Source organism: Chelonia mydas, chromosome 10 (assembly GCF_015237465.2).
Source record: "Chelonia mydas isolate rCheMyd1 chromosome 10, rCheMyd1.pri.v2, whole genome shotgun sequence".
In the NCBI taxonomy this organism is placed as follows: Eukaryota; Metazoa; Chordata; order Testudines; family Cheloniidae; genus Chelonia; species Chelonia mydas.
The window spans coordinates 9723817-10009269 of record NC_051250.2 but is presented as its reverse complement, the minus strand read 5'-3'; the positions used below and the strand labels follow the sequence as shown (position 1 = coordinate 10009269).

Genomic DNA, 285453 nt, shown 5'->3' with positions numbered 1-285453 from the left:
TGACCCACCGGTCTGGGCTCCCTTTCACACTGTACTGCTGTGACAAGCTGCAAAGCCCTCCAGCCTGCACTTTCACAAGCATTCACACAGGTAGGGACACACCCAGATGCAGTTACGCACAGGCTCTCTAACCACCAGCTTCCCAGCCTAGGACCCCAGAGCAGTACCGTCCTGCCCTGGTCAAATCTGGCCAGTATATGGGTTTAATACCCGGTCCGCCTCTCCCTCAATGTGAAGAGAACAATGCACACTTGTGGTAACTAAGCAGAGATTTTCCCCAAACACTCCAATCAAAGCTCACTGGTTTAGATTAAAACAAAAACAAGTTTATTAACTACAAAAGATAGATTTTAAGTGATTATAAGTGATAGCAAACAGATCAAAGCAGATTACCTAGCAAATAAACAAAAAATGCAAACTCAGCTTAATATACTAAATAGATTGGATATGAATTACCAGATTCTCACCCTGAGAAATGAGACAAGCAGGCTGCAGATTCTTAAGGGGCAAGCTGCACTTGCTTTACAGCTTGGAATCCCCAGGTGTTTCATTCACCAGCTAAAAATCCCTTTAGCACTTCCCCCGGTTCAGTCTTTGTTCCTCAGGTGTTTCCAGGAGTCTTCTTGTGTGGGGAGTGAAGAACCTCAGATGATGTCACTCCCTGCCTTATTTAGCTTTAGCATATGGCAGGAACCCTTTGTTTCAAAACTTGGTTCCCAGACCGATTTATGGAAAAATACTGACATCCCAAGATGGAGTTCAGAATCATGTGACCTGGTCATATGTTCTTGTAGAGTCATAGCAGCCGTTACTTACAGGCTGTATGTAGCATTCTCAAGAGGGCTCACCAGGTTGGGGATAAGCTTCTCCTAAGGCCTATTGTTTTTCCTAATGACCCATTACCCTGAATAGGCCCTTCCCCACCCACTGTCTAGACTGAAAGCATCTTGCCTAGTGGGCATCACCCAGGTGTAACTATATTTGAAATACAGATACATAGTCAATATTCATAACTTCAGATACAAAAGTGATATGTACATACAAAGAGGATAATCATATTCAGAAAATTATAACTTTTCCAGTGACACCTCACATGACTTATCTTGTATAAAATGCATCATGATTATGCTATAATCATATCATCATAATATCACTGTGAAGAATATGGGGTGCAGTGTCACAGAGTGATCCCAAGTGAAGGCATGAGAGTTGTATTGAGCAGGAGTAAGAATGGATATTGTGCAGTATATGGTAGCATCCCTTCTCTAGTGGCCCAATCAGCTTCTGTAGAATTTAAGATTTTGTTTTTAAACAATTATGTTTCTAGTCCTAACAGCTCTGAAGAAAATGTATCTACCACAACCCAATACAATACTGTCTGCTTTCATCTGTAGATCATCTCAGACAGAAGCTCTAAGAGAAATCTGAATTGCCCCATTTATCTCAGTAGGGGGCTAACAATTTTAAAGCCTACATTTTAGAATAGTCTACACTCTTTGGTCACTGATCATTTTAGCAGAAACATCCTGTTATTCTGGGACCTGTGAGCAGAGATTGTGTAAGGGTACCATAACTTCCAAAAAGTCTCACCTGTACCCAGGAACCAGCCAACAGCCCTCTCCTCATAACAACCCAACACAAAAACCATGAAACCAAAACTAAAAACAGATATGTTGTAAGTATTTCCCTGAAGGATGGCACAAATATATTCGGGTGCTTATGGAATGGGAATAGCTTTCCAGAGACACAGGCACATGGTGTAAGAAGATTATTAAGGTGGGCAGTTCTAATGCAGTTAGTTGTCAGAACAATAGGTAGGGCAGCAGGATGTGTCCTTCAGGTAGGTGGGTCCTATGTTATTATTTAGGGCTGTACTAAGAATAAGACTTTAAAGTGAACACACTTCCTTAATATTGACATGTTGCCTTTAAAAGGTCCCTTACTGAATTCCACTGCAGTCTAACTTGTAAGTATTAGGAGCATTAAATGCCTGGGTGTCTCCAAGGACATTGCTGTGGTTGCTGATGTGTAGATTGATGTCTGGATAACATCAGAGAGCAGCATGAGTGGCAGGGTCTGACCTTATCTCAAGAGAATCTGTATTTCTCCTCACCTTCTCCCAGCCTCTGCTCTAACCTCCAGATACCAATCAATCACAGATTAGTGTCTAATAACAGCAATCTCCTTAAAAGTGTGACATGGGTAGACAAGTTTTTGACAAGGTTAGATAAGCTTGTGGCAAGTTGATGTTGGTTCCTTGATGCAGGTTACACTGCTTGATCTCTAAGAGGCCTTTTCCAAGCCTATCAGCTAGGATTCTATAACAATAATTATTTTCCTCTGTTTCTCCCCTTGCAAAATTTGTCATTTCCTTGCAGTGAATTTAGTGCTGACTAAAGGTGCCAGAGTTGCCATATCAGAAAGCAAGAGATGTTGTTTATCCACAGAACAAAAGTGCTGTTAGCTTTACCACTCCCTCAGTCCCCACTCCCCACTCAGATCTGACCATCTTGTAGGGGTAAGAGCAGTTCAGACTCCATGCTCGTTGGGGTCTTGGCCTCACTACTGGGACCACCAACAAGACTGACAGTGCCAACCCCGAGTATTGGTTATGCACTGGGGGCACAAGACCAACTGGACTGTGTCTATTGACTTGTTTCAAACTGGCCTTGAAACAGCTGATAGATAGTAACTTCTGGTCATATTGATCTGGGCCAAATGAAAGTCAGTGACCTAGAGATGAATGATTCAGTCACCCACCTCCAGTTCCCTGATTCATCCACTTAGGGACATAACTTTACACACACACAAAATTGTGAGGGGTGCTTTTCTCTTTGTGTGCCTGTCAACAGCCTCCTGCATTTGACTCAATGTGGATCAGCCTGGATGTTCTCCTGATTCCAGAGAGCGAGCAAGGCCTGGTCTCCCTAGGCATATTATCTCAGCTTCTGAATGGTAGAGAAGTAGATTCCTTTGTTCTGCGGTTTGCAAAGTTCAGCTATTCAGGCAGTGGTGTGAGAGCTCTTTCCAGCAAAGCAAGTCACAGGCATTTTAAACCCCGGGCACTTACTGGGCAATGTAGCCAGGGAAGTTGACTGTCTCTGATTTTACATGGGAGATAGGGATGCCACAGGTCAGGCACGCAGAGTGGCATTCTCATCACAGGGGAAAGTGCACTGTGGAATGTCTAACAGGACAGAGTTATGGGTGGAGGGAGACGAGATTGATCTGTTACAGCTGGATGGTTAGAGGGTGCCAGTCAACAAAACAAAACTACCAAGTACCTAATCCATTACAGAAACTGAACCAGGTATCAGACTATGCAGCTAGTATGGGGGGATAGGATACACTGATTATTAAGTGTGCTGTGTGGACACAATCTGTGATTTTAGCCAACTCACTGCCCACCTATAAGCATGGTAAACCACTGCTGTATGGACAGAACTTAAAAAGGGGATAATCATTTTTATCTACACAAGAGTGTTGTGAAGTTTTATTAATGCTTAGAAAGAATTTGAAGGATGTTATAGAAATGCTAATGAATAAACAACCCAAAGATACAATTTGAGTTTTTTTCACTGCATTTAGGGAAAACAGTAGTATTAGAGATGTTCAAAAAATGGGAAAAATCCATTGTGTGGGAAAATCTGAAGTGTTCCATTTGTTTCCATTTTGCAGGGTTTGGGGCAGAACAATTTTTTGTTTTGTTTTCTAAATTTTCATCAACTATTTTTCAAAACATTTTGAATTTTGAAATCTCAAAATTTCAGAAATTTTGGAATTTCAAATTTTCTGAAGTTTGCAAATTTTCATTTTCCCTCTCTTACAGTCCTGTTCTTTTTTTTCTGCTTTGCCACTGAGTGCAATGAAATGAATAATGTTTAAACTTTTTCCTCCACACTCCCACACTTTTTCCTTTTTCTACTCTGTAACGCCTCAAAACTTCCTCAACTTCTGAAATGTTAGAGTGGCAAAATTACCATGTTTTGTTTTTTCTTTGTCCGCTCTTTCATTTCCAGAGTTGTAGAAATTTTGAAACTTGCAGCATGGGACAAGTTAAAAAGAGAACTCATAAAGCCCTGGACATCATTCTTTCTGTTGCATTCAGTAAGAAAGGGAAAAGGAAGGAGAAGGGAAAAAACATTTTGAAAATTTATAATTTTCAGTTTTCCAAAACTGAAATAAAGCAAAACTTTTGATTTACTATGAAACAGAAAATGTTTTGTTTCAAAATTTCCTCACTGAAAAAAAAGGCAAGTGATATTTTCTGGGAAGAAAAAATTTATTTTCAATAAAACACCATTTTTCAGTGGGAAAATTTTTTGATTGAAAAAATTTGACCAGCCTTAATTACTACAGAATTATAGCCTTTCCATGGGGGCTTACATTGTTTTTAAGATATGATAAAGTGAGTCCAAAGGAAAGGTCAGAGTCCCTTTAACTTTTACAGATATATCCTTTAGTCACGATAACTTAAGAAAAAAGCTGAGTAGCTAAACACACAGTCCTATCTTATGCAAACAGTAAAAGGAGATGGGGCATATAAGAGAACGGCAAAAGATAAAAACTTTTCTCACATCCAGACTTAGGGCAGATCACCCCTACTGTAGAAATGCACTGGGGAGGACATCTGTGTAGCAGAGAACTCCATGAGTAGGGGCTCCCTGGGATTCACTTGACTCCAGGGCCCATCATTCACAGGCTTTGTGTCCCAACTCCTGGTTCAGTTCCCTGGCATTGAGCTTCCTTTGGAGCCTCACTGTCAGGGCTTACCTCCCCCATTGCTGCTGCCTCTTGGAAACACCCTTAAAGGGGGCCCCTCAATGTAGAAGGGGATATGGGAGAGTTATTGTAATGTCAGGCCATGTTAGCTCCCTCCTGGTTTTTCTGCAGCACATGTGTGCACGCCGATGAAACAACTGTCCTGGCCTTCCTGCCCAGCCAAAGTTCCCCAATCACACAGATGGGGCACCACAAAGGCAGAGACTGGGAGAGTAAGTGTTGTGAAAATATGACTGCTTACCATGGAAAGTGTGTGTGTGTCAGGGTGGGAGGAGAACTACAAGGAAAGTACACTCTGCCCCTTCCCCCAGCCTAATAACTGGCCAGACAATCTGGTCCCTTTTGCCTTATTTCATTGGCAGAGAGACAGTGATCCTGGGCTTCTTTGTGCATTCATGATAAGACACTTGCCTCAGGTTAGTGGAGGACTGAGAGTCACCATTTTGGTCCCTGAGGTGTAGAGTTCTCCCATGAGAGGGACGCTCTGGGATTTCTTGTTTTCAGACACTGGACTCCAGTGTTTACAGTGCAGAAACTCAGTGATTTATGTTCCAAAAATGAGAGACCAAACTGAAATTCTCACTGCTTCTGAGTTTCCCATTTCTCCCCTCATTCCCACAGACTGCCCTTTCATTCTGTTCAGCCACTGCAGGTCGGTCGGTCGGTCGTTATCCTGGAACTTTCCACACCATTGATCATTTTGACACACCCCTCTCTTAACAAGAAAAGGAGTACTTGTGGCACCTTAGAGACTAACAAATTTATTTGAGCATAAGCTTTCGTGAGCTACAGCTCACTGTAGCTCATGAAAGCTTATTCTCAAATAAATTTGTTAGTCTCTAAGGTGCCACAAGTGCTCCTTTTCTTTTTGTGGATACAGACTAACACGGCTGCTACTCTGAAACCTTCTCTTAACAGACATTTCCAAGCAGGTTTGTATCCTGTCCAAGCCCAAGTCTGAAGTGCTTTTAAAAGCCATACTTTACAACAAATTCTGGAGAGAATTGAGCTGCCTTCCCACCACTAATATCTTTAAGCTGCTCAGGCTAATGTGATAGCGTCTTTCAGAAAAGAAAAATAACACATTAAACTGTCCTGAAAGCACCCCAATTCCCAATTAACTTTTTATATGCTAATTTGTATATGTGTTAAATTGCTTCCATATGCTCCACTATCTTCCCCAACTTAATTGGTTCTCTCCAGCCAAGCCATAATATGGGGTTCAGATGCTTCATAGGCAAATGCTGATGGTTGGGAGGAGGAACAATTGATTTTCCCCTGGCCTCCGCAAAGTTTTGGTGAGCCATGGTAAAATATTTCAAAATGAAGACTAAATTTTGGTTTACGTGATAAAAATATACTGTTTCTGGACACAAAGGGAAGTCAAGTTGCTGTATATCTGAGGGTCTTTAATGATAATATATGACCTCCTAGCTGTAGATAACGCCAGTACTCCCATTCAGGCATACTTCCTTGGGTTTTAAATCCTCCCTGAATATGCAGCAAAATGTAATGAATTCCCCTGGACGCTAAGGGTCACATCCTGAGCTTTGGAGCTATGTAGAAAGTAGGACATTTGTCAGATGTTTTGCCAGTTAAAGTCATAACTCTGAAGCTTACCAACCTTTTTTCATCTCCTTAAAATATGTAATTATATTCTTTCTCATTCTTTAAACCATACCATTCTCTGGATAATTCAGTAATTGTCAGGAGCACATTTTGCTGCCCAATCCAGTACAAATGAGTGTTTCAGAGTCTCCCAATTTAGCCTAATAGAATTAACTGAGAGTAAGTAAAAGAAAGAATTTGTCTTCTGCTATCTCTGCATCTGAACACTTAATGTATGATGCAATAAAATACAAGGCACTCTCTCAGAAATGAGCAACAGGAAATATCCTGCACAAATGAAAAATAGATGAGATCACCAACAGGGATGTTAGGTTGATTAAGCAACTGTGGTCATATGTTAGGTTTGTCAAGTAAAAAATGCTCACAAGGCAGGTTTTCTTGGCAGCCACAGAACCAGATTATGTGAACAAGGCATGGAAGAGTGTGAACTGTGAGGTTCCCAGGATATTCGTGGAGACTGGTGGTTCTGTGGTACAGCATAGGGTCATCCATTATAACCATCCTGAGTTTTTCAGGGAAGATGGAATACCTCTGTCAAAAGCAGCAGCCAACATCTGGACTGTGAGGGACTGGATCAGGCAGGCGGGACTTTTGATACTATGCAGTGTGGGTGGAGGTGCAACAAAACTAATCACTGGCACCCCAGTGGCCAGTTTCCAGTGTGGTTAAAAGAATAAAAGGAAAAGTTCCCGGAAGTAAAAGACCTGGGATTTTGCTGATGGGCCTTGTGTCCATGAGATAGGGGGAGACCTTGTGGCCTTCGTGGACCGAGGTAGTGGTGGTAGGACTCAGATAAGCAAGCTGTGTCCCAGTAATAGGCTACCCTGAGTTATGGGTAGGGCCGTACCAAATTCAGAGTACATTTTGGTCAATTTCACAGTCATAGGATTTTAAAAATAGTAAATTTCATGATTTCAGCTATTTCAATCTGAAATTTCATGGAGTTGTAATTGTAGGGATCCTGACCCAAAAAGGAATTGTGTGTGCGTTGAGGGGGCGGGGTTGCAAAGTTATAGTGGCCGGGGGGAGGGTTGTGGTACTGCTGCCCTTACTTCTGCACTGCTGCTGATGGCGGCCCTGCCTTTAGAGCTGAGCCGCTGGAGAGCGGCGGCTGTTGCCCGGGTGCCCAGTTCTGCAGGCAGAGCTGCCACCAGCAGCAGCGCAGAAGTAAGGATGGACTGGTGTGGTGTTGCCACGCTTATTTCTGTGCTGCTTCCTGCAGAGCTGGGCCCTCAGTCAGCAGCCGCCGCTCTCTGGCTGCTCAGCTCTGCAGGCAGCAGCGCAGATGTAAGAGTGGCATGGCATGGTATTGCCACCCTTAATTCTGCGCTGCTGCTGGCGGGGTGCTGCCTTTAGAGCTGGGCACCTGGCCAGCAGCTGCTGCTCTCCAGCGGCCCAGCTCTGAAGGCAGCACAGAAGTAAGGGGACAATACCGTGACCCCCCTAAAATAACCTTGTGACCCCACCCCCACAACTCTCTTTTGGGTCAACACCCCCAATTTGAGAAATGCTGGTCTCCCCTGTGAAATCTGTATAGTATATTGTGAAAGCGCACAAAAGACCAGATTTCACGGGAGAAGACCAGATTTGATGGTCAGTGACGCGTTTTTCATGGCTGTGAATTTGGTAGGGCCCTAGTAATATATTATGTGATCGGAGCCCTGAAACCTCTGTGCTGGAACCACTTAAAATGCATTATATGTGAGAATAGGTGTGACAGGACAGGTAGTGTCCCTCCCTTCTGGGGACTATAAGTTTAATATAGTTGTGGCCTGCTGCTTAAAATCCATCCCTGCATTTGTCCTCATTCACCACCACGTCCAGATCAAGTCTCAGCAGTATTTCCCAATTCCAAGATCTTCATTTTACAATCATTGTTTCCAGGCAGTGTCATCATCCTTCCCAGATGGAGGGAGGGTGCCAGCCCGGAGGGCTAGACTATTATTCGGATGGCTATTGCTTTTGGGTGTACAGGGCCATAATTTCCGCTGTGGAAGCGGTTATGAAAATGCTTTGTTGTCATTACACAAAGCAAACCTCTTCTTGTGTATGTTAAAATCTGGTACAGTGGGTGCACTTGAATCATTCAAAATGGTGGTTGGTGCCAACTGTAGTTGTTCAAATCAGATAGTTAGGCATGGGATTGCCCAATTTCATATGCAAAGGGATGTATATTTTGCTCAGAGTATGAATAAACCAATATCTTCTAGGATCTGGGCACAAATGACTATGCATTATTATTATTCATTTTCTCTACCATAATTCCAGTTTCCCACAGTATGGCTCACCATACTATAACCATAGGGGAAAGGTTAAATTTCCATTCAATCACGGTCACAGTTCTACTAGGTAGTAAGAGTTGTGTGATTTTAAGTCTTTATAATAATAACAAATAAGTAAAAAGTCTGGTAATACCTGTAATAGGTGGGATTTTAGGTCACAGATCACTTTTATATCTAGTTTTGCCAATATTTTTAGTTCCTTTGTGCCTTTTGTAATGTAATGGCTGTGGGTAACCACTGCCCTCTGCTGGATGAAATCAGACCTGCATAAGGGATTGTAATCATGTCAGTCTCTAGCGGATTGCTTGGGGAAATAAATAAACACACGCACACACATGCACCAAAACTAACAGCAGGTAATGGAATGTTTCTTTACCACTCAGTGGAAAAGGCATGTATGGTTTGTTTTTAAAGTGAATGTTCAGAGGTGTATTCTATGCCATTTTGTTCAATTTAGCTGATAGCAATGGTTTAGTTATGCAGAATTTTGCAATCAGTGGCCATTTTTTAACAAATTCATGTGTTAGAGAACAAAAATAATTACTTATAACATATGCACGCACATGAAGAAAGCCAAGCTGAGAACCCTGGTGGTCCTGCCACTTCAGAAGCACTACTCTCTACAACCTGGCTAGTTGCAGGGATAGGTCTCATAGCTTCTGTGTGGTCCTGCCACTAATGGATAACATCACTCACTCGTATGCACAAGGCCAGTACATTACAATATCCTCCACATATATAAGGAAGATCCATGTATGCTGTACCCTCTCCAGCAATGTGTGATTCTATATGGCTTAATACACCACTGGAGTTGTATATCATCCTTATATACTTTTGGGGCCCAACCTTGCAAACCACCTACAGCCAAGCATCATCTCACTGAAGTCAGTGGGACTGAGTATGGTAGTAAGTGCTATGCTCAGTAGTACAGGTTTTATATTGTGTGTCACCATCACAACAGACTAGGTAGGTGCATGTGTTTATTCCCTGCCTCCAACTCCTTCCTGGTCAGCTACCTAGGACTGCCCCCATGTATAGGTAATGTGTACAGGGTTATTTCAAGGCATTTTCCATCACACATTAATACATCCTGGCTGATCTTTTCTTTAAATAGCGCTGCTTCAGTGTCTACAGTTCTGTGTAGCTTTAAATTGGATCCTCTCTTTGTATTCAATTTCATTTGGGACTCTAGCCTTGCATAAGTTTAGTTTATGGGAGTTCAGGTGATTCAGTCTATGTGGATTGTTATTCAAATAGCCTATAATAGTCCCTTCTATAGCATATATTTATAGTAAGATGGCTATATTGTAGGAAGAAGGCTGTGTCTTGGTGATTGCAGTTTATGGATGAGTCTGAAAGTTCAAGGGAGTTTGTGAGTACCTGGACAAGTGACTGCAACTCATTTAACCTCATGGATTCAGTTCATGAGGTCTCTGGAGTTTATTTATTTGAACCTCCAAAGTTTATGTAGTTACGGTGTCCTGTTGGACATCAAAAGGACTGATCTGATCTCATTTCTATCAGTAAGCACATTCCTTGCAGCCTGATTTGCCTAAGAAGCCTATTTCTTTTTTTAATATTTAATTGGTAACCAGAATGGTCAACAGTATTACAAAATCATATGGGGCAAGGGGGAAAAGATAAAATAGCTATTGGCTGAACATGCCAAAGGATTCCGAAAATAGAGATGTCAGAAAAGATGGAAATGTCTACTCGACACATTATAAGAAACGAAAAATCATACAGCTCCAAAACAGTAGCATTGTTTATGGGATCCCTGGATTTGGGCATTTCAGGACTGTTTCTAGATCTGTGTCCCTCCAATACTCCCCCCACTATGCCCACCTTTTGGCTTGGTTCCCTGGTAGAACAAGCAGCCCTGTCCAGGCTACAGCGCTCTCAGCAACAGAGAACATTTGACTGTGGCTCTGAGGAAGTTCCCAGTTACTTCTTCCTCCCAAAGGAATAAAGTCCACAGATCTTTTGGGCTGTCTGAAGAGTTTATCTCTGTGGTAAGAACTCCTGTGCTGCTCCCAGGTTGAAAGACTTTTATTGCTGTTCTTTTAATTTAATGAGACATGTACTTTAGAAAATCGCTCCCTGTGTTCTCACCAGAGAGCTGTGGAGTCTTTGCTGCCTGAGGCTGGAACTACACATTAGTTGGTATTGATGCCTCTGAGGTGAGTTCAGGTGCAAATCTGACAAGACAGGTATAAATGGCAAGAACAGAAATAGAAGCTTTAAAGCAGAATTAGTCCCCCAGGTTGACACTTGTGCCTGTGGGCCCAGCAGCGGGTCAGGCTTTTGGGGCCGGTGGAGGAAGCAAAGCAGGTAATAGGGGCTTCAGAACCGTTCTTTACCGTTTAAGGGCCTGATCCTGTAATCCTCACTCCCATGATGAGTCCCACTGACATCAATGCAGCCAGATACTTGAATGAGGATTTTGAATCAGGCTCTAATTGTGGAGTTCTGAGCTCATTCATTACAAATGGTTTCAGATTTTGCACGGCTATCATCAGTTGCCTCAGGCAACTCCAAATTCACCTTTAAATTGATTTACCCATTTTGAGAAGCCTTTAAAAAACATTTTGAGCTTAGTAGTTCTCATATCCTGAGTCAAAGGTCCATTTTATCCTTTCCCTATGCAGTCAAACTCCAGAGTGGGCTGTTTCCTGTTATCTACTGTTTCCCAACTGATCAATGAATTTATTAACGCTGAGTTCCATTTCAAATTTGGACACTGTTAGGAGAATGGATGCTTACACCTTCCTGTCTCTCGCTGGACTGTATCTACTGCCCCAGCAGCAATCCTCTGCCCTGTCTGCTACCTCTCAGCTTCCTGGGGCTAAAATGTATGACAAAGACCTTTATAATCTAGGACAAAGACCTGAACTGAAGAGCAACAGTGATAAATAATGACAGAAGAAGCTTGACATGATGGGGCATTTCATTTCTTCAATATCAATTATTTTCTGTGCTTTTCTTTTTGGAATTCATCATTTTATTCTTTCTCAGTGATAAACAGTGAAATATAACATTATCTGGTAAACTCTTATGATGGGACATAAAACTAATGATGCTCTGGACAGCTTACAGTCAGAAGCATAAATACAGCGAAGACAAGACACACTGGAAGACCCAGAGGAGGGACTTAACTTTCAGGCATTCTTGCTGTCTCTGTGGTTCATACTTCTCAACGGTCCCACATTTTGAGCAACGGAGTCCTAGAGTTATTTACGTTCCACACAAATTTGGGGTCCCCTCTCTTTTAGGGTGCGAAGTTGTTTCCATCAGAAATGCAGAATCACGTAACTGAGGTTGTAGAAAGAGTTATTTGCACTGAAGGAATTAATCCTACATCATTTTTAGTTTCCTGAATGAAATTTTTTGGTGACCCTTATTTTGAACACATTGCAACACACATTTGGGACTTGGCAGCATGAAAGGTATGCTTTAGTTATCTAACTAAACTTCACTTCTGAAGATGCAATAGAAAGGGAATTTGATGTGGGTTAGGGCTTCTGGGCTAATTGGAAGCAGCAATCTAACTCCAGAATGATGTGGGTCCCAAAGGAGCCATGTGCTGTTGAATCCACTAGAGTGGAATAATATGAAACTCTTGGTTGTCCAGAGGAATTGCTGCCTCTGGAAATCCCAGCACTGCATATCAGGAGCAGCAGCCCGAAGTTGATACAGAAATGAATCGGTGGCCCCGTTGTGCCTCTCTGAAAAAAAAAAATCTGAATTCCACCTGAGAGATTCCATAGAGAACAGGAAATGGGAAGCTGCCCACAGAGCCTCAATGTATGACTCTAGAGAGACATACAAGGCTAAATTCTGCCCTGACTTACACCCCATCATAGCCAAGGAACCTGCATCCTGTCTCATTTACACCACTTTTACTCCATGTACTTCAGTGAAGTGAGAGAAGAACCAGGCTTAGTCTACACTACAGAGTTAGGTGGACGTAAGGCAGCTTACGTCAACCTAATTATGTCAGTGTTTATACCACAGTGCTGCTTCCACTGAAGTAAGTGGCCCGCTACACCGACATCATAACTCCACCTCCATGAGAGGCGTAGTGCTTATGTTGATGTAATTAGGGTGACACAGCGTCCATGTAGACACAGCATTTCTTACATTGCCTGCTGACTGTCAGTCCCCAGCAGGGCTGACAGTTGGCGCCGTACCCCCTACGCCGGCACTGACAGTCTAGCTGTCAGCCAGGCATGGGGCTCAAATCTAGACAACCCGCTGCCCCGCCCCAGTGCTGACAGCCTGAGTGCTGCTTTCCCACTGTCCCAGCGTCAGTCCTAACATCCATGCAGGGATGAATTCCCCTCATAGTACATAGGTAGACTTGGAAGGGTTTGTTTTTTATCAGTAAATTTCAATAAACATTGATTTCACCATACACACAAACCAACAAAAATATTTCCATTGATGATCATCTAAATTTACAGAGAGCCAAAATAAGAAAAATGCTGCTTGAGAACGTATTGGAGTTTGCTTTGAGATATTTACTTGGTATATTTTGACATGTGATATTGACAATTTACATTTTAACCATTATCAAGCTTTAAGTTTTTGAATCTCAACATCTACGGTCATTAAATAATTATCTGACCTGCCCATTATCTGACACTCCCCACATAATTTCGTGCAACTGTGAAAATGTAAATTGATAATAAAAACCTTCCAATAAAAATCAATATTAATATCTGTATATATATATATATATATGTATAATTTTGACAGATATATATATAAGATATATAAGAAGACGAAGCTGTTCTGTAAGCAATAACAAATAATCAGCAAGGCGTAGATATGCTGTCTTGTAGCACCACACATTGCAGTCTGAAATGCAGATTCATCCCTGCGCTGCTGTGCAGTGACAGTGTGGAAATTGTTTGCCCCTTCTCTGGTCTGGGGAAGCAGGGAAGCCCTGAGACTCTCCTAAGTTATGCCTCTTTTTGAAAGGCCCTATAACTCTTTCTGGAGAAGCAGAGTCATTGAGGCATCAAGCTGCTCCAGTCATGTCCCCATTTCCTTGCACCTAACACCCCACTGCTACCTCCATCTCGCATCCACTCTGGGGCTCCCGTGAAGGTAGCACAGAGCTGGGCAGCGGAGCTGGGTCAGCAGGTGGGTCTAGAGGACCCCAGTCCTGGGGTAGTGATGGAGGCCTTACTCTTGCCTACCTTGAGCAAATGGCCACAGGCCAATCAAGAATCAGCCCTGAGAGTTTTCCCAGTTATTTATATGGGAGCGGATTCTGTCCATTAGAGTATATTGCAAAGGCGCAATGACGTGTTTCAATCACCCTCGCTCTGTCAGAGATATATAATATCATTGCACAGTGAAGTGCACTTTTAGTATGAGAGATTTTTTCATTAATCAGGTCTCTGGAAAAGCTGAACCCACTAACCCTGTAATTTTCCACGCTGGGAAGTCTCAGGTTGGGGAGCTAACTATTCTTAGATTTGCTTAAAGAAAAGGAGGACTTGTGGCACCTTAGAGACTAACCAATTTATTTGAGCATGAGCTTTCGTGAGCTACAGCTCACTTCATCGGATGCATACTGTGGAAATTGCAGAAGACATTATATACACAGACACCATGAAACAATACCTCCTCCCACCCCACTCTCCTGCTGGTAATAGCTTATCTAAAGTGATCATCAAGTTGGGCCATTTCCAGCACAAATCCAGGTTTTCTCACCCTCCGCCCCCCCACAGACAAACTCACTCTCTTGCTGGTAATAGCCCATCCAAAGTGACCACTGTCTTCACAATGTGTATGATAATCAAGGTGGGCCATTTCCTGCAGAAATCCAGGAGGAACCTGGATTTCTGCAGGAAATGGCCCACCTTGATTATCATACACATTGTGAAGACAGTGGTCACTTTGGATGGGCTATTACCAGCAAGAGAGTGAGTTTGTCTGTGGGGGGGCGGAGGGTGAGAAAACCTAGATTTGTGCTGGAAATGGCCCAACTTGATGATCACTTTAGATAAGCTATTACCAGCAGGAGAGTGGGGTGGGAGGAGGTATTGTTTCATGGTGTCTGTGTATATAATGTCTTCTGCAATTTCCACAGTATGCATCCAATGAAGTGAGCTGTAGCTCACGAAAGCTCATGCTCAAATAAATTGGTTAGTCTCTAAGGTGCCACAAGTCCTCCTTTTCTTTTTGCGAATACAGACTAACACGGCTGTTACTCTGAAACCTTAGATTTGCTTGTAACTGTTCAGCTCCATTTTAAGGTAACAGCGAGCAGAGGAGAGAGAGAGTTCTCTATTTTAATCAAATAAAACTTTTTGGATCCAATACTTAGAGCTTCATAGTTCACTCCATACCACTGCACAGGGCTGCGGTCCTGTAAGCCAAGCAAGAAGCTTGGAGCAGGAGCAAATCAATTCATATTATAAAACAGCTGTGTTAGAACCAAACAATGCTGCAAAGTGCTGAGGTACCTCCACGCCTCATTGACCTCAATGGGAAATGAGGATGCTCACACCATCTAGGAGGAACGCAACCCCTTTCAGGATCTGGGACGATTGTTGGTGTGTGTTGCCTGGATGAATTAAAGGGCTACAGAGGTAGAGAATATGATTCTCTTCTTATCTCGTTTCAAAGTCCAAGTAATAGCTATATTGTTTCAAAACCAAATGATTTTTTTTAAATTAACAGTAGTAGAGTTCTCATTATCACAGCCCTGCAAATAAAGCTGTGTGAGTCAGATGGGGAAGGGTAAAGATTGGTGAGAAAACTGACTTCACTTTCAAATTTGCAAGAGATGATCTTAGGCAGTAAGAAAAAAGAGAGTCTGAAAAATTACCAACAAACCCCACTTTTCCAGCCTCCTTTTAAAGGTCTGGTTCCCTGCTTCCCTCCAAAAAAAAAAAAAAAAAGTTAAACTTCTGTGAATTTTTTTAAAAGGCAGTCACCTGAATGTGGATCAGTGCCTTTCAAAACAGGAAGCCAGCCAGACCAAACACTTTGGCCTAGATCATCCCACCCACTCCTGTCCACAAGGGCAGTCCAGCTGCTTCGGCAATGCCGTTCCTCTACCAACATAATGGTACTCCTTGGGTCCACACAGAGGGAGGAGCAGAGGCAGAGTGGACCCCAGGGGAGAAGTAGATGGGCCATGAACGATGCACATAATTCCCCTCTTGGCCTTGAGAACTAAGATGGTAATGATTATAGTATCATCTTTTCCATGCAGCTTCCCACCTCCCCTAGGGATCCATGGGAGTCCCTGGTAGTGAGGCCCCCAAATAATTAGCAATGTTGACATTTGAATTGACATCATTAGACTTCAGATTAAACATGTATTTGAGATGAGTGGAGTAATTTACACCTCTTTTAGGGGCAGATGATGCTGTCCTTTACCCATCGCATGCAAAGTCTAAGTGGACTTTGCACAGAAACTCAAATTCTTCACTCCGCTGCTACCCTGGACCTCCTGGGCGTTTGGACAGGGTAAGGCAGCTTTTGTTGTACAGTCAGGGCTCTGCCGAAGCCCTCCTCGCAACAGCTCTCAGGGTGATGTGGTGAATTGGTGCATCTCTTACCAGACCAGGACTGGCCAGTCTGTGGGCTGCCCAACTGGCTCCAGGGCCATGGGCATCGTTTGGAGGGATACAGGGTGGGGCGGTGCCCTCCCAAATGACAAGCCTCAGGCAGGCACGGAATTTGCCCCTCACATGGAGCCCCGTTGGCCTAGCTGGAGCTGCCCCTCTGCCCCTCCCCAGATATAGAAGTCAAACTATATGTCCAGGGCCCCATGTTGCAGTGGGTTTCATGCACAGCTTCTGCTGCTGCTCCTTCCTTCTGGCAGCTTTAGGGCCACTACATTCCCACAGTCCTGGTTGCACCAGCTCAATCCCAGTCCAGATTGTGAATCAGACCCATGATTTTAACATGTCAGTGTCCTGAAGCAGTGAGGTCAGTGGAGTTGACAGCGATAAACGCACCGTCACAAAGGATAACATAGTTCAGAACAGACTCTGCTCTTTCTTATCGCAATGAATCCAGCACAGCTCTGAGTCACAGCTGGTTTTGACTGGAATTCCTGACTTCCTGAACAAAGACTGATGATCCGCCATAGTGGCCTCTCTTAACCTATCCCCCCAGAATCTTGAAAGGCTTGTGTGAAAGACATCTCTGTGTTTGAGCTTGCTCGCTTTAAGGAAGGTGACAGTGAGAAAGGAGTGACAGTCACTGTGGAAAGGGCCTTACTCTCTGTTACATTCCAGAGGTGTTTAAGAGTGAGTTCTATGAAACCCCAATATATTTCTCTAGAAGCCTATTGGTTTAATCCTTATTTCATGTGATGGGACTTTTCCATCAGAGTGGTTCTGAGTCTGTGCTTGGACAAGATTTGTGGTTTGGGCAGCGCTTCCAGGTGATCAGGAAAGGTGCTGCTATATCTACATTTGTACAGAGCCTAGCACAATAGGCTCTTGGTCCAGGGCTGGGCCTCCTAGATGCTACTGAAGTACAAATTTTAAATAATAATAATAATTAATAGCAAAGCCTCTTGCATTCTTCAAATAATTCAGCTTTTTGCTTTTTGCTGCCAGTCCTGGATTCTCTAATATTTCTATAGACTTTCTGGCCAATTAGCATTTTGGGGTAAAATCAGCCTCAATCACATTTGGGGAATGACATAAAAATCTGGACTCCCAGCCCCCTGCTCTCGTCACTAGCCCAGGCTCTGTTCCCTGAGGGGCAAGATGTGGTGATACCTGAGTTCGCAATAATAGGAAGCTGTGGAAATTAGTTTTCTACAGAACCTTTCGTTCTCCACATATCGAAGCCCTCTGTGAAGTCAGGACCTGTGGGGAGTGTGTAGGGAAGCAGTGCTGCTATGATATGATCGATAAAAAGTTTTACACATAGACCAGGATGTTAGCAAAAGATGGCTAAGGAATGTAGCCAAAACAGCTCTTCACATGAAAACAAGATGCTTAGTGGTAGTAGAATACGCTGCTGAGCTGCAGTCAGCGGCCAGGTCGTGTAAATTGAAGCTAACGCTGTTTTAGCTTGGAGTAGGACGCAGCAGGTTATGGCTGAGCATAGGATTTGCTGAAATTTCCCTGTCACAGTGTGAGATCACAGAACGATAAACATGCGGCATCACAAGACCCAAGATTGTTGATACTGGATCTAAGAGTTAGAGCCAATAACATGTTATATTATACTGTAATACAGATTCTTCGCACTATGAACTAGTTTCCCTGGATTTTTATTGAGGCAATAGACAATAAAAGGAAACTAATGGATAAGAAACCACAGAAGCAAGATAGCTAAGCTCCTCTCCCCCTATTGCATTACAGTCCTCACTGCCTTAGTGCAAAATAGCACCACCACGTGAGGCATGACAACAGCAAAGGATGTTCGCGGAGAGTAAAGCTCACTAGATTGCAGCTGCCGGCATCCAGACTTTTCAACACCCATCAGTATGTTTCTCTCTCTGTGCACTAAGGCTCACCATTAGGCTATCCCCATGTAATGCAACACCGTTGGGTGAGCCATCAGCAGTGGGGATTAGATCTGGGACCTCTTGAAGCATGAGACTCTACTGTCAGAGCTAAAAGACCCAGCTCCATTAGTCCGGTCTGTAGCAGGATCATCATTCTCTATATATGGCCCAACCACCACTAGAGGGTGACAGAGAGCCACATGGAGTAGATGTGACTTATGTGGTATTGGGGGCTGTGCCTTTGAGGACTGAACTTGCCAGACAGAAGGGCTGGATGGAGCACTGGCTATACACAGCATTTGGAATTGGACGTGGAATAGCGCCGAGCTCATACAAGCACCTTAAACACAAAGAGATCACTGAACACCCCAGGTTAGGCTCAGAGGAGGCTTAGATGAGAAGGTGGTTGGAACACAAGTGGCTGGTCTATCTAGTGGTCTCACCATTGCTAGCACCACTGGAATTGCACTGGGGCTGGAACAATGGTAGGAGAATTCACGTAAGTCCTCAGTGTAGCCAAGACCAGAGAGCACTGAGTGATCAGCTGTTAAGTGTTTGACTAAGGTTTGACTTACCCCAAGCTGAGATGCCTCTTACAGAGAAGCCAGTTTCTTACCTGGTGGGGACAGAAGCAGGTTGAGTGTAATGAGTCTGCAGCAGTACTTTTGTAATATACCATATAATAATTCTGTAGTATTGTGCTATTGTCCTCCCTGTGTCTCAGCAGTATCATGAATAGTAATACAGATTAATAGGCTGATCCTGCAACCCGGACACATGAATGAATAATCTGAGTAATTACCCAGTAATTGAATTTGTCCTTGTAAATTAATAACATTCTAACCAATGTATCAAAGAAATGATATAGCTGTCTGAGGGTCATGCTGGCCAGAGGTGAAACCTCAGAACTGTAAATCTAGGGAGAATTACCTTCCAAGTTAATCATGTAGATAGAACAAGTTCAGGCAGATGCTCTAACTATACAGGTAATGACTAGTAAAGCAGCCATTTTGCAAACAAAGATTTTGCAGGTTTAACAAGTTACTTTCAGGCCCTGCCCCGTTGGGTCCTTCCCCAGGCCCATGGGTTCTGTGGGAAACTCAAGTTCTCTTCAAAAGGGTGTTAGATGGGAAAGGTCTGTCCCTCATGTCCCTGGCTGAGGCAGTTTTCCCCCTCATCCCTACTTCTAGTTCTTAGTAGGGGGTGGACTTATCTCAAGCTTTCCTTTCATCCCTCCTGGGCCTTTGTGAAGACAACTTTTAACACGCAGTGCATAGTGCTGGTTATAGGGCTTTAATACTCAGCTTTGGGCATGAGATTCCCCTCTTTAAATCCCTTCACTGGCTTCTCATCCCCTTCTTCATCAAAGCCAAGCTCTTCACTATCAAAGTTCTTCATAGCTCTGCTCCAGCCTACACCTTTGCTTAGCTTTTCCTCCTGCTTCCCTTCTCATTGCCTGTAGCACACTTCCTCTATGCTTGTCTTTTCCCACCTCCTATGATGCCACCCCCTATGCTTGGGATTTATTTCCCTTGCTTGCTAGGATCCCTCTCGCTCCACATTCAAATCCCTTCTTAAAACATGCTTCTGGCTATGTCTTTCCCCATGAAATGAGGTGAGACTATTTCTCCAGCTTGCCTTCTGACTGTGCCCTTATTATGTCAGGTAGGGCACTTTCAGACCTCAACTTCATTCCTGCTGGTGATGTCTCCCCTTCCTTACTACAGCTTACTGGCCTCAGAAATGTTGAATTAGCAAACCCAGACCTCATGCACACAGAAGACATTATTTCCACCTCATTTGAAGTTTGCTGCTCCACAGATTTTTGCTATGCTCCTTCCAGACCCTGGTAATTTTGCTCCATAATAATAGGAGCAGTGCCTTGTAATTAGTTTGAGCGAGGGTGCCATTTCCTAGAAAATGAGTTGCTTTGGGAAGGTACTGACTGTTCTCTATTCCTGGGAGACATTAACCCCTGAATTTTCAAACTGGTGCATAGGGCTTTCGTTGTGCTAATCACAGTGAAAGTCAGTGCTTTGAAAACGCATCCCTAAGTCTTATACTCAGGGCGCCCCAGCATTCTTCTCACAGGCCAATTTATGCTTGATGCTGCAAGTCCTTGTGAGGTGCCCAACCACACACACAAAGCAGTGGTGCTCCAGCGAAAGTATGAGTGAAGTCCAAACATGGGTACAAGTTAACGTAGATGCTAGGCATGATACTGTACTGTGAGCAACAGCTAGTCACAAGTCCCTTGTGCACTTAATGCCTGATCCAAAGCCCATTGAAATCTTTCTGTTTGCTTCAAGAGGTTTTGGGTCAGCTCCTCGTACCCTTACTCAAAAATGTGCAGGGTGAAAAAGGCACAGAGCAGGGACAGGCTGTGTCTGGCAGATATAGGCTTAAATGTGACCCTCACCATGCTCATAAGGTGTGTAGCTACATGTTCTCTCTTCTGCCTCACTCCTGCTACTAGGCAGGAGTAGCTTGGCAGCTGTGCAGCATTGTTCCCACTAATGAAGGCTCAGGCTCCTCTGGACGCCTTGTCCCGCTCACCACTTTTACCTTGTGCTTATCTCCTGCTCTTTACACTGCAAGCCCATAGTGTTGCTCATGATTTCATGCTTTCCTCAGCCACAAATCTCCCCACTGCCATAAAAGCTCTTTGGGAGCTTTGGAAAAAGGGCACCATGAGAATATAATGTATTATTGACATTTACGTTAAGAGTAAGAGCATGTTACTTAAAGTCAGAGGATGCAAAATTAAGGCTGCCTGTGTGACTGAGTGCTACCCCCTTCTGCAAATGTACCTCACTATCATTCTATACGTGATCCCATTCTATTTCTCAAACCATACAATATTTTCCTACAGCCTTAGGGTACATCTATATTGTATTCAAAGGTACAATTGCCGCTCGGATAGACATACCCACTCTAGCTTTGATCTACCTAGCGAAGATAGCAGCAAAGCCTCACCAGCACAAGCTTCAGTGTAGGCTATACAAACCTTCCAAGAACCTCTGGTACATAGTCATGTTCCTAGCCAATGCCAAAGTCCATATTGCCACAGTTTAGCTGCTATTTCTAGCCGGGCTAGCTAGATTACAGCTAGCATGGGTATGTCTCCCCAAGATACAGTCACACCCCTGATTGCAGTGTAAACATACTTTTGGTACACATGTGTAGCTTCTTGTAACGGTTCATTCTTGTCAGCTCAGGCCATTTTCATGATGATGATTCCATAATGCCATGGTAGGAAGGTGCACAGGGACTGACACAAGGGCTATACACCTTACAAGGCGGGAGCCTTGCTTCAGTCCCGTACAAAGTTACTGTGCACTGAGCTTAATCTGTATGTGCATGCAGGATGGAATTCACCCCGACGCAGATGATGTAAGGGCCGTTTTGTGTTCTGTCCTGTTTGTCATGTATTTAGAGCTGTACCATACGTTCTGCATATTTGGTTGTGCTTTATTTCAAAGTTACATCTATCTAGCAGTAGGGCTTGAGAACAGATGCTAGGGTGTTTTTTTTAAAACACTGTAGAAGAAAAACACACTCATCTTCCAGAATTGGGAGTTCTTTTGACAGCAGACTAGAGTGATAGATATGCCAGGGCATCAATTCATCAGAACATCAAGGCAGGAGGCTGACTAATGCCATTCATTCTTGTCGTTCGAATCCTCTTGATGTGTAAGATCATATTAAAACCCTGTAAAAGAGAGGCGCTGCATGTCTTCTTGTCAAAGATGACTACCCTGGTTCATCCATCCAACTCTGGTGCACGGGAGGTGGAGAGGGAGCTGTTAATTGGACAGATTGTTCAAGGTGAAGCAAAAAGAAAAGTCTGCTGGCACTGGGTTCCAGACTAGTCCCATTCTACAAGCTGTGTTTATAAGATGTGTGGCAGCGAGGACACCTTTCAGGTACCATTGGATTAGTAGTGCATTTTAATGGCATTTATTGTATGCAGTTTCCCCCACCCAGGTCGCTATAGGATTTTGCAGCATCTTTTTTCATCTTGATGATGACAAAATAAATTTTCCTTTCCCTGCCTTTGTGCTGTTTTCTGTCCCTGGTTTTTTTTAAATGTATTGAATAGTGAACCCAGGGCTAGATTTAAGGTATTTAGCGGCCTACATTGCAAATAGGCACCTAATGGGATTTTCACAAGTGCCTCATTTCAGTTGGTTACGGTATTTTTCATGTTCGGCCCCAAGCTCCTGGGCAGTGTTGCTATTACTGTGACGTAGATTAAATGTTTTACTCCAGAAGCAACTGGTTTCCAGTGTTTGGTTAAATTATTCCATTATTATTATTACTAGGACTACTGTAGCGCCTAGGAGCTGGACAACCACCGAACAAAAAGACAGTTCCGGGTTGTTGTTAATGTTCAAGTCTGTAAAGGCTTTGGGATCGTTGTGGGTAGCCGTGGTGTTGGTAGGGATGGTGCGGGGAAATCCATGCCCTCGTTTACATCTGTAGAACCCCCAGTACAAGTTAAAATGTATTAATATACATACTCGTGTTACAAGAAATATATAGATAAATCAGCTACTTGGTCCCTTTATAAACCCCCAAACTTACCAGTGGATTTACGTCTTCCATATATTTTCTTAATATGAACAGTTAATTGTGGTGAGAGATTTCTCAGAGGTTTTGGCAGAGTTGAGATTATATGGTTGCTATAAGCGCCAGTGGTTCCACTTTTGTTATTGTTAAAAGTCAAGGTAAAAAATGTGAGAGAAAGTTTCAGATCGATCTGACTAAAATAACTGTTATTACAAGGCGAATGGTTCTGCAATTTTCATCCTGTGCTGCCATCTATGGTACACTGCTGAGCACAGTAGAATGATCAAGGACTAAAGAACTACATTGGTGAAAGAGTGCAAAAGACAGAGTGAAATCAACAAACTAACTGCAGCCAGCAAATTCATTTGTGGTTCCTAAAGATTCCTGAATGTTATGGATGGAAGTTTCAGAGTAACAGCCGTGTTAGTCTGTATTCGCAAAAAGAAAAGGAGTACTTGTGGCACCTTAGAGACTAACCAATTTATTTGAGCATAAGCTTTTGTGAGCTACAGCTGTAGCTCACGAAAGCTTATGCTCAAATAAATTGGTTAGTCTCTAAGGTGCCACAAGTACTCCTTTTCTTTTTATGGATGGAAGTGTGGATTCACCAACTGCTGCTTTACCACCATGATTCAGTTTTTGTTGGACTCAAAAATGCTTGGAACTCACTTGTGGCATTAAGTCATAGACCTGGATAGGGGGTGGTGATGTGGAGATGCACTGTCTCTGTGGGTACTCCAGGATGTGCCCAGAACTCCCAAGCATGCTGTGGGGAGCATGGCAGCTGCACCAGCTCTTTAGGGAGTGCCTTCTCTGTGACAAGTCAGCTCTTCCGTCTCCTCTCCAACATCCTCACCCTCCCAACCTCATTGGGATGCTTGGTGCTGCTAGCCAGGAACAGTCTTTGATTGCAGTTGAGGGGAAGTGCTCTTGGTGCTTTCCCCCCTGTTCACACCCATGACCATATTCAGCCTTTGCTGGTTGGTGAGTGCTTCCAGCAGGAAGGAATGTGCTGCAAATACTATCTATGCTCTTGTGCATGAGTTTAGGCATCCCTAATTTTACTTTGTAACCTTAGTTCTTCCTCAGTAAATCAGTAAAGCCATTGCCTGCATTCTCCAGGCAGGGCTGTGTATATGCCACATTAGATGCTATAAACCAAAAGCCATTTTTTGACTCTGATGAGCAAAGAGGGGGAAAAAATGTGAATATTTTTTTTTAAAACCAGATGTTACTTTCATGCTCTGATAACTCAGAAACAGCTGAATGGGTTTTCTTCAAACTTCTCTCACACACAAAATTCACTTTTAGCCTGAGAACAAGCATGAGAAATTGCAGCATATTGGGGATTTTTATTTATTTATTTATTTGGGTTTTTTCTTTTTAAGTTGTAAGGATCCCAAAATAGTCAATTCAATTCTCACTGCTGCCTTAGTGTTAACACCAGCGTCACTGCTCTGACTCTGTAATGATTATTTCTTAAGAGCTTTGGGGCCTGTATCTCTCACAGTTCTACCTTCAACTTTTGTTGGTATAATAACTGTATGTGGCTACACTGTGGTCCAGTTCATTTAGTACATGATCTCGTGATAGGGTTGCCAGGTGCCCAGTTTTTGACCAGAAAGTACAGTCGAAAAGAGAACCTGGCAGTGTCTGGTCAGATGTACTGACTGGACACCAAAAGGCCAGTTACCATGGAGTGGGGGAGAGGTGCCAGGTCATTATCCTGCAGTAGCCCCTGCTCAGCCGGGGCCGCCTCCTACGTTCAGGCAGGCTTCTTGTCAGGCTGCAGCAGCTCTTGTCCCAACCCTATAGCAGAGGGAGTCCAGCTGGGGAGAGGGAGGGAGGTGGAGACAATCCGACCAGCGACAGGGGAGAGGAGCGAGCTATGGGGGGTGGGGACTTGGGGGAAAAGGCGGAGAAGGGGCGGGGTCTTGGGGAAAGAGGCATGGCCTCAGGGCCCAGTTACCAGCAACTAGAAAGGTGGCAAGCCTATCTCAGGATGGGGCTTTGCTAATGCATCTGAGAGAGTGTCATCCTTTGGTGAGCCCAGTTTAAGGGTTGACAACTTTTTAATCATACAAAACTGAACTCCCTTGCCCTGCCCCTCCTCCGAGGCTCTGCACTACTCATTCCATCCCCCCTCCCTCCATCGCTTGCTCTCCCCCACCCTCAGTCACTAGCTCATTTTCACCAGGCTGGGGAGGGTCACTTTTCGACCGGGTGTTCTGGTTGAAAACCGGACACCTGGCAACCCACTATATAACCTAGATAGCAGGGTGGGGGAAGAGGACTGATTTAGGAGATAATCAACTGCTCCTTCTCAAGGAGCTGATATAGCAGCCAGCAATTACCTTGAGGGAATCCCAGGTAGCAGAAGGGGCAGTGTCTTAGGAACACCAAGCCAGTTCTAATCCACGGGATGATCCTCCTGTGGCCAGTAATGTTGACTTTAGGGCCACTTTGTACCAGTGGTTTGGTGCAAAGGGGCAGCACATAATCTGGGCCATAATTCTTAGTTTTTGCAATTAAATGAGCACATCACTCCAATGCATTAGCATTCTGGTGAGGAAGGAGAAAGTCCCAGTGCTACTGAACACATATTTGAAGAAGATCCAATGAGATAGAGCCCCAAAAATGTATTACTTGTATGGCACCAACATTGTACCAGACGCTTTAGCATTACTGTTTGAGACTGACATGCTTAGCATGCTCCTAAGGATACCGAGGGACACAATAAACAGAACATCCACTTTACAGACATTAGTGGACAAATAAATCTCAGACTGTTTGATTTCAGGAACTCAAGTAGGCTAGAAGAGATATGAGAGATAAAAGGGGCACCATGTTGCTATGTAGCTAGCATACCTGTCCTCAATTACTTCTTTATGGGAACAAAGGACAAGAACGCCAACACCATGGAAATCTCAGGCTTGATCCTTATCCATTATTCTGAAGCTCCTTCCTCTATTTTCCATGTTAACAGTTCCAGTGAAGAGCAGCTGGCAGGGCTGAAGACCTTTCAGTGAGCCAGATCCTAGCACTGATCCTAAAACAGCATAAGTTAAATAAATGCCTCTCCACTCTCCCTGGTGACACTACACCTGTCTGACTACATTTGTTGTTTATAGAGTGGCTAAATCTGCTGGGCATTTTGTTCTAGTAAAATACCCTCATCTCCAAAGTAAGGGCCCAAATCTGCAAGCCCTTGCTCCTACAAGTAATTCTCACTCATGTCAGTAGCCCCATTGGTCTCAGTGGAACTACTTGTATGATTAAGGGCTACTAATGTGAAGAAAGGTGTGACAGCTTGAGCCCTACATTGGGATGGGAAGAGAGTGGGTTAATTACTCATATAGGCCATGCGAATGCCAACTGATTTCTGGAGGCCAGGAGCACCAGAGGTTGAAAAAGAGCCGTTCATAACCTCTACAAATGTTCTGGCGAGAGCAGCCCTTCAGTCCATATAGCGCCGTTGAAGCAGGTCAAACTCTGAACAATGTGATTCTTGGTCAGGCTGGCTATTAGCTGTTTGAATAGAAACTGATGTGCTAAATGAAACACTGGGAAACAAATTGTATAACCTTAGTGACTAGAGTGCCAGGCAGTCATGCTGTAGCAGTATCTGGCCCAGCCAAATGCGTCGTGTGATGCATGCAAAAATGGTATCACATACCCAGAGGAAAGCACAACAGACACAGGTTTTTTTACCAATAATTAGCACGAGCCATTTCCTGGGGACTAAGGTCCAGATGCTCAAAGATATAGACTCTTAACTTCCAGTGACATCAGTGGAAGTTAGGAGCCTGAATACATTTGTGGATTTAGGCCTAACTGATTAGTGAAGATGAATAGTCTAAGTACCTTTTTGGGAGGCCCCAGTACTCAACGGTTTCACTATGTACGTGTTTGTCTTAATGCACTCGAGAAGTTAATGGGAACATGCCAGAGACCGTCATGTGGGTCAGACACTAGTCACCAAAAGGTGAAGGTCCTAGGGGTTTTCCTGAGGGTGTAAAAGGAAGTCATGTAAGCAATTTGGGTGGAAGCTTTGCCTGGAGTGAAATCAAAGTCCCAGCCTTGTCTGGGGAATGGGCTAAGGGTCTGAGTGCTTCCTCTTGAAGGCTTAGTTGTGCCAACGAGGGTGTAAATAGTGGGTTAGTCTGCAGGCTGGCTTGACTACTAAAGCTACAAAGGAATAGCATCTCCAAATCTTGAGCTGGAGACAGGGGTAAAAGCAAAACCTAGTTTATGATTTTAGCTAATGATGTTAGCTATAAACATTTCCTGTTTACATCTACAGTAATTCCTCTGCTGTTGTTCTCTCAAGCCTCCTTCAATTTTCCTTTTATATTTGTATATATATTTGCAAACAGCGAATTACTCGTGTTAGACTCTGCAAATAAATAGTGTAGTTTTTATCTGTTTTGCCTTCTTTACTGAATCTGCTTTATCTAAAGTAACAGTTGTAACATACAAAAAAGGTTGGGGTGAGGAAATGGAGGCTAAGGTGACGCATGCTACTTTCAAGCATACCACTTATTCTTACAAGAGGGACCCAGGGAGATGGCCCTTACCCCTGAAAAATGTAAACAGTTAAAATAAGGATAATTTGGTGGCAGTGAAAACCTCATTTCACTTTGCCTTCCATTGAGAAGATCCAGCCAATTGCATTTGATCAGCAGCTGATCAGTCCGGGATTAGAGGCAGTCACATCAACTACCACATATGTATGTATTTTTCCATAATAATTATTTCTTCCAAAAGAAAATGAAAATCTAAGTGTGCCTAGAACTAAGAAACAAGAATCCCCCCCACCCTGCTTGTCCATCTGACACTCTGACCCAGGCTTGATATGCTCACTTAGGCTCCTTTCAGTTTCTGGCATTCTTCCTGGTTGCCTAGCAATCCTTTTTATAACATATTTTGTGAGACTTTATTTCAGTGGTTCATTTTCCTAATACTGAATTTCTGTCACAAGCTGCAGGGGAAGCACGGAGGGGGCCTGAGATCATATCATAGCAATTCATTACAATCAGTCGTATGACAAGAAATATAATAAAATAATCATGATGGACACTTAACAACAAGGACTTAAATTGGATTCCAGGGAGCCAGCACAATGCTAGAGAAAGTCCCTATTCCTAAGTCCCAAACCAGCAAAAGCAGCACCAGCAAATATTTGCTAATAATCTGAAGCTCAAAAGCAAACAATTAAAAAAAAAACCCTACCCCAACTCTCTTGACCATAGTTGCTACAGGCCCTGTGTTTGTAAGTTAAATATTTTAAAATAAACACCCAAGAAAAAAAGCAATCAGGAGCAAAACTGTTCCTTTGGTAAATGGGACACAGTAACAAGGGACAGACACTAAGTCACCACTTCAAATTCAGTTTAGGTTGGTAGTAGCCAAAAGTTATCATCTCATGCTTGTTTAGTGGCCTATGCAAATAAGCGTAGAGGTTTCAGTCAAGTCCCAGTGAACACGTGTCCACATCACAAAATACAGCACCAGATGGCTCCTTTTGTGTCAGTCTCCGTGGAAAGGCGAAAAGTTGAATAGGGTACAAAGGCTGAACAGCCTTGTCCCTTCATAGGGCTGGGTGAGCTGCACGGGGGAAGCTGCACCTGCAGAGCCCAGCTCTGGCAAGCCAGCAGCGTTCTTCACTTCTGAGGGCTTGGTCCTGCAAGGTGCTGAGCGCTCCTGACCGGGTCCAGCACTTAAACCCCTGGTAATTCCTTTGATGTCAGTGGCCTAACACGAAACACGTGCTTCAGCGCTTTGCTACATCAGGGCAGAGTGCAGGACTGAACTCTACATTCACACGAAAAAGTAGTTAACCTCTGAAAGCCTGACACGATAATTGGCCTGGCGGGGAGAAGCCCACTTTGCGGGTCTCATCTCTGCGTCCGCAACCCAGCGGCGTTCAAACACAGGCAGGGCGGGCTACAGGCCATCGGCTGCATGGGCAGTTATCGGGGCTGGCGTCACTGGGATTTCCAGGGGCCCTCCAGCCCCTTCCACGGGAAGGCTGTGGCCCAGGGTGAAGCCACGCGACGTGTGGAGCTGCAGAGGGCGGTATAATCGTGCCTCCTGACCCAGCCATGGGGCAGCGGTGGTACCAGCCCCAGAGACGCCTGCCAGGAGAAGGGGACTGCACCTGCCGGAGCTCCCAGAGGGCAGCAGTGGTTACCTAAGGACCGAAAGGGGGCAGATGCTCTGCGTCCCTGCCTTGACCGGGCCCTTTCCTCTGGGGCCAGGTGCAAGGAGGCGGAACTGGCGCGCCAGCTGGGCAGCTGGTGGGTGACCAGCCAGCCGGGCTGACCCCAGACAGCCAAGGGTCATGGCCCGCCTCGGCCTTGGGCAGCCCCGTCTGCATTCAGCCGGGCTGCAGGGAACGGGGTTGCAATGGCAGCCTTTGGCCACCAGAGGCCGCCGCGGCGCCTGGCTTGCGGGGAAGCGAAGCGGCCGTGAGGCCTTTGCGCGGCGCTCCCTCCGCTGGGCTGCCCCCTCCCCCAGCCAGCGAGTCCTGCTCCTTAGTCCCCCTCCCCAGACAGCCCCCCCAACCCCCACACTCCCCCCCCCAACAGCCCTCCCCGCCCCAGCTCTTCTAGCCCATAAAGGGCTCCCCAGAACCAGGGTGGCCAACACTGTATTTCAAAAATAGGGGGCTGTTTTCTTAGCCCCCCTATGGGGGAGGAGTGCCCCCTGCCCACAGGGCCAGGGGTGGGTGCCCAGTACCACAGGGGGTCGGGGGGGGGACACTAACCAGGTGGCAGTGGAGGAAACCTTGTGCTCCCTGCAGCAGTCAGGCAGGAAAGGACTGGGACAGGGTGGGGGGCCGGAGGGGAGCGGAAAGATGGCCCCGGGAGTACTGGCCCCCTGCTGACTCCAGCCCCAGACACGGCCCGTCTGCTTTCCCCACGCAGACTCCGGCTGGCTGGGCAAGTGGACGGGGCTGTGTGGGCCCTGGGGCTGGGTGTGCCCTGGGGCTGGGTGCCCTGGGGCTGTGTGGGTCAGGAAAGGGCTCTGTCTAGTACTCCCGGGGCGTAGCCTCACTGCTGGCAGAGCAGGGGGACTGGTACAATTTGTAGCACGGGGATGCTGAGAGCCATTGAACCAAACTGTAAACCCTGTGTATATAATGGAAACCACTTCAAGCCAGGAGGTACCTCCAGGCCACCCGCACCCTTCGTTCCAGCACCTATGTGGGCAGAGACTCTCTGCCAACATTCCCAGCAGAGGAGCATAACAGATGGTTGGTGGCTGTGCAGCAGTGGGAGAGCGAGGCGGGCAGGGAGCCTGGTCCTGGCAGCGGAGACCACGTGCGCAGAGTCCCATCCGCTTCTCCTGTTGGCTAGAGCCCCCACCTGACTCCAGCCTTTCAGCCTGGCCCCCTCAGGTCTTCATGCCCCCTGAATAACCTTGTCACATAGCCCTGAGGGAGCCACACCCCATAGTTTGGGAACCTCTGTACCATAGGTAAATGCGTTCAGTAAATCATGGGACCGATTTTGTATTACTACATTGTCTAATTTTACAAACTTTATAGCACTGGAAGGTAAGGTCATGATAAAACTGGCTTTGCATGATGATGATATTTTAATATGTTGAAATACGGGATAAAAGGTGTCCTGTACTGATTTTGTATGGGATAGGCAATTTTCTAATTAAATAAGGGACGCCCCTATTAATACGGGACTATTGACAACCCACCTGGCCCCCCACCCCAAACAGCCCTCCCCAGCCCCCAACATACCCCAGCCAGCCCTCCCCAGCCAGCATACCTGAGACACCCAGCCCTCAGTCCCACCCACAAATTGCCCTCTAGCTGCCAGTTTCCCCAGACAGCTCTTCAGCCATGAGATTCACACCCCCATCCCCAACAGCCTCATTTTCCTCAGGACACCTCCACCTCCTCACCCATCCCTCCATCCCCAGACACCCAGCACCCTGTAACCCAAGACCCTCAAACACCCATCAGCAATTCCACTCCCCTCTCATCACCTTCCCCCGCAGTCACTCAAGCACTGTCCAGCACCCACCGATCTACACTCTCCAGATACCCTCCAGTACCTACCCACTCGTTTAACCCTACTTGCTCCCAGACTCCCTCCCACCTTTCCCAGCCACAGCTGGCCAGCTCTGAACAGCTCCATGGCTTGCCCAGGCCACTATTTTGGGAAAGATTTGCTCACTTCAGGCTGGTGTTCGTGGTCATATGCAAATCTGTTTCAAATATGCAAAATAGCTCAGTATATACTTTGCATAAAATGGAAAACTTGGCAGAGATGTCTGACCTGTAGTCAAACTTAGCAGTGCTTCTAAACCTGCCCAGCATCTTCCCTGTTGCGTTCTTTATGGGAGCAGCTTGTTTGATGTGTGGCCAATAGGTCAGCTTTAAGGGTTTGATCCGGGGAGGTGCTGAGTACTCAGTCCCCAGCTGAGCAAAGCAGTTAAGCAGCTGCTTACTTAGTCCAACTGTCGTGAGTAGGAGTGCTCGCATTCTTAAAGTTAAGGACATGCATAAGTGCATTAGCGTTGGTTGGGGACAGTGTGTTCAGCACCTCTCAGGATCAAGCCGATAGGTAGCTAGAGAGAAAGTAAAACCTGTACAAGGGATCAGGCTGATTTGGTGCCTTCTGTCTTAAAAGGCCCCCCCTTGAATGATGAGTCCAGTGCTGCTAAACCTTTATTATAATTCACTCACTTCACTGCCGTTAAGTGGCTGATTTGTGTCTCTCCTTGGAGAGGTAATTTAAGACAAGTTCTGCATGTCGATCTAGCTGGAACAGGTTTTTTTCTCTGTATCTTATTTTTTGGTGTGCATGACACGTATTTTGGAAGCTACTGTAAACTAGAGGGTCACATGCTTTGTAGCTCCTCTAGGCCCAGCTCACTGCACACCCCAGGGACTCCTTGCCTCCCTCCATTCCCCCCCACAAGCTTCCTGGGTGCCACCTTCCCTTCCCCCTCTATTTCAAGGCCTTTCTGCAACTCCTTCCCCCCAACATGCCAGGGGCTGTGTAATTTCCTTGTGTCCGCTTCCCCCCATACCTGGGTCCCCCATTCTTCCCCTGCCATGCTAGGGGCTCTTTGTGCCCCTTCATTCCCCTCTTCTTTCCCGCCATGGCTCCCATTCCCCACTTCCCCACCTTGGCAGGAGGTCTGTGTCCCTCCCATTCCATGCTCCACCACATAGCAGGGGATGAGGTGTCCCCAATGTCCTGCTCCTTCCATACCATACCGAGAGTTCTATGTGCCCCCCATACCCTGCTATGTCAGTGTCTCCCATTCACACCCCACCCCATGCCATGGCATCTGTATGCACCCACCATTCTTCTTTCTTTGCTTTCTCTCTGGCAGATAACTTGTTCAGCGTGCCAGCATTTTAAACTGTATGAGTATAAACAGAACTAAGATTGCGCGGGAGGTGGGGTGGGCGGAGGGCTGTTGTTGTGCTGAAAGGTGTTAATGGCTGCCAACCACCAGTTTTTTGGTCTCTAGACAATTACAAAAAGAATGAGGAGTACTAGTGGCACCTTAGAGACTAACACATTTATTTGAGCATAAGCTTTCGTGGGCTAAAACCCACTTCATCAGATGCATGCAGTGGAAAATACAGTAGGAAGATTTTCCACTGCATGCATCCGATGAAGTGGGTTTTAGCCCACGAAAGCTTATGCTCAAATACATTTTTTAGTGTCTAAGGTGCCACTAGTACTCCTCATTCTTTTTGCTGATACAGACTAACACGGCTACCACTCTGAAACCTGTAGACAATTACAGAGGTGCTTAAAGCTGCAGGGTCTGCAAACCAGATGCAAAGGGTTCCATGTGTCCCCCGTTTCCCCTTTCCAGTTTTCTGGTTTTCACCAAAATAAATAGGAATCTGGCCATTGATGCCTAAAGTATACCCTGAAGTTTTGCAATTGATCATATGCAGCATTCAAAAGTTATGGTATTACAGACCAGCAGAAAAATGCCATCAAGTTGAGTTTACGACCTCCCTTTGCTCAGCCAGTAAATGCATCTGAAACTGCTGGGATTTTTTGGGATTCTTGAAAACCATTAACCTACAAAATCATGTTATGGTCCACTATCCTATTACTTTTCAGCCTGATATATACAAAGAATAAAGGCATTAAAATACTCATATCCCTCTCCATCCCTATGTGAATGCGGAACCTGTTCATGGGATTGGATTGACAGAGTGGGAAGGATGTGGAGTTCCTGGTCTTTGTTTAGTTTTGTTAATACAAACTTTTCTAAGAACAAATCTTTGTTTTAAATGTGAAAAAGATCTTTACCCTAGTTTATTTTATTGAAAACCTAATTTTGCCCAGGATTCTTAAGTAAGAAAGCCTACTGTTAATATATCTTGTATTAGATTCAGCCTATTTGTTAAACTCTTATTATACAATGTCTGTCTCAGTGAGGACAGCTGCTGAGCAAACATTTAAGTTTTATAAATACAAGTATTGATTAGAACAACCAATAGAAATGTTTCCCTCGCTTTTTAAAAATTCCAATGTCATCAGTTGTTTGGGAGCAAATAAGCATTCACCTGGCCTGTCTGAGAACCAGCCACTGTAGTGCAAAGGATTCTGAAAGTGAAAATGACTATAAACAAAAGTGAAACAGAGGTCATTGATTTTTTGTTGTTCAAGGTGAGGGACAAGTAAATTGGGTTTTTTAAATCCTTTCACTTTTAATACTGTAAGGGCTTATTAGTAATGTAGATAAATAAATGTGTTTCCTATATGTGACTTTTAAGTGGACAGTGTGCCTTTAAAGTGATTATAAATCATTACAAGTCCAATACTGTTTCCCAGCAGTTATAGCAAACGTTCTTACTGCATTAACTTCTCTAATGAACCAAAATAGTTGGGCAGGAATGGAAAGAGAAAGCAGAATGGAAAGAGAAAATGGATCAACCATTAAACTAGGACTGAAGTGAGAGGACTTGGTAGTACTGTAAGTAAAAGCAATGTTTTGGCTTGCCCCTCCCATGGAAATGCCCTCAGGAGGAGAACCAGTAGGAAACAGGAGTCTCTCCCTTATGGAACAAAGTCCACATCTTGCTAGAATACTCAGAGGTTCTTCCCCCCAGAATCTAGAGATTCCAAGGGATTCTCAGGATGCCTGGGCCCCTTTGGAACAAAATTTTTAATGCTGCCTTTGCTGCTCCCCAATTCAAGAACAAACTGGGGGCATGAGTGGCATGTGAACCGCTGGCTCTTGGAGGCTAGCCCCCGCCTTGCCCCTTCTGCCTGAGGCCCCTCCCTCACCGGAGCTCAGAGGCCCGCCCCCACATGGCCACCGAGCCTTCCCATCCCAGCCCCAGGCCACCAGAGTGCCCCCAACCCCAGAGCGCTGGCCAGGCCGCATGGCCCCCAGTCCCAGAGTGCCAGGCAGGGAGCGTAGCCCCCAGCCCCCATAGCGCTGGGCAGGCAGTGTGGCCCCCAGCCCCAGAGTGCCGGGCAGGCAGCGTGGCCCCCAAAGGCAACCCAAAGTCCTGGGCCACAGGCCCGTTCTCCCTAGTCTCAGCCCGGCCACAGGGGAAGAACGCCAGCGGGAAGCTGGAGGAAGCCTTGGGGCGGAGCGTGGCCGGGGCCACACAGGGCTGTTTTGGGGAGGCTCAGCCCCGCTGGCCTAAAATACCCGCCGCCCGTGACGGGGGGCCAGTTGAGCCTATGGCACAGGTTACAGCAGCCTCAGACCTCCTCTGACTTAATGACACCCAGCAGCTGAGGTCTAGAGATGCTCCAGCCATACCCCCTTTCCAGCCTGGATCTGTGCCCTTTCTGAGGGCTCTTCACGAGGTTCAGGCCAGGGGGATGCTGCTGCTGCTGCCACCGCCTCCCCAACCATGTGGGGCAGGGGAGATGGATAACATGGATAACACCCACCAGATCCTTCCTCTGGGTCATAACCAGGCCCTCAATGTACAGTATACAAAATACAGACTTGTGGGATCCCTGAGCTGGAGAGGATGGGCTGTGTATAAAATCAAATAGTAGATAGGAGTACAGCCATTCTTTTCTTGACCTATGTATTCTATAATTTTAACATTCGCTTTAATAAACTTTTAATAAAGTTTTTAAATTTGTTTCATCTGAAGAGACCGTTGTAAGCCAGCACTAAGGCATGCTGACCCAGTGCTCAACAGAGGCTTCTCTCAACATGACAGCTGAGTGGAAGCAGCAGAGGAGGGGAGATAAGAAATAGCACGTGTTCATGATCTTCCTTCACGGCCAGTTAGTGGCGGATTCTTCTGCTTTCAGTGTGAGTCCCCCAACATCCACCCTCTGCAGCCCTGCAAGCCTACCCGGTTGTACGGCCTGCACAACTAACTTACCCTATGGTCATGGGCAAAACATTTTCCTATGGCTCCAGCAGTGCACATTCATTAGGCTAAGTACACACATAGTGTAGCTGCTGAGAATGGGCCAGATCTTGCACCACTGAAGTCAATGGGAGTAGGGCCTGGCCCAGTGTTGACTTTTTATCTTTGTAAAGCATCTTGCTTATCATAGACATGTTGACAGTGGGACGTGGAGCATTTCCTACCAGACTTACAGTCATTGGCTCTGATTTTGAAGCAAGCGCTTATAGAAGATGAGCAAGGAATATGAGCATGCTCTAGAGCAGTGACTCTCAACCAGGGGTATATGTACCCCTGGGGGCATAGGCGCTGGCTTCCTCCGGGCCTGGGTATTCAACACCCTGCTCTGCCCCAGGCCCTGCCCCACCCCAGCCCTTCTCCCAAGTCCCCACCCCGCCCTGCCTCTTCCCGCCCAGTTCCGACCCCTCTCCTGAGCGCCCCCCGTCCCCACTCCTCCCCCTTCCTCCCAGAGCCTCCTGCATGCGGCGAAACTGCTGATTGCGGCAGGTGGTAGGCGCTGGAAAGGAGGGGGAGGAGTTGATCGGTGGGGCCACTGGCAGGCGGGAGGCGCTAGTGGGGAGGAGGGGAGCTGGCTGCCACTGGGTGCTAAGCACCCGATAATTTTTTTCTGTGGGCGCTCCAGCCCAGGGGCACCCACCGAGTTGGCACCTATGCCTGGGGCTACGCAGAGGTCTTCCAGGGGGTACATTAGCTCATCTAGATATTGGCCTAGTTTTACAAAGGCTACATAAAAAGCACTAGCGAAGTCAGTACTAACTAAAATTTCATACAGACAATGACTTGTTTATACGGCTCTATATACTATACACTGAAATGTAAGTACAACATTCATATTCCAATTGATTTTTTTGTAATTCTATTGTAAAATAAAAGAGAAAGTCAGCAATTTGTAAGTAATAATGTGTTGTGACACTTCTTTTGTGTCTGATTTTGAAAGCAAGTAGTTTTTAAGTGAGGGGTAACTTGGGGGTACACAAGACAAATCAGACTCCTGAAAGGAGTATAGTAGTCTGGAAAGGTTGAGAGCCACTGCTCTAGAGAAATACTTTGCACTGACATAGCATAGAGGTTGCTATGGAAGTAAGACCCGTAAGGAGGGGAAAGTGAAAAGAATGGGCAGGCAGCTTTCCTTTCTGCTCCCAAACACTTGTACTTTTGACCATAAGAAGAATGGGAAGTTCCTGTTCGTCTGCAGTCATGGACGCTGACTCGGTGGGTGTTCCAGGTCCATGGAAAAAAATTAGCAGCTGCTTAGCACCCACCGGCAGCCAGCTCCACCCCCCCCCCCAGTGCCTTCCCCTCACCGGCAGCCCCACTGATCAACTTCTCCCCTTCCCTCCCAGCACCTCCCGCCTGCTGCGGATCAGCTGTTCCATGGCGTGCAGGAGGGGCTAGGAGGGAGGAGGAGGAGTGGGGACGGGGAATGCTTGTGGGGGAAGGAAGAGGTGAGGTGGGGCAGGGATGCAGCCTTGGGGGAAGGGGTGGAGTGGGGTCGGGGCCTGAGGCAGAGGGGGGTGTCGAGCACCCCCGGGTAGAGGGGAAGTCGGCGCTATGTCCGCAGTGATGAACAGTTGAGATCCTTACGAGTAAGATGTCACCTGTGGGGGTGCGTTTGTTTGTTAAAAGCAATTTTTCTGGAGTGGGAGTTTGCTAAAATAGCACTTGCATACATACCACATGTAGGCTGTCCATTAAGGACCTCCAGATTCTGAGAAAACAGAGGCTTGAGGTTGCTAGTCAGAAGCTAATGGCCAAAAGATGATACACTAATGAAATATTATTTCTGCTTACATTATCCTGGCTTGGATTATGGGTCTGATTAGAAACTTTGTGTTTCATTTACACCCGAAAAAATGAGAGTACCATCGGCAGAAAACACTACCATTCTGATTTGGGTAGTGTTTTACATTCCCTTTACACAGGTATAAATTACAACTCAAGGTGCAAGGCAGTGAACAATCAGGCTGTGTTTTCACTTCAAGTGTTCTGTAAATATCACATAACAAAGTGTGTAGTTTTACTGGATTCTCTAACTCCTTGGGGGGTGTTGTAAGACAAGAGGCTTAAGATCAGCTGCCCCCAACCATCCAAACAATGCACAGAGCAAGTTTACAGTAGCAGATGGGCAGTGTATTCCATAGTTGGGTTGAGTTTTAATTTCAAGTCTAACTGCCTTTTCCAGTTGTTCCTAATAGCCTTGAAATATATTCCTTTTTGGCTGAGATTTTCCAAGTGTGATCTCAGCCCAAGGGATAATGTTATTTCAATTATTTGTGTTAGATTGATTCATCTATTTTCCAGCTCTGTGTTGTAAATAACATGTTGTTTCTCTGTATGCTCTGCTCAGAAATATGCTCTTATAATTTAAGAATGACTGAAACCAAAAACTTCAAACTGGGCTTGTTGTATATATCTCACTGAGATCTAAGTTTCAAGCCAAGTTTGAAGAAAGTTGATTCAGTAGTTTTCAGATGAAAGTGGCTCTATAAATGCTATGAATTATTATAAACACACTTCTTGAAGTGCTGTTGCTTTTATAAAATTATTTTTATAATAAATAGGCTTGTCCAAGACTATCCATCATGGGGTGTGCAATTCATCAGTCTGGCACAGGTTCTAGTAAGTGGCCAGGGTATCTGCAATGAAAATGCAAACAACAGATCACATAATATCTTAAGGAGTGGCAAGGTTTGAGCATTGGATTCTTCCAAGTCTTTTTTTCGGTTTCAGAGAACCTACTGTGATAATATATTCTTGGTAAGTGTGATTACCACACACACAGAGGCCATGAAACCTATACACACGCAGGCCATGAAACCTAAACAAACTGATAGGAACATTTTCAGCATGCCAGATTTTATAGTAAACAAGCTCACAGCAGAACATTTGTAAAATAAATTGCTATGGAAAGAGTAGGCTTTCTGGAGGGGTGAAGTTCTCAGAGAGGAGTTGGAAGAGGAAACACTGCTGTTAGCTTTACAAGTGTTGCAGATGCTTGGCACCTTGTAGGAAAGGAACAGCCCCTTGCAGGAAGACACTGCTACATTTTAAATGATCTTCTTCTTAAAGATTCTGAGCAAGTCCGTGAAGAATTAACCCCATCTCAGGGAATGGTGACACTGCATCTTTCTGGCATCTTACACCAGAAATTGTCTACATTCCTTTCTTTAACTCTGCTACTGACTATTCATTTTAGCATGGCAGGAGAAGGATTACATAGCTACTAGAACAAATTTTTGGCATTTCTTGCAGACTTTGGGAACCCTGGTGCTCCCACCTACAGTTCTTGAATCAGTATCGGCTGTTTGAGCAACATCAAACATTTGTTAACCTCTACCATTTAAAAGTGGTGGTAAAAGTCAGTGTATTAACATTTCACTCCTTTCATAATATAGCCTCGTCACATCTACTATTGGGTTCACACCTATTTTAGGTCACAAGTGAAATAGTTTTGGTGTTGTTATGATTTATTATTTTTATTCTTGTAGTGCCTAGAGACCCGAAATTAGGGTACAGGGCCCCATTGTGCTAGGCCTTGTGTTCTCAATCTACTTTGTAGAGGGCATTTGTCCACATCATACAGTGAGCACACAGTTTCGCACAGTCACATTCTTCGCTCAGGAAAGAGCCCACAACTGGAATAGTATGGGCTGCTGCAAATCAGGACTGAGGTGCATTTGCAAAGAATATCAAGGAATTCAGTAGGACTGAGTGCATTGGCAGAAATTCTTGGGGATGCTTGGATACTGCATTGTGTATTTAATATACTAATAGAGTTGTAGGTGATTCAAAACATAAATTGCAACAATAAATTGGTTGGTTGCCTTTAGTGCTTGCATGTTGTTGTTTTTTTACCAAGCAATCCATACACAATAAAGTACCAACAGATGATTATATCATCAAAATCTTTGCCTTTATTTTAGGGTTGTGTAACTTCACAGATGCGTGAGAAAACCCGGAATTAAAGATCATCCTTCTGGAACAAGTAATGAGGCTACTTTGGAGAGCAGGTCAATTAGGAAAGTAGCTTCAGCAACACACGGCAGGGTGTTCATTTCTTATGTCTGGTTCAAGTGCATCTGGGCAAAAAGCACAAGTGTGTGTTTGAAAACAACCTGGGGATGGAAGAGAAAACGAGAAAGATAGTCTGCTGTATGTTTAAAGGGGCAGCACTGAACCAGTCAAAGGATTTTCTTTTATATTGTATCTCTGTGTTTGAGTGGCAGGCAGTGTTGTTGTAGCCGTGTTAGTGTGAGTCTTGCAGTCTCAACTGAGTCCCTAATGATCTACAGTTGAGCTGTATCACCTAAACACATCTGAATGGCCCTGTGTGCTCAGGAGAGCAGTGGGACTGATCTAGCATGGAGACAGCAGAATCTCTTACACTTAGTAATTGCTTTCTTTCACTCTTCTACTCAAGCGCGTCACTAGGTCAAGGCTGTGCTCATTAGGATAGTTGTCATCGTTAGCATCAGTGTGTTGTCTAGCTAGTGGGTAAATACATCAAGCAACCCACACCTAGCATGCAGTTCACATCTTTCTTCTCTGTTAAGGCTGCTTTTCAATTCTGCTTTGGTTTGCGGATTGAGCAGGTTTCCTGCGGTGTTGAAGCCAGTCATAATTTTTTGCTGAACTGGGACTTGATAAATATGTGTTCAGTCCCATACACCAGAATGGTAAGAAACAACTTGGCAAAGAGCTGTAGAAATGCAGATTTAACCAGGTCTGTGCTACTTATCTGGCAGAAATGGAAGTTAGTTTGTTTTTTAAGCAAACACCATACACAAGATAAATGCAGAAATGTTCTCTTTATCACTGTTCAAAACAGATTTTTATTTGTCCAGTGTGGTGGTATCTGGGTGCATGATGCTAAGTAAACATATCAACACGTTACATTCAATTGTCCGCAATAGATAGCACAAAACAGCCACCCCCTGCAATATTCCACCCCACCCAACTATATCAGTGATGATATGTTGTCAAACACCTGAGCAAAAAGATGCGCCTTGCACCACGCTCTAAACTCAGCAAAGTATGGTTCTATTCCAGCCTCCCGTCCAGGTTGTTTTAACCTTTGCTCCTTCCCCACTCAGTCATCCTGTCATGTTGACAGTCCCTGCGGAGCCCATCAAGTATCCCTTTCAAAGTGGCCAGAGATGTCACTACAAAGCAGCACTAAGGCCTGGTGTGTATTAGAAAAGTTGCACTGAGGTAACTACATCACTTTAAGAAAAGGAGTACTTGTGGCACCTTAGAGACTAACCAATTTATTTGAGCATGAGCTTTCGTGAGCTACAGCTCACTTCATGCTCAAATAAATTGGTTAGTCTCTAAGGTGCCACAAGTACTCCTTTTCTTTTTGCGAATACAGACTAACACGGCTGTTACTCTGAAATACATCACTTTAAAGTCAATCCAGCTCCACTGAATTAAACTAAACCTATGTAAGTGAGGCTTAACCCGGTTTAAGTGCATCTGCATTTGGGGTTTGCGCTGGTGTAACTAGATTGATTTTAAATAGGTTTAGTCACACCAGGACAACTTTTCTAATATGGACAAGCCCTAAGCACTCCTTCCTCCCAAAGGCTTATGGTTGGATCCAGTGGCGGTGAAGATGTGGGTTCTGAGAGAGCGGTGGCGGTGCTGAGGCGAGAAGGGCGGCTGAGCACAATGCTCTATTTACTCACTACCCAGTAAGGTGAGTGGGTGCTACAGGCAGATGGGCTGGTAAGAACACTGTGCCCAGCATCACCATCAGGCGTTGAGCAGCTGGCTAGAAGGAATACTAGAAGGAATGTTTTCATTTACCTCCTTGAACACATTTTGTGTGAGTGCTCCTCCTACTCTTGCCATTCTCACTGAATAAATATATAATTGCACCCCGGAATACGTGAACATCCTAAAATTAGCCACTACGCATGTCCTTTGTACTCACTGGATAGATATATACTATGCCCATACCCTGTCTCTTCCCCATGTGCGCACCTCCCACTCCATTCACCATTTCTCATGTTAGACTGGATGTAGAAGTTTGCTCATAGCTGATGCTAAGCAAAAGCTGAGTGATCAGCACTAGTGCTTTGTCTCTCTGGAGTTCTTACATCAATACTTAGCAGCTTGCAGGATCAACCCCTTCGTGCTAGGCCCATCCAGCACTCCCATCCCTGGTGCTTCAGGATGGAAAAAGTAAGCTAGAACCCTAGACTAGGATCTCAGATGTGGCAGCATAGTGTGCTGTGTCTAAACTACTGGCCGGACACATTCATGACATTTTGGTAATAATTGTTTCTAACCTGTTATGAATAATGAAAAATCCAGAAATATCTATTCAAAAGTCTGTCATCAGGGTAGCCCAACTTGGTGCTTGTTCTTGAGAGGCTTTGGGGCCTGACTCTGATCTCATGTACATAGATGTAAATCAGAAATCACTCAATTGAAGTTAATGGAGTTACACTGGGCTAAAACCAGTGTGAGAACAGAATTAGGCCTCTGCAGTCAAATTCTCAGACTCCACTCCAGCTCATTTGTGCCACTACAGTGCAAGATGCCAGAAGGCTGCCCTGCCCTAACACAGCAGCTGGGGATTCTCCAGCCCGGGGGAACAGAGTGGTTGCAGTTGGTTCTACACCATCCCTTTATTTCTCTTCCCAGGGTTGAGGTTGTGGCAAGAGTCCTTGCACTTCAGCAATCCCCAGGCTGCCAATGGCTACAGGGGACAGTTGGTGTAGGTTAGAACAACCTTAGGGCTACTCTAAGATGTGCCTTTAGAACTGGAGGAGCACAACAGTGGTTTAAAGCCACCTTTGCCCACTCCCTTAATTCCTGCACTGAGTTTAGGTCATCTGAAAAGAAGAATCTGGCCCCTGGTGTTTTGCTACTCAGGTGGGCAAGGCTGGCAGCACTAATGTTTGTGCATTAATTTATTTCCTGTGATAGGATGGCAGTGTCACAAAAGATTAGCAGAACCCTACTTCAATGACAAGGTGACTCTGGGGTTATAAGTGGGCTGTACTTAATTGGGTCTTTAAAATGGGTAGCCTCCCTGTGATGGAGAAAAGAGAGGTATACATCCTGCATAGTAGAAAGAACGTGACATTTTCTGATTACATATGGCCTGTAGCTATATTACATTGAGCTGTGGTTCTATCGCATCACATAAACAGGGTTAGGTTTGGTTAGGAGACTACCAAGAAACAGCTCTGTAGTGTAGGAAGTGGTGATGATGATTCAACAGGTGGTATTTTTTTTTTCTTTCTTTTATTCTTTCAGTTGGTACTGAACCAACTACATAGTGATAGGAAGCACTGTGCTGCTGAAGGTGGTGTCTCAGATGAGATGTACAAAGGAGGTCTTGACTGTTCTGTAGTCATTATAAGATCCCATGGAACATTTTACAAGAATAGGAGTTTGCTTGCTATCCTGGCAAAATTCCAACTCAGATAATTACATTCTTTGTATCTGAAATTTACTCTCAACTGGTTATGGGATTTCTTCTTCACCTCCTATTCCCTGTTGTGTACTGGTGCTATTAAACAGCTGCTACATTCTCCACACAAATGGGTGACATTATTTCTACCATATTTACTTTGTAGATCATCTTACCAGATTTGTTAAACCCTTAGGAATTAGGGCTCTCAAGGTTTCCAAGACCATTCTGATTTTTATTTTTTTAATACCACAAGCAGTTCTTAGGTCTAGAAATTGCTATCAGGGTCTATGGGTCATCGTCATGACATGGTGTTTGACAGCTTGTATACATGGGAAAGTTTTACCAGTTATACCAGTATGATTAAACAGATATAGTTATATTAGTATAACTCCCTGTGTGGCTCTTATTCTGGAATGAGTATCTTTTTTCAGATTAGTATAAACCACTTTCAAAGTGACAAAACTGAAGTGAAAAAAGGACCTCTTATACTAGAAGACTGTCCGCATGTGGATTTATGCGAGTATAATTGTAGCTGTTTAAATTTACACCTTAGTTTATCTATATAACAAGATTACAGGATTGTCACTCTGAAGCCTAGAATGTCAGTTGAGTCAGTTTGAAGTGGTGAAGACAGCTACAAGCTTGGCTGGGAGCTCTTTTTGTTCAGAATATCGTCAGGTTGAATCATCACTGGGTTTCGCCTTTAGATGCAACGTGATGATATTTCAATCAACAGTTTCTTGATGTGATGGTATTATGATTTAATGGGATGATGATGCTGCAAAACATCATGTTTCATTGGGATGTAAATGAACCTAAAAAGCTGACTGCCCTATGTGGGAATTATTATTTTATTATATATATTATGATTGTGCCTAGAGCCCCCAAACGAGATTGGGACTCATTGTGGCAGGCCCTGTCCAAACATAGTGTGATAGACAGTCTCTGCCCAATAGCATTCATAATCTAAACAGACAAGGCAGACAAAGCGTGGGGGAAAAGAAGTATTATTATCCCCATTTTACAGATAGGGAACTGAGCTAAAGAAAGGTTAAGGGTACAAATTTCAAAAGCACATAGATGGTGCTTGAGACTTAGGTTCTTATGTCACTTTTGAAAATGGCACTTAGATTCCTCAGTGACAGATATATTGGAAAAAATTCCCCCAATTTACTTGAATAAAGTTATAGTCATAGAATTGTAGGACTGGAAGGGACCTCCAGAGGACTAATGGCAGGACTAAGCAGGACAATGTGAGATGATGAGATGTTATTACACATTTTTTGGATGACATGTTGAAGCATGAGTTTATTCAGTACAAAAAGACATCATCTGCACAGTATACACACAAACAGTCAGATTTTCAGAAAAGAAAATACAGATCTAATCTGCATACACAATACATAAATTAGGTAATTGCACATGCAAATTACGCCTAATTACTGTTTGCAATGCATATGCACTGCAACTGTTATAATTACGTGTACAAAGTATTTACACCTTTTGCCTTCATTTGTATGCTAACTTTTTTGAAAATCTGGCCTAAAAAGTACTTTTTCCATATGTAAAGTTCCACAATCAGACATACAGGCACAGACTTTCACACATGGACCACACAAGGTTACATGTGCAACGTTTTGCACAGGGGCACATGCCATTAAAGTTATACATATGTATGTACAATTACTCATTCACAATTGCTGTTTAACAATTGCACACGCATACACACACGTCTGCACAGATACAAGAATACACGCAGACAATCCAAGCCATACACAAGCCTGCAAACAACTGCACATTTGCATACCGAGTCACAACTGCACACACATACTCGCGTGCACAGTTACACACACGTGTGGCGGCGTGCACACATTCAGACGACAGCTGCCTAGACAATTACACACAGATGTGACCATGGAAGCAGAAGCACACATGTGCACAACGCTGCGCTGCTGCCCGCAAACACAAAGGACGGGGGCACATAGGCACAGTTACGCACACACAACAAAGGCACCCCGTGCATCCATGCGCACGATTGCTGCCATACACTTGTACACACACAGGCATGCAGTGGCCCGATCGCCTGTGAATGCGCGCGCGCACACACGCACCTTGTGTACACACAGGCTTGTGCGGAGCAGCTGCACGTGGCCCGCAGCACCCACACGCCCAGTCGCTCCCACGCACACGCCCCTGACAGCTCGGGGACACCGGCCTGGGCGCCGTCGTTGCGCGCACACGCAGCCGCCCCCCGCCCCCGCGGTGGGCCGCGCGGGGCCGGTCCCTCGGCGGGGAAGAGAGACGCGGCGGATCCGGGCTGCTCCCCCGGCTCCGCCCCGCTTCCCTCCCCCGCCGGCTCCGCCCCGGAGGCCGGCACGCTGGCTCGCTCCCTGCCTGGGAACATGGCTGAAGTCGGGGAGGACAGTAGCGGGGCCCGGGCCCTGCTGGCGCTGCGCTCGGCGCCCTGCAGCCCGGCCGCGGCGCCCCCTCCCGGGCCGGGGCTGCCGGGACCCGCCGCCGCCGCCCCGCCGGGCCCGGCCCTGGCCCGCCTGCAGGGCCGCGAGTTCGAGTTCCTCATGCGGCAGGCGGCCGTCACCATAGGCCGCAACTCCTCGCAGGGCTCGGTGGACGTGAACATGGGGCACTCGAGCTTCATCTCCCGGCGCCACCTGCAGCTCAGCTTCCAGGAGCCGCACTTCTACCTGCGCTGCCTCGGCAAGAACGGCGTCTTCGTGGACGGGGCCTTCCAGCGGCGGGGCGGCCCGGCCCTGCAGCTCCCCCCGCAGTGAGCGCGGGCAGGCGTGGGCCAAGGGGGGGGGGGAGCGGCCCCCGACCCTGAGGGGGCGTGGGCCAAGGGGGGGGGAGCGGCCCTGAGGGGGGCGTGGGCCAAGGGGAGGGGGGGGCGTGGGCCAAGGGGAGGGGGGGGGCGGCCCCCGGCCCTGAGGGGGGCGTGGGCCAAGGGGACACCCCCTTCCCACAGGGCAGGGAGGAGGCACCCTCCTCTGAGGAGAGGGGGCCTCCTCCCCCCCCCCCCGCAGGGAGACGTGGGCAAAGGGGACACCCCCCACTCCCCTGGGATCAGGCAGAGGCATCCCACTCTGGGAAGGCCCGGGAAAGGTGGCACCTTCACACCCATGGGAGCGCCCTCCTCTCAGGAGAAGGGGCATCCCCACCCCCATGGGAAGGAGGGGGGTGTGGGGTATCCCTGTGGGGGGCAAGAAGTAGGGGAAGGAAAGGTAATGGGGTGCCCTGACCCCCTGGGGAAGAGTGGAGGGGTGTTGGTCACTTCCACCCAGATGGAGGGGGAACGCAGGGCATTGTCCACCCCCCTGTCGCAAGAGAGAAGAGTCATGTCTCAGGGTGGGGGAAAAGGAAAGGGGGGTTGTTTTTTTTCTGAGAGAGAAAGAGAGAGCGCGCTGTTCTGGGAGGGGGTATTCTCCCTTAGGGGTGTCTTGCTGGAGGTTGCCACCCCCGGCGTGAGGCTGGACGGGAGGCTGCGTGACCCAAACACTCTAAGGGAAGTGAGGCAGATAGTTTTCTTAGGAGCAGCTGCGTTTCATTTCCCGGGAGAACTCTGGGGAGGTGAAAGGAAATGGGGAGTGTTTTACCCATTCGGAGGGGACAGGCTAGTTGGGGAATTATTTTCTCAGACTCCAGGGGAACAGCAGCATGTCGCTTTATCACCTCTGGGAAATGGAGGAGGCAACAGGCAGTGGCAGAGGGAAGCTACAGGGCTTACTCAGGTGGAATGGATGGGGTTCTTCCTCCTGTGGAGGAGACAATGATTTTTCACCCCACTTTCTGCTCTGAAAATGTTGTGTTTTGTGGCTGAGCACTATTAAACAGCTGCCACGTTCTACCCCAAGGTGACAGCATACTAGTGGTGGGTGACGTAATCTCTCTGTGTATATCTCTATAAAGCTGTACTGTACACACAATACATGTAATCTGAGACTAAAAAGCACTGTATAAATGCAAGAGATTATTAATATTTTATTTATTATTCTCCACTTAATTTCATCATGTTTGTATGGGCATCTGATTTATTTGGCAGTTTTTGGCCTTAGTAGCATTCACCTCTAGCAGTAGGGTCCCTAAGGGTTATCCCTCTTTCACCAGCCTTCTGCTCGGAAGAGAGTTTTTTAATTACTCACTTCCTCTGTTGGCTGTTTCTTTTTGTATTTAGTAATTTAGTTATAACTTCCCAGCCGCTTGCTCTCTGAGGCGTTTTGGTTTTGAAATATGTTTCATTTTCTAAGGAGATGTCCTTTGACTGACTGTTTAATTAATCTTTCTTTGTAAAACAAGCCCCCAAAAGCCTGGGGCATTTCTGTTGCATTGTTCCCTCTTGGTTCTGGATTTATTTGTGTGAGCTTCATCTCCTCCCTGTCATTGTGTTTCTTCATGTAGTTAATCATAAGTATTGTGCCCAACAATACTCTCAAGCAGAGAATTCACTGTTTCTTTTCCCTCTACTTGCTCGTGACTTGCAGAGTGGAAAAGGTGATTTCCCCCCACTCTCCCTTCATCACTTGTAGGGGAGGAGTTTGTTTACTTTTTTCTGTACAATTAGGAGCCCTGCACAGTAAGACACCCTCTCTTCTGGGCCACTGTTTATGATCCATGTAAATGAACTTCATGCCCCTCCTTTCCAAGCTGTAAAGTAGATTGATGGCAAAACACTTTTCTAAGGGAATTTGCCCTCTTGTTCATTCCAGGTAAACAACTTCCATCTTCCCCATGTCCTCTAGGCAATCAGGGGTTTATAACTCAGATGTAAAACAAAAAATAAACAAACGACTTGTCTGAAGCTTGGTATGCACTGATCTTCTGTCCACTCTTCTCTCTGTGCTCTTGACAGAAAGAGAATTTTAGGTCCTGGGCCCAGTGTCTGTAAAGAACCATGCACATCTATTGCTGTCTAAATAATATAGTCAGCAATAAAAAATGGAGATAATTTTAAATATTTTAGATTGAGAACTTGCTGTACATTTTATCCTGAAATATTATCTGATGTGAATGTCATTATCAGGTCTGGCAGTACTATGCTGTGTAAATGTGGCAGAAGAATCTAAACATTGTATTAAGCGTTATGATCTAATGGAAGTTCCGTCAAATGATTTAAATTAGAGTTCACCTATGGTGGTTCAAGGGGTACTTGTGGAGGTCTTCAGAGTGCTGGCTAGTCACATGGTGCTGACTTCATTACCTTATTTCCACCTGACTGAAACACAGTAGAAGACTGATAAAAATACATTGCATATGTTTAAAGAGTATTTAATTGCTGTTGTTACAGGGATATTAGGGGAGGGAGATTGTCTATACAATCATAAACGGGAGGGGGGTGTCCAGGAGACAATCGCTGTGTTCAAAAGTCATCCACACTGTGGAAACATTTTTAAGAACTCCCTGATTTAAATTCACCTTTTGTCGTCATTGTACTTCAGAAGTTTCCTGGAAAAATGAGATTATACCAAATACCTTGTCTTGTTAGAAACTCTCTCCTGAGCTTACAGTGGGCTCGCTTAAAGTGTTGTGGAAAAACTCTACAGTTTCCGTCAGAATCGTCCATTATGAAGACGGGGAATATCTCTGGAAACGGTATCTTTCAAATTTGTGGAATTTAAAGGCACTTGCTGGATTGTCATCCTACATCATGTGCATATTCTAGGCTGCAGTACTGTATTTCACAGCTGTGTCGTTATGGAAGGTTATATTTTACAGATGTGATGACACAGCTATGAAATATTATTAAGCAATAATGGCCAACAAGGAGGGCATTTCCTAGAGGTTAGTGATCAGCTGGAACCAAGCTAGGTGGAAGAGCTGAGGGCCTGAGGTAAAACTGAAGGTCCTTAACCAGCTGATTAACAGGAGAGAACCAATCCAGAGATCGTTATTAGTATTCTAAACTGTGGCAATTGGCTTTCAATAAAGTAGGATGAAAACACTTTTTTTTTTAAAAAAAAAAAAGTTTAAATCAGGTTGACACTGTGCAAAACTAATTTGTAAAGTTGTGTGTGTTGCATCTGTAGGTTAAAATTTATAATGAACTAGAATATAAAGGCTGTTGTTTAACATAGCCACTATTTAAAGGGTATTAAAAACTGCTATAAGCAGAAAACAAAATATTGAAAATTAAGGCAAACAAGCAGGTACATATTTTGACTTTAGTGGGACTACTCGTGCTTAAAATCAAGCATATGCATAAGCGTTAGCAGTGTCAAGGGCTAATTCTATTTTTATGCCAACCCTTTTTCTTTGTGGCATAAAATCTTTGTAGCTTCATAACAAAATTGTTTCAATTTTAAGAATGAAAATTTATTTAGACTTCTAGTTCCCTGAGAATATATTGTGACCGTTTTTTATGCACATAGGCTAACATTTTCAAAACCAGATGCCTAAAGTTAAGTTCCTACGAGTGGGATTTTTAAAGTCACTGAAGTCACTTAGGTTCGCAAGACCCGTTGACCAAAACTGCAAATGCTGATGGAGGAGTGTAGTCTGGTCAAAGCACTTGAGCTTTCTTAACTTGTGGGAATTGAGTCTATTGGAAGTTGGTGATGGTTGCAAATATTGTATAGGCTATTTGTTTATCATTTTTGTGTTTTGAGTTTGTGGTGTTCTTGGGGTAAGGACATTAATGAAGCCTTGGACTTGTGTTTTTCATCACAGATGAGCATTTTCAGGGAGGGGCTTCTCAGAAAAACATCTGTTAGCTGAAATTTTCTTAACAATTAGGTAGCTAAAGAAACTAGTACAAAACCATCCACTTTAGTGACTCAAGACTATAAAATGGAAAGACAGTAAAGAAATAAAACATATAAATAAAAACCCAATTAAACGATAAGATGAATTTAAGTAAAACTGGCTTTTAATTTTTAATCATTTTTATCAACCCTGCTATAAATTGAAAATCTAAACATTGGACTGCATGTTGCCAAGAATCTGCTGTTCTGTTTATAATATTGGGGTTTTCCTGTTCAATATATTTTTGTCCAGTTTATTAAATGCCTATCTAAAGCTTTAGGCTTCATTAAGACCCTAATCTTGCAAAGACTTATGCACGTTGCTTAACATTATGCACTGTGAGTAGTCCTGTTCACTTCAGTGGGACAACTCCTAGTGCCTAAAGCTAAACATATGCATAAGTAATTGTAGGATTGGGGTTTAAAGCATTAAAGGCTAGTTTAGTAATCCATAAAAGAACAAGATTTTATTCCCAGCATTCTCTGTTTATAAATGTTGTTGTATAAAGGGTGCGGGGGGAACACAAGGCAATTTATAAGTGCTAGCCAGTAGGATTCAAGTATGTGACTAATGTAAAAATCGGCACAACGTAGGAAAACTGATATGCACGTATTTCAGGGTTTTAATGACCTCATAAACCTCTCAAGCTCCATTCTTGTGGTTAGAATGATGCCATCATGTTGTAGGAGTGTGTATAGTGTTATAGCTCAGAGGGAATTGTGAGGTATATGTACGCATACCAAGGAAATGCTTTGACCACATAACCACGATGGCAAAGCTAGAGTTGTTTCTGAAATGCTGTAGGTATATCTTCGATTCTGATCACTCTTTTCCTATGAAGTTCTATTTCTTAACTATTGCATAATTAGCGCTTCTGTAAATACTGTAATGAGTGATTTCTTTGTAATTTTCCCTACTACACTTTAATGTAGTACTGTTTCAAAGAGCACTACATTAAAGCATACTAGGGAACCTTTAGTGCACACTAGCAGGGTCCACATGGACTGATTAATGTGGAACATGTTAGTGTGCTTGAGCAATCACATCCTGTAATCTGCATTACTCCTCCTTGTAAACAAGCCCTTCGAGACAAGTAACCATTGCTGGTATTTACAGTAGAACCTTAGAGTTACAAACACCTCAGGAATGGAGGTTGTTTGTAACTTTGAACAAAACATTATGGTGGTTCTTTCCAAAGCTTACAACTGAACATTGACTTAATACAGCTTTGAAACTTTACTATGCAGAAGAAAAATGCTGCTTTCCCTTTATTTTTTTAGTAGTTTAACACAGTAACCTACTGTATTTGCGTGTGTGTCTCTCTCTGCTGCTGCCTGATTGCATATTTCCGGTTCCAAATGAGGTGTGTGGTTGACTGGTCAGTTCATAACTCTGGTGTTCGTAACACTGACGTTCTGCTGTATTTGGTAAACACAGATTTTTTTCTTTCTTTTTCTTTTTCTTTTTCTTTTTTTTTTTCTTTTTTTGCGCACCAGGAGGGTTTTATTTCTGTTTATCGGTTAAAACAGAACACCTGAAGCCAATATATAATGCAAATTTTTAGGAAGAAAGATTTTGATCTGTAGTTATGCATCCCCCTCGTTTCATTGTTAAATGTCCATTTAAGATTTGTTAGAAAAAACGCTGTCATCTGAGTGTCATCGGACTACTTGATGGTGTACAGTGTTTTTCACACTTCTATGTTTGATTCCAAAGTCTGTTTTGGAACAGTTTCTTGGAGAGTCTGTAATATCAGATAACTTGACCTTTCAATATACAGTTCATTTGTACCCAGTAAGCTTTTTGGCTAAGATACTGTACAAATTATTTTGGGATTTTTCTAACATTAAAAAAGTTGATACTTTGTGACTCTGATATGGAGGGGCTGTCTACAGAAGAGAGTCACACTGGTGTAATTTAAGGGCTGAATTTAAGCTGATAAACCTGCACAAAAGGCTGTGTGGGACACTCACTTCTGTTTAAATCAGGCTTATTTCAGTTTAGCTGGAGAGAGTTAATTAAATTGAAATAACCCACCCTTATTCTTAGGTTTGGTCCACACCAGGAGTGGGGGACCTGCTGCCCACTGCTTCATTTAATCCGACCTGCAGCAAGTTTCTGCGCTGCAGGCCGGAAACCCCAAGCCTCGGTGCCCCCGTGTGGGGCTGGAGCTGCAAGCACCGGCTCAACAGAAGTCCAGTTGGTTCCACGCAGCTCCTGGAAACATCCGGCATGTCCCTATGGCCCCTAGGAGCAGGGGCGATCAGGGAAGCTCCGCGCGCTGGCTGTGCAGCTCCCATTGGCCGGAAACTGTGGCCAGTGGGAGTTGCAGGCATGATACCTGCGAGTGCAGGCAGCATGCACTGCGCAGAGGCCCCTGATCCCTCCACCTAGGGGCCGGACATGGTGCCCGCTTCTGGGAGCAGTGCGGAGCCCCAGCTGGCAGGGAGCCTGCCTTAGCCCCTCTTTACCACCGACCAGGAGCCACCTGAGATAAGCGCTGCCCTGCTGGAGCCCGAACCCCCTGCCACAGGTCTGAACTCCCTCCCGCACCCGAACTCCCTCCCGAAGGTTGCACCCCAACCCCCTGCCCCAGCCCTGAGCCCTAGGGGAAACCCCGAGGCTCCATTACCCGCCTCCTGTTCTCCCCCCCCCCCCACCCCACGGGGCTGGAGCTACGAGCGCCAGCTCACCCCACTGCGGGGAAAGCCCCGAGCCTCTGTGCCCCCCCTCAGGGCTGTGTGTGGCCTGCAACTGATTTTTTTTTTTTTCCTGTGGGTCAGTGGCCCCTGCTAGTAAAAATGTTCCCCACACCATGTCTACGCTAGTAACTTATGTCGGTATAACTATATTACTCAGTACTGTGGATTTTTCACACCGCTACGCAATGCAGTTATACCAGCCTAACTCCCAGTATAGACAGCGCAGTGTCGACGGGAGGGCTTCTCCCGTTGACATAGCTACCGCCTCTTGGGGAGGTGGAGTATTTAAGCTGATGAGAGAAACCCTCCTGTTGGCGTAGGTACGGTCTTCACTGAAGCGCTTCAGCGGCGCAGGCAAGCCCTGAGTAACTACTCTCAAATAAAAAGAACGAGGAGGACTTGTGGCACCGCAGAGACTAACACATTTATTTGAGCACAAGCTTTCGTGGGCTAAAAGCCACCTCATCGGATGCATGCAGTGGAAAATACCCTCAAATAACTGTTTAGTAAGCTGTCCAGAGAAATGCCAAATTCCCTTTTGTGGCGGTTGGCACAGTAATTTTATGGGGAACTCTGCTGGCAAAGAACAGGAAACTGCTTAATGTTACTGCTTTCACCATGCAACTGCATGATATGACTGACCTATATGTAGCAACTAGTGTCTAGCATAAAGGACAGGTTGCCACAGCTGTTGAAGACTGTGGAACTTGAAAAGTGTGCTGAGCAGTGTGTGTTCAGGGGAGTTTGTATTCTTACATTTTAGGGTAAAGTAAGCAACATAAAGACCCTAGCATGGCTGTTAAGCCATTGCTTGAAATTTGACAGTTACCTCCAGCTGACTTTGTTCTGGGGTGGATCTCTTCAAGTGCTTGGCTCCACATCAAGCCTTCTGATGTGTGTGTGCTAATTTATTTTCTGAGCACCTTCTACCTCCAATAAACATCTGAGGCAATGTCTGGGTGTTCTGTGTTCAGAGCCAAGGGGCACTGTAACAAGAAAGGCATAACAGACCCAGCTTTAGGTTTACAGTTGCATAAACGTGGTGCAGATGAGCCAGTTTTCCCTTTCCAGACCAAGTGGAAATGTGGCAGATGTGGTTGAAAACACACGCTTTAGAACATCACAAGTGAATTTATTTCCCTCTTAATTACTTTGTATACCTAAATAAAGCTTTCTGTCTGTCATCCTTTGGGACAGAACTTGCCAAACGTTTTCTATAGTACTCCCTATTAAAACAACATTTGACACGCAACAATACTTTTAACCAATTGTATGTGACTTCTTTTTTTTTTTTGGTGGTACCATGCCCAATCTCCTAGCTGTGTCCTATGGATCTCATTAGGACTGCAGACCCATGGCTAGGATATTCCCTTGTCTAGCACAGGAACTAACCATGCTGTGGATTTATAACCCAGGACGACTTCAGTTCTGGGATGAATGTGGTCTGTGGAACCTCTGGTGGTCTGCAACATAGAATAAACATACTGAGAGCCAAGTACTTGGGGATTGGAGGAATGGGAAAGCAGACTGGATTAGAAGATTTTTGTCTTGTGAACAGACCTGCAGAGTGAAAAAGCTGCAGGAAAAAACTGGTTTATCTAATCCATGTTGGCCACAAAAAGGCAACTTTTAGTAGTCCATTGGATTATTGTTTCATCTTCTGTTTGACAACACAATAACATGTATTATCTTCATTCATGTGTTCATTTCAATATTTATATTTCTTAAACCAACTGAAATAGCAAGAAGCAATTTCAAATGTGGCAAACTAACATTGCTTATATAAAAGCAAGTCCATCTAATATTTTTCTCTTTTAGATATGTTTATGTAAATTGCTTGTTTCATAGTGCAGATATGACTTTAATTAATGTCCATTCACTGTTGTCCATGAATGCCGTTGCAAGTCATTCTCTTAAATTGACTTTAGAACAGTTCAGTTAGGTGTATTAGTGCATTCCTTTTGAATGGGAATTAATTTGTATGAAATACTTACTTTTATTTGACAACAGCATTTAAAAACCTTAACAGCCTAATACCCTGTAGCTGCTTCATTGCCTTGTGTGCCTTGCCCTTTGTAATACTACTGTTTCTTTCCTCATGTCTTGGTGCATTTTATCATCAGTACAATTTCAAACATGCTGATGGCATTATAGTAGAAGCCTAGACTTAAGTATGTAACTACTATAATTTAAGATTTTGTGACTGAAAAATGTCAAACAACATCTTGTCTTAGTTATTTTAAAAGAACTTTTAAAAAGAGTGTTGTTTTTGGATAATCCTTTTAATTGTTGTAGTGTAATGGATTTTTTCTTCCGTGGAAAGTGTCCTCTGTGTACCTGCACGGGATTTTTAAACAATGGAGTGTTTACTCTCCTTCCTTTTTTGGGGCTCATTTATGATGTATAAAGAGAGTGTGAAGTTTTACGTTAGGAAAAATCATGTATGTAGGTCTGTTCTGTTCTTCTCTGGTTTTGTTAGAAGACTTTCTTGGCTTTCTTGGAGAGGTGCATTGTGAGCTCTCCTACCTTAACTTGAGAGAGTTGGGATGTTGAATCTTTACCAAACTTCTTTGCTCCCAAGTGTCCATTGCATTTAGGAATTCCATAGGTCAGTGGTTCCCAAACTGGTTCCGCAGCTCGTGCAGGGAAAGCCCCTGGCGGTCCAGGCCGGTTTGTTTACCTGCCGCGTCCGCAGGTTTGGCCGATCGCGGCTTCCAGTGGCCGCAGTTTGCCACTCTAGGCCAATGGGAGCTGCTGGGAGCCTTGCAGAGTAGATAAGACCTGAATTTTTAATGTAAACAAACAAGCAGAGACCTCCTACCCCAATCTGCTTTTTAGTTTGGAAGGAGACAAAAACCTTTCAGGCTGCCTTATAATTAAGAAGCACATCACCTCCCTGCCCAAAAACAAAACAAAACAAAAAGACACACAGAAAAACAAGCCCAGTTTTTCCCTTCTGCACATCACCTTTAACAGAACTAGGAATTCTTCACACACAAGCCATTTTAATCTTCTGTCTCCCTCAAGGCTACATGCTGCAGTCACCAAACTTCTGGCTAAGCAGGACTGGAGTCCTTGCAGAGTCAGTTTGTGCACTTGTTACAAGGATTGCTGTTGAGCAACCTAAGGAACTTTCCTCTCTCCAGGGCATAAGAAATATGGATTCTTCAGTGCGCAAAGCCCCTGGCTGTTTGGGAGGAGGAACAGACCAGGAATAGAAACTGATCCCAGGTGTCAACCTGGCAGATAGGCATTGCTGATTTTAAAACAAAACCAAACCAAAAAATGAACAGCCACATAGATTCTTCTGTAGTCTTGTGAATTTGTGTGTTCCTCATATCCACTCATTTCAAGACCTAGTCCAAACCTCTGAGAACAGGCCATCAGTGTGGAAGTGTTGTGCAAACTACCACTTGCATATTGATTAAAATTTCCTTGTGACAGAGATCCACTGCCTCCAAGAGTGCCTTGGACTGGCCTCCAGCCCACTTCAGGTAGGTGGACGTTTTGATGCCACTATCAAGTTCGATAATTGGGCAGTCCTTTGCTTCTGTCTTGTCTATTCGGCTATGCATCCATAGCATTCTTGCTTGTACCATTTCCCCTTCCTCCTCCTCCTCCTCCCCCTGATCCCTATATAATGAGGCAAGCCATGATCGGTGTGGAAATAATTAAAGATAATCAAGCGAGGTTAGAGCCTGGAACATATTAGGTTTTGTCTACACTACATGGCTTTTAGCGACACAGCGTGTCGCTAAAAGTCGAGCGGTGTAAACTCTGTTTGGCACTTTTGCCGAAAAATACTTCCACCCCCCCCCAACGAGCAGGGTTTGCGTTCTCGACAGGAGAGCACTCCTGCCGACAACGCACTGTTTACAATTAGCACTTGCTGCGGCAAAACTTTTTGTCTTTTGAGGACGGCAGTGCAGCACCTGTGAAAGATAAGTTTTGTCACTCAATTGCTAGTGTAGACATAGCCTTAGTTATTGTGTAGTAATGGAATATCGATGCCCTTTTCTGCCTGTTCAGGTATGACAGTGTTACTTAGGCTGTGTCTACACTGGCAAATGAATGACAAAACTTTTGTCTTTCAGAGTTGTTTGAAAAAGCCCTCCCTGAAAGACAAAAAGTTTTGGTGACAATAAGCGCCAGTGTGAACAGTGCGTTGTTGGCAGGAGTGCTGTCCTGCTGATAACGCAAATGTCGCTCGTTGGGATGAAAGTTTTTCGTTGGCAGGAGATCCGACAAACAGCGGCTACACTGTGTGACTTTTAGCGGCACGGCTGTAGGAAAACAGCTATGTCACTAAAAGCTGTGTAGTGTAGACATAGCCTAAGATGGGAAAAGGATATTCCCATCCAGTGTTTAGGGCATGTCTACATTTGCCATTTAAAGTGGGGAAGAGTCCCTTTTTTGCACAAAAACCGTGGGAGCGTCTACACTTGCCAGTGACTTTTTGCGGTGAAACTCAGAAGTTTCACCACAAAAAGAAAACCACCTCCACGAGAGGCATACAGCTCTTACCGGTGATGCTTTTGTGGTGATGTGCAAGCGAAGACACATTCTTCCTATTTACAGAGCTTTTAGCCTCCGGAAGATATCCCACAGTGCCTAGGTGACCACTCTGGCCAGCAGCTCTGCTGCTCTGACACCAGGTAAACAGGCATCCACTCCTCCCTGTGTAAAGTCCCGGGAACTTTGAAACTCCCCTTATTGTTTTCTTGGCAAGTGCTCACTTATCTGGCCAGGTAACAGATCAAACGATCCCCTGCTTGGAGCAGTGCTGAGCGACAGGAGCTGATCAGTGTTTGGGAAGAGGAGGCTGTGCAGGGACCCAGGATGCCCTGCGTTTACTCCCCCCCCGCTTCCCACAAGACCAGTTGTCAAAATGGAGAGAGCTGCACTGTGGGGTAGCTGCCCTCGGAATGCTGCTCTCATGGGAGGAAGTGCTGCAAATGTAAACGCTCTCTGACGCCTGTGGAAGTTAGTGAGTACACAAATCAGTGCTTGTCTTTCACCGGTTCACAATCACTGTTGAAACTGACAGTGCAAAAACTCTGCAAGTGTAGACATAACCTTAAGATAGAAACCTATTTCCAACTATCTCTGTACTCCATGAGGTGTAAACGAGGCACTCATAAACTGCCTATTATAAATGGCTACCCTCAAGTAGTTTAGGTCTAGACTTGATCTGTTTAAAATTATCTGAATGTACTCTAGATTGTTCTGTTTTGTGGCTAAATGAACCAGATACCGTCTTGTTGTGTGATAAGCCAAAATCTCTGTGAAGGGCTCTTCTCTGCAAGAGGATAAATGCTCTTTCTTCAAGCGGTACCTTGTTCCTTTTGATGTGCTTTGTGCTTCTGGAGCACAAAGCAGGAAGTGTTGCAAGCAAGGTCTGGTCTACACTTAATATTCTGACCAGCATAGTTATGCCAAACTAAGCGTTGGTGTAAATGCAGCTAGTTTGATGGAAGAATTCTTCTGTAAACCTAGCTACCCGCTTGGGGAGGTGGATTGCCTACGTTGACGGGAAAAACCTCTTCCATCCCTGTAGGAAGTATCTATGATGCAACGGTAGCATAGCTATTCTGCTGTAGCACCCCTGGTGCAGACATGGACTAAGAATTAATTAATTAAAAAAAAAAAAAAGCTAGAGAGGAAGAACTTAGTGTCTTTTTCCTTAGGGAGTTGAGATATTAACTGTGAAGTTCTTCTAACACTTCCAAATTAAATACAAGTATTAAAACTCAGAGGAAAGTTTCCTCTGTTTCCATGTACTGTAGTAGATTTGAGGGGCAAGGGCAGGAGGAAGAGAATACATCAATAGTTGGGTAAATTATCTCAGTTTCATGGTTTAAAGGTAGTGAGTGCATGCTGCCATTTTGGAAAAGGCAGTGTTGTTCTGCCTTGGTAAACTATTTTCAGTGAAAAAAGCCCTCAGCACAATAATAAAAACTGGATGAGTTTAAATGTATTAAACCTCTTTCTCGCTTACTGGCTATAATCTGGGGATAGTTTTATTTTGTTCTTTGACATCTGAACCCTATCCTGCTATGCAGCTTTTCAGAAGTTGATCCAGTGAGCTCTTCCCTTGCAGAATACCGTGAGCGTGGAATTAGCCTCTTTAATGGGTATGTGAGTTGAGACTAACCAGCTCAGAATTTCTGGGCCCTCTTCCCAAGCTTTGTTTTGAAGTTCATCTTCACTCTGGATGCTACGGGCATGCATGTGTATTATACACCATGTATTGCCCTAAGCATTTATGTGGCTTGGAGTCTGGAAAATGCCAGCAATCAGAGGGTTTAAATTATATTTTTAAGATAGCCTCAGATCACCTCTTTAAACAGTAATCCTGGCTTCATCTGCTGGGTATTGAATGGATTATGAAATGTCTTCACAGGGAGCAGAATGGACTTGAATGAGCATTTCATGAAGTCTAAATCCATCTGGATAGGTTTTTTATAATGTACATAAATAGTACATAAGTTCGCTCCAAGTCACTTTCCCATTGAACTGAACCAGGCTCAGAGGAAAACGTATAACAGTGGTGCATTGTGTTAGAATCCTCTTAGCAAGCGTGATTTAATTTAAAGTTTAGCAACATCCCCTGCTTAAGTTTCTCGTGGTAGATGTATGTGGGAAGTAGAAATGTTGTGGAAAGCAAAGCAATCTGTGAAATTCACACAGCCTATGCTAATGTAAGAGGTAGTTCCTCAGTTTTGAAAATTTAAGACATTTTGAGATGGATTGAGGGACCTTAAAGATCAGCTGGCTTCAAAGAAAACTAGTGATGAATGGCCCATTAGGAGACAGTTGATGGCATAGCAAATATAATTTGCATGACAATTAAACTAATTTAGTGTATTCAACAAAGATGCTAAAACAGTGCCTCTCCCATGGAAATTGTGTTAAGGTATTTTATGAATTGGTCTCTTCACTGTATGCATTTGATGAAGTGAGTTGTAGCTCACGAAAGCTTATGCTCAAATAAATTTGTTAGTCTCTAAGATGCCACAAGTCATCCTTTTCTCTCTTCAGATGCGTAATTCTCCTCCTCCTCCAAGGTATAAAAATACCTGAGGAGTGGGATATTTGTAGTAATGGGATGACATTGTCAAGAGAAGTTCATCGAAGAATTCATTGAAGGCCCCATGTGTCCATGGCGAGTTTGACCAGTTTTCTTCAGTGAAAGGAAGGGGCTAGGTTTTATGGCAGACTGGAAATTCTGTAACAGTTTCAGATAAGTTTAAGAATGTTGTATTGTGTTAAATATGGACATGGATAATTAGTACTCTTTGGAGTTTAAGTTTTACAATCAATTTAATTTTCTGCTGTCTCTAAATTTTTAATTTTCAGTGTAATGTATAATTTCTTATTAAATATAACTGCATTTGTAGAAATTGTCACGAGGAGGTTCTTTGTGGGTGTGTGCAGCTGGGGCTTTTCTTGCCCTCAAGTAGGTGTGGATGGTGGTTTATGATTGAAGGAGAAGCACGTTAGCTGGCTGTTCCTACTAAAACGATCTGTAGTAAACTAACCAATAATATTAACACTTTAAATTATGACCCTGAGCAGCAATTACTTCTGGATACTTAAATCTAATTTTAAAGCTGGTCATAACAGTTTTTGAAACGAACCTCACGACTGCTGGGGGAACTTGAGAGAGATGTAAGTGATGTTCATCCCCTTCAGAGTCCTCTTTAGCAATTACCTGCTGTGGTAGATTTGCAACCTGATTTAGCCTTGTGTTGTCAGCAGGATCTTGTAGAAGAAATCAGGGGTACATGTCTCCAGGAATATTAAGTAGTTAAATATTCTAGATTGCAGAACTGGTATTTGCTATTTAACTGACCTGCGTCACTTTGCATGTTGTGAAATGCTTTTTAAAGGGGAGAGGCAGACTCTCCATCATAGGCCGATGGAAACCTAACAGTTTTGTGAGCTTGAGCTGGGCACTTGAAAGAGCACTCAGACAATGAGCCCAATCCTGTACCCATTGAAGTCAATGGTAACATTGCTATTGACCTCTGAGAGTGAAGGTTCAAGCCTTTTGAATGTGATCTTTCCTTATGAGAATTTGTATGTTAAATGAGCATCATAGTGAAATTGTGCAGAAAAGCAAGATCACAGGACTGTTGTGTTTCCAGAAGATTTCATAGCGACTTTGCCATTTGATTGTTTATGGAGTACAGATTTAGATAAGAACATGAAGTAGTTGAATGCATTTCAAGATGGTTGATGAAAATCAGGAAATAGATAAGAGGAGAAATTACTGAGCTTTGCCCTGTGAACTGTTGAATTGCCTTTTCTCCACCAGAGGGTCTTGATTCAAATGTAACTAAGTCCTGTTTGGTGATCTTGAAGCTGGCATTAGTTTGTATTGCAGGGTGGCCAAATCTGGACAGTTGTCTCTCTGATGTCTCTTTTGCAGCTCTCTGACAGTGACAGGCTTCCTTCTTGGTAACGTAGCTTATGTGACCCATTAGACAGTTTGCCATCATCTGATGGAGTAGAGGTGCAGGGGAAGGAAAAAGATCTGTATGGTATGTTTGTTAAAAAAAATTATTCCATTTCGCCCTCCTTTGTTTCAAATAGGTAGTGCTTCATTGTACAGTGGAGTCGCATCTTACTCAGGGGTTAGGTTCTAAGGTCAGCTCGTAAGGCAAAAATCGCGTATAGTCAAAACAACACAGTCACACGGTCTTTAGCTGCTTTGAAGCAAGAGGCTTGTCTTTCTGATTTTGAAATATAAGTGCAGTTGGGCATTTTTTTCCAGAAGAGCCCAGTCTCGTCAGATTAAAAACTTGTTCGGGAAGATAGCCCTTTTCTTCTATGATTTTCTTTAATTGTTCAGGGTAAGCTTTTGCTGCCTCTTCATTGGCAGATGCAGCTTCACCGGTAGTCTGCACATTTTTGAGGTTGAAGCGGTTCCTAAAACTGTTAAGCCAACCTTGGCTGGCTTTGAATTCCTTCTCATCAGAAGGCTCTCTCTCTTCGGCGGGAGGTTTGAACAGCGCGTAGAGGCTAAGAGCCTTTTCTTGCAACGTGTTGCCATCGATAGGCACACGTTCATGGTTCATGTCTTCCAGCCATAAGTTTAATGCCTTTTCAGTCTTCACTAAAGTCTTATCACGCACCTGGCTCGTCACCTTAGCAGTTATTGGAGCCATGGCTTGATGAATTTCTCTCTCTCGAATCTTGATGACATGGATACTGGATTCGTTGCGTCCATATTTATGCGCCACGTTGGAGACCGACATACCGTCTCTCAAAAAGTCCAACAAAGCCCGTTTTTCCTCCAGCGTTGGAACAGATCGCTGTTTCTTCGGGTGAGCATCAGATGAAGTAGTTGGCTTGCGTTTAGGGGCCATGTTGTACAAAAAATATGTATCTTTAAACACTAGAATCACACTCAGCCTGGCGAGATGCTCACACGATGAGAGGCACGCGGGAACTGAGACCGACTGAGGGAACAGCAGATTCACGTCTCCCAGCTCATGCTCACTCCGGGGCATACGCTTTTATTGAGTGGAATGGTGGGCGGAATCCCCGCACTATTTACAGGTATCTTGTTGTTTTTCTTTTTTGCGCCGAGCACGTATAGTTGAATTCACGTAAGTTAAATGCGTGTATGATGCGACTCACCTGTATATTGGCAGTCACTTTGTCAGGCCAGCAAAGGAGGGAGTTGAGAAAGAAGGAAACCTTGTTTGCTGCTGTGGTAACCCTCTTCAGTAATATACCTAATCCATTATTAATCGTGTTGGTGCTTATTGTAAGGGGGCATATAGATAATAGGAATTTTTTCTCTCTTTGATGTTGCCTTTGTTGAACTTCTGTTTTGCTTGTTCTGTACTGTTAGCTTCATTTAAAGGGATGTTACCAGGTAACTTTACATGCACGTTTGAGGTTTCTGAAATACAGTAATCAGTTTTAAAACTAAACAGTAAAAGTCTGTCTGTCTATTTTTTTTTTTTTTTTTTTTTGGTCAAAGGTGCCACATTCACAGCCCTACAAAGTGAAGTTCTGTGTCTCCAGAACAGGTTCAATATTTGGCTCCATGGTCCTGTCAGTGTGCCTCCACTTAGCCTGAGGGAAGACACCCACTCGGACCATGACCTCTCTGCTGCTACCCTCACTCCCAGCAAGAGTGCCAGTTCTTACGGTGTTTCCTGTGCTGTGTATATCAGTCGGTCTAATAGGAGGAGCATGGAGACCGCCAACTTATTTCCCATAAAACACTGAATAGCTGTTATCACTGAACCTCTTCCAATCAAAATTAACCTGAGCTGTATTTCAATGTGTGTCCTAGAGGCTCCCTTGCTCAGTCCAAATAGGCATCCAGTCCAGCCCACAAGTTTACATATTTAAATTCTTGCAAAATGTCCTCTGAATGTACATTCACCATTTATGTAAGCTGAGCTCCCCTTGTAATGGGTAACAAACAGCCATTCTTACTATTGCTGTGCTTGCTCCATTGATTCTAATGCAGAAAGTAAGCAAAAAAAGACAGGTTTCAGAGTAGCAGCCATGTTAGTCTGTATCCGCAAAAAGAAAAGGAGTACTCGTGGCACCTTAGAGACGAGCAAATTTATTTGAGCATAAGCTTTCGTGAGCTACAGCTCGCTTCATCGGACACATTCAGTGAGCTGTAGCTCACGAAAGCTTATGCTCAAATAAATTTGTTCATCTCTAAGGTGCCACGAGTACTCCTTTTTTTAAAAAAAAACAAACAAAAAAAAACAGGTTAATTGTAGCGTGATTAGCAACAGAGGAAGGAATAAACACCACTGTATCCCTACTGGCAGTGGGACCAAATCAGGAGAATAGTTTATTTCCATACATCTGAGTGGGTGTTCTAAACAATTTCGAATTCTTATAAAAAATGAATATATTAAATAACGTACATAGTTGTTTTGTTTCTGGCTCCTGAATGCCATGTTTCTGATTAGAGACACGAGGTGGGTAAGGTAGTGGTCCAGCTTCTGTTGGTGAGAGAGACAAGCTTTCAAGCTTACAAAGACCTTGAAAGTGGCTCTCTCACCAATAGAAGTTGCTCCAGTAAAAGATATTACCTCACTCACCTTGTCTCTTTAATATCCTGGGACAGATGTGGCTACAACATCACTGCATGTTTCTGATTGTAATTTTGAACTCTTCTAGTCTGTGTATGACTTTTAAATGAACATCAGATGCTCACACATTATCCCTAATGGGTTTTCCACTTCTTTACTCTGTTCGTTGCTTAGGACCTAGTTCTGCCGCAGGTCCTGAGCACCTCTCAGTATCAGGCTCTTTGGGTACATCTACACAGTAATTGAACACCCGTGGGTGGCCCAGGTCAGCTGACTCAGGCTTCTGGGGCTGTAAAATCGCTGTGTAGATGTTTGGGCTCAAGCTAGAGCCTGAGCTCTGGGGCCTGTGATGTGGGAGGGTCCTGAGCCCACATGTCTACACAGGCATTTTTAGCTCCACGGTCAGAGCCCCCATGAGTCCAAGTTAGCTGACCTCTTATTTCAGTGTAGACGTACACGTACATGTTCCAGTGTAGACTCTCTCCCCCACTTGCAGTGAGTGGTATTCACCCCTGTTTATATTCCTGAGCTTGTTTAAATCCATTTATGATTAAACGCTGCTCAAACAGCCAGGTTAAGATTTATTGACACAGAGCAGGGTTGGGAGGGACTAGGAGGGTCACCTCTCTACTCCGTTTGTTTCCAGCTGACCAGAGACTTAATGTTTATTTAAATTGTGCTCATATCTACATGACAACTGTGGAGCCTCAAACAGAATTCTACTGGAAAAATATGGTGGGAAGGGGCTAATCACTGCTAACTTCCTGGAGCTACTTGGCCTCCTCTCTCCCTTATATCCCACAGCTGAGATCAGCAGGCGTGCTGAGCTGGGGCTGCACTCGTATAGAAGGACCAGTTGCTATGGCATTCTCAGCTTTGGAGCTCACACTGACTGGGTCCGAAATAGTCCTAGTTTATTGACCTTCAGAGCATGCTGCAAGGCCCACTTGCTTTTCTTAACTGTGAGGGATTGGGAGGACTCCAATAAGGGTATGTCTACACTACGGAATAAGGTCGAATTTGTAGAAGTTGGTTTTTTAGAAATCGGTTTTATATGTTCGAGTGTGTGTGTCCCCACAGAAAATGCTCTAAGTGCATTAAGTGCATTAACTCGGCGGAGTGCTTCCACAGTACCGAGGCTAGAGTCGACTTCCGGAGCGTTGCACTGTGGGTAGCTATCCCACAGTTCCCGCAGTCTCCGCTGCCCATTGGAATTCTGGGTTGAGATCCCAATGCCTGATGGGGCTAAAACATTGTTGCGGGTGGTTCTGGGTACATATCGTCAGGCCCCCCTTCCCTCCCTCCCTCCGTGAAAGCAAGGGCAGACAATCGTTTCGCTCCTTTTTTCCTGAGTTACCTGTGCAGACGCCATACCACCGCAAGCATAGAGCCCGCTCAGGTAACCATCACCGTATGTCTCCTGGGTGCTGGCAGATGCGGTACGGCATTGCTACACAGTAGCAGCAACCCATTGCCTTCTGGCAGCAGACGGTACAGTACGACTGGTAGCCGTCCTCGTCATGTCCGAGGTCCTCCTGGCCACGTCGGCTGGGAGCGCCTGGGCAGACATGGGCGCAGGGACTAAATTTGGAGTGACTTGACCAGGTCATTCTCTTTAGTCCTGCAGTCAGTCCTATTGAACCGTCTTATGGTGAGCAGGCAGGCAATACGGATTGCTAGCAGTCGTATTGTACCATCTTCTGCCGGGCAGGCAAGAGATGACGACGGCTAGCAATCGTACTGTACCATCTTCTGCCGGGCAGGCAAGAGATGTGGATGGCATGCAGTCCTTCTGCACCGTCTGCTGCCAGCCAAAGATGTAAAAGATAGATGGAGTGGATCAAAACAAGAAATAGACCAGATTTGTTTTGTACTCATTTGCCTCCTCCCCCATCTAGGGGACTCATTTCTCTAGGTCACACTGCAGTCACTCACAGAGAAGGTGCAGCGAGGTAAATCTAGCCATGTATCAATCAGAGGCCAGGCTAACCTCCTTGTTCCAATAAGAACAATAACTTAGGTGCACCATTTCTTATTGGAACCCTCCGTGAAGTTCTGCCTGAAATACTCCTTGATGTAAAGCCACCCCCTTTGTTGATTTTAGCTCCCTGAAGCCAACCCTGTAAGCCGTGTCGTCAGTCGCCCCTCCCTCCGTCAGAGCAACGGCAGACAATCGTTCCGCGCCTTTTTTCTGTGCGGACGCCATACCAAGGCAAGCATGGAGGCCGCTCAGCTCACTTTGGCAATTAGGAGCACATTAAACACCACACGCATTATCCAGCAGTATATGCAGCACCAGAACCTGGCAAAGCGATACCGGGCGAGGAGGCGACGTCAGCGCGGTCACGTGAGTGATCAGGACATGGACACAGATTTCTCTGAAAGCATGGGCCCTGCTAATGCATGCATCATGGTGCTAATGGGGCAGGTTCATGCTGTGGAACGCCGATTCTGGGCTCGGGAAACAAGCACAGACTGGTGGGACCGCGTAGTGTTGCAGGTCTGCGACGATTCCCAGTGGCTGCGAAACTTTCGCATGCGTAAGGGCACTTTTGTGGAACTTTGTGACTTGCTTTCCCCTGCCCTGAAGCGCATGAATACCAAGATGAGAGCAACCCTCACAGTTGAGAAGCAAGTGGCGATAGCCCTGTGGAAGCTTGCAACGCCAGACAGCTACCGGTCAGTTGGGAATCAATTTGGAGTGGGCAAATCTACTGTTGGGGCTGCTGTGATGCAAGTAGCCCACGCAATCAAAGATCTGCTGATATCAAGGGTAGTGACCCTGGGAAATGTGCAGGTCATAGTGGATGGCTTTGCTGCAATGGGATTCCCTAACTGTGGTGGGGCCATAGACGGAACCCATATCCCTATCTTGGCACTGGAGCACCAAGCCGCCGAGTACATAAACCGCAAGGGGTACTTTTCAATAGTGCTGCAAGCTCTGGTGGATCACAAGGGATGTTTCACCAACATCAACGTGGGATGGCCGGGAAAGGTACATGACGCTCGCATCTTCAGGAACTCTGGTCTGTTTCAAAAGCTGCAAGAAGGGACTTTATTCCCAGACCAGAAAATAACTGTTGGGGATGTTGAAATGCCTATATGTATCCTTGGGGACCCAGCCTACCCCTTAATGCCATGGCTCATGAAGCCGTACACAGGCAGCCTGGACAGTAGTCAGGAGCTGTTCAACTACAGGCTGAGCAAGTGCAGAATGGTGGTAGAATGTGCATTTGGACGTTTAAAGGCGCGCTGGCGCAGTTTACTGACTCGCTTAGACCTCAGCGAAACCAATATTCCCACTGTTATTACTGCTTGCTGTGTGCTCCACAGTATCTGTGAGAGTAAGGGGGAGATGTTTATGGCGGGGTGGGAGATTGAGGCAAATCGCCTGGCTGCTGGTTACGCGCAGCCAGACACCAGGGCGGTTAGAAGAGCACAGGAGGGCGCGGTACGCATCAGAGAAGCTTTGAAAACCAGTTTCATGACTGGCCAGGCTATGGTGTGAAAGTTCTGTTTGTTTCTCCTTGATGAAACCCCCCGCCCCTTGGTTCACTCTACTTCCCTGTAAGCTAACCACCCTCTCCTCCTCCCTTCGATCACCGCTTGCAGAGGCAATAAAGTCATTGTTGCTTCACATTCATCCATTCTTTCTTTATTCATTCATCACACAAATAGGGGGATGATTACCAAGGTAGCCCAGGAGGGGTGGTGGAGGAGGGAAGGAAAATGCCACACAGCACTTTAAAAGTTTACAACTTTAAAATTTATTGAATGACAGCCTTCTTTTTTTTGGGCAATCCTCTGTGGCGGAGTGGCTGGTTGGCTGGTGGCCCCCCCACCGCGTTCTTGGGCGTCTGGGTGTGGAGGCTATAGAACTTGGGGAGGAGGGCGGTTGGTTACACAGGGGCTGTAGTGGCAGTCTGTGCTCCAGCTGCCTTTGCTGCAGCTCAACCATACACTGGAGCATACTGGTTTGGTCCTCCAGCAGCCTCAGCATTGAATCCTGCCTCCTCTCATCACGCTGCCGCCACACTCGAGCTTCAGCCCTCTCTTCAGCCCGCCACCTCTCCTCCTGGTCATTTTGTGCTTTCCTGCAGTCTGACATTATTTGCCTCCACACATTCGTCTGTGCTCTGTCAGTGTGGGAGGACAGCATGAGCTCGGAGAACATTTCATCTCGAGTGCATTTTTTTTTCTTTCTAATCTTCACTAGCCTCTGGGAAGGAGAAGATCCTGTGATCATTGAAACACATGCAGCTGGTGGAGAAAAAAAAAGGGACAGCGGTATTTAAAAAGACACATTTTATAAAACACTGGCTACACTCTTTCAGGGTAAACCTTGCTGTTAACATTACATACATAGCACATGTGCTTTCGTTACAAGGTCGCATTTTGCCTCCCCCCACCGCGTGGCTACCCCCTCAACCCTCCTCCCTCCCTGTGGCTAACAGCGGGGAACATTTCTGTTCAGCCGCAGGCAAACAGCCCAGCAGGAATGGGCTCCTCTGAGTGTCCCCTGAAGAAAAGCACCCTATTTCAACCAGGTGACCATGGTTTATATCTCACTCTCCTGAGGATAACACAGAGAGATAAAGAACGGATGTTGTTTGAACACCAGCAAACATACACTGCAATGCTTTGTTGTACAATGATTCCCGAGTACGTGTTACTGGCCTGGAGTGGTAAAGTGTCCTACCATGAAGGACGCAATAAGTCTGCCCTCCCCAGAAACCTTTTGCAAAGGCTTTGGGAGTATATCCAGGAGAGCCGCGAATGCCAGGGCAAAGTAATCCTTTCACATGCTTGTTTTTAAACCATGTATAGTATTTTAAAAGGTACAGTCACCGGAGGTCCCTTCTCCGCCTGCTGGGTCGAGGAGGCAGCCTTGGGTGGGTTCGGGGGGTACTGGCTCCAGGTCCAGGGTGAGAAACAGTTCCTGGCTGTCGGGAAAACCGGTTTCTCCGCTTGCTTGCTGTGAGCTATCTACAACCTCATCATCTTCTTCTTCTTCGTCCCCAAAACCTGCTTCCGTATTGCCTCCATCTCCATTGAAGGAGTCAAACAACATGGCTGGGGTAGTGGTGGCTGAACCCCCTAAAATGGCATGCAGCTCATCATAGAAGCGGCATGTTTGGGGCTCTGACCCAGAGCAGCCGTTCGCCTCTCTGGTTTTCTGGTAGGCTTGCCTCAGCTCCTTCAGTTTCACGCGGCACTGCTTCGGGTCCCTGTTATGGCCTCTGTCCTTCATTCCCTGGGAGATTTTGACAAAGGTTTTGGCATTTCGAAAACTGGAACGGAGTTCTGATAGCACGGATTCCTCTCCCCATACAGCGATCAGATCCCGTACCTCCCGTTCGGTCCATGCTGGAGCTCTTTTGCGATTCTGAGACTCCATCATGGTCACCTCTGCTGATGAGCTCTGCATGGTCACCTGCAGCTTGCCACGCTGGCCAAACAGGAAATGAGATTCAAAAGTTCGCGGTTCTTTTCCTGTCTACCTGGCCAGTGCATCTGAGTTGAGAGTGCTGTCCAGAGCGTTCAAAATGGAGCACTCTGGGATAGCTCCCGGAGGCCAATACCGTCAAATTGTGTCCACAGTACCCCAAATTCGACCCGGCAAGGCCAATTTAAGCGCTAATCCACTTGTCAGGGGTGGAGTAAGGAAATCGATTTTAAGAGCCCTTTAAGTCGAAATAAAGGGCTTCATCGTGTGGATGGGTGCAGGTTTACATCGATTTAATGCTGCTAAATTCGACCTAAAGTCCTAGTGTAGACCAGGGCCAAGAGGCAAAGACCTGTTAGGTTTGTCTATCTAGGGCCTTGTATTATGTGTCTAATTACATTCGATTTTCTAGTGTTTGACTCTGTACCCACACAATATTCTCCTCTTCATCCCGCTGGACCGCGGTGGTTGAATCCCTTTAAAGCAGGGGTCTCAAACAAGCGGCCCGCGGGGTTATTTTCTGCGGCCCGCCAGCTCCCCGTGGCCTCTCCAGCGTTTACCTAGAGCGGCCCGGCCCGGCGCACACCAGGCGCACACCCCACCTGCCTGCCCTGCCCCCACGCTGCTCCGGGAAGTGGCCGGGAGCAGGGGCACAGGAGTCTGTGTGTTGCCCTGGCCGTGCCTCCAGGTACCTTCCCCCGAAGCTCCCATTGGCCGCGGTTCCCTGTTCCCAGCCAATGGGAGCTGCGGGGGGTGGTGCCTGGAGGCGTGGCCAGGGCAACACACAGACCCCTGTGCCGCTGCCGCCCCCCCCAGGTTCCGGCTGCTTCCCGGAGCAGAGTGGCGCGGGGGCAGGACAGGCAGGTGGGGAGCCTGCCTTGCCCCCAGTGGGTGTTGGGCCAGAGCCCGCCCCCTGCACCCCTCCTGCAGCCGAACCCTTTGTTGCAGCCCACACCCCTCCTGCACCCGGACCCCCTGCCCTGAGCCCCCTGCCGTGCTCCTCCTGCACCCTGACCCCCTGCTGCACCCTATACCCCTCCTGCACCCCGACCCCCTGCCCAGAGCCCCCTGCCACACCCTGCACCCTTCCTGCTCCCCCTGGGGGTAGGGAGGCAGCGGAGTTGGGGTGGGGATTTCGGGGAAGGGGTGGGGCAGGGTTGGGGAAGGGGTGGAATGGGGGCGGGGCCGGGGCAGTGGTTGGGGCTAATGTACTAGTGATGTGGTGCTCGGGCCAATGTGCTCGTTCTCATGTGGCCCTCATGGTCATTTGAGTTTGAGACCCCTGCTTTAAAGGAACAGCAGCACTGAATATTCACCACGGGAAAAAAGCCTATCCTCTGATAGCAATGAGCCCTGTGTTCAGCACTTCTGATTTGGAATGAATGGAATATTTTGAAACTGACTACAGTGTTTTGAAATGTAAGACTTAGTGAGGCACAATTACAGCACTCCCTTTTTGTTTCCTGCTGCTGATGAATGGGCACTGAGTAACCGGCAAGTTTTATTGGCATGCATGTTTTATAGGGTGGTATAATGGACTTTAATTGAGTCATTGGCCAAAGTACAAGGGTTGTGTCTCAGTGGTTTTAACCACTAGTCTCCTGATAGAGTTCTTTGAGAGCTGTGAATACACTGTGCATTGGTCTTGGGGATCATCTTCCATGGTTTCATTCCATCTGGAAACATCCATCAAACCACATGGCTGTGTTACATTCAGCAAATGTTTTACACTTTTCCTTACTTGTAGGATGCAGTTGTTTAATCTATAAGTAAGTTTGTCTTAATTGGATCTAGAACAGGGGTAGTCAATTATTTTTTGTCAAGGTCCATAGGTATATAGCCTTGGCCAAGGTATATAGCCAAGGTCCAGACTTCAGAGAAAATAGTAACAGTAATGATAATAAGATTTTTGGGGTCCATTCAAAAGCATCTGGTGATCCAGATTAGACCTGTGGTCTACCTGTTTACTACCCTGGTCTAGAATTTTAGGCGTTTCTGAAGGCGCATAAATGATTGAGATTTTGAGGTGTGGTATGCTCCCTTCAACTGCTTGTAGACAATGATGCAAATTAAGATAAAATACTGGCCAGCTGGCTCACAGGTGTCAAAACTAATGTGGGTGGATTCCCAGAACTGCAAACACTCTCTCATTCTTGGATCTGGGAACACAGTTGGAAAACAGTGTTTCTCTAGGGGAGCTTTTTCAGTAGGTTTTCAAGTATTGCGTTGAGCTGAGTTGCTTGTATCTCATTAATTTACAAAGTAAAACCTTGGTGCCTTGGAAACTGATTGAGCTGAGCCATCTAAAAAGTTACACTGCGCACCTGAGTCTGGACCACAGGGGAATCTCCAGTCTGCCAGTTTCATTGTTGGTGTTAAACCAATTGCTAGGTTCAATCTGTGGAAGTTCTCTCTCTCCCTTCTATGAAATGCACTTGAGATACTTTGGAGAAATTAGATATTTTCATGAACTGTGGCTTTTATTTAGGAAAGGATGACTGCACTAGGTTTTTGCTCTTCTCAGTTTTGAGCAATATTGCATAGTAAATAAGACTGGTAAAGTGAAGATTCAAATGGCAGAATAGAAATGAATCTGACATCCCTAGGCATTTGGGAATGACAAAACCCAAAACAGCACTGAAGAAACCATCAAAAGGTATTGAAAGGCAGAATTAGTTACAACACTTGATTCCATCTAGGAGAATTTAGTAGAGAGAAATAAATAGTCTAGCATCCTCTTATTTGAGACATTAACCAGTATTTTTTTTTCTTGATAGGAGCAATGTTGCTGTCATATATTTTATTTTTGTGTGGATTTATCAATTGGTGTGTGTGTTGTTGATTGTAATTAAAATTTGTCTTATAGGCAGCCAACAAGATAACCTAGTCAAGATATATGTATAGAGAATGGAATAGCTGATTTAAATTGCAACAGCATCATTTAAGTATAAACTTTTCTTCGAAGCTATGATTTCTCCTTTTCAATGTTGAAGTGTTCAAAGAGCCCTCACCAGGCTCTCTCAAACTTTTAAAGAATATATATTGCCAAAGTAGCATTTTGCTGTTCTGTGATGTTAGGGATTTTTTTTAGTGTTTCTTTTCTCAGACTTGCTGATTATACCAAGATAGTATGTACATAGACTGTTTGCTGTGTTCTAATCTGTCTTGCTGACTCCTTTTGTGATGTCTACTGAATTAATGAAGAGTGATATCCCAAACGCTAATGTGTGGTGTCACACATGTATTGGGACATCGCTGAGTAAATATGTCAGGAGAAGAAAGAGGCATTTGTGTGTATGTATACACGTGGTGTCAGGATGGGCACTAGAACCCCGAAGTTTAGACCACCTGTCTCCTGCTCTAAACCCTAGACCAGGGGTTCTCAAACTTCATAGCACCATGACGCCCTTCTGATAACAAAAATTGCTATACGATTCTAGGAGCGGGGACTGAAGCGTGAGCCCACCCGATCCCTGGCACCCTTGGGGATGTGGGGGAGGGGGCAAAGCCGAACCCCAAGGGCTTCAGCCCCAGGCAGGGGGCCTGTAATCTCAGCCCCACTGCCCCAGGCTTAAGCCCTCAGGCTTCGGCCCCAGACAGTGGGGCTTTGGACCCAGGAAGTCTAAGCCAGCCCTGGCGACCCCATTAAAATGGGGGTTGCGACCCACTTTGGGGTCCCAGCCCACAGTTTGAGAACCACTGCCCTAGACCACATTTCCCACTAAACAGGAGTTTGATCAAAATACCTGTTTAAAAATGTGCCTGTGTGTAGAAAGGTGTGTTAGTTTATACATTTGTGAGCTTGGATGAAATGGCAAGTGTGCCACAGGGCTGAATAGAAAAGGTTCATTAGAACTAACTTACTTACTGGTGCTTTTAAGAGACACCTTTGTGTATAATTAGTGTTTTGCCTGATAATGCAGGTAATGTTTGTTTTAAATAGACACAGTTGCACTAGCGCACATTCTCCGCCTGTGTAAAATCCTGTTTTGCTGTGTTGCAAACACCACTAATACACAGTAACATGCAGTGCTAGGCAGATCCCCAGGCAACCTGTATGCGTTCTCTTTGAATTGTACATAGATGAATTACATGTGGTAAATAACTTTTAATCTATGTAACTGCAATGAAAAATGTTAGTAAAAAGTTGCGTGTGAAAATGAGAAATGGCACTTGTTTTAATTTGCTTTTCTGAAACTGGAGATGTCTTGTATCTGTTGAGCCCACTTAATTTGCATCTTTTCCTCGCGGACTATCACTGAATAAACTTTTTGGGAACTTGAAGCACATTAAAAAACACTTGTGTTGCAGCATATAGGGGTTGCACATCCCCGTTGAGACTACAGAAAACCTACTTATGCTCCTTCTAAACACAAACTGCTGGTTGCTATGGCAGGATTACCATAGGTACAGGACAATTGGGAAACACTTGTTGGAATGAAGAAACCATTTTCATTCTTCTCCTTTGTTCCTTTTTTGTGTGTAAATTCAGGTTTGGCATAATTGGCGTTAATTAAAAACATTTAGTAATCTTACATTTTCTCTATATTTCTAGAGGCTTTGATATTTCATGCCCTCGGATGTCTACGTAGGTGAAATGATAACCAGGTTAGAAAAGGCCCCTTTTCCACAATGAATGGCTTGCATTTCATGTTACACATATGCAGAAAGGGGAGCGGGTGTTTGGATGATGGGACAGAGTTTTAGTTTAGATCTGAAATGGAGTAGTGCTGTTTGGAAAATAATTAGTAGGTTTTAAGGCTAGAAGGGACCATTAGATCTAGTCTGACCTCCTGTATAACAAAGGCCATAAAGTTTTACCCAGTTACCCCTCCAGGATGAGGATGGGTGGAAATTCTTAAGCTAATCGTGAAATTGCAGCTTGTTCAATCAATAGTATGGAAAGCTGGCTGTGAAAGAAGTGCCCAGCAATTTCCGGGAGTGTTCAGCTAGTCCAGACCTTGCCACTCAATAGGAGGCATTGTAGACAATAGTGCAAGGGCACTGGTTATGGGGTAGATTTATGCAGCTAGTGTAGTCACGGCACATTTAGTATTACGAAGATTAGTTACTTGAGTTCCTGGCTTGGGAAGGCAAGAGAAATAACATCTATCAGAGCCATTTCTAGTAAGAAGCACTGTAAAAAAAACCAAAAAAAACCCCACATATAGTTGTAATTTTAAGTCCGCCCTAGGGGAGGTAAATGTCTCTTGGAAACTGAAGTGTTAAGTGTGACAGCTCACTTCATGTAAACTGGTCTTCAAGGGAAGCACACAAGGCAAGTGATTGATAAAATCCTCTTAATTGTAATGCTAGTTAGCAGGACTTGTGTTCCATAGAAGTTCAGTCATAATTTCTGTAGCAAAAATCTCTCAATTAAGTTTTTATTAGCATAGCGATGGTTATATTTAATATAGTCTTTTTTTATTTTTATTCATTGGTAGTCTCTGCAGGTTCTGATACTAAATCTTCATTGGTTATATTGGCGATTGGCGAATGGTTCCAAGTGGCGCATTCCCTACTTCTTCTGAATGACAAAAATGGTTGCTGGTTTCATCAAGCTTTTTGCAGGCAGCTGGAGTTTGTCCTTATATAGCAGTGGTGACCGCTTTCACATAGCAAGCCTCTGAGTGCGATATCCCCCTCCCATAAATTAAAAACACTTTTTTATATATTTAATACCATTATAAATGCTGGAGGCTGACAGCTCGGAATCCCCCATGTAATAACCTCGCGACCCCCTCAGAAGTCCTGACCCCCAGTTTGAGAACCCCTGCTATATAGTCTGGCATTAAGACTATGGACACACCAGTGCTTGCTGGCACCAGCAGGGTGGGATGGTACAGTTTTCAGATATGTTCCTTTGTCTTGCATGTTTTCTGAGGTGCAGGCTCTCTAGTTCTCCAACAGCATGGGCTGATGTATCACACTGATGGCCATTTGGCGATGGGAAATCTGTTTGCTTCCAGTGGGTGGGAAAACTGCCCATGTTGTTGTTAGATTTCCCTGCCTTTACCTCCTGGACTCAACTGTCTTAGTCCATGCTTTAGCTGAGAGCAGTGACGATTTTCCAGAAAGGCCAGTACTCGGCAGTGCTGACTCTTCCTCTATTATCATGACTCCCTAATATGGAGATACTCCACTCCTCCATACTCAGCACCAGAGAAACAGCCACAAGATGCTGGTCAAAAAATAAATTTGTTTTTAAGATCAAAATCTTTTTATCAAACAAGTGTATAACGTGAGGGGCAATAGATTTCTGTGGTTCTACATTTGTTTGATAAAAATATTTTAGTCTGCAAAACAAACTTATTTTCTGACCAGCATCTTGTGGCTGTTTCTCTGGTGCTGAGTATGGAGGACTGGTAGTAACTCCTTAAACTGGGAGCATGTGTAATTCCCAGGGTAAGTTAATGATAGAAAGGTAAGGGAGAGGTCATTAGATTTCTAAAAATCTATAGGATCATAATTTCAATGTTGTCACCCTCTGTGGCATGGCAGGAGTCACTTGCTGCCACACCACCATCCTCCTGACTCCCTTACCCGCAATCTCCAGGTCCCCTGGTTGGTAGAATTGTTGATAATACAGTTTTGTTAGAAGTGGGTTGAGTTGGGTATCATTCAAAAGCCCTTTCTCCCATGAGTGGTACCAACCATGACAACCTAGAACAATTACGTAGATATATATTTGAGAAAATGCTTAAAAATGAACTTTTTATAATTATACTTAAGACAGGCATGTCAAACATGCAGTTGTCGCAAAAATTAAATTGTGGTTCTAGACTGACAGTATTGTTTATCAGTTAATGCTCAGAATATGATTCCTGATTAACTTTTTTAATATTACAGATTAATATAAATGGAAGGGGTGATTCAAATTGTTTTGTCATCATTGGCAAAAGAGTGGTTCACTGGTATTGATTATTAGTTTAGTTTATTATGCCAAAAAAGTTGTAATGAGGCACTGGTTAAGATGTCAGCATCCAGCCAGGAATTACTGGAATCCCTTTGCAAACAGTATGCACATAATTACATAACATAATTAATTACAATCTCAAAATAATTTATTTTGAAATTCTTGTTTTTACTTTGGTCTTGATGATTTTTAGGCATCAGGAGGGAGATGAAGTACAGACCAGGAGCTGAATCTTTGGCGAATACCATGGCAGAGGACCTAGTTAAATGCAATGCTTGGTGGCACCTTACATGCTATAAGAAGTGCACCCATAAACTGAATTTGGCAAGGTTGAAGAAGTGCATCGGGCATCAGGAAAAAGGTGAAGATGCTGGGACATATGCCAGCTGTAGGCAAGACATGCCTTACATTAGGTCCCATGGCATGCATTTTGAGAACACCTTTTACTGGGATAATCCAGAAGCCCCAAAGTGTCCGTTAAGCACAGTTTTAACATGAGACACGTGAGAAACTGTTTGAAGCAGTCACTGTTAGTGAGAACTGTTGCATGGAAATAAAGTACATGCATTGATCCAAAAGATGCATACGCAAATGACATTGCGTATCACATCACATTGAGTGCTATACCAAGAACGTATACAAGTGTTGTGTCAAAAGGTAAAGGCAACAGAAACAAATACTAATTTTACTACTGCAAACTGAGTGACTTGGCGGAAATTCATAAATTGTCTTGCATAAGCTCTAGTGGATGGGAAAGTGATGGCTGATGCAGAGTCTAAGTACAGAGAAATATGTGGTTTGAATGGGATTGAAGAGGAACAAATGCTTAGCAGAAAGGCTCTTAAAGCACTTATTGAAGATGAACTGTGGGATATGGATGTGTAGTTTTTAGCAATCCTATCCGCAGAAATTAATCACAGTGCATATCCCTAAAAGCTGCAAAAGACATGGCAATGTCAAAAGTGGAAGAAAGTACTAATGTCAACAGTAATATGAAGACTGTTTGCAGCTGCTACATTTTTACAGGAAGCATTTTTTTTCTGAGAGTTTCAGGGATCCATAGCTGATGCCAAACCTGAAAAAATAATACTGTGTGATCTGTACTACTGCTTAAAGTGGTGCATCTGATGGTCACAGTGACTTCAGCACCAGCAAGTCTGCCAATAAGCAAGTGGAGCACAAAGCTGCCATTTCATTGCAAAGCCTCATGTATGAGTGCTTGAGTGAAAGAAAGGTTGCCAACACATGCTGCACAGTTGTGGTGTATGAGTAATCTACCGCTGCAAGTGGCTGTTGCTTTAATGGTTCATTATAAACCCTGTAACAAATTTCTTGTGCATCTTCTGCACAGCATTGGCTTCTCCACTGACTACAACAGAGTACTCTGTCTGAAGACTTCCATGCAGTGAAGAACTTTGTTTGCAGCTGAAGTGAATGAAGGGATGTACATTTCCCTAGACCTAGTCACAGCTGGATTTCTTTTTTGTGCTGCCAGTAACTTAGACTTCCTTGAAAATACAGCAGATGCTAACAGGTACCCTTCATGCTACTGTTATGGTCTGCTATCAAAAGCATATTAATGGGGACTAATTCCAGCCTCAAGTGCTGTCTGAAACAGCAAAGAGCCATTCTTCGAAGAAGCTTCTTGACTTCATGACTAACTTACATTCCTATCAAGGTACAAAAATTTGTGAAGCCAAGAAGTCTAGTTTTCACAAGCGCCGCAGTTAAATCAACAATTGTAGAGCTTTCTACACTGACTAACCTTGACCTCTCTTGTTTACTGTGCAAAAGTGGGATGCACTCCAGAGGCAAAAAATCAAGTACAGCTTCAGCAGAAGGGGGAGAAGACATATCCTCAAATAATCCGGCCATCCAGGATATACCATACCACACCATTTCAGGAGAAAGATACAACTTAACATGGCACTACATGAGATGCCAGACTGAATGACATGGGTATGTATCCTGCCAATCATACCTGTTAGCCCCACTGATCGCTCAGTTCCATTAACATTCCTTATGTAACTGGAACGCATGAACAAATACACCTGTGGAACGGATTCAAAATATATCCTGACACTAGACATGGGCTTTATAGGCCTCTTCAGCAGCTAATAATGTTCGCTGATGATCTTTGTGGATCGTGGAATCTACATCCTGGTGAACTGCACACATTTTTCACATCGATACATGCAATTGACTTCTTTGTTGATGGTACTGATATTTCTGAGATCTGGGGGATTTTGTAGCGCAACAATACTGTGAACCAGATTCTTTCATGGAAAAAATTGCAGTGCACTAGAGACACACACACCTGAACTCTCATTGCTCTTCAAAAATATTACTTGGGTGTCTCCTTTGAAAAACATATGGATGTGTTTGAAGCCATTTCCCAAAGGGTACAGGACTTGAGAGACGAGTTCCATGCATCCAATCCACATTCTGCTCTCAGCGACTTATCGTGCATGATGGAGAGCTGCAATAGCTCAGAACGGATCAAGCAGTTCAGTGAAGTTAAATGATAAAACCCAACTTTCAGGGTGGTGTGGTGATACGTGAAGAAGATTGAGTCTTTGCTGCTCTTTATTCGATCTGTCAGGACTGCTAATTGGAATTTGCACCTCACAGCCCTGGAAGACAGGTCATAAATGCCCTGGAGTGGTTCATATGCTGAGTTTACCATTTGAAGATCAACATTACAACACTTGGAGGGCTATACTGGTGGAAGTAGACAACAGGAATTGCCACAGACAAAGGGTGCATTTATGCCTGCTATCAAGAGGGCAAATAATCAAGTGCTTCCAGAACTACCCTCCCCTGTTGGACATGGATAGCTCTTGGAGGATGGACTGATCACACCAGTTATATGTGAAATACCATACACTCCCAAATCAATTCTTCAGCTAATCAAATGCTCATGTGCAAAGACCAGATGCTTGCCAACTTGCAAATGTTTGGTCAGTAGCCTGCCTTGTACAGAGAAATGGTAGTGTGATGCAGACAAGGATCAATGTTTCTAGCAGTGGTGCCCTAGACCGAGACGGTGACTTTGTTGAATATAATGTTTTCAGTCCTACATGTCAAAGCTAACTTCCCTGGGATTACCAAAGGTCAATGTCTTTTTATTTTTATTTTTTTAATCTAAGCAATGCATTCCTGTGTTAAAGTATAATTAAAAAGGTTGATTTTTTTTAAACAGTCTTAGAAATATATCTACATAATTATTCTAGGTTTGTCATGTTTGATAGCATTGTGTCCACAGGAGAAAGGGCTTTCAAATTATACCAATCTCAACATTTCCAGTAACTGGAGGGCCTGGAGCTGGGAGCCAGGGGATGGTGGAGAAGCAATTTATTTTGCCCCCCCTTCCGCATCACAGAGGGTGACACCACTGAAGTTATGATTCCATTTCCTATCTGTCACTGACTTACCCATGGAACGAGTGTTTACTTCATTATACTTTCAGACGAATAGTTAGGGTTTCTGTTTAAATCTGGACATGAAGAGTTAGGGAAGGTGAGTGAGAGTGGAAGTAGTGGTAAAAAAGTCTTGGACCTTTGCCTCTGGGTGTTATTGCATTTTGGCTGCTTCCACAATTTTGTTAAGTACTTTCCAAATCCAGAGGATGACACTGTCCCTGCCCTGAAGAAACATCCAATATAAAAAAACACATGGGAAACAGATACAGCATACAGATAAACTGATCATGGTGATAGGCACATGCCTTATTTATTACCTTGGGTTTATCTGTAGTTAAATACACACAATGGTCCCTTGTCTTTGTTTCTCCTTCCCAGCATTTGACCCCATATATATACAAATGAGCTTTTCACTCAAGAGAGAAATAAATTGAGTTAAGTAGATGACTTAGTTTCTCACAGGTATTGTAGATGAAATAAGTCTTGGGAATGAAAAGGGTTTGAATAAAAATTTCTGTTTGGAGAAAAAAAACAAAAGGACTGGGAAGGTATCTATGTAAAACCAGGTGTTTGAACACTACTCTCCCATATATTACATACAGCAAGCCTCTGAAGAGCTATCCTGCTATGTGTTTGCACTATAGTTATCTACTAACATTCATTATAGTGTCCAGCTAAAGAAGCTTTATTTAAAGTTGAAGAAGTGGCTTCACTGCACCCCTCCTGGTTTAAGACAGTTATAACTTTGGCAGAAATAATCCTTTCTGGGATAATGCTGTCCATGCTTAGACTGAGGCTGAGAGCAAGTTTATTTTTGCCAAGTTAGACAAAATTTGGTTTGGCTGTGAGAATTACTGAAATGCAAAAAGTTTGACCCTTTTTGGATTCAAATAGCACAAACTACATTGGGTTTTAAAAGCTGAAGCTTGGATGTACTCTAGTCATAAAAAGGACAAATTATTTTACATATACAGAATAAGATAATTGTAAATCAACAGTTGTCAATTATCAAATGACGTACTGAGCATGCACGGTTTACCTCTTTTCTAATGATCAAAAGCATTGTTACAATCTAGTTTCAGCAAATAATGTTAATCTGAAATATTAGTTCTCAAAAATGGAGGCAGCACTTCAAGGGATAGCTTCGTACTTGGGCCAAAGTGAGGCAGATCATTGAAGTTTCATTAGGTTGGCACTGGGCATGCTGATGCCTAAATTTTACCAGTAGTTCTTCCTTTGCATTGATTGAGGCATCTCCTTTTAGATTGTTCCTTTACACTATAGGAACAGGAAATAGATTGCGATCTCCTAATTTGTGGGAAAATTAATTTTCATAGATAGGCCTGACTAAATTTTCCTGCTATTCACTAGATTATTATCTCAAATTAATAGAATTCCAGTTATCTTATAGTGTTTAACTCCTTTGTAAAGGCTTCTGGGGACACTCCCCACATGGTTGTTCCAGGCTACAAATGTTGGTTTTTATTCTGGGGATGAATAAAGGAAAATCGTTGGTACCTTGGAATAAATGTGCAGGGACTGTCCACACCAGCCTGTAGAAGTGTCAGGTATTTCAACGTAACTTGGAATAATTAACTTGACAAATATAAAGTCTAGTGAAGACAAGATCTTTATTTTTTTTATAGTGCCATAAATGTACTTGGTACCTTAGGGAATTGTCTTCACTACTGGGGTAAGTTGACCTAAGTTACGCTACTTCAGCTACATGAATAACATAGCTGGAGTCGACGTAGCTAAGGTTGACTTACCCTGGTGTCTTCACTGCGCTGCGTCGATGGGAGACGCTCTCCAGTCAACTTACCTTACTCTTCTTGGGGAGGTGGAGTACTGGGGTCAACTGGAGAGTGCTCTGCTGTCGATTTAGCGGGTCTTCACTAGACCTGCTAAATCGACCCCTGCTGCATCGATTCCAGCAGTGTTGATTTTCCAGTAGTAAAGACAAGTCCTTAGATATAGAAATAAAACAACGTCCCTATGCCCGGAGTTTACGTTCTAACTATAGCTGAAAGCCTGTGTTGTTCCATGGGTGCAACTTGTAAAGTCGAAGTCCCAGAATTTAAAAACTGGATGGTAAGAGACTGCAAAACCCAGTGATGATTCAGCCTGGTGATATTCTGAACAAAGAGCTCTTCAACAAAGAGTTGCTTCCATCACTTCACAATGACTCAACAGATATTTTAGGCGATAGATTAACATACAGACGCATTCTTGGAATCTGATGAAAAAGATTGGTAGGGGTAAAAAGATTGTGGTCCTTGGACTGAGGTTAGGCACAGTTATGGAGGCAGAGTTAAGGGTTGTTGTTTTTTTTTTAATGACTCTAAGAAGGCTTGTAATAAAACTCTTGCAACTAGTTATGACAGTGGCTCTGTTATCACAGTTGTTGCTGTGATTGGCACTCTGGCCTTGCTAATATAAACTGAGGAATTGATCACTTCTAGAGACTGTTCACCTCTTCATCCTAAGAGGTGGTCCTTCAACTCAGAGCTAAATCTCATTGGTGGGGTGGTTAGAGGAAGATTGAATGGCTGCTGCCTGAATTGCTCATTTTACTTGAATAAAGGGAAGATTTCAGTCTTCAGGGCTATCAGCACAGCACTATTTGCAAGCACTAAAATTCTCACCATTTAAAAAAGCAGGCATGATCTTCATTCCTTTACCTGCCATTCTAAGTGAACCCTAGAAATGCCATTATTACTATTTTTTTTGCAATCCCGTTCCCCAAAGTATATTTATAATGAAGCATTGCATAAAATACAGTTCATCCCCAGCCCCATTATAGTGCCACTCTGAAATGCAGATGCTGTTAGTGTGCAAACGGGTGGATGTAGGCAATTGCAGTGCAGCTCCTGCAGAAGCCATGCTGCTGGAGAGAGGGACACCAGAGAAGGCAGGAGCCATCCCTGCAGTTTCTGGACCTTCTGAGTACAATGGGATCACATGCTATGACAAGATAAGGAGGATAAGCACAGGTGGTACTGACTTGCTGGTGACGAGTAATGTATACTAGACCTACCTACGGTTTACCTTAAATTTTTGTTCCTGTTTTGTATTTTTCCTTCAGTGCCTACTATCTGACAAACTGTAACACTGTTTTTTTAAATCTAGAGTCCTTCACAGTCAGTGTCTCTTCATTTTGTCATCTGGCTTTTTGTGGTGGTTTAACTTGAATTATTAATAGTTCTATTAATCTTTACTTTCAAATGTTATTTCCTGGCCCTTTTAATCTCTAATGTATCTTCCCTTTTCCATTACGCATCAGAGCTTAACAGGAGCTGTTGGGTCTTGAATGCCACACAGTGTGCTTTAAGAAAGAAACCAAGGCTGTAATATCCTCTTTCTAGCCTATGTAAGTGTGTTGTCTAATGTGTCTCAGTTCAATATAGAATCATGTAGTGGTAAAGACCTTTCATTGTGGTTTCTTTACTTTCAAACAATTTCCCCTACAGTCTGCTTTTGGGTGGGGGGGTGAGTGTTTTATGTAAAGTCTAGTATTTCCTAGCATTTTATTTGCAGATCTTACGTAGATGAAATGCTTGTGGTCGCTATCGTTGGTTCACCACATGAACATTGCCTTGATGTATTCTGTGTTGTCCAGGGTGAGGAGAAATGGCTAGGAAGTTATTGAAAAGCCTTGTCTTTTCTATGTGGTGTGACAAAGTTCCTCCTCTGCCTTGGTGGATCCTGCGCTTATTGGCAGATTTGTTTTCCTCAGAGATTCACGGCAGCTCTCAGTTTGGCCACTTTTGCTAGTGGCTCAAACCTGCCGTTCACTCAGCTAACGTCATCACTGGCTGGCATGGGGAAAGGGAGGAGAACAATCCCCGCAGTCTCTGCTGACCCACCTAGAGGGTCAGGGGTTAGGCCAGGGACCTTCCCCTCTGGTGGGACTCACTAGGTCCAGGTCACCTCCTCTTGTTCTCAAATAGGGAGTTGAGAGGGATGGGGGGAATCCGGGCCTGCCCTCTACTCCGGGTTCCAGCCTAGGGCCCTGTGGATTGCAACTGTCTACAGTGTCTCTTGTAACAGCTGCGTGACAGCTGCAACTCCCTGGGCTACTTCCCCATGGCCTCGTCCCAACTCCTTCTTTATCCTCACCCCAGGATCTTCCTCCTGAAGCCTGATCACGCTTGTACTCCTCATTCCTCCAGCAGCACACCCTCCCCTAACTGATGGGAAGTCCTTTTTAAACCAGGTGTCCTGATTAGTCTGCCTGCCATAATTGATTCTAGTGTGTTCTTAATTGGCTCCAGGTGTCTTAATTAGCTTGCCTGTCTTAATTGGTTCTAGCAGGTTCTTTATGGTTCTAGTGCAGCCCCTGCTCTGGTCACTCAGGGAACAGAAAACTGTTCATCCAGTGGCCAGTGTATTTGCCTTCTGTCAGACTCCTGTACCCCACTGGTCTGGGTCTGTCACAGTGGTGGTAGCAGCAGCACCCACACCTCTGCAATCAGGGGCAGCAGCCATCTCCAGGATGCAATCATTGTAGCCTATCTGTTGCCTTGTGCAGCAGGGGCATAGAAACCACTCCGGAATTTATGCAGGCAGTGAAGTCGGTTTTCTTCAACTTGCTTTTATGCACTTTTTGGAGGTGCAATGGGATGGAGAGAACCAGCTGTTTAGTTTTTTTTTTTTTTTTTTTTTTTAAAACACACAAGAACCAACTGTTGGTCATTGCAAGGCATACGAACCCCTCTCCTGCAGGAAATTAAGGTGTAAATTATGGTGTGTGTTGCAACAGTCTGCCACTAACTGGCAGATAGTTATATGGCCAGTTATTACTGGACATAACTACCTCCAGTGGCAAGTGTTGAGTAAAATTTAGTGCTTTACAGAGCACAAATGTGGTCTGCAACTATATCAACTGGGAATTCCCAAAGGCATCTAAAGGAGGCCACTGTTATATTATGTCTAAATCTGTGCTTTCACAAAGTGGTCTCTTTTGATGGAAACGTTAGAGAATATTGGCTGTTAGGAGTCCTTGAAGAGATGTGCGGTATGAATCAAATACTGTAACTTATTTGAAGCTTTTTAACAGATTTGTTTTTGGTATTTTTTTTTTTTAAAGAAATAAACATAGAGTCCTGATTTAGTGCTGAGTGTTCTTCCCTCCTATCTCTTCCTTTGCGAAAGCTTAAATCCAAGCACCACCTCTCATTCTCTGCCTTCTTCTCAAATAAATCCATGTCATATCCTAAACTTCAGTGTAGATTTAGGGTGAACTTTTTTGGTGTCAGGGATAGGGAAGAAAAGTAGCTAAGAGAACGTTCAAAAAGTTTAGTTGGGGCAGAGGAAAGCTGCACTCAGTTGCAACATCATTGGAAACTCAGAGCTTTTGCTGGTGAAAACTTAAGAAGACCCCATACATTTGACAGGCTTGCTGTCCAGCTGGTTTCTCACCAGCACAGGTCCATAATAATTAGTGAATGTTTGAGCTAGTGCTTCACAACAGTATGCAAACAGTGTGAATAATCAGTAATACAGGTAGACTAGCCAATATTAGCAGTCTCAAACAGAACCAAACCTTAACAGCAATTCTAGGCACAATGTTCTCCTTCAGGGCCTGATCCTACTGTAGGATACTCACCTCAAACTCAGTGGAGGTTGATGGGAATCTGGGGTGCATGCTTCCTGGTGGCATTGATTCCTTAGGCCCTGGCTACATTAGAAAAAAATTGTAACCATGTTTAGGTGTGTAGCAAGATGCAGCTGTAATGGTATTCTGTAGCATAAAGTAGCTACCAGCTTTTTAATCTGATTTAGAGGATAGGACTTGACACAATTTTTCTGCGGAAAAGGACCTAGGGGTGACAGTGGACGAGAAGCTGGATATGAGTCAGCAGTGTGCCCTTGTTGCCAAGAAGGCCAATGGCATTTTGGGATGTATAAGTAGGGGCATAGCGAGCAGATTGAGGGACGTGATCGTTCCCCTCTATTCGACATTGGTGAGGCCTCATCTGGAGTACTGTGTCCAGTTTTGGGCCCCACACTACAAGAAGGATGTGGATAAATTGGAGAGAGTCCAGCGAAGGGCAACAAAAATGATTAGGGGTCTGGAACACATGACTTATGAGGAGAGGCTGAGGGAACTGGGATTGTTTAGTCTGCGGAAGAGAAGAATGAGGGGGGATTTGATAGCTGCTTTCAACTACCTGAGAGGTGGTTCCAGAGAGGATGGTTCTAGACTATTCTCAGTGGTAGAAGAGGACAGGACAAGGAGTAATGGTCTCAAGTTGCAGTGGGGGAGGTTTAGGTTGGATATTAGGAAAAACTTTTTCACTAGGAGGGTGGTGAAACACTGGAATGCGTTACCTAGGGAGGTGGTAGAATCTCCTTCCTTGGAAGTTTTTAAGGTCAGGCTTGACAAAGCCTTGGCTGGGATGATTTGATTGGGGACTGGTCCTGCTTTGAGCAGGGAGTTGGACTAGATGACCTCCTGAGGTCCCTTCCAACCCTGATATTCTATGATTCTATGACAATTTAATTACCATATCTTGGCTAGCAAGTTCCTGCCATGTCTACTACTGGTGGAGAGATAGGGTGACCAAACAGCAAGTGTGAAAAATTGGGACGGGTGGGAGGTAATAGAGCTTGTATAAGAGAGACCCAAAAATTGGGACTGTCTCTATAAAATTGGGACATCTGGTCACCCTAGGTGGAGGTGCAGCTGTGGAAAGATATAAAAAAGTCAAAGTGCATTAAGCAAACCTACCTTATCAGATTTTTTGGTAACAGTTTTCTGACAAAATATCCATCTCTGTGCTAGCTAGGGAGACGATGCTGAAACTGGTTGTAGTTCTCAGGGTCCTGCTCCAGTGGAGAGGGAAGCCTGCAGTTCTTAACATGAAATCATCACAGCAGCAAATGGATTGATCTTTAACTCATGCTGTAGGCCCAGCCCTCCTGTTTCCACCCCTCCCTTCCAGTTTGAGGGTGTGGCTAAGACATGTGACTGAATCAGATTGTTGCAGGTAGGGCTTCAGAGCCAAAGCAATGTTAAATGGTCTTCATCTAAACATACCTTTATAGTGGGATAGTTCATACACTAACTTATATTTATTTGTGATGGGGAGCTGCAGCATTAATATACAACAGCAATCGAAGCAGAGTTATCTAGAAAGCCTAAAAAATATAAGGCAAATCAAAGAAGTATGGTAAAAAGGAAACAAGAAGGGCATGGGGTCCCTCTCAAGGAGCTAAGAGTGGCTAAAATACACACACTACTGATAGAGTAGCAGTGTTGAATAGTGGAGAAGCTGAGCGGGGTGAGTGAAGTTCCTTATTCTAAGGACCATTCCTGTAGAAATGAGGTGAGACGATGGAGTGGATTAAGTCATACTGGCACACAGATGCTCATTGGGATGAGGCTGAAGCAGAAGGTCTAGCATATACCCCTGCTGTTCATATATACCTGTCCTGCACAATAATGTCATCGGGCCGTGTACAATTAAACCTATTAAGATCAGCAACAGCTTGGAACCACTAAAAGCTTTAGTAACCATATATTTCTTCAGTCCAGTCCTGACACAAATGAGGGGACAGACTGGGCATCTGGTATTATCATAGAGAATTCCATAACACTGAAATAAAGATCGTTGAAATAAGTCTGTTGTGTCAAATTGGTCTCTCTCTCAGCAAAACTGCAGGGGAGCATGTCTTGAAAGGTTAAATAAACATGGCTGAGTTGTATTGCAGGTGCTAATTTTCTATTTAATGTATTGAGTGCAGGTGGCAGGGCCTCTGAAGTGAATTCGATACAACACAAGCTCCTGCCACGTTCAGCAGAGCCATTGTGCTTCCAAGCTCCTGAATACTGAGCAAACTCACTTGGGAGATGAAATGGGGAGGAGCAGGAGCTTCACATCTCTGAAAGCTAACTCTGCACTACTCATGGCTGATTCCTTAAAAGCACCCTGAAGAGAAGTGAGCTGTGTCTTCATTAAGAAACTGAGATAAATCTTCCATATTGTGTCTAGTAGCAAATTGTTCTCCTGCCATCAGCACTAGCAATAATAGAAACACTAGTGTAAATCGCTCACAAGTGTTCTTACCACCATATCCTCTAATTCTGCAGGGTTTAATAACACCAACGTTACAATGCTGGTGCCCAATCTACTCTCGTGTTCCTGGCATTGCTAGCACATGTGAAGCTGCACCAAACCGCTGGTAGAGAAATTGTGGGAGATTCTCTCATTTTCTCACTGTAGACAAGACCTCCGCATAATTATATTCTGCTGACTTTTTCCACTCTGAAGCCTGCTAACCTGTCTTTCTCTCCTGCCTCCCTGATGCTGGTACAAGCAAAAATGGTCATGCAGTGCTCCATGGACTGCTCGTATTGATTATACGTTATTGCCTAATTAGAAGTGCAGTAAAGTGAAATGTGCATCACACTAACTTTTACAGCCTGAAAACACTAAATTAAAAAGTTCCATTTAAACATGGAAGATGCCAGAAAGTTTACTTCCCACAGAATTCCCAATGCTTCTCTAGGGCTGTACTGAGGTTTGTGACAAAAATGTGTGCTAGATAAAATGAAAGAATGCTACCAAGGTCTTGGTGGCTTTCTGAGTGCTGTTCTGGCTGCATTAGTCACTTCCCTTTGGACTGTATGGGTTAGTATCTGTCACTAAATAAGCTCTTCTGTTATTGATCAGAAACCAGTTTGATCAGTGATAACCCATTAACACTGCCTCATGCGGTTTATTGGGTAAATTTTGCCTAACATGCTGTGGTATGAACAGAGAGATGTTACTGACTTTCTGTAATTTTCACGCTGCATATAACAGTTGTCCAGATTACACTGTAAAGGCGTTAAATGCTTATTGCTCAGTCTTTGGTCCTTATGGCTCTTCTACTTTGTATTGATTGTGATTAGGTATTTTTGGTAACTAGGGATGTAAATACCATTTAAAAGTTAACAGTTTAAATGATTAAAAAATATTTTTTTTAAACAGTTAACTGATTAAGCGGCTGGGCCAATCCCGCCGGCACGGCTGGGGCCAATCCAGGCGAGGCTGGGCGGCGCAGGGCTGGCCGAGGCTGGGGGTTAATGGTTAAGGCAGGTTAACCAGTAAGACTCATGCTTACTGGTTAACTGGTTACATCCCTATTGGTAATCCGATGAAAACTGTTATTCTAAGAAACTACACCCAACAAAGTAAATAAGGAGGTGTTATTTACTACTTCCTGTAACACACGAACTAGGGGCCACCAAATGAAATTAGTAGGCAGCAGGTTTAAAAAAAAAGAAGCATTTCTTCACATAATGCACATTCAACCTGTGGAACCTTTGCCAGAGGATGTTGTGAAGGGCAAGACTATAACAGGGTTCAAAAAAGAACTAGATAACAACATGGAGGATCGGTCCATCAATGGCTATTAGCCAGGGTGGGCAGGGATGGTGTCCCTAGCCTTTGTTTGCCAGAAACTGGGAATGGGTGACAGGGGATGGATCACTTGATGATTACCTGTTCTGTTCATTCTCTCTGGGGCACCTGGCATTGGCCACTGTCGGAAGACAGGATGCTGGGCTAGGTGGACCTTTGGTCTGTCCCAGGATGGCCGTTTGTATTGATTCACTGCTTGGCCTAAGGCAAAATCACTTAACTTTTCAAAACCTCAGTTAATGTATGTATAAAATGGGCATAATAATACTTATCCTCACAGGGTGCTGTAGGCTTCATGAATGTTAAAAGTGTGGTTTAGGATTCTGGGAGGAAAAGTGCTGTAGAGAGGTCTAAACTCTTACCGTATTAATTCATTAGTGCTACACAGATTAATGAGTACCTCTCTGCATGGACTTGCATGTTCCATCCAGTTGGTTTATGCTCAGTACATTGATCCTCTCTCTCTCTCTCTCTCCACCCCTCCCCCTCCCTTTTGCAGGTGTACTTTCCGATTCCCTAGCACAGTCATAAAGATCCAATTCACATCTTTATACCATAAAGAGGAAGTGAAGGAGGAAGCTTCATCACCTCCCCTTCGGCCGCTTTATCCTCAGATATCACCTCTGAAGATACACATTCCGGAGCCGGATCTCCGGAGCTTGGTCAGCCCCCTGCCCTCCCCCACTGGCACTATCAGGTAAGGTGCCTGTGATATGGAATGCAGAGAAGGTGCTGGTCTTCCCTCCCTGTCATTGCCAGAGATTCCATCCACATTCTCCAAGCACCAACCTAGCATTGGTTACCCAATACAATGAAATGCCCCATTAAAAATAACTTGACTGTGTGATATTCCAGATCATGGAAGCCATTTAAAGATTAATTGAAAAGTCCTGGGGGTGAGGGATAGAGATTTAAGATCTCAAATCATTAGTATAATAAATGCGTAGAACTAAAATTAAAGAATGAGAAAAGGACATAGAGTGAAACCTCTTTGATGGTCTAGGGATGATCTGTTCCATTAAGTGCTCCCTAGATGTGCATAAATGTGTTTGCCTGCTATGTTGCATTATTTGTTATACATTTTCTTTCCATTTCCATAAGTTATATTTTTAGATTTTTTTTAAACTGGAGCCAATGGGTTCCCTCAAGCTAGGGTAAAGGTAGCCAGTCAGTAAGGATAGGGAACGATATTGGTCAGACACTTGGCCCACTGATAGACTTCAGAGATCTGAGAGTTAATAAATGTGTATTTTCTATTACGTAGATTATTAATAAAGGTTCAGAAGCTTTGCTAATCAGAAAATCAAATAATTATTTTCTTGCTTCTCAGCCAAGAGTTGATAGTGAAGAGCCAAAGTGAGATCTCGTAATGCTAAGCTTCTTTACTTGCCCAAAGTATAGTACAATACATTGACGGGTACAATAGAAGATACTATAGTTGTCAAAACAACCAAAGTATGTTTGATGTAATAGCCTTGGCTTCTTTCTTCTTATTCACTGATTTGTAAAATGTGGTAGTGCACAATGGATCTCCTACTTGTTAGTGCTAACGCAGTTAGTATATTAAAACTTGAATGACTTGGATGTCATGAAGGCAGTGTTTGGCTTTGCCTGGGATTGGAAGCATATTGCTTGTTTGGGTAAGCTTTTTCCTCTTTGCTAAGTTGCATTGCTATTTAGTATAAATACTCAAGAAGGAGGGTGCTGGTGGTGGGTGTGATTTGAATCCTCTGTTCAGGCAGCATTTTTAGTTTATATTCAGCCTCTTAAATGAAGCTAGTTGCAGCGGGGAGTTGGAGGAGGGTAGTTTCGTTGCCAACATATGGTACTTAGTTTTCCATTGTCATTTTGTGTGTTAGGCAGCGCAGTGTGGCTTACATTCCTAACAGAGGGTGCACCTTTGACTCTGGTATATGTCTGCAACTGATAAATGACTCCACTAGATTTTTTTATTATTATTATTATTATTTTGGCGTAGGGAGAGAGTGAAAATAGTAGTGCTGAATTTTGCTCGGCCCCTAGCAGAGATGATTCACCAAAGATGATTGATGTTTGCATCCGTTTGCCTTAGCAGAAGCAAATGCAGTAGTGTCTTCAAAAACCTCAAAAGACTTCTGAGGTTTTGCTTGCCCAACTGCCTTTCGTTTTGTGTTCCTCTTATTGGGGAGGAGCTGACATGTTTGTAAACATCCCTGTTCTACTCCTCACCCCCTCCTTCTCTCCACCCTCATATCCTGTCTTTTGTGTTTCAGGAAGTGAGTGAGATCTGCGTTTTTTTCCTTGAGAGAGTGAATGTTCTTCGCTGAGCAGATAAACTGGATCTCCAGAATGCGAATCTCAGTGTGGCCTTCTCCCAGGCCTCTGTCTCCCTGTGTTGGGTTGTTAGCTGCAGCAACGCCTCTGGCCCCTTTTGAAGAATATATTTTTGAGGCCTGGAGAGAACTCAGAGCTTGAGCCCACTCCCCATCCCGCGCTGTTTATTCGCTCCGTGTGTTGGGAGGAGGTTTTCATTAGCTCAGCTCCCCTCCCTCCCTCCTCCCTTTCCAGTATTAACTTTCCAAATTTGGTGTGAGTTTGGCTTGCCCTTTTCTGATTGGTCGATGGAAAATCGTTGTAGTTGGTAGATCCTAGGTTGGGTTTGTTTCCTTTTTGGAAAGTAGCCCCTGCCCCTCCCCCTCCATTCTTCCCACACTTTGTGTGTGGGTTTGTGGTACGGTACCTGTAGGAATAAACACACAGGCACTGCTCAAAACAAACAAGCCCCGCCCTGCCCTCCTGACCTCATCGCTGTCTCTTGCTGCCTTTGTTTACATTTTAGCTTGCTTCTCTGCAGGTTCTCCGTTGCAGGCCTCTGATTTTTTTTCCAGCCTATTTATTTTCTCTCCGAGAAGTGTACCACCTAGAGAGGGAATGAGCGTTATTTAAACAAAATCAAATCTGCCAATCTCAGCAGCTCTGCAGTGTGAGACCTCCTTTTCGCTTCTAGGAGGAAATGATTCCACTCTTTGCTGAGTCAGGGGTACTTTGTCTCCAGGAGTTACCCTCTCTAATGTGGTTGAATCCTGTTTTGAAGTTGTATGGCTGCAAGGGAAGATGTATTGCCAGGCAGCAGACTCCGTGAGAGTCTGAGAGACCGACCCTGGTGCTATTTCCTCCTGTTTGAGTTCCGAATCCCTTTTAAAAATCACTGCTGTGCTCTGCCTTGCTGGTGCCAAGATAGAAAAGAAACCCAGATAGGTCTCTGTCAATAGGAAGCTGATAAAACAGCCTGTCCATAAGAGCATGGCACTCAGAGTCAGGCAGAAAAAATCCTTTTTTGTTGATTCAGGGCACTGAATAACTTCTCTGTGGATGAGAACATGTGCTTTTAGGCTAAATTCAGTCTGTGAAATACACCTAACTGTCACAATAAACTCAGGAGTTATGAGACTACCTTTGATGCAGGGCTTTCAAGCTCTGGTGCTCCATTACAGACCTCATCTTGTAATACCACACACCTTATTGTAACCCTTGAATTCTTTGAGTATACTGCAAAATCCGACTGAATTAGAAGACCTGGTTATGTCATAGATTACTCTCATCCACCATGAACGCATTTTCAGGGTCATGTAACCAGATCTTCAGACTGGATTGTCTTAGTAGTGTAGACAAGCCTTAGAGCTGAGGTCTGGTGTGGAGTTATTTCCCAAGCATCTACTTAGCATCACTTCGAGACACAATTAAAAATGGTTTAAATCGTTTATTTTAATCTGGCTTTGTTACTAATAACCCAGTAGTAACTTAACTCTGTTTTTTGAAACTTGGAATTTTGTCAGCATTTCGGAAAACGGGGACAGTTCTGTTAGTGCTTCAGGGTCAACAGTGAATCAGTGTAGGAGTAAAAGTAGCCTCTGGCGTCCTGTCTTGTACTCATTTACTTCAGTTGCTGAAAGGGACACTGTTTTAAAAAAAAGAAAAAGTGTATACAAAATCTAATTGGTGAAAATGGTCATGAAATTTAGGGAAAATACTTTACTGGTTTTTTTATTTAGTTCTAAGTATTGTCTTGCAATTTTTCAAACTCTCTTACTGTGTAGTCTGCTTTCTTAAAAACAGACTTTATTATGGACACCTGACCTTCCAATTGCAAGTCTTCCCCCTTGTAGCTGCTGTTCTTGTTTCAACTGTGACAAAGTTTGTAACCTTTACACCCCAAATCACCTGAAATGAAGAATTCGAAGCACTACTGCTGGATGCAGAGTGGCATGAATTTTTCAGTTCACTTGGTTGAAAAGACTGGAGACCCTAGGCGATTGGGCTATAGTGAGCAGGAAATATCCTAGCCTGTGCGTTTAGAAGTGTCTCACCACAGTTAGGCTGCTCTGCAGAGCTGAAAGTTCTCTGTGGACCACAGTTTGAGAATTAGGTCTTGTCTACATGAGAATAACCTAAGCTGTAAATTTAAACCAGTATTTGTTAAACTAGTGAAAAACCCTGTATGCACACTTATTTTGATAGAAGAGCGGCTTATTTAAGTTTAACTTAAACCTGGTCCCAATCATCTTAAGCTAAACCAAAAAAAAGCCACGCTTTATACCAGAATATGATTGTCTATACGGTGTGGCAAGTTTGTGTGTAGACAAGGATATGCTGTGTTATTGCCTGAGGACCCAAAAATGTAACTGTAAGATGACTGTCAGCAGGAAGGAAAACCGAATAGTCTATTCTCATTGTCCAAATTGAGTGAGTTAATGGCATAAGTCAGTGGTGGCCAAACAGCGGCCCATGAGCTGCATGTGGCTTTTCTACCGTGGGGAGAGGTGCCGCTGCCCCAGCCCAGGCCCGAACCTGCTGCAGACGGGCAAGAGGAGCCCCTCCCTTGGCCCCAGCCAAGGCCTGGATCTGCCATGGATGGGGAAGAGACACTTATCCCGCGGCCCCAGCCCCAGAGCTTCCCCGTGACGGGGAGAAGCACCTCGTCCCCCCAGCCCAGGTGCTGCTGGGGGGAGTCCTCTCTCCCTGTCATAGCCCCGGGACAGCCTGCACCCCTAGCCCTCAGCCCCTCATCCCCAGCCCCACCCCAGAGCCCACACTCTGAACCCCTAGGCCCAACCCCCGCCACATGAATTTTGTATGTGCACCAATATGGAGTGATGTCACATTACCTACATATTGGTTCACATAACAAAATTCATTCTGCACATGCGTTGGAAAAATTAGAGGGAACACTGCCCCCCACACCTCCCCATTTTTTGCCTACTGGTGAAGGGAGCTCGGGGCTTCTGCCCCACGGCAGGGTGGTGGGGGGAACTCGGGGCTTCTGCCCTGTGGAAGGCACCTGCCAGGGCTCAGGGCTTCAGCAGGAGCAGGGCTGAAGTCTCGAACCCTGGCAGGCACCTCCTGTGGGGCTGAAGCTCTGAGACCCTCCACCCTGCAAGGCTGAAGCTCCGAGCCTCGGCAAGCACCTCCTGCGGGGCTGAAGCCCCAAGCCCTGACAGGCTTGCCCCAGCTCTCAAACTTCTGAAGATTGTCGAATGTGGCTCAGAGGATCAGTAAGTTTGGCCACACCGGGCATAAATAATGAAAGATAGGATTTTAAAAATGTATTCATTTTTAATAATATTGGATGTGGCTAGTAAAGTGGGGAACATGAATGAATTGAATTGCTAGATCTTCAGAGACTTGCATATTATGAAGTGTACTGTGCAAATACTAAAGTATTATGGGCAGTACAGATGCTTTTATTCTAGTCTCGTTTTTATATTTTCACAATGCAATGTTAATGATCGGTGCTGTTGGGAGACAGTGTGCTCTAGTAATGGAATGAAGATGAGGGTAGAACTCAGGAACTAAGTTCTAATCTTGGCCCAGACACTGACTTGCTTTGTGGCCTTGGGGAAATCACTTAAACACTCCGCCTCAATTTTTTTTCCCCATGTGTGAAATGTGGGTAATGGCTACCTCCTAAAAGTGTTTTGTAGATTAAATTGTGTATGGTGGTTCAAACGTGAAGTGCTGTAGGAATGCAAGTAGTATTATGTGCAATGTTGTAATACATGTATGAAAAGTGCTTGATGTACCTTTCTTCCAACTCAAGCTTAGTAAGAGCCTGGTTGCCTTGGACAGAATATAGATCAGCCCTACAATTGATCTATTTCAGGTCACTTGGGATTTAATCCAAATTAAAGTTTTATTCCTGTAAGTGCATGGTGGGGAAAGCTAAGGTAACATCCAGTTCAATTGTCCAGTTATTCATCCTGTTCTAGTCATTATACCTATTCATATACCACATGTTCCAGAATCTCCTGTGAGTTTTCCATTGCTCCAGCACTATTAACAGTTTGCAGTCAGTGAAGTACTCTGAGATGGATATTTTGTGGACTTCTTGTGTTGTCTTGGTTATTCAGTATTCTGTGGGAACAGAATATTCAGCATGGTGACTTGGTGATTCCCCAGAATTGTAGGAGGGATGATTAATAATAACAGGTGTTCAAGCTGCAAGCCAAATAACCAGACACGCACAAATCATATTGGCAAGGTTCACCAGGCTTGGGAATTCCTGTGCGTGGTTTGTTTCAGATGGAGGCCATGTGTGAGAGAAGAAGCTGCAGAGGTATCACTAGCAACACAGGCACTTCCTCTTCCTTCTGTCTCTCCTGATCAGCACTGGAATAAAGACTTCATTAATTCCAAGGGCAGAGTGATCTCACTTCCTTTTAGAAGGGGAGCCACTGGAGCAGGGGATGTACTAAGAGATTGAGTCTTTGTGGGTAGTTTAACTTTCCCTGGTTGTGGCTTGTTTTGATTTGTTTTTCTTCGATATTTAACCAGGCAGACCTGTTCCGAGACACGTCCCTCGCTTCAAAATCCAGTTTGGTTTGGCAGCCTCACCATTTATGATTACATTTCTGAAGCTTGTCTAAAATATGCAGCATGCAAGGACCTGCCTTTCTTTGAGTTATAGTTTCAGGGTTAGGCTGTGTGAGGCTTGGGAGGGAGAAGTTGACGGAGGATTCCTTGCCCCTTATATCTGACTGGTGTAGCATGGAAACTGTTGGTTCTCAGTTATTTTGCAAGCCAAAGCACTGTACTTTGACCCAGTGCTTGCTTATCTCTTGTGAAAAGGTTCCTACATTGTTTGGTGCCTCTCATGGAGGCTCACAGAATGGAACATTATAGTGTCTGTGACTTTTAATTGCAGAAAATGAAGTTGCATATCCAAAGAAAACAAGTTGCCATATCTGTTTTGGGGAGAAGGAGAAAGGGAAAGCTTGGCAGTTGGCCATAAATGAGAATTCTCCATTTGTACTGAATGGACATGAACTGCCTGCCTCTCTTAGGCTATGTGTACTCTGCAACTGGGCTGTGATTCGCAGCTTGTGTAGACATACCCACTCTAACTTTAGTCTAGCTAGCTTGTGAAAAATGGTTGAGGATGTGGCGGTGCAGGCTTCGGCAGCCCACCTCCCCCTCCTCCCTATACATACTCACTTGTGCTGCCAACTCCATTTTGTCCTCACTGCTGTTTTTCGCAAGCTAGCTAAATTAAAGCTAGTGTGGATATGTCTACACAAGTTGCAAGTCACAGCCCAGCTGCAGTGTAGACATAGACTTAGGGCAGGTCTACACTAGGAACTTACATCAGTATAGCTACGTCTCTCAGGGTATGAGAAGTCCACACGCCTGAGAGACGTTGCTATACCGATCTAACCTCTGGTGTAGACAGTGCTAGGTTGCCGGAAGAATTTTTCCATCGACCTAGCTACCGCCTCTCTGGGAGGTGGAGTACCCATACAGATGGGAGAGCCCCTCCTATCGACATAGGTAGTCTACACTGAAGTGCTGCAGTGGCGCAGCTGTGCTGCTATAGTGTTTTAAGTGTAGACATACTTTTAGAGAGAGACAGGAGCAAGGCAGATTGCCAGCATAGCATAGGAGAAGATTGCTCCATTGCTGTCTTTGCTGTATCTGCTCTGTGGATTTCATTCTCTGAAATGTCTGTCAGGTTCCTTTCACAAACACTGCACACATGTATATGTTCATGTTTGGTTCACCTTATTTCAACCAGTTTTTCCCTCTCCCTTAGCAGTGCAGGTGCCAAGTCTAGCAAACAGTCATTTAGGAGCCCAAGATGATATTTTGCTTTGCTCCCAAGGAAGACAAACAAGTGCTTTATCCATTGAGTACCTGACTCAAATATTTGGAGGGCTCAAGCTTCAGAAGCTTTCTCCATAGAAAGGAATGGCATTAAGCACCAGCATGCCTTTGTTACGTTCTCTTACTGCACATAACTTGGGTCACAGGCATTGCTGAACTGTTCCTCTGCAATAGGCAGTTCAGAGTCCATATGGGGGAGAAGACAAGTGCTTGGAGATGACAAAGCAATGGGTTACCCCAGGGCTCTGTGCTGTCTCCAACCCTGTTCAACCTTTACATCAATGACCTGCCAACAACGGAGTCATGAAAGTTCATTTACGCAGACATCTGTTGCAGTACCCAGGCCCAGATGTTTCACAAGTTTGATACCACCTTAAACCGGGACATGATAAAGTTAGCTGACTACTGTAAGACTTAGCGCTTCCAGCCAAGCGTCATAAAAACAGTCTCCAGTTTGTTCCATCTTCTTCACGCCAGTGCAACCTGAGAACTGAATGTTTATCCGAATGGTCAGCGCATGAAGTAGAACCGGTCTATCTAGGTGTGACCTTAGACCGCATGCTGTTACCATGTCCACCTGAAGAAGACAGCAGCTAAAGTTAGATGTGCAACAATCATCTTAGCAAACTGGCAGGTTCGTCATGGGGTGCTCATGCTCCAACTTTGTGGACATGAGCTCTTGCCACCTCTTATTCGGTGGCGGAGTACTGCGCACCAGTTTGGAGTCAATCGTCACACACCAAACTGATGGATACGCAGTTACATGCCACCATGCGCGTCATCTCCGGTACCCTGCATCCAACTCCACTCCCATGGCTTCCAGTTCTGAGCAATATTGCTCCCCCTCATATCAGACGAGAGGTTGCCACTGGCAAGTTACTGGAGAAAGTATGCGCCAACTCAAGCCTGCCGCTGCACAATGACCTTTTTAAACCACCAGCTGCACATTTGCGGTCACGTTGCCATTATGGTCTCATCCGCCATGCCAGGACATTAGGGCGGAAACACTCTGGCGAGAGGACTGGATATCTGTTATAATCCCCAACTAGTCCCTCGTCACCGACCCCACAATTTGCCCACCTGGTTTTGACTTGCCCCGTCGTCACTGGTCCCTGTTGAACAGGTTCCGGACTGGGCAAGGTCTCTGTGCAGCCAACCAGTATCGCTGGGGCCTTCGTGACAGCCCTTTGTGCAGCTTTGGCGCAACACAGATGATGATGCACGTTGTCGATGAATGCCTGCTGACTAGGTTCAGCAGTGGCTTAGAAGAACTGCATCTCGCCTCTGAAGATACCATCGCTTGGCTAGACGACAATGGCTAAATAAACTGCCCATACTTTTGGGAAATATACGGCATTGGGAGTCAGGAATGTGTTCTATTCCCAGCTTTCCAATAAACGTATCTTTTCCGTGCTTCAGTTTCCCTAACTGTAAAATGGGGCTAATATTTAAGGAGGGGTTGTGATGCTTAATTTAGATATAGACTTTCCATCCATAGATATTAAAGTGCCAAGCACATTTATGTATTATTTATATATGACAGATATAAAATTTGCTCAGCACTTTAGTATCCATGGATGAAAAGTATATAGAAATGCATATTCCTGTATAAGTTTATTTTATTGGATGCTAGAAAGCTTAAATGTGTAGGCTTCTATAGACATGATTTAAATAATGCTACTAGTGAATCCCAGGGAAGTAAAAATGTTGACTTTGAGATTTTACGCTCACTGCAGCCTGAAATGAGTCCTACACTTAAAAGGTATTCTGGCCATTACAGGGATTAGTGTGACCTACGCTCACACCACATCAGGATGTCATCTCATCTGATCTTACAAGTAAAGTAAGATTGGGCCTAGTAGAACTTGAGTAGAAGATCTGGTGCAAGGAAGTGGGGTCGTGATTCAGTAGGTGGTGATCTGACAATTCTACAATGTCTCAACTGGTATAAAGGAAACTAAGTTACTGGAGGTATGGTCTGTGATAATGATGTAAAACTGAGATCCTGAGAACTTACGGTTATTAAAGGGTCACTTGTGGTCTGTGTAAGAGTGGGGGCATTAACACCTGGTATCCTGGCCAAATTTCAGCTTGGGTCTACGTAACTGGTATACTTAAATCTTTCATGCAGTTTCAATTGGAAATACCATTTATTTCCTTTCCTAAATTGTTAGAAATTCTGCATTTCACTGGTATTTTTGAATGATGCATGTCTGTAGCTCGCATATCAATTTTTGAAGTGGTTTGAAATGAAAGCTGCAAAATTTATTCTGCTACCCAAGAGGTGTATTCCAAATTATCTTCAGTAGCAATGGCCTAATGTAGAACTGAGACAGAGTAAAGTGTGCCAAGTTCTATTATCTATAGTTTTATCAGTAAAAATTACAGTAGTACTAAAATAGATCCAGTGTCTTTTGTAGTATTTGCTTAACAAAATATTTATATCCTGCACAATATTATCTTAGACCACATGGCTTTGGGGGGTTTTTTGGTGGTGTTTTTTTTTTTGGTGGTGGTTTTTTTTTTTTTTTCTTTTTTTGCATCAGTCTTATAATACGAACAGCTATATGTTTGGGAAAATAACCTTTATTTATCTCTGGAACTTTTTTTTTTTAAAGGGTGTGAGCAACTGCACACTTCCCCTAGCCAGTTGCTATTGGGGGATATCGAGGAGAATTCCAGGAACTCTGGGAAATTGACAAGTCACTGCATTGTGTTTGCTTTAAACTATACTGAATTCTACATTTTGACTTAACCCTTAGGACATGTGCCCATGCTGGGTAGGTCTACGTGGGGGAGGGGGCAGTGGCAGAGAGTCTCAGAGCCTGGTCAGCTGGTGCTGTTTTGCTGCATAGACATACCCAAAACCTTCTCTCTCCCCCTCCCCCTCTTTCCTTCCCACCTTCTTTGCAACGCGAGTTCCGCCTCCTTCGTCGGTTGTAAATTTCTTGTTTTCTCAAAGTGGTTCTCAGCCCCTTCATCGCCATCATCACTACATGAACTCCCCAAAAGTAAGCTGAGAGCTTGCTTTACCTGATAGTGCCTCTGGCCTTGCCTTGCCTTCCTGCAAAGAGCAGCTCTGAGCTTCAGTTGCATTCTCCTGATTCTCCCACCCACAGCTCTGAATGTGACTGTCCTTCCCTGGCCTAAAGGAGCTGTTGAGAAGTGGCAAGTTTATGTCTGGAGGAAAGGGTTCCCATCGTGGTAGAGGCAGGTTGCGGGAAGTCACTATTCCCAAGTTTCCAAGCACCATGACCCCCCCAGGTTACCCCCATTTCATTTGGAGTACTGGATAATTTCCTATGACATCCACAGTAGGGCTGGCTAGTTTCCTTAGAGTTAATAACATTTTATTCTGAAGTGGGTTTGAAAGCACAGCCCAGTTTAGTATAATGTTGAGGTGACAAGATATTCTCTCTGAATTCAGGGGCCAGGTATTGCTAGTCTTTTAAAAAAAATTATTTCTGTAAGAATCAAAATGCCGTGGAAGCTGCAAATTTGTTTCTTGATGGCTTTTATAAAGATGGTCATGAGTTTAAATGTATCCGGTAGAAGCCCAAACCTGAACAGCTGGAGCCACGTTTTCTCTGCTTACCTTCAAGAATCAATTCGTTACCTGTCTGAATGGCATGAGCATTCGCTGTACAAGCCTTGAAATTACACCACGTCTTATTAAAAGCACAGAAAAGATGCACCCTTTTTAAAGTGCACAGATTTATTGGAGGAGCTCTGGCCTCTCCACTTCTTCTCCGACTTGGTTTTTAATAGTTTTGTTTGTGGCATACTGATATGGTGTGATCACAAATGGTTAGCAACATCAGCACAGCTCTTAATCCTTAATCTCTTTCTAGTCTGCATATTGCCACAATCTAGTCACCAAATGCAACAGTGAAAAGCAGCACTACTGCTGCCTGGGAATGAGTGGTGTTCTTGTCTCCCTTAATGAAGTCGTCTTTTAGTGGGTCATTCCAGGAAGAAGCTATTCAAGGGCCATTTGGTAGCCTCCTTTATTGGGGGAAGGCATAAGCAAAGAGCTGCATCTTAAATTGCACTCAGAGATGAGACAAGAACTCATCCTGGTCTCCAGAGTCAGGAGTTTCATAACCATGGGTCCTCCACCAAAAACACCTTGCTCCTAAAAGCTTCAGCCTGAGCTTCTGAATGGTAACGTTCCTGCTGAGCGTAGGATTTACAGTGGATGCGACAGGAGAGATCACCCTTGAGTTATCTCATACTGTCGAAAACTTTGAGATGCTGTGAGCCTGTTCTCTCTGTCTCTGTGTCTTCCTATCCCAAGGAAACTTTCTGTAATCCATTGTTAAAATAAACCATCCCGATGCTGAGCTTAGCAACACGGCCATTTTTAGGAAGCAGCAGTTCTCAGTTTACATTGAGAGCTGCATTTGAAAATTGTTTTTTATAATTGGCACTTAAACTTACTGCTGCTGGTGGCCATTTTGCTGAGAGAATCATTTGTGACAGCATTACCTAAGCCCACTGCAGGGGACTAGAAGTCTTTTCCCATCCTCCTCTAATGCAGTTACAATAAAAAAAATTTCTTCTATCTCCATATGTAAATATTTAAATACCATTCCTCTTTCTTATTGTTCATCGTGACTGTACTTTAATGGGAAAGAAGTAGGTAATCCTGTGATTGGACTGTGGTCCATTTCACTGTGCTGCTCAGCCCTGGAGAGAAGGGACAACACATGAATGATTCTTCAGACTCCCCATTTCACCTGTCAAGCAGTCTTGTCCCACAAATCAAGGATGTGTGACTCCCCCCCCCATCCCCCCCGACTAGTCTTGCTAATTAATTCTCATCCTGCCGTATGTACTTGTGTGTCTGTCTGAGTGGTGCTGCAGATTAAACCCACCTTCGTTGTTTATTTGTAACTTTATACCAGTCTTGGTGTGGCTTTTCCTATTTCATAATTGTTCCTAAAGTGCCATCTTGTGGCAGTCCTAGAACTCTTAATTATTTTTCTTTCCCCTAACCAATCTGCAAAAACATTGATATGAAGGGCGCTCTACCTGTATCTGCAACTCCCATTGGTTGTCAGTAGGGTTTGAATGCTGGTAGGTTAAGGAGATAGGTGGCTCTTAAAGATAGCTGTGGTTTTAGCTACTTAACATTAACCTTTGTGTTGTTGAACAGCCCTCTGAAGCCCAGTGATGCTGCACCCAGTGCATGCATCTGTCACAATGGTTTTAAGTGTGATATTGTAAAAAGTATAAGTAGCCTTTTTAAGTAGAGAAGTTGAGCGATCAACATCTATATCTTAGACAGAGAATGGTATTGGCCAGATTTATGACTGAAGAGTAAGGCTTTTAATTACTTGTATAACTTATTTACTCCAGAAAGCCAAACTCTGATACAATATTTGGTTTTCAGTGGAGTCCCATGCTGGCTTCACAGAGGAGTGATCCTGCTTCATGCGTTGATATTGTGTGTTGTCTAGTGACTACAGCAGGTGACAGGAAGTCAGAACTTCTAGGAGTCAAGTCAGGACTTACTTATTTCATCACCAGTCATTCAACCTCTCTAGGTTTTGGGTTAACCCATGTGGAGAAATAAGTTCAGTACCTACCTACCTACTTCTCAGAGAGGCAGATTCTTAATTGTTTGCCAATTGCCTAGAGATCCTTGGATGGTAGGAGTTGTGTGTACGCTTGTTGCTGTTAATAAATAATTGGAGATGGATGTGTCTCTCTCATCTCTACCCCCTCCAGTGTTCCCAACTCCTGCCCGGCCAGTCCACGTGGTGCTGGATCCTCAGGATATCGCTTTGTTCAGAACATTACCTCGGACCTGCAGCTGGCAGCAGAGTATGCAGCGAAAGCGGCATCAGAGCAGCAGGCAGACGCATCTGGCGGGGACAGCCCAAAGGTTCAGAGAAACGTTATCTGCCCAGCAATGCTTTGGAGGCTTTCAGGCCTGGCAGTATACTGTAGTTAAACAAGCCTAAAGATAATTTATCCATTGTACATGTGTGTTGTGAGTTACATATTTCCATTGGGATACTTAACGCCCCGAGGGTCACTGGGTCATCCCCCTCTGTGTCAGTCACTGGCTCATGGGTATCTCCACTAGGTTAGCTGCCCAAATTTATTTTCTGCATTCACTTAAAAGGTCAAGTTACAGGAATCTTTCTTTTCTGATGGACCATGAAGCCTGACATGCAGGTGTGCCCCGAAGAAGCTATATATTTGAAAAGTATTAAAACCAAGGAGTCTTATTTTTCTTCTTCAATTAACAGCTCCACAGATGTACGTAACACTTTGTAAAATACACTGAGGGGGAAAAAAGACAGGGTCCCTGCCTTGAAGAGCTTGCTGTTTAACTCAGGCAGAATACACAAGCCTGCAGTTCAGGGACAAGAGGGGAGGAGAGCAGTGTAGAGAGGATTAGCTTTAAAAACATAACAAACAAAAAGTAAGTCATAAGGAAGGAATTCAGTCTTGATGAAGTGACCTTATACCCAAGCTGAAGATGTAGGTTCTCTCTTGGTAATGCCAGAGTTGGGATCTAGCAAGGGAGCACAATACTGGATAGCTATGAAGACTGAATTCTCCCCTAAGCCAGGGTGGCTGTTCTTGGTGCAGATGCACTGATGGAGCAATGTGAGGAACTGGAAATAAAATAAACCTTGCTAGTGCATTTCTTCAATTTCTAGAAGGGAGGGGTCCCTCCTGGAGACGGTGGAGCAGGACTAAGTCATGCTTGGTGCTAGTGCCTAGAAGCAGGAATGGATGGAAAATTTTAAAAACGTAACAAACCTTTGGAACTTTTTTTCCCAACAGAAAATATTGTTTGGTAGAAAGTTTTGCTATATCTAGAAGGCATCTAGTATCTGGCTTCTGCGTAAACTCCAGCATAAGAATCCTTATTCTGAAATTAAGCTTCCTCTGTTGTGTCCTCTCTTTTAGGATGAGTCCAAACCACCATATTCATATGCTCAGTTAATTGTGCAGGCCATATCTTCAGCCCAAGACAGGCAATTAACACTAAGTGGGATCTACGCCCATATCACCAAGCATTATCCATATTACAGGACTGCTGACAAAGGCTGGCAGGTGAGTTCTTGACACCTACAAATTTTGAGATTCCTATTAAAGTGCTTATCCTAAAAGGAAACACATTTGGTGAGGGATCAGGGCACTGGGGTAGTGGGAAGCTGTTCCAGTCAATTTAGGGAATAATCAGTTTAATAACATCACTTAAACTTTTTGTTTGTGGGCTGTGTTTGTAAAGGCTATTCTACAGAAACAATCCACATGGCTCAGGGGCCTCTGGTTTTCTAATGCCCATCCTTGCCACTCTTGTCACTCACCATGCCTGCATCTCTAGAGACATCTTTGACATGATTGTCATTCCCATTTTCATTTCCTTCCATGCCCTTGCTACCAGCAGCCACTTCATCAGTCTTATCTCCCCTGTTCTCTCTCCAAATTTTCCTTGACCCCTTAAAAATCTTGACGATGTCCAGTTATTTAGAAGAGGATGCTCAACAGACCTCTCCATTTGCGATTGTTCCACTTCAGCATGGCTGTCTACAACTCTGTTCTCTCCCTGCTTTTAATCACAGTAACCCTCATGCCCTCCACGACTATTGCTTTCCTTTCCCAGAGTATGGTCACTCTCTAGTATAAATACCATCATGGACCGCTAAGGGTCTGAAAACCACAAGCTGGCCCCTTGTGTTGCACGTCTCTGCACTTAGCATGCTATTGAGAAATCTCACCAGCTTCTCTGTACAATTTGTCCATAGCTGACAATGCTATGTCAGACTTGGGTATTCAGCTGCTTGAGTGTTGCTTTTAATGTGCAAGTAGCCAAGGCTTCAGCCACACTCACCCTTTCCCAGTGCCACGTCTCTGAACTGGGTGTTGTCGCTTCCAGGCACACAACACTGGTGCACTGGAGAATCACGGGCAGCTGTTGATTCCACTGTGTACAGCTGGCTGGAGCAGCATGGCTGGTCGCAGAATATATAATATATAGTATAATCAGAATAAGTACATTCTGCCTGCCCAGTTTTCCTCTGCACTACCAATTGGTTATGGAATTCTTCACTTCCGACCTTACCCTTCTCCACAGTGTTGCTGTGCATTGTTAACCAGCTGCTGCATTATACTGCAGAGACGGCTGCATTTCAGTGATGGGTGAAGTGGTCTCTATATGTCCCTTCCTTCCCTACCAGCAGTGTTGTAAGGCTCTGTTTGTAAAGCACATCTGTTGCTCTTTGAAAGCTGCTAGAGAAGCACAAAAATGGGGGCCGGGAGGAAGAGGAATTAGAAATGATTTTATGCAGTTGTGGGCTCACTGTGCCTGTCCCGCAACATAGCGGTGCTAAACCTAGTCAGTGATAGGACTGTTCCCTGGGAAATCAGTTGTTGTTTATATAGATGGGTAATTTCTACAGCACCCTACAGTGCTAGGTCCGTGCCAGACAGTTAATGTGTCCCTCCCAATATCTAGTCAGTCTAAAAAAAAAATCACTGGCCTGCTTTATGATTATTGTGGTGTGTGGTGGCCTCTAGTGGTTCATGTTTGCACATGTGATCGATTTGCTGGTAGGCAGTGCGGCCCAACCTGGCAGTTTTCCACTTGAAGACAAAAAAGCCATCTTTGAAGTGTGTTCTAAATGTTTTACAATACATATCTCTTTTTTGTTTATGCTTTTCCAAAGCCCCTGCTTCCATATCTTGCAGTGGAAGAGCTACTGCCCTCACTGGTTCTAGGAGTTGTTTCTAAGGGGCAGGTAACAGTACAGTGCCAGGCAAACCTATCTTTCTCCATAGTTAATGGAAACTATCTGTATTTGTAACTTATTTAGCCATATTTTTTTCTTATCACTTCCATTCCCCTTGTGAGTCTTGGTAGCTGGGTAGCTTGTTACTGTTTCTGGCAGAGATTCTGAAGGGGATGGATGTTACTTTTCTGGTCTGTGAAGCCTAGTTTGTCTGTCTTTGGTGTTTCCACATTGCATAGTAAACAACTCATTCCTCTGCTTCCTTCAGAACTCCATTCGGCACAACCTTTCCTTGAACCGTTACTTTATCAAAGTTCCACGCTCCCAGGAGGAGCCTGGAAAGGGCTCCTTCTGGCGAATCGACCCTGCCTCAGAAGCCAAGCTAGTCGAACAGGCATTCCGAAAACGGAGACAGAGAGGGGTGTCTTGTTTTCGAACCCCTTTTGGACCCCTCTCCTCCAGGTAAGTTCAGGTCCCTTTTTATTTTGTTCCAAATCTCTAACTGTTTTGGTGTCATTTCATAGTAATGCAGAACTTATTCTCACAGGAGTAAGTGGCTTACTGTGCAAAGCCCTGCCGTTCATTTCTGAAGAGTTGGGTCCACATGTGGATTAGGTCGTAGGAGAAATCATGTGGTATTTAAACTAGTCTCTTTCAGATAACATCACATCATTTGACATGATTGTCAGCAATGGAGTAGAAGGGATGTAGTATGGGACTAAATGAAACTGCCTCAGCCAATGGTATGGGTGTGGAGGAGAAGCTTAGCTGTTTGGACTAATTGATCCTAGCTAGTACAGTGTTACCCTTTGCTCTCACAGGGACCAAATTTTGTCTAAATGTGTGTGAAGCTAAGGGAAAATTAATAATAAAAAGGTGACATCCACAATAGGGCGTGTATGAGAGAAGGATATTGTTTGTTTGAATGTTAATGAAAATGTGAGTCCCATAGAGAATACAGTTCTGTTTTATAGATGATGTTTTTTTGTTAAAATGAATGCAAATAAAGTCAGGATCCCTCACAGTTCAATGTATCTAGTTAATTTATTCAGTGAGATTCTATAACTAAACATCACACCCAGTGAGTATAGTATTAGAAATAACTTAAAAGACCCAGGAATTAGAAATCCATAATCCTCTCTGCTAAAATATTTATGCTAGGCTGCTGGTCCAATGTACTGACAAGGGAGATTCTAGGAGTGACTTCAGAACTCTTTGTCACTTTTGGCTAGCTGGGTTTTGGGTATGTTGCGGAGGTAACTGCTTGAAGATTCAGTGTTCTTTGTACTTTTAGACTTTTCTAATGACTCAATCCAGAGTGTCAAAGTGTTCTCATTTAAGGCTGGTTACTTTCCCTGGTCAGAGGGGAAATGGAGTGCTTGCAGCTGTTCCCTTGGGTTTATGAACAGTGACTCTCTTAAATGGTGCTTGTACTCTTGGGAATTCCCGACCTTTGTAATACTGACAACTTGAAGATCACATTTGCATGAAAACTTTGTATCTGCTATAATTGCAAATAAAGCCTGCAATTCCTGTTACTTAAAATTAGCAAAAAATACAGTTCTTCAGTGTACTTTGTGCATTGGCAGCACTTAGTGGAGTTTCACTGTTTTTGCCTCTCTCAGGACAGGAATAGTGGGAGAGGAGCCTTGGCGTCATCCCCCATCTAACAGAGGAACAGAAAAACTCTCTCATTAAATGTTTCATGTTTTGTTTAAATTGTAGCACGTACTAATCAAAGGGACTGTCAAAAACAGGATTGGAAAAACAAAGCCAACCAACTAAAACCTATTTAAAAAAAAAAATCCATTTGAGTAGCCCATTTAGATTCAGATTTCTCCCTACTAAGAGTGGCATTGCTGCAAAGATGCCATGTTATTGGCTTCATTGGAGAGAGTAGGACGGTAGAAACAGCACAAGAATGGTTTCTTAGTGCTGTGGAAGAATAGAAGCTCTTCTGCTGAGGCCTTTGTTGGCCAGCATGTATTCTTTTGACTCTGTTTGCACTGGTTTGTGTTTCAGGAGTGCCCCTGCCTCTCCTACTCATCCCGGCCTGCTGTCCCCTCACTCTAGTGGCCTACAGACTCCAGAGTGCCTGTCCAGGGAGGGCTCACCCATTCCACATGAACATGATTTTGCGTCAAAGTTAGCCTCTGTTCCAGAGTATCGATATTCACAAAGTGCGCCTGGTATGTAGCCCCTATTTTGCAGGAGATGGTGTTTATTGTGGTGGGAGGGTGTTATATATTTCAAATAAAGGCCTCATCTCTCCATACTTAACCACTGAAGGCTGGGAAAGGTATATAGCTTTAGACTGTCTTTCTTATTCGCTTCAGTTTCATGGTGATGGGATGGGGAGTGGAGGGAGTCAATCTGAATGGGGATTTGGATCTGTCCTCTCTCCTCTTCAGCCATTTAGGTCGGTTGCTCTTTGGGGCTGCTGTCTCCACCCAGAGTTCCATGTGACCTGATAATTTAAAAAGCACTGAGCAGGGGTGGAGTTTTTCACTCATATGCTGGGAAAGTGAAACTGCTGGGTGGTGATAGGTCTGTATGAACCCCATGATTGTGCAACCCATTTAAAATCCTGCACTGTGTGTACACACACTGCATACAAAAACTACACTCAAAATGTTGTTGAGATTGCAAAGCCAGCCACTCAAAAATTAGGAAATACAAGATTGAATGTTGTCTGAATAACTTGAATTCTTTTCCAAATACTGCACCGCTCAGCATTATGCATTATTAGAAACGTGTCAGTAAATGAGTCTGAGTAAATGAGTGTTCTAACATGCGTATCTCTTCCATTTCAGGATCACCTGTCAGTGCCCAGCCGGTGATCATGGCTGTTCCTCCCCGGCCATCCACTTTAGTGGCAAAGCCGGTAGCTTACATGCCAATAGTGACTTCTCAGCAGCCTTCTGGTCATGCAATCCATGTAGTGCAGCAAGCACCCACTGTTACAATGGTCAGGGTTGTAACCTCCTCCTCAAGTTCTGCTAACGGATACATACTGACAAATCCAGGCCCAGGTGGCGGTGCTCACGAAGCAGCAGGAACAGTGCTGGATCTGGCTGGTGATCATCGAGGTAGTCTGTTTCATTTCCCTCCCTACTTGACAAAGGAAGATTTGTCTGGACTTGTAGGGTTTTTCTGCACACCTATTTCACGCCCTGGGTGTTTAGCCGTTGACAAAAGAGGTCAGTCATAAGATACAATTTAAATTGGGTAAGAGCTTTCACACTAGGTCTGCCTAGCAGTAAGCAGGAGAATTGAGCTCTGTGTGGCCTTCAGTTAGTAAAAATCTAGCTAGAATTTTACTGGTGACCAAAGCTGAATATATGGCTGTGAATATTTATTCTAGTTCTGGTGCCCACCTACAATATGCTTGTGGACTGTGGCCCATTCTGATCAATTGGGAAAATTACCAAAAGGCATTGCTATCCCAAAACAAAACTCCCACCATCCCAAGGTATTCTTTTCTGTTTTGAAAGCCAGCACAGAGAAGGCTGAAGCTGTTTGTTTCAAGGTGACATTGATGGTAATTGAGACTGTGTCCTTTTTCTGTGGATATGTAAAATATATTCCAAGGGAGGAAAGGTGTAAGCCTCTGGAAATGAGTTTTGTAGAAGTGCATATAGTGTTTGTGATTAGAAGACTCTGCAAAAGCCAATTATTATAAGGATCACTTTATATCTTTCTAAACTGGCCAACTCTGGCCTCAGTGGACTTAGTGAGCTAAACCCTGAAAATACCTAATGTTCTATAAAAGGATCATTCTCTGTCTGCTTTCACTTGGGCAGTATGTCCTTTTCTGCAGCTCTTCTCATAATTGCATGATATTATTGTACAAATGTACAATTAATGTACAAGCACAATAAGAACAGTGAGTTTCGTTGGGTGTTTGTGCAGAAGAGTGATTTTTTTTTGCTTACAAGCTGGGATGAGGAGGGGAGGGCAGGGCAAGACAAAAGACCCTCCCCAATAGTAATATGGGACACTCAGCATTTGCTTTGGTGTTGGCTTGCTTTTGACCACCTTCAAACTTCCCTGAAGTTTTTGAATAGATCCCCACTGTGGTTCTCCAGGCTTCCCAGCAGCAATCTCTGGGCTTGCCTACACTTGTGGTGGTACAGTAGCACAGCCTCAGCACTTCAGTGTAGATGCTGCCTGCGCCGACAGGAGAGGTTCTCAGGTTGGCATAGGCAGTCCACCTCTCCGAGAGGTGGTCACTAGATCAGAAGAATTCTTCTGTCAACCTACCACACTCTACACCGAGGGTTAGGTCAGCTTAACTGTGTCACTGTGGGTATGGATTTTTCACACTCCTGAGAGATGTAGCTACTAAAAAGATGTAACTTTTTAGTGTAGAGCAGGCTTCTGTCTCTCTGACCCTCTGCCATTGCTAGATCCTCTCCTCCCCCCTCCGCTCAGCCTCTGCCTTCCCCAGCTCGACTCTTCATCCTCTCTCCCACCCCCCAACTCTGCCATCTCCTTTTCCCTCCCCTTTGCCTTTCCTACTGTCTGCCTTCTCCCTGCTGGCTCTCTTGTCTCTCCTAATCTGTCTCTTCCCTACTTCCCCCACCACTCCTCTTTACACCCTTCTACCAGCCTGACACCCTGCCTGAGCTCTCCTCTCCTATTCTTCCATGTCTCCCTTGTTTCTCTGATGTTAAGATGGGGAAGAGAAAGGGGATGTTGGGGTCCTCCTGCTGGATCAGCTTCCTCACTTCCTGCCTGCCTGGGCAGACATCACTCCTTTTCTCCTCATCTCAGAGTTGGCTGGAGAGGTCAGGCAATGAGCTGAGTCAGTTGCAGAGAGAAATCTCAGTTGCAGCCTTTGGCTGGCCAACAAAGGGACAGGGTTGCTCCTTGAGGCAAGAGGCTTCCTGGCAGCTGCTCGCTGCCTGTTGAGCAGATCAGTTAACCTGGAGGAATGAGGAGGAAGGTTTTAAACACTGCCGCACTAAAACAGCAGCATCAGTCCAGGCACTGCCCCCTTTCTGCTGGTTCCTTCCCCTATCCTTCACAGCTAGTTGAAAGTTGTTGTGCACAAAGGCAGGTGAAAATTGAAGGGGTCTGTTTCCTCTCCACTCCCCTGTGATCTCACCCAAGTGTAGGCATGAGAGTGAGCTGTCCCTAACTCCACAAACACTGGGGCTGTTTGATACTGTTATGGTTCCTTCCCTGTTGTGTAGCTGAGGCTCAGGGTGGTTAGTGTACAGGCAGGGAAATCTCGTAGTCTAGTTTTCACTGACTGTTATTCATGCCAAAGTAGTAACATGCAGATAAGGAAAAGAACAATGGGGAGAACCTTTTTATGCCTCAGGATGACATTTTTATAACCTTGTTTCTTAGTTGGCCTGCTTGTGCCTTAGAGGAAGTCTATTCCTGACATTGGTAAATAGTTGCATAGATATTTTTGTGTTAGGTACAGTAAGAAAACTTGTGGAGTTACTGAAAAATCATGGCTGGATGTTTTGAAATGCTTCAGAATAACCATTTGTTCCTCATAGGTAGTAATCCTTCCCCATTCCTATATCACTGGTTGCAATGTTCTTCCTCTAATGAGCTTCCCAGCCTTCTCGGTGCGGATCCCATTGTGTCAATCGGCCCACAGAAAGTGTTCCCTGGAGAACCTGATCCTTCATAAAGATTTCTGGGTACTTCACATCTCCCGGGATCAGGCCGACACCAGTCAGCCATGTCCTCAACCCCTTCTTGTTTTGGAGCCCAAGTGTGTTACTCTGAGACTAAGCTGCATTGACCTGAGAAGTGATGCTTCCCATCCCCAAGAGATACTGATTTGTGGGATTCATCAAAGGCAAATTATTTGGTGGTATCTGGATACTTTGGCTATATGTGCTTGGGTATTTTCATTTTGTCTAATCTTGGGGTATGCATTATTGTTAGCATATTAATGATAATGAAGACCGCTCAAGGTGAATGATTCTCCTTTCTGTTTAATGTCCAAACAGGCATGGATGAGAAACCAACAATTGCGTTTGCCACAATACCCACTGCCAGTCGAGTCATCCAAACAGTTGCCAGTCAGATGGCTCAAGGTGTCCCAGGGCAAACTGTTACCATCCTTCAGCAGGCAACTCCAGTGACCATTGGACAACACCAACTACCTGTTCGTGCGGTGACACAAAATGGGAAGCATGCCATCCCCACCAACAGCATCACCGGCAGTGCTTATGGTATGGCTTTCCTTTATGGCTGTGTGCTCAATCACCTGATGTAGTTTCACATGCACTGCAAACTCTAGAGTTCTACACATAGGTCCTGACATATGAGTTTTCCCATACATCCAATTTGAAATGTGTGTGCAAGATGTGTATTGTGCAACATTTTGCACCACTGAATAACAGTTTTTCTCCCCCAACCTTCATGCTCTAAGTCCTTGCGGGGAAAAAGCTCTGCCATCTCAAACAACATAGAGGCCTTCTAGACCAGCCCCAGACACTCAAGACAGGTCTAAGTATTAGCTAGACCATCCCTGACAGGTGTTTATCTAACCTGCTCTTAAGAATCTTCAATGATAGAGATTCTACAACCTCCCTAGCCAATTTATTCCAGTGCTTAACTACCCTGATAGGAAGTTTTTCCTAATGTCCAACCTAAACTGCCCTTGCTGCAATTTAAGCCCATTGTTTCTTGTCTTATCCTCAGAGGTTAAGGAGAACAGTTTTTCTCCCTCCTCCTTGTAATGACCTTTTATATACTTGAAAACTGTTATCATGTCTGCCACTCAGTCTTCTCTTCTCCAGACTAAACAAACCCAGTTATTTCAATCTTCCCTCATAGGTCGTGTTTTCTTGACCTTGAATAATTTTTGTTGCTCTTCTCTGGACTTTCTCCAGTTTGTCCACATATTTCTTGAAATGTGGTGCCCAGAACTGGACACCGTACTCCAGTTGAGGCCATATCAGTGTGGAACAGAGCAGAAGAATTACTTCTCGTGTCTTGCTTACAACACTCCTGCTAATACATCCCAGAATGATGTTTGCTTTTTTTGCAACAGTGTTACACTGTTGACTCATTTAGCATGTGATCCACTATGACCCACACATCCCTTTCTGCAGTATTCCTTTCTAGGCAGTCATTTTCTATGTGTGCAACTGATTGTTCCTTCCTAAGTGGAGTACTTTGCATTTGTCCTTATTGAATTTCATCCCATTTGCTTCAGACCACTTCTCCAACATCGCCTCTGCAGAGTCCAGTCCCTTTTTTTTGGTCCTTGACAATGCATCTGTCTATCCCTTCCCCACCTCCCTCCAGTCTCTGTTCCATCTAGGGTTAGCATCTTTTCAACAAATAAATGTGGCCTTCCTTGAGCCCATTTTCTCTTACTTTGACTTTTCTTGCTGTGAAAAAGTAGAAATTTTATGTAATGGTTTTTATGAATTCTGCACTTGGCATTGCTACCCAGTGGAGGCTAAAGGGTTAGGTCTGCTCTTGGGGCAGAACAGGAGACAGGAGTGGTGTGAGAGACATCTGGGTTCTCGGTGGAGTGAATGGGCTGTTTAAAAAACTGATTGAGACCGTCCCAGCTCAAGGAGGATCCAGAGAGACAATGAGAAACCCCAGCAACTGAACAATCAACATTTGACAGCCGGCAGCTCCAGCAGGTGGTGTATGTGAACTCCGCATGGCTCTGCCTGAGAAGTGATAGGAGGGGGATAAGAGTTGTTTTTTGGAAGAGGCCAGACAGCTCTCACCTGGGACTGACAAAGGGACGGAGACCCTGAAATGGAATCCAGAGCAGCGTGGCTGGTGGATAGCACTGGCTTGGCCAGATGGACTATGTCTTAACCTTTTTCTCTAGGCTAACCTAGGGACTTGCAATGCTTTTTTCCAGTTGACTAATAAGCCCTATTTTGTTTTGGAGAAACTGCCTGGTGTCACTGTAAATACATGCTGAGGTGCATTAGCCTACAAAGAGTGTAAAAGTCTCTGATTGGGGGCTGTGTTAGTTGTACTCACTGGGCAGAGCTCATGGTGTGAAGCAGAAGTGCTGGAGCCCAGAGGCTGTCTTGGAGGCAGTGAGGCTGTGTGGCCTACTGTGAAGAAAGAGTAGGATCAGTTGGAGGTCTGGCACACTGAAGGGTTCCTCTTGTGGATCCGTGACACTTGCCAGTCGACTCTTGCCCTCAATATTACATAATAAATCTTCCCTAGTGCTCTTCCGACACCACTAAACCCTCAATTCTGTTCTCAGAAAATCCTTTTCTCCATACCTCACTGTCTCACCCCCAGTCTCTTCTCACTCATCAAAGTCTTGGGGAAAGAACCAGTACTATGGTGCATGGTTTCGTCTTGTAGAAATGGAGAGGGCCTACTGGATCTTCTACATCAATGCAGGATTGTTCCATATAGGATATTTTCTAGTAATTAGTCCAGTCTGGTTTCCCTTGGGAGGTTATTCTAGTGCTTCCTCAGGACATTAGGTATTGTCGCTTTAAGGGTAATGACTGGTGGTGGCAGAACCCTAGCACTTTGAGTTTTGCCTTCCCTTCTTATGAAATCAGAGTCCCAGCACCCCCACCCTGACTCTTACGGGCAGTCAGAGTGGAAGACTTTGTCGGGATTTATGCTGGCTTTCTTACAGCATCTTTTGGATTGTCCTACGAGTAATTTCTTTGGTTTAGTCCGCTGCTGGATGAAGGGTTACCACCATTTTTTTTTAACCTTTCCCACCAGAGTTCTACCTAGTTTTACCTTGTCCAGTCATGGAAACCAGTAGTGAGTAGCTGTAGTGTCCTCAATATATAAACCTGTTAAATAAGAATAGAGATTAAAAATAAATGGAGCTGGTATTATCCTGCAGTAGCATGAGACTGATGTAGAGTAGGACATTTGATTGTTAATTATTCTTCATCTATGTTTAAGGTGCTCTGAAATCACTGAAATTTGTCTTACTCTTTTTTGTAATCAGATGTGATTAGAATCTTTCCGGTGACACCACAGCTTTCCTGTTGAAGTGGTGCTAGAGTCTCTCTGCAGAGGATGCAGAGCTTGTATCTTTCCGACACAGTTCACTATGCACAGCTGAAAAACATAGTTTCTTCCCTTAGGCTGACTGGGTTTTTAACATGTTTCCCAGCCTGGGGTTTTCTCCTCCTAGAATTCCACGATGGCTTTTCTGAATAGTGGTCAGTGGTTTTCTCTCATCCAACCCTGACGGTCTTCTCTTTTTCTCATCCTCTTGACCTTACTGGTGCATGGCATCCTTCGCAATTGCCTGGTGTAGTTTGCTGGACTCTGAAGGACTTTGTTCTGCTTCCATTACTACTTATCCCCGTGCTCCTTTTTTGTGCCTCTAGTAGTGGACACTCCTGTATTGCTAGCTCTTACCATGTTGATGTCCTTCACAGTTTGGCCATCTTTATCAATGTGAAGCTATTTTACGCTTTTGCTAAGGTATAAGCGTATTCTGTCTTGCTGTGACTTTAAACTGTAGAAATTTCAGTAACAGAACTCTTGAAACTCTGTAAGCTGAAAGTAGGGTTACCTTATTTCCCAGTTCTTTACTATTGTGAGAGTTCAGCCTAGTTCTTGGAGAACAGGGCTGGAACCCAGGAACTCCTGGGTTCTAATCTCAGCTCTGACAGGGACTCCCTCTGTGGCCTGAGGTAAGTCATTTAACCTTTTTGCCTTAGTTTCTCACCTGTAAAATGGAGACTAAACTACCCTCATGCCCCTAGCAGTGGTCCATCCAGGTCAGGCTTAAGGCATGCTGGTATGGCAGCTTGGGAGAAGCTTTTGATTGTGGTGCTCCATGCAGTAAGTTGAGCTTCAGTCTCATAGTCCAGGGATGCAGAATTTTTCAGTCATGGACTAGGGGTTAAAACACAAGAGTAGGAGCTTTCCCAGCTGGGACAATTCCTTAGCTCACTGGTGTTCGGGTTTATTTATGAATTGACGTGTGAAGCATTTTGAGAACTTTCAATGGAAGGTGCTAGGGAAGAGCAAGGATTAATGTTCTTAAATTCACGTAGGAGTTTAACTAACTTTTTCTGAGTTTGTTTGTAAAGCACATCTGAAGGTGACAGTTGCATATCTCCAGTATGATTGCTCTCCAGTGTGATTTACTTCTGTCTTTTTTAGACCTGCAAATGTTGTTTAAATTTTTGGCTGAATTAACACTTTTTTCTCTCCCACTCCGCAGCTCTCACAAATCCGCTACAGCTCCTTGCAGCCCAGGCTAGCTCATCCACTCCCGTTGTGGTCAGCCGGATATGTGAGGCAGCGACTGAAGACCCTGCAGCACCCTCGGGTGAGCCAGATGTCAAAAAACCCCGGATGGAAGAATCCAGCGGAGCAGTCCAGGCTCAAACTGGAGTCATCACATCAACAGCGCCTCAAGGACAGGCAACCAGTGAATGACGAATGACGATAGTAGGAATGTAGGTGGGGCAGTGGCATGAGCCTCGAAAGCAGTTTTCAAAGAAAAGAAAAACCACAACTGTAACAACAGTTCGAAATTTAGAGAATTACAAGCTCTTTTTAAAATTTACATTTTAAAGGGCAGGTCAACAACAGTTCTTAGAATCTCGAGGTGCCAAAAAGAATGAAAAAAATCCTCCCAACTACCTGTACCTGGAACTCAGTTCTGCCTTTACTTATGGAATATTTTCCCTCTTTTTAGATTTAAAAAAAAAATACAGACAACTGATTGTATGACTGCTGGGATTTTTTTTTTTTTTTTTTAATCTCCTTCCCTTTCGGATGGGAGTTACAGTTCAGCATCTAAAGGAATGTATCACAGACGCATCTGCTCTCTGGGAGGAAGGCTGATCATCTCTGATGCCTTGCTATTCTGCCTCTCAGAGCTTCAAAACATATGACCATTGAAAAGGGCCACCCACGAAGATTTAGAAGGATGGGTGCAGCTTCTCGTAGGAACAGCATTAAAGTAACATGATACCAAACTGGGGGGAAAAGGCAGATTTTTTTTTTTTTTTTTAAACAAACCCACCCCGTGAAATATCATTATACCCATGTTTGTTTATATTGGGATTTGGGAGGGTGAGCTACAGGGCTCAACCAGATGGATCTTCAAAATGTGGTTTCTGTCCATTCTCTTTGAGGGAAAGTGAGAAGATGGAGGAGCAGCATTAATCTATTTCTTTTAAAGAAAAGAGAAAAAAACAAAAAGGGGTGGGTTGTCCTCACACTGATTTCTCACAGTTATTCATCATCTGCTTCTGAATTCACGGCAAAATATCATAGTGACTGAACATGTGAGAAATGGCACCTTTGAAAGGTTCTGTGTATATTTGGTTTCTAGTTGTTCATATGTCCCCCTGCTTCTGGGGCAATATGGTTTATTCATAACATCCTAGAGTGAAACTACCGTCATTTTTCCTGTGAACCCAAGGGGCAAATGGTTAGCCTTCTGCATCAAAGTGGTTATCTCAGTCCTTTCTGGCAGTACGACCCTCTGGCCTGAAGACCAGATGGCCTAAGGTCAACAGCCCAGCACCAGTTTCAAACTTGGAGCTGGCATTGCTGGAAGTGGATTTCAGCAGGTGTCCCATGGTGTGAAGCTGAGACAGTGAGGTTAAATTCCAGGGGTGAGGGGCAATGGGGATTATAGACAGTATTGAGAATGAATCTCATAAACTAATGCAAACCAAGAAAACGGAGGCCTCACATTTTCTACATGAAAACTGTTAACTGCTGTTTTTAAAACAGGATTTTGAGGTTTTCCTTTGCTCCCCAACCCAGGCCTCCCAATGATATAGTTAGACAAAGGACCAGGAGTCAGTTGCATTTGTTAGGACTGGCCAGGAGTCAAGATAATTTCCTTTTAAATATATATTTGTTTTAATTTAGCAGTTGGATAAATCATGTTCTTTTCAGAATGTAGTAAAAAGATCAGTGCAGACCCAGTATCCCTACAGATTTCTGAGACACTTGAAGCAGTTGGGGAACTGGATGCTCTGCATGGCATGAATTGTGGTTGAGGAAACAGGATCACCCTCTTTTCAGCCTCCAGTTAATCAGTTGTTAGTTTTTAAGTACAACCCCTTCTGCTATCTTCTGTGTAAACACCAAAGACATTTCTTAACTTAAAAATCCTGATAGCTTTGGAAATGGGAAAAGTAAGCTAGCAATGCTGGAGCATGTCTTCTTTCTAGGGATCTGTCTGTCCTTTGTGCTTCCACTGATGTAGTGCAGTGTTGTCATCTTGCTGTTAAATCCAAACTGACAGCACTGTTATGGAGCAGAGTGCAGTGAGCAGCAAGCTCAGTGTGGAACTTTTAATGGGACGGATCTCCCCAAAATACAGCAAATGAGACCATTCGTATCCTATACACCTGGCAGATCACAGGTGTTAAGGAGTAAAGCAGAGCTGATTAATTTCTTCTAGCATCTTAAGGAGGTGGCAAATGTAGTAGTAATGGCTAACTGCAAACAGGTGACACTACTTCTCTTCTAGGTTTCCTTTCTCTTTGCCAAGTCCCATTCCCTCTGACTGAGATCCACTTTCTAAATGAAAGCTGAGCAAGTTTGGTTTTGCCTCACAAAAACGAATTTCTTGCAGTTTCCAAAAGAGGAGAAAATTCCTGGGGGACATGGTTTAGGGTTACACTTTTAGAGGAACAGACAGCATTGAAGACAGTGATGCATCTATAGCTTGACCATTCGAATGTATCTGTACATTGGTAACAGTGAGCGTACAGATTCTCTGGATTTTAGTTCATTTAATTGATTTCTGAAATCTGGTGGCAGCTATTGTAATTTGCCTAACAGTTGCAGTCAGCCATTCAGCAACTTTGCACCTATTCTGCGTTCTGTAGGTGGCTAAGTGTGGGGTTTTGACAGTAGTCAGCTGATGTAACGGTTTGCTCAAAGCCAGGATTCTAAGAGAAGACTATTAGCACAGACTCAGAAATAGGGCACAATGATGAGAGTGCAGCACAGTTTGCGCCCCTACAGCCAGTCAGTAACTTCAGGTGAATGGTACTTTGAATTTCGGCAAACCCCCAGAAAGAATTATAAGGCTGGGAATCCTTTGTTTAAGGAAGGCTTTTTAAGTCTTGTAACAGGTCAGGTGAGCAAATACTGGATGAGTGACAAATGAAAAACATTGTTTGGGCTGAGATGGTTGCTTCTTCCTGAAAATGTCCATAAATAGGACCATACCATAAGTTGCTGTAAATCACGTAGATCCATTAAATCAATGGAGACTTGTAGACTTACAACAGGTGAGTGTTTCCACAGATCAGTTGCTGGGTTATAGACATGCCTTTTAAAATGTACAGATTTTAAAGTGTACATATTTGCCAGCATTCAGGGCAGTGTAACATTTTCTAGACTCTCCTTTGTGGCTCAGAACACCTACTGGCCAAGTTGCTAGTTGAAGATAATTGAATGTACTTATCACCAGTTACATGTTCACTGGTTCCACTTGCAAAACCCCAGAATCTTTATCCAAGTAGTGTTTTCTGCCTCATCCCACACCAGTCTGGGGTATTCACCATCCATTCTAAGAAGCAGCCGTGCCACTTATGAATTAACCCTTCTTGGCCAGCCTTTTAGTTGGCACTTGGCTAGTGTTGGATCCACACTAGGAAAAATAGCACTTCTTACCCCAAATCCTGTAGAGCCTATGGAAAAGTGTTCTCCTTCCTTATTTGTAGCAGCTGATAAGAGTATTTATACCTACTTTCAGGCCTCCTGAGTGGTTCTCTAGCATGCTGCCAGTTCTAGAAAGCTGCTCAGCTAAAACACTGCAGTTACTAATGAAAATTCCTCTGCAGAATTTCCTCTTAAAAAGGGCAAATTATAGATATTGGAGATTGAAACAATCTAATATGTTATCTAAACCATCCCTGCCAAGGCAGATTGTTGCAAAGCCAGAAGCAAGTTTTCTTCCCCATTACATGCTTTTTCAACCCTTAAAAGTAAGTAAATAAAAGGGAAACTTAAATGCATGAGTAAGATAAATTTGTCCTGTTTACACACACTAAAAATCTAAGCTTAGGAAAATATCCAGCTTTATTAAAATAAAACGTATTGGATTGGAATAGCCATCTATTAAAATCCAGTTTGTAAACAAACTTAAGAAATCAATAACAAAAATAGGGATGCGATGGAAATAATGACTCTCTCTGCTGTTCAGTTAGTGGGGATAAAAGTTATGCACCATTCCATGCTTGCAACTTCACAGCTATAATTTCTAAATGAAATATGCATTGATAACCTAAATTCTTGTAGTGGTGATCCTCTCTTGCTGTCTTTTTCCCTTCCTGTTGCTAATCATAGTCCACACTCAGCTGATTGGGTATAACCAATATGGAGGAAATGGGTTGTGGTGTTTCTTGGTTATTGGAATGCAGAACTTGGGCTGGAAATGTTTGGTGATCAGACAGACTGAATCCATATCTGAGTTTGGCTTGTTGACCCTTCTTTTCTAGTTGAAAGTGATTTCATTGGAGAATATTTCCCTTGTGCACTCCAACTGATGCCGTATTGAAACCAGCAGATGCTCTCTCTTTTCTTTCAACAACCTCCCCTTTTTAGGCGGTTTATTGCTGGTGACTGTCAGACCCGGGCCTAGTTCCATGAATTCTCCTACATTTTCGCACCAAATCTCTGTTGCTTTTCAGACTGTGATTACTGTGCTGTCCCTTGGCTTGGGCAGGCATCCTTGGAGATGGAATTCAGTGCAACTCCAAGGTCATTTGAATTACAAGTGGCCATTTCGCTGTCCCCACCAGTCTGTCTATGTGAAGGTGCTCCTACATTCTGGCGTACTTGAATGAGACCTCCCATACTTGGGTTACCTTTGCAGAATAATATTGAATATGTTTTAGTGATTGACTTGAAACCAAGAAAATGTTATCCCCAAAGAATTCCCAGGAATCATACAAAAACCTGTATCTGCCTTTTAAACTCCCCTTTCTATTTGAAAATGGGAGCTACTAATTTTTGTGTAAGGTTGCAACATTAAAAAAAATTAAATGAATTTTTCTGAAATTTTAAGAAGTCTGTTTACATTTCAGCCCGTTTTTTCTTGTTTCTTCCAGTTGCTAGTTAAGCCACACCACATGTTGTACACGGGGCATTAGTATTAAGTCCACAGGCTTTCTCTCTTGGGTATTATAAATGACTATGGAAACAGCTGGGATAAGGATACAGAGTAAGGTCTTCAACTAAAGGGACATTTAAGTTTGATTATCTGAAACTCCCATTTGTCCAGAACAGGGTCATATCCCCCTTCGTCTGTTAATTGTATTGAAAAACCCCTTATTTTCCCCAAAACTTCAGTTATCTGAAATTATTGAGCATCTCTCACAATATTTGGCTAATGGAGGTTGTACCATATGGTATTCTTTAAAGTTTCTTTACCTGCTATAATCCATACCTTGGGATAATCTAAAACTGAAAAAAAAAAAATTTAAATCTATTGACTTTTCACTGTTTCCTTTTTGCATTTTTCGGCGCTTGGACAATGATGAGAGATGAATCAGTTTTACTTTGATTTATAGGCAGTTTATAGCTCCTTTCACTCATGCACTACTAGTGTGATGCCTGGGTTGCAAACACTGCAGGGGATTGTTCTTGGTTTTATTCCACTGGAATTATTTTAAATTCAGGTCTCTGGATCTTGGCTTTGTAAAAGTATATTTTTGCAATATGTCAATTTTGGGGTGGGAACAAAGTTCATAGCTCTAGCTCAGTCCCATTTTTCTGGGCCAGGAGAGACTGGGTGAGCTGTAGGGGGCAGCATGTTTAGCCTTTGGTGAAGACAGAGCACTTACATTGAATGCTGCCCAACACAAGGCTGGGAGAAGACTAAAGGATGACACATTTGGGATCTGCAGGCTCTGAGGGGGACTTGGAGGGGTCATGTTGACCAGCTCATTATAAAATCCTGCCATGTTTCAATCTTTTGTCTTTTAGAAATTTGCTGCCAGTTGCAGCTTTTCTGTAAAGCAAGAAACACAGAATGGAGTTAAATTTTACAAAGGTGAAGAAATAGGCAGGAAATGCAGGATCCTTTTCTTTGCTTCTATAGCCCATGCTGTAAACAGCTTCCATTTTTATTTGAAAATGTACTGGCTGTTGGTCCTCATGATAATTCTTGATACTTGTTATCAACAACGATGTAAATGGCTGAGTTTATTAACATTAGCTAATAAACTACTGAATATGAGTAGCAACTGTTAATTTGATTTTGCATGAACCCCAATTAGATGCCTGACTCCTCAGTGTATGTATGGAATGACCTAGAGACACAACTGCTATTCAGAGTCCGCTTCCACAACCCATTTAATTATTTAAAAAATCATTTAAGGTTGGGGACTTAAATCTACCGAAGTGAGAGCTGCTGACCTTAACTCGCATGTAGTGTGATGTGGAACATTGTTCACTAGGTCAATTGGAGGTGTTCAGGCTGGAGCTACAGCGTTACCTCTGAGTTCACTGGAGGTTTTTTCCCCGAGGAGACCCTTAGCACCTTTGATGTACTGTAGCATGTCCCTGAATATTTGAATGCGAGGAAAAGGGAAGAAAAGAACTTTCTGCCATAGGTATGTGCATGAAAGTTGGATGGCAGATGCAGTGAAAGGAATTAAATTACAAATAGATCGGTTTTTAACTTCTGCATATTTTTCTTTGTGACCAGAAGCTCCTCCTTTAAACCCAGCCCTGTGTTTGAATGATTAAATCCTCAGGTGGGGATTATCCGCATCTTTGTCTGATATGCAGTGTCCCAAGCAACAAACTACGCTGGATAGTTGTGAGTTGCAGCATAGGGAATTGTAAAGGTTCTGACAATGCCGGTTGTGCAGATGGACTCTACCTTGTCCCTCTCTGTTGAGGTGTTCTGGCTTGATGAGCAGGAAGCAGCGCTGGGGACCGTGGCCAGCTTTAGAAATGTTTAAGCCATGCCTTGGCTTGTTTAATCAAACAGTGGCTTCAGTTCTATGTGTAGCTTTACATTAGATTTTTTTTTTATATACTACGAGCCTTTTTTATTTAATTGAATTATCTTGGGTTTCTTAATCCTGCTGCTAATAAACTGGAGTTGGGCATTAAGAACCAGTCTGTAAAACAGATGTGACCAGCTTTGTAGATTTGCCATTATAATGCAGCATATTGATCTTTTGCTTTGTGAATGTTAGTGAACATGCAGCAACAATCTTTATTGGCATCCAGGCCGTGAGCCATCTCCCATCCCCTCCCCCCCACCCCCCCGTTTTTTCTTCTACAGTTGTTGTTTCCTTCAATTTCAGTGACCCTCTGACCTAAATGCTCATTTATATGCCATGGTTTAAAGGTCTGCCTGTGGTAAGACTGTTTGGGCCCAATACCAGTTATGTGACTTTTTTTGTTTGAGTTTAAAAAAAGAAATTGTTTTAAAGCTGCTATATCTCTAGCATACACTACTGCTGTACTGTGTAAAATGCAGGGGAACCAGCTGAAGAGGGTTGTGCTGTAGGAAATCTGTTTACAAGATTGTCTAGTGTGAGATTTCCTGAGCTACTAGGGATGAGAAGCACACTTCCTTGTACATACAAGATCTTAAACTATTCGCATAGCCTCATGCTGACCAAAATGTAGCTGTGACTTTACAGGGAAGAGTTCCCCCTTTATACATAGCTGTCTAGTGACTGTATCTGGTTAGGTCAAAAGTCATTCTCTTCAGTAGGTGGGTTATATTCAGGATAATACATACCTGTGTGTGTGTGTTACATCATATGCATCTGGCACCACTAGTAGTGGCAAACATCTAGCCATGATGGTGTTTTTCCATTAAATTCTGTTTTTTCGGGGTGTTGTAATGTGGCTGTAAACATCTGCTGTGGGGTGAATAGACTTGGGCAGGAGCACCGTTTTTAATTTAAATTTTTTAAAAAGATTTGAATATTTAAGTTAAAAAGATGACAAATACAAATCCTCTTTATGGGTGCTATTTCATTTTAACTGCACTGTATGAGACCTTTCAGAATGAATGGCTGGATGTTTCCTTACAGCTATGGAACTATAGACTTTACGCACCATTATAGCTCATGAGCTAGAGCCTAAGAGGCCAATTGTGCTGAATCGACTCCCCAGCTTCCAAAGTGGCACATCACAAGGAGAATGACATCTAAGAAACAACCCTTTTAAAATCTGTTTTCAGAGTATTAATTTAGATCTATGTAAGTATAAATTTTCTGTGTGTAAATGGTCCATGACTGTTCCCTTCTGTTAAGAGTGTAAATGGTACTTTACATAGATATATTAGTAAATTCCAACTGAAGACACTAATTCTAGGAGAATATCCCTATTTTAGTACAGAGTGGGGAGCGGCCTGCAGAGGTGTAGCTTGAGCCCACTGATTCATTCCTCTTGTGGGGCACGAGGGCCAGTTTAGGACTCTGCTCTCCCTCTGGAATGAGTCTCACTTCAGGCACAATACTGAGAAACTCTGTAGCAGCAGCACAAGCTGTTCTATTGGCAGGGAAGTCCTGAAATGGCACTAATAAGAATTAGAGAATGAAAGTGATTCAAGCCGTCTCCCAGCCATGGTTTGAGAAAACCAGGCCCCAAGATCCTTACAGATTCTCATCCTGCCCTGTACATAATGGAAACACCTCCCCATAAATTGGAAATTAATTAGGCTGACAGAAGGGTGAGGTTTATCTGCATCATGTTCAGTTTTCCCAACTGCTTTGAATTACCAAAAGATTTAGAATTGGGATCCCCCAAGAATTCTGGGGGGGAATGGAAGTTCCCCCCCATCTGGTCACTTTAGTATCTTGTGTAGTATAGGATATTACCTCCCAAAAGACAATGACTTAGGATACTAGGCTAATCAGTCAGTGGGATGTGTGTGGCATATTTTTTTCTACCATCTCTTCTTTCTCTTTTATTCCCACTCCCCAAACATCTGCATTTGATTCTCTGTACAAAACCTGCAGTCAAGAAGGAAACATGCTCTTGACAAGCTTGAGTGCTGCTTTGTGGCTGTCTGCTATGGTATTTGGAGGTTGTGCAACCTGTCTCATTCTTGATGATGCTCCTACCTCCCACTGGCCTGAGGGTTAGGGTCTCCTCGATAAAATGTATCTAATAAACATATGCATGCAACTAGAATTCCTCTTTTCTCTCTCCTGAGTGTCAAATTCATTCCTAGCATAATTCTGCTGAGGTTATTGAACTTGCCTTAGGATGAATTTTGACTTATTTTGGCCTTTTCAAGGTTACTCATTGCATTAGGGAGCCAGAAAGAAGCTGCTTCTGTGCGGTCTCTCTCTAAAGTAATATATTTCATTGCATTTCTGTGAGGACCCAGAATACAAGCTTCTCTTAGGTTTCTACTGGTATCGGGATCTGGTCGTTGATTTTCTTGGGAGGGTCATTTGGGCTGAAGGTTGTTCAAAAGGGAGTAGCCATGGTGCTGTGAACACTGAAAGAAACCACAGCTTTTCTTTTTCCCCAAGGGAGAAAAGCCGCTGTGAAATCCAAATTTGACCCTCTGTATATTATGGCTCTTGTTTCATATCCTCTCCAGACATGGCCTAAAGGCTACAGCAAAGGCCCCTGGGAGTCAGCATCCTGGGTTTAGTGTGGGCTTCAACTGCTTACTCTTATGACCTAGGATAAGTCATGTGACTTCTTGCATTCCATTTGGCTTCACTGAAAACTGTCAAAAGCAGAACCATCACTAAAAACCAGATGCAGTGTCAGGATAATTTCTAGCGGATTGGCTGGAAGAAAAGGATTTAGATCAAGTAGAACAGTGGTTTACAACCTTTTTTCATTTGCGGACCCCTAAAAAATTTTGAACAGCGGTGTGAACCCCTTTGGAAATCTTAGACATAGTTTGCAGACCCCAGGTTAAAAAACACTGAAGTAGAAAAATGCAAATCCCCTTCCCCATCTCTGCCTCACTGCTAAAAATCTGGTGTAAAACATCCTGTGTTACACTGACTTAAGTGCTACACTTTTGAAGCGGACAGGCTGCTGCCATACACAACTGGGTCCAACAGTGAAGGCGTTAGCGTAAACTTGAGCACCCTTTTTCTGTTGATTTCCCCCAAATGTTCCTGCAGTCACGGAACCAGGGTAGTATTAGTTTTGAAGAGACTTTTTCTTACGAAAAATAAGAGCAGGAAAAAATGTGAAAGTGTACTTGAAAACACTACAGAATGGCAAAACTGTACTACTTTTTGATTCCTGATGTAGAGTGCTCTTTATCCTGATGAGACTGGAGTTCTCCAGACTGCCAGGAAATGCAAACTTAAGAGAGTATGTGTAACTAATATCTGCAGTTTCCAGAGTGGTGTTAAGAGCTGTTTCAGAAGGATCAGGAAATTGCATTACACATGCAGAAAGAAAACCAGATCTTTAATTAATCTCAACAGTAACTATAAGAAACACCAAATAACCAGTAAGAAGGAAGTATAATCTGTTCAAATTTTGAAGATCTAACAGAAAACTGTTAAATCTCTAACCAAGACTGTGAGAGTTTATTCCTGCTTGTTTTTTTAGGGGGGTGGGTGATGTGTAACAGAGAGTAGGCCCCAGAATATCTCAATGGGTTGATATGGACAGAACCTTGATCCTGTCCCTTTATACACAGGTATGTAGAGGAGAGCCTTGCACCCTCTGCATTGCAGTCTGGCACTTAGCTACATCCCACCCATACTATTCTCTCAACTATGTTTGCATTTTGGCTTCTAGTCCTGCCAGACAAGACATCTCCTGCCATAACTCTTTATAGAGTACTTTTTGATATAGAAAGTATTTTTCATGAGCTGTTTATTAATCAGTGTTTTAAAAAGCAGGTTGTATCTCTAAAGTGGAAAAGCTAGGTCTAGGGCATTGGATGTGAATTTCAGCTTCTCTCCTGGTTATGTTGAAAGTGAAACACTTAGTCTGTAACTACAGAGTATGGGGAAACTCAGAAAAGTGGTGGGGGAATGCAACATCCAAGGATGGGACCTGCGTTTTTGTGTCAAATGGGATCCGGTATTTTTTATAAGGAGCCATACTTTTTTAAAAGTAATTTGAGATCTGAATGTGATTTCTAATGTATCAAAACATTAATATTTTAAAGCTATAACAAAGTTTTAAATTTCTACTATTTTTTCATTTATTTTACCTGTTCTGTTATCTATTATCTTAAATTGATGTATGTGGTTGAGGAGTATTGCTTCTCCTCTTAGCATTTGTTTCTATAACCAGAAATAAAATTATATATTAAAGAGAAGGTGCCCTGAAATTGCTTACTCCTTTTGAGTGGCTAAAGGATACGCTCTTACTGCCTGCATAGCACTGTGATGAGTTAGAAGATTTCCTCAGCAGCCTGTGGTGTGGATTTCACCATTTTCTTGGTATAAACTTGCTTTTAGGCCCAGTTTGTAATCAGTTGTGGTGTGGCTGACTCTAAACAGGATCTGTCTCTACGTGATTAATGTACAGTTAGTAACTGTGGCAGATAAGTGTTTCACTGCTAGCAGAGGCCTAGGCTTGCACGTTTGTCTTCTTTGTAACAGTTATTTTTCAGTGTGGTCAGAATCACCTAACCATGTCTATGGAACCAGAGAGGTTGACTGCGCCTGCCTTCCTTCCAGCTCTCCCTGCTGTAGGATATCCCAGAGGGCTTTGTTGCTCTGTGCTGCTCGTGCTATTTTGTGCACCTGTCTTCTAGGCACTCTGTCTCATGCTATAAACAGGCAGTGTGCATTTGGGGATGACAGAACCTAAATATTTCTCTCTCTCCATCCGCACCCTTGAATTGTGTGCAGAACATTAGGTATATGTTTGTACATCATCAGGGTTCAGAAAAATCCTAGCTATCAATTCAGCTCTGGTATTTGGAAGGTACTTTTGGGAAACAGTAGCTCACTATCATATTGTTGGTAATAAATAACCTGTCTCTCTTCTGCATCAGGATGGATAATCAGGATTAGCCCATCATCCCTCAAACTGGCTGTAGACTCAGGATCAAGTTTTCACTTATCCATCGGGATCTTCATCAGTTCTGTGCTAAACCATTTCAACTGCTGCTGTAAATGAGACAGCATATTGTGAAGCTTAGAAGTTATACGTGGGCTGAAAACATTTCCAGGTCCTCCCATTTTTAAGGCTAGATAGTTCTTATGCCCTGTTCTTCCCTTTGACACCTTATGTCCACTGCACCATCCCTATTCTAATTGCTCATTTTGGTTAACCAGGTCACTAGCTTTCACTTTCAGAATTTAATGTGAATGCCCATGAAGACCTCGGTGGACCTAAAGATGGATTCTCCCTGCCTAGTAGCCATAGTCTGGCTGGGTTTTTCATGTGTTAGAAATCCTGCCCAGATCAGCAAAAAATACTTAGCAGACAAAGTCTGTAGAGAGTTAGATCTGGGCACCTCCTTTAGCATCATCTTTTTTAAATACAGCATTGGACTCCTATTTTTAAAATATATTGGACAAGCTCCCCACTATATTACATTTGGAAAAAGCTGAACCTTTTGTCTCTAGGCCCTCTGTTTTCTGTGTGTCTGATTTATGCTCTACGATGACTGCGATAGCTACAGCAATGGAAATTTCTTGTTCCAAGAGCAGCATGAGCTGGCACATAGATGGCTAATGGAAACTGTTATTGATTAAGCTCTTTATGGAACTTTATACCAATGAATGGCTCAAGGCATTCAACTCCCAAAGGTAAAAGAACCAGCAAACTTTGCACGGTAATATCCCTTCCTGCTGAAAGACTCATGGTAATAAGTGCTGCTATAAAAGCTACAGGCTTTTTAGCAGTCAGAAAGGACGTTACTAGGAAGGAAACGTTAATGTCTCTTAACTTTTTGGAACCTATGAAGACAGCCTGCTGGGTAGCTATTTGTATCTTGGCCTTTTCAAAATATGTTATTTTCAAATGGGTCCCAGGGAAGGCGAAGAGCTTCTGCCAGTGTCACGTTTTCCAAAAATGAAACTGTAAAATCTCTGCTCCACAGCCACACTTCTACAGCTTGCTCAGGCACAGGACTGTGACGGTCTTTGTGAGAACCTGCCTTGGTCCTCTACGGGGTGGAGAGTGCCTCGCTGCCGTGCTTTGGCTTTGACTGTGAACGCAGTGGCGGCCTGAACTGCTAAAAGTTGAGAGTTGTGAGGAGGTCAATTCTCTTCAGCTGTACCTCCTTCCCCCCGCAGTGTGGCTGCTCACCTGCTACCCCTCTACCACCTCCATGGGCAGCTGCCCTTTTAAGATCCTGCAGCTACTGGTTCTTCCCAACTTTGCTTTGGGCGAAGGGTCTCGGTAAGTGCTTCGGTGGCTGCTGTGGCAGGCCCCCTGGTGCGTAAGTGATGCCTCTGCCTGTGGGCCCCACGCCGGTCCACCAAGGGCGGGGGCGCTATGGGGGCTGGGCGTTAATGATTATTCTTTTAATTAAAGCTCGTCATGGAACGAAACCTCCAGGAAAAGCTGGGTAACCCCTTCCCCGTAGCAGTGTTAACCCCTACAGCCCCCCCCCCCCTCCGGCCCTGGCAGGGGTTAAGTGGGGGCTGGGCCCCAAGGGAGGGCCCCTGTTCATCCTGGAGCGCCTAGCAACCTGAGGAGGCGCTACTGCGCGGGGGACTACTTCTCTTACCTCGCCTGCCCTCCGCGCGGCGGAAGGATACTGTGATGTTGCGCAGCTTGTGCGGAATGATCCATCAGAGCGCGACGATCACCGCGGGGGGGGAGGGGATGGCCGAGCGGCGGCTGCTGCCGGAACTGTTCGTGCGGCGGCAGCCGCGTTCCCCACGAGCCCCCCTCTGGCACGGACGCGCCTGCCGGAAGCGGCCGGGGAGGGAGCGGAGCCAGTGTGGCTCCTTCCTCCGCTGCCCTGGAGCCCGGTGGTGCCCATTGCCTAGCTTCGGCGCGGCGGCGGCGGCGGGATGTTCACGCCGGGGACGGAAAACTTCCTGCGGCAGGCCAGGTGGGGCGGGGGAGCCGGCTTAACCAGACCCTCGCTCCGCCAGAGACGCGGCCCCGTGTGGGGCTGGGGAAGAGGCTCAAGTCAGCCGGACGCCTGGGTTCCCGGGGTTGCGGGCCCCGCGTGGGGAGAGGGGCAGCCGGACGCCTGGGTTCCCGGGGTTGCGTGTCCCGTGTGGGGGGAGAGGCACCAGGACGCCTGGGTTCTTCGGGTTGCGTGCAGCAGGACACCTGGGTTCCGTGGAGAGCGGGGCAGTAGGACGCCTGGGTTCCTTGGCTTGCGTGCCCCGCTTGGGGAGAGAGGCACCAGGACACCTGGGTTCCTTGGGTTGCGTGCCCCGCGTGGAGAGAGGGGCAGCCGGACGCCTGGGTTGCGTGCCTGTCCCTGGATAGGTGCCTGGCTCTGCGCAGGGCAGTGATCGCTGTGGGCGGGCAGGCGGGGTTGTGTCTCGGTTGCTGAATTAAGCAACGCAGTTCCCGAGGCTGTGAGTGTTCCCTGCGCTTTGTGCTCCCACAGCGAGGGCTCCTCAGACACTGACCTCTGCAAACCCAGTGGGCAGGGGAGTGGTATTCTCCCCATGTCCTAGGCAGGAAGGCTGAGGCAGGGGTGTGAAGTGACTTGTCCAACTCTATCGCCGCTAGAAGGAGACATTTCAGACAGGTAGCTTTCTCTTGGAACTGGTCTCCACTTCCCCATTGCTGACCATAGGCAGTGGGAGCCCGGGTGCAGCTGAACGGTAACTAGAAACAATTCCAGGTTCAGCCTTCTCAGAAGCCCTCCTGAAACCTTGCTCCCAAGGATGCAACTAAAATACTGCGCTTTCAGAGGACTGCTGGGATACCAGCAGGATGATGTGTTCAGAGGAGAGTTGCAGACATCCTTGGGTCTCCCAAGCTTTGGCTTTGTTTTCATGCTGGCAAACGAAGGGATGACTGGCTTGTTTTGAGGAGATATTAAAGCTTTTTCCCACTTAAATTGCCAGTTTAGCAGCCATAGCTTTGAAGTGGTAGTAACTGTTTATTTCCTTTCTTTAAAGACACTTGCCATTTGAGAAAAGGCTTAGAAATTGGCTTCTTGAACTTGGAAAGCAAATAGAAACTGCATAGCACAAAAATAAAGGGGAAATGGTTTTAAAGGAACAAACATTTCAGACAGTTCAAATAACAGAAATAGGTTTGATACCAGTATTTTGTCTTTGAGGTTAACAGCAGTGGAATGTGGACTTCTCTGTAGGGGAAGGTATTGCCTCAGCACTCCCTTTCTCCTGTTTTCGTTTCTGTATGTTTCAGACCATGAAATTTTACTGGTTTAGCGTTTCCTAATTCCTGTGTTGCCCTTCTTCACTAGGGAGATCCAGGATGAAGAACTGCGGAGATTTAGTTCCCGAATCACAAGCCTTCTCCAGAATCATGACTTGGGAAATGATACCATTGACTGTTTACAGAGACTTTTCCTGATTGTTTCAGCCACAAAATATGGCCGGAAGTGAGTGAGAGGACATGTTAAGCCTTGTTATGTAGTCGCTGTAACAGGGTGTTGTCAAGAATCTGTTTCAGCATTCTGTAGATCAGTACTACTACAGATCTGCCCTACTTCCTTTTTGGATTGCATTTGCAGTGACCAAAAATAGTTAATAGATTTTTTGTATTTTAATGTATCTATCAATATGTTACTGTTCCCAGGGGTGAGTGCTATGCTCTTTTAAATCGATTACTCTCTATTATTATATAACATCTATATTTCTGCATCTTAATCATGAACAGTAAATCTTGTGAATGTGGAATCTGTGTGTGTGTGTATGTTTTAATTTTTGTCTTCTGTTTCTATAACAGAAAATATTTTCTTAGCTTGCTATTCAGTGTACTAATCCCAGCAGCTATGATTCTCTTAGAATATAAAATGTTGAAATTGAAGCTTGTGTTTCTCCAGTACACAGGAGATGCAACGCATTTTGTTCTTGACAGAACAGAAATAAAGGCTGGGTGACTGCAAAAAATTCCCTTTGCTGAAAACGCTGTGCTAGTTTCAGATGTTGAAATCCAGTCTGCTCTCTGTCCCCTTGCAAACTAGGGACCCTGTCCAGCTCCTCTTAAAGTAAGTGGGGAAAAAATCCCTCTGACTTCGTTAAGATTTGGATCAGGCCTTATTAAAGGAGTGAAATTCAGAGATGTTCAGACTGAAGAGGTTGAGTAATATGAGATTACTTAGGACCAGCCTCAAAGAAGACATCATATCAAGACTTTCAGATAGGAATATAAGTAAACATTCTTATCCTCTTGTTTTCTTTCAGTGATGCCTGAACGACTGGTTTTTGTTGGTTGATTTTTTTTTTTTTTTAATTTTTTTTTTTTGTAGGTTGGATGGCAAATTTGTAGAGCTGTTGCAGACAGTGCTGTGTTTGCCCAAGTGTCCTGAGCAGGTTCAGGCTCTGTGTGCTGCCATTTTGAGAGAGATGTCACCCAGCAATTATCTGATCCTATCCTGCGATGAAATCCAGGATGCAAAGCTCTTGAGTCTAGTGTCCTCCATCCTCTTGGCTCAGGTAGATGGACTGTGCTGTCAGGAATCTTGTCTAGACTTCATCACCCCTTCACTTAACTCAAGGGGAGTAAAATTTACTTACATGTGTTTAAATAAGAACAGAAGGAACTTCATGTAAATTAAGAACAGTTTATGCTTTGTTTGAAATCAAATGGCAAAGTTTTCTGTGTATTCAAGATTTGATAATGAGCTATTTAAAATCAAGGTGTGTGTAGCATGAGGGGATGAGAGCAGTGGGCTCTGTGACCTGGGGAGCGGGAAGGAACCTTTCAGTGCAAGCTCCTGTAATAGAGTTCAATCTATTGCTGCTCATGCCTACAAAGGAAAGGATTGAAAAGTGAATTTATTGTGGCTTCTCACCTCTTTGTGGTGCTGGTTTTTCATAACATGTAGAGATCTGCCTGGCCTAATTTTAAAGCCTGATCCAAGCACGGCTGATCCCAGCGCAACCTTAGAGTGTTGAGTTGTTGTCAGAATTGAACTAACCTGAACCTACACTTCCCCTGCAACCTGTGTAAGTGCTGCCACTGCGTCATCCTTGGGACTTGGCTTGTTGGTGGCTCCCCAAGCCATCCATCTCTTCTGCCCATGGTGGTGAGGGGTGGTCAGTAGCAGTTGCATGACATGCTCCTGCTGGCCATCCCCACCTTGCTGCGCTCTGTGCGCTGCAGAGTGAGAGGTGCTGCAACTCCTTGGCCCGCTCGTTCTGCAGTGTGCACAGAGCGCAGCAAGGTTTTGGTGGCTTGCAGTAACAGGCTAACCCCACGGGCAGGTGGCGGTGGTCAGAGATGACCCAAGCCCAGGGGGGAGGGGAGGGCTGTTTTCACTTGTAATCCGGTTCGGGTCGTCTTGTAAGGCTCTAACGTACCTTTACTAGGGAAAGTAACTTATTTATAAAGCACCCCTTCTTCCCCAGAAAGCAGTTGCATAGTTAAAATGTAATAATTCCAAAATCTAAAACCTTTCGCCTTGGCTTTTCGTCTGTGTATTTACCCTTGAATTAGAAACAGAACCATGATACGGTTTTTGCTCTGTTTTGATGTTGCTGAGGCGTTAATTTGGCAGATTTAATGCTGCTACTGCAACTCATTACAGCAGGTGGCACTAATGAGCAATGTCCCACTTGATGTAACGAAAGCGGGAACTATTCAGCAGAGCCCCTACAAAAGGGCCCTCCTGTCGTTGGTTCTTGGCTGTCAGCGTCTTGTCTTCCTCTAACTGCAAGGAAATGAGGTGGAAGTGAGTCACTCATTCCATTTGCCTACCTGTCATTGCAGCTGTCAGTCCCGCATACTTTGCCTGAGACTTACAGCTTTCCAGAGCTTGTAGCCTTACTGTTGCCTCCGAAAGAGGCAGCTGCAGCAACTTTCTTCCTTGGCTTCTCTGCCTCTTGCTCTTCTGTTTGTTGGGAGAGTAGACTGGCAGATGTGATTTTAGACATTGGACATTTCTAACAGGTGAAGGGCAGATCCTCTAAGTGGCATGTAAACTTGTTAAAAGCTGGAGATCTGCCATTGATTCATTTATGCTTCTCACTAGAAAGCAGGCAGGGCTCCTGGAGCTGCATGTCAGCAGCATGATGACATGGTTCCTTCAGTTCCCTTTGTGTCACAGCTTTGTAACCCAGGAGGAATGGCGTGTCCTCTTACCCTTTTCCTTTACTGTAGGTATCCCTAAATCATAAGCCTTCTCTTTAATGTGTTTCTTTGGTCCATCTGTGTGGGGAGGGGGGGAGGGTTCCCCAGTGCAGCTCCCTCACCTCCAGAAGGTTGAGTAGCTCACCACCGAATCGTTTACTTTTTCCTGAGTAGGACACACATCTGGTAACTAGTGGATGCCACAGGTTGATGTTGATTTACATCCTTCAGATCAAGAGGATGAGGCAGACAGCTGGGGAGACTGTCAGAGACTCTGAATACTTGAATGGGTTTTACTTTCTGCTGGCATGATGGCTTTGGAGGAGGAAGAGAACCATTTGATACCACTAGGGCAGCCTCTCAAAAGGTTTGGTATCTGCCTGTCATCCCAAAGGAGGGGTAATCTTTGTGGGAGACCCATCTCCCCTGACAATTCAGTCTAATTATGTATCTTAAACCACAGCAACCACTTCCAAACAGAGAGTGTTTTATTCTCCTTATAGGTACCGGCTAACTAGACATGTTGGAACACGTTTCATCAGTCTGACTCAAAGCCACAAGCCTTGCGTTTAACAATCGTATTGGCAAATTCACCACTAGGGATTATATGGAGTTGTTCGCTCTCTTGTTTGCCTCTCCATCCACGCTGGATGAATGTAGCATTGTATTTGGGGGGTGTCCGCTAGAGCCACTTTTGGCAAATAAATTCACTTTCAATTGTGGCTGTCTCCAAACTCGTTGCTTCATCCAATGTTTTCTCCATTGGGAACTGTGGCTTCAGCTTGTAGAAGAGATCTGTGGACTATGGTAAAATAGATGCACTCAGCACCAGAGCAGAGATGCCTTCATGTAAGCGTTTGTAAGGCTGAGATCATTAAAAGCTCAGTTGTAAATGGTCAGCTTCTTTTAATCTTTGCTTCATTTTAAGGGAAATAAAAAGGCTCAGGTGTTAGCAGTGGGGCAGCGTGTTGTAAAAGTCCTGGAAGGGCGACTGCCTGAGGATCAGAGTTCACGGCACTTTCTTCCTCTACTCTCCAAGATCATCAGTCTATCGCCAGCAAACCTAACTGAAGGTAAATGCAGGAGGGTCCTAGAGAGAATGCCAAAGGGTCCCACAGAGATGGAACAGATCTGTCATACAGCATGGTGATAAAGAAGGGTCTTTGAAGGCTTAGACCAAGAGTATGACTTGGGATATTTGCAAATTGCCATTGTAAATGGCACCTATATCCCAGGGAAAGTGAAACTCTGATCCATTGAGGAGAGGTACCTTATTTGTTCGATGCCCTCAAGTGTGCTAGGCACCTCACAGGACAGAAAGACATTGGCTGCTTAGGGCAGAGAGATCCTTGCTATATGTATGTGCCTAGCACTGGGGCCTCTGAGTGTGATTGCAATATAAATATGTACCCTGAGGAGCTTGGGGTGGGGGCGGAAAAGCTTACGTGGCTCCACAGTTTGTGTGTCTCTATTTAGTGAGTAAAGAAGAACAGCCAGTTCACTTTTCATAGGTTTCCTGCCAGAAGTGAGATTTGGAGTGGCAGAGAATTTGAAAGGTGGGGGTGGTGAAATTTCAGGGGGAGGTGATGGCCCAATGAATAGGCTTTGGGAGAGCACTCCGGTCATGGGGGGGCCCGATGGAAAAAGGTGCAGAAATACTCTTATGAAAAGGAGATGCTGCACTGTGCTGAGACGAGGTTCAGGAGTTTGCTCAGAGATTCGCACTCCTTGGACAGAGGCGGGGAGGCTTGAAGGAGGATGCTGGAATGGAATATTTGCCTTTGCCTAGGATTCAGCACCACTTCCCCGGGCTTCTGCAACATTCAATAGGATAAAACTGTATAGGGGATATACATTTTCATGCTATAGGGCTCAGACTAATCACAACTCCCTGATTAGGGGAAAAACATCCCCCACAAACTGGTTATTCCATTATTGTCCACTACATCTCACCTTCTGATACTATCCATCTGATAGCTGCTGTTGGAGACCGGACTTGGGAATAGATGTACCATTGGGCTGATCTATATTACAAATCCCAGGTGTCTGCTCACTTTCTGACTTCAGTCTGAAGAACTGTGCAGAACATTGATGAGATTAAATGTAGCATTGAACAGGAGTGGGGGGGAAAGGCCGGGGGTGGGAATGGTATACGGAGCTGTGAATGGAATAAAAAAGATACTGGTCTTTGAGCAGGTGTAAAAGTAGAAGAACTGGGGGGGGCGTGAAAATCACCTACAGAGTTTGACTGAGGGAATCCCTTTGCTCTGAGAGTTGCTAAGAGCTGGACTATAGTTCTGCTGGCAGCCTTGGGCTAGGTTTAAAGTGTACCAGTTTGGGAGCAGTTTTTAGTGACTAGTGTGCTGCAGAGGCCCCTTGCTGTGATGAGTCTAAACCTTACCTGCATTTCTTTCCATCTGTAGATCAGACCAATCTGGTCAATAAAAGGATGGTGGACTGGCTGAGATATGCAAGTGTTCAGCAAGGAGTTGCACTGCCCTCTGGAGGCTTCTTCTCCAATCCCAGGACAAGGCAGGTGAGCGATCAATTCCAGAGACTCTCACAAAGGACCTGGACCATGTCGTGTTACCGCCCCACCCTTTAAAGCTCCTGAGCACAGATCATTTTTAGGAAAGGTGGTCTAGAAATGCTGCTGTTCTTAGCCAGGTGGCCAGCCAGTGGGTGCAGCAGTCAGGCACCTTGGGGATCAGAGTTTGGATTTCAAACTCCTAGGCTAATGGGAGTACAGAGACCGAAGGTTTAGCCCCAGGGAGAGGTGGAAGAGAGCATCTTGCAGATTTTGGTGACCACACGGATATGTGTTGAGGGCCATTTATCTTGAAATGGAAGGTTGCTGAAGGTGACTTTTGAGGGAGATGGGAAATAAAAGGATTTTGAGGACCCCTCCCATGGAAAAAGACGTGCACCTTCCCAGCCTGGGCCTCTGGTTGTTATGGAGGCTTTCTGTTTGTCTATATGTATGTATGTAAGTAACTTCTACATACATGTAAACATACAAACATGTTCAGTGACTCAATTCATGTGTTTGGTGAACTCTACTTCCCCTCTCCCCAACAATCTGTACCTCAGGAAGTCCCACCACTTCACCCAATTTATCTTCTACCTCCCAGCCTGGCCCTATCACAGAGGTCGATGGTGCAGTCGCCACAGACTTCTTCACAGTGCTCTCAGTTGGTCAGTATTACACAGAGGACCAGTGGCTCAACATGCAGGCCTTTTCCATGCTGCGCAAGTGGCTGCTGTGCTATGGGAGCGAGGGGGCAAACAGACCTAATTCAGGTACTGGCTTGGTGGGTTGGGTGGTGTATTACATCCCAAGTGGGAGGTGTTTCCTGATCTAGTCCTGAAAGGGCATCTGGTGGCTTCACCATGAAACCACCATTTGGCTCAGTATGTTTGGCACTAGCTCCCCAGTTGCTGCCTGAGTTGGTTCAACAGAGGGTTGTGGGTTGGAATTGAGGGGCATTGGCAGTGCATGGAGATCCCTGAATTCAATAGCAGGGGATGCCAGGGCTACGACTGTTGTGACGGAAATGTCACAGCAAGCCTGCTGAATGACCATGGTCTGACATTCCAGAATGAACCATTTACGTGGGCCCTCAGGTTTCTGGAAAAATCCCTCCAGGCTTCACAGAAAAAGAAATGAAGGGCAGGCGGGGAGATAGCATCCCCTTAGGTGCTGTTGTAATATTCCCACACTCCAACAGAATGTTCCCCTTGGACTGGAATCAGATACGACTTTCCCTCTGTGACATACCAGGATACAATCCAGACCAATGAGTAGCTATGTCACCCTGCCCTGCAACCTTGGGTGTCCTTTATAATGCCTTGCTGCTGTAGCCTCCAGCCTGGACTGCTCCCAAACAGCCTCCAGCATGTAAAACACTCCCAGCTGTGTCTGTGTGTGTGTGTGCTGCAGTCAACCAGCCATACCTTGGTTCTGACTACCTTTGGTTATGCTCCAGGGTGACCCCAACACACCCCCAGTCCCAGATCTTTCCCCAGAAATGTATATCCTCTACTGCCCAGCCCTCTCCTGGGCAGTACAAATATGTTAAGTCCATTATTCCTTTAAGGGAGTAATATGCACATAACTTGTTACCCCAAATGGAGTTATCCTGACACTTCAGTTTGAACTCACTGGATTAGATAAAACAGTAAAACAAGTTTAAACAGGGGCATTTCGGACTTTTATGCCTCATTACTGGTACTCACTTAAAATCTCTCTCTTTGTAGTTGTTAAACTTCCTTTGTTTTTCCTCTCTGCTTGCTGACTCTGCTTACTGTTTAAATGCAAATTAAGGAAAGCACGTATTCCTTCCTTTGCGTAGGACAGACCTGACTTCTGGCTGGGCAGGGCGGTGGGGTTCGGAATATGTGCTGATAACAGCATTCAGGGGAGTCTGATAACTTCACAAACAACGTTGCCAGACATATTTTCCCAGGACAATACTGACCAGCAAATTATGAGTTTTCAGACAATCGCTTACAGGCATGCTTTGTACAAAGATTATTACCATAGTGTGAAGGGTGTGAATAGAGGGGTGTATTCCATTGTACCTTCTCTTCCCCCATGGTGAGCTGGGCAGTTTGTAGAGCCTCGTTCATATGTGAAACTCTCTAACAGTACCATGCAGTGTGTGATCTGTGATGATCTCTTCTCTGCAGATGACAAATCAGAGGTAGATGGGTCTATCATGTCCATGGTCTCTGCTACCTCCACCTCCAGTCGCCTGCTTCCCCCAAAGGAGCGTCTAAGAGAGAAGGCTTTTGAATACTGCCAGCGTCTTATCGAACAAAGCAACCGGCGTGAGTTGTGGTCTGAATATGTAGGACTCTCGTCAGAGTCCCTCAGTGTCATTCTTAACAATCATCTCGATCAGTATCCTGCTGGGTCGAGGGCACAGTCTCCCCACAGTTCTGAGACTAGGCCCAAGAATCTATTCAAGCCGCCTGCTAGACCATGGCTCTGCTCTGGCTTTGAGTCACTAACTGACTCCCTAGTGTCTGGGGAAGCGGACGAAGGGGTCTGAGCTGAGTCTCCCTAGAGAGATTAGCTGGGGGTGGGAGAAGTTGCTTGCTAGCTCTCAAACATCACCTGGTTCTAGTGCCAGACTCTGTGTTCTACTTCCTGCTGTTGATTTGGGTTTTTGGAAACTGTAGACACTGGGGTGTGGATTCTCTTGACTGTAACTGCTCAGAACTACGTGAGTTAGGAGGGTCCATGGCTCTTCCCCTCCATCCTTTAATTCTGGGCTGTCTTGTAGAGGGCTGCTGTGTGCTCAGTAAGGATGCACTGAGAGGGCTCAGTTCATCACATTGGTAAAGGCTGAAGGGAGAGCTTCCACTGATCTAATAATGGACTTGACAGCATTAAGCCATTCCCAGTAGAGCCCATGCCAATACCAGCAGTATTGCCCAGCGTGGACTAGGGGACTGAGTGTGATTTGTTTATCTGTTAGGGGCCCTGAAGAAACCAGATGGGGACCTGCAAAAAGCCGTAAGTACAAAAGAGGCAGGGGGGAGGGTTGTGGTGGTGGAGTTGTTTGCACAGTTCTGATCTTGCTGTACTTTCTTGTGCAGTGTCTCATTGAGGCTGTCACTATCATGGATATTATCTGCAGGCAGGACTCCAACTATGTGTACCGGACGCTCTCCTGCCTGAAGATCTTGCATGGCAGAATCAGTGGGGACCTTGCTTATGCCAGGGCACTGCTGCCCATTGCTCAGTTCTTCCTGAACCACAGTAAGCTGACAGTGCACGCATGCTCTCCTCTCTAGAGCTGCTCAGACAAGGATTGCTGGGATGTTGCTTCTGTCGCGCCCTCTTCCCCCAGCCTCCATAAGCTTTGGGAGTCTCTGCGGTACCGGTGTGCTCACTCAGGCCTCTGTTTGAGTGGCAGGATTGGATCACTAGGCACTGAAATACTCTTCCTCTCCATGGCTTCCTACTACTACTCTAGCTTTGACCATATGCTAGGCTAGTGTATCTAACACTGTACTGTCTCAGCAGTGCTGAACCTGCTTTCTTTCTCTCTGCCTCCCCAGCAGCAGGTGCTGCTTGTATGGCTTTGAATATGCTCTTAGCTGGGCAGCCCAGTGCTGGAGATCCAGGAGTTGCACTGCCCTCTCCTATTGCTCTTGGTCTTGATGTTACAAAAGCTGCTCTGTAAAATCTCCAGCCCTTGAAGGGTGGCTGCTGGGTGGGCCGAGTTCCTGAGTGGGCCTTCCTTCCCAGGTGAGACAGCAGCGGTGGATTCGGAGGCAGTTTACAAGCACTTGTTCACCAGGATTCCTGCTCAGCTCTTCCACAGCCCAATGATGGCCTTTGAGTTTATCCAGTTCTGCAGGGACAACATCCAGTTCTTCAGAGAGAACATCAGCATCTTCAGACGGAGCTTCCCAAACCTCTTCAAGGTATGGGGGCTGGGGCTGGTTCAAGCACTGCTCTTCACGCACTTCATGTGTCCTTGGAATGAAAGCCCCTAATGCTCAAGGGGGTGGCTGTACAAGTGGTGCCCAAAGTGGTGCCCAAACTTTTCCTGTTGCACTCCCCCTTACCAGTAATGGAATCTGTCTGCGCCCCCTCTCTATGACTGCACAGTTGGCTCAGCAGAGGAGCTGGGAATCGGGGAGGAGCCGGGACTAGAGGTGGAGCTGGCCTGGGGGCGAAACGGGGTGGGGTGGAGTGGAGCTGTGGCTGGGGTGGAGTGGGGCTGGGGCAAGAGCTGAGCTGGGGGTGGAGTGGAGCTGCAGCTTGGGCCAGAGCTGAGCTAGGAGTGGAGTGACTCCTGGGGGAATTCTGCCTCACTGTGTATGTGCAGAATTCATGGCCCCCGCAGATTTCCTTTTTTCCCCGCAGAAAAATTACTTCTGATGGGGAAGCTGCAAGAGCAGTGTAGGCAGGTTAATTTGGGCGCTCAGAGTAGCTGGTAGGGACGTAAATCACCATCGGGGCGGGGCAGGGCAGTCATGCCTGTGAGAGAGAGAGAGAGAGAGAGACTCTGTCCCTCTTGCTCACTATTGCGACATGCTCGGCATGGAGGGGCAGGGCTTTGGGATGTTTCTAATGAGGTAAGTGTGGGGCAGGCTCTGTCCCTCAGGCAAAGCAGCATGTAGCAGCTTGCCTGCTTAATGAATTGTTCCCATTGTTCTTAGTGAATTCCCCTCAAGATTATAAAAAAGGTGTAAAAATTTTAAGGCTCCTTTATGTTGCCAGAGTGATGTAAAGGAGCCTTATTATAAAGAACAGTATGACCTTATTAAAATGCTTATGGTGCTTTAGTGCTTAGAACTGGTCTAAATTTTTGGACTGAAAAAATTTCCTATCAAAATGTGCTCCATGAACTGTTTGCTACTGACCTTTCTGGAGATGGTCAGTAGCCAATATACATTGTGAGTTTGAGTCCCCAGCCCTCACTTGCTCTTCCGTTGCCTATGATGTAACACTGAGCATATGGCTGCATATATTTGTTGACTAATAACTAGAAGTGAAGGGTCAATACTAGCTACATTACTATTAGACAAAGGAGGTTTGGGGATTTCCTCCAGTGCTCCCCACTGCCATTCTCCATCCATTGTACTATAGTTTAAATAAATTACCAAAATAATTGAAACTAGCATGATTATATTAATTATTTTAACAAATAAAACATGGAGAATTTTGCTGAATTTTAAAATATTTGTGTGCAGAATTTTTAATTTTTTGGCGCAGAACTCCCCCCAGGAGTATGGAGTGGAGCTGCAGCCTGGGCCAGAGCTGAGCCGGGGTGGAGCAGGGGCTGGAGCGGAGCTGTGGCTGGGTAATGCTCCGGCCGGGCCCCACTGTGTGCTATCCCGAACATTTCTCCACGCACCCATGGGGAGGGCACACCCCACAGTTTGGGGCCCATTGCCATACATGTATCACTGACAGGCTGAGGTGTGGAAAGACTCACGAGCAGAGTTTAAAGTATGTTTGTGGTGGGGGATTAGTTCTGGATATGTTTACATGGTTCGTCAGGGCATGAAAGGCTGTGAGTAGCATCTGTGATCCGGAGGCGTCTGGGTGTGTAATACGGCAGTTGGGGGTGGGCAAGGGAGTAAGGACTTGGCAACCAAACTGTAGCAGAAAGGGTGTAAATGGGCTCTATCCCAGGGAAATGACTGTCTTGTGGGATGGAGTATTTCCTAGTTTGTCCACAGCACCCTTTAATTCCTTCACTGGAGTCTGACAACACCCCGGGCAGCAGGGCCTGGTTGGGGTGGGAGTTAATTCTTCTGCATTAAGGCTTAGGGACTCAAAATTGCTAGTTCTGAGATCCACCCCAGTGCAGGTGGCCGCTGGGAGCTCCTGTGGCATCCTTGCAAATCCCCTTTGTGGAGGCTGTGAGGTCAATCCAGTTCTGTGCTGGGCCAGCCTGAGCGCCTTTAGAAGCAAATTCTCCATGCGGTGAAACTTGCTGTGTTGGTTTGTGAGAGACTTGGATCATCCGCTTCTAAATGTTTCACTCTGGCTGTGGGGTCTCAGAGCTGAACTGCCCTGGCATTCCACAGTTCTGTGCATTTTGTTCCTCTCCCTTTGCCCCTGTAACATGCTTTTGCCTTCTCTGAGGTGGAAGAATCCAGCCCAGTTGGGGGGAAGAGAAGCAGACCTACTGCTAGCTGCTTGTGAAAGTCTCTGCCTGTTTTTCCCTGCAGCTCCTAGCATGGAATAGCCCAGCCTTGATTTCTGAGTTCATGGACCTTCTGCCACCTCTGCTTGGTGCAGACACAGCCATCGAGATCTTTCACTTGCTGCTTGACCTGCCATGTTTGGCGGCTGCTCTGGACATCCAGCTGAGGTGATATCACCTTCCCCTCCTCTCACTTTTTAGCAGAGCGTTGACATGGGGCAGTGTCCTTACCCACTCTTTGACCCAGAACTAACTGCTTGAAATGCCTGCCCCACACCCAAAGAACACCCAAGACTGCATCAGTTCAGAGCAGCAGCTACCTTAGCTGGATTTATATGGGGCTGTGAAAGTACCTGACCAATAATGTTTGTAGTTCTGCTGCATGTGCAAAGATAGGGACAGTCAGGTCTCATGCTTCTGGGCAGTAGGCTGACTGTTGTTAGGGGTCAGGAAGGAATTTCCCTCCCTTCCCCCATGTCCACCTCTGAGCAATTGGTAGATGTCCATCCCTCTGGAGCACATGGTATTGGCCACTGGCAGAGAGAGGATGCCAGAATTGGTGGTCTCGGTTAGCCAGTCTTACATTTAGGCTCGGAAGGATTCAATTTTTATTGGTAAATGTTGATTTCATCATACGTACAAACTGGTGAAAAAAATATTTCCATCGATGATGATCAAAATTTACATATAGGCAAGGTCAGAAAAATGCCGCTTGATTAGAGTTTGATTTAAGGATATTTACTGTGTATATTTTGTGTTTTGACAGTTATAAAGCGTTAACTTTTTGAGCCTCCAACATATCATTCAGTAATTATTATCTGACACCCACCCCGATAATTTCCTGCAACTGTGAAAATTTGAATGGATAAAAAATAAAAACAAAACAAAAACAAAAAAACCTTAAAACTAAACATTGATATTATCCATGTCAATTATTAGAAAATAAAAATTCTGCCAGGCCTGCTTATGTCCGGCCCTGTTGCCCTTGTTAACTTCTCAGGCAGACATGAAGTTCAGATTCTCTCCCGGGAGGGTCATGTGAGAGTGGAAGGGAAGACGAGCGTGACTGGCTTCTGCAGAGAGGGAGCTAGGGCTCACTACCCCACACATGCCCTGGGGATCCGCGGAGTGTAGAAGCACTTCCGGGAAGGCTTAGCACGGAGACTCGCACTGGAGCTGTCCGCTGGCAGAGGGGACTTTGGTCATTATGGAGCACTGGGTTTGCTGGGCCTGGAGTCGCCCTTTTGGACATTGCCAGGGCATGCTGCTGAGCCAGCTGGAGAGAGAGCTGGGAGAGTAGCCTCATGCCTAGCTCCTGAGGGAGGGTGCAGTCTGCCTGAGCTCCCGTCTGTTACCCAGCATTTCTTATACGCAGATTCCTGCTTTTTAACCCTGTTGCTGTTCTTGTTCTGAAGGCCCAAGAACCATTTCACTGTTGGAAACTATTTGAAAGAAACCTAAAACTTTCTGGGGGGTTGATCAGCTATTGGGGCCCTTCAGCCTTGACATTCCTCTAACTGCGACCTAGCCAATTTGCTGCTGTGTTCCCATTACTTTTCAGTCGTTTTGTGTGTGTCCGTTACTAGATCTGCCTCTGCTCCCATCTCTGAGAGAGCCACCTGGGATCCTGCTGCAAAGCCAGCCAGCTGCCTGGAGGCCTTCCGCCACCCGCTCTACAGAAGCACCTTTCAGTATCTCCTCCGCATTGAGACCGCCCCCAGAGACCCCCCTGAGCGGTACGAGGCTGCAGCCAGTGTCGGGTTCAGCTGCATGGGGATGCTGTGACTCCCCATCCCACAGCTGCCTGAGGGCTGTGGGATCCAGGAGGAGGAAGCAGCACTGCAGGCAGGGTTCTGTGCAGAGGAAGAGCTGGGGTTGCTGTGCAAGACTCGTGTGTCCGCTCCCAGGCTGGCTCCTGTGTACTGGCTCCTGAGTACAGTCACAGCTGGAATGTGGCACACGTCTCCCTCTCCTCTTCGGTTTTGCAAGGTGTTCAAAAGCTGAACGACTTAAGGAGAAAAAGGGCGGGGCTGGGAAGCCGGGATTCTTCAGGGAAGCTGCTTTGATGGTGATATTGGGGTCTGTTGTCAACAGGTTGGCTCCTCTTCGCCAGCTGCTGGGGTCCATGGCCAACTGTCCACGGGTTGTGCAGTGTGCAGACACCATCCCTGTCTTACTGCGGCTCTACTTCGGCGTGGTGGCAGAGGTAGGGCTCCCTGCAGACAGCTAACTGGGGAGTTCCCATCCTGTGTGTCGCTGTCTCTGATGTTCCCTTTGTCATGGGAAGAATATCCATGGGAACCAAAGGGTTAAACTTCCTCTGGCTTGGGTTCTGGCTCCCTCCGGGACGGTGCCCTCTTCCCTTTGCTCTGGGCCTTAATGGGGGGTGAAAATACCCAGGACCCTGAGTGGGTGTATGAATCTGTAAAGGAAATTCCTGGGATTGTGGGGGGTGTTTCTCTAGGGAGTGAACCTCTAGGAACAGGTGGTGACTGGGCAGGCCCTTTTCGTGGAAAAGGGCCCTTACTGCAGTAGCTCAGCATTATTTGAAACCCTTGCCAGGCTGCTACCAGCAGCATCCGCTGACCAGTGAGGCCTCTCCAAGCGTGGGCAGCAGGAGGACAAGGCTCCTCCCCAGCACCCTGTGTCACTCAGATCAGGCTGCCAGGCTCCTCCACAAATCCCCTCTGGGTTTGGCTGGAGTGGCTGGGGGCTGTGGTGGTGCTGAAGGAAATGCTTCTCCATCTCCAGTTTGCAGACGGCCCCCTGATAAACCAGCTGGTGTTGGTGCTGCTGGAGAGGAGTGAGCAGCTCTACGAGATCCCGGCGTTTAAGGCTGATGTCCATAGGTGAGTATGGGCACCTCTGAGAAGGGGAGAGAATGGATAGAATTGCCAGGAGGAGGATTACACAGCACACCGCCCCGGTCCGGCTTTCCAAAGGTAGCCGGGGACCAGCCTTGGCACAATCCCTGCATGGCCTGTCTTCGGAGGGCACAGTGACATGGTGCCCTGCGGTTGGCACGCTTGGAGTGAAATCAACAGCTCCCTCTCTTTGGTCAAGAAAACCATGTGGGTCACAGGCACATGGACACCAGAGTACTGGGGCTGAGCCCTCTGGACAAACAGCTGCAGGGACTGGAGCCACTGGACATTGCGGTCAGGGCTTTGGTGTCATGCACACCCTGATCACAGCACATCTGCAGCCACTGTCCCGCACTGAGGCATTTGTTTGCCATTCGCACATGGGCACTCACTGGTAGTCACTGTGCAGACTCCTGTCTGGGGGCAGGCTCCTCCCTTACTAGTGGGCCATTGGGGTTGCCTAATCTGGTGAGCAGCCTGCTCTGATCTCTGTGGGTGCCAGGCAGTTGGTTCCTGAGCTATTGCCCTCTCCCTTCTTCCTGGCAGAGTGCTGAGCTCCCAGCTGGTGCTTCTGTGTAAGCTGCACCCCTCCCTGGTAGTGGAACTGTCCAAGGAGCTTCTGGAGTTTTCAGGAACCGTCAGCAACATCCGGAACAAAGAGGATATCTTCACCTACGTGGTAAGGAGGAGCCTGCCTGCCTCTGATACCCTACCTTGGCCCCCTCTGCAGGCTACCAGAGGACTCTCTTCACAAACTTCCTCTTGTCTTCTCTACCTCTGGTACAAACTAATCTCATCTGTCACTTCCTTAGACTGTTCTCCAAGGGGTCTGTATACCTCTCTGCCTGTCTTGCTGCAGGTCTGGGCTATTGGAGAGTACATGTCTGTGTCATACGACAAAAGGTGCACCGTGGAGCAAATCAACAAGTTCTTTGAAGCCCTGGAGGCCATGCTGTTTGAAATCACGCAACTCCGGCCCTCGGCCAGCATCCCCAAGTACTCGCCCCGTCTCATCACGGTTCTCATGACAACGCTGACCAAACTGGCATCGCGCAGCCAAGATTTGATTCCCAGGTGTGAAACCGGGCAGCAGGTCAGGGTTGAGTGTGCAGTTCAGCCAGGTTACCAAGCAAATGTTTATTGCTGTATTCCTGTTGGCTAAATAGCCTTAATGAAAAACCCGGGAATTGAAACAAGACAAACTGTGAAAGCAATAGAAAAGTGTGTTTGGGGGAGCCCAAATTGCAGCCAGGCAACCAGTTTGTGCATGTTTCTGGGTAGTGTTTAGAGAGACTCGTGTAGTGTAGGCAGTGTGTAATCCCAGCCACTCCCAGTAGGAGGCACTGAAGGGAGTGAGGGGGTAGTGTTACCATTGAGGAAGCTCACAGCTTTACCCGGCAGGTGTTGGTGATGGAGGGGATGTGGTTCGGGCTGGAGGGTGCTTTCACCTCTAGGCTCTATCTAGGAAGTGATTTAAGAGTAGTGGTTTTGAGGCAGGAGCTTTATGAATCTAGAGCTGTTCTCTTGAAGCTCCTGCTGGCTCAAGGCTGTGTCCTTCCCTCTTGCAGGATGTCCCTGTTCCTGTCCAAGATGAGAGCGTTTGTTCAGAGCCCTGCCATGGCCTCGGTGTACAGTGAGGAAGACAGTGAGGAGATCCTGACCCGGGCTGCTGAGCTGATGAACCTGTTGAAAATGCCCAGTGTGGCTCAGTTTGTGCTGACGCCATCAGCAGAGGTTGCCAGCCCACGGTTCCACCGAGACACTAACGTGTCCCTGCCTCTCGCCATGAAGACGGCTAGCCGGCTTTTAGAAAGGGGGACTGGCTTCGTGCCAGGGTGAGGTGATGGCATTTCTGAGTGTCCACTGCATAGCTCTGACTGACGAGACCTGGCTGGCTCTGTGCTGTATTTTGACTAACCTGCTGCTAAACGGAATATGGGGAAGGAGGAGGGATGAGGCTCTGCTCCAAGCTGCACCTTCCTGGAAATGGGCAATAAATGGCGGAAAAGAGGAATAACCAGAGCTGACGGTTTCTGTCTTCGAGCCTGACCATGTGGTTTGTTTCTTTCCTCTCATGGGTGGCTGTTCTGCCCTCGGCCCCTGCAGCAGGAAGTGTTTCCACTGACTCCCCTCGGTGTTCCTGCTGTGGGACTCGGGTCCGGGCCCGCCCGGGGAGACCAGTGACATCACCCCCATGAGGCAGGAGCAGCACGCACCCCAAACAGACAACCTGATGCTACAGGGGAAGGGCGCTGGCTAGTGTATGTGAATTGGGGTTTTCCAAGAAAGCTTAGCCAAAGGCCCAGCCTGCCTGAGGGGCGTCTGCTGGAGGGGCCCAGCCTGCTTCCCTTCGCAGCTCATGGCAGCAGCCAAAGGAGCTCTGGGCTGGAAGGTTCTGAAAATCCAGGGGGCCGTCTCCAAAGCAAGTCCCTTGCGGGGCGCTTTGCCCTGTCCTACCAATCAGCTGTTACTTGTCGCCTTTTCCTTCTCCGTTGCTCTGACTGCATTGTGACTCCTCCTGCTGTTCCCCCACCACCTGTGCTCTCTCTGCCTGTAACAGGTGCTTGGAGCAGGAAGCCAAGTCCTGTAGCCAGGAAATGGCGGGAAGTGTAGGCAACCTGTGGGGATGATTTAGGTAAGCGAGGGCCTGCCTCTGCTCCCTTTTTGTTCTAAAGTTCAGTTGAACCTGGCAAGGCCCAAACAGGCTCCAAACCACAGCCACCAGAATGGAGCTTAGGGAGGTTTTATTGGATCCAGTTTATTTTTCACACCGCGAACAACTCCTTGAACATAGCAGCCCTGTCACAGGTGGGCCCTGATCTTTGTTCCATGTCTGCACTAGACTATATACATTGTAGAGATGTACAGTATTAACAAGAGAGGGGAGTGGTCATGCCCCTTTCTGCTGCTGGCAGAGAGCATGTGCCCTCTAGAGGCCTCTGACTTTGCACGCAGGCAATAGGAATATTTAGCGCTAACTATAATATTAGTGAAAGACAATTGGGGGCTGATTGCTTGGTGCTTCCCATCCAGTTATGGAGGCTGGTCACTTCTCCTGTGGGGTGAATTATGCTATTCTCCTTATGGGTTGCAGGGGGGGGCCTGCAAAGCTGGAGAGCAGTATGTTTGGCTTGCTTTGGTACTGCTGAATCAAGCCATAGCTGGGCCTGCTTTGTCATGTTGCAAACTCAGGCTCTTGCTCCCTGGGCTGGGACAAGTGTGGCTGTAGGGGGGATATACCATGATCTCCTGGAGGCTCAAGGGCAGTTCTTGTGCCTGTCTCTGAAGCCCTCAGCTGGCAGGGGCATGGAGTGGGATGGTGGGGGGGATCCCAGGGCTCAATGGAGGAAGGTCAAGCTAATGTTCACAGTTCTTTTGACTGTTAATAAGGCAGCCAGAGCCTTGAGCTGCCTTCGTGTGGTTACCTTCTTCTGTTACAATTAAAGGGTATCTCCAGTCGCTGCTGTGCAGATGGCCTAGCCCAGCTGTTCTGAGTATGCCACAGTACAGAAGCCAGGCACTAGCCTTGAGTGGTTATTTCTGTCAGCCTGGAGAGCTTGCAATGTGGGTTTAGATGCCTTGTCCATGAGGCTGCACAGAACCCTGCGGTGTGGTGGGTGGGCTAATGCTGCACTTCCACCTTACAGTGATTAGTTTGAGGTTTTTCCACTGACTTCAAAGTGCAGGAGTAAGAGGGGAGGGTTTTCTCCCTCTGCGCTTGCTAAATCCCACACACAGCTCATCTACACTAGCCCAGAAGAATATACTTGCAATTAAACCAGTTCCCCCCAGGGTAGAGCAGGCACACTGTTGGCAGGAGAGAGCTGAGTGATGTGTGTGCACTCTTGGGAATAAGCTGTTAAAGCTGTGACTGACTTTCCAAAAAGGGGGATGTCTGTTTCAAGGCCAGGCGTTGTTTAACATCATCAGCATGGCAGTAGCAGGCACTGCTGAGCAGCTGAGGTATGCAGAAGATGGGATGGGGCATGGGAGACAGAATCAGGTCCATGGAGCAACTCCCCAGCTCTGCCTGTCTGTTTCAGCAGGGGCTACACTTTTTAAAACTACCCCTGATTTGGCATCCACACTCAACTACCCGCAGAGCTACATACCTGCTGGGGCCTGCAACCTGGTGACTAGCCATCTAACTGCTGCCATTTGCACTTAGTCAGATCCAGCTGCAAAAGTAGCAGTGCCTTCAAAAGTATGCCCCTAGCTCTATGTGGGGGAGGTTTGACTTCTTCACTTACTAATGAGCTGCAGGCTGCCTGCTAAGGATTTATGGCTTATTCCATAACCCCCCTCCTGCCCCCTTTTTTTGGTCCTATATGACTACAGGGGTGTTAACAGGCCCCTTCACCTTGAATGGTTAGAATAAGAGGCAAATACTTATGCTAAACTGTCTGTTCGATCTTGGAGTTAGCAGTGCCCCTCCCAGACCTGAAGCAGAGCTCGGTGTAGCTCAAAAACTTGTCTCTTTCTCTCTCACCAATGGTAGTTGGTCCAGTAAAAAAGATTACAGCCCCAGCCGTGTCCGTCTCAGAGCCTGGGCTTGCCCCTGCAGCGGATAAGGCATCACCCATGCAGCCAATGAGAACACGTAAGAGCAGCCATTCTGCCTGGGTTGCAGCCATGTCTCCATTTTGTGAAACTGTCAGCGCAGGTTGTTCCCCTGGGAGTACTTTACCAAAGCAAGAGGTCATATTAGTTCACCTTGGCTGGGGGCTTCGCTTTCAGGTGTGGGCTTCACAGGGTGACAGCCTCTCCCCAGGACAACGTCGCTGAAAGCGGTTGAAGGGTCAGCTTTAGAGAAGGTTGAAAAGTAGATTCCCCCGTGCAGTAGGGCCAATGCTAGAGCCAGGGAGCAGCCCATGCGGTGGTGATGAGGAAAGGAGAAGGACCCTTCCAGCGATGCCCTCTTGCCAAGCCTGGGAGCGGTGGTTATACAACTGCAGCTGCTCTCACGCTGTTTTCTCTTTGCTGAAGCCACTTTCCAGCCCCAGGGCAGGGCCCGGAGGTGGGGGTCCTAGCCTACCAGCAGCAAGGCACTACACTAGGGCAGGGTGAACTGACTGTCAGGCCCTGGAGGAAGTGAATGTAACGCTCACATCCGTTCCACCATGACAGCCCATTGCATCAGCTTATGCTGCTAAAGCCTGTCCCTGTAAAAGTCATTTCCTGCACCCCGGTTGTTCTGTATTTATTAGTACTTCAGACACCCCCACCCTCAGGAATCCAGCTTGACAGGCCAGAGGGTGATATTCTGCTGCCACCTTTCACAGCCCAGGAACCTGAGTTTGTTCCAGCAAAGCAGCTGTTTGGGGTTTGTAATAAATGTTCCCTGGCAGTTCTGGCCTACGTTAACTGTAATTGTTATGTTAATCACTAGGTGCTCAAAATCTCCCAGGTGCCAGTGCTAGGTAACTCAATAATTGCAACAGCAGCCCTTAGGGCCCCCACTGCCAGTCAGGCACCAGCCCTGCCATGCCCTCTGAGTGCAGAGGAATGGAATAGCTTGTTCCTAACCTCGGTTGAGCCAAAGAGAACTTTGCCTGGAATGGGATCTGTCCTCTGCAAAGAGGAGTGGGGGTGGGCAGGTAAGTAGGGGGCTATGGAAACCCCATGCTCAGGCTGGCAGGGGGAATGACGTCAGCTGTAAAATGAGCCCATGCGATACACCTGTGAGCGGAGGGGTGTTTGGATTGTAAAGTCCCCTCCCTCGCTCGCTCAGCAGTGTCCCCCCGGACCCTGGCAGAGCAGAACAGAGATACCCAACGGTCTGAAAAGCAAATTGAGAACAGTTCTTTAGTCCTGGAATGGTGCAATTTCACACTGGATCCTCCGTGTTCCAGGTACGGTCTCTGCCCACCACCAGCTTTCGTGTAGTTGGCCTTGACGGCAGCTTCGTTTGCAGGGGGCTACGGCCAGGCCCTTGCAACGTGAGCGTTAAGAGGACGATGGTGAGCTGGAGCTGATTTTCTTGGCTATTTCCATGTCAGACTTGGCAACCAGAAACCGCAGCTTCTTCCCTCCAGCCCGGATAAGCTCCACTGCACTGGAGAGACCACACAACAGGAACAGAGAGGTTAACGCCATGGCCCCAGGCTCACTACCCAGAGCAGCGGCTGGCTGGTGTGACACACTGAGGAGCCCTCTAGTCAGCTCTTGCGGAGCACGGGTTGGGCTGGCAGTCCTGTTGGAGGCTCTCCCCCTGCTCCATCCCCCACTCGCCCTTGGCACAGCAAGTGCTAGGCAGGCTTTAGAGACAAGGTCCCAAGAGCCAGGCTTTTTGGTTGCAGCTGCTTCACTGCATTCCTCTGGGTAGTTGCTGTTGATGTTTACTTGCTGGGTGGGGGTTTACAGTTACTCATCTCCCCCACTGCACTAACCTCCTCCAGCTCCCTAGCAATCAGGTTCTGTCCTGTCTCCCCCTTACACTTGCTGTCCAGCTCTTTGATCACATCAAAGAAAGCCAGGAGGGGCTGAAGCTTTAATTTACTTGTCCCCTGGAAGCATTAAGTGAGTTTGGAGCTGGGCTACAGCCAGGTGCTTGCCCTCAGGGTGATACTCAACACTAGGCTGTTCCTTGCTCCCCTTGCAAGATGCCATTCTCCTCCCCTGAGAGCTGCATCACTGACCGAGATGCACACACCATCTGCATAGTCAGTGCTACCAGCAGAGGTTATTTCTCCTCTGGAATTGCTTGTAATCCCATGAGGGTCGCAGACCGCACAGAGCAACATCACTTATAAGAAACAAGCATTTCCTGCAATGCCCAGAGCTGTTCTAGTCAAAGTAACATCCCCTGTAGCCAGGGCTTTCTAAGGGCCAGGCCAATGACAGAGGCTGCTGCTCCTTCCAACTGAATGGACCTGGGCTACAGTTCAAAGAAACACCACTTGAGGGATTATCTTGAAAGGGTCATACTACCTGGCGTGGTGGTGGACAGGGATGGAGTGTGTACTGCTCTAGCAGGTGGACTCCAGGGCAGGGAAATACCTGCCCATTCTGGCAGGAGAGCACTGATCTTTTCACCAGACACACGCTTTTTGCCAGCAGTAGCTATTTGAAACTCCTGGCTCCCTGGCTCTCTCACAAACTTTCGTTGTTGGTGCCACTTTGCTAGCCACATGGCGGCTCTCCTGCCTTCCCTGTGGTACAGAACGCTCCCTTCTGTGTACTAAGCACATGGCTACTAGCCCAGGCATCACCAGGAGCAAGAGGACCTCGGAGACTGTGAGCCTGCTCTGAGCAGGAGTTTAAAATGCCTGCAGCTGCTAGAGAAGGGTCTAGCAATGACTTTCTCCTGCGCTGTTGAGTACTGGGCCAAGACGCCAGTAGGGCCATGCCTGCTGTTTTGCAACATACATCACAGCCTTCAATGCCTCCCACACCCCGGCTTCTTCCTTTTTTATTTTACCTCTGGTAGTCTGCTCCAATCAGACTGGTGCCGTTAACAGCCAGGATGCGGTCGCCTATGGAGAGTCTGCCATCTGAGGCTGCAGGACTGCCCTGGATGAGGGTCCTGATGTAGATGCCGGGAGAGTTCAAAGGGGTGTGCTGTCAACAGATAACGGTCAGTACGAAGGCAGAGGTGAGACAGGTTCTGCACAAGACAAAGGGCTACACAGCTTCTCGCACTCTACAGCTCTGGGTCGGCCGTGTTGGGAGCCTCCGTGTCCACTGGTTACTAGCTGCTGCAGGCATTTAGAACTCCTGCTTGGAGCAGGCTTACAAGGCACCGGGTGCAATTGTCAAAAGCCACCGAACAACTTCCACGCCACAGCCCCCTTTTTAAGTTGCTTTGGGGCAGCTAAGGGCCCGGGACCTTCAGTAAGCTCCCGAGTGTCTGTCGCTTTTGAAAATGGGACTTTCAATCACCTATAGCAGCCCGTGCCCCAAGGTTGCTCATGCCGGCGGAGCTGAATCTACGTGAGCAAGGGCGAGGCGCTTGTAGAACTTTTTCCAAGCGCAGATGACTTCGCAAGGGAAAAGGCGAACACGAGGTGCGTGTGCATGAAATGGATTTTGCAGTCTGTCCCCACCACCTACAAAGGGAGACCTAGGATCAGTGACTTCCCCCAGCTTATGCATTCCTACAGCCTGAGAAGATGCCAAACACATGCCCTAGTTCCTTTGTCCGCTCAGTGGGAGTCTCATGACCTGCTCCAAGAATTCTGCAGTACCAACAGGCCAAGCTTCTCCAAATGCCAGGGCAGGGCTGCTGCAGAGCTAGGAGGAAAAGCAGCTGGCTGAAATTCTGAGGGCCTGGCATCTACTGCTGCCTGTGGACCTCCTGGGGGTTCTAGTAGCTGGCTGTTTGCAGCCCTGGGCTACGGAAGCGCTCTAATCCACGCGGAAAGAAGGGCAGCCCTCCGCCCTGTTTCTACCTCCAGGTGGACAGAGGAGACTGCTGGCCACACTTCCCTTGTTCATTTTAATTCTGGGAGGAGCATAATCAACAAGCCAGGCTGCCCTCTGGCAGGACAAAGCTCCCTCACTGAGTGCACATGAAATAGAGTCAGGACTACGGGTAAGGCCTTATTTTTCTACTGACTAATGCACTGCTGAGAAAGGCCCCAGTTACAGTGACCCATTGCACTAAACCAGATTGCAACCCCTAGCGCATGAGAGCAGGGACGTTCCTGTGACTTTTCTGCTTGCACTCAGCATTGGCTATTCTGAGCGTGTGCTGTGAATGCAGGGCAGGACAAACCATTTCATTCCTACTCAGCAATGAGCTCTTGGGAGGGGGTCCTCCACCCGGCCAGCATCTGGCCAGATTTTTTTTGACATTCACCTATCACTTGTGACGGGGTAGGAAAGGCCTTCCTTAGTCTTGCATCCTTCTTCCGCAAAGGACTCTAGCAATAGCGTTGGGCATATTTAATTTCATCTATTCTCCACAGGCCATGGGGCAGCTTTGATATAAGCATTACAGCTAGGTCTGAACTAACAGGTGTCTGAGATCTGATTCCTTACAGGGCTTTATTGGGATCCATCAGAATAACCTAAGAGATCACGGCACTTGCATTCACCCCAGAGATTAATCCAAGCAACCACTTGGTCAGAGATCACAGGAAAGGAAGCTATAGGGCATACACGCGGCATTAGCTTTACAGATCACTTTTCATCATCATATAATACATTCCCTGCAGCACGAGCCCAGTTCTAAATATTCTGCGAGGCAGAGCAGGATGTACTCACCAAGCCATCAATCAGTCCCATCCCCAACCCAATGGGCCCTTTTTCCAACTCCACCACAAAGACGTAGCAGAAATCATCCGTGGCTGAGCTGCGACTGGAGGAAGCTGGTGTGGGATAGTCGTAGGGCATCGGAGAACATCCTGGGGCCAAAGAGATGCAAAGGGTCAGACAAATATTCCTCCAGTATTCACCCCACCCAGCCTGCTCCTCTCTGCACAGAGCTCCTCCTTTCTTGCCCCGCCGGCAGTTGCAATAAGCAGTGTATCAGCCAGGCTCCCTGGAGTGCCTCTGTGCTTGCCAGCAGCACATCTGTCGGGGAGGGCGGGCTCACTTCATTTTGGCTTGGCCAAACTGCCAATGCAATGACACTTCATGCAGGCAGAGCCAGCGCTAGGCATAAGCAGACTAAGCAATTGCTTAGGGCCTGGAGCAACTCAAGGGGGTCTTGTATTAGTTATTAGTATGTGTTGGGGGGAAGAAGGGACAAAAATATTCCTGATTAGGGCCTGCAATGGGCTAGCAATAGCCCTGACAGCTTGGGGCAGACAATGAAAATGGCAGAACATGCTTCCAGACAAGGGGCTCGGCCCAGAGAGGAGAGCCTGGTGGCTGCAGGATCCATTAAATATCAGTCTAGAACGTCAGACATTGGGAAATAACATGGATGAGCCTGGGAGCGGCAGGATGGCTGGCAAAAGCGCTCTGCCCTCTTCCCCCGGACCTGTCTGGAGAGCTCCAGAGCCTGTTGGCCTGAAAAGCTCAAACGGGCCTCTCCAACTTAGCAAAGTGTTGCCCTCACACTGATTCTTGGATAAGGTTTTAGTCCTTGGCTTGTGCATGTGCAAAGCCTGCTTGCCCGGCCCCGGCTGAATGTCTGCACATACAGAAACCGGGATGCACAAATCCTGAGGGTACAAAATGACACTTCGGGTTGCTACCTCTGAAAATCTGGCCCTAAACGGCTCTGCAGGGTTTCGGGAGTTAATGGGTAAGTTTTTCTCAGCGGCTGGAGAGTTCTCAGAATAAATGGTGGCATGAGAACAAGCAAAGGCCGTTCAATTCCTCCAGCACGTTGGATTTTGCAGAACTGGAAATTTTTGGCTTTGGCTACGGCTTGGTACATGACGCCAATGAAGGCTCAAGCTGGCCATGACTCCACGCTGCATTCATGAATACGGAGGAGCCCAGTCAGCCAGGAGAGTCTGGCTTCCCCTCCTGGCCACCATAATGACCTTATAAAACACTCCTGGAGTGTTGCCTTCTCACATGGATACGGGCTGCTCCTGGGGCTCAGCTGATGGAATCCACCCAGCTCTGCTTGGTGCTTTGTCTACAGCACACAGTCGTACTGACATCTGGCTTCTATTTGCTGGCCTTTCCTTTCCTCTCCTGGCTCACAGCTGGCGGGAGAGGGACTGGTTTTAAAAATAAACACATGGGCATAATCACCCTGCCATTGGCCATGAGAAACGCAGCTGCCAATATGTGCAAAATGTGAGATTTTCAACTAGCTGCTGTTTCAGGAGTGCCCCCCTGATGCCCAGGTGTCTTGCAAATCCCTTCCTGCCTCTGTTCAGTTCCATCTACTGGACACTGGTTCACACATGCAAACCAATTACCTGCTGCTTCTTCAGGAGGGGCAGTGGGATTTAGATGCCGAGCACCCACTGTGTCCCTACAAAGGTCTGAAATGGATGCACAAGGCCTCTGCTTGCTTCTGGGAGCAAGGTCATAAAATCTTCTTTCTTTTACAAAATCTTCTGCACCCGAAGGCACTTCACAGTCTGTGCGCACACGGCACCCACTGGTGGGCTGCAGGGTGGCAGCTCACTGGCTAATAGCAAAGGGCAGGAAGGAAGGGAGCGGGGCACTTTGACCAAGGGAGCCTGCTCTTACAGAAAGCATCCAAGGCTCTTCAGGGCCCCCCCAGAGCAGCCAGGCCTTTGGGACGGAGCTCGGTGTATCTAGCTTGGGACGATAAAGGTGAAGCTGACCTCAGCTGGGGCCGGGGCATGCAGGTATTGCTCACCTGATGGTTCAGGCTAGAGTGCGGCGCAGAGGTCATGCTGCTCACGGTAATCGTGAATTTTCATGCAGTCCGTGAGCCCTGCAGCTGCGGCTCCTCTGGGCCCCATTCCAGCCATTGCAACTCATGTGGTCGCACTACAATTCTGCTTTGGCCGTCCGCCCCACCATAGATGGAGACAGAGGGGCGAATGAGCCAAATCTGATGGGTGTGAAACCTAGCACACAGGGTTTCAATGCCTGAAGCAGGGAGCCGGACCCATCCCTGCTGGTGTGGGGTGAGCTCGTTCTCCAATCCCTCCCACCCCCGGGCTGGGACCCCTCCGTGACTGTGGGGTTTTTTTTCCACATACCTCTGCTGTGAAATTGACTAAACATTTGTATGACAAAATCGTTGCCTTGCTGATGGTTAGGCCACAAAGCCTTCCCCTGTGGCAAGAAGCAAAGAGGCCAGGCCGCGGAGGCCCACTGGTGCTGGATTATGCTCTATTCTCCTGGCTGCCATGCTTGACTGACCCCCAGTCTGTTCCCCAGGGATCCAGACTTGTTGTGGTCCCTACAGGAAGCAGTTCCTAGGGAAACGGGCAATGCAAGACAGAGCCTAACATGTGAGCGCTGAGGATCTGAGGGCAGGAAAGGTTCTCGATACCTTCAGGGGTGGTGGCTTTGGTGCCATTGAGTCCATCCTTCCTGGGGTCCTGGATGACTTTCCCACAGCTGGTGCTCTGAGGGGATTCTGGGCATCCAGGGTCAAAGTTCAGAGGCGTATTGGGAGGGGTCAGTAAGCAGGAGGGATCCACTGGCAACACGCTGGCCTTGGAGAGGTGGTTTTTCCCCAGGCTGCTGGGCAGTTGCAGATGCTTGAGTTTTTCTTGGCGCTGTGGCTCACTGGTATAATAGTCTCGGGGGGATCGGCTCATGTCTGTGGGGAGCGGAGGGCTCCCAGCAGCCTCTGCCTCCACACAGCTACCTGGGCGTCTGTAATCCGACTGGCCAAAGGAATTCCCCAGGGCTGGCAAGGTGAGTGTGTTCTCGGGCACCTCGGGGTCATTTTGGCTGGTGGGAATGTCTTTCTTTAAAAGGAGAAAAATACGGAGCGTTAGCCTGGCCCCTCTAGCTATCTAGGCTGCCCCTCTCCTTGGTATCTGACCTCCACTGGGGGCAGGGAGGTGACTTAGTAACTTCTGCCTAAGAGCTTGAACATGGGGCAAAAGTGCAGCAGTGTGACCCCTCCTGGGGGCTGGGGCAGTGCTGTTAGCCCCATTGGTCAGCAGGGGGAAGCAGAGCCCAGAGAGGGGAATGACTTGGCCGGGGTCACAGGAGGAAGCAACGTTAGAGCTGGGCAGAGACCCCAGAGTTTCCGAGTCCCCGTCTCGTGTCCTGACCACAGCGCGTCCCACCCACAGGTAAGCCAGCCTTTCTGTGGGCGCACTGCCATGCAGGAGGCACAGCTCAGTGTGGTCCACTGCCCAGCAGCTGCGCAGACAGGTGCAGGTTTACACCCGGATTCTTCTCGGTACATCAGTGGGTCCCAAAGCTTTAGCGATTAGGAATTAGTTAGGGCTTGTCTACATGGAGCAATTTACCAGCATAATTCTAACGCTATAGTTACATTGGTATAACTCCCTGGGCGGACACCTGCCCGAGCAGTCGGAGCTAAACTGGAAAGTGGCACTCTGACTCTGGAAAGGGTTCCCCTTAGGGCATTAGTGTGCTGTAACGATGGCCTGCCCACAGTGTTCATGTTGCCTACACTCCCCCTCAGCTAGGCGGCACTGGCACGGCAGTACGCCTCTCCCTCCTTTGGTACCCCAATCGTTCCAAGGTTCTGCAATGGCGGGATGGCCAGTCTCTTGCTGGCTGGTTTCCAAGGACCTCCCTGGCCAACCCAGGACTTCACACTGGGGCAGCCGCCAAGGAAGTCAAGGAAATGCTCCAAACGCAGAGCCCTTTAGGCACCCACTGGGGCCGGCTGGGAGCGGGGGGTGATCTGAGGTATCCTCCCCTTGCTGCAGCAGGGAGCTGCACCCCGTGGGGACGAGGACAACGGCCAGGAGTCGGCTGTGCTCGCAGGGCCTGGGACTGCGTGTGCTGGAGGCAGGAGGATTTCCTGTCACTCCCCACCCGAGAACTGCTCCCTCCCGAGGAGTTCCACAGGGGAGGGGTGGCAGGGACACTGAGCCCTGTCGGCACTTTACACACATTTGCTAATTAACAGTAACCCCACAAATGCCTGCGTGTGGACGTGAGAGCGGGCCAGGCTGCTTACACCCCTTGGAGCGGGAAGGACATTCCCCGGAGCCCAGAGCCACCATGTACTCCCCACTTCTACCCAGACCTGCAGCCCTTTGGGCACAGAGAAAGGGAGTGAGACAAGGGGGATGGGGGGCGGTGAGACAGGAAGGGCACTAACAGGGAAAGGCTGCATTGCAAACTGGCACCTCCCTCCCCCTCCTTGCTAACAAGATTGTGAAAACAAGCGTGTCCTTTCTCCACACCTCCTCGCCCTCCTCCAGGCAAGGGGATTAGCGGTGCTAATCCCGCACAGCAGCGTGCAGGTTCCTCTGGTTTGAGATATCAGCTCGCTAGGGCTTCCCAGCCCCTGCGTCCCACAAGGCAGCCCCAGTAAACTCGCAGGGCTGGTGCAAAGCCAAAGGTGGAGTCGGGGCGATTGCACTGGTCTGGCTGGCACACTCCCAGGGCCAGCATGGGCCTGCGGAAATGTGGCCAGGGTTAGACTATCCCAGCCACGCACTAACGCAGGCTCCCTCCCTTCCGCTCTTCCCGGTCTGGCTCTTGGTCCCAACAGCCGCCCGGCAAATAATGCAGCAGGGCAGCAGAGGGCTCCTTTACTCTCATACAGTCAGCGTGCGCTTCCCTCCCAAAGCGGAGGCCGGGGGGAGCTTAGGATAAATACCCAGGAAGAACTGCGGCAGACACAAACCCATTGCTACTCCGCCGCAGGGACCCAGAGCTCTGCACTGTTCCCGGTCACTGAGAAAAGGCCAGGGTTGGATGAGCCATGCTCTAGCCCAGGGCTTCTCAACCATTTTTGTTCTCACCCCCCCACACACTCCTCCCCAGCATGCAATAAAAACTCCACAGTCCACAACAACTGCTTTTCTGCATACACCCGCCAGGGCCAGCGTTAGGGGGTAGCAAGCCGGGCAGTTGCCTGCAGCCCCCATGCCACAGGGGCCCACCCCAAAGCTACATTGCTCAGGCTTCGGCTTCAGCCCCTGGCAGTCGGGCTTCTGCTGTCTCCCAGGGGCCCCAGGGAGTCTAATTCTGGCCCTGCTTGGTGGACCCCCCGAAACCTGCTCACGGCCCCCCGCCCCCGGGAAGAACCACGGCTCTAGTCATTAAAGACGGCACCACACCATCCAATTCCCAGCGGTGGGGGATGGACGAAACCTCCATTCCAATGTATCACATTCACATGCTGCAGGAAAGGAAAGACGCACAGAAAGATCCACCTGGCTGATCGGCTGTGCTATCTTCTGGCTTTATTATCCCTCCCCCTAGCGGGTGCATCTTGCCTAATGCCCCTGGGTACCAGCACCTCCCCGTAACTCTTCCCTCATATGAAGACTGTGCCACTTGCCCCCCCCCCCAAAAAAAGTCTAAGATCAATGGATTGGACTAACGAGCCCCAGGGAGCGGCAGAGGCCAATGTGGCAATGTCAGCCACTGCCCAGGAAACCTGGAGAGAGAGCAGGGTCATGTTTTCTGGGCTCAGCTACAGCAAGACGTGATGGGGCTTAGAATATGGAAAGTGTGACTCAGTAACTCCTGGCTAATAGGATCAAAGCCGAGAGAGCGGCGGGGGGCGGGCGGCGCGGATCGAAGCCGAGGGAGCGGCGGGGGTGGGGGGCGGCGCGGATCGAAGCCGAGGGAGCGGCGGGGGTGGGGGGGCGGCGCGGATCGAAGCCGAGGGAGCGGCGGGGTGGGAGGGGGCGGCGGCGCGGATCGAAACCAAGGGAGCGGCAGGGGGGGCGGCGCGGATCGAAGCCGAGGGAGCGGCGGGGTGGGAGGGGGCGGCGCGGATCGAAGCCGAGGGAGCGGCGGGGGTGGGGGGGGCAGCGCGGATCGAAACCGAGGGAGCGGCGGGGGTGGGGGGGCGGCGCGGATCGAAGCCGAGGGAGCGGCAGGGTGGGAGGGGGCGGCGCGGATCGAAGCCGAGGGAGCGGCGGGGGTGGGGGGGGGCGGCACCGATCGAAGCCGAGGGAGCGGCGGGGGTGGGGGGGGCGGCGCCGATCGAAGCCGAGGGAGCGGCGGGGGGGGGGCGGCGCGGATCGAAGCCGAGGGAGCGGCGGGTGGGGGCGCGGCGCGGATCGAAGCCGAGGGAGCGGCGGGGGTGGGGGGGGCGGCGCGGATCGAAGACGAGGGAGCGGCGGGGGGTGGGGGGCGCGGTGCGGATCGAAGCCTAGGGAGCGGCGGGGGGGCGGCGCCAATTGAAGCCGAGGGAGCGGCAGGGGGGGCGGCGCGGATCGAAGCCGAGGGAGCGGCGGGGGGGGGGCGCGGCGCAGATCGAAGCCGAGGGAGCGGCGGGGGGGGGCGGCGCGGATCGAAGCTGAGGGAGCGGCAGGGGGGGGGGCGCGGCGCCGATCGAAGCCGAGGGAATGGCGGGGGGGGGCGGCGCCGATCGAAGCCGAGGGAGCGGCGGGGGGGGCGGCGCGGATCGAAGCCGAGGGAGCGGCGGGGGGGGGGGGGCGGCGCGGATCGAAGCCGAGGGAGCGGCGGGGGGGGGGGCGCGGCGCAGATCGAAGCCGAGGGAGCGGCGGGGGGTGGGGGGCGCGGTGCGGATCGAAGCCGAGGGAGCGGCGGGGTGGCGGCGCCGATCGAAGCCGAGGGAGCGGCGGGGGGGGGGGGGGGCGGCGCGGATCGAAGCCGAGGGAGCGGCGGGGGGGGGGCGCGGCGCAGATCGAAGCCGAGGGAGCGGCGGGGGGGGGGCGGCGCGGATCGAAGCTGAGGGAGCGGCAGGGGGGGGGGCGCGGCGCCGATCGAAGCCGAGGGAATGGCGGTGGGGGGCGGCGCCGATCGAAGCCGAGGGAGCGGCGGGGGGGGCGGCGCGGATCGAAGCCGAGGGAGCGGCGGGGGGGGGGGGCGGCGCGGATCGAAGCCGAGGGAGCGGCGGGGGGGGGGCGCGGCGCAGATCGAAGCCGAGGGAGCGGCGGGGGGTGGGGGGCGCGGTGCGGATCGAAGCCGAGGGAGCGGCGGGGTGGCGGCGCCGATCGAAGCCGAGGGAGCGGCAGGGGGGGCGGCGCGGATCGAAGCCGAGGGAGCGGCAGGGGGGGCGGCGCGGATTGAAGCCGAGGGAGCGGCGGGGGGGGCGGCGCCGATCGAAGCCGAGGGAGCGGCGGGGGGGCGGCGCCGATCGAAGCCGAGGGAGCGGCGGGGGGGCGGCGCCGATCGAAGCCGAGGGAGCGGCAGGGGTGGGGGGGGCGCTGATCGAAGCTGAGGGAGCGGCGGGGGACAGTATGGCCTGGCAGGTAGAGCATGGGACTCAGAGGTGAAGGTGAGATCATGGGAGATCTGTGCAGGATGGCCGGGGATCTATGATGTCCCTAAGAGAGGGCTTGCAGGGACAATGCTCTCCCTGGGTCAGCGATTGCTACCTTCACGGGCTCCAACTCCAGCAAGTCACCGGCGTGGGGGCTCTTGCTCCGCAGACTCCACAGGAAGTGACGGATGTACAGGAGATGCCGGTACACATTATCGTCCAGCGTCTCCACCTCCAAGTCCACCTTAAATCCTCCACTTGGCAGGACGATGGGCGGGTGGTTATCAAAGGACTCTAGCACTTCGTCTGCAAAACACAGGGGGAAGCAGGTGTTGGTGTGTGACTCACCTGAGCCCCAGCCCTGCTCCCAGACTGTGGAGCCATTGCTCTTCCCCAGGTCCTGCAAGCCAAGTATCTGCATGGGGACCAATCCCAGCATCCTCTAGGTCACAACCCTACACAACTGGCCTCCATGTGCCAGTGAGAAAGGGGCAGGGGGCACTAGCTAATGCCTTCGCTCTGCTTACCTCCCCTGGGTTGTGCCCCTTGCTTGTTCCAAACTCTCAAATGGGTTGTTCAGAACCTTTATCTCCTCCTCCCTGTGTCATTTAGAAAAGGGCTCTGTAGCTTCCAGATCCGCCGCTCTGGGGCCCATCCCCCCTACGTCCCATAGCTGTTGCTAGAAGAGCCGTAATCCAATCTCTTGCACTCCTTGATCCATTTCCACCCACTTCACCGTGTCCTGATCTCTCTTTTCTCCGGTAGCCAAGATCATGCTGCTGAGCCCTGGGGCAGGGGGACGTGCTGAGTCTTTAGCATTTCAGCCCCTCCCATGTCACAGCCCGATATGTCTGGGTACATGCTAGTGGAGGAAGGATGGTCTAGTGGTTAGGGTGCCAGCCTGAGACTTCAGAGAGCTGGGTCCAATGCCCTGCTCCACCATTTGCCCTGGATGAGTCAATCTCACTCTGCACCTTGTCTGTTCAGTGAGGGTAAATACTGCCAACATGGTAAAGACTGCGAGGTGCTCAGCTCTGTGGTAAGGGGGGATATCAACACTATAGATAATGGCATTGATAGCACGGGGTACAGCCAACGTTCACCCACCAGGGGAGTCACGTGTCCCCTGGATCTGTCGGGGAAGACTGTGATTCCACCACATTGTTATCCCCTGCCCCGCCGCGTGCCCCTGCATCGGCGTGGCTCAAACCAGAGTCAGGACACTCCACGTTCAGGCTGACAGTGCAGCCCCAGCTCATGCTGCGTGTCTAGGTAGAGCAGCACGTGGAGGCCATGTGCTCTAGTCCCTAGCAGACCAGGCTCAGCCTTCAGCCCGAGCTCCCTTTGCCTCAGGGCAGTTCAAGGAGACCCTCAGGCTACAGGACTGTAGCTCTTTGTGGCTGTCCAGGGTCATGCAGGAACCCCTGCAAAGCACAGGAGGTTACAAGCCCCATAAAACACTCGAAGGACCAGCAAAACTTGGGATAACCAACCTGTACTGGCAGGTCTGAGGAAAGCACCTCTTGGGACGCAGCCTAGTGCAGGTTTCACTGCCCTGCAGCAGTGCGGGGGATACAGGACGACCACAACAGAAGCGCTACCGAGGGCACAGATCACACCGCCCCCAGTGCAACGCAGGCGCACCAGTGCTGTGCGCTCACCTGTCTTGAAGGCTGCAGGGCTGTCCTCCTGCCAGGCCGCGACACACCCCACCTCGGACGCTGCCTGGGACTGAGTCAGGATGTGATGGAGCTGAGCAGGGCTCAGGGCGGGGAACTCGGCTCTCAGCAATGGCCAGGTCATCTGAGCAAAGACAGAGAGAGCTGAGGCGACAGCCTCAGGACGGTGCACAGGGCAGACAGCAGGGAGCGAAGCAGGCTTATCAGTGGGGAATGAGCTTAGCACGGCTCGTCAGCAAGTGAGCAGCACGCTAAGGGGTCTAGAGAGCCCAGGAGTGGCAGGGCACCACTGATGCTCAGCTGTGTATTTGCTTCACGGCTACTTCCAATACAGGAGCTGTCTACTGAAGCCAAGGACGGGATGTAAGACACAGAAAGCCTGAAATCCTACCTCATGCTACCAATGCCTCATGCTGCTGCTTCCTACCAAAATGGGTGCAGATGTTGGTTGAGAGGATGTGGCTCCCAAGGTTTGGCTTTGAAACAAGGCGTCCCATTTCCTGGGAAACTACCCCTGCAATTTTTGGGCAAATACATTCCCGCAAATCGGCCCCTTGGTCGCCATATTCCAAGCCGGCTGTCCCAGTCCTGCATGGGCATGCTCTGGGGCAACTGAGCCATGCCCTGCTTGGCGCTTGCAAAGGTGCCGCCCAGAGGCACGGTTCGGGAGGCAGCGTTTGAAAGCCTGGCCTAGCGCGAGAGTGACATCACATTCCGCGGGAAGGATCAAATTCACCCAGCACACAAAACGCACCCGAGTCTCTGAGATTTCGCATGTCTTGACGCTGGCACGTCGGATCCAGTGCGATTTCTGGAGGGAACCCTGCCTTCCACTCCTATCTCAGGGAGCTCCCATGTGGGCCCAGCGTCGGGGAAAGGGCATTGACTCCCCTACCCCCTCTGCTTTGATGTCCCATGATGCTTCTAACGGGAAAAGAGAGGGAAGCTGCATATGAAAGAGACTGTGGTGCTTGTGGCTCCCTGCCTTGGGGAGATGACCCCCCAGTTAGCGTGGGGAGCGCAGGCTCGGGGAGCCCCATCTAATAACTGGCCCTCCCAAACAATCCCCATGATGCTCACAGGAGCTCTCCTGCCACTCGCAGGCCCAGACTCTCCCAGGGATCTGATTGGATTCAATGGGAGCTAGGTGTCTACAGACCTTTGAGGATCTGGGTCCCAAAGGCCATCGATACCCTGGGCCAAGAAGCCCACGCAGGTCTCACCTGCGCCAGCTGGGTGCTCGGCATGGCCAGCAGGTGAGCCACGCTGGAAAGCTTGCTGAAGAACTGCTCGGCCAGGTGCCCGAAGCCCATGCCCCGCATCCACTCCAGGAGGAGCCGCAGGCCGGCGCGGATCTTCACTCCTTTCGACCAGTGGAAGCAGCCTGTGGACAGGGCGGGGAAGAGAGAATGAACAGCCACACGTGGCGCCGCTTTAACCTGACTTGCAGTAGGAGCCCGGGCCTGCCGCAATCCAGACAGCTACAGGTTCAGAAGACACATGCCGGCCCTACTCCCTGGCGCAGATACAGCCTGAAGGCAATCGGCTGTCAGGGTCAAAGATTGCTCTGTCCAGCCCACCAACAGGCTCAGCCAAGGAGAAGTCAGACAACCCAGTCACTTGGCTGGCAGAAAGCAGCCCCCTCCAGCCAGAGCCTGCATATTGGGTGCTTCGCCTGGCTGCACATACTCGCCCTGCTCTGACTTGGACACAGCAGAATGGTGGCCAAGAGCAGTGAGATTCGTCTGCTCTGTGTGGACACGAGAGACCCCAGGGCATCCTTCGTGAGTGCCTTAGCCAGAATGCCCTGGTGCCCCCAGAGCGTTGCACAGGGTGCTGTTTGGAGGTTAGCGGCCAGCCCCAGAGACAGCTGCATTTCAGCTGCGCTGTGTGTAACGTTTCTGAAGCAGCTGGGCATCCTGCCGCAGGACACGTGCTAGCTGCGTGAAGCACATTTCAGATGGATACAGATAAATGTCCAGTTGCAGGAGTCTCCTACGAGCAAAACCTGGTGCTGTGGGGAAGGGAAGAAACATTTTTTTCAAGCTATCATGTAAACTAACTTCTCCTAATCTGCAGCCCCTGCCTCCCCCAGGAGGCTATCGCAGAGCTCCTGTATTGTCCACGAGGACTCCACCTCCACCCGCATCCAGAAACCGATTCACCCGCTTGGACTGTGTAAGGCAGGCAGCTCTCCACACCGCCCTTGTCCTCTTCTCCCCATGCAGTGCGGGCACAGGGGAAGTCTCTGCGTCATCCATCAGATACTGACTGACCTGAGCTTGCTGTCCGCCAGATACCTAATCTCCCCAGACTCTCCTTAGCTGCACCCAGGTAAAGCCAGGCCATAGAACTGGGGCAGCAGAAATGGCAGTTGCTGATCCTGGGGTTTTATTGAGAGAGATGCACTTCAGTGCTCAGATCCAGTTTCTGAGGAAGGCCGGGTTCTTCCGCCTTCCCCCCATGATCCTGCATGGGGGTGACCCAGCACTTCCCTTCCCCCTGGGATGATGTGGGGCCCTAAGGCCAAGCCCAGCTCCGAGAACACAAGAGGCAGCGCGTGGCCCAGGCGAGGAGCCGGCTGTCCCAGGGGACGGCAGGATTTCACACTCTAATCTGCTCTAATCAGCTCCCACGTGCAGGAAATCAACTCCAGAGACAAAACATTTGAAAGCTTATGCTGTCCTTGATAGGCAGCGAGCCAAGCCTCAGCCTGTGGGCCCATGGAAATGGGGAGGCGGGGGGGAGGGGAGCTGGTGCTCCGGTTAAAAGGAAGGAACTACAGCGGCAGGAGGCTGTAATCCAACAGGGCTGGGCTGCTCCAGCGCCCACCGCCTTCCACACTAGGAGCTACTGAGCCCCCTCCCCCACACCCCGAACTGTGATCCAGAACCTGACCCTCACCTCACACCTCCGCCTCGACACCAGATTTGAGCCCTGCAGGCTGGCAGGAAGTTTGATCTGGGTGTAGAGCCCATCTCTGCTGTAGGTGTTGGGCCTGATCCTGTACCAGAAGGTCCATAGGTACTTTGCCATGGACTTCACTGGGAGCAGGATGGGGCCCATGCTGATTAAACCAGAGGGAAGCCATGCTATAGCAGAAGGCTCTAGTTTGTTGGACCGACGGCTAATTTAGCCTCATCAAGGTCCTAATTCCATCACCCCACTGGACTGTGTGCCCTATACTGCAACCCCGCTGCATGGACACAAAACTAACTGCTCTTCCAGCGATGCCGAAGGATGCATGGAAAACATAACTCTGGCGGACAAACCTCAGGCTTGGGGCTCACCATTCGAAGTTCTATCTCTATCGAGGTTCTGTGTCCTTCCTGCAGCAAACCGCCTCGCGCAGGACCCATATGCTGTGCCAGGCCGGCCTCACTAACGGGTGAGATTCAGAAATTTCAAGGCCAGAAGGGACCACTGTGCTCCTCTAGCCTGACCTCCTGCATGACACAGGGCAGGGAACGTCCCTAAAATAATTCCTAGAGCAGATCTGTTAGAAAAACATCCAATCTTGATTTTAAAATCGAGCCTTAGTAAATTGTTCCAGTGGTTAGTTACCCTCACTCTCAAAAATTTGCACATTATTTCTAGTCAGAATTTGTCTAGCTTCACCTTCCAGCCACTGGATCATGTTAGACCTTTCTCTGCTAGACTGAAGAGCCTGTTCTTAAATATTTGTTCCCCGGGCAGATTTGTGATCAAGTCCCCTCTTAACCTTCTCTTTGCTAAGATAAACAGATTGAGCGCTTTGAATCTATCGCTATAAGGCAGGTTTTCTAATCCATTAATCATTCTAGAGGCTTTTCTCTGACCCCTCTTCAATTTATCAACATCCTTCTTGAATTGTGGGCACCAGAACTGGACACAGTATTCTAGTAGCAGTCACATTCCTTATGTCTGCTAAATACAGACATAAAATAACTTCTCTACTTCTACTCAGGATTTCCCTGTTTATGCATCCCAGGGTCAACATTAGCCTTTTGGCCACAGTGTCAGAGTGGGAGCTCCTGTTCAGCTGATTATCCCCTAGAACCCCCTAATCTGTTTCAGTCACTGCTTCCTGTAAGTATGACCAACATTCTTTGTTCCTAGATGTAGACATTTACATTTATGCCCACTTTACCAAGCAATCCAGATCACTCTGTATCGGTGACCACTCCCTCAATTTTTGTGTCATCTATAAATCTCATCAGTGATTTATGATTTCTTCCAGGCAATTGATAAAAATTTTAAATAGCGCAGGGCCAAGAACTGATTCCTGCAGTACCCTGCTGGAAACACACTCACTTGATGATGATTCCCTGTTTACCATTATGTTTTGAGACCTATCAGTTAGCCAGTTTTTAATCCATTTGATGTGTGCCATGGTAATTTTATATTGTTATTTTTGGGTCGCTATGGAGCTCCCTTGCCTTGGCCCAGCTCAGAGAGGCTTGACACTATTATCTGTGTTGTGGTGGCACCTGGAGCCGCAATCTTAGACCAGGCGTTACTTGCCATCCTAGGCACTGCCCCAAGCAGCTTGCAGTCAGCGTGGGTTTGGTTGCAGGTCCAGTCCAATACTGGATGGGGGACGGTTTTCTGTCTGCAGTGCTGATGCATCCAAGAGTCTATGAGAGCAGCAGCTCTCGGGAAATCCCCACCATTCAAATTGGCAAAAAAGTCTTAGAAGGTGGGTTAAACCTTGCAAGATGAGTTGATTGCATGGATTTCAATGGGACTTAGCTACGCGTTTCGCAGACCAGGTATAGGAACACTGGCATGCTTAAAGTTAAGCACGTGCTTAAGTGCTTTGGTGAATCAGGGCCAAGTGGAGGAGTCCAATCTCCCGAACTGACAGCCTGGCACCTTCTAAAGTTATTCTATATCTGAAACAACAACGACAAAGCTCTAAATCCAGAGGCCGACGTGGCTGTGGCTCAGCAACGTACCCGCAAAGGGACGGACAGCTAACAGGAAAGCCCATACTGGAGCACAGTTTCCCTTCCCCTTTTTGTTCTTGCTTAGTGGACCATCAGACATGGCGGAGGGAGCAGCCCTGGCAGAGCCTGCTGCTCGCAGCAGAGACTCGGTTTGTAAGTGAGGCGGAGCTGGCCAGGAAGAGGGACAGAGGTCTGACAGGGCTGAGTGGCAAAATTAGGTTAATTCTTTAAAAATCCAACTCCTATTAACTCATATGGTATTAGCTGTAATACACCTGGCAGTAAGGAGGTGCTGCTGGAGTGTATATAGGTATCACATGCTCTGAAGTTCAACTGGAATCCTGCAGTAATTAGGATTAATTAATGAGCAGATTTTCGCCTCAGTTAAGAAGCAGGATGCAATGTTTTATTACACACAGCAATCAGGCAGTGCCGGGGAACAAACTCCACTAACTCCTCTGCTCGGCATCAAAATGGCAGACCTTATTGCAACCCCAGTGCAAGGGATGGGGGGGGGGGTATGTTAATTTGGGGGGAGAGCTAACGAAGGCTGAACACATCCCCATGAACAATGTTATCACAGTGAACATCCAAGGCATTAATAAGGGGTTAATGGAGCGTTATCGATAAAGGCAGCAGACTTGGGCAAGACAGCAAACGTAAAGGCTGAGTCAAGCCAAGGGAGCAGAAGCCAAAACCCGAGTTAAGCTGTTATCTGAGCCAACTATACACCTAGAGAGCAGCGCGCACAGGCTGCGATCTAGGGAGTTCATCAGAGTCAAGGACGTGAAGTCTCGAAGACCTCAGTGGCTGGACTCTAGTTTGGTTTATCCTCATTTGTGGGTGCAGCTGAGCCCCACCCCCACCCCCAGGTTTCATTGCTACACGCCTGGCAGAGTCCTGAGGCCCCCCCCCGACTCTCTCTCACACTCCTACCCCAGTCTTAGCGCTAAAGCAGGGCTCTGAATGATTGAAAGTGAACCTTATTCTTAACCACTTCTCTGGTGACACCAGTTAAACAAAGGACTCAGTAGCTTAAGTCAAGTTCTAAAGCATCCTTATCCCCTGTAGGAAACATGTTGCCCGCTTTGCTGTCAGTCCCAGTCTGGGGGTCTCTCCCTGGCCGTGGGGCCATACTGATGATTTATGCACAGGCTCAATAGCCTAACACAAGTTTAGGTAACAGGGCAGCAAGGCTCCTTTGCTGAATGCAGAATTCCAGGTGTGTCCAAGCCCCTCACATCCTACAACAACCCAACAGATGCTGTAAAATCCCTCCCCACATTTGGCTGATCCTCATCTCATAGTCTGGCTGGCTGCAATACTGGGACATTTTAAGTCTGTTCCTTTAATTAATGAATAAACAGAAAAAGGGCTTCAAAGCAGACAAGGCCAGTCTTTGGGAATGCCTGCCCCTCCCACAAATGTCTCACTCCCTGGTCCCGAGGTCACTCACCTTTGTCCATGAGCTGGTTGAAGAGCAGAGTGTTGGAGAAGAAGAAGAGGTAGGCAAACATCTGGGAGGCTATTTCAGGGTGCACTTCATACTGGTGGAGCAGGTCCAGCGTAGCCTGGTAGATCAACACAACTCTACGTATTTCTTCAGGCAACTGGGATGATGCCCGCCAACCTTCCTGGCCCTCACTCTGGAAGGGGTTACACTCCAGGAGGGCAGGTAGAGATACATACAGAGACTGGACAGGAAGGAGACAAGAAATACACAAGTCCAGGATTCAAAGCGCTGAAGGTTTACTGTGGGAAGCAATTCTGCATTGGCCAGATGGTGACCTAAACAGGTCTTCCGAATCTCTTGTTTCCATGATCCCATAACCAGCTCAAGCCCTGCTGTTCTCAAACAAGGAAGGGCATATTTCTTGCCCCCTCACGGACTAACCCCTTGTGACCTGCAAGCTTGCTCAGCCCTGTCCCTAAGCAATAACTTAACACCATACATGGTGGTCAGTTGGTCTCAGTCTGTTTTGGGGAACAAACGGAATGTGAGAAACAAACTACTGTAGATCTTAAGTGATAGGAATGCGCCAGTACTATGCACCCACATGGTACCTGAAGATCTAATACACATGCTATGGAAAAAAGGCAGACGACAAAAGCGGTCTCCAGTTAGAGACTTTTTCCTTTGTGCAAATGAGGAAGGTTGAAAAGCAGGGTCCAATCAGAGCTTTTGTTAGGTACGCAAATGAGACAGGATAAGCATCAACCAATCAGAGAGAGGGAGAGGCTGCTGGATTAGTGGAACAATCTTTCCACAGAGGGGAAAAAAGAGCTACAAATAGAATCAAGAAGAAAAATAGTCCATTTCCCAGTGAGAGGCCAAGTCTGTAATCACAAGACCTGGCAGGGGGAGCTGGTGGAAAGGCAGCATCATCGGTCAAGTTTAACTTCTCTTTCAATGGAAACAAGTCCCCACCCTGCAGACACAAGCAGCCTTTCTCTGAGCCCACACTGCACACACTGTTCAGCGCTCCGTAATGAGCACTTGCAATAATGTTTCACTCCAGGGGCCTAACGGAGAGAGTCCAGAAGGAATATTTCCATCATGTACATGAATCAATTCATTATACCCAGGGCTATTACTGTACCGTAAATCACAAACGACCTGAGGAGGGCTGGACCCGCTATCCCAACAACTCTTTCTACTGATCTGTGGGCCACCCGTTTCCTCCTGGCTTCCTGTGTCCTGGTCCCCTGTTTCCAAGTTGCTAGCCATGCAGAGAAATGTTCCATCGTAATTTCACACTCTCCTCGGGCTGTGACCTTCATTGGGACACTTGAGCCCAAAGGAAAATGAATCCAAAAGTTACAAGGAGGAGTGAGGGAGAAAGTGAAAGTGACTTAGTTAAGCCATTCACTAATGGGGACACTGTAATGAGCAAATGCCTCCCTAGGACACAGTGTTACTGTTAATTCTTCAGGGACCTCTCAGGCTGACACCTGCCAGAAATTCACTGTGATCAGTTCAAGGTACCCGACATGCAGCTCTCCCCCACTGCCAATCACCTGCCAGGGTGATTATACTAAAACTCACCCTGTTTGCTATCGAGATTCTGATACAGCGTAGCATCTTTCAGAGATCATGAGGCGCTCACATACTATGTAGGGTAATGGGGGGCTCATATTAGTAAACAGCATCCGAGCAGCTCGTAATCCTTAATGGATTTTATCCTCACACCCCACCTGAGAGCTAGGAACATATCCTCCTCTTTTTACAGGGTACATCAAATGACTCGTCTAACACAAGCCTATGGCTGAACTGGGAATTTCACCCCAGCCCCTGAATCCCAGTCTACTGCTCTCTGTCTATCTTACCTATTTAGACTGCAAGTTCTTTGGGGCAAGATCTCTCTCTTACTACATGTTTGTCCTATGCCTTGCCCAATGGGCCCTTGATCCTGGCTGAGCACTGTAGGCGCTGCTGTAGTAGAAATAACAACAGCTAAATAACTTGTGCAAATGAAGGGCCATCCAAAAATATCTATGTCGTTTAAAAAAAATCAACCTGTTTGATCATTTCTGACCCCTCAAAAAATCGTTTCTGACCTTAAGTTTCACTCTTCAGTGACTAAGGAAAGTTAGGGAAAGTCAACTCCCCGGGTGCCTTGTACTGCATCCTAAAGACCAGCGTTTTTTAACCAGGAACCAGTTTGCAGGAACCAGTATATCTGTTAGAACTCATCACAAAGAAGAACCTGCTGTCCCAGGACAGGATGGGGGGGGGGGGGTGATTTCAGGCACGGGTGCTCAGTTGGGAGACTTCTCCCCTCCCTCCCCCGTCATCCCCCTTTGATTTCCAGTGAGACGCTATCAGCACAAGGCTCCTCTTCTCCCTTGGCAGCTCTCTGGATTAGGCTGTGCATTTGCAGGAGAGAGGGGGAGGCGTTGGGGGTGCACATACCTTGGAGATATAGTAGACGCACTGCTGAAAAGTATACATGATCACTTCCTCTAGGACTGTCATGGCTTCCTCACTGGCTGTGATGGTTGAAGAGAACAGAGACTCCTTAGAACCTAAAGGACAAAGACAGCAATGGAATGCGTCAGAGCAAAGGGCTCCAAACCGGGCTACCGGGTCTGTTAGTTTAGTAGAAGAATGGTCTCTCTGAGGGTCAACTTGTGATGCTGTATTTCGTTATGCAAAGTCTACTGACACACCCCGAACTGTCATGGGTTTGTTACTGCAAAGAAAGCATGGCTAGTGATTACAGCGTGGGACTGGGAGCCAGAAGTTTTGGATTTGATTTCTAGCTCTTCCACTGACCCATGTGCCCTTGAGCAAATCACAGCTTCTTTGTGCCTCAGCCCCTTGGTCTATAAAAGGGGGACAGTTATCCTCTCTGATCTCACAGGAAGGACATGACCCCTACTTTAGCAATATTGGTAAAATGCATTAGGATCCTGGGTGGAAAGCACTATAAAAGATACAGAACTCTTGATTAACAATGTTGTAGCAGCTATAGCTCCCTACTGGGAGGCATAATTTACGCTGCTGTCTTGCAAAGGCTCCCAACAGTGAGGACTATTTCAAAGAGCAGGAGAGGAGCTGGCATGGAGGAGAACTGATGCTTAAATTATTTCTTACAGTCACTCTACAATGGAAAGAAATCAGGGAGCAGGTGCATCCTTGGGACATTCACAAGTATGCACAACTTGCACTACTTTACCTGGCCACTTGATGTCCCCATTGCACTCGTGAAATTAAAGCTGAAGGCGCATTTATCTGGCTTGACTTTAAGAAGCTGGACAGCTCAAGACGGCTCCTTTAAGACAGAGGTTCAGAAAGAGAAGCCATTCCCATCTGAGGCCATTGGTGAATATGGCGCTCTCATTTTAGTGGACAGATACCCACGTCACAAAAAGCACACTGACATTGTCACCAGTGCTGGCAGTCACACCAAAAGGCCTGAGGATGAATGCACAAGACAGAGCTCCTGTTCCCTAGCAGAGATGGTCACTCTAGAGCAGAGTGCAGAGCAGACACACTGAGAGGGGAAGCTTGCACTGCCATTGCCCAGCTGAACCCCTCCTATTTATCCAGAGGATGAATGTATGTCAGCAGTCTCCAGGGCCGTGACTGCAACCCCCTGAATTCACTCCAATACAGGAGAACTTAGCTGGTTCTCCCTTTTCTTCTCTCATTGTATCATCTTTGCCAGGATCCGCCTGCCCCTTAGTCAATCTCCAAAGGATACGGCACTGGAGACAATACAAATTCAATACTGGTGCCTTCCCTTTCCACAGTGGCTGGGAAGCCATTACAGGATGCCACGTCAGGAGTCAAAAACTCCAACCCTGCCTTCTGCTGGTGCCTTTTCCTGGCTCTCTCTTAAAGACTTGAAACTGCACCTCACTTTCCTCGGTGCCTTGTGAGCAGGGAGTGTGTACAGAAATCCAGCTCTAATAAACATGAGGTTGCCACAGCAGTGGCTGTTAAACACATATATGTTGTATTTCGGGGCGCTGAGCGGTTGGGGGGGCGGGGTTAATATTTCCCCTACAGACTAACATTTTTCGTCTAGCAATGCTTCAATTTCAGTCCAGATTTGCAGCCCCGCCAGCCCCATATGCTGAATATTTGTGCAGCTGGATGAAGCGCTTTCCAAAAGCAGCTTGTCAGAAAACTTTGCCTTTGGAACAGAAGAGAAGGTCTCGATAGCTTTGCCAAACTAGCCCCACCCCGTTCCTCTGATGTGGAATCAGAAAGAGGGAAATTCCATGACATCATCCACCTGACCATTCCCCAAGTCCCATTTGCAGATGGTTAATGAAGGACTTTTCAGCCACACACACTTTTGGGGCAGTTCAGGGAGGTAAGTTGGTGAATTTTTAAGGCTCAGGAAAGTGCAGGGCTAATAGGACTGAATCAACCCATGTGTAATGAAGGCAGGAGCATTGTAAACTTCCACATACAGCACTGCTTAATGCATCTGAATCCTGGTCTACAGCCCCACTCGCTATTCCAATAGCAGGACCCCTCACTGCTGTGCCAAGAAACCTTAGTCCCAGTCTGATATTCTAATCCTGATCTATTTGGAACGGAGACCGCTACTCACACTGAACTCTATAAAGGCTGGCAAATACCCACTCCAGAGCAGGCTGAGACCACTCTAACTCATTTCACTTTTGACCTGAGGTTGATGCGAACCCAAGTTTCTGAAGTGAAAAGCCAATGTAATCATTTAAAAACACGGCCATAATAAGATTTTCAAATCTGACATGAAAAATAACATGGGCTATGCAGAAGAAAACCTTGGTGCTGATCTGTTTCAGGCAATTTAAATTGAAAGCCAAGGTGCTAGGGATTTCAAACCAGAAAATAAGGAGCACGGACAAACATAGCCAGTCCACGTTATGAATATTTCTGATCACTTGCCGGGAGGTGGGGGTGACTGCGGAGAGGGGTATGGAGACACAAGGGATAGCTCTTCCTGGGACCCATGGATTCCGTAAGGTCCTGAAAGTATTCAGTACGGTGTGATCTGTTTACGGAAGCCCCCAGTGACACATCGGGTCCTGAGCAATTGTCACCCAAGTTGCCCTCAAGTTGCTCAGCTGTTGTCTAAAGTTTTTGGGGAATAATATTCAATAAGAAGCCAGCCCCGGGTTCGGTTAGCAATCCAATTGGGCCCTGGTGCTGATTTCTGTGAATCTATTTGTAAGTATTCACCAAACAGTTCCAACAAATATTTTTCAGCCTATGGGCTGGTTCACAAACAGTTCGCTTTGACTACTCTGTATCCATTATTTGTATTGCCTGACTGGTCATCTAAATCACATGGGATCAGGAAAGTAACAAAAAAGAAGTAACACATTTTCTGGCAAAAGTTGTCAGGCAAATATTAATTAGTGCTACGATTCATGAAGCTTCTTGGATTGGCACACGGCTTCATGAATTCCAGATCATCCAGATACGCATGGATGATATGTCCCCACAAAGCTACAAACTGAACATGGGGCTTTTAGTCACAAAAATATACCCAAATCAGGGTTGTTGGGTTTTGTTTGTTTTGTTTTGTTTTTTTTAAACTATTCAATCTGCTCTAATTATAGGACAGAATTCCTCATACAGCAAGGTCTAAACACCTGCATTTCCCAAGGATACAGCACTTTTCTCAGACTATTTCATATCACCTAAGTGGAAAAGCAATTCCTAAATTCAACAAGGGTGTTAAAAACATGTGCCAGGAGAAACACCCTCACATATAGAATGATGGAGGCCAGCACAGGGTTTCTCACCCTTATGCATACCTGGAATCCCCCCATCTCTCACAAAACTCTCCCCCCATTGAGCAATCTGGGAAAAGGGGGGTGGTCATGGCCCCTGGTCTAGACAGCCAGAGAGCAATGAATGGGAAGGGAAAAGGTGCAGGAAAAAACCTCTCATTTTCGTTCGCCAGCCTGTCGGTTCAGTGCGCTCCAATGTACCGGCTAGACTTTGAAAATCAAAAGTATTTCGCTTATTCTCAGGATACAATTTTTTTATTTTTAAAAATCTTCCCACAGATATTTCCTGAGGGATGTCAAGAGGCCAAACTACTGATTTTAACCTTTCCCTAACCCTCTTGTTTATGTTATTTCTACCCCTCCTGATTCACCAAAACCTGCCCGGCACAAGATGTATTTATATGACACTACGCTGCTCCCTCCCCCACCTGAGCCCCACCACCCTCCCAGCTGAGCATCAGCCCATGGAATCAGGATGGCCCCAACTCAGCCATCCAGCTCAATTCACTTAAACACCTGCTTAAATTTAGCCTCAGGCATAAGTTCCATTGAGGTCCATGGGGCTTAAGAACGTGCTGAAAGTTAAGCCTGTGCCTAAGTGCTTTGCTGAACAGGGCTGGACTTCAGCACTCACTTAAGTGCTTTGCTGAAGTAAGGCCTGGAATGGGCAGGGGGTAAATCTCTCCCCCATATAAGGTCCTGGAGTTTAAAGCAAATGTCGCTCACCCCACAAACCCAGAATGCCCCTTCACTTGCATGCTTGCTGTCATCACTCTTGCACATGCCATGGACTTCACTTTCCCAGAGACCATTCCCACTAAGGGAACAGACCTATTTAAAGAATTCTCTCTCTGGACAGCAACACAAATCTAGCTGTTCCCACCGATTACAGCCCAGGAGGGAGCAAACGCTACCAGCCAGGGAAGACAAATGTCCCAGAATCCCTCCAGGGATATGAGAGAGGAACGCAGACAGGTGTTCACCTCAGAGACCCTTCAGCTACTAAATGCCAGCAAAGAAAGGAGAAGATCCGACACTAGACAGCAGCAGAGGGAGGGGCTGGTGCTATAGAACAGAAGGAGTGAGATTCACAGAACATTAGATTAGCTGCTGCAAGGAGAGCCTGCTTGGATTTGCCCATGGCCAATTTAAGCAGAATTCTCCAGGCATGTTACCCAGAATGTATCTGGGTAATTATCATCCACCTAAGCACAATGACCTAGGGTTCTGAGTACTGGAGATTTGGTCCAGGAGGTTTTTCTCTCACTCTCCTCCAGTCCTAGTGATCAGCAGCAAATGCCCACCGTCATCTTCCTTGACTTTTCATTCCTTGTAAGCTTGCTGGCACTGTAAATATATTTCACCTCTCTCTACCGGCAGTCCCCTGCAAACTGAGCGTCATCCATCTCTCTCATCTCTGTAGACTGTACTTATCCATAGTAATACTCCAGTTATGAGACCCATCCTGTGGGGTGTGGGTTTTGCCAGCTACACCATAACTGACACCACTTAGTAATACTTCTAGTGCTTGGTTGTTTCCCACGTTCCTGGATAGAACTGGCAGAAAAAAACTGAATTTCAAATTTTCTTTAGTCAGAAAAACAGGGACAAATTTTTTGCAAGATGTTTTGTGAAAAGCATTCCCAGTTTTCAGCCAGCCCTACCCCGGCATTTGTGCAGGGACACTTCTGTGCATTCATACGGTTATCCCTCATCTTCGGTTTCAGAATGAGCCAGTCTTTTTCTGCCTGAAGTGCTCGCTCTGCCTTTTCTTAACCAGAGTAAAGCCTGCCCAACAATCCTTGCCAGTGTTGGATCCAGGAACGATCAAAGATTTCCCTTAGTGATGTAAAGGCAACCTTATGACCCAATAAGTGGAGATTCCAACTAGAAGAGAAGCCATCCTAAATCTGCTTTTTACCAACAGGGAGAAACTGATCAAGTCTGTGAGAATAATAAGGAAGCTTCTTGAATTCAGAATAGTAAGGACAGGATTCACAGAATGCAGCTGTGCAAGGGCATGACTAGGGATCAGGAACGCACATTGCGAGAAATGAAAATAGGGCGAAATCCTGGCCTCACTGAAGTCAATGGGAATTTTGCCATTGACTTCAGTGAAGCCACCATCTCACCACAGAGAATAAGGCCCAGTCAAAGGAAGTATTGAAACCCAGCAATGCAGAAAGCAGCTAGGTCACCCTAAACAACACCCCAATTAAGAAGAAAAAGACTGCAGTTCCAGTGAGGTTTCATAAAGCGTTGTGCAAAGAGAAGGTTACAAAATGACATAAACTGTACTGTGATGGGAAAGTGGAATGGTGATCAAAGAAGAAAAGAGAGACCATTAGGAATGGCCGACTACCAATAAGGGCTGCAAAAATGGAAAGAGAGACTCTTACAAATTTCCTTGTGGGGACAGTGTCTGTGCCCATGCCCTGTGTTGTGCGTGTGTGTTGGTGCGGGCGGGGGAGGGGGATTAGAGACAAAATGGGGCCAATAATTAATGAGGAAGGAGAGCAAGGGCAGGATTTTTAAAATCACTCTGCGTTAGCCTAGCTCAGTGGTTCTTGACCAGGGTACAGGTACCCCTAGGGACACTCAGAGGTCTTCCAGGGGGTACATCAACTCCTCTAGATATTTGCCTAGTTTTACAACAGGCTACATAAAAAGCACTAGCGAAGTCAGTACAAACTAAATTGCATACAGACAATGACTTGTTTATAGTGCTCTGTATATTGTACACTGAAGTATAAGTACAATATTTATATTCCAACTGATTTATTTTATAATCGTATGGTAAAAATGAGAAAGTCAGCCATTGTTCCGTACGAGCATGCTGTGTCACTTTTGTGTTCTCATTTCTGATTTTGTCAGCAAGTTGTCTTTAAGTGAGGTGAAACTTGGGGGTACACAAGACAAATCAGACTCCTGACAGGGGGACAGTAGTTTGGAAAAGTTGAGAGCCACTGGCCTACCTCTCTCCCACTGCAGTCTGTGGGAGGTTTGCCATTGACAGCAGCGGGAGTAGAGTTGGGCCAACACTGAGCGCTTTTGACAAATCTCCCTTTAAATCAACACAGACTCTACAATGGTGAGAAACGTAGAGAAAATAATTTGGGACAACTGGGAAGCCCTTATCCAAACAGTGAGGAACAGCGGGGTGGGCATATTCAGATGATGGTGGGGAAGCCGCCAGGCTGCAAGAAAACCCAGAGAAAGATTCACAGAAAAGATAAAAGACCCAATTAGTTTCAGGATCCTCCTTTGACATCATACTGAGCCCTGCAATGGATGAAGTGAACCCCAACTCCCAGGGTTTATCATCTCACTTTCCCAGCAGCTGTTCATGTGCGCCCTGCACTTTGTGAGGGCTGCAGTATTTTTAGCCTACAAGCACATTTTTTAGAGCTCTCACTGATTAAGAATGCACCCGCTGTCCCACCCTCCCACCCACACGTTGGTCTTTACATCTTGTATCAGCATGGGAACCAAGATAGCATAGGACATGGAGAGCATCCAGCACTCAGCTGGTTTGGCTCTTGAGTCCTTTGCTCCCTCTCCCTCTGAGGGGAATGAGAAAACGAAACGAGGCCATGCTGAGAGTGAAGCCTGGCTAATCCCCTCACCATATTAGACTCCCTAAGGCTCCAAGCTGTCATCACTCATTTGATAAGGGGGATTATTTCCCTCTCAAGTGTTCACAGGGCTGGAGGGCTTAGCTTAGCAGCCCTGAGAGCTAGTGGTGCTTCTAGAGGCACCGGTAATACTGAGTAACACTGCTAACCAGGTAGCCAGTCTGGTCTGCGATCTAATGGATTCACTTCACAGGGTGGAGTGAGAGGTGAGGCTGCAAAATGCAGAGCAAGGGATGGCAGCCTGGCAGGGTTTTCCAACTGCAGCCTGGAGGACTGGGCGGCCTGCAGAATACCCCCAGAGCCTCCTTACCGATGTTGCATCCCTTTCCTCTTATCTCAGTGGCCAGGACTAAGGGGTCAGGGAAAGGATCTTGTTACCTCGGGTATCAACACACAGATGTCAGTCCATTCTTCGTGACAGAAGTCACAGTGACCCCTTGGTTGCAATGGGATCCAAGCCCCAAAATCATAACCATTCATGGCTTCAAAAGGCTACGTGCAAGAGCTCGTCATTGCACAAGCCCCTTCCGACAAGGTGGCTGAAACCCAGTAGGGCCAAGTGAGTTCCCTGGACTCAAAGGCAGGTGGCTTGGTACCCCATGAAGATATAAGGGAGATGGGAATAGTCCTCTGGTGAGAGAGGATCTAGGGCGTGAGCTGAGCAGTCCTGAGGGAGGAACCCTGGGAGCAGCTAAGCCTGGGGGAAAGTTTGATCTGAGCTTTATTATCTTATTAATAAACCAAAATCCCAGGAAGGAAGTCAGTTTTGACTCTACACAATGTGGGGACTTTGTTTTCGAGCCAGTTGGGAAAGGCACTTGCTTAACACTAACTAACTACTAATACTAACTATACTACTAAGAGGTAAACTACTAGATACAGTGGACACTGCCAAGGCAAGACCTATGGGACGTTCCAGCTAACCGTCACCGGCGGTAAGAAGGAACTGCAGGGGTGGTGGGTCGGCAGGGCTCTATATCGAGCGCCCTGAAGGCGCGACTCCAGGGGGTGCCCAGGCCGACCCGACAGATGCTACTAGGGGGAAAATCTTCCAGCTGCCATGCACATGTGCACGCACACACCTGACTGGAATGGACACGAACAAGCACTCGAAGAACCACCTCCTTTTCACTGTCTGTTTAGAAGGGACTCTTGAGTCACACAAAAGCTCTGAGTTTAAGACTGACTTTCAGTCCAGCCTTCTTTGCACCTGTAATTCCACAGGTGAGCCATTCTGCCCTCAGGATTGAGCAATGGGGAGCAGAGCCCAGCAGGACATTCAAGCTTCCACATGCTATGGCTGCCTTGGCTCAATCTCCAGCGGACATGCCACAAAAGGCGCCACAGTTTATCATTCAAGAACCTGCTCAGGAGAGGTCCCAGAGAGCTGGTGGGGTCATGAGCCCTGTGGGTGAAGTTCTCTTACTTTCCACAAACCCCAAGACTCTCAAAGGGCATATCTGGGAGACAGAGGCAACATGGTGGTCTCTGAAGTCAGGATGGAAGTACCTTGCTGGAGCAGCAATGGAGGAAAACACCAACAAACCAGCTTGGTGCTACAGCGCCCCCTTTGCCTGATGTGTCACACAGCGGGCATACGGCAGGGGAGGTTTTGTACTGAGGAGGCATATCAGTATACAGAAGCATGAGTCCTACCCTTGACATCCAGCTCCTCCTCCAGGCTCTGGATGTAGATGGGGGATTTCTGCTGGATAAAGTACAGGAGCTCGATGGAGTTGGACATCCAGAAGAGAATGTGCTGCAGGTCCGGGACCAGGTCTGTGATGGTGAAGCGGGACAGGGATCCAGGATCCTGACTGGTGAGACAGAGAAGGCAAGAGGAGAGTTTCAGACTCCAGTTAGGACAAAGCTGGTTGCAGTTGCAGTCTCTCTGTGTGCACGAAGCCCCTGGCTACGGAAAAGGCTTGCGCCCCTCTCAGAGGCTGGCGATGCAGGATCGTCCCAGTGGGAATGAAAAATGGATACACCAGCAGCACAGACAACACTCCAGTAACTTAGACTCTCCTGCGCCTGCATGGACACACTTCTCCCAGACACACTCAGAAGTTTCAGAGTGAGCACAGTCACAGACTTTTGCCAGCACAAGAATTATGGTCTGGAAAAGCAAACCCAAACCAAACCCAGCCGCTGGCTTCCCCTGGGGGTTACGGATGTGCTGTGAAACTATGCTGCTGCTACAAGAGGGACCTGTGCTGCAAATCAGCAATGGGATTCCTGTTCCCTGGTCAGTGGAAAGGCCACAGCCCAGCTCCCCAGGGACCAACTGCTGGATCTCGGTGATTTGCTAACCGTCCTGAGAACCTCCTACCTGCTGATTTACAGCCAGGTGCTGAGCACCTCCTGAGAAATGCTGAGCAACCTCAATCAGAGCTGAAGGTGCCGAGTGTTTCCCAGGCTCTTAGGAATTAACAACAACACTAAAGGAGGTCACATGATTCCTTCTCCCCTGGTCACGCGGTACGGTGCAGTGGCAGCCACCAGTGGGATACAGGAGTTTGGGGAACACAAAAACAAATCAGGAGAAAAGTGATGGGTCAAAAATAAAACCTGGAGCAGACTCCACTTCAACAGGGTCATCAAGACTGGGCAAGGGACGGGGGAATGTCAGGTGCCCAACTTGAGACACGTGATTTTCAGAAAGTGGTGAGCACCTGTCCTCTGAAAACCAGCCCCCTTTTAAGGTGTCTCACATTAGGCTTCTACAAAGCACGCTTGAAAGTCTTTCCCAGAGCCCTGCCCTATTAACAGCAGCCCCCAACCCCCAATCTGGAGAGCCCAAGTGCACTAAAGCAGCACTGAAACTGAAAAAGACTTTCTGCAAAAATGCTCTTGACAAGGGCAAATTTTGGATCAAATGTTAATTTTAACACTTTGGCCTGATATGAAAGGAGCTGAGTCAATGGGAGCTGAAAGCGCTCAGCTCCTCTCAGGATCAGGCCCTTTATATAGCACTGCAAATGCTAAGGAGACTGTTTTCAACCATCTGGGATTTTGCCTGTGAATTTAGTGCTGATGACTGGCTCTCAGTCCAGAGGCTGAGTAAAGTACAGAGAGCAGCAACCCTCTTGAGTTAAGCAAAGGCCTATAAAAAAAATTTTTTTAAAGCATCTGGAAAATTTCTTAACTAGCAGAACACTTTTCATGCTATGATAACTCAAAAATGGTTGGATGGGATTTCCGATAACTTTATAAAACAAGCTCACTTTAGAACAACCATGAAGAATTTCAGCCTCAAAAGATATTTTTCTGAGGAACGTTTTAAGACAGTAAAAAATAGGGACTTTGGGCAAAAATGCTTCATTGCTAATCACATTTATAGGATTGCTCGCACAACACAATAATGAACCAACACCTGTACGCAGCCCCAAACTGAAGAAGCTGAACTACATGGCTGTAACAGATGGATAGGTTTATCTTTACCACACTGTGATTTACCATACCCCCATGAAATTCCTTAGCACCAAGTCATCTGGCTGCCCTGTAGTAAACCCCTGGATTTTACAGCTTCACTCTTGGGTATGGTACCCTCAGAGCCCTGTGAAGTGTGTCTATCACCCTGGAGCTCATGGTTACCTCAGGGGATCAGTGGGCGTTCCATACACAGAATGTGGCAGGATCAAGCTCGGTGCCATTGGACACACACACATCGCTGCCACTGACTGCAAAAGGAGCCGCAAACGCAGAGCCGAAGAGTCTCTTGAACTTGTATATCCCCTGCTGTAATCCCCTTTCCCTTCCCATACTCTATGCGGCTATTACCCTTTGCAGGAGGTAGCTCTGCCCAAGGTTCCTGCTCACATCTATTATGCTAATTTTAAAATGACACTCCCCAAATCTCACCTCCGCTGGGTCTGAGACATACACAGGGCCAAGGTCTTCTAAAGAGACTAGTGTCTTGGGACTGCCGTTTTTGGGACGCCGACCTGTGAGACACCTGAAAAGGGTCTGGATTTTCAGAAAGTGCAGAGTACTCACCTCTGAAAATCAGGTTCCCTCAGAGTGCCTCAAGAGGGGCACCCAAAGGAATAGCCACTTTTGAAGAGCTCGCATTTAATCTGAAGAAATCAAATAACATCAACCTTAATTTGAAGACCATGTGGCTGGGCTTCCCAGCTGCTGGCGATAGCTGGCACGAACGGCGAGACTGCAAGCGTGCAAGAGTTAAACACACAGCAGCACAACTTCACACAAGAGGGGAAACGCAACACTGCGGTCAAGTGTTCTGAAGTATTCATTTACTAACTTATCTCTTCTGATGTTCGGAAAATAGTGTAAGGAAAAGTAGGCCAACACCAGGCCTCTGGGGGACGTACTGGGGTTGGATCCAGCATAAACACAGGAAGGAGTGAGGCCATTAACCCATTCAGCACTGTGGGGCGTACAACGTGCATCCACCTGCAGTCCACATGCATGTAACCCCTGACTGTCAAGGAATCACATCACTTCAGGGTGTGCATGTGCAGGGTCCCGGTATAAAAGTGTGTCACAGGGGCTAACATGCAGCATGGCCCAGTGGCTAGGGGCGAGGACTAGGACTGGGACTCAGGAAACTGCAGCTCAATTCCCAGTTCTGCCATTGACCTGGTAAGTGACCTTGGGTGAAGTCACTTCAGCTCTCTGTACCCGTTTCCCCTCCTACCCTTGGTCTATTTAAGCTCTTTGGGGGACTGTCACTGTGTGTTAAACACAGCAGAACCCCAAGGTGTTTCTGTAAAACAATGAAAGGAAAGTCTCTATTCACCCACCAGCTGTGCTTTAAGGGCCTAAATTTTTTTCAGTGGCCTCCAGTTCTGCTGGCTCAAATGTTCGCACTCCACTATCTAAGGGCATGTCTGCACTTTGAGCTGTGGGTAAGATTCCAAGCTAGAGGAGACATACTGGTGCTAGCTCTGATCAAGCTGGCGTGCTAAAAACAGAGCATAGCCTCGGTAGCTCAAGGGATGAGCTGCCCCAAGTACACGTCTAGCATCTCCGATGGGCACACACTCTGGGCAGCTAGCCCCTCCTGCTGCTGATGCTGCTATGGCTACGCTCTATTTTTAGCATGCTAACTCGATGAGAGCTAGTACGGGTATGTCTCCTTGAGCTGGGAATCACCGCCCCAGCTCCAAGTGCAGATGTGCTCTAACTGCATGTCTGACTGCCAGCATCTGCAGCTGCAACTAACTGCTGGTGGAAAAATGCAACTGCAAAATCAGAAGCTGGGCTAAAGCTGCTTTTAAAAAGTGGCCTTTCATTGCTCTTTACATCACTAGTGCATTTGGGTTTGTCCAGGGGCGAGGATACAGTGAGGCCAGCAGGCACCTCTGCTAGCCGTCTCCTGGCCATAGTACAGCAGTGCCTTCCATATACCCTTATAAAGGGCACGGACAGCAGGGGTGCTAAAAGCTTTATGTCCTTGCTTCAGCAAGGTACTGAGTCGAGCTGTGTGAAGTTTTGAAACAGCAAGTCATTGCAAATAAAAAAATATATAAAACGTTTGCGTTTTCTCAAATTCTTTGTTTGTTTTTCCAAACGAACAATTCGCCAGAACGGACACGACTTCACAAAATGTTCCTGTGTCGCTGAGTTTGCATTTTTCGCCAAAAAAAAGTTGTGTGTAAAAAAATGTCGCCCATCTGGCGGTGAACCAAGCAAAAAGCCCCCACCTAAATTAGACATTAGCAGAGGCACCTTGCTGAATCAGGGCCTGTATATTAACAATGCTGCCTTGGCCTAATGCTCTTTACAGAACTTCCCTCTTGGTCACTCCAAAGGCAATTTCTCTCCCCGTAGGTGCAGCTCTTTCTCTATTCATCAGAGGAAGCAGGAGTGGGGCAGGAGGGAGGCAGAGAGAGTAAAGACGGGTGATACTTACTGCTGGGACTGCTTCTCGGCCAGTTCTTTCGTTTTCTCCTAGGATAATGCGGGGGGAGGGAACATAAGCGAATATGAGAAAACCATAATGCAGAGAGAGACAGGGATGCATACACACACACACACACGCACGCACACATAAACACCCAGGGAGAACAGTACTATCTGCATCAGGAGCTTGGGATAGTTTTGGCAGGAACACCAAGTGGGCTGGCTATTCTGCACTTTATTGGAAGGCAGAGCAAAACTTTGGTTAAGTGATTTTTTTTTCTCTTGTGCCAAAAACTATATTTAAAATGCCTATTGGAGGCTTGCTCCGTATCTAATGCACCTTCTAGCAACTGCAGCTGTTCTGCACAGACAGTTAAACAAAAGGAAATGACGCACAGGTGCTATGGCGACAAGCACACTCCATTTGCTAATATAATTACAATATATTTTGCAAGTGCACAAAAAGGAATGGGGCGGGAAGGAACGAGGGAGACTGGAACTATGCAATTGCCTAGAATATAATTACGCAGCTATATCCTTATATGGTACAATATGCAGGTGCTTATTTCAGGGTATGTTGCCCACTGGGATTCCTGTGTCTGTCTGACTGTGCCCCCCAGAATGACTGTTATTTCAGTTCTGATTTGCTGCAGAGCACTAAGGTTTGATCTGCATGAATCCTTCCCCCCGAAGTTCCCAACATTGCCACCACAGAGGCAGCTGCACCAGTATTAATCAGGCTACTGCCATTCTAATCACCGTGTTTTCCTAAACTTGCTCAGGGCTGGGCTGCATGGCTTAAAACGCTGGCGGCTGCCTGCAGCCGTATCTGGGTAGCAACGCTGAGAAACAAAGGCTGGTGGAAACGAGGCCAGAATGGCATTGCGCGCTGCAGGAGAACGAGGTGGTCTCTACCAGGGAGGAAACGTACAGACCCTGATTCCACTCAGTTACAGCGAGTGCATTTCCTCCACTCACACTCCCTGGCAGTTAGGCAGCAGCATGGAGGGTCGTGATGTACGGTAGCTAGCATTCCTGCCCAGTGACCAGGCATACGGCTAACAATGACTCCGGATTGCAGCAACTTCTAAAACCAGCCCTCTTCCATATGGCAGCAGTGGTCTAATGCCCTTCCACTCAGCCTCCAGTTTGTGCTTCAAGGCCATTGGCTGCGAAAGGAGGGGCGGTACTGGGCAAGGCTAGGGGCTACCCCTCATCCTGTTATTAGAGCTAACCCAAGAGGGTTGAACATCAAACATTTAACAGGAGTTTGGCCTTTCCTTGCACCTTCTGACCACAGCAATCAACACCAAGCAGCCCCTTCAGCCCAAGCCCCTGGGATCTCTGAAACCGCTGTGGCAGGGGAGGGGACAAGACCTCGGATTGATGGACAGGGTGGGCTCCTGATCAACAGACCCTCGCAAGATAGTTCAAGGCCTGCAAGCCTCTACGAATTACATGGGGATCTACAGTGCGGCTCAGGGGTGCCACCCTCTTTAATCCAGAAGTGCAGCCTGGGCAGACGTCCAGACGGAGCCTCACAAGCGGGGACTTAGTGTCCGTGGGCTGCCCAGCTGGGTGACAGGGAAGGACGGTGGTGGTTTGCTAAGCGCAGTCCTTGGGCCCCCAGAGCCACCAGTGTGGCCCTTGGCCGGGCAAAGTTTGAGTGCCCCACCCTAGGCTTCGAGTTCACGGGAGGTGTTATTCGGAGACCCTACAGCACCTGCTGCACCCCCAGCACTACCCCGTCCCCTGACTCCCCAAGGGAAAGCTCACAGACTGACCCACACTGTCCTCTGAATCATCTTGGCGGACTTGAGCAGCAGCTGGCCGAAGTCGCCCGGCTCGAAGCTGGTGGCGGAGTGCTGGATGCAGAGGCACAACAGGAAGGCCGGTGTCAACTTGTGATCGTCACCCCCAGGCTCGATCAAGGTCACGATCCGTCTCACCAGCACGTCCTCGGCAGCTCGCTCAAACTCCAGCTGCAGCCTCTTCCTGGCTGATCTTTGGCCTGCGGCAGGGGAGGGCCCGTGCTTCTTGGAGGAGGGGCCCCTCTCCTTGAGCTGGCTGCCACACATCTTACAGGTCACGGGTGCCTCGGGGTCCGAGGCTCGATGCATAGATCTCAGCCTCATCAGTGTCTGTGCAGGCAGCGGCTGGGCCCTCGTGGGGTCCTTGAAGAGAAGCAGGTAGTAAAGCCCCAGGGACAGGAGGTCTCCGTGGTGCAGCACGATCGTCCTTACCACTTCGGAGAAGTTGATGGACACACTGGCCCCCGGGATGAGCTCAAGGATCAGCTTCTCCTCCGAATGGTGTCGGGAGCGGCTCGACAGCCTGAGCCTCCTGATGGTGCAGTGAAGGGGCAGGATGTCCGGGGCGAAGAGGCTGATGCTGGGTTTGCTGGACTGAGTCCTCTGGCCCACCGTGTGCTGCTCGCGGTTCAGCAGGTAAACCAAGCTATCCTAGATGCAAGCATAAAAACAGGTAGCGAAGCAGGCACGAGCCATGAGCAGCTGCACAAGTGACTTGATCTGACAGGAGGTAAAGCCATTAAAATAGCTTTCTCTCTCTGCTCACTCTGGTGTCTTGACTCAGCCGTGCCGGTGGCCTCCTGCAGTTCCCTGGGTGCCCACAACACACATCTTTGCACTGCAGGACTATTTTTTATTCCAAACACTGCAGTGCTTTCCCCAAATTATACCTGGAGTTGGCGTAGCAATGACTCATGCAGCAGAAGAGGTGCGCTACCAGAGACAGGACGTGGAGCAATTAGCATGCAATGGCTCAATTTACACTGCAATTGCTATGTAAGTCTTCTGTGACTGTCGCCTCAATACATGTACCGGCTAATACATTTAGTACCGTTACACAAGTAACTGTGCAACCTGCTTCCATCCCACTTAACTACAGCTGGGGAGGAAGGTTATATAATTCCTCTGACATTGGCTAGCTACTCCAGCATAATGAGTGCCAATAATTGACATCAAAGATTAACAGTGCCTTTTGGGTAGATGGATGCAGAATGAGCGAACTACCTTTCCCAGGATGCATTGCAAAGGGAGCAAACAGATGGAGACATGCTGCACTGCCCCACTATATCTGGTGTCATCTGCTCGTTTGCGAACCGTAAGGGACATTCACTTCATTGCCTCTTACCACCTCTGCGTGACTAACAGAGCATGCCGTCATACACATCAACCCTGCAGATACAGCTGGTCAACCCTCAGGGTGGCTCTGGCCCTCAGCACGCTCTCACATTAACTCAAATGAGTTCATGTATCACTAATCACTGCTCTGTGTCACTCCATAACTGGAACTGGGACATTCTGGAACTCAGACATAAATGGAGTGTCACTCTCTCCAAGGTCAAGATCAGTGGGTTTCATCTGCTCTCTGTAGCACTTTTTTCTTTCCCACCTTCCACTCTCAATTCCCTTCCTTCCACTCTCAATTCCCAGCAGCTAAAAGGAAATCACATAGGACCTACGTCTGCCCTCAGTTACACAACTGCATCTGTCACTGACTTCCATATGTGAGGACAGAGCAGGACCCATTCTCTCTTGCACTGGCAGTGGGATCTAGTGGTTAAAACTGGGGATAAGGAACCAGAACACCAAGGCTCTGTTCCTGACTTTTCCACTGACTTGCTGTGCAACATGGGGCAGCTCACTTAACTGCTTAGTGCCTCAGTTTCCTGATCTGTAAAATGGGGATAACAACAGTTGTTCTAGAGGATGCCAGTGCACCCTACAGTAAGCAGAGGTAGCACAATAACAGCTGGCAAGGACTATAAGATCTGCGTTACCACAGAACAGAACACGAAATCTTAGCAAACTCTGGCATTCAACCCTTGACAAACCAGCTAGTAGGTCAGTAGCTGGAAGACGAGTCCTACTCGCTGCCAGTACTCAAAGTGCATGCTGGGTTTGGGGAGTGGTTGAAATTGCCCACATGACCCATCTACGTATCACCTTTGAGGGGTGTTAAATTGGCACAGACGGTGACAGAGCAGCTTCAGAGGTAACACCCCATGGAAACGAATGGAGGCAGCTTGGAGCTCCCAGTCATTGCAGGCTGCCTGGCTGCAGACTCAGGCAGACAGCCCTGCGTGGGCCAACAGTAGGAAGGTTTTTGTCACACGCATGAAGGCTTTTTTTTTTTAAAATCATGAAATCTTAAATTCTGCAAGGAAAGTTCCCTGATCGCCCCTGGCGAGTGCCTTTGCCAAGCCCCACTGGTATTTATTATGCTGCCCTATGGCACACTATACAATGCAGCGGCTTTGCACTGCATTCACCGTAGTGCTTTATGGGACATTCCCAAAGGGCAAACCCTGTATATTCTGGGTAGACCTTAATGTCAGGCTGCCTGTGCCCACTCCACCCTTATTCCTGGGCTCTGATGCAAGCTGGACTTGGCTGACCTGAGCAGCTGACTCTCACGCCTGTCCATGTCTGCTCTAAATCGCAGGTTTCGCCAGGGCTCCAAAGAGTCGCAACTTTAAGAGGAGCCAAGGACAATGCTCCAAACAAGCAGGAGCCCTTGCAGCAAAGTCAAGAGACAAGACATCTGCTTAAATATTGTTTGAGAAAACTCTACTCTTTCTCAAAACCCCTGGCAGGGGCAAGTCACAACTGCAGTCAGCGGGAGTGGCTCTCGGGGTTACTAGCAGAAGCTAGTTCTTTCCCTCAGCATCTCTGTGCCAGGATCCCCCTTCCCTTGAGGCAGGGGATGTAGCAGCCCTCTCTCCGAGCATGTCTTTGGACTCCAGGAGAGTAGCAAAGGCCACGCAATAAAGCATCTCAGTGTCTGAAAACCCACACCTCCCCACGGGACCTAGGGCACCTGCCGGGACTGTCAGGAGCTGATGGCATGGGCTGTAGAGGGACTGCACAGACCGTCAAGGTAAGTAAAGCCTCACAGAGTGGAAGGCTGGGTGCTTACATGCTGGTAACTGTAGCCCTGCAGGAGTAGGAGGTGAGGGGACTGGTAGAGGGAGTACCGCACACTGCTGCCATTCCGCTCTGCCGTGGGGGCCTGCTGCTCATCCCTCGAGCTCTCCAGGCCGCGGATGGTCTCGGGCAGCGTGGAGTAATGTCTCTTGAGCTGCTCCTCCTCCAGAGAGCCCACGTGACTGAGGCTGGTCTCACTCACGCTGCGTCGGAGGGTCGGTGGCGTGGAGTGTCGCTTGCAACCCGTCAGCAGGGTCATGGTGCCCTTCGCACGGTTCCTCTGCAGCTTCCGAGCCTGGGCATTAATGCCTAAGGACGAGAGCAGTGTTCAGTGCTGGGGCATGCAAAGAGCTGCCCTGTCTTTCTGCCCTGTGTCAGTCCCGCTTGGGGAATAACAAAAGTGAGTGTTGGCCCTGGGACCAACATTCAGCCAGCAACTAAGCCAGCCATGCCCCAGATACCAAAGTGTGGGCTCTCTGAACACGGCTTTCACTCCCTAGGCCTGGCTTCACCTTGCCAAATAAGGGCCATGGGGATCTCTCGTTCTATTAATTCTTGGGCCACCATTTTATCTCTGGACACTCCTTCATCACTGCCCAAACACATGCCTTCTAGTCAGCTGCTACCATAGATGGAGCCATAAGAGAGCCCTAGTATAGCAAAGACATGTTCCCAGACATCACACAAACTGCCTTTACATCCTGCCTGTACTCCCCTGGTCAGACTCTGCCCAGAGCCCGCTGTCACCTGCCCCAGGATCACAGGGCACTGAAAATCCTACAGTCCCCTAGAATCTGGGGCTGCAGCTGGACTACGTCATTTGCCATCTCCAAGCCAGCGGGCCAGCATATTTAAATCATCATAAATAGCTGCATCGCTTGCGAGACTGAACAGCAGAGGAGTTCTTAAGAAAGGACCCTGAGTCATATTCTGTCTGGAGATGAAAACTCCAGCATCTTCTCGCAGCTTTGACCTGCAGAGGATTAGCAAAATGTTGTTTAAAGCCCCTGGAAACTCACCACAACGTTCAGGAACCAGGAGGGGAAAGGGACGGTATCCCTCCAAAACAAACGAGCCCAACCCCCACCACTAATCCCCACTCTTTCCTGAGCAGCTGGACCCATAGAACTGACAGCTTTTAAGGGCTAGACACTAGCTCTTGGAAGCAAATACAAACAAGTTCCGAGCCAACTTCACCCTACTAATCAATGAGAGTAACTTCCCAGCCCCACCCCACAGCCTTCCCATTCCCTCCACAAAATGGTCTCTTGAAATATCCTCCCCACCTTACTTGGGAGCAGCCAGGATCCATCTCAAATCTGCAGCATCTTTTTACCAGCTGGCCCGAGCCACACAGGGTGGAAAATACACTGATCGAAAACAAACGAAGGCCAGAATGCAGAGTGACAGCCCGGGGGCTTCACTCCTTACCATGCAGCCAGCAGGCAGGGTCCACTGAGGGTCCTGCTCCCTGCACCATTGGCTAAGTGCACCTGGCTGTGAGTGGGGTGTGAGCGCTGATTGCCAGGACCTGCAGACTGCAGTGAAGAGCCTGCCTGCCTGCCGCAGAGCAGAGCTGTAATTAAGTTCTCACAAGCATCAATTCAGGAGAGCTGTCAGGAAGACAAATGGGGACTAGAGCTAGTGTATAAATAGGCCCAAACGGCCAAACCCAAACCCATCCTGCTCAGCCCGACTGGATTCCCCACGGCAGAAACAAGCCAGCATGCCAGAGTCCCTCTCTATGCTGGAAACATCACTGATTGGGCGCAAGTTCTGGAAAAGAAAAACAGGAGAAGTTGTGAATGCTGTCTGGAATCCTCAGACCTTTCATCCGGGGTTCCCAGGAGCAGAAAGGTCGGCTGCACGCTCATTTGTTGATTAACATAGGAGCAGAATGAAAGGGTCTACAAAATTCTGTTTCAGGATTAATGCACCAGCATAATTTAATTTAAAGCAACAGCAGAGTTGTTAAAACAAAAAGCAAGAATCCCCATCTTCTGGATTCCTCCTGCAGTTTTCTAGGGGCTGTTGGACCACGCACCAGACATCTGCAGAATACAGGCTCTCCCCAGCAGGAACTCAGTCAAACTCCAGCTCACTCGGAGAGGCACCAACCATATCCCTCTGTTCAGAACGGAGCAGCACTCTGAACTGGAGAGGCGAGCTCAGCAGTCGGCTGCTTAAAGGGACACTCTCGAGGTTAGACCCAAAATGCCACCTTCCTTATTTGGTGAGGAACCGACTCTGGGTTCTGAAGTACATTTTTTGTTTGTTTGTTTTGAGACTATCGCTCCTTTGCTGGGAAAATGAAGTAGATGAGGGCGGGGGGAGAAATCAGCCCTACTGTTTACATGCCTTAGGATTAGGACAGGGGATGGCCACACAGCCGAGAGAGTTCTGAAACATGGCCCGCTGCCATCTCAGAGCAAGACGGGGCAGCGCATGTTAGGACGTGGCCTCCACGGGCTGTGCTTCCGTACTGGAACAGGTGCAGAGAAGAGCTAACAGGAGGCTCCAAGGACTGGAAAACCTACTTTATGAGAGGAGACTCAAGGAGCTTGGCTTGTTTAGCCTAACCAAAAGAAAGCTGAAGGGAAATAGGATTGCTCTCTATAAATACATCAGAGGGATAAATACCAGGGAGGAAGAGGAGTTAAGTTTAAATTAAGCATATGTGTGGACACAAGAACAAATGGCTATAAACTGGCCATCAACAAGTTTAGGCTCGAAATTCGGTGAAGGTTTCTAACCATCAGAGGAGTGACGTTCTGGACCAGCCTTCCCAGGGGAGCAATGGGGGGCAAAATACCTAACTGGCTTCAAGACTGATCTTGATTAGTTTATGGCGGGGGCGGTATGTGATGAGACTGGCTACAATGGCATGTGGCCCGTCAGTGACTGCTAGCAGCAAATATTTCCAATGGCCAGTGATGGGACACTAGACAAGGAGGGATCTGAGTTACAACAGAGAATTCTTTCCCAGATGTCTGGCTAGTGGATCTTGCTCACATGCTCAGGGTATAATTCAGTGGTCCCCAAACTTTTCAGGGTTCCCCCCCCCACCTGTGCCCCCTCAGGAGCCGGGACCATGGCTTGGGGGGAGGAGGGAAAACGTCGACAGGGGTAAGGGGGCCAAGGCTGGAGTCATGGCTGGAGGGAAGTCTGGGGCCAGGACCAGGAACGGAGCCACGGCCAGGGGCCGAGGCTGGGGCTGGGGCTGGGGCTGGAATTGGGAGCCAGTACTGCAGCTGGGGGTAGAGCGGGGCTCCCTCCACACCCCCCATGAGGGCTGGCCCAGGCCTGCTACGCCCTGAATGTTTCTCCGTATCCCCCCAGTTTGGGGACCACTGGTCTAATTGATCTCCATATTTGGGGTTAGGAAGGAATTTTCCCCTGGATCAGATTGGTAAAGATCCTGGAGCTTTTTCATCTTCCTCTACAGAATGGGGCACGGGTCACTTACAGGTTTAAACTAGTGTAAATGGTGGAGTCTCTAACCTGAAGTCTTTGAACCATGATTTGAGGATGTTAGTAACTCAGCCAGAGGTTACGGGTCTATTACAGGAGTGGGTGGGTGAGGTTCTGTGGCCTGCAATGTGCAGGTGGTCAGACTAGATGATCATGATGGTCCCTTCTAACCTTAAAGTCTAAGAGTCTATACCAACTGCAATCTGCACTTGGGTTTCTGGCAACTGGCCGATGCAGCCGCTCAGCTGGGCAAACCGTGGATGCCTTTGCCTTAGGACTGCACAAAAAACAATATTTCATGCTTTTGTGGATCTACAGCAGACACTTCACTAACAAACTAGTCTCAGAGCTCTGCTGGCATCACCCAGGACTCAAAGACTGCTGCACAAAAAAGGAAGCATATAAGAAGGGGGCGGGGGGGGGGGCAGTTCAAAAAGAGAAACAGCTGAGAAAGGAATGCTATTTTCCAGTTTCTAAGAGGGAAGAACAAGGAGCTATTGAGAACTTACGAAACATACAATCCTGTGTAGCAGTATTCGCGATTTTTATACTGTGTAGGTTGCAGGCACAAGACGACATTATCACACGTGAGTAAGAGCAATATTCTATCCAGCAGAGGGCAGGGGCGTCACCCATCAATGTAATGCCTTATGATACAGAAAATACTCTGAATTCCTATGGTACCTTCCCTATGAGGATCCCAAAGCACTTTATAAACAGGACTCCCCTGAACAGTAAGTATTATCCCCATTTACAGAGGAGGAAGTGCAGGCACAAAGAGATGACGTGTTTACCCAAAGAAGCTCGTGACGGAGCCTGGACTAGAACCCATCTTCCCTAGTGCCAGGACATCCTCACCTAGAAAGTCCAGCTCCCTAGACAAATGGAGAGAATGAACAAACAAAACATAAAAAATACTTGATTGCAGCTCCCTGAGGCATGAACCAGCGTGGGAGCCCTCTCCTAATATGGGTACAGAAATGTGGTGGAGAGATATTGTCTTGCCGTCTGGAGTCCCAACTCTTAGCCCACTGTGAGGCAACAATAAAGATTTTCTAGCCCACGAGCAGAATGGGAGACGTTACACCTCCAATGATAAATTAAGCCCCAGATTCCTTTCCTGCATTAGTCCCTTCAAGGCATCCTGTGCTGCACATGAGATAACCAGTTCTTCACTCCCCATCTTAGGCCTTATCCCTGCTATTGGCCAGAAGTGGATTGGCAGCAGTACTCTCGTTTCTGTCAGATTTGTGTTTCCCCTGTGCGCCCTATCCTGAGCAGCACTTTTCACCTTGTTCTTTACATGCAACGCTCAGCACCCGGGCAGTGCAGGAGCCAGCCCTCAGTCTGGCTTTCTCTTCTCCCCAGGGATACAAGCTGGAGGGCTTGGCTGTGGAGAAAATGAACTGCCCCTTTTCTGTCTACCAAGGGCTGATCTTGTGGGGTCAGGCTGTGGAAAGGGGGCCTGGGGGAGATTACCATCTGTCTGCCTGAATGATTACACACACACACACACAACCAGAGACATGAATGTTCAGAGTTTTCTTATCTAGAGGAAAGGAAGCTTCTGTGTTTACTTTGTGTTACAAAATCAACTAGGAAAAAGCTGCTTTTTACTCTAGATAGAGCCTCTGTCATAGGCTCTGTTCTAAACTCCCGAGCCACAGAGGGAAAGATAAACACAGCTCTTTTCCTGAACGTAACAAATGTAACAAAGTCCTTCTATAACTGGGTTATTTTTCTAACCCTCTGGTACTGTTCCCCCACTCCCTTGGTATGACAGGCATCTCAAGGGCATCAGGCTCAGGGGAGCTCCTGGCAGTTTGCTTTTATATACCACACAAAAAACACAGATTCTCAGGAGCTAGGGGGTTTGTAAGGGACCCGGACATCCTATGTGTGCGTTAGGGCTTTTGGACAGTGCAAAGAATCATGACCTGGACTAATGACCTCATTGAACCTTCTGCAGCACTTTTCATCTTCAGAGCACTGAACAGACACTCAATGCGGCCAACACTTGCAATGCTATTGTGACAGCTAAGGGTTTATTTAAAGCCCCAGCTCCTAGGAAATCAAGTGATTTCCTGAGAATCTTCACTTTCCTTTAAAAAGAGAGTTTCTAGCCCTCCTGGTTGCAGAGAGAAGCTTGAAAACATAACCCGAGTGTGCCTTAGTGGCTCCAAAACCAGAAGCAAAGAAAACAAACCCAACATTTATTACAATTTTGTTTTAAATCTCATGGGCTTTTTGGAGCCCAACTCAGGAGTTTTGAAAGTCTGGAGCTGGCAATACTGCACTGGTTTATTCTCTCTCAAAACACTCTGGTGCAGTACACAAGCATCATCCCCTTTTATAGGCTGGGAAACTGGCACACACAGGTCCCGATTTTCAAGTGTGCTGAGTCCTTGCGGCTCCCACTGACTTCAACTGGAGTTGAGGGTTGAGTTGAGGCCCCTTCTGAGGCTATGTCTGTGCTACAGTGGTACAGATACAGTGGTGCAACTGTGCCGCTGTAGCGTAGATGCTCTCTACATTGATGGCAGGGGTTTTTCCATCGCTGTAGTTAAGCCATCTCTCCAAGAGATGGTAACTACACTGACAGAATTCTTTCATCCACATAGCCACATCTACCCTGGGAATTACATTGACCTAACTATGGTTCCTCCAGGGGGTATTCTGCGCCACGTGGGAGCGACGCTGGATCCCCAGCGGTGTTAAGCGACCACATAGCAGCAGCTTCCACGAATGCTTTTGAACGACCTGTACCAGGCCAGGAGACAGAGACTATTTCACTTGGAGGCAGCCCTTACTCTGTGCCTTTGTCACCTCAAGACTAGATTTCTGCAATACGCTCTCCGTGGGCCTATACGTCGTATCAATCCAGAAGCTGAAGCTGGTGCAGAATGTGGCACCCGCTTATTATGTTGCGCTTGCCAATGGTAGCGCCTGACACCTGTGCTCCATGATAGGTACTGGCTGCCTATAGCTTTCCAAACTGAATTTTAAAGTTAATCTTGACCTACCAAGCCCTAACTGGCCTGGAGCCTTGCTGCCTGGGAGATCACCTCACTCTTCTGGCCAAACAGCTGCAATCAGCAGAGACACTCCAGCTGGATTCGCCTTGATGTGAGAGAGACAAGGGGCTGGCAGTAGTGCCTTCAGCTTTGAGTCAAGCTTTGCCCAAGTGTATTGGCCTTCCAGGCACCCTGTGTGGCAGTGAGTGGGCTGCTGCAGAGAGTAGGATTGATGGGGGGTAGATCTGTGGGGAGTTACCTGCTCCGTTTTGTAAGGGGTTCAGCTTTGTTGGCCATCAGGGGATTGAGCTGATATTTAATTCTATTATTTTTAAGGGCTTGTCTGCACAAGCAGTTACTCAGGGGCAGCTATTCTGAAATCACTTCACACTTGGACATGCTTATTCTGGAATAACGGTGTTGTTTCCAAATTAGCTTAGTAGGCGGGTTGTACGGGGGGCTGGGGGGCAAGCAGGGGCATTCCCCCCCAATAATCGGCAAGGGCACAGAACTCCTGCAGCCTCAGGGCTGTGGCAAGGAGAGCGAGCTCCTCCGGCCCCGGGGCTGCGGTTGGGTCACAGCGCTCCTCTGGCCTCGGGGCTGCAGAATGTGCCCCTCCAAAAGCAGTCGATTTTTTTAAATTCCTGTGCACACCGCTGAGCATAGTCAACTTTGTTGTCACATAGGTCAACCGTTGTGGAAGCAGAGTCTGTCAGCCAGCCGAGACAGCAGGGGGCACTCAGTGATGTTTTCGGCGGGTGCAGCAAATATGGTGTTTTTTTTAATTTGTCAATGATGGGTTAATGTGGGGTTTAAAAAGCACAGTAGAAATTTAGAATCCCGAGGGAATTCTTCCTCAGTAATAGCATGTTATGGTAAATCAAAGCTTGAGCCTAAAAATGACTTGACAACCCTTTAAATATAATAGGCTTATCCCTAAATCTCCCAAGGTGTGTGCAAGTAAGTAAGGTCAGTGGTAGGCAAACCCTCAGGAAAGGTTTGAAAATGGAGCTGGTTGGCAAGAAGGCAAATACGTGTAAACAGACAAGCATGGCAATGTGAATCAATTTCCCACCGGTTGTTTCCAGTTCTCAATATGCCCCGTTGCTGCGTGCACCTAGGGGGGTGTTCCCTAAATCCTTCTCAGTTAGTCAGCTCCCAGGCGCTAAGCCAGCTGCCTTTAGGGCTGGTGTCTAGCAAAGAAGGAGTGATAGAAGACAGGAGACTTGAGGGCTAAAGTCAAAATAAGACATTATCCCAGTTGTAAAACAGAGCTTTACAACCTGGGCACTAATTAGTGGCTTGAAGGGTGAACGACTCCCTCCCACCACAGTGGGAAACAGCTAATAAACTAATTAGGATAATGGATAACCGAACAGATAAAACTCTTAAGCTATCGGCTAGGTCACCGACCAGAGCCTATTCTACACACTAGCAGCTCAGCAGAGGGGAGTTTCCAGCTGCCCTTGGAAGGAGTGTGTGGTGGGCACTCTTGTGTCTGTATACATAGTGACATGGCAGTGTGTGACCAAAGGCAGCAGATGTGTTGTCCACACAAACCCATCCTCCCATCCTTTAAAGACCAGCCCAACTATTTATTGATCATCACCTATACACCTTGAAGGCATCTCAGCATGGGTCTGCTTTCCTGCATGTCCCTGAACTACAGACGATTCCTTACAACTTCATTCTGGGACCCAAGCTTTCCCTTCTGCTCCCTAAGCCTGCTCTCTCCGGGAGAGAAGACAGCGTGATGTGGTTTTCATCCTTGGGCAAAGGACGGCTAACACAAGCAGATACTCCAAATCTAATGTCAGAGATGAATCAGCAGGGGGTATTCATGCAGCACGCTAATATCACAACACACTTTTTTTTTTTACATGCTAAATGCCTCCAGCCAGAGGTCAAAGCCTGCTTCCAGCACCACAGCTCTCCCACCATGGTGTCCTGCAAATCTTCCCATTAAAATAATGAATATGGGACATCCTAGTGTCTTAGCCATTTTCAGAATGGAGGCTAATAGTGGTGTCCCCAGGGGTCTGTACTGGGACCAGTGCTGTTCAATATATTCATAAATGATCTGGAAAAAGGGGTAAACAGTGAGGTGGCAAAACGTGCAGATGATACAAAACTACTCCAGATCATTAAGTCCAAAAGAGACGGTAAAAAGGGATCTCACAAAACTGGGTGACTGGGCAACAAAATGGCAGCTGAAATTCAATGCTGATAAATGCAAAGTAATACACAAGGGATTTCTGGTTCCAGCCTCTTATGGGCATGTGGAGAAAAGTGTGCTCAGTTAGGGACAGTGCCCTGATAGCAAGTAGCAAGGAGGACAGTGGACATGACTTTTGGGAAGGAGGCAGTCACAAGCAGGTGGAATGGGAGGAGCATCTTGGCCCATCAAGGATGTAGAAGCAGTTAAAAAAAAAAAAGTCACAACTACAAATGTTGTCCCAGGTTCCTGCCTCCCTCGTGTATGTTTAGAGCAAAATAAGTGAGTCACCAAGGAAAACACAAGCTTATCGAATCCTTTCTCGTGCAAACGTGAAATGTCATGCATAGGACTGGTAGAGGAGCCGAATGAGCATGGGCAGTGAGGGGATAGGAGTGGGGCTGCTACTGCTGCCTGGCTCTTGCTAGATCTCCAGATGCAGTTTAGCACATCTGGAACATGATGCAGTATTAGGAACTGAGAAGGATGGCTCAGGAAGCTAGACAGCCTGTGTTACTAGCAAGCAGGAAAGCTGCACTCGGATCCCATGCTGGAGTTCCTTGTTTTCTGAATGGGAGAGGACTGCATGTGTTACAGACGAAGCTTGCTCACTTCCCAGTAGGCCTCATGTTATGGGACAAATTCTCTGCTGGCATAAATTGGCGTGGTGTGGTGCGGTGCCCCAGACTTCACTGGACCTGTGCCAATTTACACAAACAAAGAATTTGGCCCTATATCAGCAGCAGGGTTAAATGAGTTCACCCACCACTCCTGGCCACTGCTTGGCGATTTGAAAGGAGGAGGACAAGTGGAACCAAAACTCCCATCCTACCCAGATTTCCTAACCCAGCCCCATCCTCCAGATCCTTCTCAGGAGTGTCCCAGATTGCAGGTGTCTGAGATGGAGCCATATGGCAGTTGTGGGTTAGGGACACTTGGAGGGAGAGTAGAGAGACAAAAAACATCTGTGAACACAAATCAAGAGGTCTGCTCTGGCCAGTTAAACAGGGCCTGCCTGCAGGATAATCAGCAAAGCGTGCCATTTTACAGCAGATCTCGTGGAGTCAAGACACTCATCACTACATTTCAGCTATTTGGTTGGCTCCACTGCATTTTCAGCTTGTGAAAGGATGACCATTATAGATCACGAGTGGGAGGAAATCAATGAGCTGGACCTCAGCGGAAGTCCCCTGTCAGACACAACCACCAACTGCTGTATCATAAGCCCATTTGTCTGACGCCATGGGAGACCTCTAGCGACTCAGAGAATTAGGGCCAGTCCAGGTGGTAGGCCAAGAAAAAAAAACATCTCTTTGTTCTAGCATTCTATTTCCCCTCTAGCATCTTGGCTTTAAATTCTAGCCCCTACTACCAAGACATCTCGTCACAGCACAATTCCTGATGCCGAGGAGGAGGAAGAGTTTCCTCCAAGACTTCAATGCTGTTTTGCAACGGCTGGCAAGGGGACATGAGCAAATAAAACAGCAGCCGAATGCTACTCCTGGATCTTCCAGCCTTGAGCCCAGGTCTCCAAAGCCGCAGGAAGATGAGCCCGTCGCCTTCCGCCCTGTGAATAGCTTGCCATTAGTTCCCATGCTCTCTCTCACTCTCTCTTGCATCTTTCACATAAGCCAAGCAACATTACAAACAACCTCCCCGTAACTCCCGGCCACCCCCACAGACTGTACATTAATAGTGTCTGTCTTTAGCTCCACACTGGGAACACTGGGCACACCCCTCTCTCTGCATGGCATCACTTCCAAACACCGCCTCCTGAGGAGATGTGGAACAAGCTCCAGCACTCCCTCGCCCCCTCACACAGCGTGGCTGCAACCAGGGACTCTGGGAAAAGAAGAAACTGGTAGCCATGGAAGAGGCATGGCAATGGGGAAAACACAGCAGCAAACAGCTCGGCCTTGAGCTTGGGACCACAGACCTGGGAGATTTCATTCACAAAGCAAAGCAGAGCAACTTTCGCCTGGGCTCCCTTACGGGGCCTGGAAGGAAGAACTCAGGCATTTTGACCAATGATCCCTTTGGCAATAAAGCAAAAGCAGATTCTAACAGACGACCTATCGGGCTGGGCATTATGATTATCACGTTTGCCCTCAAAATGGTGCCTTCTATAGCGCCTTGAGACACCTCAGGTACCAGAAGCCATGTGGTAAAAAAATACGTCCCTGTCTGTTTTAACTGCTCCTACTCTCCTGTCTCTGCCCTTGATGAAAGCCAGGCTGTCTGACATGCCACTCCAACACCGACCACAGGACATATGCGGATAAGTATTGTTTTTAATTTAGCATTGGGCTCTTCATGTGACATTGTTCTAAATACCAGCCTCCTGGGAAAGATTTAACTAGTCCCAGCCCTGCCTCTGCTCTGAAGGAAGCTCAGAGGGGAATTAACCCTGGATTCGGGAAAGAAGAACCTGGAGGCTGGAGCAATGAAAATAAAACAAACCAAGATGCCTTCAGACTCGTGACAATGACCTGAGGGATTTAACCTGGATTTGGAATTGCAGGGTTGCAATTTTAACAAACCATTGGTGGTGAAGAACTGATGGTGACGTAAAAAAATACTTAAGCTAAGGCGCAATCTAGACACAGTTTCACTCACGTTTTCCTCAGCAAAGCTGTGAGCTCCTTCAGGCAATGCAGATAGTTCATGAGCCATGGCACTGTTTTGTTTCTGGAGTTGTGAAGCGTGCAAGCACACTGTCTGCCTAGCCGTGGCATCCCTTACTGATTTCCAGTTGGCAAGAAGTTCTCTGAGTTGATAATATTTGCAAGGCTGGAAATAAACCCATTATTCTTTCAATGTACAGATATCACTTCAGTTGGCTTGAAGTTCCCAAGCAGGAACAGAGGAAGGAAGATCTCAGTTTTACCATCAAACAATTTTCATAGTTGACCAGCCCACCTTGGGAAAGAAAACCATATCAATTCTGTCCAGTTCAACTAGACTGCCAATTGCATTGACTGCATCTATGTGGGACTTATTAGGCTTTTTTTTTTTTTTTTTTAAATAAATGATTACTTATGGTTACAGGTGGAGCTGGCAGCGCCATCTACCGTTTCAGATGTCTGCACACTTGCCATCATAAGCCCCCATTTTCCATTGTTTATAACTTTGCCAAGCTCTAATCAGTTGGGCTGAAATTGTCTATGCTGGGTGTCTACCTCAGACTGAACTTTTTTTGGAAAGCTTCAGCAAAAATGGTTCAGCCATTTCTGAGAATGAGATTAAGGAAAAATTGTTTTTCCTGTGTTAAAATCATTCATCCAGCTGTTTCACTGAAAAGCTCTAACACCTTCCTGCTTTGCAGCATGGGCTTGACATTTGGCAAGGGCACTGCCTTGGTGTCACGGATTTGCCCTTTGCTATTCCTGTGATAATTCACCCAAATTTGGCCAAGTTATAAGCCTTTGAAAAAATCACTGTTTCCACGTGCTCAGTAGAGACTTGTCAGAGTTTGGCGACTACATTCTCTGATGATGCTGCCTGCAGTAAGCACGCTCAAACCCAGGGCTTCAGGGATTGAGCAGGTCTTTCCCTGCAATTGCTGCCTAGCCTCATCTGTGGTGCCAGGCACCAAAACTGAAAGCAGGGAAACCGTCTCTTCTATGTGCTAGATCAGGGGTCTCAAAAACACGGCCCGCGGGGTTATTTTCTGCGGCCCGCCAGCTCCCCGCAGCCCCTCCGCCAGTGTCTACCTAGAGCGGCTCCAGCCCGGCGCACACCGGGGACAGGGCAGGCTCCCTGCCTGCCCTGCCCCCGCGCCTCTCCGGAAACCGTCCAGAACCTGGGGGAGGGGGGCCACAGGGGTCTGTGTGTTCCCTGGCCGCTCCTCCAGGTACCGCTCCCATTGGCCGCGGTTCCCCGTTCCCAGCCAATGGGAGCTGTGGGGGGCAGTGCTTGGAAGCAAGGGCAACACACAGACCCCTGTACCCCCCTCCCCCAGGTTCCGGCTGCTTCCTGGAGTGGTGCGGGGGCAGGGCAGGCAGGCAGGGAGCCTGCCCTGCCCCCGGTGCGTGCTGGGCCAGAGCCCGCCCCCCGATCCCCTCCTGCAGCCTAACCCCCTGTCCTGAGCCCCTTGCTGCACCCCGCACCCCTCCTGCACCCCAACCCCCTGCCCTGAGCCCCCTGCCACACCCTGAACCCCTCCTGCAGCCCAACCCCCTGCCACACCCTGACCCCCTCCTGCACCCCTCACCCCTCCTGCACCCCACACCCCAACTCCCTGCCCTGAGCCCCCTGCACACCTCCTGCACCTCAACTCCCTGCCCTGTGCCCCCGCCACACCCCACATCCCTCCTGCACCCTCTGAGGGCAGGAAGGGGGCGGAGTTGGGGTGGAGATTTTGGGGAAGGGGTTGGAATGGGGGCAGGGAAGGGGTGGGAAGAGGCGGGCAGGGGCGGGGCCTCATGGAAGGGGTGGAGTGGGGGCGGGGCCAGGGTGGCAGGGTGGGTGTCAGTGATGCGGCCCTCGGGCCAATGTACTAGTCCTCATGTGGCCCTCGTGATCATTTGAGTTTGAGACCCCTGCGCTAAATGTTCCTCCTGCTGCCTCTGAGGCAGCATAGAGGAGGAAGATGCCTGACCTAAATGCAGAGACGACAAAAGCCAGGTGGGGTGGAAAGAGTAGATTGGGACAAGGAGCCTGGGGGTGGGGGCAGATGAGGAGCCTAGGGGAGATGGGGAAGGGAGAGAACGAAATCTGCTGAGGAGTCCGCCCATGTGAACCAAGTTGCAAGACATGCCTCACATCGTTGTTACACAAGACACCCCAAACCTCCCATCCGTATGGTTTGACTTTGCAGACAGGCACATGGTAAATTAGCTGCATCCCAAGGACACACTGGCAGCCATGTATCCTCGCTTTTGTGTGCTTGGTTTCCCAGCTCAGTTATCCTGTTTACTTTTAAAAGGGGAGATAAAATGGATTAAGACTTGCTTAAAGACTGCCAAAGAAACATTATCCCAAGGTTCTGGAAAGACTGGCCTCTACCTATTCAGAGAGAATGGACTCCTGCCATGGCGGATACTGCTGGTAGGAAAGGGCTGAATTTATAGCACCACCCAACACTTATGGGTTTCCTGAAACATGGGAGCCTTCCCAGGACTATACAGAAGCCGAGCAATGAGTCCTGAAACACTTGCACCTCACGGTGAAGCAAACAGCTGCCTGCTTGCCTCTGAATTTCCTTTACTCGTTCAGTTTGGGCCTGATCCAACTTCAATTAAAACCAATGGAAAGCGTCCCAATTCCCTTAAGCAGTGGATGCAGCAGGCTGTTAATTCCTTCTCCGTTAGCGGTTATAGCAGCAGTTCTCAACCTGCAGCCCACAAGCTGCTTATGGCCCCATCAGCACATAGCTGCGGCCTATGGGATATTCTCAGGGCCATACAGGTAGTCTATATATTGTGTGGATGCCGCCCACGTAACACATAGAAAGCTGCATATGCAGCCCACAATGGTAACTAGGCTGAGAACCACTGGGTTATAGATTTTGCTATCATCCGTAGTATCCCACGGCTACGATTAAAGGGTGGAAATATAGCTAGGTACTTGTAGCATCTCCACGGTACCTGAGCAGCAATGCTTGGTGGTGAGGATATCATCTCTCGCCTCCTGTGAAGAGGGATGGACTTTGCCACCTGCCTAACAGGATTCTTCACAATAGTCTGGTATAACTGCCACTCTCTTCTGATAGCCACCTCTTCATTTTTTAAAAACAAAAATGGGCTTGGATAGAAACCTCACAGAACACCAAGCCTGGAAGTCCATCCAACCGTGCTTCTGTACCCAGACCAAACTATCGTGGATTCCTATAGGTACAATGAAGAGCTACCAGCACATACTATGCCCAGTTCTGCTTCCAATTACATCTCTGCCACCTCACTCAGTTCAGTCAGCTTGCATACGTGTACACTCAACCCCAGGCTAATAGGACTGTGTTTGGACTCACCATTAACCCTCTCCTTAGCACCTCTCCCCATAACATAATATCCTGCCGGGGTAACTGTGACAATAACAGGAAGTTATATCATATCTCCTCTGCAAGAGAGCTGTAAGAACTGCAGACAGAGAAGATACCAACCAAGCATTAGAGTCCATCCTGTATCTCCTAGTCAGAGCAATCTCTGATGACCGGAGGTCAGGTGCTCAGACACTCCAGTGATCCAATGTATTACAGGACAAGTTTGATTTTAACCCCCCAGCAGGGGGTGTTAATTCAGGAAGGGAAAGCAGAGCTTCATTACATTGCACTTGGGTCTTTTACAGACCCACTGATTCACAATTAATCTACACTTTCCACCCATAGGCAATAATGCAGAATATGTTTTGGCCCACATTGGTTTTCTCTCATTATCTCTTTATTTAATTTGATTGCTCCTAAAATTTGCTAAGGATCTCCCGCCGTTGGATAAGTCCTGCTGGAACTGCAGTGAAATCAGCTAAGTGCTCCACTTGCAGGTTCATGCTTTTCCCCTGATAAACATAAAACCTACTTGGGAATGGAGGAGAGGGGAGGCAGGGAACTCAGCCAGTAGCAAAACAGTCTGCAGGCTCCCAAATGGCATCATAATTTAATTTAACTATGATCGGAGGGACAGAAAACAAGCACAGTCTAAAATGCTGACATACAATTAAAGGTGAGATTCAGCATTGCCGTAGAATCATAGAGACATAGGGCTGGAAGGGATCTCAAGAGTTCAGGCCCCCATGCCGAGGCAAGATTAAGTATAGCTCGACCATCCCTGACAGGAGTTTGTCTAACCTTTTCTTAATACCTCCAAAACGCGGATTCTACAGCCTCCCACAATACCTGCTCCGGTGTTTAACTATCCTTAAAGTTAGAAAGTTTTTCCTAATATCCTAATGAGTTCAGTTCCTCTGGGTCAAATCCTAGGCCCTATGCCAAGCCTAAGAGAATCCTCAGCATAGGACAGGGTCCCCCTGGCTCCTATGGCTGTTACTGTAGCCTCCAGGCTACAGCTGGCTCTATGGCAGCTGTGCCTACGCCCTACACTGATTCCCCTTAGTCGTGGATCCACTGGTCATGTCCCCCCATCAGCACTCCCCTTGCATGGTATTGCAGAGGAAGCTTGCAGAACACAGTTCTGGGTCCCAAGGAAGGAGCGGAATCCCTAAAACTGATAGCCTGCCCTCTTGGACAGTGGAAATTTACTGATTCCTCTACCTATCAGGCCTTCTGGGCCCCCAGGGGGATGGGCACCTGAACTGGCACCTCTGTAAGGCCCTTTGACAAAGCCCAGAGTGCAGCAGATTGCGACTGTTTCTGGGCAGAGACACAATATCACATTACAATAAATATAAACTATCGCCAGCTCAGGAAAGATCTACAATGCTCCCAGGGCCAGATCCTCAGCTGCTGTAAATTGTCATAGCTCCACTGATGTGAAGAAAAAGGGGGGTGGGAAGTAATAAAATGGATTAATGCTAATGCCGCCACGCCCATTTACACCAGCTGAGGATAACAGAGCTAGGCCTGTTTATATCAGCAAAGGATCTGCACTCACTGTCTAAAACATGAGATTCGGTGCCCACTACAGGCTATATCGCCATCACTAGTCTGGCACAAGACAGGGGCAACTCCTCCACATTAAGAGCCGAGAGCTCGCCCCATGGCCCTTGCTCAGTTAAGCACCTATATGCAGCTCTTACCTGCCGTGATCGTGTCTACGTCCCTCGCGGCCAGCTCCTCCACCTCAGATCTCTTCCGTAGCTCCAGACGCCGGGAGAACCCTTCCTTGGGCTTCCATAGGTCCTGAATCAGAAGGGGCTTCTCATTATCACCGAGGACTCGCAACCCTTCCGTTTGCCACTGCTTCTCAGAGCCGCTGAACATCCCAATGACATCACACAGCACATAGTGGCTGGCGTCCACCTTGCTCAGCCCATAGCGCTCCAGCGCCTCCTTCACCAGCTCCCGCGCACTTGAGCTCCCCGTAGCAAGGACACTCTTGTAGTTGGTGCCCGCACAGATGTTGCCCCCAAATATCTTCAGGACCCCAGGGGCTGAAACCTGAGTGGAAAGTTCAGCTGGGTCATCGCTGCTTGCAAGGGGGAAAGCCGACACCGAGCTGCGGTCCTTGTAGCTCAACGTCCGGTACAAGACCTGAGAGAATATCCGGCTCTGACGCTTAAGTTTGTTTTTGGAAGGTGAGGACATGGCGGACGAAGATCCATAGAACATAGCGGGTGAGGTCGTCATGGGACACAGCTGCAGAGTAAACAGAAACAAAAAAGGCAAATCAGCATTTTAAAGCCCTGAGGGGAAACAGAGATTATAGCAAGCATATGAGCAGAAACCTTCAAACAAACTGGAGCAGGAGTGACTCCAAGATCCCATGCCTGGACTGTGGCCCAGAGGGGACATGCGGTCATCTCTGGAATGGCAAGAAGAGAGCAGGAATGATGCTGTGAGTTTACACGTGTGACACAGGAGAGCAGGAGCCAAATTTATCCCTCATCCCTGAAATCAGTGGAATTACCCCAAAGATGAATTTTCCCTAGGAATTTGATCTGGAGCTATACCAAGCATCCTTGGTTTATAGACCAATGGATGTCTCTCCTGGCTACCCAAGTGCAACGCTTCCCTGCAGATGTTCTCGGGGCGAGAGAAAAGCAGAGCCCAGCAGTTGCGTTACACTTAGAACACAAGAGGAGATTGTGACACAGAAGCTCATTGGTGCCAATTGGCAAAGGGTTTACTGTTCTTCACAACCAACTCCTGCTTTAGTCCTGACAAACTCACTACACATAATACACCACTTTCATGGTATTTATCCATGAAGGGTAGCATGTGTGAAAACTTTTAATTTATCGATACTCATAATCATTACGAGATGTGTATCTGGGTGATATTTAAGGGGTAATGTGATGTGTGGCAGACTGGGTGACACCTCACAGGAAAATTTCTTTGCTGAATGCCTGTCATAGCCAGTTAGTGAGGGAATTTGGCACAGATTTTCTGGGCTTGCCTACATTTCAGTTTAGATTTTGCAGCTCTACTTTTAAATAAAAGATTTATATTTTAAAATCACATTCTCACATTAGGACTCAAGCAAGATCTGGCAAGAGACATCTGGCAAGAGAAAAGCATCTTATGCATCTACACCAAGGCTAAGCACAGCTAGAAATATCCTAAGGTGCTGATTCTAACTTTATGAATCACCCTACAGTAGGTGGACAAATTAGGATCTGTCTCTGGTAGGCCTGTGATGTGAATTTTTCCCCTCCAAGAACATCTCACCCATTCACATAGACGATTCTTTAAAAATCTGGGTACATATTGTTATATAAATTATCAACTTTAAACCAACAGCTGATTTATAACATGATCATTCCTACCAAGGCACAGTGTGACAATCCTGATGCGTGAATGGACACACAATTGCAACTGTGAGTATGTAAGTTACTGCTGGACACATGCTTCCCTAGGTTTAAGAGATTTCAATAAAAGTCCCAACAACACTTTGTAGCTAAATAGCTTGATGATGCCAAGAGCGATTGTATCAAGGGCAAGCATGGAAGGAGCATTTGTTCCACTGGACACAGGGCAGAACGTGGAGTTTTATTTGTCTCCACACTCCTCCTACTTGACCTACACTCTGCGATAACAGCGTGTGACGTTACTGCTGGAGAAAGGTGCCGGGCTGACAACCCTGGAAACCGCAGGCTTCTCTTTATCCCAAAACAGGTACAGCACAGACAGTACCAGGGCAAGCTTCCTCCACCCTACTACTGTGCATCAAACCTAAGAGGGAGGTACCACCTAAGTCTACATCCCCCATTCAATCCCTGGCCTCTGTTGAGGCTGTCAACAACATCATCAAGCAGGGCCAGCTGTGATGGCCATATGGCTTTAATGTGGCCACTTGGGGCACGAGGCCATGAAGCTCATTTTGCTGCAGACACTGAGCAGACATCAGATAGTGACTAAGCGAGGTTGTTACTAGTATCCTGGACTGGGCGTGAAATGGCAGCCTACAGGCAAAAGGTTCTATATAGACAATTAGCACTGCTATGTTATATTATCACTACTACTTTGCACTCTTGGAGCGCTTTCCATTCAAGGATCTCGTAACCCTCCCTCTGAGGCAGACATCAATCATCATCATCAACCACAGTTAGCACCTATACAGAACACATCTCCTCCACAGATCTCAGAGCACTTTACAAAGAGGGAGAGGCCGCATTATTCCTCTTTTATTAATACTGTACTATAGTGGCTCTCAACCTTTCCAGACCACTGTACCCCTTTCAGGAGTCTGGTTTGTCCTGCGTACGCCACGTTTCACCTCACTTAAAAACTACTTGCTTACAAAACCAGACATAAAAATACAGAAGTGTCACAGCTCATTATTACTGAAAAATTGCATTTTTACCATATAATTATAAAATAAATCAATTGGAATATAAATATTGTACTTACATTTCAGTGTACATAGAGCAGTTTAAACAAGCCATTGTCCATATGAAATTTTAGTCTGTACTGACTTCGCTAGTGCTTTTAATGGAGCCTGTTGTAAAACTAGGGCAATATCTAGATGAGTTGGTGCACCCCCTGGGAGGCCTCCACGTACCCCCAGAAGTATGTGTACCCCTGGTTGAGAACCACTGTTGTAAGAGAGGCAAAGAGAGGCCAGGGGACTTACCTAATTTCCTATAGTAAATCAGCAGCAGAGTAGGGATGAGACTGAGACATGTGCCCGATCTACAGGGCCGCTTCGCCTCCCGTAGACGATGCTATTTCTGTCAGGTCTTTCACAATATCCAAGAAGAGCGCGCACGTTATCAGAAAGATTGTCCATTGGCACTGGACAGACTCCAAACCACCTTCCAGCCCAGGATGGGAAAGCGTCCCTGCTGCTAATGGAAGAGGTCATCTTCTGATCTTATTGTTTTTTGTGAGCAGTGGGAACTTCTCCAAGGTATAATCTCTCTGACTTCTCCCATTCAGTCTGCACACATACACATATCCCACCCAGCTCTAGCTGCAGTGTGACCCCCTTCCCCTGCTCCCAGACAGCCTTACTGATGCTCCTTCTCATGCCCTGTCCTCCCTTATCACCTTCCACATACCGCTCACATCACATCACTGCCCCTTACAAGAGCCATCTGGGCACCCAGGGCAAAAGGAGGCAGGGAGGCAGACCCCTTTCCCCATTAACTCACAGGCGACTTGGCCCCTCCCCATCCCTTCCTGGGGTGAAGTGGATGAGGCAACTGAGGCACAGAAAGATTACATGATTTGTGCAAGGTCAGTGGCTCTAACATAGAACTGGTGACTTCCAGTATGCAGCTATGAGCACAGGACCGTGCTTTCCGCTCCCGGGTAATATCTTATTTCCAATCCTGAGTCCGACAGTCTCCCCTGAATCTGTAATAGCATTTACCTTTGCAGTGATTTGGCTCAGAAAGAAACAAAGCAAGAAACAGAGAGGGGAAAAAACACTCTCCCTTTCCCCTCCTGCTCCAAGGCAGAGAGGTGACTTTCCCTGCTGGAGTAGCAGCAGCAGCCAAGAGCAACAGGCTCCCTGAAAGGTCTCTCCCTCAGGCAGGCAATTAATAATGGCAAAACCTGACAGGTGGTCAAATAAAAAAAGTGAGTCAGTCCCAAAGCACTGAGCGATGGGATTGGTCCATTGCAGGGAGGGAGAGTTCTCCATAGGAATGAGGGCAGCAGAGCAATAGAAAGGGGTGAATCCCCCACTACACACACACACAAACGCACACTCAGCTCCAGGTCTGTGTGAACCCAGATGAATTTGTGGCCTAAATGCGTGATTACAGCAGCCCCCAAATCAGGCCCCATCGTGCTAGGCGCTGTACAGATACAGAGTAAAGGACAGCGCCTGCCCCAGAGTTTACAGTCTACATACACAAGGCAGAGAGAGGGTTGGGGAAAGGAAGTTTTATCATCCGCATTTAACAGATGAGGAAATAGGGCAGAGAGACAGTCAGGGTATGTCAACGCTGCAGTTAAACACCAAGGGCCGGCCTGTGTCAGCTGACTCAGGCTTCTGGGGTTCAGGGCTGTAACCCTGTGGTGCAGACACTCAGGCTCAGGCTGGAGCCCGGGCTCCGGGACCCTACAGCCCGCGCCTGAACACCTACACCGCAATTTAACAGCCCCGCAGCCCGAGCCCAGTCAGCTAGCCCGGGAGTTTAACTGCAGTGCCTTGTCAGTTAAAACGGATGCAGTATTTAGCTTGAAAAATATACATATAATCTCTGGGGCTCAGTTTGCTGTATTTTATGATTTGTATTGATTTATCTATGAGGCTCATCATAACATCTAAGCACCTCAAATATTAATAGGAGTACTTGTGGCACCTTAGAGACTAACCAATTTATTTGAGCATAAGCTTTCATGAGCTACAGCTCACTTCATCGGATGCAAACTGTATTTTTCACTGAATGCATCCGATGAAGTGAGCTGTAGCTCACGAAAGCTTATGCTCAAATAAATTGGTTCGTCTTTAAGGTGCCACAAGTCCTCCTTTTCTTTTTGCGGATACAGACTAACACGGCTGCTACTCTGAAACCTGTCAAATATTAAGGAATTTATTCTTCCTACATCCTTTTGAGGTAGGGAAATACTATTTTCCTCCATCTCACAAATGGGAAAACTGAGGCACAGGAAGTCTGTGGCAGAGATGGGATTAGAACCCAGAACTCATGAATTGTCATGTAGTGCCATAGAAATGTTAAATAATAATAATCCACAAGACCGTTCTTCTTCCCTCGATTTAGAACTTGACCGTCAGCTCTGATTTAAAACCTGAGTTTGGCATTCACTAAAATAACATTTCTCGGGAGCATTGCTGTAGCTATGGGCTCAAGCCACGAGGAGAGTAAGTCTTGGGTCATTCAAAAGTGACCCTAACTGGCTGATTGAGGACCAACTTTCACAAGCCTTTAGGATCAGAGAGAGTCCGTAATTTTCCAACAAAATTTGTTCTCATTGGGAAGTGTTGATTCATTGAAACCATTTGCAGGAAAGGGGCTGGTTACGATAAATCTCCCAGTTTGAACATTATTTGAAGAAAGTTTCAAAACTGTCAAAACATCCCATTTGGGCATTATAAAAAAGTTTCCATGTATCTACTTGAAATGACTTTTCATTTTGAAATTTCAATTTATACCGAAAAGGTTAAACATGTTTTTTAAATGGTGAAAATCAAAACAAAAGGGTTTTTTGACCGACCAAACTGCAACTTTATTATTATTATTATTGGTTCACAAAACTGTGAGATTTTGACTTTTCATTCCATTATGGGACAGAAAAAATCTTTAAATGTCAAAAACCCTTACGAGATGGGAAAATTGTTCCCTGCCCAACTCTACCTAGGAAGGTCCAATCAGCCCTCACTAGCAATAGATTGCTGGAGCATGGCAAAGGGATTCTGGAAAAGGACAGAAGAAAAATTGATGCAGCTCGGCGTATGTCTACACTAGAAATGCTGCAGCTGCACCACTCTAGCGCTGTAGCGCACACAGTGTAGACCCTCTTCTGTCGCTGTAGTAAATCCACCTCCCTGAGAGGCAGTACATAATCGACAGAAGAATTCTTCCATCGACCTAATGGTGCCAACACTGGGGCTTAGGTCAGCTTAACTACATCTCTGATGGGTGTGAATTTTTCACACCCCTGAGCGACGTAGCTAGATAGACCTAACTTTCTAGTGTAGACCAGCCCTAGGAGTCTGCCCGAAAGACTCCACTGACAGATGAGCGAGAGAGAGAGAAAATAACTTTTATGTAAGAATCATTTAGAGCATCCAGATAGCTGAATATTTTCCCAGCTAATCTCATCAGTGCAAAACTCCCTTCAGCACCTGTACAACTTTGTGACACTTCCAGCTGCAGAAACCAATTCCTTCAAGCCCCAAACGTGGGCAGCTAAAACCAGCTGTACTTTTTAAAGTGCCCATCTGAATGTTAACTACATTGTTTAGAACGCAGCAGCTTTTGTGTTCTTTCTGTAGAACGCCCTATGCAAACTCAGCTTCTCTAGTTCCAGAGGCCCAAAACTTCAGAGCAAAATATGTTTCATCCATACAAAGAGGCTCCAAGCATGGTCATTTCACTGTTGTGCGTGTAGTTCAGGAAAGGCTCCAGTTTGCAATGTGCTGAAAACTCAGAGATCTTACTGACTTTAAATGGAGTGATGGGTGTTCAGCCCATCCAGAAATCATGGCTTTTTGCAAAATACAAAATAAGATATGGTCTTGTTTCCATCCGAGAGCCTAAGGGACAACATAGAGTGATAATGAAACATGCTCTTTCCAGACCTCTGTGCTCATGGGCATCTTATAAGAAACTAAACAGAGAGGAGTAGGTTTCAGAGTAGCAGCCGTGTTAGTCTGTATCCGTAAAAAGAACAGGAGTACTTGTGGCACCTTAGAGACTAACAAATGTATTAGAGCATAAGCTTTGGAGTAGAACAAACACTGGGGCTAGGTTTCAGCTAAGATCACCTCAGCTCATATTACCTGTGACAAAGTAACTCCAGGTCTACCGAGTCATTGGGGGAGGGAGGGGGGAGAATGTTCAAAACCACCTAAGCAATTTAGGCACACAAGCCTTATGGAGAATCACTAGGACTTGTGCACCTAAATACCTCATGCACCTAAATCCCCAAAATCTCCTTGGTGCTTACAGTACAGTTCCACTATTATGCTGTTATAAAACATGCACTGTTTGAGGACAAAAAACTTGCAGCAGAGGTAGGCAGCTCCAGACATTCCAAACGTTTGCCATATGCAAAAGTAGAAAGCAAGATTTGGGGGGGGGGGGGGGGGAGGAGGGGAGGGGACATTTACTGTTGAAAACTATAAAGGAATCAGCCAGAGGTTTGTTTTTTCCTCTCAGAGGAATCTGTATCAACTATCTAGGCATCTCTTCGCATGTCCTGGAACACACAGACCAGCCACACCAACGATGGCTATTCATCTTGCCATGTTGCCATTATTTATTCCGCACTGTTTTGGTAATGATCATAACAAATTAATTTGATGTTCATGTGGTCAACACATGTCCTCCCATCTGAGCACTGCACTGCAATGTATCATTAGCAGGTCAATGGTGTTGTAAATAAAACACCACAAAATCTAATAGTCACTTAGGCTTGTTGGGGTATAATTTCAACATCCCAAAATCAGCTGGGCAGCTCCTGTTATGTATTTATATCTGTTCCTGTATTTTCACTCCAGGCATCCGATGAAGTGGGTTCTAGCCCACGAAAGCTTACGCCCAAATAAATTTGTTAGTCTCTAAGGTGCCACAAGGACTCCTTGTTGTTTTTGTTAGTACCAAAGGCAGTCATAAGAACAGTTTCCTATGGTGGAGTGGCATCCCTACTCCCCCATTGTATCAGCACTCAGTAACTTTAAACATTAGCAGCCTGTCCCAAATGTTCCAGCTAAGTGTCTCCTGGTGCCTATTTAAAGACCTTTACTTACCTTACCATTCTTTTCACATCTCTTTCTTTCAGTCACTTATTCTCCTCTTCATAGCAAACCCTGCAGCTTCCCCTGCATTATTCATTTTCACAGAAACTTGTTCCTCCCACTTCTGAAACAGGACAGGAAAATAGAGAACATCATTTTGCTTTCACCCCAGTTACAAAAATCTGCAAGAGCCATTCAATTATATCCTCTAGTCCTCCAGCGGTAGTGTGATGTGATGGCTTATGTGTGTATAAGAGACACAGCACTGCTTTACCGAAATATATCAAAAAGAAAAGGAGTACTAGTGGCACCTTAGAGACTAACCAATTTATTTGAGCATAAGCTTTCGTGAGCTACAGCTCCTGCATCCGATGAAGTGAGCTGTAGCTCACCAAAGCTTATGCTCAAATAAATTGGTTAGTCTCTAAGGTGCCAATGTACTCCTTTTCTTTTTGCGAATACAGACTAACACGGCTGCTACTCTGAAACCTGAAATATATCAGCGGCTTGTGGATATAATAGCACCCCCTGGTGGAGCTGTTCTTTCATCTTTGGCGCAGGGGCTAAAGTACATCTCTACAGTACTACTCACAGGTGCCCTCATATTTAGTATCCAGCTACTCTTCTCCATCTTGATCCAAGTAGCCAGAGCATGGCATGCTGGGGCCTGTAGTCTCCATGGGCTAAACCTGCAGATGAAGGTGGCCCATGCGCTGACGGGTAGATGGTGAGCTGGCGACTGATATGGCTGTACACTTGCTTGTCCAGCCATGACCCACTGGGACAACTACACTCGACAAGGGTGCTGCAGCTGGATTGGCTGAGAGTCTGATACCAAGGCCTTTCTCAGCAGTGTGATCTCCTTAGCAAGGTAAGTTAGATTGAGACAGAGCCCGATCACGTTTAAGTCTAAATGTAAGACTGACTTCTCTAACAAAGCCTTGTCCAGTTAGCAGAGTCTACCCCAAAGGCACAGAGGGTGAGGAAGGGGGAGAGAAAGGCAAGGCAAGAAGGAAGCATTATAGGAGAGGAAGGAAGGGAAGGTGAGAAAAAGGGAATGAGGGGAGCCAGCGAGCACAGAGCCCTCTTTCCGCAGGCTCACTGCTATCTTTAGTTGGTGGCTATTGCTTAGATACTGTGATGACAAGAGCCTGAGCAATACTGGAGAGAAACAGATCTGTGGACACATTCTTAGATGAATTACAAGGGATGCTATCACCTCTTGGGATCACAGACCCTACACCAGGTCTAGCAACTCACTCAAAATCCCAGCAGCACTACTCCAAGATCATATGGGGACAAAGTTGGGAAACGACTTCCAGAGAGTGCAGGGTCAGGAAGGAACACATTTCCTTCAGCTCTTCCCCTTTTAGCCTGTAAAAAAACATGCCAGGCACAACAGGTAGGGAGAGTCAAATACGCTAGTGGGTCTAGCTAACAGATCAGCCCAATAGTCCATCAAAGGTGCTACCCTGCCCAGAGAAAAGCAAGTCGCCCCTGGAATTCCCCCTGGGGAGCGCTACATATTTTTAACCCACTCAAAGATTTTCGTCCTCGGCTTGTTCTATTTTGCCGTGTCTTTCTATATGAAGGAGGGCAGCCCAGGCATTCATAGCCAGCCCTCTGCTTTCCCATACTTGTTAAAACATGACGAACTGAAAAACGGAACTGAAAAGAGAGCCCTGTTGAAGCAGCAGCTTCTGACCTGGTCAACGTGTCTTAGGGCAGGTCTACACTGAAACCGCTGCATCAGTGGTGCAGCCGTGCCGCTGTAGCATTTAAGCTTCTACGCCGATGGGAGAGCTCTTCCCGTCAGCGTAGTCAGTCCACCTCCACGAGAGGCAATAGCTACGGTGACAGGAGAAGCCCTGTCTACACTGGGGGTTAGGTCAGTATAAGTACGTCACTCAGGGGTGTGGGTTTTTCACACCCCTGAACGACGTAGTTATACCGCTATAAGTCTGTAGTGGAGACCTGGCCTTAGAAAGAGGTAGTCAGTGCCGAGAAATAATCTTTGTCATAGATTCACAGAGTTTAAGGCCAGAAGGGGCCACTGGGTCATCATCGGGTCTGACCTCCTGTATCTCACAGGCTATTAGATTTGACCCAGTTACCCGGTACACAGCCCAGTAACTCATGTTTGGGTAAAGCCCATCTTCCAGAAATGCAACCATTCGTAATCTGAAGACATCAGAGATGGGAATCCCTGACTTCCCTTGGTAGCTTATTCCAATGGCTTATCATCCCCCACTGCTAAAAATGTGTGCCTTATTTCCTCTTTGAATTTGTCTAGCTTCAGCTTCAGTCATTGGTTCTTGTTATTAACCTTTTCTTGTTATGCCTTTTTCTATTTGAATAGAAAACTCTTTCGTATCCCGTATTTTCTTCACAAGAAGGTACATGTACACTGCAATCAAGTCATCTTTCAATCTTCTTTTTGACAAAATGACCAGATTGAGCTCTTCCAGTCTCTCACCGTAAAGCATTTTCTTCAGCTTCTGAATCATTTTTATGTTTTTTTCCCCTGCATTCGCTCCAATTTTTCAACACCCTTTTTAAAACGCAACAGCAGAACTGTACACAGTATTCCAGTACTGGTCTCACCAAGGCTGTGTACAGAGTTAAAACCCACTCCTGACTTCTACTCACTACTTTATACATCCAAGGATCGCATTAACCATTTGTGCCACAGCATCGCAGAGAGCTCACACTCAGTTGCCTGTCTACAGACCCCTAAACCCTTTTCAGAGTCACTGCCTTCCAGACTACAGTCTCCCATTCTGGAGGTGTTGCCTGCCTTCCTTGTTCCTACATGTATAACTCTGCATTTGGCTATATTAAAACGTACTTTACTTGAATGGGCCCAGTTTACCAAGCAATCCAGATTGTTCTGTAGGCCTGCCCGGTCATTTCTCTTTGCCAATCTTTGTCTTAGCTGCAAATTTTATAAGCCGTGATTTTATATTTATTTCCAGATCACTGATGCAAGTACTGGCTAGCATCAAGCCTAGTACTGTACTGAAGGGGCTGCAAAACCCCTCTAGAAATACAATGATGATCCCCTCCTGACAACTACTTTTCAAAAGCTGTCAGTTAGCCAGTTCTTAATCCATTTAATGTGTGCTTTATTGACGCTACAGAGTGCTAATTTGTTATCTCAGTATGTTGTGCAATACTAAGTCAAATGCCTTACAAAAATGTAAGTATATTACATCTATGCAGTTATCTTTATCAACCAAACTTGTCATCTCCTCAAAGAATGAAGGTTTATTTGACAAGATCTATCTTCCATGAAACAATGTTGACTGGCATTAATTATATTCCTATCATTTAATTCTTTATCAACTGCAACCCATATCAGCTTTGCCATTATTTTGCCTGGGTCTGATGTCCGACTGATCAGTCTACAGTTACCTGGGTCATTCCGCTTGCCCTTTTTGAATATTGGCACATTAGCACTCTTCCAGCCTTCTTGAATTTCCCCCGTGTTTATCCCAGAGCATGCAGGTTACACACAATAATGCGAAGGTGGCTGTGCTGGCCTATTGCACATGCATGTGTGCTGCTTATTTCAGATTTAACTGTCCAAGAAATACAACCAGTGAGGCTATTTATCTCAGGTCCCTATTTGCAGAATTTCCTTTCTTAAATGGAAACCAGAGTCGCAGCCTCAGGCAGAGAGCAGCACAGACACTGTGGGCGGATTGAGGGCTGGCTCCGACACTACAATGTGGAACAAATTATAACTCCAAAGGCAAAGGAAATGAGAAGATTGTGGACCCAGAGATTTAGACTTACATCCCTTGACTATTAAATCCTGACCCTCTGCGGATCCAAGCCCAACGTAAAGTGAGCTTAGGCAGACCGTTTGCTTTGGTGAGGTGTCCCCTGGCCTCACCTTCACCTTGTATAATAGGGATGGGAGTGAAATTGAAGAAAATAAAAATCATCACTCAAACTGACTCTGTGATTAACTTCCAGTAGGGTGAGGGATTTTGAGCCTATGGTGGCAAGTGGGAAAGCTGAGTCAAATAAGAAAGGTTGGACTAGTTGGTTGTTTCTCCAATCAGATGTCAGATGGAAAATTCTTTTGCTTATTCAGAATAAGGGAACATTTAGTACGGCAATAAAGATTTGAAGAGAAAACAGGAAGACTCACAGGTTTGAGACTCAGCTGCCAGTTCCTAACTGGAAGATTTCACATTCAGGGCACAGGGACTGCAGAGACACCTCTGGAAATGCCTCTGTAGTGAGGAAAGCAGCCCCCTCCTCTCTCCAGAGTGTTACTATCAAGTCTGTCATTTAGAGACTGATAGTTAATCAATTGTTTTGCATCTGTCATATTTAGGGCCTGATCCAGCTCCCAGTGAAGTGAACAGGAGTCTTGCCACCGACTTCAGCCAAAGTTGGATTGGGCATTAAACTCCTCAAAGCATTATTAATAATTACTAATTTGTATTTCAGCAGCACCTAGGCATCCGAGGCATGGGCAACTGCCTCACTGTGCTAGGCGCTGTAAAACCACAGAACAAAATGATGGTTCCTTGCCCACGTCTCACTACAAGTTTGTCAACTGCTACCTCCAGCCAGGGCACTACTTGAACAGATGATAAAAATCGGGGGCCTGATCCTACAAATTGCAGAGCATGTTCTACTCCGGCTGAAGTCAATAGGGGTCTTAATATGAATCTTTTAAAAAGGAGTTTTGCTCAGGCCCATATACGCACTGTCCCTGCAGTAATGCCCATGTACAAATGACAACCCTGTGTACTGTATGCCAGAACTGGATTTTAAAGTGTGTGTGTTTGCTTTCTGCTCACTTTCACGCTCAGTGGACTGTCTAATGAGGAGTTCTTAATTATCACTGGAAAAATTATGAACTGATCCTGCACAGCGCTGGAAGTAAGCAATCCCAGAGCAACTGACTAACTCCCCTGCATTTTCTTCATGATTTACTGAAGTTACTTAAACTGGGACAGAAATTGCTCCGCTCCCCCCGGGAGCAATTGTGTTGCAAACATTTTCCTGCTAAAGCCAGACATTCTGGGATGGGCGAGACCCTGAAAGTGGGTGAAATGGGTTGTTTGGCGGGGGAGTGGAAAAGCAGCAGGATTCCCCCACCAGACCATCAGGTTTGCTTCTTTACAGGCTGGTGTTATTTGCAAGGCAGCAGGGCAGGTTTGGTCTCCAAGGCAACCAGACAAGCCTCAACTCTGGCTCTCTGGCTTCACTTTCTAAGGGAAGGAAAACAAATATCCCAGGGCTAGCAGAGTTCTGGGGCCAGCCTCCCTGCCTTCGCGGTGCCGGCTCTGTGCGGGTTCGCTGGGACCCTTCTCAGGAAGGGCGGATCGCTGCAACCCAGTGGGCTGCTCCTTTCTTCCACATTGTCTCTGTCGGTCCGGCTGCCCGTCCCGATGCCTGCGTGTCTCCTTGGCTCGCTCTGGCTGCTTGTCGGTGTCTCGCTCAGCGGGTGTTTGCGTCTCTCTCGCTGCCTGTCAGCCTCTCCAGGGTCCGTGTGCCAGGCTGCCTCGCAAGCGTGTGTGTGCCCGCATGTCTGTCTGTCTGTCTCTCGCTGGTTGCTCGCCCCCAGCCCTAGGGGAGCCCTGCTGCCAGCCGCCCCCGGGGGGTGGGGGGTCTCCTGTCTCCCTCGCCCCCCTTTTTCGGTCTCTGGCTCCTCAACTTGAAGCCACTTTAATGGGTCCCCCCCAGCTCAGCCTGCCCCAGGCTCTCCCTTGCCCCTGCCCCGGGCTGGCCCCTGCCCTTGCCCGGGGCACTCTGCAGGCTCCGCGCCCCCCGAATCGTTACTCACCGTCCCTGGCCGGGGGTCTCGTCGGGCGCCTCTTCGCCGCCGCGGCTCCCCGCCCCGGCCAGCCCGGCTGCAGAGGGCAGGAGCCGGCGCTAGCCGAGCCCCGCCGAGCCCGGAGCGCTCACGTCCCGCCAGCCGGGGCGGAGATGGCCGTGGAGAGGAGGCGGCTCCGCGGCTCCAGGGCGCCACCTTCGGGATCCTCAGCGCCACGGGCCGGAGGGCCGCGGGGCGAGCTCGGCGGGTCCCGAGGGCACGGGCCCAGCGCTAGGCATGGCCCGGGTATCGAACCGGCCCCTCTGTCAGACCCGCGCGGGGAAGGTGCAAAACAGGCACCGAGCAGCCGCCTAGCCCGAGCCTGCGGGTCTCCTGTACAGCTGCCGCCTTCCCCGCCAGAGGTGGATGCACGTCAGTGGTGGGTAACTGATCCCTTCTGCATCTCTCACCTGCTTCCTGGGTTCTTGTGAGAGATACTATGCATTTGGATCAGGGCCCAAGTATTGGCCATTAGTTGTCCTGCAAACAAATGACAAAAAGGTGGCCCTGCCCAAAGAGTTTACACTATACCACTTATTATCAAGAGCTCTGTGATCCTCGGGTGGCAGACACCATAAGAGAGGAAATATTATTGTGAATTGTTATTTCCCCCGGGGGCTGAAAACGTGCTCGGAGCTGTACAAAACATAAACATTATTGTCCTCAGCAGTGGCCATCTAAATGGCCTGGCAGCTGCCACGTCCCTTCCCCTTTGTATTGTGGTCACGCCTATAGGCTCTAACTAAGATCAGGCCCCCTTGAGCAAACACCTCACATAGCAAGAGATAGTCCCTGCCCCATAAAGTTCACAATCTAAATAGACAAAGATAGACAAAGGGTGGGAGGGAAATAAGGCCTTGTCTATATTGCACTGGTTTAGTTGAACTGATTAGGTTAAATGGATTTCATTGAACTAGTGCAAGCTCAGTTTGGATACTCTAAGTTTGGTATAAAAGTGGCCTATTTCAGATAGTTTGTTAAGGTAAGTCAATCACTAAATCAATAACCTATTCTTAACTAAATGACTCATTTCTGCCTTTGAAAATCTCCCCCTTAATTGGCTTTTGAACAGCTGCTCTGGATAAAGTGGTCTTAATGAAGATAGGCATAAGGGGAGGGGGCTAGAAAGACTCCCTCCAAATCAAATAGTTTTCTGTCTCTAAGCCACTCTAACCCACAAGGGTTTGCTTTGTGGGGAAGTCCCCCCCAAAATGTAAAGGGGTGGCAGAGACTGTGTTGCTTCTGGTATATTGCAACCAAACCACCCAGTGCGCTGCGGCCCAAGATCTGGAATACAATGTGGAAGAAATGAAATATGATAATGCAGGAATCTGTAAACATCATGAGATTAGTTTCTGTATCCTAATTTTCTTTGCCTTCGGTCCCATGATTCAGCATTCCTGGTGTCGTTAACTTACAATAACCAAAGTGTGAGGAGACTAGACTTGTGTGGGATGGAGGGAGATATGGTTCTGGAAATGAGGGCATCTGTGGACAGCTGTGAGAAGTGAGCAAAGCCGGGTGGGTAGATCTCCCCACCCACCCATCTCCTTTTGGGATGAATCCCCACCAGGACAAGGAGATAAAGTGGATAGGAGGAAGTACTTCTTAGCATACGCACAATGTGCCTCAGGTGGCCCGTGACCAGGATTCATCACCAAATTTGGTCCACTGGCTGGATCGTTAGCTTCCCCGGCTTGGGCCAGGTGCTGATGGGGAGTGCGATATGAACGTTGATCCAGGCCCCCTGAGGACGTACTGACACACCTGTTTGGAGCTTGGATTTCTAAGCACACTTGTTATAGGCAGTGTGATGCTGAAGACCAGAAGTGCAAAAAGGTATGGAGAAAATGAATAGGGAATTCTTATTTTACCCTTTCATATATCACAAGAACTAGGCGTCACCTGATTAAATGAATAGGCAGCTGGTTTAAAACAAACATAAGGAAGTACTTCTTCACACAACACACTGCCAACCTGTGGAACTTGTTGCTGTGGGTGTTGTGAAGGCTAAAAGTATAACTGAGTTGAAAAAAAGAATGAGATAAGTTCATGGAGGATAGGTCCATCAACGGCTATTAGCCAGGATTGGCAGGACACAAGCCCATGCTCCAGATGTCCCTCATCCTCCAACTGCCAGAAGCTGGGACTGGGCAAAAGGAGGGATCACTCAAAATTGCCCTGTTCTGTTCATTCCCTCTGAAGCACCTGGCATCGGCCACTGTCAGAAGACAGGATCCTGGACTAGATGGACCATTGGCCTGACCCAGTATGGCCATTCTTATGACCACTGCCGAGAGCCATCAAGACTGCGATCTAGGGCCATCAATTAATGGTTCATCTCCATGGAACAAAGGCCTTTCTACATAGGAGCTTGCAAGGGAGAGGAACAAACATGACTGGCTGGACTGGGAGTGTGAACACATGGCTCTTTGCAAGGGGTCCTGACCACTGGCACACATAAGAAGGCAGTACAGGAAAGACTTTGCCCCGCCTGAAGTTCTGACAAACTACACTCTCACTGAAGTGGGGAGCTCAGCAGGAGGGAGAATGTCTCTCAGGACTTTGGTTATTTTCAATTATCTGCAACCTGAGTGCTTTTAATGGCAAAGTCACTGTGGTTAAGAAATTTCTTCACTAAGCCTGTGTTCTTTGCTTGCTTGCCAGGGTTTCTCTTAAGGAATTAAATGAGTGTCCACCCCCTGGGCAGAGCTCTGAGGGAGTGTGTGAGACTGGGAGGACTCAGAAGGTCTCAGACACTGGTTTGGGGGTCTAGGAAGTTCGTGTCCAGTGTCCCAAGGAAGGGTGCAAGATAAGAGGACTGGGCCCAGGTGTCTGCCTAGCATTCCAGAGCTAGAAACAGTGATGAAACGACCCGGATCCAGCAGACTCAGAATGATATGGGACCAAGCAATTGGGTCCACTTGCACAGACTGGTGACCATACAGAGGGGTACTGGGCCAGTTTATAACTAAAGCTGGTAAGGAAATATGCTCAGTTATTACAGTGCATCCTTATCACTCATACCACTAGAATGCCCACGCACCTCTCAACACAAACAGCCACACATGTCCCAGCGTCGCTGCAAGAGAGATGAGGGATGCAGTTAACAGATCAAACTGCATGGCCCAAGCACTCCAGCAGGGGGAAGCCAATCTGCGTGCGTCAGAAGAACTCTGAATGAATTTCTGAGCTAGAATGAGATTCCGATGAAGTGAGCTGTAGCTCACGAAAGCTCATGCTCAAATAAATTGGTTAGTCTCTAAGGTGCCACAAGTCCTCCTTTTCTTTTTGCGAATACAGACTAACACAGCTGTTACTCTGAAACATTTCGATCTCAGTTACTCTGGTGTAAATCCAGAATGATGCGAGTCAAAGGAATCACTGAGGAGTTACACCAGTGTAACTGACCTCTGTCAGACTCTGGCCTCTCATGCAAGCTGATAGCATTTTCAGGTAACAAGTATGCAAAGCTGGGGAAGTGAGAAGCCAGAATGGCTGAGGAGTGTAATTGGTATATAGGTCCCAGCAGCTCATCATCAGAATCCATTCATAGCATGCTGCTGATCTGTGTATTGACTCACAAAGAGACGTTGTAGGTGCAGTTAGAAACTAGGAGCCGAATCCTGCTCCCACCTAAGTCACTAGGATCTTGTGTCTCCTGTGTTGAATCCCATACCGTCTGATCGTTACTGGCTCTGAGGCTCCCTTTACAGATCACACTTGGTTTCCTGCTTTCATCATGTCACCAGCCTCTGCTGAGTTCCACCCACTACATTTGACACAAGTGAAAGGAGGAAGACTAAAAATAACAGGCCAGAGGTGGCAACAAGGTGTTTGGAAATGAAGCCACTGTGGGGCTTTCTTTCTTTTCTTAAGGGGAACCTCTCCTGGATTCACCCAACGGCCTGAAAACCCTCCATCCAGAGCTTCTCGGGGAAAAGCTGCAAGCTGAGACGTTGTAGGTGGATGTCTCTGTAAACCACTGGAACAAGTCAGCAAAAAAGACAGGAACAACCATCAAATTCTTTTCTTCCAGGGAAATGTCCCCTCTTGGAGATCAATCCAGGCCCATAACCTTGGTGGGGAGCCCAAGCTCTCCAGCAGCATTCTTCTTCTCACTAGAATCTCCCCCGCCCCCGGCAATTTATAGTCCTTCTCTCATGCTAAAAACTGACATTAAATTAACCCCTTGTTTCCCAGAGACCAGATAGCATGTCCGCCCCCATCAGACCCTCTTACAGTGAAACCATTTCCCAACCCACCACCCACTGACCTGCTTTGCTCTAAGCCATCATTCACTACACATGGAAATACCATGTATGCACTGGGACCCTTTGGCACTCTTGTTCCATTCACAGCAAATGGAGCCTCATTGTCACTGAGTTCTCCATGTGCAGCTCATCGCAGGATCAGCTCTTAAGTGTCTTTCACTGCCTATCACCCTGGCTAGTCTTTATTTGCTTTGGACTATATTCTATAATCAGTCGTGTACCGAAACAGAATACGACTTAATGCTGGCCAAACAACAATGTCACATTGGACTGGTGATTATGCTACATCTTGGCTTGTCAATTCTCCTCTCCTCATTTCTCAGTGATCCTATTTTGGGAGAGTAGGAAATCAGATCGGTGGATGTGGTTTTGTTGTTGGTTTGTTTAAGATCCTCCAAGAAAACTCATTTGGACTTAAGAAACACCCTGGAGAAAAAGCAGGCACAAATGAGGTATCTTGAGTCTTTATTTAAATCCTACTCCACAAGAAATGTTCTCTAGCATTATCATTATATTTTTTATTAAATACTGTGTTAAATATAAAATACTCATTCACAAGAGTGGATGGCATAAAATACAAGACACTAAAAAAAATCACTCTACAAGTCTCATTCACAGACATCCGAAATGTTACAAGTCATTAAAAGTTAGTATCAAAGGTTATGACAATCAGATAATCCCTGGTTATACAATAGAAAGGATTTATAAAGCACAAGAAGATCTGGAAGTTGACTTTAATGGAGACTCCTGCTCGGCAAATCCTGGACTGTGTGAATGAGATCTGAAGCTGGAGCAGATATTCGGAGGCACAATGGGAGTTAGGCTTTCACCTCCCATTGACAAGCCATGGGAACTGGGCAAACAACTCTCATTTCTGCCTTTGAAAATCTTCCCCTTGATTTGGCTTTAAGCAGGAGCTCTGGCTAAAGTGGTCTTAGTGAAGATGGGCATATGGGGGGGCTAGAAAGACTCCCTCCAAATCAAATAGTTTGTTGTCTCTAAGCCACTCTAACCCACAAGGGTTTGCTTTGTGGGGAAGTCCTCTCCAAAATGTAAAGGGGTGGCAGAGACGGTGTCTGGTCTGGTGTATTGCAACCAAACCTCTCAATGTGGTCCAGCGCAAGATCTGGGATACAACGTGGAAGAAATGAAATTTGATAGTGCAGGAATCTGTAAACAGCATGTGATGAGTTTCTATATCCTAATTTTCTGTGCCTTCGGTCACATGATTCAGCATTCCTGGTGTCGTTAACTTACAATAACCAAAGTGCTAGGAGACCAGGCCTGTGTGGGATGGAGGGAGATATGGTTCTGGACAAGAGGGCATCTGTGGAGAGCTGTGAGAAGAAAGCAAAGCCAGGTGAGTAGATCTACCCAGCCACCCACCCACCTCCTATAGGGATGAATCCCCACCAGGACCAGGAGATAAAGTGGAGTGTTTTGCATAGGAGGTGGGGGGCTAGGCAGGAGGAATTGCTGCCGCACCTGTTTGGACCTTGGATTTCTGAGCACACTTGTTATAGGCAGTGTGACGATTAAGACCAGAAGTGCAAAAATAAAGACAGCAGGTACTAAAGGAGCAGAACCATTTCTCAATTTCTGCTCCCAGCCATGGTCATCTTTTCCTTTGTTTATTTTACTGCTTCTTCTATGGCAGTTGCAAATTTTGGTGCCTCATTGGTCGCTTTGTGGCCTTTGTTATGACAAGACATTTGCCCAGCAGAGGAAATCAGCTTTGAGGTTCTCTACCATACACCTCTGTCCTATGGAACCCTGTCCCTGTGACAGTGAGTTAATGAAAGTGAAGTAGGAATGTAGCTGTAGGCTGGAGCTGCTCTCATTCTGATGTGACCCGGAGACTCAGATCTAACTCTGTTAAGCAGCCATCTGGTTCAAAGTGAAGTGGGTCTTTTTCGGGAGCAAGAACGTAGCACTTGTGCAGCACTGGGCAATCTCAAAGTGCTTTACAAACTTCAGTTCATCAGCCCCGTGAGGTAGGTCAGTATCATTATCCCCATCTGACAGATAGGGACACTGAGGCACAGAATGTTTAAGTGACTTGCCTCAGGTCAACCAGCAAGTCAGTGGCAGAGGTGGGGATAGAACCCAGGAAGTCCTGCCTCCCAGTTCTGTGTTCAGGCCACACCTCCTTCTATCATAACCAGGAAATGGCCCCAAACAGCCAGCTGTTCACTTTACATGGGTTTATTTTCCTTACCAGCTGGTAAGGATTAAAAGCAGCCACAGGGTAAGAACCATGGAAGCAGGGGAAGGGGCACAGAAAGGCGCAGAGAGGAAACAGCCATACAGATTCCTATTTCAAACCCCCTTCTGAGACAAGATGGACTCGACCCAGGGCATTTCAACCGCCCCCCACCCCCCAAAGTCTGGGTCTCGGGCTCTGGATTGGGCCCCTCTCTTCTACTGAGGCTATTTGACATTTAGATCTGTTTTGGAAAAGGGGGGGGCCACTTGTACATTGCCACAGAGAGCTGCTATGGAGAGTTCAGGCAGAGGGGATAGTAACTCGAGCTACACCTCCCACCTCTTAACCACTGGAAACATCCCCTTTCTCCAGTGAGATGGTCCCGTGACCAACAGCCCACCCAGCTGCCTCTCCAGCTCCCTGGGGGCGATGCACGGTGGAACCAATTTCTCTGCCTGAGGTTTCCTTCAGTTCCTAAACACTTGGGAGTTTGGCAGTGGAATAGCTGCTTGACGGTAAGGGGTCAAATTCCGCTCTCTTAACCCCAGTGCAGCCCTGTTGATGTCAATGGAATTAAACCAGTGCGACTGGGAGCGACTTTGGCTCATTGTTTCCTTGGAGCGGTCTCTTTCCCCCAGTGGGTAGGGCACTTGGATTCGCTCAGGTTTCTTGGGTTGTTGGAATCTGTCTGTGGCTACTAAGATACTTTAAGTGTTACCCGATTCCCTCCCCTAATAACATCCCCTGTCCCTTGCATTCTCAGTCCAACCTCAGTGTGGCAGAACAGTGGTGGCTGACAGTGGGCTGCAGCAGGACCCACCCATAGGTGCTGGAATTAGTGGTGGTGCTGCCACACGCCCCGGCTTGAAGTGGTTTCCATCATATACAGGTTTTACAGTTTGGTTCAATGGCTCTCAGCACCCCCGCGATACAGATTGTTCCAGCCCCCCAGACCCACCTCTGCACTGGGGGAGTCACATGCTCACTGCCTCCCCTGCATCTGCCTGACTCCAACTCCACCCAGCCTGATTGCTTTGTGACTCCCCTACCCGGAAGAGGAGAGGGACTTGGGCAGCCCCATAGGCCTTGCTTGGACATCTAGGAACACAGGGCTTTTCCCCTCTGGACATGCGATAGGATAGAGCTTCTGCACCTGCAGAGTCCAGGCAGCTTAGCTAAGAGGCTGTACAAGACCGAGGAAAGCCATACGCACAAATATGTATGCACTCACACAAGCAACGTGGGAAAGAGAGCATTGGTGCCCTAACCAATGGACGTGTGAATACAGGCAGGGTAGCTCCTGGTTGGGACATGTTTATCCAGCAATGCCACTTGCATATTTTCCTTATCAAAGCATAAACCTCTTGAACAAGAAACTTACAAGTGAGACTCTAGCCAGCATTTCAAGAGGGGCAAATTTAACCAGGCACTTTCTAAACCTCTCTTTGGGGAATGACAATACACAGCCCGGCTTGTCCATTAGGGCCCAATCCTCAGCTCCCATTCAGGTCAATGAGCGTTGAGGGCACTCAGCACCCACAGCGTCAGGTCCTTGAGAGTGCGTGGGATGGGGAACAGTGGCCGCACTCCTACAAAACATCCCAAATCTTGTCAAACAAATGATGCTACAGTTCCAATTAACCCAGGGGATTAGCAAGGAAATCAGTCAGTTCAGAAGCTTTCCGGGTCTGCCTATGAATTTGAGGGTAGGGCTAAAAGGGGAGGCATTCTTTCAGGCAATATCCCTTATGGGGAAAGAGTGACATGTTAATACACAAGGCCACATGTTGGTCCCCTTCTTGTGCAAATGCAAATTGGCACTTGCAAATAGGGTGACTGTGCGCTTAAGACAGTTTTGCACCCTCTACTGGGTGTGCATACAAATTCTCCATGCCAGTTTGGCCCACAGCGACAATAAGGATTGCATCGTCCTTTGGAAGAGGGGTCACATTTGATTTATCTGAGCTTTGCTGAGTTGCAATGCTTCTTCCGCAACACAATCATACAGTGCACGTCTATATTGCCTGCATCCAAGGATCTCACAGTGCTTTCCAACAACCCTGCATATCAGGTAAATATCATCCTAGTTTTACAGATGGACAAACTGAGGCATAAAGAGATTAAGTGACTTGCCCAAGGTCATACAGTGTGTCAGTGACAGAGATGTGTGTAGACCCCAGGAGTCCTGACTCCCAGTCCCTTTGGTAACTACAAGACAACAGTGCCTCTGTTCTGAATGTGTCAAATTTATCTCCTGTGGAGAAAAATACCCTGACACTGGCAGTAGGATCAGCTTGGATGCAGAGGCACTTGAGTCAAGCAGACCCGACTGGAGGCCTGTCTCCAGCAAAGGCTTGACAGAGACGGCTCATGGGGATCTGGGTTGGACTCTGAGCTGCTGGCAGCTCAGGTGAACTGAGGAAGGAGACCTGCTGCTCCTTTAGGCTGGAGAAGGAAGGTTTTAGCTGTTATCAGTGTCACTGATCTGCAAGCTCAAGACCCACGGGGTATGTCTACGCTGCAGCTAGGAGCGAGCTTCCCAGCCCGGGTAGACAGACTCACGCTAGCTCTGTTCTAGCTCGCATGCTAAAAATATGCTTGCAGCTCGGGAGTCAGGCAGGCCTAGAGTCAGGTGGCTAGCCCAAGCCACTGAGTGTGCTGCAACTTCCACCCGGATATGTTTAGTGTCAACAGAGCTAACACAAGTCAGTCTACCTGGGCAGAGGGTGCCTCTCCCAGCCACGCTGAAGACTTACCCACAGAGATCCAGAGTGCTCTCTCTGCAGGGTTAAAACCAGAGGCTAAGGCTGTTGTGCACTTCACATCAGAGGCCTGTCATGTTCAACTCTGTTATAGAGTCACTGGGCCAAGCCCATCCCTGGTGTATGTATCTCAAGTCAATGGAGATGCATTAGCGATTAATTTGGCTCACTGTCTCTCTTCCGAAGGGACCAGCAAAGAGTTGCCCAAGGAGTTAATGACCAGAGATGGAAATCTCTGCCCCAGGTTCCAGACGCTCACGTGGAGCCTGGGCTAGGGGTTCTGGAAATTCAGCTGTGAGGCCAGCAGGTAGGGAGCTGTGGAGTGAGGGTCTGAGATCTGCAGGCAGCACCAGCTCAATGCCAACTTCAATATTAATAATTAAAACTCAGAGCATGACTTTCACCCTGACCCTTTCTTTTAGATTAAGAGATTATTTCCACTCCAGAGCTTCCCAACAACAGATCAAGGAAACAGATCATGTCCATTTTATAAAGCAGAGGCCCACCCACTCACCTGTCCCATAATGAGGGTGGAATTGCAGTCAGATATTTACATGTGCAGTTACCTTATATTGCATGTATAGATCAAGGCCATAATCTCACTCACCCATAACAGTTCAGGAAGATAGAATACAGGAATAAAACAGCTTTCAATTCCTAATGATCCTGTATTAAAAACCCAATCCAAGCTGATGGCAGTTCACTCAAAAACTCACTACACAGTTGCTGGGAATAACAGTGATTGAGGGCATTTGAACCGTAAAAGCTCTGATATCTCCCATTGATGATCATTCTTTTGTACCCGCTGGAAGTCAGGTTAATGACTTGGGGTCAGAATCCTGCTGGGACACGGAACAAACAGCAGCAATCTGCAGACACTGACCAGAGAGAAAGGAAACAGAATGTACATTCTGCACATTCAGGGTGGTTCAAAGAACTGGGTAAAGAATCTGGCAAGCTCATCTGAACCCAGCGCAGATACAAAGGCATCTGATCGTCTGCAGAGTATCAACATTCACCCTGAGGGAGATCCTTAGCCTCAGTAGGCCCCTCATTCCTGGCTGACAACTGCCTCCCGACCACCCCTCTCCCTGCCATCCATTCCCACTACCATGTGCGTGTTTTATAAGGGGCCAGCACCAAGATATTGCAATGAATGGAGCTCTAGACATACAATACAATAGAGTTCCCTGACATGGAACTTCTTTAGTATAATCCTATTCAATAAATCTACCCAAAATGATGGCATCATTATGATCCATCTCCCCTCTCAACACACCCACTGCATGCTAAATGGAAGAGTCCATCACACATGGGTATTGGAGCGATAAAGATTTTGCTAAGAGTAACTACAAATCTAGGCTGCTGACAACCATCAAGAGAACGGAGCTAACCCCAGTTAAGCCTACCGACTGCATGCAGCACAAGGAGGACACACAAAACCCCTGAATCCCGATCCACATTTTCTGGATTATTCTAGCAGGTTTACATTTCTAGTTTGCAAAAAACCGATATTGAGTGAATCGTGATCCAGCCAGATGGAGGGGTCGATCCAGATTCACCCTTTTCCCTCTGCCGGGCAAAGGCACACAAGTGGCAAATGCTTTGAATGGGGATCTCGCTTTTGAACCACGGCTGGGGCTGAAGGTGGGGAGGCAAGCACAGTGCATCATGTATGAAATGTCTGAACGCCCATCTATAAGGAATGTACAGAGTTGTACGCTTAATACTGGCCTCGACGCAAGCTTTTCTAGTGCTCAGGGACTCTAGGGAGTCCTGGAATGGATTCAAGTTTCAGTCACATGTAAGGCTTTGTTGACCCTGGGCCCTCCAATCACAAAGTGCTTTTATGGATCACATCCTTTGCGAGCAAACCTGGACAGTGTCCGTTTCAAGCCCTGGGGCCCCAACTCAGTGCTGCCCCCTCATCCCCGTGTGGCCAGTTGAGGTATTGCACCTGCAGAGAACCCAGCAGATAAAAGAGATGGCTCCAACTGGAAGCTTATCAGTTCAGCTGGTCTTTGGATTGCAGAGTGCTGGTGAGGGCAGATGTGCTGCTGGAATAGCCATCTCCATAACCGGGGTGGGGGGGGTCACTCTGAGGCTTCCATAGCCGGTGGCGGGGGTCACTCTGAGCTAGCAGGGGCGATGGCTTGTTTGTTTTGTTACGTAAACTAAGACAGCAGCATTTGGGGACAGGGGCTGCCAGGAATTTTCAGTGATCTGATTAAACACTTAAAACAAACCTCAAATCCTGGGGAGAAAGTGCAGGGTTCCAGGCCTGCCCTGGCTCTGTTAGTGAAACTCCCTCCTATCTCCCTGCTGTAACTAAGGCCTGGGAACTAGGGTAAAAACTCAATCCCAGGGCATGGAGGCCAAATCCCTACCCCAGCCAAGAGACACCCTTGGAATTTGGGGTTTCCACTGAACTGATTCCTCAAGACCCCTGCCCCCAGGTTACCCCTTCACCAGACCCCTGTTTGCTGCATACCAAAGCCTTGGACAACACAGATTTTCCAAAGCGCTGAGCACCTGCAACCCTAGTAGAAGTCAACAGAAACTGCTGGTGCTTAGCCCACTGTCCTGGCATGCCGACCATGCACATGTTGACACCCCCTTAGTAACTAGAGGGTCTGTGGCGATAGAAGGGATCCTCACCCAGCAGCAGGAGGAGAGCAGAGAAGAATAGACACCTTGGCATATACAGAGCCTTTCTTAAGGATACAGAAGGAGTGGAGGGTCCTGCTGGAATCCGCTAAGGGTACATCTACACAGCAAAAAAACCCACAGCAGCAAGTCTCAGAGCCAGAGTCAACCGATGGGGGCTGGGGAGGCAGGGCTAAGAATAGCAGTGTAGATGCTTGAGCTGGGCCTGGGTTCTGAAACCCCGCAAGGCAGGAGAGCCTCAGAGCCTGGGCTCCAGCCCGCACTTAAATGTCCACACTGCTATGTTTAGCCCTGCAGCGTGAGCCCGAGTCAGTCGACCCAGGCTCTGAGACTTGTTGGCATGGGTCTCTTTGTGCTGCATAGACGTACGCACCGAAATCTCTGCATGGAAACAAGCGTGATGAAAGCCCTAGAATGGGAGTGGTTTCCTCTGGATACAGCTAAAGAGCTGTGCACAGGGATACAGGGTGTGAAACCTCCCCACTCTACAGAGACGAGATTTAAAACATCAATGGAAACAACTCTCCCTACAGAAACCTAGGAATGGCCAGCTCTGCTCCTTCTCTGGCAGACTGCGACACTGGCAGCTGTATTAAAAAAGGGAATTCAGCCCCAGTGCCTGTCGGTCCCCGGGCCAGAGTTGAACTTGGTCCTATCAATAGTAACTCATCCTAAGATGAGACAGGCTCCCCAGCTCCCTTCGCGTCCCACCTCCACACTTGGGATCCCAATCAGACCCCACACTAAGATTTTATCCTGCAGCTACAGACTGGCCAAACCCAGAACCTCTTTTCCAACCCCACTCTCTGCCTTCAGAACGCTGTGGGCCAGGGATCTTAACTGCCCCTGGTTAAACCAAGCTCAGGTTCACCTTGCTCATCTGCTGCTACAAGAGCCTGCTTTCCCCGAAATTAGTTGTACAGTGGGGGCAGAGGAAGCAGGGAGCTAGCCTGTTAAGGGGGAAAAACCCTCAAAAAGAGCCCCGTCAGATGACAGGCATGGTTGACTCTGGTGAGGTCTGACATCTCCTGCCTGCTCTCCTTTCTGGGCAGAATCAAGGAGCCTTGTTTAAGAAGTTGTCCCCTTAACTATCTGCTAGTGGAGGCTCGTTAGAGTGGGAAACAAACCCGGTATGTTATGCTCTTATCCTGGTGCTGTTCACTGGTGTTAAGTGTCCATTCCTCCTGTCCACCTTCATGTGTCACCAGCCTCCAGTGTCCCTCCTGGAGCTAACGGCTTCTATCTAAGGGTAGCCTCTCCCCTTGAAAGCAGCCAGACGGTCCAGCAGCCAGAAGTACAGAGGCTGGGCGCCTGCTGGTTTGGGGCTCTCATCCAGACGAGGGTTTTGCAGGTTTCGAGGTTGTTTGGGACCATGTGAACAAAACCTTAGCACAAAGACCATTGCCTCGGTCGGGCCAGTCCGCTCCGCCAACAACCCCATTAACTGTTCATTTTGTTTTGAAACGTTTGCCTAACAACCAAACACTATACAAGGTTAAAATCAGTTTAAAATAAACCTTTCGGGCTCTTCCGTCTGCATGAGACTGGCTGGATACAGACACCAGAGACTCCCTCCCATCAGGGGACCGAGCCCTGGGAATGGCTTTCTGGCAGGAAACAGAGCCAAGCTCCTTGGGAAATCTTCCCCCAAGTGCCGATTGGCGTGTCCCGTGTCCTTGGGGCTCCTATCTGGACGTCTTTGCCTTCAGCACTTCGGGCCAGTACAGGTACCGCCAAATGGCATAGTAGTGGATGCCCGCTCCGGTTGCCACGAAGAGGTGCCAGATGGCATGGGCAAAGGGGATGCGCCCGTCGCTCTTGAAGAACACCGTGCCCAGGCAGTAAAAAACCCCACCAGCCACCAGCTCCAAGAGGCCATCTCGGTTTGGCTGTTCGCAAACACAAGGAGAGATGAGGGTCAGCGGTGGGGATGCCACACTGACCCTACCGCAGTGCCCTCTCCTTCGGGCACAGCTGAGACAGAATAGCGGCAGCAACTGGAGTGAATTGGAGTGAGAGGGCAAACAGCCCCACTGGCGTGTCGCTCCCACGTCAGCCAGCAGGGATTTGGCCCAGTGTTTCACCTTTATATGGGACCGTTCCACCCAAAAGGAGTCTAAGCTCAGAGCCCAGATTAGGGAGCCTAGTTCCAAGGGCCACTTTGAGAGTCCAAATGCCCTGATGGAACCATGCAAGTTTGAGAAGTGGGCGCCATGTACAGTAAAACAGCAACCATTTAACGGCAGGGAGTCACACTAGACAAATCCTTCCAGCTGTGGCCCAGGCTCTTCAGAGGACAGGGAGCAGCGCATTGAGCCCTGGGCCAAGTCACTTACCATCGAAAGGATCACCAGGGCAGGGAAGACTCCCATGACAACATAGCACACCAGCTCCACTAGCTTGTACCTGTGACGGAGAAAGACAGACTCAGTGGTGGCAGGGCACCGAGGGAATCATTTAATCGAATGCTTTAAAACCCCAGCTTCCCTGCTCCGGGGAGGAGGCCCCATTATTAGTGCAATGAATCATTTCTATCGCACCGCACATGTCCGCTGCGTTTTACAGACCCAGAGCCCGCCCCACAGCGCCGGCCATCCAAACAGACAAGCAAGACCCAGGACAGATCTCAGGGGAGGCCAGGTGAGGGGATGACTGGTCAGGATCTGGAGAGGAAATCCCTAAGGAACGTGCTCACAAGCCAGGGTTCCCTGCATGTCTCCCTGTAAGCATTCTAGTGAAGGTGAACTGGCATTTTCCCATGTCACCTTTTCCCCTCACCAGTCCTGTATTCCCCTTTCCCACTCATCTGTACTGTTCCTCCCCCTCCCCTTGTTGGAACCGCCTTCTAGGCAGTGTTGGAATTGGCTCCGAGAGCTTGAGGATCCCAGGCCCCTGTCATGATGGTAGGGCAGGTTAAATGAGACTGAGCCCCCACTACCTGTCGCTCACTGTTTGTCCCCCAAGGAGGGGCTTTTCCCCTCAGAGCTCCCAGATAACCAAGCGGATGCATTGGACCATTGTTAGAGGTGCGTCTGTCTGAGCAGGTGCAATGTGTCCGGGTTGGTATCTGCCTGCGTGCAGAGTACGTACTTGTGGGAGTATCCTGACAGCTTCTGTATATTTCTGTTGACTCAGATACACCGTTTTTGTGTTATGGTGCAGCCTACTATGTGCTAGCTGAACAGCACAGAAGAAGGCCCAGTCCCTGCCCCAAAGAACGCACAAAGCAGGGCCCCGAGCCTGAACTGATCCTGTGTGAGCAAACCCCTGCACTCCTGCCAAGTCCCATTAAAGTTGGGTGAAGAATCAGTGCCTTGTATCTTACCATATGTATCATAAAATGTTGAATATGCAAAGTACATTCCATGGGGTACATTTTTGCCAGGCAGGTACTGGATAATGGTCCGGGGGGTTAGCTGGATAACGGTTATTTCAGGGGAAGGCTGTGCATTGCCCAGCCCTGCCTCCAGGAGCCCAGTGCCTGAGCTCTCTCTGTGACAGGGAAGAAGAATGATCTTGTGATTAAAACACAAGTCTGGGAGCCAGGAAGCCCGAGTGCTAAATCAGTCCCTACCACTGACTCACTGTATGACCTGAACCAGGTTACTTAACTCTTCTGGGCCACAGTCACCTTTTCTGCAAAACCACTATCCAAAATGCAGATGTATCTGGTTTAAGACATTCCATAGCCTCCAGCACCATGGTGTTGAAGTTCTACCTCACACAGGGTTGTCAGGCTAAGATCATGTGGGTTTATAGCAGCAGTTCTCAAACTATGGGGCAGGCTGCCCAAGGGAGGCTCGGGAATGTGTCAATGGCGGCATGAGCTGTGTGGTGTTGGGTTTTTTTAAGAGCTCTGGCTGTCAGCCCTGGGTGGCTGGGGGTCATGCAGAAGGGCCATGCATACCCAGCAGGCAGAGATAAAGGGGACAGCCAGAGCCCCATCACCCCAGGGCTGACAGCTGGAGCCCTGCCACCTGGGCTCTCCTCTCCCCTGCCTCAATTTCTCAGCAGTAGGTGGCCCAGGCTCAAGCTCTCCTTCTCCCCCGCACCCCAAACTGTCACTGGAGGCGGCAGGGCTCTGGCTGTCAGCTCTGGGGTGGCAATGGGGCACTAAGTCTGCTGTGATAAGTGATATTGACAAATATCACTTTTCACATGTTTCAGAGTAGCAGCCCTGTTAGTCTGTAGTCACAAAAGGAAAAGGAGTACTTGTGGCACCTTAGCGACTAACCAGTTTATTTGAGCATAAGCTTTTGTGAGCTACAGCTCACTTCATCGGATGCATTTTCACATGGCCTCCCTTACTTCTGCACTGCTGCGGGCATGGTTCAGCCTTCAGAGCTGGGCACCCAGCAGGCAGCCACTGCTCTCCGCTCTGCCTTCAGAGCTGGGTGGCGGTCTATGGATTTGTGTGTGTGCCGGGGGGAGGGCGTACATAACTACAGACACAAACAAGGGAGGCCCGGTCAAATAAATTTGAGAACGACTGGTTTACAGAGTGCATAGGATGGGTGGAGGGAGGCCCCATAGCAATGCAATGGCTCAGGAATATTCTAAGTGTAATACAGCAGTTCCCTTCCTGGCACTTTGTGCTGACCGTGCTGGGGGGCCCGGCCAGGGCACTGACGCTCTGCCTAGGGTTATGTGTGGTGCTCCGCAGGTACAGAAAAGGGCCCTGGCTCTACTAAGAACTCCCTCCGGCTGTGAGCTTGGAAGGAATATGCCACTTTTTGCTGTCTGCTGCCACCCAGTGGAAGAATTGTGTAACTGCAGCACACATCTTGATCAAGTTCCATGGCTGATTGAAAGCCAAACTATGGCATCTGGTGACTGGCCTGAGCGCCTGGTGGTGCAGACACTCATCACCCAAGGGGGAATGTGGGGAGGGGCTGTGGCTCAGGGAATGCACAGGGGACTGCTTTAGGGGATACTTGCCCCCTCGCTGCCCACTCACATTGAAAACAGGGTAGGGGGAGGAAGGGGAGGCTGTGCAGCCTCCTTGAACAACGGACAGACAGACCGGCAGAGGCTAGTCAAGCTCACCGCTCATGGAAGAAGAAAACATAGATGGTTCCGACAGATGCCATGATCCAGATGATCCAGCGCATGTGGGAGGCCCAGGGACCCAACTCCCGTAGGTTCAACCTGAAAAAAAACCCATAGAAACCGAAAGGTGAAAGAGTCATCAGGACTCAGAGAACAGCAGCTGGCCATGAGAAACCAACCCAGAGCCACAAGGGGAAGCAGCGGGTTTGAAATCTATGCTGAGAGGCAGTCACTGATGGATGCAGGGGTGGTGGGAGGAGAGAAAGCCTCCAAAAAAGAAAGGAAATTGAAACATACAGGAAGTTCGCATTGCTGGCACCCCAGCACTGCTGTGAGGAAGCTCTCTCTCATCCTTCTATTTCTAAAATTCTACAAGGCAGCAGAGACCCAGCAAAGCCAGAGCTCTGCCAGCCTGTCTTACAAATAAAGGCTATTTAAGGATAAATATGATATCCTGTTTCGGAATAATCACTAGTGCTGCTGAAGGAACAGCTTTCCTCACCTTATTCTGGGTAAAATCAGACTGTGATGGCCTGCTGCTTGTGCCGGAGGTGAGTGTGTGAAGCAAATGTACCCAGACTTTCTGCGGCAGAGTTCTGAGTGAGTCTAAGGTTGATGGGGGTACTGTGTGAGCCGTGGGTGGAGAGTGCTGTGACCTAGGAAAGCGTGGTCTAATAGACGGCGCATGGGACCAGCATTGTTGCCAACTCTTGTGATTTTATTCCTGAATCTATAACATTTCGTGTTCTTCTTAACGCCCCAGCTCCTGACGCCACGTGATTATGTGAGAATCTCGGCTTTCATTTAAAAAATAAGTAACTTTCTGGCGCTCTGGTTGTGGACGAACCTTGAAAACCACGAACCCTAAAGGCTCAAAAGGCCCATAAAAAGGCCTCACATTTATTATTTTTTAAAATCTCAGGATTCTCCAGGTCCTGACTCACGATTCTTGGGTTGGCAATGCCGAGACACCAGGAATTCCTGAGTGCTGGGCCAAATGCTTGCTGTCCAGCCTCAGGCAAGGCAAAGGGGCTAGACTTTTCAAACCTGGGTGTCCATATAGCTCCCTCAATCCAAACCTGGGCACCTAAATCAGCAGCCTGGTTTTTAGAGGCACTGAGCACGTACAGCCATGGACTTCGGACAGAGTGTAGCCAGGGCTAAAATGCAGGAGTGGGACTTTTGTTTCAAGATGGATTTTTATTTTTTTTTAAAATGTTTAATCGAGATGTAAAGTGTGATACTATTTTCTGGATTCCTTCTCCTCCACCCCAATAGAGACCAGCCAGCTATCATACAGTGAACTCACCAGGGGGCATAAGATGCTGCTATGAAGAAGTAGATCACCATCCGGTCAAACATATGCAGACAGTGCTCCACTGTTCTGGAGAGGGGACAGACAGACACACGCAGGGAGTTATAGCATGCGGACCCGGCCAGTGGGGAGCAAATGGATTTACTTGGGAAACTAAATAAATGCTAAGATGCAACATATTGATCAATGAGATGAATATAATGATTCTTAAAGACTTGATAGCACTGACGGGCACTAGATATGGTGCTGTGCAAAGCTTCTTCTGCCCCTCTGCACCTTGATGCTGACTGGCAGTACCCCTGTTCTGCTGCTAGCAGGAGTCTCCTGTCACCAGAGATCGCCAGTCAAGCCCAGTTCTCTGGATATTTTAAGTGGTCATAGGGGATCAGGTTGAATTGACTCTGCTATCAAGCAGCTACTGTGTGAGAGCCACTGCCCTCTACTGGAAAGAATCAGAACTGCTCAGCTGTGTGTCAGAGGCCCCAGGTGGCTAACCACTAACAGTTCTTGAGAAGTAGGGGCCTGTGGAAGATGAGGATCTGACATCGGGCCATTTCTGAGAGGGCACACGGTGTAGAACAGTGGCAAACAGAACTCTCAAATAGCTAAGGATTTATTATAACCGATGTCCTAAACTGGGCTAGAACTTAGGTCTCCAGAGGTTCGTGAATCATCTCAGTGTCTAATCCCTTCCCCAGCATACAATGAATATGGAAGATTTGGAAGATTTTTTTAATGTGGAAAATTGTGATTTTTTTTCAGTAAAAATTCAAATATAGAAATATTTTGTCTGAAAATCAAAATACTTTGATGTAGAAATTCTGCTGAGATGTGACATGGGGATTGTAATTTGGATACCTCTTGCTCTCATCCTTCTCTACAGGTCAGGTTCCCCAGTCAGACTACATCTCCCATGATGCACCATGATGTCTCCTCTTGGAGAGGAGAGACAGTACATCATGGGAACTGCTAGTCACAGTGCATCATGGGACCTTAGCCCATAGAGGAGAATGGGGACATCAGGCAACAGATCTGCAGCTGTCATGAGGCACCATAGCAGCATTTCTGAATTCAAATTTTTTGATTTTTGGCCAAAATATTTCGGTTTTGGGGCATCAGATTTTTCAATGAAAAAACAAAATTTTCCACGGAAGGAAGACACTTTTTGTGAACTATTTCATTTAGTTGAAAACCCAATTTCCCAATTGTCCAGCAGAAGGCAGTGGCTTGCACCCACACTAGCTAGGGGGTAGCAGAGCCAATAAACAGTTTGACAGGATCATAGACTCATAAATATTAAGGTCAAAAAGGGACCATTATGATCATCTAGTCTGACCTCCTGCACAATGCAGGCCACAGAATCTCACCCATCCGCTCCTACAATAAACCTCTCACCTGTGTCTGAACTATTGAAGTCTTCAAATCATGGGTTAAAGACTTCAAGGTGCAGAGAATCCTCCAGCAAGTGACCTGTGCCCCATGCTACAGAGGAAGGCAAAAAAAACCCAGGGCCTCTTCCAATCTGTCCTGGAGGAAAATTCCTTCCCGACCCCAAATATGGTGATCAGCTAAACCCTGAGCATATGGGCAAGATTCACCAGCCAGATACCCAGGAAAGAATTCTCTGTAGTAACTCAGATCCCACCCCATCTAACATTCCATCACAGGCCATTGGGCTTATTTACCATGAATAGTTAAAGATCAATTAATTGCCAAAATCATATTATCCCATCATACCATCTCCTCCATAAACTTATCGAGTTTAATCTTGAAGCCAGATAGGTCTTTTGCCCCCACTGCTTCCCTTGGAAGGCAATTCCAGAACTTCACTCCTCTGATGGTTAGAAACCTTCATCTAATTTCAAGTCTAAACTTCCCGATGGTCAGTTTATATCCATTTGTTCTTGTGTCCACATTGGTACTGAGCTTAAATAATTCCTCTCCCTCTCCGGTATTTATCCCTCTGATATATTTATAGAGAGCAATCATATCTCCCCTCAACCTTCTTTTGGTTAGGCTAAACAAGCCAAGCTCCTTGAGTCTCCTTTCATAAGACAGCTTTTCCATTCCTCGGATCATCCTAGTAGCCCTTCTCTGAACCTGTTCCAGTTTGAATTCATCCTTCTTAAACATGGGAGACCAGAACTGCACACAGTATTCCAGGTGAGGTCTCACCAGTGCCTTGTATAACGGTACTAACACCTCATTTTCAACTAGCCCAAATGACTATGTGTTCAGTAAAAGAGTGTGGGAAGGAGAGGGCGCACAGGTGCTGGCGCGATTAATGTAGAAGATTAATGGAAGTAGAAGCCCACACGAAGTGATGAGAAAAATACTGAGGGTGTGTGTATCATTTTTAGCTCTTTGTCCTGCCCATGGTGGTTCTAGTCACCTGGCTGTTTCTATCTCTGCCTTCACAACCCTTCTCTATTTGCCCCCAGAGAACAGGGCCTGTAGTGACAAATGGCTTTGCTACCTGAGGTGTCTCTTCTTCCAGGAGATGGTGTGAAAGATGGTGGAGACAGTGAAGAGGCCAGACAAGCCAAACCCATAGATCCATGCTGAGATGGTCTCCCAATGGTCATCTGAGAGGACGTAGAGGATGGAGCTGCCAAGGATGCTGGGGATGATCCAGAACTGGAAGGGAGAAGAACTCCATTGGCTGTCTCTGGCTCATTCATTTAGAGAAGGCCTTTATAGAATAACTATTCTATGGAATAACTATTATTCCTGATTTCCTTTCAGATGGTTCCTCATCTATGGATGAATCTGTCCAGCCCAGCTGAGGGACAGAGGCTGGGACAGGCACTGCTCTGTATTATTTACATGATTTCAGACCCCACTTGCCACGACCAGTCCCCAACACCCCCGCCAGAGAAGACTGTGAGCAGAGCCCCTTCCAAGGGTGGGGCTCAGGAAACTGTTGAGGTTAGAGTTGTGCAAGAAGCCCCCTCCCCATACGGGACAGAGGAGGCACAGTGCGGGGGCAGAAGGGGCTTAGGGCATTACATGTCAGAGGCAGCCTGCTCCCGCTGCCCCTTCTTTCTACTCTGACGTGCTTCGAGATCACAGATTTCCCTTCATTCCTTTTATTTTTCATTTTCCTCATTCCCACCAAGCAGGAAGAAGAGGATCCTGTTGTAAACCTAAGAAAAGAGGCTTCCTGCCCAATTTACCCCGGGGGTCTGGGAAGGGGGATAAATAACAGAATTTGCTTAGTCAAAACTGCTGAACAGTCTATACCTCAGCCAGTGCCCCTGTGAGGAACAGCACAACCACTAGGTCACCCACGGCCATACAAAATGCATGAGCTTCTAAGGTGCCGTCTAGGGCTTTCAAAAGGGGTGTTGGAAAAATGAAGCAATCTGATTGGCTCCTAGCTATGGCGTTATCACATGATAACCACACCGTTTGGTCCTCCATGGCCTAGTCACTTGGATGGTATCCATGAGCCTAACTGCTGACTAAGAAAGGGTTTCTCACAACGCTTTAGAGAAACAAGACCAATTGATATACCTGCCTAGGGCCCAAAGCTTCCCTAAGGTGTTCACATACTGCTTCCAGGGGACAGAGCATGGCCTAGCGGCTAAAGCCCAGAAGCTGCAGGGAGGGATTTAGCTCCTGACTCTGCTACTCAATCATAGAACTCAAACTTGGAGAAAGCTTCTCGGGTCACCCACCCTATCTCCCCATCAATGGAGGGCAGTTCCTTACATTGCCTGGTACTGCGCCCAGTATAGTTTTAACAATCCCATGCAATGGAGCTCCCACCACTTCTCTTGGAGAGATGACTCCACAGAGCTCAATCTCAAGGAGTTCTTCCTGATATTTAGCATCTGATAGTTGCTACCGAATGCACCGTCTGTAAGACACAACACAAAGCCAGCCATTGGAATGGAAACTGCCCAGAGCAAGGCTCTGTCTCCTTCATTTAACTCCTGAGAGAGCCCCAGAGAATAGGTGCATAGGGGAAGGTACCTGGAACAGGTGTCTTTAGGTTTCTTATTCTGATGCCACCTGCCATCTGTAGGCCCTTTTCTACACCTTATTAAAGGCCCTGATCCAACGGCCATCGAAGCCAACGGGAGTCTTCCCATTGGCTTCAACTGACTTTGGGTCAGGCTCTAATCTCCGAAAGGCAATGGGTTTTCAAAGTCGTGGGGAAGCATTCCCAAAAGGCAAGGGCTTCTTCACGAGGACGAAAAACCTTCCTCAGATCAGATGCTGCAATTGAGTCCAGCCCCTGCCTGATCCTAGCACCTCCAGAATTCTCCCGCAGCCAGTGGGAGATTGTCTTGACTCGGGGCTGTGGGATTGGGCCCATAAAGCAGGCGTGGCTTAAAAACAGACTTCCAGGCGTAGAAAAATAAAGACACTCAGCCTCCTGGCTGTGGGTTATCAGGTCACACCCCATCCCTCCGGTGCTGGGGACGCGAGGCCTCATGCCTCCCCATGCACCGGAGGTGAGATAGCCTCATGTTACATGCCACGCCCTGCCACATGTTATTGCCTTACTTACCTCACTCTCAGCCAATCAGATCCTTCCATTCCCCAACAATGCCAGGCCCTCTTATCTTGCCACAACGGCCATCTCCTGCTGTGAAAAAGGAATGTTCCATTTTCACGGAGACCGTAGGGGTGTCCAGCGTGAGCAGTTCTTAGCAAAACACTTTGGTTGTCTAACCAAATAACTTCACCATATGAAGCAAAATGGGTGGCAGAGAAAAAAAACCCCACCTTGATGTAGGCAGGGGTTAAAGCAAGGGGGTGGTCAGGGGAGTGGGTTTGCCCCACAGCTTCCCCTCTTCCTTGGCTGGCGGGATTAGAGCTCCCCATCCTGTTCCAATCTACTTTGATCACTGGATGCAGGGATGTATAAAGCCCTGTTACAAAAGTGTCTCAGATCCCCCATGATGTCAGCACTGCAGCCACAGCTCCTGCTTGCTGTCCTCTCATTCAAACTGCTTGCAAGATCTTAGAATCCTAGAAGCATAGGGCTGGAAGGGACCTCAAGAAGTCATCAAGTCCAGATCCCTGCGCTGAGGCAGGACCAAGTAAATCTAGACCATACCTGATAGGTGTATGTCCAACTTGCTCTTAAAAACTTCCAACAATGGGGATTCCACAACCTCCCTTGGAAGCCTATTCCAGAGTTTAACTACCCTTAGGATTAGAAAGTTTTTCCTAATATCTAACCTAAATCTCCCTTGCTGCAGATTAAGCCCATTGCTTCTTCAGTAGACAAGGAAAACAACTGATCACAGTCCTCTTTCTAACAGCCCTTAACATATTTGACCATTATCAGGTCCCCCCTCAATCTTCTTTTCTCAAAACTAAACATGCCCTGTTTTGGTTTTTTTACTTTTCCTAATAGGTCAGGGTTTTAAACCTTTTATCATTTTTGTTGCTCTCCTCTGGACTCTCTCCAATTTGTCCACATCTTTCCTAAAGTGTGGTGCCCAGAATTGGTCACAGTACTCCAGCTGGGGCCTCACCAAGGCCAAGCAGAGCAGGACAGTTTCCTCCTGTGTCTTACGTACAACGCTTCTGTTCATATGCCCCAGAATGATATTAGCCTTTTTTGCAACTGCATCACCATGTTGACTCATATTCAATTTGTGACCCACTGTAACCCCGCAGCGTACTACCATGTAGCCATCTACCGTCTGGCAACCAGTTATTGCCCATTTTGTGGTTGTGAATGTGAGTTTTCCTTCCTAAGTGTGGTACTTTGCACTAATCTTAATTGAATTTCGTCTTATTGAATTCAGACCAATTTTCCAATTTGTCAAGGTCCTTTTGAATTCTAATCTTGTCTTCCAAAGTGCTTGCTATCCCTCCCAGCTTGGTGTCACTTGCAAATTTTATAACCATGCTCTCTGTTCCATTATCCAAGTCATTAATGAAGATATTGAAGAGAACCAGACCTAGACTGACCCCTGAGGGCCCCCCTATATACGCCCTTTAAGTTCAACAGCAAACCATTGATAATTAGGGCTCCGTGTTTGTCACGGAGGTCACAGATTCCGTGACTTGCTGTGACCTCCATGACTTCTGCAGCAGCCGGTGTGGCTAACCCCTGGGCCGCCCAAGCAGCTGGCCCTGGAGATAGCTGCTCAGGTGGCCCTGGGGACAGCTCCGCAGCCAGCCGCTTGAGCAGCCCTGCAGGCAACTGCACCGGCTGCTGCTCTGCTGGCCCCGGTAGCTGGTTCCAGGGACTGCCCGAGCAATGGCTAATGCGGCTCGCCCCAGGGACCACCTGATCAGTGGTCTTGGGGGCGGCCAGAGCAGCGGCTGGCCCCAGGGCTCTGCTCTGGTGGTGGCTGGAGCAGCCACTGGTCCCCCAGGGTTCAACCCATGGTGCTGCCGAAGCAGCTGCTGGCCCCCCGGGGCTTCCCCCCCCCCCGCCACTGGTGCCTCAGGATCCCCCACCCCCCTCCCCAGCATCTCCACCCTAAGATTCAATCAGGGGTATTTATGGTATAAATCATGGACGGGTCATCGGCCGTGATTTTTTGTTTCTTGTCCGTGACCTGTCCATGACTTTTACTAAAAATACCCATGATTAAATCGTAGCCTTATTGATAACTACTCTTTGAATGTGGTCTTTCAACCAGTTGTCCACCCACCTTATAGTAAATTCATCTAGATTGCATTTCCCTCGTTTGCTTATGAGATTGTCGTGTGTCAAAACCCTTACCAAAAATCAAGATATAGCATGTCTACTGTTTCCCCCAGCCACTAGGCCAGTAACCCAAAGAAGGAAAATAGGTTGGTTTGGCATGATTTATCCTTGACAAATTTATGCTGGCTATTCCTTATAATCGTAGTATCCTCTAGGGGCTTACAAATTGATTGTTTAGTCATTTGTTCTAGTATCCTGACTGCTCTGTGATTCCCGGGTTCCTCTTTGTTCCCCCTTTTAAAGATAGATACTATGTTTCCCCTTCCCTACCCCTCTGGGAGCTCACCCATCCTCCATCAGTTCTCGAAGATAATTGCTGATGGTTCTGAGATTGCATCAGCTAGTTCCTTAGTTTTTAGGATGAATTTAATCTGGCCCTGCCGACTTGAATACATCTAACGTATCTAAATATTCTTTAACCTGTTCTTTCCCTATATTGGCCTGAGTTCCTTCCCCCTGGTTAATATTAATTGTATTGAGTATCTGATCACCATTAACCTTTTTGGTGAAAACTGACGTAAAATAGGCATTAAACACCTCAGCCTTAAAGTCTGATTTTTTTAAAGTCTGCTTTCATTGTCCTCACGCTGCTGCTCTCGCTCCTTCTTCTCCTTAGAATGGGGAAATCGATCATTTCATGATCACTTTCACCCAAACTGCCACCCAAGATTATCTGTGTCAGGTAAGAGTCACTTACAATGAGCCCTGACTCTTACTTAAAAGCCACCAGAGACCAAAGGAGACGTGGCGAGCTCCTGCAAACAAGCTCCTGGCCGTGTGCACGGGCAGTGACTGGGTGTGCAGGCTCCAGGTGTAGCTGAGCACATCCCAGCCCTTGAGCGCCAGTCAGAAGATGCAACCCTAAATGTAATTTACATTCAACCTGTGATGGCTCCTTACCCACTTGTAAGGGAACAGGGAGTGGAGCAAGCCCCAGCTTTGCCTTCCATTCTGGGAACACAATGGGAGCTGAGACCCATACACCTCTGCCTTCCCGCCAGACGTGCCTCCCCGCCCCCCAAGGCAACGCGAAGGCGACTCACGGCGTGCGTGGCACAGTTTGCTGCGTGCTCATACTCCGTTGGCTGGTACCTCCGGTTGGACGGGACCCTGTGATTCATAAACCTTGAACGAGAAACCGGGAAAGAAGCAGGGTCAGAGGGCGGAGTCCTGGGGCAGGGCCACAATGCATGTATTGATCACGTCGGATCAGTTACACTTGGGATTGGGTTCTGATGAGTGTGGTGCCCTCCAGGTAACCCAATCCCAGCTCTGGGAGCATGGGGTGGAAGTGCTGGTGCTCCAATTCTAGCTCCGCCAAAGCTTTGTGATGGGTTCTGCAGAGCGGCATTCATGAACAGGCCTAGAGCTCACTGGGAGCAGCTGATGTGTATGTTCCTGCACCCTCTGACCCCACAGTGGCCCCTAAGTACATCTGCCACGCTAACTAAACTCAGTGTTGCCTATTGGTTTGGTCCCAGCAGTGTCTGATGGGGCTGATGGCTGCACCCTCTCTGCTCACACACACTGCTGCACTCACCTTTCTATTCGTCATGCACCCTTCACCCTGTGCGGTCACTTTCCAACAGCCCCCACTGGCCAGGGAAGCAAGAGTTGCAAGATCACCCCTGAGTTTCGGTCTCTGATGCAGTGCGCACTCCCTCCCATGGCTGGTTTAGGACTCTTTAGTGCGTCAAGCAAGCAGTTTCTTGGGTAGACACTTTCCCTATGCTGGACGACCACCTCTGAGCTGCACTCACTTCCCACAGCTACATGTGCCACGAGATGCCACGTATGGCAGGATCCTGGGCCAACAGGCTGCTGCTATGCAAGACTCAAACTCAGCCAGCAAGGGGCCACTCCAGGGGATGCTGACACTGAGATGTAGAGAAATGGCACGTGCTAATGTTCCTAAAGAGGGAAGATCAGAAGAGGTGTCCCCTAAAATTCCTCTGGCCCTGTTGACAGCTGCTGTCTTTCCCCTACCCTAGTGATATCTTGCCACCTAGGGAAACTGAGCACAGCTCAAATATTCGCACACAACCCACTGAGAAGATGCACTTGTTATTTTAGGAGGCATCACCCAGCTCTGTTAGGAACGAAGGCTCCACGGGGACATGTGGGCAGTACTGCCAACTGTCTGAGCTCAGGGTTGGAATGAGGAGGCCAGGGGAAGAGAGAGAGAAAACTGCTTGCACGCATAAGAAAGACAGCGCTCTGGATCTTCGAGTCCCACTTGGATTCGCTGGGCCAGGGCCTATTTCTGTGTGCTAGCTCCTTCCACAGGCCACGCTTGGAACTGCACAGCTTTCCGCTGTAGGCACAGGGTGCTCTCAGCCAGGCACAAAAAATAGGGTTACAGGGTCCTAACAGCAAGGATATAGATCCACTTCTCAAAACCACTGCTTTGCCCAGCACTTTCACCACGGTTCAGGGGAGGGGAAGGACTGACGCACGGATGGTGATAGGGAAAACTGGCGGGAGGAGGAGGAGCTGAACTGGTGAGAGGGAATAACCATCCTTTTCCTGTCTATAGCACCTTCCATCCAAGGATCTAAAGCACTTAAAAAGTAACCATGGAACAGTTAAGCCTGACAGCACTCCAATGAGGCAGGCTTGGTGTTATGATCTTCATTTTACACTTGGAGAAACTGAGGCACTGAGAAGTGATGTTACTTGGCAGACGACTCTCAGCAAATCAACCACAGAGACAAGCTCTGATCCCCTGAGTCCCATGTGCTACACATAGGCCATTGTGCCTCTCTAAGGTTAAACAGCATGTGCCATATTCTTCTCTCAGCGATTCCAGTGCAGTTCCATTGATGCCGGCGGTGCTGGAGGGTGGTGAACCTGTGGGAGAAGCAAATTTGGCCTCACCACTGACACTCTGCCTTGAGTTGTCAGACTTTACATGATGCCTTTCCTCTAAAGGCAGATGGGGAAGCCACTGCGGTGCCCGCTCTCAGTGCTTCCTGTTCCAGGGGGTGGCACACCCCTTTTATGGTATGTGGATGGAAAACAAAAGACAGCTGGGGGGGCATAATGGTGGCAGCCAAAAGAAGGGGTGAGGGAAACCAATCATCATTGGACCTCCTCCATGTTTGGCCAAGAGAGGAAGAGTCCCAAGGCCTAGCTTGCCCTCACACCATCATTTCACAGCTGCGTGCCTCTGATTTTGTGTTGTGGTGCGTGTCTGTGTGTGTATACCTGAATAAGAGGGGAAATGTCACACTTTGCATTCCTCTCTATTCATTTAAATGGGATATTGCACTAATATGCCTTTGTTTTCCGCGCTCTACCTCTGTATGTTTCTAAGGATTCCCCCACCTGAAGATACAAGCAGCCCATCTCAGTGCAAAGTGCTGCAGAGGAACAACACAAACCATGCTCTCACGGACACTTTAGTTTTGATTTGCTCTCTCTTAATCTGAAGCATCCGATTGTTCTCGATGTTTGAAGAAACACAACAATTTACCTCACCAGATCTAAACCCCGATAAAGAAATAGCATCGGGGCTTGTCAGTTGCTAGGTGTATCATGCTGAACTTCAACATACAAGAGTAGACAAACTAGATGTGTCTCCATAGTGAAAAACATATCCAAGATAATGAAGGTTGGACAAAGTGTAGGGTTCATACTTGGGCTTGGGATAATCAAGGCCATATGCCCTAATCAAAGGGATTGAGCTAAGGAGTGGAGCACTTGGTGTTACTGTCATCTTCAGAATAAGTATTCAAGTGCTAATGGTGTCTAAAATGTGGCTTTAGTGTCACACTTGTGTCCTTTGTCCATGGCATGACTCTGGGATGTTATACCATGTCAGGGCAACGCCCTATTAAGAATGACCATAGTCCACATAAAACCAGATGTAGAAGGGTCAACGTGTGCTGTTATACCTGTGTCACTGCCAATGTGGTCAATGGGGACTGCACAAGTGAAACTGTGTGTGGAATTTGACCCGCTAAGCACATCTAGAGCAAAGTATCCTGTCGGGGTTTAGTAACTAGCTGGCTACTCTTCCCTGGCAAATACAGCACTGTTTTAAGAGCTCTTTGAGGAAGAAACAGCTGTTCGTCCTTTGTAGCAACACTTATTAGATAGTGAGACACAATGTATTATCTCTACAATATCAGATCAGTGTATCTGGGAATCTCCAGAAGAGAGACATGACCACGTTATTTCTGGTATATTACACGTCAGCACTCAGAGACCTACAGAACAGCATCCAAGGTACCAATTCTTCCCTAGCTGTGTACAAGTAAGCCCTACTGAAGCCAATGGGAGTTCCTTGTATCCTGCTAGGGCAGGGTCATTCCCCAGGATCCTATGCACAGGGATCTGACTCTCATGGACGCTGTGCTGAAACATAGCAGCAAAGACCCTCCAGCACCGAGGCATGGCTCCATTGCATGGCAGCATCCGTTAGGATCTTACAGCACCAAGATGTAACATGGTAGGGATATCATAGTCATCAGCAGAAGCTGAACCTTCAGCATTCAAAACCGCCCATGCCACTTGAGCCAAAGGAATCTGACATTTAGGGTATGTCTACAGTATGAAATTATTTCAAAATTATTCTATTTGAATTTTCGGAAGCAATTTTATACATTCGGTCTTCTATGTCCCCACTAAAGCGCGTGAATATGGCCGAGTGGGTCCACAGTACCGAGGCTAGCAACAAATGTCGGAGTGGTGCACTGTGCGTAGTTATCCCACAGTTCCTGCAGTCCCCGCCACCCATTGGAATTCTGGGTTAAGCTCCCAGTGCATGATGGGGCAAAAACATTCTCGCGGGTGTTTCTGGTATGTGTCATCAGTTGCTCCTTCCTTCGTGAAAGCTACGGCAGACAATCATTTCACGCCCTCTTGGTGTGCAGACGCCATACTGCTTTCAGCAGACGGTGCACCGCTGCTCTCCTGCTACTATGAATCCACCTCGCATTTCCTCTCATCTTCCTATGTAATCTCTACTATCTACTCTTTCTCTTCCTCATCGAACGCTTCCGCTGCCAACTCTGCTCAGCCATCGTGAACCAAGCAGCACAGCTTCCACCACCAACTCTGCTCTCCCACTATTGCTGTGCTTCCGAGCTTCTCCATGTTGTCTGTCCAGGGCTCCCGCCTCCATGAAAGCTACAGAAGACAGCCATTTCCCGCCTTTTTTTGGCTATCGTGAACCAAACAGCACCTCTTCCACTGCCACTCTGCTCTCCTATGTTTCATGCCCTTTTTCCAGGATTACCTGTGCAGGCGCCATAGTCATGGAGCCCTCTCAGAACTCCACTGCAGTTTTGACCATTGTAAATACCTCGCACATTATCCAGTAGTATGTGCAGTACTTGCAAAACCGGGCAAGGAAGTGACAACAGCGCGATTACTATACTGATGAGGACATGGACACAGACTTCCTAGAAACACGGCACGTGGCGACTGGGAGATCATGGTGGTGTTGGGCCAGGTTCATGCCATGGAACACTGATTCTGGGCCCGGGAAACAAGCACAGACTGGTGGGACCGCATTGTGTTGCAGGTATGGGATGATTCCCAGTGGCTGCAAAACTTTCGTATGCATAGGGCCACTTTCATGGAACTTTGTGACTTTCTGTCCCCTGCCCTGAAGCGCAAAGACACCAAAATGAGAGCAGCCCTCACTGTTGAGAAGTGAGTGGCCATAGCCCTGTGGAAGCTTGCAACGCCCGACAGCTACCGGTCAGTCAGGAATCAGTTTGGAGTGGGCAAATCTACTGTGGGGGCTGCTGTGCTGCAAGTAGCCAACACAATCCTTGACCAGCTGCTATCCAGGGTAGTGACTTTGGGAAATGTGCAGACCATTGTGGATGGCTTTAATGCGCTGGGGTTCCCTAACTGCGGCGGGGCGATAGATGGAACGTGTATCTCTATCTTGGCCCTGGAACACCTGGGCGGCCAGAACATAAACCGCAAGGGGTACTTTTCCATGGTGCTGTAAGCACTGGTGGATCACAAGGGACGTTTCACCGACATCAACGTGGGATGGACGGGAAAGGTGCATGACGCTCGCATCTTCAGGAACTCTGGTCTGTTTGAACAGCTGCAGGAAGGACTTACTTCCCAGACCAGAAAATTACTGTTGGGAATGTTGAAAGGCCTATAGTTATCCTCGGGGACCCAGCTTACCCCTTAATGCCATGGCTTATGAAGCCGTACGCAGGCACCTTGGACAGTAGTAAGGAGCAGTTCAACTATAGGCTGAGCAAGTGCAGAATGGTGGCAGAATGTGCTTTTGGACGTTTGAAAGCACGCTGGTGCAGTTTACTGACTTGGTTCGATCTCAGCACAACCAATATTCCAATTGTAATTGCTGCTTGTTGTGTGCTCCACAATATCTGTGAGAGTAAGGGGGAGACATTTATGGCAGGGTGGGAGGTTAAGCAACTCACCTGGCTGCCAATTTCGCACAGCCAAACAACAGGGCAATTAGAAGAGCGCAGCATGGCGCACTGCCCATCAGAGAAGCTTTGAAAGCCAGTTTCATGACTGGCCAGGGTACGGTGTGACAGTTGTGTTTGTTTCTCTTAAAGTTACCCACCTCCTATATATATGAAAGGAAATAAAGTCACAATTGTTTAAAAACCATTCTTTATTATTTGTTGCACAAAACATTGAGAGAAATAAGAAGCTAGACGGGGTGGGGGGTCAGGTATTGGGTTAGCGGGGTGGAGGAGGAGGGAAGGACAAGTCCAGAAACCAAATCAAAATTTCGGATATGCCAGCTTTCTGCTGCTTGTGCAATCCTCTGGAGTTGACTGTGTGGGTGCCCGTAGCCTCCCGCCCATGTCTTTGGGCATCAGGGTGAGGAGGATATGGAACTTTGGGAGGAGGGAGGGTGGTTATACAGGGGCTGCAGCAGCAGTCTGTGGTCTTGCTCCATTTCCTGCATTAGATTCACCATACAGCGGAGCATGTCAGTTTGCTCCCCCATGAGCTTGACCATAGCATCCTGCCTGCTCTCATTGCACGCGTCCCTCCTCTCTTCATATTCATGTAATGCTTTACGCGACTCCGCAATTGTTTGCCTCCACGCATTCAGTGTGGGAGCACTGCATGAGCTTGGCGAACATGTCGTCCCGAGTTCATTTTTTCCGCCTTTTAATCTGGACCAGCCTCTGCGACTGAGTAGATAGGGGCCATGTTGAAACATTTGCACCTGAGGGAGGAGAAAAAGGGAGGGTAGTATTTTAAAAGATACATTTTAGAGAACAAAGGGGACACTCTTTCTCAGTGAAACAGGCAATTCATAGTACACAGCACATGTTCTTTCTGTACAAGGTCGCATTTTGCCTCTTATACTGAAGTGCCTGCCACTTTGGTGTGAGTAAGCCACCACATGCGGCCGGGCAACAGAATTCAGCTTGCAGGCAGCCATGGTAAGCCCTAGGGGCACGTGGGGTTCTGCTTCTTCCACATTCATTTCAATGCTTTCAAACTGCTGGGCCCCCTTTCCCATAGCAAGCAATGCCTGGTGGGTTTGCCATATAAAAGGAGGGCCTGTGGGCTCTCTGGGATGATCACTTCACACAACACCCTCCCCTCCCCCCTCCCATACCATGTGGCTCCGATGAGGTTCTGAGCAGGGATGAGCCCTTTAAACTAAACGCGAACAGCCCAGCGCGGCTGGGTTTCCCCCCACCCCCTACCGTGTGGCTCCAATCAAGCTCTCACTCACCAGAAGTGCCTTCTCCAGGGTCATGGTCCGGGAGCCTGCCTTGGGAGTGGGGGAAGGCTATTGGCTCCAGCGTTAAGAATAGTTCCTGGCTAGGGGGGGAAACGGATTCCCCACTTGCCACCTGTGCACTGTCCTCCTCCTCCTCCTCCTCCTCTTCGTCTTCCAAAAACTCATCCTCCTCGCTCCGTTCTACTCCCCCCTTGCAGGTGTTCATAGACAGTGGTGGGGTAGTGGTGGCATCACCCCCCATAATTGCATGCAGCTCACGGTAAAAGCAGCATGTATGGGGCTGTGACCCAGAGCCCCTGTTTGCCTCCCTGGCTTTTTGGTACACTTGCCTGAGCTCCTTGATTTTTGTACGACACTGCTCTGTGTCCCTGGAGTAGCCTCTTTCCGTCATGGCCCTGGAGACTTTAGCGTATGTATTTGCATTTCTTTTTTTGGAACATAGTTCTGCCATAACAGATTCGTCTCCCCAGCATGCGATGAGATCCAGTACCTCCCGTTCGGACCATGCTGGAGCTCATCTGCGAATCCGGGACTGCGTGGTCTCTTTTGATGGTGGACTCTGCATGGTCGCCTGTGATGGTGGACTGTGCTGATGGTCCCCTGTGCTGATGGTGACCAAACAGGAAATTCAAAAGTTCCCGGGGCTTTTACTGCCTACCTGGCTAGTGCATCGGAGTTGAGAGTGTTGTCCAGAGCGGTCATAAGGGAGCATTCTGGGATAGCTCCTGGATGCTAATAACGTCGAATTGCATCCACATTACCTGTAACCCGGAACTGTGATCTCGATTTTAGTGCTACTTCATTTGCCAAGGTGGAGTACAGAAATTGGATTAAAGAGCCCTTTAAATCGAAAAAACTGGTTTGGTCGTGTGGATGGAATCAGTTTTATTTCAAAGTAACTCAGCTAATTCCGAAATAACCGCGTACTATAGACCAGGCTTTAGTAGCAGGATTTATCTTTGCTGGGGCCAGTCACTATAGGAACACACAGCCACACGAAGTGCTCACTTGCACGTTCACTTGAGTGCAATAGCAGCACCCCAGCAGTGCTCCTGTAGGTGTTCTCAGGTGGGAAGAAGCTGGAGCCATGGCCTATGCTTTCCCCCTCCACTGGCTGGCAGAGTGGGCCAGCCATAGAGAGGAGTGCATGCTGCACCTGCCTAAGGGGTGTAGCAGCTGGCATGTTCCCCTGGCTTGCCTGGGAGCTTGCCTCCTGGAATGGCTCAGTTCTGCATCACCCAGTGCAGGCCCATATCCAGTTATTATTCTCTATTTGCCCAATGGTAGGACTGAAAGGCCCCCCACTTCTTGGGAGGGGGTTAGACTAGATGACCCTAGCGGTCTCTTCTAACCCTATAATTCTACGATTCTAGTTCCTAGGTGCTGAACAAACCCAGAGGAAGACGACACCCTTCACACCCAGGCAAGAAATCCCAGGGTCTAACACAGCTGGCTCACAGCCTGGCCTCACTGCCATGGTTAGACCTGGTTTGTATAAAAATAAACCAATGCTGAACTGACCAACCTGGATCTAACCTGTCACTGAGACTTAGGCCTATTCTGTTCAGTCGGGGCTACTCTTGTGGGACACACATGGGTGCATTTACTACTCAACTTCCCTGGCCCTGTTTATTAGTCTCACTAATAGGCTTTAATAACCCCCCCGAGCCAGGCCCCAGCAAACAAAGAGAGCTTTGGCTCTGTTAATTCCCTGCCTGAGCCCGGATTTTGTTCGCATTCCTTCCCAACATCCTGTAACAATCTCTCTCCAACAACAGGACATTATTTTACTGTACAGTTGCTAGGTAACTGTCCAGAGCCTCACTGAAACCCCATCTGGGTGCTTTTATTTCTTCCTTTCTTTCTTTCTTTTTTTTTTTAAATCCTTTCTGCATGGCCCAGACGTTCAGGGTTCTTCGGTGATGTCACAGTTTCCATGGAAACACGCACGAGGAGATTTTTTTTAAAAAACAAAACCTCACTTTGTCTCTTGCCCATGCCGACTCTGATGATCGTTATTATTATTAATAATAAAAGCGAGGCTGACCTCAGGGGCATGTGTCACACTGATTCCCACAGGCCCTTGGGACGGGGGAGTGCGCCTTTTGAACCTGGGCGGGGAAGTAAATGTCCGGGAATGGCAGAACTGAATACCAGCATGTAAGGATATCCTCACACACACACACACAGTGGAGCTAGGCCAGGGGATCGGATGGCTCAAGGGCCTGGGAGTGGGAGCTGGGATTTGTTGGAAATTCAGCTCTGATCAGTCTATTTAGGTTCTGATAAAAGCATCCCTCACTGTATATTATCTGAGTGGCTCCCAAGAGATCAGATGTAACTTCACAATAGGCCAATGGCTTAATTTTGCCGCCTTCCTCCCCTGAGGTAGCCAGGGCTGTGGTTTTATGTATTTATTTCCCTCTTTCATCTCTTCTACTTCTCTCTCTCTCTCTTTTCCTTCTTGCCTTCACATCTTTGACTGTGTCTACACTATGCTCCTTACAGCGACACAGCTAAGGTCTCCTGTGTAGCGGCTCTGTGCCGGCGGGAGAGAGCTCTCCCGCTGGCATAATTAAACCAGCCCCAACGAGCATCGGTAGCTATGTCGGCGGGAGAGCATCTCCTGCCGACATACCGCTGTCCACACCGGCACTTCTGTCAATGAAACGTATGTGGATCAGGGGTGTGGTTTTTTTCCACACCCCAACTGACAAGTTTTGCCAACAAAAGTGCTAGTGTAGACAAAGCCTTTGTTTCCTCCTCCCTTTGGGTTTGTCTACACTTAAACCACTACAGCAACTCAGCAGCAGCGCTTCAGTTGTGCCTCTGTAGCACATCAGCATAGACATTACCGACACCAAGAGAAGGGGTTCTCCCATCGGCGTAGGTAATGCACCTGTCAAGAGGCGGTTGGGTCTGCGGGGTCTCTGGGGCTGGTCTACACTGAAAACCTACATTGGCATAGCTGTGTCTCTCAGGGGTGTGAAAAATCCATCTCCCTGAGAGATGTCGCTATGCCAACCTAACCCCCAGTGTAGACAGCGCTAGGTCCTCGGAAGAATTCTTCCATTAACCTAGCTATCACCTCCTGGGGAGGTGGACTAACCACAGCAATGGGACAGAATCCCTCCCACCACTGTAGTGCATGTCTACACTGACACGCTGCACCTTTGCTGCTGTATTGTATTAAGAGTAGACATAGCTGAAGTGAGCATCATGCTCTGATGTGAAGGCAGAGAGATTTCAGATCATTTTTCCCCGTCAGTAGTGACTGATGGTCCTCACGCTCCGATGAGCGCAGTTTCGGGGGGAAGGTAGAGGGGGAGACCAAGGAGTTTAATTATTTTCATTTTAAATGTAGAACTCACCTTTTGCCACTGTCTGTGCAAAACCAGATCTACAAACCGGCCTACAAAGCAGTGGTGAGGAACGCGGCTCCGCAATTAAAAAGAAGCCCCTCCTAACTCGACCCACCTCTTCCAAAGCAGCCAGGAGCCTTGGGCTCAGTCAGACCAAGCATGGAGCCTCTGCTGAACACACTCCAGCCCCTCACGTAGAAATGCCCAAGTGTCCAGGTTGATTTTAGATGCTGAGCTGATAATCTCAGTCCAATTCCACTTGAACAGACAACACCAACCACCTCCCTTGTTGATAGCCACAGGACAGGCCGGGGCTGGAGGAAGTCTGCTCATGTCTAGAGTTGGCTTCTTTAATCAGGGGTGGGAAGGCTGTCATGGAGCTGTCTGTGCTGTGCTTTGTTCTGTGGACATGCCAAGGAATTCAGTCTCTAGGGCTCCCAGTCCAGCACTTTCACCCGCACCAATTTAACACAAAAGTATTTGATAAGTAAAAAACAATAGCAGCTGGGCAGCAGCTGATGTGGCTGGAGAGGCCCACGGCCCGATGGGGATCTAGATTTATTGACTAAGACCTGTCCAAAAACTCACAAAGAATACAACACAGGTACCTAACTTCCCAGTTGGTCAAATTGCCTGTCACTGCTCTCAGGGCCACCAATGGGAATGGAAAGTAACTCCATCAATGTCCGTCAAGTTGTTCTGGACTCATATACCAATGTAACTGAGAGAAGAATCTGACCACTGAGCGCTCCATCTTGTAGGCCTGTATTTGATTGGGGGCTTATGTAGCTTATAAAATTCTACATATTCATTTGCCTGGGATAACCTTTTTTGAGTACGATTAGATTTTGCCACACTCATCCCCTCTCACTCCCTTTGTTAACTGTCATCCCTCGCTGTGGTACCTTTAAATTTGAATGTTGTAGACTGAATGCTTTGTGCCAAGGACTTGTCTGTAATGCCTCAGGCAAACCTACAATATAAATAAGACCCCCCCCCCCCCCATTAGCATCCTGGGACAGGAGAGGCAATAGATTTTGTGCCTGGGCTGGTATTTCCACAGCCCTTTTGCAAGGTTGTGTTCAAAGTAGAATTGTGGAGACAGACAGATTTTCAAAGCTCTTTGGGAGCTGAGCAGGCACAAAATTGTGCCTCTGAAAGTCTGACCCCCTAGTGAGTTTCTTTGCAGCTTAAAGTTAGCGAGCTGCAAAGCTGGAGTTTGGATCATGTAACTGATTTCCCATTTGCTCTGCCTACATGTTGACACACATTGGAGTGCCCACAGCCTGAGCTTTCAACCCCTGGGGATTCATCCGCTCTAATCCAAGGCGGCTTTGGTTTCACTGCAGTTTCAAAGTAACCATATGCTGTCATGGTCCCTCTCTCTCCTGGGTTCTTCTCCTCATTCCCAAATCCCACAAGGTCTCTCTCCTCAGCCTCAACAAATCAGGAAGATCTGTCTCCCCTTACAGACCCCATGTAAACCAATGCCTACAGCTTCCTTACCAGAAGCCCCAAGGAACAGAGAGGATGTCTCCTGGGCTCTGCAGCAGCAAATCAAGTAGCCACTCCCCAAGTGCCTTCCAGTGCATGCTCCATGGGGCATTCTGAACAGACTTCCTAGCAGCAGCTGGGCTGGTTGCATTGATCAGACAAAGCAAAGCACCTTCTAACCAGGTGCAATTAGTGATGTCTAGATGATCAGAGCATGCAGCACCTAAATGTGTCTGTTCAAATGAGAATAGGCTGGTCTGACTGTACTTTGTCCTCCTCAGGCTCCATACTGCTCACAAACCCTATCTTCTGACCCAGCTCCTCTTTGTACTGCGAGTTTGATCCTGCAAAGTGCACGACGCCCTTGGCACTTGCTGACAACGCACACACCCCTGCGATGGCTGGGCCTGCTGTGCTCCAGAGGAGGGCGAGTGGTAGAATGGCTCCCTGTGGGGGAACAGCTTTAATTTCCACCAGGGGCAAAATGGGAGCCCAGCTGTTCGAGGATGCTGAGAGGCTGTGATAGCTGGGTGCTTCTCCCAGCCACAATAACCACAGGTGGACCCTAGTCAGCACCAGCCATGTTTTGGTCTGCCCTGGAGTCCTGCAACTGGGGATGTTGCTGATACTCTGCCTCACTGCAGCCTCCCCCCGTGGGCTTTCCATTGCCGGGGCCTGCAGACATTCACATGCTTTATCCTCCAGTCTAGCCCCCCTGGTGAAAACAAAATGAAACAATGGCCACCCGGCATCCTGTCTCCTCCATCTCCCAGCTCTTGCCTTTGATCCCATCATTATTCATTGCATTGCAGTAGGGCCTAGCAACTCAATCACAGACCATGACTGTACTGCACTAGCCGCTGCACACAACAGAGAGACAATCCCTGCCCCGAAGAGCTTACAGTCTCAATGTTCTCCCTGCTCCAGGCTTTCCCTCATGGACCCTGCTGCCAAATGGGCCAAAATCCATCGTCTAAGCCTGATTCCACCCTATCTCCCTGCCTCACCCACAACAGCTTGCCTCGAGTCTGACGAGCTGAATGAGCCTCCAGGAGGATTTCTACCATCATCTCTGTGAGCTTCACGCTACACCCTCCCTCTACTATTTCCTAGAGTACATTCGTTGCAGGGCTGCCCTGTTGGAGCACTGCCCACTCCAGTGGAAGGACAGCCATCAGAGCCTTACACCTGAGCTGCTGTCTGGATGAAATACCTGTCTTCAGACAGCCCCGTTAGGAGAGGGCACCGGAGACTCTAATTACACTTGAGCTGTCCATATCTTCCTCCACATTGAGGGAGAGGGGCGACTTTTATGAGCTTGCACTATATAGATTTCTATACAGCGCAAGACAATATAATTTTGGATTTACACTCCAGAGGGTGTGTGCACAGAAGTGCTGGCCATTCCCCTAGCTGAGTCCTCCCACACAGAGCTGATCGCAGACTCTGTGTGATTCTACAGCTGGGTGTGTCCCTACTTGTGTGTGTGCTCGAAAAGGGCTTGAGAGCCTGTCACAGCAGCACAGAGCAAGGGAAACCCAGGCTGGTGGGACAGGCGGGCTCAGTGGGACCCCAGCACATCCAGAGGCACCCCGAACGAGGGGTCCAACTCGTCACAATAGCTTGCACAAAGACACAGGGAAATAGAAAATATATTTACATTATTAAATAACTGACCAATTTTCATGGTGTTTAAAGAGACAGTATCTACCTGCTGAAGTCCCCAGATTAACTTTCCCTATTCCCTTGGCTCTGGGCTAGTGACACTTCACATGAGCCCTGCCAAGTCTAGTGGCTTGTCTACACAGGCAGTTATTCTGGAATAGCTGTTCCTGATTAGCTCCATGCATACATGCTCTTATTCTGGAATAAGAGTGCCTTATTCCAAATTAATTTAATGGATTAAATTAAATGGGAACAAGGCACTCTTATTCCAGAACAAGAGCATCCGCACATGGAGTTAATCAGGAATAGTTAATCTGCTTTTAAAAAAAATCACACGCTACCTTATTCTGGATTAATTTTTATGTCTAGACAAACCCCAAACTGCAGCATTAGCAATGCAGTGTGCTGACATACCTGGTGACCATGTTAGTCCTCATGCAAGTGGTCACATCCCAAATTATAATATGTGAGGATTTTTTTAAAAATACTTCACTATTTAAAAAACACAAAATCCAAAGACAGTAGCAATTTTACATCCTATTGTAGTATAGACACATGATTCCATCCATCCCTGGATGGAGACAAAGGAATGAAAGATACATTTAAGGGCTTGAACAATCTGATAATACCCCTTTAAAACATTCAATAAAACACTAGATAATATACTTATCGGACAGCATGACACCCAACCTAATGGAGATGAGAGAAAGGGAAAGACTAGACACCTTTAGGTGCTGCACATGTGAGGAGATAGGCCAGCTGCTCACCCGTGCTGCCATGATGGAGGCCAACTTTGGGAGAAGATGGGAGGAACTGCTGTTATTTGTTCTAGGGGAGATGGGGTGTTTGGGAGGGGATGCGTTCTGCCCTAAGACTCTAGAATGAGGAGATGGATACACCTCCATCTCAGTGACTCAGCCCTCTTCCCCTCACAGATCACTCCAAACAGCAGTGCTGATGCCAGCTTCTAACAATCTGCCAGTCACACCTGGTTAGATGGCATCCCGTAAAGGAACTAGACAGAGAAATTGTAAGAAGGCCAAATAGAAAGTTACCTCAAGATGCCCCACAGCAGCTAAGGGAAGCTGGGACTGGAGTAACTGAGCTCCCCCATCAAAACTGCTCCTACACTATCCCATCCAGCGACTACTGCTGAGAAAGGCTGGGAGGGGAGTCGTGGGATGGGCTCCCACACTGTTCCCTGCGGTAGCTTCTGTTCCTGCAAGGGAGAAGTAAGTACAATTTCCTGCACACAGGCCCCAGCAGGAGCATGTCTCTGTGGCTCAATGGGTCAGCGCATTCAGCTGTTAACCGAAAGGATGGTGGTTCAAGCCCACCTGGGGATGGCGGTCACCCCTTGCTACTCAAGACTTGCTAAGAGCTCAAAGGCCCCCTTTTCTGGGGGGAGGGATAGCTCAGTGGTTTGAACATTGGCCTGCTAAACCCAGAGTTGTGAGTTAAATCCTTGAGGGGGCCATTTAGGGATCTGGGGCAAAAATTGGGGATTGGTACTGCTTTGAGCAGGGGGTTGGACTAGATGACCTCCTGAGTTCCCTTCCAACCCTGATACTCTATCATTCTCTGATCTGGAAGAAGCTCAGTGTGACATGCACTCATTGCCCCAGGCGAGGGAGTTAGCAGGGTCACCATGAAGAATCTGTTTCCTCCCATGCTGCACCCCATTACAGACGAGAGCCATCGGCAACTGAACAAGAGGGCTTCCAGCCCCTTTTTCTCTCCAGTGGTTGCTTCTGGCAGACAGTTAGCTGAGCTTTGTGGAGCTGTCAGTCCTAAATGGGAGGATGGCAGCCTTTGCCAGAATTAATATGCACAGGTTGTTAACTGCTGCCAAAGGGTTTCCCACTTCCCTCCTTCAGGCCTGTCTGATCCTGGCCCCATTTCCCAGAGAGCAAGCTACAAAAAATCCCATGCCCACAACTCTTGACTCCAGCACAAAGAAACTCTTGTCCCTCAGAATCAAAGGAAAATCCAGAGCTGGTTTCCCATATTCATCCCCTCTCTCTCTCTGTGTTTTTACTCCCTGTCATCCAAGAATGAGGATGCTCTGAGCATCATACAGACCTGTGAGCTGCTTTCTAGCTCTCGCTTTGTGCAGGGTAGAGAGGAAAACGGGTTAAAACCAGATTTTAGATGTTAGGTGGGATGTGAGAGCATCTGGGAGCTTGAAGACTCAGGTGGATGATCTGAGGCTCATGGATCGGAAGCACTGAGATTTCACACACTCCCTGAGGCATAGACAGAACACATCATGGCATGTGGGGTAAAGGTTTATATGCACTTGTGTGGGAGGAGCTGCACCACTCAGACGTGGCTTCCCCAATTGCGTATAGTGTGTCCTTCTCAGATTTATGCTGACAAAACCTCCATTTAAATATATACACATGAGGAGGAGCAAGAGCAAACAGTGGGAGGGAGTGTGGTTCAGTGGCTAGAGCACTGGAGAGGGACTCAGGGGACTGCTCTGCACTGACCTGCTGGGTGACCATGGCCAAGTCACTTCACATTTCTGTACCTCAGTTTCCCCAAATAAAAAGGAGGGTAATGATGCTGACCTTCTTTGTAACGTGCTTTGAGGTCTACTGATGAAAAGTGTTATATGACAGCTAGGTATTATTTCTACTAAGAGGTGATTAGTGTGATATAAAGCTTGGGATGTGCACATTATACACCTGTGGGGAAGCCATGTGAGAGTTAACAAGTCTCCCCCCACTCCCCCCCCCCCGCCACTCCCCCGCAAAGCGCTCATAAAACCTCCCTCGCACACAGTTTTCCAGGCTGCAGGTGGCTAGAAAAATCTCTTGGCAAGAGATGGGACCAGGGTGCTTGCCAGGAGGACGAATGCTTCTTGTTGAGAAATCCTGACCCCTTGTGGTCAGGCATTAAGCTGCACCAGTGCTAATCAAAAACCCTGGAAAGTATCAGCATGATTGTCACATCTTAGAAGCAGGGACCGATCATTGCATTGTTCCCTAAAGTTCCATGCACATATACAGTACTCTCTATGTCTGTTTACTAATTAATAATAAGTCAAAGAGGTTGCACCAAGACGTCCCTTGTCTCCATTCCCAATGAATACATGGGGTATATAATTACATAGCCCCTAACCTATGATAGGTAAATATGGTAAATAGGCCCATATGAGCAGCTACTTTTAGGCCTGTCTTGTTAAATAGTGTGCCCACCCAGGCTGAATGGAGATCTAGGTGCTAAGAACATCCCACACTACCAACCTGGTGGACAGGCCTCAGCTAATGGCCTTATGACGGGTCACTGAAAGCGCACCACATACAAAGATGAAGCTCCTTCCCTCAAGTTACCGTTCCCTGTCTAAGCACTTAACCCCTTGCATGCCAGCTGTTAACAGTAGCAGGACGAGTACGACTCCTGGAGCCATCCCTCCCCCACACACTTTCCATAGGTTACGCCGTGGGCCACATTCCTTGTAGCTCTCACATCAAAAAAAGTCATCATGACACAAAGCTACAGGTAGCCGCTTGCTGGAGACTGAATTAGGGAAGTCTACTGGAAAAAACACGATGTGGATATGCAGACATCTGTCAATGGAAGGAGTTGTTGGGGAAACCCACCTCTTGGGAATTCTCAGCTCTTTGCTAAAACAGGAATAATTGCAGTGCTTAGACACTCAGCCAGCCCAGGGGGGTGAGGGCATGTCCCAGGCCCTATTTACATTACAAATAGATGAAGCCAGGGGATCCGCTTACAGCACAGCAGGCCCCTGACCTATTTACAACCATTCTGTAGTTTGGACAGGACCTAACTGTGCCCTTGATAAAACTTTGTGCTGTCCAAGGCTCTAGCCCTGTGCGGGGGAACATAGTCAAGTACTGCCCCTACTACATGCGGGGGGGGGGGGGTTGAACCTGCTAACTAGTGCACCTGTCGTGTAGACAAGCCCCAGACTGAGCTCCGGGGTGGCTGTGAGAAAACACCAGCACTCTGTAAAAGGAGAGATGGGTGTCAGCACGTGTACTCTCCATCTGCCCATATGCACGAGTGCTGACCAGTGCCTCTGTGTATTGGGATGCTGGCTTTTGAATGTGTCTGGTGTCTCTCTGTATGAATGCATGATGCTTTGGGGGCCAATCTGAGCCCTGCTGTAACTCCAGTGATTTAAATGGCATTGCTGCCCTTCACACGAGCAATGACTTTGGTGCAGGTGCTCAGCTGTGGGCCTGGGTAGGAGGAGAATTGCTGCTCCATGTATTTTTGTGGTATCTGTCATGTATGTGGGGAACTGTACCCTTAAAAGGCTCTGGCGAAAGCTAGTTGCAACCGGTTGTTATGTTACACAGAGGCTCATGTTAAGCAACAGTGATCAGTTCGAACTCAGACACTGAAAGTAACAAGCCTCTGTCTGACTCCTCGGCTGGGAGTGATTACTGAACCCCACAACGTGGTGGGGAAGAGAGGTTTGGAAAAGTCACATGAGTGGGCAGCAGGTGAGCTGCCGTTTGGCAAGGACCCCAAAGGCAACCACTTTAAACTGGTGGGGAACATCCAGATTCTCCAATTTTGGCCCATCTTTAATTTCATTCCTTGATCTTTCAGACAGAGCAAACTGATACTGACTGCCCCTCCCCCGGCCAACACCCAGCAGCCCTGTCGGTTCTTCCGAACCACTAAAGAGGATTATTCTTTAGCCTCTTCCCTGACAATCATCCGTCACACTCACTCCAGAAATCATCATGGAATTGGCAAATAAATCCAGCCCCGATCAGCTCAGTGACAGCATCTCATTACGAAGCAAGAGATAGAGAAAGCAATGGCCTCTGACAGATGATATCACCAATGCCAGGAAATCCCTCTCTGGCCTTATTACAAGGGACGTCCCTTATTGTTTCATCTCTGTACAACAAGATTGGGAGTTGCTGAGTGCTGCAAAAAGCAGCAAGAAACACCCTGGGTATGTAGGGTAGGTGAGTACTGTTTAGTATTATTATTAATAAGAATGATGATGATGATGATAATAATATTGGGAGGAGGATGGGGCGGGGGTGCTAAGAAAACAGTCCCTTATTTTTTAAATATGTTGGCAACCCTACGTGTCTGCCCCTCCTGACCTTCCAGTCTCCCCTGTTTACAGCAAGTCAACCCCTCTTCCCCAGCTCTTGCCTAAGCAATGATCAAGACCATGGATCCTGTGCCAACACGTGGGAGCCCCAGGAACAAAATCCCAAGCTCTGCAGTAACAATAACATGTTTTGCCCAAACCAAATGACTGTACTATAAAAATTCTAAAATACCTGGTTTGCCTTCTTACCAGGCTGCAGGGAAAGCTTTCCCACTGAAACTTACAAATGGAAACTGTAATCCTAACCCCATCTAGTACTGCCATCTGCAAAAACACCCACACATGCCTTCATATCTGTACGTGTTGTACTCAGCGCCCGCTTCTCTGCATCTGTGTGCTCCTTTCCCAGCTCCTACGTGCACATATGGCAATCCAGGTTCGGAAAGTTCAGCCTTGTGTGTCCTACACTTTAAATACAACTTCCGTCCTCCTTTGCCCTACATGCTGGGAGGAAAAAAGACACTAAATCTGCTCTTGGTTTTACAATCCGTTTCCCCTCGGTGGAATTCAACCTGCTACCCACTTGCCTCTTTCAGCTTTTGGACTGATTGCAGCATGCATTTCAGATGGAAGCATCCTGGACAAGGGCAGAGTGGGGGTGTGTTGGGAAGGTGCGGGTGAGGGAACAAAGCATTCTCTCTCTGTGCTGTTTTAATGTAACAAAAGGGACTGGCAACATTCTGGAGGGAGCAGAGTGAGTCCGAAAAATGGAAACACAAAAGGCTCGTTATCTAGATCACCTGTCTTCCTAGATGGCATATGTTTCAGGGCTGGGGCCGTGTATTTTCATGTGTTTATACACAGCCTAGCACAGTGGGATTCCAACAATAGCACAATAACACACACAATGTATATCAATGCAAAAAGATGCAAAGAAACCGGATGGTGAGTCTTGGATCCAAAGACAAACACTCTTTCAGGCTCAACAGACGCAGTTCAAGCAAAAAAAACAGCAGGGGTCTACTGCCCGAGGACTAGGCCGTCTGGTGACTCAGACTAAATGGAGTGATTGGTTTTAGGCGATGTCTGTCAGAGAGGAAGCCAAGAGGAGTGGCGTGAGTGTGACCAGGAAAGGAAGCAGAGAGACAGAACTTCTTGGGCACAGAGCTTGCTGAAGTGGCACCCAGGGGGATTTCTGAGTAAGGAAGCTGCCTGCTGTTGTTTGTTTTGACTGTGTGCAGGGAAATAGGACTTTGTGTACATTCTTTGTAAATAAACAAAATCATAAACCAAGACTATACCTGCCTCACATTACTGATTTTTCTCCCTAACAGAAACAACCCTGCAAGGCCCTGAGTAACGGCTAACTGCTCAGGCCCAGGGAGCAACAATACATACACACATATACACGCATCACACACATAGGGTGACCAGGTGTCCGAGTTTTGACCAGAACACCCGGTCGAAAAGGGACTCTGGTGGCTCCGGTCAACCATTAAAAGTCCGGTTGGCAGTGCTGTGGCGCGAAGGCAGGCTAGTCCCTACCTGTCCTGGCTGGCACCACGCTGTGCCCCAAAAGCGGCCAGCAGGTCTGGGTCCTAGGTAGGGGGGCCATGGGGCTCCACACATTGCCCCCACCCTGAGCACTGGCTCCCCATTCCCAGTTCCTGGCCAATGGGAGCGGGGCGGGGGGCAACTCTGCGGGTGAGAGGGGCGCGTGGAGCCTCCTCCCCCTGCCCCCCACCCTGCCTAGGACCCAGACCTGCTGGTTGTTGGCTGCTTCCAGGGGGCGCACAGCACGGTGCCAGAATAGGTGTGGGAATTAGGGGTGCAGGGAGTGCTTCCCGCACCTATGCCTTGCTCCCGGCCCTCAGCCCCCCAACCCCTCACCTCACCTGGGGAGGGGCGGGGCTTGGGTCCTGGCCATTGACCCTGGGGCCCTGCACTGGCAACCCTGCAACCAGGCCTTTGCTCCCGGGGATCTGTTCCTGGGGCCACGGCTGCTGGCCCCACCGCCGGGGCTCTGCTCTTGGCCCCACACGTGGGATCCTGGCTACCGGCCCCTACCCGGGGCACCGCTCCTCACCCCACGCCCACCCCCAGCTGTGGCCTCGGCCCCCTTACCCCTGTCCGTGTCCCCCGCCCTCCCCGCCCCGGAGACACAGCCCTGCTCCCAGCCTCGGATGTGGGGGATGCACAGGGGCTTTCAGCACCCGCACTACTAAAAATATTCCAGCACCACTGGGTGTCAGGGCAGGCAGGCAGCCTGCCTTAGCGCCCCCCACCCCCGCTGCACCGTCACCGGGAATCACCCGAGGTAAGCCCGCAGCCCAACCCCGAGCCCCAACCCCCTGCCCCAGCCCTGAGCCCCTCCCAAACCTGGAGCCCCCTCTTTCACCCCAAACCCCTCATCCCTGCCCCAGCCCGGAGCCCTCACCCACCCTACACCCCAACCAACTGCCCCAGCCCAGAGCCCCCACACACACCCTGAACCCCTCATACCCAGCCCCACCCCAGAGCCAGCACCTGCAGCCCAGAGCCCTCACCCCCTCCCACACCCCAACCCCCTGCCTCAACCAGCAGCCCCCTCCTGCACTCCGAATCCCTTGGCCCCACTCCCCAGCCTGGAGCCCCCTCCTGCGCCCCAAATCCCTCATTCCCAGCCCCACCCCTAGCAGGCGCCCTCACCCCCTTCCACACCCCAAGTCCCTACCCCAGCCTGGAGCCCCCTCCCACACCGTGAACCCCCCATTTCTAGCCCCACCCTGGAGCTCGCACCCCTAGTAAGAGGCCTCACCCCCTCCCGCACCCCAGCCCCCTGCCCCAGCCCAGTAAAAGTAAGTGAGGGTGGGGGAGAGCAAGCCACCAAGGGAGGGGGAATATAGTGAGCAGGGGGGGGCCCTTCAGGGAAGGAGCGGGGCTAGGGTGTTCGGTTTTGTGCGACTAGAAAGTTGGCAACCCTACGCATACAATGTACACACATCCAAATCTATATATAGAAGGCTAGGATTTAGTGAGTGGGTTTTGCCGGTGGGTGCCCTCCCGAGGCCCCAAATCCACTCTGCCCCCTCCTGAGGCCCCACCCCCTCTCTGCCCTTTCCCCCGCCGGCCCACTGCTTGCTCCTCTCTGCCCCCTCCTCTGAGCACCTCTGCCAGTTTTGGAGGGAGGCTATTCACATTACAGAAAAAGGGTGGGTGTGGTAATATCTTTTATTGGACCAGCTTCTGTTGGTGAGAGAGACACGCTTTTGACTGGTGCCGGTGGGTGCTGAGCAACCACTAATTTTTCCCCGTGGGTGCTCCAGCCCCGGATCACCCATGGAGTCGGCGCCTACGCCCTCTAAAGTACAAGAGCTAACACCTATCTGCCTAGTAACGTGCCTTTGAAGATCCCCGCCATATCTGTAGATATATATTTTTTCCAGCACATTTTATCACATTTATTTCTGTGGTAACTCAAACTCTTACATGGCCATTCCTGATACTGGGATAAGAGCAAATCATTTTTTAAAGCCATGGATGACTGAACATGTTTGGAGATTAAATTGCTGCTCATTTCAGTCGCTGTTTGTGGGCTTTCTGACAAACGGGGGCTGATTTGCAAAAATGCTTGCAAATCCCAAGTGTTTTGCAAATATTAGCAAGAATGCCCCCAACATGTATTAGTTGATATTTGCGTGTTTAAAATGTTTCGGCCAACCAGTCAGGGAGCAGATACAATACTACATGCCCGGATACTAGAAATGAAGGTCGTATTATAGAAGTAGTTACTGTGAGAAATACTGACCATTACTCTGTTTAGTATGTGCCTCTCTGGCAGCCCCTCTGAGCTGGCTACGCTAATGCAAAGAGAATCCCTACATGGCAAAGTGCCAGCCTAATGGCATAATGCTACTCTCATTGCAGTTTCTGGCATGAAGGACATGACAGGATATGGCTGGAGCATCCCTGTACACCAACAATGGCTGCTGGATTGGCTCCTTGGAGTCCTGGGGTACTGGCAATAAGTTAGAGCAGTCTTTGCACTGCTCTCATATCAGGGACTAGTCTGAGCTAGCCACAGGATATAGGGACTACAAAGATGGTCCGAACATACCTCTACTCACCAGTGGTGGATTGAAGATTTTGCCGCCCCTAGGCCCTGAAATAATTGCCCCCCACCCCCACCCCAGCCCACCTCTGCTCCGCCTCCGCCTCCTCCCCTGAGCGCGCCGCCGGGTCCTGCTTCTCCCCGCTCCCTCCCAGTGCTTGTGCGCGAAACAGCTTCGCGAAGGAGGGGGGAAGAGGGGGTAACGCGGCACGCTCAGAAGAGGAGGCAGGGCCGGGGTGGGGATTTGGGGAAGGGGATCAATAGGGGCATGGAGGGGGCGGGGAATGGGGGCGGGGAAGGGGTGGAGTTGGAGCGGGGCTGGGGGCAGAGGACGCGAACCAGCGCTGGGGGAAGCAGCCTCTGGCTGCTATTATAAATTTGCCACCCCTGCAAATTTGCCGTCCTAGGCCTAGGCCTTGTCGGCCTAGGCGTTAATATGCCGCTGCTATTCACTGCTATGTTTATCCAGAGAGCACAGCCCTTCTGGACCAGAGAATCTGGCCCATCACCTCAATAAAGGGTATAACAGACATCTTTCCCTGTTTAACACTCTCGGTCCAGGCTGTTAACGGATCCACAAAACTCTGCAAAGCATCCCCGGGCACAGCATCTATTTCAAAGCCCCTGAATAAGCACATGCCATTCTCTTGAGCTGTCAGATGCTCCAGGCTGCTTTGGTGTATAGTTGAGACAAACACTTTGTGGGAGGCAGTGTGATCCTAAGGCCTTGGCCTAGCAGTCAGGTAACCTTGGTTCTAATCCCAGCACTGCTGCTGATATACCATCCAACCTTGGGCAAGTCACTTCTACTCTCTAGTACAAATAATACGTTTTTTGAGTAGAGACTGTCTCTCCTTATACATATGCATAGCTTCTTGGGCAATGGGACTCTGATCTCAGCTGGGGTTTCTAGATGCTACTGCAATATAAATAATAATAAGCTATCCAGATTATTCAGTGAATATTTATGAACAACAAAAACATTTGAAGATCGCGACTGGTTTGCAAACTACTCACTAGCTGTGCTTTTAATGCATGTTGTTGGTAACAGGTTGACCATCTCTAATGTTACGTTTTCTCAGCTAACATTCTTTATTAAAGATGGGCAGTGCAGTGTAGCCAGTCAAGAATGAAGATAATTATTTAAATCTCATTTCTCCATCTGATCCTTTCTGTCAGTCCAAGCATAAAATCCTTTAATTTCCAGAGATGATCCTGAGCAGCGAATTTTGGAGCTGGATGTAGATCTGGATCCAAGCTTTCCTGACATTTGGATGCTTGGATCTAAGGTTTGGTTCTGGCCTGTCTCTACTAATTAACTTCTGCAAACTGATGCGGAGTATGCCAATTTCTTTATCAGGGGGACTCACATTGTGTCACATTCAGAAATAGCAGGGTCTAGATTTTGAACAGAACATGAAAATTTCAAGCTTCAAGTTCCACTTGGCTCTGGTGAAACACAAACTCTGAGTTGCACCATTTGTTTGTTGTATCACGTTCCCTGTGGTCACTCAGACTCTGATCGCCTTGTTATCTAGCCATCTAGGTCCTTGTATGACACCCCTTTTACTGTTGTAGCTGAACACCTTGCAAGAATTCCAAATAAAAATAACACCCTTTTTCTCTTTCCTGTCTGTAGAAGTATTTAGTTCATGGATTTCAGTTTGTTTCCTTGTGTGTGTGTGTGTTGAAATTATTGAGTGAAAGTGTTGTACCATGGGTACATGCCAAGTCAGGAAAACAAGTTTTACATTTCGCTGTAAGAGCAGTGAGGCCTGCGTGCATTCTTATCTCTTTCAGGGCTCAGTTTCATAGTCTAGTGACTCCTGGGAAAGTTCTGTCTCGTGCACTCATGGGCATCCCCCATTGGTCAACAGTTTTGTAATTTCTTGTGCATTTTATCAGTCAATGCAGGGTAGTTACATGGGGACTGTACAGCACCAATGGGGCCAAGACTGCTGCTAGAGACAGAAGGGACCTGTTGGAGGCTTGAGTCCATCCCCCTGCCAGGACAGGACATACTCCCCGGAGAGGATGCATTGTATATTAAGATGATACTTTGTTTGCTCTTGAGCCAAAATTGAGGCACAAATGAACTCTGCTAGAGCTGCTTACTCTGTGAGACCAGACTGCTCTCTGCTTTCATCAGGGGTTTGTTGCTATGGGCCATTTCACACTTCTGCCACTCACACAAACTACTGCCTGGAGGCTGCTGGGTGCCAGCCTGTCTCACCAGCCCAGGATGAGCTAATGCCACATCCAAGTCTCTTTCAGGCCTTCCCCGGGGACATGGTTTATTAATTCAAAGGAAAGCTCACAAAATAACACAGAACAAAGCTACCCCTGTCCCCAACCCAGGCTGCAGGGGCCCAGAGGCCTTGCACTCTGCATCACTCTCTGCTCCAGGACCAGTTCCAGGAGCCAACATCCCTCCTGCAGCTCTCCTCCAGCTGAGCCCTCTCACTCTGAGCCCTTTGTAGGGATCATCTGATCCTTTCCCACCTGGATCTGCTAATGCAACAGGGCTGTTTGGCTCCCTGGTCGCATGTCCTTAAAGGAACAGCCCAGCCTCTTACAGCACCTTACTCTGCAAGTAGCCCCATTGATTTCAGTGGGATTGCTTAGGGTCCACATGGAGGCAGAATCTCGCCCTGGGAAGGGAAGACGGGGACACAGGCCAGGCTCAAATAAGCACTTATCTGTGATGTCATTAATCTTTTGAGCAGCTCTGTACTCGGTGCGATGGACCACATCAATTTTTAAAGCATTTCACTCCCATAGTTTTGTCCGACATGGGTTAAGGGGGAAAAAAGAAAACAGCTGTGCAAGGCACCTAAGGTCCCTTGGAGGGCATGTCTGAGCTGGTGTAAGCCAACCTCACATACTCAGACATATCAAGATTTATTTGCTAGGCAGCCTGGGACAAAACTTTCCAGACCCCCTGCAGTTCAAGCAAAATGAATGACTGACTGCAGAGCAGTTGTTCCACCACGGATCGACAAAGAAAGGTACTCCAAATGTAGGACAAGCAGCACTGTTCTCTGCATGTTTTGGATCTCGCTTAACCTCATACTTCATTTCCGCATCATTTCTGGTCTTACTGTACTAATTATGGGGCTTTTGGGTCTCTTCTTTTAGTGTTTGTGAAAGGTGTGGTATAGATATGCTGGGAACTGATAGCCTCTGTTTTTCCTAGCTCAGACATACCATTGAGCCTGAGAATAGCTGGCCCTCTGAGCGGGCCAGGGACCCAGCCTGCCTCTGACTGGCTCCACAAGGAGGAATGAGGCAGCTCACTTTTACCTACGACTTGCTCACTCTTTGAGCTGCTGGGAGGCAGGTAATTAGGCAGAGACGCACCTAGGCAAGATAAATGGAAGCTTTGCACAGGGAGGCCTACACTAGAGAAACAGAGGCTGCTGGGAAGAGGAATAGTCCCCAGAACATACGGAGAAGGCTTCTCAGGGGAAGCTGGTGAGCGGGGCCCACAGGCAAAGGAAACAAAGAAAGAATGCTCCTGGTGGGAGAGTTTCTGAAAGGAAGGGACGATGAATGCTGCATCTCAGAGAAACCTGGCTCCCATGAAATACTTCACCAGGCAACAGCAGAAGGCCTGGAAAAAGAGGAATTATATTCTGTCCTGAGGTTTGACCTCCATGGGGACCTGGACCCTGGAGGAAAGACCCTCCCCCAGTTAGTGACAAGAGGCCCTTGACTCTAGAAAAGGGTTACGGGTCATGAAGGCCTCACTTGGACATGATTAGGGTTGACTCAGCCCCCCTGCCTTCCTTCAGCTAGAGATGCTGGGGAGCAGTTCCATGTGTGTGAGGCTCTGGCTTTTCAGATTGAATAAAACTAGACCCCTGCTGGAGTGCTGTTCAATAGACAAGCCTCCATGGACTTACTAAAATCCTCCCTCAGAGACACAATGGTGGCTGAGACACAATGGTGGTGCTGCACTGGGCCTCCAGGGGGTGCTCTAAGGTTGAGGGCCTCCATTACACATGGGCAGTGGTAACGCAAGATACCCAAAGAGAGCTCCGAAGGTACCTCACCACTGACCTAGAGGGATTACTTCTGGAGAGCTGAGAGTAACTCATTCTCCACATCCCATCCTGATGTTACATGATGACAATTACAATGGTGATGTTTGTGATGTGTGCACCTACCCAGCAGGAATGAGCCAGAAACCCATGAAACTCATTTCACTGGATGACAGGGACTTTCAGTTATCACCAAGCTGGGCTGGATTTGAACAAAGCAATCTAAAGGAGAAATTTACCCATGTGCTGCCTGAACCATCCTTTCTCTTTTCGTCCTATTGTATGGAATCCATGTACGTCTCTGACCCACCTCTGTACCTCTTTGTCATTGTGCACTGTACTTGGATCTGTGCATTTACTGGCTAGGAAGCAGATTCCAACTACGTTCAAGTTCCGTGCTTGGATACGTTTTACACAATTCCTAGTGAAGTCCATGGATCAGTGGATATCTGGGGAAAGATTTTGGCCCTTAAATATATAAAGGATTCATCTCCAAACATTGGTGCTGGAACTAGGGGTGCTGCCGCACCCCCTGGCTTGAAGTGGTTTCCATTATATAGAGGGTTTACAGTTTGGTTCAACGGCTCTCAGCACTCCCACTATACATATTGTTCCAGCATCCCTGCCTCCAAATATAGTTTCCTTGTTGGGAAATTTAATTGGCATCTTTTATTGCATCTTTTGTTTTCATTGTTATTCTGTGCTTACCTGCCCAGGGCAATAACAGACAAACGGAATAAAATCTGGGGCCTTTTACCTGAATAAATTAAATCTTGAACCTGTGTCAGGTAATTACTATGATTCTGCCCATCCACAGCGTGCAGTTCCCCCTATGTACCCGTGCTCTAGATCTGCTGAAAGAGTCCGCACTCAAGTTGCTTTTTATCGTGTTTCCTTTACATTCTGTTTCTTGATTATCAAAGCAAAGAAAGTGCTTTTGTGTGCCCAAAGGGAGGGGAGCCAGGACTTGTCCTTGGCCCAGCTATGTAAAAAGAATCCATATTTTACTGAAAATCGGCAACAACATTCATAAATAATAACAAAGGCTTTGGACCTCACTCAAACTCAGTGTAAGAAGCAGGTGCAATATCCATGGGAGCCTCTGGGTCAAGTGCAGAAGTGATGTGGCCGGAGGGGTAAATTACACATTGAGTGTAAGTGAGTTGGGGAAACAAGTGCCAATGACAAAGAAGTGTAACTTGCACTTATTTGCCATTCAGCAGGTGTGCAAAACAAGTGTAATTGATATGTCGAGGTGTCAGACTGGGGTCGTAGCAGGAAAAAGCAGCTCAGTGGAGGTGGTAAGATAAAGCAGGTGGAATCTGATCTGCTTTCACCTAGGGTGTAACTGACACTGACATTTACATCATGGCTGAATTAGGCCCCTTGTGCAGAAGCTGATTGTTCTCAAAGACGGATGTTACACACTACAGAGCAGCACCAAGTTAGAAATGACAGAGGGGAAGTTTTTACAGTTGAGATGCTTTTGCGGCCCCCATTCCATCTCTCTCTCTTTCTCTCTCACACACACAGGGCCACGAGCAGTGTCTCAAACTGAAGCTGGTTTTCCATTATATTGTGAGAGCCATTTTCAATCTACAGTACTCAGCCTTCCTGGGGAGCCCTCTAGTCAGATTGTCTGGGGGCTGACATGCTAGTGCCAAAGGGAAGCTCTTGTGGAAAATTTGAATAAAGCAGAAGACACTACCTAAGGGGCCTGTTTATACAAATGATCTAGCTGAATACACTACCAGAGAATAAAGGGCTTTCTTCTCATGGAATGGAATCAAATTCAGTTTCTTCTTCGCTGCTGTTACATACTTTCTTCAATTTCTTTCTCCCTCTCTTTCTGAAGTCATTTAACATTTAGAAGTGAGCCAACCCTGGATGAATCTTGGGCAACATTCTTGCCCCCTGAGCAGGGAACATTCTCCTGCCTTATCCGACAGTTCATAAAACACACCCACATTGATTGCTTTCTTTCATATAATTCTCATTGCTTAAGTTCTTTCAATTGGCTATTTTTCCAGGGCACTTATTGATGACCAGTTGACATTAATCTCTTCCTTCCTTGGTTCTCTTGAATCAGAAAAAAAAAAAAAAAAAACCAAAAAAGAATCCGTTCCAAATTCCTCTTATGAGATTAAGAATTTATGCTATTTTCCGGGGCCAATCAACTCCACAAGAGTGAAAGTTTCCCACCCTCCTCCAAGTTGTATCAAGATGCATCTGATGCCTTTCTGAGAGGCCAGGTTATACCTGCACCTATTTCTAAAATACATGCCCACCTTCCTGAGTCAGATATGCCACTGAGTTGCCCATCACTCCCATGTGTACTGGTCCTGGCACAGACCTTGTGACTGGTACTCTTGGCTTCTTCTCCCTACCATAGTACCCAATTCTGCCCCCGTTACTTGTGCTGAGTAAGTGGTGTCTTACTTCAGGAATGGTCCTTTTGCAATCAATGGGCTTGCATATGGAATAAGATTAATAGATTATCAAGTCTGAAGGGACCACTGTGATCATCAACAGAGGCTATCAGACTTCCCTGAGTTAATTCCAGTTTGAACTAAAGCATATCTTTAAAAAAAAAACATGTAATCTGGAGTTTAAAACGACCAGTGATGGAAAATCCACCATACCCCTTGCTAAACTGTTCCAACTGTTAATTACCTTCACGGTTAAAAAAAATGGCACCTTATTTCTAGTCTAAATGTATCTAGCTTAAGCTTCCAGCCATTGGATCTTTGTCTGCTAGATTGAAGAGCCCATTATCAAATTTCTGTTCTCCGTGTAGATACTTATAGACTGTGACCAAGTCACCCCTTAACCTCTCTTTGTTAAGGTTGAGCTGCTCGAGTTTTTCACTGTAAGACTTGTTTTCCAATCCTTTACGGGTGGCAGAATCTGGCCGTTAAGAGTAATTCCCTGTGCTGAGCTTCCATGTGCGACTACAGCATGCTTCCCATCCAGCTGCGCATGGTTTATCTTAAAGTGGTGCGCTTGGCCTGCTCCAAACCCGGCTCCCAGCTAATCACACAAGGTGTCAGGCTCTGGCTGCTTATGGCCAAGGCATTTGGCTGGTGAACAGGGAAAGCTGCCGGAGAAGCCTGGCACCACACCTGTCATGCCTGGTGCAGAAAAGATTATGGGGAAGAAGTCCAAGGGCCCAACAAAGGGAACCAGCCTGGTGTCACTTTTAGGTCATGGACATCTGATTCCATTCCTCCTTGGGCTTCATCTCTACTAAGCTGTAGATGGAGATTCTACTTCCCATTCAAATGCACAGCAAGCAAACTGGCTTCACTCTCAGGTTCTTGGGAAACTTCCCTCTCTGTTTCACAATGCTCCTCTCTGGTGCACAGCCTGAAACTGTGTACGCCTGTTGATGGTGGAAAAGGAAAACATGGCATTTCCCCTGTTATCTTGATATGGCAGCTGAAGCTTATGAACTACATGTGTGTGGGAAGATATGATCTCCTTTATAATGTGTGGGTCTGGCAGAGCAAGGGTTTTCAACGGATCCCCACCAGTCACTCTTTGGGTCCCATCCTGCCCGTTGCTTATACAAGGACAAGGCAGCAGAACCCAGTGGATCCGGATTCTTTAGCATGCGCCTCCCATCCCCCAAACCATGCAGCAGAAGGAAAAAGATGTACAAGGGAGCAGATGCTCTCCATGGCATCTTTCTCCCATGAACAATGAGTAGCTGCTTGAAGCACTAGTAACTCAGCCTCCATGTCTGCACATGTGGGTAGCCAGTCCTAGGGCAGAATAGCACCAACCGGAGCCATGCTGCAAGGAGAGGGAGGGGGAGAAAGGAGCTGCAGAGGGGCTGGCCCTCTGAGGAAGGAGCAGTTCCCTTTCCTGGGACTGGGAAGCTGCAACTCTTGCTTCCTCCATGATCACCCTGGGGGGGAAATTCAAGGAAACTCCATGAGGTCACTCTCCTCCCACTGAGATACACATGGTGGTGAGGTATAATTTGGCCCTTTTTGCACTTTAAACCCCCTTCTCCATAAATCCCCCAACTCAGATTCCAACTCCCAGCCAAGGAGTGATGGCTGGAGAACTCCCTTTCAACACCAGTCAATATATACTGAGCGCGGTCACTACCCTGAAATCTCTGAAGTACAAGGCTTTCCTTTGGTCCTTCCAAGGTCCCCAGCCCTTCCAGATCTTGCCAAGCCGGGCAATCAAACTCAGGTCTCCTGCTCAGCACGGCACTGCCCAGTTCTAGCACTCAGCTAGTCACTGTGATATATTTTAATCATTTGTGCTTCATGAAGAACTATCAAAAGACTTCAGCTAAAAGACTTTGAAAAACAAACGCTCAGTCCTTAGGTTATATGTGGGAGAAGCTTCATCTTAACATGCAAAAAAGTACAATGCTGCTCATTTGGGCTGATTCCTCAGCTCCCAAATCCAGTCTCTGCATCCCAGAAAAGACAAAGAGAAGACAGAGAGGAGCCTTGCACCTATTTTCAGTGAGCAAGCCGCATTCTTCTCACATCCCCCACTATTCCAGTCCTAACAATGGGCTCTTAGCAACCTATTCAACATGCAACACTTGTTGCACAAAAAATGCATTCAGTTACATCTAGCAGATCAGTTTCTCTAACTGGACAGAGGGACTTTCTAAAGAGGGCTCGCTCCAGTGGCTTCCGAAATATTACTTTGGTTCGGTGTCCAGAAAATCTACATCAGTTAATTGATCTGATCACTTTCCTATTGCACTTTGTAAAAAAAACCTTCTGTATTCTCTTGGTTATTAAAATAGGATCTGTACTGGACAAGGTTACAAAGCATTACCCACAAACGCCCTGTAACTCACCCATTTTCCCACACGTAAATAGGGAGAACAGTACAATTGCAGAAGGGCCGTCAGTAGGAACACATGGTATTTAAATAGGCATCTGAAGGAGGAGAAGAGAGTCTTCGTTCAGGATTTGTGTATATCCGCTTCAAACTCGGTTCCTAAGACAAACGGACTAGGAAAGCCGCTTTTCAATAGAAATCTGATAACCATTTGGAATTTGTCAACTCAGCAGCTTTTTCTCCACCTCACAGAAACCGCCCCCACCACAGGAATTGGCATTAGCAGCTGGGAGAGAGGCTAAGGACTGAAGAGATACAAAGACTGAACTGTACTCTCAGGTGCTTCGTCCAGGTCAGGGCTAAGACACACAGACTAAGGAGCTGTGTGCAGGGCACCTTGTGCTGCTGTTGCCTGTAGTGTCCCTGTCCTGTGCACAAAGCACTCAGCCTAATGGGCTACCATCTGTTTGACGCCTTTCCCCAGCACTGAATTCACGACAGAAATTCTGTTTTCAAACACCGCTTCGTAGAGCCTTTTCACTGCAACATTACGTTACGTCTGGCTACAGATGATACTGTATAAAGTATTATACTTTCCATTTGACTCACTAAGCCTACCTTCAGGCCTAGAATGCACAATTCAGGTGTACATTGCATTTCCTCTGTCTAAGATGCCTGACAATAATTTTCTGTTGCAGTTTACATAGGAATGTAGGACATGGGCCTGGAAGGGATCTCCTGAGTCACTGCGTCCTATCCCCTGCTAGCACAGGCATCCCCATCATATTGTCCTGTTCAAAAAGATATCCTGCTCCACCTTAAAAGTAGTTAGGTTCCTTGCTCTCACCACTCCTAGTGGAAGGCTGTACAAGGATCTCACTCTGATGGTTAGAAACCTGCTCATTTCCAATCATGGTGCATTTGTGGCCAGTTTGTACCCATTTGTTCTTATGCCAACATTGTCCTTTAACTTAAAAAGCTTTTCTCCCTGCCTGGTGTTTTCCTCCTGAATGTATTCTGAGAGAACAAGCCTTCGTTTTGCTAGGCTCAACAAGCCAAATTCTTTGTCTCCTCTTGAAAGATAGGCTCTCTAGTCCCCTGATCATCCTAGTACCCCTTCTCTGCACCTAGTCCAGTCTGAATTCATCTTTCTTGAACATGCGTGATGCCCTGAGTTTCATTGTATAGTGGTTGGATGCACAGAATATGCATCCCTTGACCAGGACTGTCCATTCATCAGGTATCCTCTTAAGCAGGTGCCACTGTAATGTATCCCAACACACCTGAGCCATTAAAACAAGTTACCACCACTTGTGGGGAGCTGATTTCTCCTTGGTGCTGAGCACCCACAACTCCAAAGGATGACCCTGGGTCAAAGTGTTCCAAGAAGAACACCCAAATATTGAAACACCCCAAAATCAGGGGCCACATTTACCTGAGTTTTTCCATTAATGAAATGGGATTAGTAATACTTACCTCCCTGGGAAGTTGTGAGCCTGAATTCATTCAGGTCTGCAGAGGTGCTATGAAAGTGCAAAGGATTTTTGTTATACCAGGAAAACAAAGCAAGGGTGTCAGCCCTGCAGGTGCCCTATGCTCTGAGGAGCTCCGCATCTTTCAAGGCCCACTGTCAGCTTAATTCACTCTGTCCTGCAAGTACCACCCTGGAATTCACTCCCCGCTTCCTCTAGGGAAGGGCAGAGGTTGGGAGGGATCCTGGAGGGTTTCAAAACACAATGCAAAATGGTTCAGCTACAGGAATTAGAACACAACCACTTGGCTTTACCTGGCATATCTTGTCTTCTGAAAATCCAGGATTCTGGACATGAACATCTTGGCAGTTCCATCAGAATCCAGCTCTGGTCCAGGGAGTGTTGAAGAGCGGGGGAAGGTGGGAGGAAGAAGCAGAGTGAGACAGGCAGGAGCGGAGGAAATTCAGGAGCAGCAGGTTAAATCCCAGAGGCAGATTTTCAGCTCAGTAGCGGACAGGGGGCAGGGGAGTCTCTGTGATTCCTCTGACCCAAGGAGGAAATGGCAAGCCCCGGGGTAACCGTACCAACTTCATCCGTGCTTGCTTTGTCTGCTGGCTCAGGCATGTAGAGGTAGCAATTCACAGGACCAAGGATCAGATCTCTCTCTCTCTCTTTCTCCCACCCAAACACTCTGTGTGTGTTTAAAATGCTAAAGAGAAAAATCAAGGCCACCCTTAGTTTCTCCCGCCCCCTGTTGCACAAGAGAATAATACAATAAAAACAAAAGCAACCTAAGAGAGCGCCAGTGTGTGTGTGTGTGAGGGACGGAGGGAGGGTACGTGGGTCCTGCTGCAAAATAATCCGATGAGGAGGAGGAAAAGAAGGAAAGCGAGCGAGCAATCCCATCCTGCCCCACATGTCACAGCAACCTGCCCAACCTGCCTTATCCACACAGCCAGCTTGAGCGGAGCTATAAATACACCCAGCGGATCAAATAGCTGCAGATTTGAATTTAAAATGTAATTAAAGCATGCCAAGGGTGGAGCTGCAGACAGATGGACAGAGACAGACAGAGTGCGGGGGGGAAAGGGGGTGTGAGCAGCTGTTGATGGGCAGAATCACTCAGTGCTTCCCCAGACCTAGAGCCCTTCGTTGGCTTCGCTTGCTCCCAGCAAGGGCATGGCCTTCCTCGCCTTTGCAGGTGTTTTGGCGAGGTGACTCTTTTCTGCACAGGGCTCATGCTTCCCCCAGGACCAAGCTGGGGCCCCTTCCCTGTCTCAAGCTGGGATGCTGGTGAGATGGTGCCTTTCCGCCCTGGCATCCTGGAGGGCACCAGGAGGCACTGGAGACATCTGGAGCTGCACTTCTAGGGGGTGCTGCTCTCCCTGAGGGATGGAGGGATGTTTCTCCCCTTTCAATCTAAATGCACCTTTTTTTAAACAGCACGTGGGAGCAGGGGGATGAAGCAACAGTTAGCAACGCAGGGCTCTGCACAGAATGGTGCTGCCGGGGAGCTGGGAAGCCCAGCTCCTGTCCCTCTTCCTCTGCCTCCATCACTCTCCCTTTCTTTGCCTTTCATGCAAGGCCTCGCCCTTCCCTCTGTGCCTGCCCCTACTCTGGATCTCTGCCCCTCCCCCATAACTAGTCCACATAATGTGCATTAATGGATGTGCTTGCGCGGAATGCACTGGAGATTTGCCTTCCACACAAATGCACGCCACTCGCTCTGCTCCCTTCCTGCACAATTACAGGGGAAAAAAGAAAGGAGTTTGTTCTGATATAGGGCAGCCTCCTCCCTAAAGGTTCCATGGGGTGGAGGGGCAACAGCCCTCTCCTTATCTATGTCTCTTTCCTTCCCCCGTCCCCTAAAAAACTTAGATGCTGAAAACTGCCACAAACAGAAGGAGCCAGGCTGAGCAGAGTTAGAGGGGGAGTAGCCCTGTGTGTTTCCATTCAACAAAAGAGGTCCTTTTTGCAGGCGCACAGGGTCTTAAAGGCGCACACCCTCCCAATCAGGAGAAACATGATCTGGTTTTGCTCTGATGCCAGAGAGAAGTTCCAGGAAAACAGTTAATGGGTTAGATTCTCCTCATGTACCTATTTTATACCCGTCTAACTCCATTGCCTCCAGTGGAGTTCCCCCATGTACATGGATGTCCCCAAAGCAGAATTTGGCACCAGCTCTCTGCTCTTACGTATGAATGCAAGTTGATATAAACCAATTGTATGTAAACTTGATGTAAGCAGTTTAACAGAATCAATTTGTAGAGCAGTTTTAGTTAAAGTGGTGCAATTCTGTGCGTAGACCAGGCCATCTTGTAATATTTGGCCAAAAAAAGGAAGCTTAGCATAAGGTGTGATTTTAAACCAGTCTAGTTAAACCAGTGCAGCTTTGTGCATGGACATTCTGAAACTGATTGAAACCTGGCTTATATCGGTTTAGCTTGCATCTGAAAATGTAGAGGTAGCATCTAAATGGATATGACCAGTTTTAAAATGATAGAAGGACTTGTCTACACACAGCTTTTGCATTGCTGTAACGACATTGGTTTGAAAATGGTATCCTTAAAGTGGTACAGCCTCCTAGCATGGACCATGTGGGTACATACTCAGGGTAGTTAGCCCGTGCTCCTGTGGTTATACTACAAATTTTAGCGCACTACCTTGATAGGAACTAGCACGAGTCTATGCAAGCTGGGAATTGCACCCCTACCTTCCATGTAGAGACATAGCTTTAGTCTTGATGTGCAGCATTCCCTGATATTCTATTCCTAAACTTCTCTTAGAAGTCTGCTAATGATAATCCTATGTGATTTTGTGATGCAGTACTAGGTTAAGTGCTAAGTCCTATGCTAAGACTTTCAAATTGATTTAACTGTTGACATCAGGAAGATTTAAACCTTGGCTTCCAATGACCCCCCGTGCCACTTAGCTCCCTCCAACTAAAATTCAAAACTCATCTCAGTTGTTTGAATCCAACAGGAACCTTGGCTGCAATCAGTCAGGAAGTGTAGCCAGGAGAGCCAGGTTTCTTGAGAATCCAGTTATGTGAGAAGGACAGTTTCCATGGGGGAGTTCATTTCTGTGCCAGAATGTATTTCCCTATTGGTCAAGGATTGGGGCAGCATGAACCAATGGGCAACAGCCAGTGATCAAGAAAAAGAAAGCAAAGGGATACATAGATGATTCTGCACAACATTTCTTTGCTTGTTTGGGACTTTTTAAAATTTGACTCAGTGGCGTGGCTTCCTGAGGACTCTCTGATATAGTGCCCAAAGCACTCCTGGGTATACCTGAAATGTTATCAGCTTGTTACATTTGGAGTCATATCCTGCACAGCCCAAAGGGGATGGAGTGGACAAATTTATTACAGCTTGCCCTTAGATGGAACAGGTCAGAGGGCAAGGAAAAGGAGTAAAGCCATAGTAACTCTCTGATCTACTTCTCCTACCATGAGCAGTCAGCACCACAGTATCCAGCCCCAGATCCAAAACTGACACTTGCATTCAGATCATTTCTGAGAACTGCTCCTAGACACCTGCTGCTCACACTTAGAGATTTATTTCAAATTGCTTCTCCAGCCTTCATGACTGTGGAGAAGCATTTGCCAGGGCTCTTTAGTGATGTCTATTTGCTCCTTTACCTTTCATTAGACATAATACAGACATTTTTGGAGAAGGAAAAAAGTCGACAAGTAATGCTTAATGAACTGAAAGTGCAGTCCCTGTGGGAGCCCATCCCCATGTGGAGCAGCATGTGGGGCTGCAGAATTCATTGGCAAGGAACACCTGAAATGAACTGTCAGGACCAAAATAGACTGGGTTCTGAGGGCAAAACACAAACTGAAGGAAAAATAAGTTCCTATTTTTGAGGCATTAATTCAGTTGTTATAGCAACTAAAATCTCACAAATCATGTTGCAGAATAACTCCAGAGCTACAGCTTCATCTGACTCTTGGTGGATAGATAATTGCATTGAACTGAATATCATCTCAAGGGCTGGAAATGGAGAAATTCCCCCACATCCCAGCCAAGCAATCAAATGAGCTGGGCAGACCAGCCCACATGGACCCACCTTCCCCCGCCCCATGTTCAGATACCTTCCCCAGAGTATTTGTGCTCTAGGGCCTGGGTCTCACTTCCCCTGAGATATGAGTAACTTCCACTAAAGTTATGGAAAGTTACTAATATCCCGGGACAGGAGAATTGTGCCCCTAGGTGTTTATTTAGTTACATCTATTATTATTTGTATTACCGTAGTGCCTAAGAGCCCTAGTCCTGGACCAGGCCTCATTGTGCTAGCCCTCTACAGGTACAGAACAAAGAGAAGGTCCATGCCCTGTTTAGATTAGAAGCAGACAAGACAGATACAGGGTGGAGGAAGGGGTATAACACACAAGCAGAAGGAACAAGGTGGTCTCTCTCTTTTGTTTCATAGAATCATCTAATCAAAGAAATGTAGGGCTGAAAGGGACCTTGAGAAGTTCTCCAGTCCAGCCCCCTGTGCTGAGGCAGGATCGACTGAATCTAGACCATCCCTGACAGGTATTTGTCCAGCCTGTTGATAAAAACCTCCAGGGACAGGGATTCCACCACCTCTTTTGGAAGCCTCTTCCAGAGCTAAACTACCTTTAGAGTTAAAAAGTGTTCCCTAATATCTAACCTGAATCTTCCTTGTTGCAGATTAAGGCCATTACTTCTTGTCCTACCTTCAGTAGACATGGGATACAATTGATCCCCATCCTCTTTCTAAGAGCCCTTAACATATTTGAAGACTATCTTGCCCCTCTCAGTCGTCTTCTCTCAAGAAGAACATATCCAGTTTTTTTAACCTTTCCTTGTTTCGAACGTGTGCCTATCATGATGGCATCTAATTTCAATAACTGCTGGCTTCTGGATGCTGCAGAGAATCACCATCAATTTATAAATCAGCAAAGCAAGGAAGAAGAGACTGTGCTGCAGTTTAGAACCATCCATCACAGGTTTGGAAAAAAGGTGCGTGTCCAGAAGTGTTCGGAATGCTAACAAACTTGGACCACGAGAGGGAATGTGAGCTACAGTGGGGAACAGTCCCCTGAACCCCATCCCATCCCCCTGGCTCCTTAGTCCTAAATTGTGACCAGCTATGGAATGTGAGCAAATCCATCTCCACTGCTCTCAGACACTCTGCCAGTGCAAAGGGGGAGATGGGTATCTGTGATCTTGGGCATTGATGAACCTGAAAACAAGCTATTTGTGGTCCTGTGCATCTGCGCTCTTGAGTATTTATGGTCCAGGGTCATCTGCATGTCTGTAGCTATTTCTGGCCCTAGTATTGGTGCACCTGAAAATGTGTGGTCCCAGACATTTGCTTTCCTGACAACGATCACTGAAGTGTAAATCTCACTCTTTGTTTTCAATTGTGATTTTTCCAGCCTGCTCCACCAGACTTTTTTTTAAATTTGAGAATTGAAAAAGCTTGTGCCTGACTCTTCTAGGCTGTAATTCTTGCTTGTAGTTAGGGGGATTGCTAGTAAATTGAAATCTGTGTCCTCACTGACCATCCATGGCCATTACCTCACCTGTAGCATACCCATAATTCCCCAGGCAGGCATGCCATTACTCACAATAGGACCACCGGTAACTATATTTAGATGGTAGGCTTTTTGGGGCAGGTACTGCCTTTTATTTTATGTTTGTACAGCACCCAGCACAACAGAGTTCCAGCCATGACTGGAGCCCCTGGGTGCTAGTGTAACACATACACTAAATAATGATCATAACAATGCATACACAGTTAGACACAGATCTGTAGTAATGTTAACAGAAGCCCAGCTAGAAAAAAATCTGTCAGTTGTCATGAGTAACTCTGACCTTGAGAAATTATTATACTGTCTGGCATACATAGCATATGCCTGCCTACACCCCGCAGCGATCTGATCATGCATTTGAACACCGCGAATCATGAATTGTGAGGATTCAAAGCACCGCATGTTGCATACTGCCACTCGCTTGAAAAAAAGAAAAGGAGTCCTTGTGGCAGCTTAGAGACTAACAAATTTATTTTGTTAGTCTCTAAGGTGCCACAAGGACTCCTGTTCTTTTTGCGAATACAGACTAACACAGCTGCTACTCTGAAACTTGCTTGAATGCGTCTCTCTCTCGCCAACAGAAGTTGGTCCAATAAAAGATATTACCTCACCCGCCTTCTCACTTGCTGTCCAATCTGCTATGACTGAGTGACCTCCTGTGGTATAAAGCAGAACTGCAAAGACACCTGCTGTATATAAACTTTCAAATCAATCACACATACAGAATCATAGAATATCAGGGTTGGAAGGGCAGAGTATTAAAATACAAGTCATAAATATTTTAAAACCATCCCATTCAAATGACACTCATTGTCCTGAGGCTATGTTTAAAAGGAGACATTTCCTTGCCTCTGACTCACTAGTCCTAACTGAAAAAGACAATAGCTCAGCGGTTTCCCTGCCACATGGCTTGTTTGTCAGGAGTGTTATCGTGCATGTCCCAGGAGGCCAGAGCTGCTCCACTTTGTCTCCCTGCTCTCATAGCCTAAGAAAAAGCAAGGTGACAGGTGTGATCAGCTGAGACATCTCGAAGAGCTGTTGCTGATAAATAATACATACTACAGAAGAAAGCCAGGACATGACGCTGCCATAGAGAAAGAGAGCTCTGCAGGTTACCGGCACACTGAAACACACTGCCAGCACTTGCATGCAGAATTTAGTGGAGCAGAATGAATGACAGAGGGGTGGTGGGGACTTGCAGCGTAAAAACAGTCACATGAGCAGGGGCAGGAAGGAAACCATCTTCGGAGAGCAGAAAGCAGGTCGGTGAGCAATAAGCCAAAGCTGTAAGGTCTTTAATACTGCT

The 285453-nt window shown here is 47.3% G+C and overlaps 4 protein-coding genes across 19 annotated transcripts; 2 read left to right on the top strand and 2 right to left on the bottom strand.

The window, feature by feature from the left end:
* The first annotated feature begins 43173 nt into the window (after nucleotides 1–43173).
* On the top strand, nucleotides 43174–115901 carry FOXK1 (forkhead box K1). Of its 4 annotated transcripts, none has more exons than XM_037910695.2 (9): nucleotides 43174–45384; nucleotides 88823–89020; nucleotides 102193–102349; nucleotides 103390–103536; nucleotides 105484–105677; nucleotides 107238–107404; nucleotides 108029–108304; nucleotides 111194–111418; nucleotides 115390–115901. In XM_037910695.2, the coding sequence occupies exons 1-9, from the start codon at nucleotides 45002–45004 to the stop codon at nucleotides 115605–115607; spliced, it is 1965 nt and encodes a 654-aa protein (XP_037766623.1). In that variant the 5' UTR covers nucleotides 43174–45001; the 3' UTR covers nucleotides 115608–115901. The 4 variants fall into 4 exon arrangements, with proteins under 4 accessions (XP_037766623.1, XP_037766622.1, XP_043380486.1 ...); XM_037910694.2 differs by having other exon boundaries at nucleotides 108029–108415; XM_037910696.2 differs by lacking the exon at nucleotides 43174–45384 and adding an exon at nucleotides 82197–82283 and having other exon boundaries at nucleotides 108029–108415.
* A 10675-nt stretch (nucleotides 115902–126576) lies between these two features.
* AP5Z1 (adaptor related protein complex 5 subunit zeta 1) lies at nucleotides 126577–146863 on the top strand. Of its 7 annotated transcripts, XM_037910690.2 has the most exons (18): nucleotides 129351–129792; nucleotides 130480–130617; nucleotides 131062–131226; nucleotides 131488–131674; nucleotides 134239–134383; nucleotides 135734–135846; nucleotides 136442–136610; nucleotides 138000–138140; nucleotides 138794–138831; nucleotides 138915–139077; nucleotides 139570–139748; nucleotides 142011–142153; nucleotides 143572–143721; nucleotides 144080–144191; nucleotides 144737–144834; nucleotides 145396–145528; nucleotides 145709–145923; nucleotides 146418–146863. In XM_037910690.2, the coding sequence occupies exons 3-18, from the start codon at nucleotides 131162–131164 to the stop codon at nucleotides 146686–146688; spliced, it is 2322 nt and encodes a 773-aa protein (XP_037766618.1). In that variant the 5' UTR covers nucleotides 129351–129792; nucleotides 130480–130617; nucleotides 131062–131161; the 3' UTR covers nucleotides 146689–146863. The 7 variants fall into 7 exon arrangements, with proteins under 7 accessions (XP_043380485.1, XP_037766616.1, XP_037766617.1 ...); XM_037910688.2 differs by lacking the exons at nucleotides 129351–129792; nucleotides 131062–131226 and adding an exon at nucleotides 126914–128474; XM_037910689.2 differs by lacking the exons at nucleotides 129351–129792; nucleotides 131062–131226 and adding an exon at nucleotides 128870–129135.
* Nucleotides 146864–146991: 128 nt separating this feature from the next.
* On the bottom strand, nucleotides 146992–220030 carry RADIL (Rap associating with DIL domain). Of its 5 annotated transcripts, none has more exons than XM_037910687.2 (16): nucleotides 219880–220030; nucleotides 214083–214194; nucleotides 206275–206833; nucleotides 189878–190194; nucleotides 186718–187395; nucleotides 184944–184981; nucleotides 180722–180882; nucleotides 172105–172217; nucleotides 169648–169885; nucleotides 164487–164647; nucleotides 163246–163387; nucleotides 161700–161890; nucleotides 156731–157154; nucleotides 154057–154196; nucleotides 152270–152409; nucleotides 146992–150904 (listed from the first exon to the last, which is right to left on the bottom strand). In XM_037910687.2, exons 3-16 carry the CDS (start codon nucleotides 206822–206824, stop codon nucleotides 150796–150798), a joined length of 3402 nt encoding a protein of 1133 aa, XP_037766615.1. In that variant the 5' UTR covers nucleotides 206825–206833; nucleotides 214083–214194; nucleotides 219880–220030; the 3' UTR covers nucleotides 146992–150795. The 5 variants fall into 5 exon arrangements, with proteins under 5 accessions (XP_037766615.1, XP_043380481.1, XP_043380482.1 ...); XM_043524546.1 differs by having other exon boundaries at nucleotides 214088–214194; nucleotides 219880–220027; XM_043524547.1 differs by lacking the exon at nucleotides 214083–214194 and having other exon boundaries at nucleotides 219880–220014.
* Nucleotides 220031–224631: 4601 nt separating this feature from the next.
* On the bottom strand, nucleotides 224632–279542 carry MMD2 (monocyte to macrophage differentiation associated 2). Of its 3 annotated transcripts, XR_006284405.1 has the most exons (8): nucleotides 278893–279542; nucleotides 245911–245992; nucleotides 240659–240819; nucleotides 238177–238251; nucleotides 236865–236966; nucleotides 234155–234224; nucleotides 229150–233707; nucleotides 224632–225678 (listed from the first exon to the last, which is right to left on the bottom strand). XR_006284405.1 is itself a non-coding variant. In XM_037911512.2 (7 exons), exons 1-7 carry the CDS (start codon nucleotides 278937–278939, stop codon nucleotides 233504–233506), a joined length of 741 nt encoding a protein of 246 aa, XP_037767440.1. In that variant the 5' UTR covers nucleotides 278940–279542; the 3' UTR covers nucleotides 224632–233503. The 3 variants fall into 3 exon arrangements, 2 of the variants coding, with proteins under 2 accessions (XP_037767440.1, XP_037767441.1); XM_037911512.2 differs by having other exon boundaries at nucleotides 224632–233707; XM_037911513.2 differs by lacking the exon at nucleotides 278893–279542 and adding an exon at nucleotides 277123–277260 and having other exon boundaries at nucleotides 224632–233707.
* Between the last annotated feature and the right edge of the window lie 5911 nt (nucleotides 279543–285453).

Bases quoted from the DNA above. Each gene is read 5' to 3' on its own strand.
- FOXK1 (XM_037910694.2), top strand. From the start codon at position 45,002: ATGGCTGAAGTCGGGGAGGACAGTAGCGGGGCCCGGGCCCTGCTGGCG. The intron at 45,385-88,822 runs GTGAGCGCGGGC...TCCCTTTTGCAG, and splicing joins GCCCTGCAGCTCCCCCCGCA to GTGTACTTTCCGATTCCCTA. The intron at 107,405-108,028 runs GTATGTAGCCCC...CTTCCATTTCAG, and splicing joins ATATTCACAAAGTGCGCCTG to GATCACCTGTCAGTGCCCAG.
- AP5Z1 (XM_037910688.2), top strand. From the start codon at position 128,404: ATGGGCAGCTGCCCTTTTAAGATCCTGCAGCTACTGGTTCTTCCCAAC. The intron at 131,675-134,238 runs GTAGATGGACTG...CTTCATTTTAAG, and splicing joins CCTCCATCCTCTTGGCTCAG to GGAAATAAAAAGGCTCAGGT. The intron at 143,722-144,079 runs GTACGAGGCTGC...TGTTGTCAACAG, and splicing joins CCCAGAGACCCCCCTGAGCG to GTTGGCTCCTCTTCGCCAGC.
- RADIL (XM_043524546.1), bottom strand. The intron at 190,195-206,274 runs GTAAGAGCTGCA...TCTCGTCCTTAG, and splicing joins CGTAGACACGATCACGGCAG to GCATTAATGCCCAGGCTCGG. The intron at 161,891-163,245 runs GTGAGCGCACAG...TGTGTTTTGCAG, and splicing joins CCCTGCAGCCTTCAAGACAG to ACGAAGTGCTAGAGTCCTTT.
- MMD2 (XM_037911512.2), bottom strand. From the start codon at position 278,939: ATGTTCATGTCCAGAATCCTGGATTTTCAGAAGACAAGATATGCCAG. The intron at 238,252-240,658 runs GTAGCAAAGCCA...TCCCCTCTCCAG, and splicing joins TGGAAGAAGAGACACCTCAG to AACAGTGGAGCACTGTCTGC. The intron at 236,967-238,176 runs GTGAGTTCACTG...GTTTTTTTTCAG, and splicing joins GCAGCATCTTATGCCCCCTG to GTTGAACCTACGGGAGTTGG.